The sequence below is a fragment of the Pongo abelii genome, chromosome 8 (assembly GCF_028885655.2).
Source record: "Pongo abelii isolate AG06213 chromosome 8, NHGRI_mPonAbe1-v2.0_pri, whole genome shotgun sequence".
Taxonomy (NCBI): Eukaryota; Metazoa; Chordata; class Mammalia; order Primates; family Hominidae; genus Pongo; species Pongo abelii.
This window is the reverse complement of record NC_071993.2, coordinates 117,661,562-117,897,821: the sequence shown is the minus strand read 5'-3', so window position 1 is coordinate 117,897,821 and position 236,260 is coordinate 117,661,562. Positions and strand designations below refer to the sequence as shown.

The 236,260-nt window shown below is 44.0% G+C and overlaps 1 protein-coding gene across 1 annotated transcript; it reads right to left on the bottom strand.

Moving 5' to 3' along the window:
• Positions 1–28,737: 28,737 nt before the first annotated feature.
• Positions 28,738–228,218, bottom strand: RBM20 (RNA binding motif protein 20). Its single transcript, XM_002821143.6, has 14 exons — positions 227,896–228,218; positions 86,582–87,665; positions 85,030–85,091; positions 84,030–84,121; positions 83,573–83,670; positions 70,882–71,022; positions 68,604–68,735; positions 57,994–58,073; positions 55,550–56,219; positions 48,101–48,205; positions 46,342–47,002; positions 44,674–44,808; positions 37,110–37,231; positions 28,738–32,430 (listed from the first exon to the last, which is right to left on the bottom strand). The coding sequence occupies exons 1-14, from the start codon at positions 228,084–228,086 to the stop codon at positions 32,320–32,322; spliced, it is 3,684 nt and encodes a 1,227-aa protein (XP_002821189.3). The 5' UTR covers positions 228,087–228,218; the 3' UTR covers positions 28,738–32,319.
• Positions 228,219–236,260: the final 8,042 nt, after the last annotated feature.

The window sequence follows — 236,260 nt, the reverse complement described above, 5'->3', positions numbered from 1 at the left end:
CTTGGAAATAACTCGTTTAAACAAAGATAAAATGTTTCTTTACCCACAACTCTTCTCAGTGTTTTTTTATTTGTTTGTTTTTTGAAATGGAGTTTTGCCTTGTCGCCCGGGTTGGAGTGTAGTGGCACTATTTTGACTCACTGCAACCTCTGCCTCCTGGGTTCAAGTGATTCTCCTGCCTCAGCCTCCCCAGTAACTGGGATTATAGGCGCCTGCCACCACGCCTGGCTAATATTTATATTTTTAGTAGAGTTGAGGTTTCACCATGTTGGCCAGGCTGGTCTCGAACCCCTGATCTCAAGTGATCTGCCCTCCTCGGCCTCCCAAAGTGCTGGGATTACAGGCATGAGCCACCGTGCCCAGCCTTCTCAGTGTTTTTAATAAGCTATGTGCCTTTAGTGTCTTAGGAGACCAAGGTAGGAAGATTAGTAATGTTTCCTACCTTGTTTGAACACAGAACCTTTTTTTCTCAAGATACCCCAGAAGCAGTGTTACTTAGAAACCAACTTGGGAAATATAGATGACAGCCACTGTCACCAACATTCCTTCCAGCTGTGTTGAACACTAGTCACCTGGGCCTTTGCAGCTAAACATTTAACAAAAAAAAATTTTTTTAAGAATAAGCTGAAAATGGAGAAGTATCCAAGTGCCAAGAATTTTTGCCTACCAAATCAATCCACAAATATTTTTGTGTGTGCCTGTTCTGTGAAAAGCACAGTTGATTCAGCTGTGTTCTTGGTAAAAGGCATTATACTGCTTTAGGGTAGGTAATATCTGAAGCCTAGAGCTGCCCAGGCTTCTGGGCCACAACGTACATTTTCATTTCACGTTGTAATTGTCACAAACTAGGTTTCTGTTACCTGAATCCCTGTGCCTATGGTCTTATGTTAATTTAGCTATTAGATGACAGAAAAGGAGAGAGGCCTTCCCCTTAACTCACTCTATACAGAATAATGGAATTGCGACTTCCATTTCCCTTAAGAATGATTCATTCCAAGAGCTTAGGAGAGGAAGGGAGATCACAGTTGCCCAGAACAAGACAGCTGCTCAGAGGTGGCAACAGAAACTCTGTGCTGTGTGAGTAGATAAACGTTACATACTTCATCTTCCCCGTACTCCTCAGGCTTAAGCAGTATTGAGATACTTGGAGGGGTGCAAAGAGTGTTTGGTTTTGTTAGGGGAGAGGGTGGGAGATAGTTCCTATTTTTCGCCTAAGACAAGGTAGTGACCCTGTCCCTAACTAGCTGTGTTGCTTTGGGTGTTTCACTTCCTCTCCCTGAGTGAATTGAATGCTTCAATTTTCTGTGCTGTAAAAGAAGGAGGTGCCCACCGCAGGGAGTCCATAAGCAGCCATTCAGTTCTAACACCCTGGGATGCTGAGCAAGGTACTGAGTTGGTACCATGGGAGTCCTGGGAATGGAGAACAAGAGATAAGAGAGTTTGCTGGCCGGGTGCAGTGGCTCATGCCTGTAATCCCAGCGCTTTAGGAGGCCAAGGTGGGCGGATCACTTGAGGCCAGGAGTTTGAGACCAGCCTGACCAACACGGTGAAACCCCATCTATACTAAAAATACAAAAAAATTAGCTGGGTGTGGTGGTGCATGCCTGTAGTCCCAGCTATTCAGGAGGCTGAGGCAGGAGAATCTCTTGAACCTAGGAGGCAAAGGTTGCAGTGAGCTGAGATCCCGCCACTGCACTCTAGCCTGGGTGACAGAGAAAGACTCCACCTCAAAACAAAGGAGTTTGCCACTGTTGGCAGGAGAGGATTCCACCGGGTGTGGACAGAGGGACTGTCAACCCAGGGGCTTTCTCCTAATGCAAAGCTCAGATAATATCACCTCCCTCCATCCCAAAGGCAAAGTGATGGCTGGTGTGGGTTTAGGAGCACTAATGAATTAATTTGGGTAAAGTACTTGAAAAAGCACAGTTGAAGGCAAAAGATAAGCACCTAGATTTACTAGTAATGCCTTTGGAACTCTCCAAGGCCTTTTCATTCTTTGGGTAAAGCCTCATTTGAGAGTTCTGTTTCTTAATAAGACATGTTCGTGCCCCTAAGTGAAATTGAGAAGAATTTGTCTTTCTGGGGACTAAGGGTAGGTCTTAGCCCACTTCCTTCCTAAGAAATTTTAGATGCTGCTGTCATTTGCAGCAACTTCATCTACCTGAACTGACGCCTTGTCTCCTTTTGTCAAACCAAAGCCCGAATTTTGAGAATTTCTGTAAGGCAAAAATTGCACTTTAGCACAAATGGTAAAAGATATAAAACATGTTTTGAAGAAAGAGCTGCATAAAGAATTCTTATAATAATGATGATAGCTGACATTCGTGTTGCCCTAAGATTTACTGAGCACATTTGCATAGACTTTCACCACCTCCCTATGAAGTGGACAAGATTCTATGCTTTAAACATGAAGGAAATAATGAACCTTGAGCAGGTCACTGGTAATCGTGGAACTTTATACTGAAAGGAAATTTGGGGATTCCCTAGTCCAAACCTTTTATTTTACAAATGGAGAAACAGACCCAGAGAAGTTAAGTGAGACACCTAAAGCCACACAGCTAAGTTAGTAGCTGAGCCAGAAGTACATATGAGATCTCAGTGCCCAGCGTTGTAGGGAATGTGCAGACCGGGAATCCAGACTTTCTGGCACCCAGGCTGGGCTGGACTTTCCCTCACATGCCTCTTGATTGACAGTTAAATTTCTGGGTCCTAGAGGCTCCTGGTATCAGATGAATCCATCTCAGGGGCCTGAAAGTGGGGAAGAGGGAAAGGGTAGTAAGCGTTGTACAATGTTTAGAAACCCTTCAAGGGGCATTTCTAGCATGTCTTTCCTGGGGTAAAAAGCAAGCATAGAGTAATGTGAAGCATAGTTCAAAAAATAGATGCAATATTTTGCTGTGGTATGTACCAAGAAAAATTGAAAGACTACTAAGATTTTATTTCCTCAATTCAGGTTTCGAAAGGTTTTCTTAGTACATTTGTCTTTTATGGGGTTTTCCCCCCTCAAATCACTCCTACCACCTTAGAGATTTAGAAAAAAAGCTTAATTGACACTGAGGAACTCCAGCAAGAAATCTTTCCCCTACCATATCCCCCGCCAAAACACAATTTTTACCACATCTCCTATACTTGGCCTAAGTTCTAAGCCTTTGCAAACTCCAGTTCATTAGACTTTTGCAATCACAGACCATTCCACCTGATGCTTTTCAGCGTTTATTATAACTGCCACGCCCTGCATTTAATAGTGTTGAGTCAGGGTAGAGAAGTGCTCCTCCAGTTGTATCTCTCGGGGCTTTATTTGCATTCTTCTAGAACACTGGATCCTGGGCTAGGCTTCACATGTCTCAGAATTAATCCTCTTTTCTCCAGCTGCCCTGAGTGCACATAGCTGCCATCGTGCCCCCCTCCCCTCTATGTCTGCAGTGTTGGCTTGCTTCCCAGACAAGGAGGTAGGGCCCAGAGAGCCTGTATAGAAATGAGGAACTTTTCATTCTGGAAAATAAATGAAATGAATGATCTTGGGTTGTGATTAAGATAGCCAAATCTATAAGGAAGTACAAACAGAGAAGGCTAGAGAAGGGCAGGGGTAAGGCAGGGTTGAGGGAGGGGGGTGGCTCAAGAGACAAATGCTGGGTAGAAGAAGTTAATTAATGGAACTAATCGAACCTCTATTTTGAGCAAAAATAAATAAATAAAAGTAAGAGAAGAACAAGGGAAACCCAAGAAAGATGTTGCTTTTTGTTATTAAATGTTTATAATAAAAATGAAGCTAGCCCCGTGGAAGGTCAGAGAAAAGAATAAAGTCCCAGGAGATGACCTCGTGAGGACAACTTGCTCAGATAACAAATGAGCAAACCAAGGCCCAGACAGAAGTGGTGCGGCTCCTGGCAAGCCACAGACAGAGCCATAGGACCTCATTCCACAGCCAACAGCTGCCTTCCTTTTCCATATGGTTCTCTGCATGTGTCTTGTCCTTCTGCCCTGTTTTTTTTTTTCTTTCCAAAAAGCTAGGAGGACAGCATTCAGAAAGAAAAACTAGGACTGGCATTTGTAAACAACAGCTCCAGGAAGTCCCCAAGTACTGCAATTGAAGTAACGTGATTGACAGTCATTCAGCACAATTGACAAAGCCAACATCAAAACAGGAACTAGCAAGCAACAGGCCACCCTCCAAGAACCAAGAGTTCAAAAGAAAGAAAAAAAATAACTGCTCAGGGGACAACTGAGAGTCTTACTATCATTTCTTGTGTTACATAGGTCTATGATATGTTTTGTTTTCAGAGAGCTCTCTTTGAGGGCAGTAAATCTAGCCCAGTGATTTATTGGTTGGCTTCAGAGGGTGCAAGAACACCCTAAAATTTTATGCGAGTTTTGTTATGAATATGCATTTGATGCCACAATGGGTCGATAACTTTTTCCCATAAGGCCCCCAAAAGAATCATGTTCCAGAAAAGATCAAGAACATCTAGAATATGTTTCTACATTTATGTTATTACATGTTATTACGTTTGGGCCCATTTTCAGATTGGGTGTTTGTATGGTAAATGCATCTGATAGCAATAACTAAAGCATACCCTGAGAATGAACTTGTATGACAAATGCACCTGAATGTGTGTTCTGAGCTAGGGAATCTGGGAGTGGCCAACCAGGAGATTCATTCCTTGTCTGTCAGGAACATCTAAGCTCCCAGACCATCCTGTGAAACATGGGCTGTACAGCAGCTTAAGGCCCTGAGTTTTGGGTTGAGTGAAGGTTGCCAGGTGGAGGTTATTAGGGAAAGGATGCTAAGTGAAAATGATATGTAAACTGCATGCCTTTTGCAAGCAGTTGTGGTTCTTCTGTCCAGCCGGCCACCACTGCACTATGCAGTTATCCTGTCCAGCCCACCATCACTGGACTCTGTCTCCTGTATGTAAGCCCCCAGCCAAACCCCATGTCTCATTTGCTGGCTCTGGGTCTCTTCTTCTGCCTCTTGATCTTGGTGCTATCCCCATTGGAGTTGATAGGGGTTTGACACAACAGTGTTTCATCAAGAGAGGCCACCAGACTTACCTTTCCTCTGTATGTCAAACCAGGCGCAGAGTCAAAGTACTTCAAAGTAACAATAGGAAAACAAAACAAAATTGTTTTTTAAGACAGCAGTGGTCCTAAAAACAGATGGATTGCCATCTTGGAACACCCCATAGTCATTCCAGTCAGGCCTGGCACCTACCTCCCATTAGGATGATTTCAGTGGGCCAAAAATATAAGCCGAACCTCCCAACATTTCCTAAACAAAAGTCAGCCCCATTACCCATGAGTGTATCTTTAAAAAACTCTTGAACTTATTTAAGAGAGGAAGCATTACATGGTGTCTCTCAAAATATGCTCCACAGATGTTCTACCACAAAAGGGTTTTAGGATGAAGTAAGTTTAGGAAAACTGCTAATGATCTCCCCTCTTAGAAAATCACAATAAATAATGGTGTTTTAAAGGCTCTGAGAAGTTCTGTCATAAGTAACCCATTCAATTTTCTTTAACCCCATGTTTGCTGTTCTTATCTGACCATAACATCCTTTTGTACATACTGTCTATTAACATCTTATGGAATACATATTGGAAAACACATTTAATGGACTGGGAGCTGGACTAGAAGGCAAGAGGTTTGGATTCCAATCCTAGTTGTGCTACTAATTGGGAGTATGACCTTGAGTAATTTGATTGCTCCAAGGGTGTAGAACTTAAAACATTTCCCAGATTATTTCTGGGGCTGTAATCTATCCAATATTATCTGTGAGTTGGCTGAGATCTGGTCTAAGATTCTGCTTATAGCCATTTTCCATGATTATGCATGTTTTCTTCCAGGAGACTGCATGGTGCAATTATTTCGCTTATAAGCTACCTTCTCTTAAGAACTCTTTGGAGAGATAAGGCAAACAAAATGTAACCAGTGCTGTAAAGCTGGGTCAGCTTTATTCACTGTGATGAATATGTGTGGTAGGTCCATAGCCATAGACCTCAGCAAACACAAAGGCAGCTGACTGGTGGCCATGTGCATTTGATGGGGCTGTATTTTTGGAAACTACACAGCCTCTTTGAAGCCAGCAAGGTTTTAGCAACTGTGATCACATAACCTTAAAGAGAAAACTCCTCTTTTCAAAGAACCAAAGTTATTACCACAGGTATTGTTATTCTGTGGGAGAACCCCCTCTCTCAGAGAAAAGGAGTGCTGACTCCAGCTTACCTTCAAAGGCATTTGAGTCAGTAACAGCCCTGACAGCAAGCTTTCCCAGGGAATACTAGAGGCCTGGGAATACTTTAAGTACCACCTGTGAAGCGTCTCGAGCTCTTGCACAATTCTTATAAGTCGTCTTAATGCGTCACCCAGAGAAGTAGCCCAGGGTGACACATTAAGACTACACGTGCTTTCTGCATCCTAGGCACAGGAACTTCCATAAAATTTCCACAGGCAGATCATGGGGAAGACATCTTAAAAAGCAGAGGCCGCAGGGCTGCAGGCAACAGGGCCAGAGATAAGTCGGAACTTGTTTCATGGAAGGGCTTTTCTCCAGCCACCACTGCGGCAGTACATCATGTCTTTGTACTGAGGTGGGGCTACATGTTTAGGCAGGCTGTGCTGTGTGCATCTTCCTACCTAATATAAGGAATCTTCTAAAAATGAATCCATATCATTACCCCTTTGCTCCTTGGTGCCTCATGAAATTTAGACAGTTTAGCAAAGCCTACCTATATGTTCCAGCTGAACTTTGCCTTGTGTTTGAAAGCCTGGGCTCAGCAAATGGAGTACTATACAACTGTGTAAAAGAATGAGGAAGATTGCTATATACTCCAATGAAAAGCTCTCCAAGACTACATTAAGTACAAATCAGTGTTAATATATGTCACTTTTGAATAAGAAAGAGGGGTAAATAAGAATATTTATTCAGACTCACTTATATTGACATAAACACTGAATAACATATAAAAAACTAATGTAACTGTTTACATCTATAAGGGCAGTAGGCAGTTGGTATGTATGGGATATACAGAGACCAGCAGGTGATGCCAGGAGGGGAACAAGACATTTACCTATTTATATTATTATATTTTTTGAACATATTAAAAAGCATAAAAGCCTGGGCTCTGGAATCTGCAGAAGTTGGTTTGACTACTTGCTCTTCTATTTCCTAGTTTTGAGTGAGTTATTTCACATTTTCTGATCCTCAGTTTCCTCACCTGTAAAATGGGGATAATTACAGTATCTGTTAAATTAGAGATGTTATTCAAATTAAATGAAATAATGTTTGTAAAGTACTTAGTAGGATGCTTGACATATTGCGAGTATCTAATAAATAATAATAATAATACTTTAATTGCTTTCGATATTATTTTTACTTATTGAAATCTAACTGATCCTTCAGGCTTAGGTAAAGTAATGCTTCCCATGAGAAGTTGTCCCCAGGCCAGGGCAGAGTGAAGAGCCTCTTCCTCCATTCCTGCCATGATATGCCTATCTGTTATCATGCTGCTCCCCAAGCTCAGCTCTTTGTTTTGACATCAATTCCCCACTGGACTGTGGCCTTCTGAAAGGCAAAAACCTTGCCCCTGCATCAGGCTTATTGTAGGTAGGTGGTTGTCAATAAATGTTTGGTGAAAGACTAAAGGAACTAATAAGATTTCTATTTTCTGTACAAGGGCCTGTCTGAGGCTGCCCACGGAGTTTTACTTCCTGGTTTAGCCCAGCAGATGCCTGCCTGTCATTTGCTAGGTGTGCGTGGAGTTGCTCAGGAGAATGAACTGCAATAAGCTGCCCCCAGCACTTGCAGCTCATGCTTGAGTTTGCTGTGAATTTGCCAGAAAGTGAACTGTGGCCATCTGTAGAGGCCTCCCAGGAATGGCGGGAAGCTGAAGCTCTCCAGGGACCACAGCCATGCTGGATCCCAGGCAGAATGTGCGGGCTGACACTCCAGCTGTCCCAGCCTGAGGCAGAACTGATGCTTCTACATCAGCCCAGGGGCTAGGCCCAATAGCCCCAGAGCTGTTCCTGCCCTCCCTGAGTCTGCTTCTCTGGGGTGAGGCCTGGTTCAGAGGAAGAGCTGACAAAAATAAAACCAGAGTGACAACGTGCTGTGCAGGAAGTTGCAAGTCTGAGAGCCAGAACAGAACACAGGTACCTAGGTGACATACCACAAGAAAAGTTGCCCGAAGAGCAGACCATAGAACAAAACTCCGACTGTATTTGCATTTGTGGCTTTCTCCTTTTAGGAGTCAAGCCAACAATGCCTACTGTTGTCAAGCAGATCTAAGCCCAGGGTGGACCTCTGGCACTAACCAGCAGGTTGAGTTTAAACAAGAAGCCTCTCTGAGCCTCACTTTCCTTGTCTGAGAGCCACTGGGAGAATTATAGAAAAAACATATACTAAAGGATCAAGCATTTCTAAAATAAATATGTGTCTTTCCTTCCTGTACTATTGAGCACTGTTGAAGGTGAGAAAGACAAGGCTTCCACAGTCTTACCGTAGAGAAGCATGTACACCACATATATATACACGTAATACACATACATCACACACATATACACACATGCCATACACCACACACATACACCCCCATACATACCACATAGATACACACACACACCCATACACATGCTAAGTTTAGAACATTTATGAAGCAACAGCTCTAGCAACAACTGAAGAATTTCACAGTTCTTCCATTGGCTGCTTCCTAACTAGAAACACATTGCCTTACCCCCAGCTGTTTCTGGGCCAAAGTTCCTCTAAATGTGGGTTTACTCCTGGTAATTTCGTTTCCTTTTCTCAGTTAACAGTCATGTGACACCATTGCCTGGGTGTCCTCTGCAGCCCTGGCCTTTTATCAGTTCATAAATCCAGAAACAGAAGGAATGCTTACAAAAATGTATGTGGACTCCACCGTTTATTGAGTGACTGCTGTGTGCCTGCATACTCCTTGGTCTCTGATCCTCATCACATCCAGGAAGATACTGCTATTATCCCCCTCACACAACAAATGAGGAAATTAAGGTTCAGAAAGGTCAAAAAAATTGCCCAAGGCCTCACAAGCAGTAAAGGGCAGGCTTGAGATTTGAACCTAAGTGATCTATTAGCCTGAGCTGTTTCAACACAAAACTCAATTCCAGCTCTTAAGGAGTTCCCAATCTACTGCCCTAAATACTGCCTAGGCCATTTCTCTCTCAAGTTTCCACTTGGGTCCTTCTTGGCCCAAGCTCCCTCTCCTCCCCTTTTCCCTCTGGGAGCAGATTCCTGCTGGCAAAAGGCTGGTGGTCTCCACTTGCCTTGCCTCCTGCCAGTGTAGGCAATGCAAACTTCTCACTGGAAAACACCATACCTTCTGGACAAAGGCTCTGTGTGATGTTCTAGGACCTGCCCGACAGGCCTTCTGTGAAAAGACCCAGCTGGAGTAGCTGTGCTGCCAGGCCTTGTATGGGCAGAGTTCATAAACAGCTTCTCCAGCCACAGAGCTCCAAATGCACCCAAGCCAGGTACTGTCTAGCTCAGTGCCCAACCAGCCCCAGGCCTTGGCCAGCCAGAGTCCTGTTCTGGGAAACCAGCAGGGCAGCTGGATATTCAGGGGCTGAGGCTGTGGGTGGGCTCCTTCACAACAGAAAATAAGCTTCTGAGTCAGGCAGACCCTGCTTTAAATCCCTTTAAATCTACCACCTTCTACCTGCCTGACATTAGGAAAGTGGCTTCTAGCCGGGCACGGTGCCTCATGCCTGTAATCCCAACACTTTGGGAGGCCGAGGCAGGTGGATCATGAGGTCAGGAGTTCGAGACCAGCCTGGCCAACATGGTGAAACCTTGTCTCTACTAAAAATACAAAAATTAGCTGGGCGTCGTGGCGCATGCCTATAATCCCAGCTACTCAGGAGGCTGAGGTAGGAGAATTGCTTGAACCTAGGAGGCGGAGGTTACAGTGAGCTGAGATCGTTTCACTGCACTCCAGCCTGGGCAACACAGCAAGAGTCCATCTCAAAAAAAAAAAAAAAAAAAAGAAAGTGACTTCTGCTGCCAGAGCCTCAGCTCCCTCACCTATAGATGAAACTCATAACATCCACTGTCCCTAGCCCAGCACTTGGATCTCAGTCTCTTCATCTCCTGAAATAGAAGAGTTGGACCACATGACCTTGAGATTACTATCTGAAACACTTCCTATGCAGGCTGGGGTGAAGGTGTCGTTCCTGCTCCTGGGTTCAGTGAGGAATTTAGATGTCTTTCTCAAGGTAAGTTCATCCCTGTGGGAGAGTCCCTGGTTTAATTCAATAAATTTTATTGGGCACCCCATAATGCATAACATACTAAAGCTTCAACGTACAAGGATAAACAAGCACAGGCCCTGCCCTTAAGGAACTGATAGACTAGGTCAGCAGGAATGATAAGACTTATAAAAACAAGTATTGTACATAGTGGAAAGTGATAAGTGCACTAGGAGGGGTACAGATAAAAGACCAGGAAGGTTGAGAGCAGGCAGAGGGTGATTCTGGGCTGGGAGGGAGCTAAACATGTGGCCAGTCCATAAAGAGTCTTGAATGAGTTTGGACTTTATAGGGCCAACTGTTGGAAGCTCTTAAAGGTTTCTGACCAGGCAGTGGGCAGATCAGAACCGTGGGGGCTGGAGCCTTTTGTTAGTCTTCTACCATCTGGAGTAGTCAGATCATAGAATTTCTAAAAGGAAAAGGGCCCTTTTCCACCATTTTCACAAGGGTTTTGTTCCCTGGATGAAACCGTTCAAGATTTGCATAAAATGTGCAGCTGTCAATGGCTGCCCTTTGTTCTGGCCCTGAATCTTCTGCAGCATGGTGCCTACTGTCTTTCTTCTGTGTGTGCTCTCACCCAGCTGTCTCCCTGCATGAAAGACAAGAAAATGAGGCACATGGGGCAGGAGGCAGGCACCCAGCTCAGGGAAACAGTCCTGCCTCAACAGAGTCCCCTGGGACCTTTGCTGCCGTACGGTCTTGCCTTGGCCTAGGTCCCAGGATTATGGGAGAGAGTTGGCCTGTTGAGGAGAGAATGTGTCAGTGAGTTGCAGTGGCTTGAGTCTCCTGGGAAGTGTGCGTGTGTGTGTTTAGGACTAGGTGTTTTGCAGCTGATTTCAATCTAGGTCAGAATTGTGCAACCCTCAGCACGTTGCTATCTAGAGAAGATAAGCTTGAACAATCCCTTCCAGGACCCGCAGCGATAAACTAGGGCTCTGAATGTAAACACAGCTGTTTGGCAGGCTCTAATTTCTGGAAATGAAGGGGCCTGCTGCATTAGCAGAAGGGATCCAGGTGTATCATGGAGTTGTTTAAACCTCCCAGAGGGGCTACTGCTGACCCTCTCTTCTGAAAAAAAGTCCAGGAGAGGTGCTAGTGAGCTCTGCCCCAGTCACGCTTCTACCGCTTGGCTCATCCAAGCCAAAACTGACAGGGCCATGGATGGAGGAAGACACCCACTCACTTGCCATGTGGCCTTGAGTGAGTCATCTTGTCTTATTGGCATCCATGTCCCCATCCGTAAAATGGAGCTAGTGCAGTAAAACCACATCAGTGTGAAAACGAAGAAAATCTCAAAAGACCTATGAATGAGCAGAAGAAATGACTCCTCTTATCAGTCTGTCCCCTTTACTCAGAGAAAAATCCCTTAGAGCTCCTCCTGGAGCCTGTGTTTTCTTGGTTTACATGTTGAGAATACGCTTGGTTTTCTGGCTTCCGAGCCTATCATAGATGACAAACAATTGATGAGCAGGAAGTTCAGCTGCTAGAGATAGGCACACTGATTGCTGATAGAAACATAAAAAGCAGAGAGAGAGCAAGGAAATGGAAAGAAAAACTGCAGGGCAGAAGCAAGATCTTCCAAAGCAATGGGAACCATTTAGTACCAGGGCAAAGGCATTTACACGTGGCAGTATCTACAAAGCCATCTGCCTAGGAGCCTAGTATGACAATTGATACTTACAAAGGCTTTCCAAGGAAATTTCAAATGATTGTACTCTGTAACTACTGTTTAACAAGGCAGGGCTTTACCGAATGTTATTTTAGGAAAATTTTCTTACCAATGTTTCTAGTAAATAAAGTTTTGGTGCTTAAGGGGGAAACTTTTCAATATCTTGACATTTCATATATGGGAAAATACATAACTCTTTCACGATTGCTCTGGAGGACACAGTTATACCTGTTCTCTGCATGCCAGAGTTTTGTCCAAGGATCAAATCAAATAATAGAGATGCTATTGTACTGAAAATGTATAAAACACTACCCAAATTAATTAACCACTAGGACAGTGAGGAGCAGTCACTTTGGTCTTGAATTCTTCTTCTTTCTTTCTTTCTTTCTTTCTTCTTTCTTTTTTTGAGACAGAGTTTTGCTATTGTCATCCAGGCTAGAGTGCAGTGGTGCGATCTTGGCTCACTGCAACCTCTGCCTCCCGGGTTCAAGCTATTCTGCCTCAGCCTCCCAAGTAGCTGGGATTATAGGCATGCACCAACACACCTGGCGAATGTTGTACTTTTAGTAGAGACAGGGTTTCACCATATTGGCCATGGTTGGTCTCGAACTCCTGACTTCAGGTTATCCACTGGCCTTGGCCTCCCAAAGTGCTGGGGTTACAGGCGTGAGCCACCATGCCCGGCTGGTGTTGAATTATTCTTGAAGACTACTTAGAAATGATTCTAACAAACATGCTTGTTGATGAGTTGGCCTGGAATGTAAATTCATTTTGCCTTCACTTGTATTTAGAGTGTGAACTTTTCCCAACACAGATGCCACACCCACTGTGGGAGGCGCTAAAAGGGGGAATCGGGAAATAAAAATTTGCGATCAGAAGAAATGTCTTTGTTCAGTGAGTGGAGCTGTTATCTTCACATCGGGGTAAACACTGTGGGCTTGTAGAGAAATGCAACCCATTGAGCTACACACCTCTGTCTGGGACTCACTGTGCCCTGGGATAAGGAGAGGGCCCCAAGAAGCATGGGGCTACCCTCAAGGAGCTTATGGTCTGGTGCTTTTCAAGGCCACAAAGGTGGCTGCCCAATATGAGATATTGACTGAATAGCAGCCCTCCTGACACTTTTTTCTTTAAATACATTTCACTACACAAATCATAATTGTTTATGTAGAAAAAGAAAATATAGGTGATAAGATGAAAAAGTTGATATCTGCAACCCATCACCTAGAAATAACCAGTATTAACATTCTAGTTAATAATCAGTATTAACAAATTGTAGAATTATTTATATAAGTGAGTACAATAATGGGATCATATTTGATATTGACCTCTTTTACTCAAAAATGAGCCCCCCCCAGTGCATTTAGAGTGATGAGAGAAGACAATCTCAGAAACACATCCTGTATGCTGAGAATATAAATTCTTCATCTATTCCAAATGTAAATTTCTGAAATACTAAAGATGCAATTATAAATATATGGAGCCATAAAAGTATTATAAGAAAACAGAGGAAAATAATTACATAACATCAGCATGGGGAGACTGCTTACACAAGACAGGAAACCCAGAAGCCATGAAGAAAATTATTATAGACTTGAATATTGAAACATTTTAAACTTCTACATGATGAAAGACAGCACAAAGTTTAAAAAAAAGATAGACCTAGGTAAAACATTTGCAACACTTAAAACATGAAAGATTAATATTCCTAATATCAAACACAGACCTCTGGCACCTCAGTACCTGCTTCAGACCCTGATACTCACCCCTGGGAGCTTCAAAATACAGTGTCTTTTCTCTCTGCCAAGAGATGTCTATGCTTAATGTACAAAAAGTGCCTATAAGTAAGAACAACTCAAACATCCAAATAGATAAATAGGAAAGAAATATAAACAAAGAATTCACAGAAGAAAGGCAAATGGCCCATAAACATAAAAAGATGTTCTCTGTTGTCAGGGAAATGCACTAATTAAAAACTTGATAGTACAGAGTGCTTGCAAGGATATCTGGAGTTCTCTCACACGCTGCTAATGCAAGTGTATACTGGCACAACTTTGGGAGGAAGGTGATTTCATGGAATCTACTAAAATGTTAAATGTGTGTCCTTTTTGACCCAGCAATCCCACGTTCAGTACTCTGTCTTACATAAATAATAACACAGATTCATAAAACTGCACATCCATTGCAGCAAGATTTGTAATAGAAAAACATTTAAACCAAGAAAAACATCCATCAGTAGGTTGTGTTAATTATCATTTATCCATATTAGGGAATATTATACAGTCACTGAATAGTACAATATTTTTTCTGTGTTGACTTGAAACGATATACACATATTGTTGAATAGAAACAAAGCAAGTGTCAGATCAATATGTACAGTAATATGTAGCTTGTGAAAATATGCATGTGTATCTATATCTATACATATTTGTGTCAGTATAAGCCTAGGGAAAATCTGGAGGCATCTGAACCAAAGTATTATTAATACATGTCTGGGAAGGGTATTGGATTGGTGAGGAAGAAGACTCTTCTCTTTACATGTATTTTTTATAGGTGAAAGTATTCTCTCTGCTTTGTATGTAAATTTACTGAGGCTTATAGAAGTTGTCATTGCCAAGGTCAAATAATGGAGCTACTGAGTAGCAGAACCAGGCTCTGGCTGAGGTTTATTTGGCCCCAAAGCCCATGTTCATTTCACATTGCTAGGCTGCTCCCGAGGTATGGGGTTAGCAAGACTAGCTTACAGGATTCTACCTGGGATCTTAAGGACCCAGGCAGACAAGATTAAGTCTGTGACTAGCCCTAGAGGCTAGTATGTAAATTTACTGAGGCTTATAGAAGTTGTCATTGCCAAGGTCAAATAATGGAGTTACTGAGTAGCAGAACCAGGCTCTGGGTGAGGTTCATTTGGCCCCAAAGCCCATGTTCATTTCACATTGTGAGGCTGCTCCCGAGGTATGGGGTTAGCAAGAATAGCTTACAGGATTCTACCTGGAATCTTAAGGACCCAGGCAGACAAGATTAAGTCTATGACTAGCCCTAGAGGCATTGCTTGGATGTTTCTGGAAGCAGAGGAGAAAGGATGAGTTGCAGGGATGTCCTGGGGACACACCCTGCTTCCAACTTTTGCCTCTGTTCTTGGAGGTGCTAGGCGGTGGTCACTGAGTGATCTAGATTGCCTTTCTGGGATGCTTTTTTTCTTCCTCTCTGTACCGTTTCCTCAGTGGTGAGTTGTGAGAAAGATGATGTGCCTGTTGTCTTATCCACAGATTTTCTGGAGGACAAAAGGTGATTACTGTGGACTCCTCTAAAGGCTGCAGCCATAAGGAAAGAAAAATTTCTAATCTGAAGAAATGAAACAAAGTTACAAATGAAACAAAGACATGAAACAAAGTTATAAATGAAACAAAGTTACAAAGAAGTACTTAGCCTCCTGAGAGGACCATCCCTGCACCCTTGCTGTGCTCAGAAGTCTTGAGCTCTTAGAGGCTAAGGCATCTCATTAGCTACCCTAGACAGAAAATGTGAAAAAGGCCTTAGCAGGCAACTTTGCCCTGGGATGCCGCTCTCCAACTTGTTTTTCATGTGCTAGTGCTGCTTTTGGCTAACTCTCTGACCAACTGCCTGAATCAATATGACAGAGCAGCCCTATCCTGGTTGACATTCCTGGACTTGGCTTCTCCCCTGCTGGTCTCATGGCACTCACCTGATCCTTCCTCCCGGAAGGTTTCACACAGAGCACTTCTAGGTAGCCGTGCCCTGGGCAATGTGACTCACTGACCAGCTGACACACTTCAAATTCCAAAGCTGTCAGGGTTCAGTTTGACTCATCATCCTATCGACATGTACATGCAGGCTGATCAATTTCCAGTGACCTGCCTCTGGATAGTAAAGTCCCTGAGGACAGTGACCACGTCCATGTGTCTGCTTTGTTCACCAATTGCACACTCAGGACCATAGAAGGCTCCTAGAAGAATCTGGTGACTAAATGAATATAGGAAGAATCTACTTAGGCTCCCTTTTCCACTGCCATATATAACAGCTTAAGTCATTGCAGATAATCCACTTGAGCAGGGATTGGCAGACATTTTCTGTAAGCAATCAGCTAGTAAGTCTGGGCAACACAGTGAGACCTTGACCCTACAAAATAAATTAAAAATCAGCTGGGCATGGTGGCAAGTATCTATAGTCCAGCTATTTGGGAGGCTGAGGTGGGGGGATTGCTTGAGCCTGGCAGGGTAATAAGCCTGATGGCACCACTGCACTCCAACCTTGGCAACAGAGTGAGACTCTGTCTCAAAACAAATCTGGGATTCCCAGGCAAGAGGCAAAATCGAGGCTATGATATAGGTACTTAAAAAGCAGAAGAGAAAACAAACTCCTATGATATTTTTATTAGTGAAGTTCAAAATATAATAATGAGTACAGTTTTTAGATAAAACACATCTCCTATAATAAGAAGATTAAACTTCTTTTTTCAGAAATAGCATTTTCCTTAGTTGGGGCTCAAAGTGTTCTATCATTAAAATCAATTGCAAATGTTCATCTGTTAATGCTGATGTGTAAAGAGATTTTATGTATTTCATATTTGAAAATGAAAGTTGATTTTCATATAATTCACATATGTCATAAACTATTCTTTTAATTTTCTTATTGATTCTTAGCTTGAGGGCAGCACAAAAACCGACAGTGGGCTGGATTTGGCTTCAGGCTGTAGTTGGTCAGCCCCTGCACTTGAGGATACTAGAGAGTAAGATATTCTCATTCTCTCTCTCTCTCTCTCTCTCTCTCTTTCTGACCTCAATCTTCCAAGTCTTGCACTTTCTAAAACCTTGGGGTTTCCAAGACACTTTCACTCCTGTTCTTGGTGCCCCTTCCTTCTCAAAGAAGGAAACACAAGTCTGAGCCTGACAACTCTAGAGAAGAGGTCCCGGGGGCTTCGTTATTTCTCAACTGAGCAGAGTCAGAGCTGCTAAAGGCCTTTCCTTTTCCAAAGCTGGCATTAGCTCTTTGTCAACCATACAAAAACTGCTGGGAAGGGCTTGCCTGTGCTTCTTTTCCAGCTCAAACCACAGAAGAAGGGCGGCCTCACAGAGGCTGGGTAATGGGAAACAGTTGTGCTTGCCCAGCCCTGCTCACAGAGGGAACATATTCAAATGCATAAAATCTCATTGCATCCTGAAAAACATACCATTTTGGGAAGACAACTGACCACAGCACAGAGTTCAGTGTTGGCAAAATGACATAAATAATGCACTACAAGGACCTCACCTTTTGTAAATATAGAGACTACTAAGGAGATCAGACACTTGTGAAAGCATCAATCATTCATGGACTCATTAATTTATTCAACAAATTTTTCAAGGGTCTCTCATGTGTCAGGCACCATATCAGGCCACGAGCATACTGCACACTGCAGAAAATAAGACAGTCTCTGCTGTCATGAAGTTTGTAATAGTGTTTAAGAGCGTTTGCTGAAGCTCAGTGTTCCATGGTACATTATAAATATTTCTTGAATTAAAATGATTGCATGGTGAAATAGTTGGGGAAAACAGGGGTTAAAAAAATAACCAGGTTACTTGATTGTGAAACCTTTCTGTGTGGCTTTCCATTGAGAGTCTCAAGAGAGAAGTATATAGAATGCAGCCTTCCCAAGCTTATTTAACTATGGCATTCTTTTGTGAGTTGCATTTTGTGGCACCAGAGTCACATGGAACATAGTTTGGAGAGCACAGCTCTCAGGACCACTGGGCACACCCATGTAGGTTGTGCACTGAACAACTCTGATGGGACCACTCTCATAGACTGCCATATTCATGGTGCCCTGGAGCTGTATGACAGTGGACATGATCTCTGTAACTACAGGGCAGAGCATGGGCAGCACAGGGTTCATACGACTACCACTCAGCGCCTAGCCTCTCGCCTTTTCCCACAGAACAGCAAAGGTGCTAGTAATTTTACCCACCGTTGTTTTTGCCCCATCAGTGTGAATGTCAACACAGTGAGAAAGGCAAATAAAATCTCAATGTGGTTATAAAAATAGTTTTGACCTCACGCAGGGATCTGCAGACCACACTTCGAGAACCATTGACTTACAGCTAGCAACCTCAGAATTAGAGTGTGTCTTTTTGACGGTATGACAAAATCACAGGGAAGATTTTGATTGGCCCATTTGGATCATGTTCCTCATCCTGAATCAATTGCTGTGATGAGGAGGATGAGGTTCTCTGATTAATCAGGCTTGGATCATGTGAACACCTCTCTGGGAAGTACAGGACAGATGGGCCCAAGCAAATCACAGGGAATGGGTTCCCGCAATAAGCAGTGGTTTTCTTGCAGGAACAAGAGGGAAGGGATATTGCACAGGCAAAAATAACTTATGTGCAACATCAGTTCAATAGGGTAAAAGAAGTTAGTGCCTAGGCTAGTGGCTGGGCCTATTCCTGGGAGAACCCGAGGCCAGCACCAGGCAGAAGAATGGATTAAAGGTGATGAAAAGATTCTTAGGCAGGAGCCCTGCCCCTGAGGGCACCATGTCCTGCAGCCAGTTTGGCTTAGCCCAGCAGGCAGGATGAGGCAACCAGACCCAGGTTTGGTCAGGTTGTGTGTGTGTCTGCAGCGGTGGGTACTATGTGTGTTTGCAAGGGCAGGTGCTTCTCTCTGTGGCTCCCAACAACAATGTTGGGGTATGACTGTTTATATGTTGCCTATCTTAGCCAGACTTGATTCAGGAATTGGAATCCAGTGGGTCTTCAGGAGTGGCTGATAGAGCAAGGCAAAAGGGATTCAGATATTAGAAGCTGGGGATGGAGAATGATTCTCTAGACCATTCGTAAGTCAATGGAAATTCATTATGTCACACCAGCCATTGCAGTTTAAAAATGGCACTCACTCAAATGCGATTTGACCTGTCTGAGCTTTTTCACTTTTGCCATTTAACACTCTGCATCTGCTTACTTAACTCTCAGAATTACTGATACACTGAACTAATACAACCAATCAGGAGCATTCAACTCTAGTAAACAAAACTCTTTGCTCCTGAAATATTCTCATTCTCAGATGTCCTCGATGCCATACTTTCCCAGATTTCCTCCTAATTCTCTGGCCGCTGCTTCTCAGACTCTTTGCACATCCCTCAGATGATGGAAGTCTTTAAGGGCTCTGCCATAAAACCTCCTTTCCTCCAGGCAATCTGATCTGTCCCCAGGCTCTAAAGACATTTCTTTCTTAAACCACTGCAAACCACACTGCCTTCTGCATGTACAAATACATTCTTTGTGTACTAAGTCTCCATCAATACTCTCCTCAAGAGCCTGGGATAATCAGAGCAATCGATACACTATTGGCACCAACGCTATCATAAACCCAAACATACATGGGTGGGTGTAGGGGGTGGAGGGGTCAACTCATTTGACCATCCAGATGTCCAGACTATGGTATGGGTATGGGGGAATGTGTGGATGTGGTTCTGTGCATATGCCTATTTTTCTTTTTTCTTTTTTTGAGATGGAGCCTCGCTTTCTTGCCCAGGCTGGAGTGCAGTGGTGCAATCTCAGCTCAATGCAACCTCTGCCTCCTGGGTTCAAGTGATTCTCCTGCCTCAGCCTCCCAAGTAGCTGGGATTACAGGCACACATCGCCATGACCAGCTAAGTTTTGTATTTTAGTAGAGATGGGGTTTCACCATGTTGGCCAGGCTGGTCTCAAACTTCTGACCTCAAGTTATCTGCCTGCCTCAGCCTCCCAAAAGGCTGGGATTACAGTTGTGAGCCACTGTGCCTGGCCGCATGTACCTATTTTTCATCTTTCAGGTTATCATTAAAATGAAAAAAAAATCTATGAAGACTAGGAGAGGACTTGACTACAGCCCCTTGAGAATATGTGATTGCTCTACCTTTAACTGCTTAAATGAGTTTGTCTTATGTGCAGGCACATGCAGTAGGTGCTATGAGGGCTACAGGGTGAAAACAGGGTGAGGAGGAGAGGACTGACCCAGATGCACGACTGTCAGCAGAAGAAATTTAAGAGCCCCATGCAGTCCAGTCCCAGCATGTTGTTGCGTATTAAAGAATCTAAAAGAACTTTATCTGTATATTTTAATACACACAATTTTTTTTACATTTTAACATTCCTGAAACTAGGATGTATTTAACAAATGTGTGTTAGAGTTTAATTGACTGTGTGGTTTTCTTTCTTAATTGTACAAAAAATAAAGATGAGAGAGTTACAATTGATGCCATCTTAGATTAGATGAAAAATATTATTTGGATCTTTCAAAGAACATAAAGTGAGATCAGATATGTAATACATAGCAACATGTCATTAAATCTCTCCTTTTTTTAGAGATTTAACCCAGAAGCCTCACATTCTCTCTCTACTCTCCACCAAAACACCTCAAAACATCCCTGACTGCTTCCCCAGAAAGAGTGTGAGAGTGTGTTCTCTTTCTTCCTCCCCCGCTTTTCCCTCTTCTCTCTGGGAGTCCATCTCAACCATCCTCGGTGGGCCTCTCCCCAGCCCCGCTCCTCTGGCTCTTCCCCAACCCTGCTGAATGAGCTGCTCTACTTAATAAGAAAAAGAGAGAGGAGTAAATGCTTGAAAGTTAAAATTTTCTTTAGCAAGGAAAGGGAAAGAGATAGAGGCATTGCATAGTCCCATATGAATACTTGTTGAACCAGAAGCCAAGAGAAACAGGCAGATAGAGGGGCTGCAGCCCAGGGCCAGGATGGATGGGAGTGTTACCTATGATGGGGCATTCCCAGAAGGCTCAGATTTGAAACTGCCAACCACGACTGCTCTCAGGGAGCTTCATATGCATGCATACACACTTGCACACATGCACATGTGGACAGACACATGCACTTGCACACATGTGTTTAAATAATAGGTTGATGTCTTTCTCTGCTACATCATACCAGGAGGGAAGGAGGCCGGTCCAGGATAATGGTCTCATACCCAGGGAGGAAAAGGCCTGGGGGTGAGGAGGGGAGGTAGGGGGAAAAGGAAGTGACCCAATCAAGTCACCCTGCAATTCAGTGGAAGAAGCAGGATGGGCAGCATAGGGTTCATATGGCTTTCCTGGGCTGGCTGGGCTGTCTCAGATGGGAAATCTGGGCTGCAGAGAGCTTGGGGGATTTGTCTCATCCCAAAGCAGAAGGGTCGCATTAGCCTAGCTGGCTCGAGACCAAGGCATCAGAGGGGCTGAAGTCACACTCCTATCCCCACACCTGAAGTAAAAACTAGCCACAAAAGGCTGGACAACATGCTGATGAGTGGCCTCCCCCAGATGAAGAAGCCTCATAACTGGGAAAATGTGGAGCTAGAAGGAGGAAGGGGCAGCAGGAAGGCAGCCTACGGGGAGAAGATCATGCTTCCCCAGGACCTTAGGAAAAACAAGGGAAAACCTGGGAGGATGAGTCTACAGAGAGAGGGAGGAAGGGAGCCCCACTTTGGCCACCCAGCTGCACCCTAGTGTTTGGGTCCTCGGCCTCTATAGTGTCCAGCAGCCAGCTGTGGAGTCTCAGTGTTCTCGTGGTTGGGGAAGACCCCTGGGAGAGCTCAGGGGGCTCCTGCTGATGTGGGTGGGCTGCACCCTGACTGGGCAGTTCCCACCTCTCTGAGCTGAACGCTGTTGCTGTGACAGGATCATGCAAGAAGCCAGTCCTGGGTATGCTGAGTGTGCCATGCCCTTTGCTGGGTGCTGAGCAGTGGGAGTATAAATAAGGGGAGAGGCTGTGCTCAGGAGGAGCTCAGGAGGAAATCGTGTGTCAACACAGGTGCAGCTGAAGTCCAAACTGCTCTGCAAATCCCACCCCAGAGCAGAGCTGCCAAGGCTGCCTGCACCCTAGGAATTGCCGAAGGCCTGCTCTGAGCTCAGAGCCTGTGGAAAAAGTCAGTAAGATTTTATTAGGAGGTGGATTTGTAGACCTGGGATAGGCGGGCAGGAAACCCTGAGACTAAGAGGCCTAGTTCCCTGGGGGCTTTCAGAGCTGGTCCCATGCCAAGCTTCAAAGCCTCCTTCTCAGCCCCTGCTCTCTGGTAATTCCTGGCTGCAGGGTATGTGTGTGGCTGGGAACAGGTCAAGTTTAATTATTAATCATCTGGCTGGCCTAATCAATCTAGACCAAGGTCTCTCTCTTCCAGGGCTGTGAAATTCCCACTCACTGACCCAAGTCTCCCAGTGCTTTTTAGATGTGAAGAGAGGAAGGTGCCAGGAGCCTCTCTGCAGCCCTTGGGTCTTTGGAGGCATTAAATAGGTGTGGGCATCAGGCAGGCAGGCAGGCAGGCGTGGTTTGCAAAGTGCTGGGTGAACCAAGGCCATCTACCCAGTGTTGACAGAACTGTCATAAACCCTGCTTTGTTCTCAGCTCTGCCTGGGAAGGTCCTGGAGAACTGGGTGGGCCTGGCTAGGTGGAGGTGCAGAGTGAGGACAGACAGGTTTGGGGAGGAGGTGCCCCTGGGGACACAGAGAGATGCAGCCTACACAGGAGCCCTGGCTCTGTGGCTATAGAAGAAGCCAGCTGTTAAAAGGCCAAGCTTTGGGCAACATAAGCAGGGCTGTGTTATCCACTGTCAGAGCCAACTGCCAGCCCTGGGGTAGGGAGACCAGGGAAGGGAAGGATGGGTAGGGGGAGGGAAGGTGGTGGGTGGGTAGGGTGCTCCCTGGCACTGCTCCAAGGACCCACCCTGCTCCTATAGCCAGCCAGCTGTGCCAGTCCTCATGGTACTTGGGCAGAGGTACCATGGGTTGGTACCCGGGCAGTGTGTGACTGGGCAGAGACTTAGGACTCAGGTCTCTGTTGCTCCAGCAAGTCCCAGAGGTGAGCAATGGGTAACTTAGTCATTCAACTAACATTCACTGGTATCTGCTCTGTGGTGGGGACACCAGTGTGCACAGGGGAAGCAGGATACACTTCTTGCCCTTGGAGACTCAATGACTACTGTAGAGGCAAATCTATAAACAGATAACAACGCAACATGATAAGGGCTATAAATGAGGGGCCTCTTGGAAGGCCAAGGCGGGCAGATCACGAGGTCAGGAGATCGAGACCATCCTGGCTAACATGGTGAAACCCCCTCTCTACTAAAAATACAAAAAATTAGCCAGGCGTGGTGGCGGGCGCCTGTGGTCCCAGCTACTCGTGAGGCTGAGGCAGGAGAATGGCGTGAACCCAGGAGGCGGAGCTTGAAGTGAGCCAAGATGGCGCCACTGCACTCCAGCCTGGGTGGCAGAGTGAGACTCCGCCTCAAAAATAAAAAAGAAAAAAAAAAAAGAGGGGCCTCTTTGTGTGTGCCTGGGGAACTAGGGGTACAAAGTGTTCTGGAACACAGTAGGGGACCAGCAATACCTGCAGGGAGGTCAGAGAAGTCAAGGAAGGCTTCGTAAAGAAGACAACACCTAAGTAGAATGTTAAAAAAAAAAAGAAAGTCATAGTTTCCAGGTAGACAGAAAGGGCCAAAAGGTATTCCTAGCAGTGGGAAAACCATGTGCAAAATCAAGGAGCTGGAAGGGGCCTGTTTGGGAACCCCTGAGGCACTGAGCATGGCTGAACCACAAATGGAGGCTGTGGGGGTGAGAAGGTGGGTGGAGAGGAGGCGGGGTTAAGTAGGTTGGTGGAGGGCCAAGCTAAGCCATACGAGGAGCACAGGAGACAAAAACCACAGAGACTAGTCTGGCCGACCCCAAGCAAGCCTGCCTCATGGGTAGACTCCCCTGCTGGGGGCGGGAGGATAGTAACAAGGACCATAGCTCCCCGCAGGCCCATGTTGGAGAGTTCAGGTAGAGAAGTGACCACCCCCCACCTTGTGATTGACAGCAAGTCTCCACTCTTATCTTATTTTCTCCCCAAAAACCTCTGGCACGCACAAGGCACACATCAAATGCACAGATGGGAAAACTGAAGCAACAGAAGGTAAACATTTGCCTACATCTCAGAATGAGTTCATTGTGGATTTGACCCAGGAACTCAAGGTCCTGATTCCAAGCATGGAGATCTGTCCCTGAGCCAGAAAGCTCTGTTCTTCCTAGGCTTGCATAGAGTGATGGTGAGAGATCTCACGGGCAAACGGGGCACGCCTTTTGCACCCCTCCTCCCTATGCCGCTCCTTATCAGACAGGTTTGAGGGGCAGTTCCCAAACTCTGCCAGAGGGAATCAGCACTTCCCAGTCAGGCTTTGTTCCCTCCTGGCTGTGGTCATCCCTTTGGGGTAACCCCAAAGAATAAGTGCTGGAGAGATTTATTTCCCCCAACAATCCAAAGAGCAGGGGCCCCACCCTAGAGCTCTCTATTGTTGGGTGGGTGTGGCAGGGCACTCAGGTAGTAGAGATGATGGTGACCTCCTCCTTGGCCTGTGAACACTGGTTCCTGGAAGTTCAGCCACTTAACAGAGAAATTTGAAAAACAGAGCTTGAAAATAAACCCAAACAACAATTCATGAACGCCAGCCAGCATACTCACTCTCAGGTGGGCTGGGCAGGTGTGAGCAAGGATCAGGCCTTCGGACACTGGGAGCTGTTGCCCAGACATCAGGAACCACTTAACACAGACCAGGAGCTATCCCAATGTCCCCTCCAGAGGGGCTCCCACTATGCTCTTCTCCAATGTTGGGCTGTGAGCTCCCTAAGGATTTTTCCAACACCTCTCAGTACCTCTGTACTGTCCCTCAGGAGAATTATTCCAGAATATAGAGTCAGGTAGAACAATCTCCCCAGACAACCTGGAATGCTCTCTCCAGCCTAAGGACAGAGCATGTTTTTTTTTTTTTTTTCTTTCTGCCTTGGCTCCCAGGAGGCTTCTAGTCACATTTCTTGCTGTATGAGCCCTTACAGACCATATATTTGCTGCTTCCAACTTTCTTCAATCCTTGTTTATAATTTTTTTGTTGTCTTAATCTGGACACATGGCATCATGTATGTGCAGCGTCTCAACTCCATGTTGGAAACAGGTGGCAAGCAAATCAACAATCAAGTTTCACTCAGGAAGGACAGGTCACAAGTGCAATCTGGCTAGCATTTTGGGGCTGTGGGAAATCCCCTTCTGATCACTCCCCTTTGTCCCCAAGTCCCCTGAGAGCAGAAAGCAAGCTGCTTCTCTTTCTTCTCCTCCCTGAAACAGGAGGAACTTGAACAGCCCCCCAGGCCCTCCTTCCTCTCTTGCCCTCAGACTCATCTCCCCTGGCAAATTCTCCCAAGTGAGAAGAAGGAAGAAACAGTATTTCTTTGGGTATAGTGCTGTGGGTGGAGGCCTTTCTTTATCTACTTTCCAGGGAGGAGAGGTACTGGAGAAATCAGTTTCTGGAATTTAACAATCAGGAACTCAGTCATAGGCAACTGCAGTATTGCTAAATTAGACTTTCTAATTTATCCAAGCAGCTCTGGGCAGACCCAGAGTCTAGAGGCTTTACGGAGATGCAGGAACAGGAGGTAGGCAGTGGAGAATAGTGGCTAAGAGTGTGGTTTGACAGTCATGTGGACCTGGGTTTGAATCCTAATTCTGCCACTTACTGGTCGTCTGACCCTTGACAAACCACTTTGTCTCTTGGAGCCTCATTTTCCATCTATGAAATGGGGAGAATAACAGTACCTGCTTCTCCAGTTGTGAAGAGGTCAAGAGATAGTGCCCCTATGGAGTACACTGAGTGTGCCATGCAGGGGGACTCAGGAATCAGCAGGGCCGAGCTGACAGTAGTAGTGGCTCATGGAAGAGGGAGAGAAAGTGTGTGTGACCCCAGAGTTCCTCGCTGACAGCGACATGGCCCTGGGCAGTGGCCCTGTTCCTTGTTTCTCCTCTGAGTAAGGACTGCTGACTCCACACAGCTCTCTGTCCTCAGCAGCAGGGCTTCCATCAGATCTCAAGGAGCCATTTAATAACCACAACACTTCCAGCCATTAACAAAGATAAAGAGAGCACTGGAAAATTGACTTTTGCCTGAGCACAGTAAGTACGAACCCAACTAAAAATCATAACACATGCTCCCAAACCCAGTTTGATGACTGTGACATGCTCCCACCCCCATCCTTCACTGCCTCCCCCACCCACCAGCTGCCACCAGCCCCTTCTGCCATGGCCATGCTGGTCTCCTTTCTCTGCCTCCTACTGTCAAGCCTTTTTCACACTAAAGTGCCCCTACCTTGAATGGCCCTACTACCCAGGAAAATAAATGCCGCTTCTATTCTAGGAGCTACTGGGGAAGTCCCTGGTTGACATCTAGGGCAGTGTTTCTTTAAGTGTGATGGGTGGACTGCACCTGCATTGAATTACCCCCCAGGCTTGCTAAGATGCAAATGCCTGGGTCCAGTAGATTCTGACCTACTGAGTCAGAATCTCCATGGGGGGGCCAGGAATCTGCATTTTTAGCAAGCTCACCAGGTGTGGCTGATGCACTCAAAGGATGAGAATCCATGATTTCTCTTGAGTCCCTTGCTGAGTGCCAAAGTCCAGCTAGGACCAGACCTGGGAAATTCACAAGATAATGTAATTGAAATATCATAAACTCTCCAAGTAGCCCCAGCAAGACTCAAGGGATCTGGATTCTAGTCTTGGCCCTATACCAATAAGCTGTGTTGCCTCAAACAAGTCACCTCTCTTCTCTGGGCCTGTTTTCTGGCTTATAAAAAGAAGAGCAGAGACTTGGGGGTCTCTGGGGCCATCTTGCTCCAACATGCTTGGAATTTCACTCAGGATAGGCACCTTTATAGGACTGTCATTGTGGGAAAAGAGAATGGGGAGTCGACAGGGTTGAGCCCAGATGTCCAGCCACTGCCTAAGAGGGCAGTTAACAGTTGCTGTTGCCAAGTTTGGTGGTTCATGCCTGTAATCCCAACATTTTGGGAGGCTGAGGTGGGTGGATTGCTTGAGCCCAGGAGTTTGAAACTAGCCTGGGCAACATGGTGAAACCCTATCTCTACAAAAAAAAAATTAGCCAGATGTGGTGGCACATGCCTGTAGTCCCAGCTACTTGGGAGGCTGAAGCAGGAGGATGGCTTGGATGCAGGAAATAGAGGCTATAGCAAGCTGAGATTGCCTGCCACTGCCCTCCAGCCTGGGTGGCAGAGTGAGAGCCTGTCTCAAACAAAGAAAGAAAAGAAAACAAGGTTAGTATCCAAGTGCCCTGACCTAGTAGGGCATTATGAGGAGGAAACCCAGTGTCTAGGCTGTGGCAGAGTCAGGCAGGGGCAGTCTGGAGTTGATCCCTGGGGATAGGTGTGGTACAGGGAGTAGGTCTGAGTGTCAGAGGTCCAGCCTGGTGGACTGGCTCAGAACCAGGCTCTAGGGCCCACAGAGATATCAGAGAGCAAATGGGAACACCCAGGCTTGGGGGAACAACTGCAACTCGAGGGAAGGGGGTGTCCCTGGCTGGGTGTCTGCATTGCACAACTCCAGGGGGTGCCATCCTATAGGATACAATGTGGATGCCCTCTCTAGAGTTGTGCCACATAGAACAACATGCTAGGACTAGGCACCAGGGGCACCCCCAAGCATCCTGGATCCTGTACTTAGGGCAGCAGAACCAGTCTAAGCCCATTCACTGCTTTGGCCCTCTGGGGCATAGGTAGCAGCTGCAGAAAAGGAGGTTTCCCTACTCCTCCTGGTTGGAAACTGGAGGCCTGAGCTTGGTCCACGATGGCCACAGGAGGTGGGGATGGGGTGCAGACAGCAATAGGCTCAGCAGGAACTTTCCTCAGACCTGCAATCTGCTCCCAGGAATTGCAGGCGGCCCCCTCACTTTGCCCTCTGGGTCCAGGCTGCCTAGCCCCTCCCTGTTGACTCAGGAGCACTGCCAACAAAAGGGAAGGGCCCAGAGAAGGTTCCAGGCCATTCAAAGGACTGGCCAACTGGGCCCAGAAGACTGGCATTGTTTTGCTAGAAGAAATGGTTGAGAAAGAACTTAAGAACCCCTGAAATTTGGAGGGCTGCTGTCCAGATTGCAAAAACAAACAAGAGTCGGTGCCTTGCAGCACGCCAAGTGCTTCTACCAGCAATTATCTTAACCCTGAAGCAACCCTGGGAGATGGGAGATGATTCACTTTTTTTTTTTTTTTTTCTGAGATGGAGTCTTGCTCTGTCACCCAGGCTGGAGTGCAGTGGTGCAATCTCGGCTCACTGCAACCTCCGCCTCCTGGGTTCAAGCGATTCTCCTGCCTCAGCCTCCTGAGTTGCTGGGACTACAGGTGCTCACCACCATGCCCGGCTAATTGTTGTATTTTTAGTAGAGACAGGGTTTCACCGTGTTGGCCAGGATGGTCTCGATCTCCTGACCTCGTGATCCACCCACCCCGGCCTCCCAAAGTGCTGGGATTACAAGCATGACCCACCGCACCCGGAGCGAGTAATATTCTTATCTTCTTTCACACCCAAGGAAGCGGGCCTTAGGAAGTCATGGGCTAACAGGGGCAGGGCCAGGCCTCTGCCTGTGCCTGCTATTTCCACTACGGCACTGACCACCAGATACTCATCTTCACAGGGGATGGAACTGCCAGAAATGGCCTAACCCTGGTGCAGGACACTGGGTGGCAAAGCTAGGAGTTTATAAGAGGCCAAGAATTGTTCGTATCTGAGCCTCCAAAAGGACAGCAGTCCCCACTTAGTCAGACTCATCCCCCGAGGATCACCCCTGAGAATCTCTGATTCTCTCTGGTAACCTAACTAGAGCCGTAAGAAAACCTGTTTTGTCCTCTCTGTTCAACCGTTGAAAATAATTCACAATTCAAAGGGACCAAATCTCAACCTTTCTGCTTGGTGAGCCTTCCCCAGCCAAATGTCGGACCCCTGCATGACACAGAGTCACTCACTCACAGCTTTCAAATTCTCTTTATTAAAAATCTTTTCTCTTTTGTAAAAACAAACACTTTGCAGTCAGTTATACAGATCAGGAAAAGTAGTGACAATTTATAGGACACTCAACAAATTTCAATACTTTACAAGTTCAAACTTAAATTAACTTAGTGTTTTTGTTTTTCTCATAAATTCAAAAAACAAACTCTGGTCCAGTTCAAGTATAATCTAATTATCTAACAGGTCACAGCCTCGGACTGTCCAAGAATGGGAACCCTGATACTAACGGCTGCTGCTCACACCGTCAAATTTTCCAAATTCTTTGGGGATACTGTCTAGATAGATGCTATTTTGGGTGTTAACAATGAAAAGAAAATTATACAGGCCTTTTGTTGTATTAACCCGGGGTAAATATGAATCTGTTGCTTAAGGTAGCAATTGCTCTTTAGCATCCTTTTCTGGGAGACACTTTGAAATGGTTGACAAAACACTGAAGAAAAACTTTAAAAAATAAATCAATATTTACCTGGTTTGCTTTTAATACTGCATTGTGTGTGGCACACATAGGAATAAAAAGTGCAAATCATAGGGTCAGTGAAGGACCATGCCAATGGAATTGTATAAAAATAAATAAAAATAAATACATAGGTACACGCAAGTATAGACTCTTACACGATTTTAAACTGAAGGTTCTGATTGAATGCAAATAGCGCCTTATCTCTCTCCCTCCCAGGGGCTCTCCCTAGCTTTCCAATATGAAGGCCAGTCTATCACAAGGGAGCCATAACACTACACGATCACAAGGGAGTCTATCACAAGGGAGTCTATCACAAGGGAGTCTATCACAAGGGAGTCTATCACAAGGGAGCCATAACACTACACGACCATCTGTATTTCCATGGAAATGCTGCTGGGGATGGGGGGGTGAGGGAAGGCCGGGATGGAGTGGAATGAGCTGATAAAGTCTGCTCCCACTTTGCTAGGGGATAAAGTGTCCAGTCTCTCTGATAATGTACAGTTCTAGCCTCTGATAAAAATTGTGGGCTATTTCCAGCAAAGTTCAGTAAGAAGGCCAAAGAACTGCCCCCACAATTCCCTTCAGTGGGAAGAAAGACACACAAGATCAAAGGTTTTCTGAGAAATGGAGGAGGCATAGCTGGTGTCCAGAATGCCAGGTTCAAACCTGTGGAGTTGGCCGGGGAACAATCTGGGCTGAGCCATGGTCTTCAGACTTTATTTGAGATACCTACTTTTCAGCAGCCCGCATATGGTCTTCTCAAAAGATAAAATTACAACAAATTTACTTTAAAGATCTTGGTTGGCTTTTATTTTTGATTCTAGAATTGGGCAACATGTCATTCTATAAAATAGAATGAGTGTTCCCATGAGCGAGCGGAGGAGGTTGGCTTTATAGACAGAAAAGGGCTGAGGAAAGCAGACACAAAGAACAAAAACCAGACTGGTCATCTCAAAGCTGCTTTCCTTATAAAGGTTAAAACCAAGGACACTTCATCATGCTGGTTAAAACTGGCCTGTTTGGGGATTTGGCTATTCTCTTTCTCTCTCTCTCTCCTGATTTCTTGGAAGACAGAACTTCAACATGAGTGACTCCCTTTTGTTTTGGTCTGTTGGGCCTATTGCAGGAGCTCAGTCGAAACCAACAGCCACCTATAAATTGTATTTAATAGCCTGATGATGATAAGTTCAGGTTTTTTGCTTCTTCCAACTTCTCCACATCACATCTGTTCAAGTTGGTCTGCTTTCCCCTGGTGCTTGCCTTATCTGTTCTCTCTCACCGGCTCCCATGAGTCTGTCCCTTGCTGATGACTGCATGCTTTCAGGTTTACACTGATCATTTTATGTTCTTCATTTGTTCCCTTTGTGTGCCTCAGTTACCTGATATAAAATGTCAGCCTCGAACTAATCTCTCTGTCCTTCCTCCATTAGTACAGAGGACAGAATGTACAGTATACTCTCACATGCCATAAAAAGGAAAATGAAAAAAAACAAAACAAAACCCTACACAGTCCCTTCTCAGTCTGCCTGCCCAAGGTCAGGAACAGAAACAACAGGAACTGCCTAGGGGAGAGTGACCTGTCTTCCTTGTTTTATTTTTCCTGGGCTAAGCTATGAAGGCTGCTTTCAGGAGAGTATCTCAGCTCATGAAAACAGCTCCAGGCTCCCTTCTTACCTGCCCGAGGGCCTCTCTATGGCTGTGGCCGAGCCTCATTTCCCCCAGCACCTTTATCCCACACCCTTTCAATGGAATATCAGGCTAGAGACCCCACAGCCTGAAGGTACCCACCCTCCAGTACCAGAAAGAGCAGTGGGAATCATGACTTTTCATAACATTTTGGTATCAAACTCTGCACATACAGTCAAACCCAGGGAGCCCTCAACTATCTGCCCAGCTGGAAAGGGCCCACCTACAGACACCCAGCAAACTTCAATGCCACTCTTTGGCTCTGCAGCCTTCTCTTTCCTTAGCTTCTCCCCCAACTAGGGGGCCATTTAAAAACCATCCTACTGTGAGGTGGTTGTACCCCAGAGTGCAGGCTGAATCAAGGACAGATGATGTTTCCTTGACTTAAATAAGCTCATTTAACCCCCAAGACAACTCTGTTTTCCACAGCCTGGAGCTGTGCGCCTCTCAAGCCAATGCTGTGCATTGCAGAGAGGCCAGCATTCAACCTAAGCCCACGCCAACTGCTGCTTTAGCTGGAGGAAGATGCTTCTGTTTTTATATTTAATTATAGTGAATCTGTACCAAATTCATTGTCCAGAATAGAACAAACCCTGACATCTCCTGAAATCAAGAGGAGGGAAATAAGTTTGGAAGAAACTTATCAGAGCTTCCAAAATGAAGGGCTCTTTTCATCTTCTCTAAAATTCATTTAATTTTACTTTAAGGCATAAGTCTGGCAGATTTCTAGAATAACTGAGAGGATGAAAGAGTTATTAAAAACAGGGGCTTTTCAAAAGGGTGGCCCAGCTGGAGGAAGAGGTTAATGAAGACCCTCCCAGCTCTGCCAACAGATTATCCGTGTTGTCCCCTCACCAGGACTGCAGACCTGACTCAGCTCCTCATGAATGGGATACATGGGACACCAGGCAGAGATACTGCTATAGACTCACTGCAGGGGTTCGCCTGACCCAGGAGTTTCCATTAAACCTTTTCCTTGCCTGACTCAGCCAGGCCTGACCTGTTATAACCTATCAAGAATTTAAACACTGTGAAAATCCCTGAGAAGTTGGGTTTTCTGAAAAGGAAATGATCCTTGGCACATAAGGAAGGAGGGAGAGAGAGAACAAGAGGAAAAAGAGAGAATAACAAATTGAAAGATTGTTTGAGAGAAACAAGAGTCAGCAGGCAGAGAGTTGGTGACCCTCAGTGGGCTGGACACACCTGGGTGACTTGGCTCCTGGAGACATATCAGGGGCATTTCACTGAGTCTCTGGGAACAAGCCCAAGCAACGTGCCCTGCTTGGTTTTCCTTCCTCTCAGGCTTTAGTCCTGTCCCCAGAATCAGGAAGGCCCCACTTCGGCAAGCTCTCCTTTCCAACCTTGCAGCAGCAGCAGTAGCAGCAGAAGCAGAAGCATCAGAGCTTTTTCCTTTCGAAGCGCGGCACGATTCCGCTGTCCTCTGGCCTTGGGCTACCTGCCCCCTCGGTCTCCTTGAGGCCCTCCTCGGCCAGCTGGGACAAATATTTCTGTGGAAAGAAGAGGGGAAGTGGAGGAAGGGACATGTTAGTAGGGACCTAGAAGGAGAGGAGAGGAGGGGACATGCCTCAATCATCCCTCTCCTGGCATCTGTGCCCAGCTGTGGGGGTTACCCTCTTCCTGGTTCACAGATCCCCCCAGGGGCTACAGAACTTATGCTAAGTACCTCATTATGTTAGCTTGCAAGTAATACATGTCTCCTGTAGAAAATGTAGAAAGTACAGGCCGAGTGTGGTGTCTCACACCTGTAATCCCAGCACTTGGGAGGCCAAGGCGCGTGGATCACCTGAGGTCGGGAGTTGAGACCAGCCTGACCAACATGGAGAAACCCCATCTCTAATTAAAATACAAAAAATTAGCTGGATGTAGTGGCACATGCCTGTAATCCCTGCTACTTGGGAGGCTGAGGCAGGAGAATCGCTTGAACCCGGGAGGCGGAGGTTGCTGTGAACTGAGATCGCACCGTTGCACTCCAGCCTGGGCAACAGGAGCGAAACTCCGTAAAAAAAAAAAAAAGAAAAAAGAAAAAAAGAAAAGAAAGAGTAGAAAGTACAGCTACAATAGTGAACACTTCCAAAGCCCTTATCTAGTGTCAAGTGCTGTTCTGACTGCTTGACTTAAATAAGCTCATTTAACTCCCAAAACAACTCTGTTTTCCAGAAACAGCCCAAGCTCTAGGCAACATATCTATGCTTAAAAGGCAGAGGGAGGGAAGCTGGAAGGCAGGGTAAATGAGCGCTGGCCTATGGCAATTGTGCAAAACAGCACCACTGCCTGACATTTGAGACTCTTAACAACCTGTTTCCTGTCAGGGCAGGCTAGTGGGTGGGGAGCCTTGGAGGTCTTTTGATGGATTTAAAAATGGGCCTGTCAGTTCTATCGTTGAGGGCTGCCTCTGCATGACCCCAGAACACTCACTGCTATGACTGGCCTCGGCCCAACACCTCGAGGCAGGTCGGGCTGCTCTTGGGCTATCTGGAGACAACACAGTGAGGCAGACTGGGACAGGTTTGAGGCCCCAGCTGGGGTTCTCTGACAGGGCAGCAAGGAAAAGGCAAAGAGCACTGGATTAGGAGACAGAAGGGTGCAGACCAGTACGGTAGTTAAGTGTGTGCACTTTGAAGTCATATGACCTGGGTTCAAATCCTAGCCCTAAGCAGGCAAGTTATCAAATATCTCTGACATCTGTGAAGGGAGGGGAATAACAGTAACAACCACATAAGGTTGCGGTGAAGTCGAAGAGAGGCAACACAAAGCATTCAGCACAGCGTTTGACACAGAATAAACACTCAGTAATGTTGCCTTTTCTTATTAGTAGCACCAGCCATATGAGTTGGAGAAAGCCACTCCTCTTCTCCCAGCCTCAGATGCCTAATCTGTTAAATGGGAGGAACAGTGTTGTCCTCACCCTCCCTTCTGGGATGGTTTGTGGGTCAGATGAGAGGGTGTATGTGAGATGACCAGGTCTGCCTGCTGTCTCCATAGAAGAGACTGCAGTTGGCTTCCAGAAATGGGTGCAGCCCGATCAGGAGAAGAGCAAACGGTGGATGGCAGCAGGCGAAGCTGCTGATGGAGCGCCCGGGTTGTCCTCTGCCTTGGCTCAGGGAGGGTAAACCGTGTGCTGAAGAAGGCAAGTGAACAAGCGTCCGGTACATGGACACGTTCCGCTCCAGGGCCTGGAGCCAAGCATGTATCTAGTTTTCCTATCGAGCGCTGGCTCCACCTGTTGTTCTGAATCACTCTGGGTGGGTTCTTGCAGAGCCGTGGCCAGCCGTGGGGCACAGCACAGGCTGCTCAGAGAGAACGGAGGCTCCTTCAACCTGCTCCCTGCCTTTAGGAGCAACCTCTGGTCCCAACTCAAGGCCTGTCAGTGGTGTTAAGTTTAAAAGTTGCCTGATTTAAGTGTCAGCCATTACCTGCTGCTTGGGGTAGGGGAGGCTGTGTGGACAGAGGCATTCTGTCAAAGCCACTGACAGAAATCCTATGTGGGAAGCCTGTGGTGGAAACTCCCAGCTCCCCAGCAGGTGCACCAGGTAAAGCTGCACTGCAGTTGGCTGGCACGAGGGGCTTAACCAATGTCTACCCCAACACACTTGAGAACTACAAGAATGGCTCTGGCCTGCTGCGGGGAGGGGAGTCTGCCTGGGGGCATGGCCCAGAGGCTCAGAACACAGTGCAGTCCACTGCCCTGGGAAACATACATGAATTAGAATTAGAGGCCCTGGCAAGTCTGAACTCTTCCTAACTTCCAAGGTGACCTTGAACTGTGTGGCCCCCTGAAGGGCTGCACAATACCACTGCAAATGCTGGATGAGAGAAAAGGTTCTCACACCGACTATCAGAGCCTGATATAAGGACGGTTTACAATACAGACTCTCAGGCCTAGCCCTAGAGAAAATGAGAAAACAAGTGTAGGGTGAGATCCAGGAAGCTGCATTTCTTTTTTTTTTTTTTTTTTTCCTGAGACAGAGTCTCGCTCTGTCACCCAGGCTGGAGTGCAATGATGTGATCTCAGCTCACTGCAACATCCACCTCCCAGGTTCAAGCGATTCTCCTACCTCAGCCTCCTGAGTAGCTTGGATTATAGGCGCGCGCCACCACGCCTGGCTAATTTTTGTATTTTTAGTAGAGACGGGGTTTCACACTGTTGGTCAGGCTGGTCTCGAACTCCTGACCTTGTGATCCACCCGCCTCAGCCTCCCAAAGTGCTGGGATTACAGGCGTGAGCCACTGTGCCGGGCCCAGGAAGCTGCATTTCAAAAAGATGCCAGCTGGTACAAAGACGAAGGTTTGGGAAAATCAGGACCAGATGATTTCCAAGAACCCTTCCATCCCTACCATTCTGTAGGTTTCATCTTGTTAGGAAAAGGGATGATTATGTCTTCAAGCTAGATGACTTCCCTCAGCTGGCTTTGTGGGACCCAGTCTGACCCTCCTGCTCTGGCCAAGTCAGGCCTTTTCTTGCCTTGCCCCAGAAGAGGCCTAGTCCTGGGCCACAGGTGCTGTGGCTGCCTCAGTCACAGAGAAGCTGCTCTCCGGAGGGAAATCAGAGGCTTAAATGACTTGAGTTTGGGCATAGCCTATGATAGTCCTCTGCACATGGTGATCCAGGCCATGACATTATAGGTCTCAGTTTCCAAGACAAGTATAGTAGAGTAAAAAGAGGAAAGTGATTCAGAATCAGGCGATTTGATCCTAGGCCCAATAACTCACTATCTGCGTGGACTTGGATGAATTATATAGCTTCTCTGGGCCTCAATTTTCTCAATTATTAAACAAGACAATTGGCCCATATCTATCTGAGTGAGTTTTTTTTTTTTTTTTTTTTTTTTTTTAACTAGGGGTGCACATTTGAATCTTTTGGAGAACTTTCTCAAATTACATATTCCTGCAATCTGCCTTCCACCTCCAAATTCTCCTAAATATCTAACTTAGTACCTGAATTTTAGAAACACTGTCCAGATGAGTCTGCTTCATGTCCCTGGTTAAGAACGGCTAGATCAGTCACTTTTAAACAATTTAATGATAATAGTAATGCCTAGCCTGGGACTTGGGCACAGCCACTGTGAGGACTTCCTGCGTCAAAGCCTTGTGGTTCAAATAACTAGTCTGATTCCTTGTAGTAAAAACAAGAGGTATCTTGAGATACTTACCCCGGCCCTCTGATATACCATGTCTTCTGTTAAGCTATCAAAACCTAGCCCATGCCAGAAGTTAATCGTGAAAACCACATTCTAATATATTAGATATTAATTAGGTATATATTATAGAACATATTACCATATTTCATTGATCTTAAGACACATTTTTTTCACACATTAATATCTCTGAAATAAAAATGCATTTTACAGTTGATGTAGTCTCATCACTTGGTTTGCAACATTTTTTTTTCTAATTGGTACCAAAAAATAGCGGTGCCTTACAAATGATGGCACCTCAGACTGGGTGAAATACAGTGTATAGAGTATTTTTTATATGTTGCCTTTTAACATACTATACCATTTATTTTATTTATCGCTTGTCACCTACATTAGAATGAAAAATCCATGAGAACAGGGATTTTTGTCCACTTTACTGTTGTTGTTACAGTATCCCTGGTCCCTAGAATAGTGTCTGATACCTAGCATGCCTGTGATAAGTATTTGCTGTACGGATGAACAGTTAAAAAGAACAAAGCAGTGTTTTTTTTATTCTAGCAAGCAGGGATACCTGCATAGGGGAACAGAAACAGAGAAAAACTGGAACATCCAAGTCTTATGGGAAGGGGTCAGTCCCAATCACAGGCCAGAGGAACACTGGCCTAACTTGAGTTACTCACAGTATAGAGGGAGAGGTGGATATTGCCAAAGCCAACCCAAACAGGATGTTTTAAGTATTAAAGTAGAGACATGTGCTAGGAGCAACATGGGAGGTAGCCACCACGTGGAGAGCAGCCTGATGGAATCAAGTCTATGGGAAGATTAGGAGTTCTCCGTGTAGTGGAAGGAGACAGACACAGAAGCAGAAAACAGCTTGATGTGCTTGGGGAATGGCAAGTAATCTGTGGCCCTGAGTAGGCCTTGCAGGTGGGAGCTAGACTCAGAGGCAAGCAAGGCCGAGGACGCCAGAAACCTGGCCCGGTTATGGAGACTGGGGAGCCCCTGGCATGCTGGGCAAGGAGGGTGGATACCTGTAAGTTCCTGTAGTGGACAGCGCTGCGGCAGTGGCTCATCTTCGCTGTCTCCTCGCTCGTGTAGAACAGCCCACACAGTTTGCAATAAAAGCCAGTCCTGGGAACCACGAACTCCACCCCTGGGGAAGGTTGGGGGATAGACACGCAGGGTTAGGATGGCATGGGAGGCAGGCCCCTGTGTCCTGGCAGCCATCAGGTAGAAATGGGAGCCACGAGCTCCACCCCTCTCTTGCTGTTGACCTTGGCTGGTTACCGAGCTTCTCCAAGCCTCAGTTTCCTCATTTGCAGAACAGTCACAAAGAGACTCACACCCACTTCATTCACAGGTGGTTGTGAATGTAAGGGATGGACTTGGCGGTGTGGTAAGCACTTAGCCATCCCATGGCCTGCCGCTGGCCTGTTCTCCTACTATCAGCCTCCTTCCAAGAACAATGAAGGTGATTTCTGACATTTCTGATATTTCACTTGTTGGATTTCATCTCTTCACACTGTACCTCTCTCTGCAGCTGCTGTGACCAGGACTCTTGAAGAATTCTCTCATTTTTGTTTATTTTAGAATTATGTTCTTTACAGAAAAAAAAGCAAATAAAAGGAAGGAAAAAATCACCCAGAATCACTCCAATCCAAATATTTTCTTCCACATAATTAACCTGTATGTAGGCCTCTTTTTGGGGGGCCATTTTAGTCATACCCTAATTACAATTCTCTGTCCTCTTTTTTTCGTGCAATTGTATATCATTAACATTTTCCCACTTCCTCTAGTCTTTACATCTGAACCATCAATTAGCATTTCATTTGTGATTTATTAAATATAAGTCCCAGAATTCTGGGAGGCCTTTTGATTCCAAGCAAAGGAAACAATGGCACCACTGCCAGAGAGGAGTGACAATGTCACAGCCAGGGGATTCATCCTTGAAGGGATGGTGGCTGCTCCAGCCTCCACGAAGGTGTTTTGCAGGTCACAGTTCTCCTTTTGAAGACACGGTCAGTCAGTGGAGTGGAAAGAGCCCAGCTCTGAGAGGGTCCAGGCCAGATGCTAAGAACCCATGTGACCTGGAGAGAGTCAGCCGAACTGCTCCTGGGGCTCAGTTTCCTCACCTGAGAATGGAGGTAGGAACACATGCCCTGTTTACCAGGCACCTGACTGTGCAGCGCCAGCCAAAGGGCAGGGTGTGAGGGCTGTGAGAAGCAGGACCCATCAGGGAACTAAGAAAGAGGGATGATGCTTGGAACACCCAATCCCACTTGCAGGCTGGGGGGCAAGCCTCTCTTCTGCTGGGGCTGGGCAACAGTTCCAGGTCTGGCCATCCTGGGTAGAAGGAAGGAAGGGGCCTGGGAATGGCACAGGCAGGGGAACAACAATTTCTTGCAGGGATTGGGACAGGCAAGGTCTCTACTCATGACAGCACCTGCTCCAAGGCACAGCGTGGCCAACTGCAAGCCTAGCTGCTTGGGTGGCTTCACTTTCCTCCCCCCACCTCCCAGGACACTGAGCTAAGTGCCTAGGAGACCCTGTCAGAGGGAAGCAGCCTAGACTTGTCATTAGAACTGTTTTTCCATTTCAAAATAGCCACTTAATCAGTGTGAAGGGCAGCTCTGAGAGAGTGAGGTGGGAGGGAAGGAGGGAGCCCAGGAGGCCTGCCTGGACTGACAGTGGGGCTGTGGTCCGGGGCCTGAGGCGGTGTCCTCAGCCTGGCTTTCTCTAACTGCCATGTCACAGGCTACACGCCATGCCCTCAGCAGTGGTCCCCAGAAGTGAGAGGGCCTCACTCAGGCCCAGGTGCCCGGAGGGAGGTTGAGTGTCCTTCCCTTCCTCTCTGCAAAGGATGGAAAAGTGGCCCCAGCTTGGGCTGTGGGGGTCAGTTCTCCCCTCCACCTCACAAAAAGGTCCTGGCTCCTGGCTGTTGGTGCTGGCAGAGGCGCATTCAGCAAGGTCTGCCTCCTTCCTCGTTGTTACAAAATAGTTTTCCCTTTGCTGCTGCTCTGCAGGGAGCCGAGACCCCCGCAATATAGGAGAGGGGCAGCTGGGAAAAAAGGAGGGCTTTGATCAGAGCCACAATCTCAGTCCCGTCCCAGCCTCTGGAGGATGAGCCAGCTGGGCGGTACTAGGAAAGAAGCCCTGGGGTTTTTATTAAGCCCCCTGTTGAGTCCTCTGAGTCCCTGTCCTGGGACCCCCAGAAGGGGTACAGATGCCCTAGGAGCTACCACAGACCCTGAAGCAGGGATTGAGCTGGTAGCCAAAGCCCCCAGCAGTGTAGCTAGAGCTATCTTCTGTCAGTTCTGGAAGCGATTTCACTTGAACAAAGACTTCTACTGTGAAACAAACAAACAAACAAACAAACAAAAACAAAAACCTTGGAAGCCACAGTGTCATGGAGAGAAAATACAATGTAGAGGCAAACCCAACTCTTTTACTTATGCTGTGTGACCTCAGGCACACTGTTTACCCTCTCTGAGATGAGTTGCCTCATCTGTGAAATAGGAATAATAATGCTGTAAGTGATGTTTAGGGGAAGCACCTATCATTTTGCCTGGTACTCAAAAAATACTGGTTTGGAGACATGTGTTAAATATTTCATCACAGAAGTTGTTAATAACTGCCTAAATGTTGTCCTTCTCACCTGAACCCCAACCTCTCCCCAAGGCCACCTGGGGAGCCCGGCTCCACAGTTTGGTAGCAACTTTATTCCCTGGCCCCTGCTCTGCAGGTTCAGGCAGTACCAGGCAGTACCAGGCAGTACCAGGCAGCTACCAGGCAGCTCCCAGGCAGCACTAGGGGAAGAGAAGCCTGGGTGGGGAGAAACCCCAACAGCTGGTAACTTGTCCCAGAATAAATGGGGCTTGCTGCAGACACCACAAATCCCATGGCACAACTCAGGACACTTCTGGAATGTGACGGGGACATGAAGAGGCAGCATCAAGACATATTGCCCCGGCCCTGATATGTTCTGGAGCCACTCAGTCCTCCATTTTTCAGCCTCTACTAGGATCACTAAAGCTGCATTTGGCTTCTAATAACAGCTCATGGCATGGGTAATTATAACTCTGTCATCCTAGTAAAGCTGGGACGGATAGAGGAGGGAGCTTGCACTTTGCAGGCGACGCTGTTTGTTTCTACTGAGAGCAAGCCTTGGCAGGCTCGCGCTGGCCAGGGTCATGCAGAGCTGGCCTGGATCTCACGCACAGTGTACTTCCCCAGCCATGCCCACCCCCGGTCCCCGAGCAATGCGACTGGCCTCCCTTTCCTCCCACCTGGGAGCCCAGTCCTTGACATCCCTTATTTCAACTCTATGCTTTCCATGGGACAAAGCCAAAAAATTGTCTCTCACCTCCCTAGAAGTCTCCATGCCAGTAGTGACCAGTCCTGGAGGGTAAAGGGTTATGCAGCCCCAGTGAGAGAAGCCCTAATAGGTCTTAAATATTTCATGAGTGAATAATAATAATAGACAATCCTTATTAAGTACCTCCCACTGGAAGCCACTAAGACCTTACCTGTATTTGTTCACTTAATCCTCAAAATAACTCTGAGTAGTAGCCTCCTAATACTATAGCTGATTCACAGATGAAGAAATCCAAGCAGAGAGGTTAAATAAGTTGCTCTTTGTCATCCAGCCAGTAAGTAGTAGACAGGGGATTTAAACTCAGGGAATCAGATTCCACAGACTGTGTTCGTAGTTTCTGCACAAATGTTGCCTTTCCTACACTGTGTTGCTGCCTGAACTGGAAGAAACTGGAGAACAGAGTGATCTGAGATCAGAAATCCTGAGTTGTTTTTTTTTTTCTTTTCCTTTTTTTTTTTGAGACAGGGTCTCACTCACTCTGCTGCCCAGGCTGGAGTGCAGTGGCACAATAATGGCTCACTGAAGCCCGGATCTCCTCCCAGGTTCAAGCAATCCTCCTACCTCAGCCTCCCAAGTAGCTGGGACTGCAGATTTGCACCATCACTCCTGGCTAGTTTTATTTTATTTTATTTTTTGTAGAGACGGGGTCTCCCTATGTTGCCCAGGCAGAGAAATACTGAGTTCTAACCTGCATTTGCTATGTCATCCTGGGTAAGTCTCTGGACTTCAGTTTCCTTATCTGTCAAATGCAGAACCTCATACCATACTCCTCCTTTGGGGACCAATGCGATAATGAGTCTCAAAGCTAACTGAAGACTATTAACAAGTACAATCTGTAAAGGCCTCGAACTGAAAACAACCCAAATATTTGTCAACAGATGAATAACTAAACAGAATGTGATATATCCATATATGCAACACAATACTCCTCAACAATAAAAAGAAACAGACTGGCCGGGCACGGTGGCTCACACCTGTAATCCTAGCACTTTGGGAGGCTGAGGCAGGTGGACCACCTGAGGTCAGGAGTTCAACCTGGCCAACATGGTGGAACCCCATCTCTACTAAAAAAGACAAAAAACTAGCCGGGCGTGGTGGCAGGTGCCTGTAATCCCAGCTACTCCGGAGGCTGAGGCAGGAGAATCACTTGAACCCAGGAGGTGGAGGTTACAGTGAGCCAAGATCACACCACTGTACTCCCACCTGGGTAACAAGAGAAAACTTTTGTCTCAAAAAAAAAAAAAAAAAAAGAAAAAAAAAAGAAACAGACTACTGATCCACCCAACAGTACAGATGAATCTCAATGATGTTGAGCAAAAGAAGCCAAACTAGCACATACAATAAGATTCCCTTTATATAAAACTCTAGAAAATGCAAACTAATATTTAGTGACAGAAAGGAGATCCTTTACCTGGGATTTGCACTGTGGGGAGGGAGGGGTTACATAGGAGACAGGAAATTTGGGATATGATGAACATTGTTCCAGTCTTGATTGTGGTGATGGTCTCACAGGTATATTTGTAGTTCAAAACTGATCAAACTATGCACTTGATGTGCATTTACTGTATATCAATTACAACTCAATAGAGCCAATTTTAAAAAGGCGTGATACTATTTTCCTCCTAACTGGTTGGGAAAGATTAAAAACTGATAAAATCCAATGGGAGGTGGATATTGGGAACTCTCACTCAAGATCGCAGGGAAAACTGATACCATCTTTTTGGAGTGCAATTTAGTAGCAATTATGAAAATTTAAAATGCAAATACATACGACCCTACAAACCCCTGGCTAGGACGCTCTCCCACAGGAACACTGGCATACACATGCCACTGAACAAGCACATCTGAAAGGCAGCAGAGAACAGAAGCTAAGAACATGGCTCTAGAGTCAGATGACTGGGATTTGACCCTGACTCTGGCTTTTGCCAGTTATTAGCTGTGTGACTCTGCATTTCAGATTTTTTATCTGTTAAATAAGGGTAAAAACGGCACCTACCTCGTAGGTGTTTTGAGAGGGTCAAATGTGATAATACATACAGATCCCTAGGGATGGTGCCTGCATGGGGAATGTTAACAATAAAAGCTTAGCTATTAAAATGGGAAAAAGAGCAGACAGCCTAACTGTTCACCAGCAGAGGAAAGATCAGTCATTTATAGCATAGCTTTTACAATGGAATATTTGCAGTGGTTAAAAAGAATGTGTTCTCTATGTACTGACATGACGAAATGTCTAAGACCTGCTACTAAGTGAACTTGCAGAACATTATGTGTGTAGTGTGATCCTATTTTTGTGAGAGAAAAACTGGGCATGACAGTGGTAGGCTACCTCTGGAGACTGGGGAGAGACTGGAGGGAAGAGATCAATCAGACCTTTAATATTGACTTGATATGGTTCTCATTTTTTGAATTTGTTACAATAATCTTTCACACTTTCTATAATAAAAAACAGTAATAAAACACAAATTACAAGGTAGCAGAATTTATTCTTAATTTTTGCTAGTATCAATTAGGTTCCAAGTTCTTGGATGACAAGAGACTTGCTTTATATTTCTTGGTTACCCCAGAGTATCTAGCACAGTACCATGTTATCCAGTAAGTATTTGCTGACTGACTGAATGCATGAAGGAGCCCTCTCTTCTCCTGCAGGGTGGCCTTTGCAACTGTTTTCTAGAGCTAAAATACCCAGGGTCATCTCAGTTTATTCTAAGGTTAGTATTTCTTTTTCCTTCTTTCTTATGTTTTTGTCTTGGGAGATGCTGTGCAGCAAATTTATCCCTTAAAAAAAAAAAAAAAGGAAGTTTGCTCTCCAGATCTGACTATAAAAATGGTACACCTGGAGGAAAGAAATAGTAAGAGATTTTTTTAAAGGAGAAGGGAAAAAACGAGCAAGTTGGATGGAAAGGAAGAGCCTCCATACTGACTAGCCCCTCCCTGCGTGATCAGACACGTGGTCATCAGGCATCAGATGACCCGTGCTGCTTATGCTTCCTTGTGACACTTTCCCAGGTGACACTTTCCTGAGCTCTCCTTCTGAGCAGCTGCTACTACTTTATCTAATTACTTTCCAACCTTTCAGAGCTAATGCGAGGACTCAAAGATGATGTAGGCTGGAGTTGCTGGGTTAGTGGTTGTGTCAGAATCTCCCAGGGAACTTTCTTAAAGTGCCTTCACTCCCTACCCTGAGACTCTGCTTAACTCTCCTCTTTGAAAAGGGATTCATTCCTAGATGATTCCATCAGTAAACTCCCTCCCCACTTCATTCCCAACACTTCCACCATTGAAAAAATCACTGTCTAAATTACAGTGAGGAAACTAAGGCTCAAGAAGGGGTATGACTTACCTGAGGGCACACAGTCACCCATAAGTAGGAAGAACAGAAGCCCAGGTCTCCCTGTTCAATACCCTTTCTATGAACTAGGGGAAGTCTGCCCCAAACACATTCTATTCAGCATCATTGCCTCAGAAAAGTTGGTGCTTTAAAGAGAAAAAAATATGTAGCATTGTTCTGGGAAGGGCTGGAGCAAGGAACAATAGCAGACGAGGTTCATTTTTGTTGACTTTATGGAGGCTGCTGGGCATCTGCTTTCCTGCCTGAATAAAGGCTAGGCTTAAAGGCTCCATGTCATCAAGAATAAAGCATACCCTGACAGGAAAAACGGGACTTCTTAGCTCTTGGTCCCAGGGCAGTGTTATTCAAGGCCTGTTTTCACGGAGTATCTGGTCTACTACGGGAGACTGAAATTGCAAGAAACTTTACAGCCGCCCCTTGCAAATCTAGGTTATTGCATCATACATTTAAAATAACGATAGGCCGGCCAGGTGAAGTGGCTCACACCTGTAATCCCAGCACTTTGGGAAGCTGAGGCAGGAGGATCACTTAAGCCCAGGAGTTGAAGACCAGCCTGGGCCACATATGGAGACCCCATCTCTACAAAAAAAAATTAAAAAAATTAGCCGGGCCTGGTGGTGTGCACTTGTGGTCCAAGCTTCTCCGGAGGCTGGGGTGGGAGGATCACTTGAGCCCAGGAATTTGAGGCTGCAGTGAGCTGAGATCATGCCACTGCACTGCAGCCTGGGTGACAGAGCGAGACCTTGTCTCAAAAGAACAAAAAACGATGTCAACAACAAACGGACATAAAGCCCTCTCAAGCTCTTGAGGTTGCTATGGAACTGTTAATTCCTAGACCTGAATTTCAGGAAGGACTGTGTGTTTTGCTTACCTAGAGGAATGCTAAGTTCACTGAACACATCCTCTGGTTCCCAAGAGGGCAAAGAAAGGGGCTGTTTCAGTTCCACTTCAGTGTATTCTGGTGACCTCACCTCCAGAGATTTCATTTCCACGTACCTGGAGTTTTCTGCAAAACATGAACCAAAGCCAAAAAAAAAAAAAAGGAAAAACAACATGCCTCAAAGAGTCCCTGAAATTCTATCCCTGCATAGTATGATTGGGAATTGTCCCTTGGACTGCTTAATCACATAAGGCTGGGGCAATGGTTGCTAATTAGAACCAAAGCACTGTCATTAGGAGCTTTTTCCACTGCCAAAAGAATGCCACACACAATAAAACTTGGTGAATCTTTGCATTATGGCCCAGGGGGATGGGCTGCTGATGCCTTCAGTTGAGAAGATCCACCCCCCACCCCCCATGCCTCCCATCTCAGTATCAGTCCATCTCTGCAGGCAGAGGAATTACTGACGAGCAAAAATTGTGCTGACGTCCACCGAGGCTAGCAAAACAGGCAATGTCATTCTCTCCCCAAGCTCGTCAAGCTGTTATTAAATATGAACCCCAAACACTGGGTCAGCTAATAAGCCTCTAACACTGGCACATGTTGAGACCTATACTGCAAAATAAAAGGGGCTTGATTGGAGTGAGGTGAAGATTTCACTCCTCCTTTATTCTTGCCTTCTCTAGACAGAGCCTGGGCCTCAGGGTTTCTCTAGCAACAAGAAGGCATTTCACGGCGGGGTTTCCATGGAAACGCAGATCCATGCAGGTAAAAAACAGCTCAGGTCAGCTTGACACGGAAAAAATCCCAAGCCTCCCAGTTACCTAACAGCTCATGCCACCCACAGGGCTCTGGGTTGAAATGTTCATTTTTAACCCTTTCCTCTGTATTTTCTGCCCGACTCCCACTTCAACCTCTGGTGTGCTACAGGCTTTCCGTAAAAGCAAATCCCTAATTATTTTTACAGTGAGAATCTTAAAGGCTACTCTCCCTCCCTCCCCGCAAACCCCTTGATGGATCCTAAGTTCCACTTGGCAGAGAAGATGGGGCTTAGCCTATTTTAAACTCTCTCTTTCATGATGTCACAGTGCCGGGCATAGGCACAAAACGTCACCTCCAATGGAGTGAGAGAATATCCTGAAACAAGTCTTGTATCACCGTCAGACTCTAGCAAAAAATGGGTCTGAGGTAGTAAGAAGGGGAACAGCTGTACCCTTTAAGGAGCCTCTGTTCCTTCCCCTTCCACTACTTTCTTGCCTCCCCTACTCCTGCCCCCATCACAGAAATAACAGCCTGGGTGGCCCTCTGCTGTGCAGGCATGAGGCTCCTCCTGATCTCCTTTTGCTGATAACTCAGTCTAATTTTAGTTATCCAAGTCCATCTGGGCTCCTGTAAATGCAGAGAAGTCTTCCCTGAGTTTGCTTCTCAGAAAACATGCAGCCTCCTATCTAACTTCCTTTACACCACTTGCCTAAAATCGCTAACAGTTTAGCCAGGCTTTTAGAGGCTTGCCTTTGTTGCTAAATCACTTTCCGTACCCACTTTAATGCTAGTTGAAACCTTACTTATGTTCATTCCAGCCTGCACATGCTCATACTTTATCAGGTGAGCAGGAGTCCAATCAACCCGACCACCCGTGAGGAAAGGGGAGGTAGTTACCGGGGGTCAACACTTCTTGGCAAGCTTGGCTTTGGAGGTCAGTTTCGATGGGGGGGCTGGCTTTCTCCTCCAGGGGGCTGCCTTCACAAGCCCCATCTTCGGGGGTCCCCCTGGTCTTGCAATCATCGACAAATGGGCTTGGCTTCCGGGCCCTCTCCTCTGCTGGCTTAGGGGAAGACATTTGCTGGACTGTAGGGGCTGGATGAACATCTGAGCTCTCCACTCCCTTTGCCTCCTTCTCGTAGCAATCTGAATCCTCCAGGGAGAGGCCTGTCTCACTTTCAGCTGGCTTCCGCTCAGCATCCAGATTTAGGCCAGGCATTTCCAGGTCCATGTCACTGGGACAGCTTGTGGAAGCAGAGGGCAGTTCTCTAGGTGACTTGAGGCTGATTTCTGCAGCCCCATTCCCTACAGCCTTGACTCCTTCCTTGGGGAAATCCTGGGCCAGTTCTAGGTCTAAGGTGGTTGTCACACACAGACATGTTTCTGGGCAAATTTTGTCTTTCTGGTCAAGGGGCACAATTTCTTCCAGCTCTGGGATGTCTGGTTCCATGATAAAATCTTCTTCTTCCCCCACCTCGTCCACTGTCACCAGCTCCTCCATGTTAGTGGGATACCAGCTCTCCCCCTCTCCCTCACTTTCACTCTCCCAATCTTGTTCCTGTACGAAAATGCAGAATGGAGGTCAGAGGGTGGTTGAGAGCATTCAACTGGAAGGCACAAGACTTGGCCACAAGGACCACTCAAATCAGGAAGAATCTGAGCACTCTTACCTCTACCTGGTACAATTACTGCGAACCACTCAAGTCCCACAGCACAAACTCATCCTTAGGGTGATGCTCAAAGTTTGGAATAGGCCCTTAATGCTTAATCCACCATATTTAAAGTGACACAAATAATTTCAAGCCCTAGTAGATAATAGGTGCTCAATATACAGTTTTTGAATGCATGAATAATGAAGTTATAAACTCTAAATACTTACTGGAGCGTCTTTCTTGCATCTGGGTCATCACTAAATGTAACTGCAGCAAAGCCCCTCACAAAATTCCCCCCAAGCACCCTCTCGCAGCAGAGGTACATACACTTCCACAGCCAAAGCTCCTACTAGGCCCCCTTCTAGAACTTTCCCCTTGGCATCTGCAGCAGCCCATGGACTCCCGACTCCACAGACAGATTTAAGAGGTCAGCTTCCCTGCCAGCGATACTCATTTCTCCTGCCTCTCCTGACCGGAAAGGCACGAAGATGGCCCTGTTCCAAGGACATTTCTTTTTGTTGTGGCAGCTCCACCCCAGGAGAACTGTAACTGGATTTTTCATTTTAATTAAGTAAAACAATCTATACAAGCACAGTAGATGGCTTGTTAATCCTAGGGTCTGGGCCTGCTGAAGTCAGGGCCCCAGCTTGAGTGCCCAAAGCAGCTTCTCACCCCATCCCCGCCAAGGGACTTGTCTATTTTGGGAGCCTGGCTCTGAAGCCTGAGTCTTTTTTTGGGCACATGTTTTCTCGTAGGAACACAGCCAAGTTGCTGGAGAGTGAGCAGAGCCCAGACATGTGGGTAAAGATTGCTTCAATAAAAACTGTCCGAAGATTCCAGGCACAGCCACTCCTCCAAAGTAGTGCTAGGAGGACTGGTTCATTCATGGAACTAATGGTGGGGTCTCAGCCATATTCCATCCAGCAGGACATCACCGGGTAAAAGGGGGACTCCTGTGACTCAGTCCCTCATGGCAGAAGTGCGGAATCTGAAACAAACTTTACCTTCTTTGTCCTTGTGTTTTCCGGATCAGAGAACTCTGCTTCTTTCTCCTGTCTGCCCACTGATTGAGGGCTTTCTTCCATGCCCTCCTGTTCCTCTTTTCCAGCCTTACCAAAGGAAGAACAGAGCAAACCAAATCAACAGTCAGCAGTGACAGGGAGAAGAAAAAAAGAATGATATTGAATGCAGGTCCCAGCTCTCAGACAGGTTTCACATACAGCATTTCCTTTATCCTCCCAGAATCCCTCGGAGGCAGCTGCTATTAGCATCTTCATTTTATAGATTAGAAAACTGAGGTTCAGAGAGGTTAAGTAATTTGCTCACAGTCACACAGACAAATGGAGGCAGAGAAATGTCTTGAAGCCTGGCCCGATGTCTTTAGGGGGCAGAAATACTTGGCAGACTCAGTATTTTTTGCAGAGTAGAAGCAACAAAACTTGAACTGACTTGGGCCGGCCAAGACCCTGGGGTTAACCATTACGGCGACATTTCCCCAACAGAGTCATCTTGGCTATGAAAAAAATCATTCAGGATACTTATAGGTAGAAGGGGCGTCGTCACCCAGTCAGAGTGCCCTCACACCTTTCTTCTGCCCTCTGTCCTAGAGTGATAGACCAAACTAACACTCCCTTTCCTCCTTCCTTGTATTCCCTTCCCCCAAATCAGGGCCCTCACAGTAGTGCGCATGTCTGTGAAACTGAACAATTGAAAGCAGGTGTTTGGTTTCAGAATTAGGGCCTCTACCCAACCTTTAAGACAGGGGTCAGCAAACTATAGTCTGCAGGCCAAATCTGACCTGCAGCCTGTTTTTGTATAGCTTGTGAGCTAAGAATGAATTTTACATGTTTAGATAATTACATCTTAAGTGATTATAGAAGTGCCTACGTAAAATCCTCAATTTTGCCTCTTGGCCCACATAGGCTAAAATATTTACTATCTAGTCCTTTGTAGAAAACTTTGCCAACCCCCACAATAGAAGTTTCTGGGGGATATTCTCCCATGACTTAAACTTTGGCCACCAAATCAATGACTACTCCTGGGCTTTCTGAGGGGCAAGTTGCAGTTCTAGGACATGCTTGGCTGAGGTTGGTTCGAAGTAAACCACTCTCGTCCTGATTTCTTACAGTCAGACACACCCCCTTGAGCTGACTAGGAGCCAGCTGGAGCAGAAGCTCAGGGCTGACTGGATTCACCAGTTATTACTGGACAGGGATACATGGTTCAAATCCTCAAGTCCTTTCTGTTTCCAGTGTTTGCTGTGGAAGATTCCACTGAAAGCTTTGCTGAAGTCTACTGCACTAGCCTGAGTATAAAGCAGCTACAAATACCTTTTTAGCTATTATAGCTTCTACCAACAGGTGACTTTATTTTTATCTCTCTGAATCAACTATCCATGGCCCTCTCTTGTCAAAATGAATAATCCTTACCCTTCCCAAGCAGTTCCTGCAGCCACACTCCCAGATCAACACAGTAAAGGGACCCCCTTCAGTTCAAGTTGGGAGAGGCAGGGACAGTCTTGCTAGCCGGGCTGAAAGCCCTCCACCAAGCAGACCCCTGCTCTTCCACCCTGCAGGCAAAGGAAACAACCTTTCAGAGCTTCCCTTTGCTGTGGGATCACTTCCAGGAGAGAGCAGCAGCTTAAGGGGAACAGACAGGTGCAACGGGTGCCCCCAGCTGCCCACAGCAGCTCACAGACCAAGACTGAAACGCCAACTGTTGCAAGCAGGGCTCTGCCACCACATGGCCCGGGCTACCGAATCACTTCCAAACTGGTCTCCCACTTCTGCTCTGTACCTTCCCCCAAAATCTATTCTTCCCAAGGCAATCAAGAATGATCATTCCAAAATGCAAAAATGATCACATCCTCACCATATTGTCTTTTTTTTTTTGAGATGGAGTTTTGCTCTTGTTGCCCAGGCTGGAGTGCAATGGCATGATCTCAGCTCACCGCAATCTCTGCCTCCTGGGTTCAAGCAATTCTGCTGCCTCAGCCTCCCGAGTAACTGGGATTACAGGCGCCTGCCACCACACCTGGCTAATTTTTTTTTTTTTTTTTTTTTTGTATTTTTAGTAGAGACAGGGTTTCACCATGTTGGCCAGGCTGGTCTCAAACTCCTGACCTCAAGTGATCTGCCTGCCTCAGCCTCCCAAAGTGCTGGGATTACAGGCGTGAGCCACTGTGTCCAGCCTCCTCACTGTATTTTCTTGCTTAAATACTTCATTTGCTTCCCCTGGTAGTTAGGATAAAGGCAAAAATCTTCAACCTGCCTACAAGGCCCTGCATAGTGTAGGCCCTGTTGACAAGTCGGCCTCACCTCCTGTTACTCTAATGCCAGCTCTCTGCTACGGCAATGCTGGAGCCCTGGAGCTGCTGGAAGCCCTTGTGTATGCTGCTTCCTCTGTCTTTTCGCTTCCTTTTCACCCAGTCAATACTCACCATGCCTCCAAATCTCAATAGGCACAGCCTAACCCTGAGAAGGCTCAGATTTATCACAGGCATTCACAGCATTGAGTACCTTCATCTCCTTCTTAGCACTTAATACTCAAGCTCTTCTGTTCATTTAATAAATCACTGGATTAGCATTTCTCTCACTAGACTATGAGCTCCACGAGCCCAGGGGTCATTTCAGTGTCACTAACTGTAGTCCCAGTGCTGGGTGCTCCACAAATATTGGTCAATAAAATAATGAAATTGGTAGAAGGGGGTGGGGTGACTAACAAGTTCTCACCTGTCTTCCCACGTGGTTGGGTCTTGTCTAGGCTCTGAAGCATAAAGGTTTTAAAAATCTTCACCTCTTATGGATTGGTTATATATACCAGGGTTTACACTCTGGGGCTTCTAGATGGCATCTGGCCCACAGGTATGTTTTGGTTTATACTAGACATTTGTCTTGCTCCAAGAAAAGGGAGATTTGACAGCGTGGCATGCATTCCTGCATGGCAGCTGTAGAATGGAGCTGAGCAGTGGCTCCGGCCCCACAGATGGCACCACTTTTTCAGTCAGCCATGGTCCCATCACACTGGCCTGGCTCCACTTGTCATTAGCCTGGCTTCCCTTCCCTAGTCACCTGGGCCTGCCACTCTCGAACCCTCCCTCCCAGTAGGATGTAGCAGTGTTTCTTTCCCATGTTTTCCTTATCTGTGACTTCATTTCTTTCCTCCTCTTTACGGTCCTGTGGCCAGGATTGGGTCTCAGGTATGGACGTGGCCACCCATCACCACGGAGCAGCACGCACACTGGCTTCTCAACCATGGGAACTTTCTCCAGAGAGCTCAGGATATTTTAATGAGCATGACCTCTTTAAAGTACTACAACAGCCTTGTGATCACACCCATTTTACAAACAAGAAAAGTGAGGCAGAAGAAAGCAGGGTCTGACCTGGTTCTCAGAAGCCAGGCCTTTGCTTCCAGAGTCTGGGTTCCAACCTTCATACCTTCAACAGGTACTCATTGGACACCTGCTCTGTGCCAAGCCCTCCTCTAGGGACTGGGAACAGAGCAGTGAACACAACAGACAAAACTTCCTGCCTTGTGAAGTTTACACCTGGAGCTGGGGGTGACAATAGACACTAAGTAAAATAAAGACATTAAGTGATAGGTTTGAAGGTGGTAAATGCCACCAAAAACAGGAAAGCAGGGAGGGAGAGGAGGGGGTTGAGGTGTTGAGATGGTCTGCAGTGGTGGGGAGGGAGAGGAATGGGTTGGGGTATTGAGATGGTCTGCAGTGGCGGGAGGGAGGGGAGCAGGTTGGGGTGTTGAGTTGGTATGCACTGGTGGGGAGGGAAAAGAGTGGGTTGGGGTGTTGAGATGGTCTGCAGCGGTGGGGAGGGAGAAGAGTGGGTTGGGGTGTTGAGATGGTATGTACTAGTGGGGAGGGAGAAGAGCGGGTTGGGGTGTTGAGATGGTCTGCAGCGGTGGGGACGGAGAAGAGTGGGTTGGGGTGTTGAGATGGTCTGCAGTGGTGGGGAGGGAGAAGAGTGGGTTAGGGTGCTGAGATGGTATGCAGCGGTGGGGATGGAGAAGAGTGGGTTGGGGTGTTGAGATGGTATGCAGTGGTGGGGAGGGAGAGGAATGGGTTGGGGTGTTGAGATGGTCTGCAGTAGTGTCAGCGGAGGGGAGGGGGTTGGGGTGTTGAGATAGTTTGCAGTGGTGGGAGGGAGAAGAGTAGTTTGGGGTGTTGAAATCGTATGCAGTGGCCAGGGAGAATAGAGAATGTGGCCATGAGTAAAGACAAAGGAGGTGAGGAGCAAGCCAGGAAGACTTGTGGCTCCTTGGCAGCAGCAACACCTGTAAAGGCGCTGAGGGCGGGAGGTGCCTGGTGCACTGGAAGAACAGCAAGCCCTGCTGCCTTCATTCGCAAATTCAGTTGCCACCTGTTATCTGACTCCTGGGGCAGCCCTGTGGGGTCTGGGCTTTTCTTGAGTTCATCATACAGAGTTTGAGGACAGTGCAAAATACTCTCTGTTCTGCTGTCATTCCAACACACAGTGTTGGACTGCCTGGCTCCAAACCTAAAGAAACAATCTGTGAGGGGCCCCAGTAAGTCCCTACTGACCCCACTCCAGGGTTGTAAGAGGCAGAACCAACTTGAGGGACAGAACTGTGGGGAAACTCTTGGGGCTTTCTGAGATTCTTTTTCCATCAGGGGCTCTTTGGCTGACACATAGTGTCACCTTAAATGAGCAATGTTATACAAACCGATGAGAGCAGGGTGGTAAAACAGTAGAAGAAATGAGGTTCCCAGAGCAGAGTCTCAGGAGTGTGAGTAGAAGTGCAGGAAGCAGCTCCAGCTCTCAGCCTTGGGGGAGAGAGGGTTGGCAGGCTGGTGGTATCCACATGAAGCCCAGGCTTTCCTTGAGCCCCTGCCTACTCTTGCTCTCTGCCCATCATCCATCACCAGCAACTTGGACACCTCCAAGCACATATACTTTTAAAAATATCCACTGGTTCACCAGGTCCTTGGGATCCAGTTCAAGTCCTTGGTGAGGCACACAGTGTCTTCCATGAGTCTCACCCTCTTCCCTCATCTCATCTCCTGTTCTTCCCCCTGCTATGCCAGTTAGGAAAAATCGTGGCAGACTTTGTAATGGGCAAAAAAAGACTACTGGGTGTTCTTTCACTGGAATGCTGGGCATTTGTCTAGCACATCCTTTCAGGGCATCTGATTCTATAGAAGTCTGAACCTTTCATTATCTTGAACTGAGCTATTTTACAACTGTATGAGTTGCAGAAATCAGATCCTAATACAAATGATTCTTATTCCTAGAGATGCACATGAATTGTCTCTGCTGGAGATGCAACCGATTCCCTGCCCCCTGTGGAAGGGGCCACTTTTACACCTATTAGCAAATTCATTTTAGCATTCCTGATTGCCTGTATATGTTGCCTACTCTTTGGATTCTCTTTTGAGTTGGTTTTTTGCATCTCATGATGCCCTCATTAATTAATGAGTTGAATAAAACCTTTGACATGTATTCATTATATATGTGCATCAGAGTCATGATTTTACTCTTTAAAAACATTATCCCTAATATGCCCTAAAGATGCAGCCATGCAGAGTATCTCCAGGTTCTTCAAAACAGTCTTTCTTTTTCACTTTTGCCCTTGCTTCTGCTTATATCAAGAACCTCGGTGGGGCATGGTGGCTCACGCCTGTAATCCCAGCACTTTGGGAGGCCGAGGCAGGAGGATCACGAGGTCAGCGCTTCGAGACCAGACTGACCAACATGGTGAAACCCCGTCTCTACTAATAATATAAAAATTAGCCGGGCGTGGTGGTGCACACCTGTAATCCCAAATACTAAGGAGGCTGAGGCAGGAGAATTGCTTGAATCCGGGAGGCAGAGGTTGCAGTGAGCTGAGATCACACCACTGCACTCCAGCCTGGGCAACAGAGTGAGACTCCGTCTCAAAAAAAAAAAAAAAAAAAAAAAAACAAACCCAAACTGCTTTTTTCTACTTCTAATACTCAGCTCAAATATCACCCTCTCTGAGCAGCTCTTCTCCTGTTCCTGTGCAGAGTTAATAATTGCCCACAGAGCAGCTCAACCACTGTAAATGCTGGCATGAGTCCCATTGTATACAAATTATTTTTATATTAATAGGTCTGTTTCCACCAGTGGACTTCAGTCTCTGCTATAACATGGACTATGTCCTATTCACCTTTGGCTCACCTATACCTAGCACACCACCTGGCAAAGTGGCACTCCATCTATACATGTTGGAATGAATGCTGAAGTAGCATCCAAAAGGGTGACTCTTCAGTGTTCATGGAGTAGAGATTTGGGCTCCTTATTTGCACTTAGTATTGTCACCAACTCCCAGGTCAGAATGGGAGGCTCCTTATGCATATTGCCAAACCTCACTTATCCTACCCCTACTTAAATATAGAAGGCTCTGGCAAGAAGGAAGTGTAAGCAAAGTTAGAATATAAACCTGGTAACCACAACCCTCCTTGTGATGCCCCTGTGTGAACTGAAGTACTGCTGCAAGCCCTCAGACCTTTCAGATGCCATGAAGGTGCCAGCCACTGTCATGCATTTTTTTTTTTTTTTTTTTTTTTGGAAATAGAGTTTCACTCTTGTCATCCAGGCTGGAGTGCAATGACATGATCTCGGCTCACTGCAGCCTCCACCTCCCGGGTTAAAGTGATTCTCCTGCCTCAGCCTCCTGAGTAGCTGGGACTACAGGGGTGCACCACCTTGCCTGGCTAATTTTTGTATTTTTAGTAAAGACAGGGTTTCACCATATTGGCCAGGCTGGTCTCGAACTCCTGACCTCAGGTGATCTGCCTGCCTCGGCCTCCCAAAGTGCTGGGATTACAGGCATGAGCCACTGTGCCCAGCCACCGTGCATTTTTGTTAGGGTGGAGGTAAAACACTGTGGATAGCTCTGGGCACCCAGTTTAATTTAGCGGGTGGTGACGGCTTCTCCTTCACCACCTCTCATCAGACTTCCAAGACTGGTAAATGCTTTTGGCAGGAGGGAGGACAGAATGAACCAAAGATCTAATCTCCCTTGGGAGGCTCTTTGGGTGCAAACACCTCAGGCCACTCCCTACTGGACGAACAGGACTACAGGCCTTTCCATCATGTCCCACCCTAACTTCTAGTAAAGGCAACAGGTGCCATGGAATTTGGGGCCAGATCTCCTGGGTATAATTCTGGGTCTGCCATTTCCTGACCGTGTGTTCTTGGACAAATAACGTAAGTTCTCTGTGCCTCAGTTTCCTCATCTGCAGTAACAATAGTACCAAGCTCAAAGGTTGGTACTCAAAACCTGTGAGGATTAAATGAGTTCATGGAGATAAAGTGTCTTGCACAGTGCCTAGCGCATAGTAAATAGCCAGTAAATGTTCATTCATTCAATAAACATTCATCCTCATTATATTATTATGATTATTCTCCTTCAGGGCCTGCCTCGCCTTACCTGGGGAAGAAATTGATCATTACCTCATTCTCTGCCATTGTGTTTTCTTTTCTATCATCAGCTCCTTCTTGGTCTCTATCAGGTCTCTTGGTTTTATTTTTCTCATTCTGCTTGGCCTTGGCACCCTCAGGGGCCCTAGTGACCTTTGGCCCCAGCCCATCTTCCTTGCCTGAGTCATCGGGATGGGGGTGTCTGCTTTCCCGCAGCCTGGCCTCATCTTTCCTCCTGGACCTCCCGGGGGCATCCTGCTGCTGCTTCAGATACTTGTCCGACTTGGCTTTGGGCTCTTTCCGGTAGTAGCCGTCTTCGCGGCTTTTGTAGCTGGACACAGAGTGGGGTGGGTTGGGAGACCCAGATCTCGGGTACTTCTCCCGGTGGGGCCTCCCTCCTTCTGGTCGCTCGTCCAACTCAGCCTTGTCCAGTTGCCGGGGGTGGTGTTTGCGATCATGTGCCCAGGGGTCCATCCTGTCCCTCTTGTCATCCCCGTTCTCCCTCCAGGGAGCCGGGTCTCGCTCTTCCTCCCTCCTAGCATAGGGAGAGTGCTCCCAGGAGTCCCGGCCATTGCCCCAGTCAGCCCGGGAGGGGCCCGGAGGGCTGTGGGAAGAGCTGCAGGAGGTGAAGCTGGGAGTGTGGGACCTCGGGGAGAGTGACCGGCTCACCGGACTACGAGACCGCGGCCTTTCTGGGCCATATCTGTGGGGAACCAAGGAGCAGGATTTAGAATCTTCACGCCTCCCATCCCACCTCACCCACACACAGATACACACAGTCTCTGTCTTAGATATACTGTGCATGTAACTGTGTACACGCTTAACTCCCAACTCTACAGAACCACACAGAGTGGTTCAGGAGAAAGCCTTTTCCTCCCTTCTGGCTTCCGTGCAGAGGACTTCTCCTAAGCACAGCACTGGCCACTCTCTGTCCCTTTACTCATTCTGCTCCTGGGAACTAGGAAGAAGAACTGGGTTGATTTGGCTCGGTTCCAGCTTGCCTTCTCTTGGAAGGGAGCTATGCCCAGGGAGCGGACCTCTGACTCTCCTCCTGGGCGTGTGCGGGGTGGGCACTGGGGGGGCAAGATTGCCCTAGTCCAGCCTAGTGGGCAAGGCTGCCTAACCCTGGGTGCCGTTAGCCAGCCTCTTAGCTACAAGACTTGAAGCCACTCCTACATTTGGGCTATATCAGAATGAAGCCAACCTCTTAGCCTCCAGTTTTCTCATTTATTTCTCAGCTCAATTTATGCATGGAAAACGGATGCTAACTATTGGGGAGGGCAGGCTCAGAGGTTAAAAAAAGAATTAGGAAGGCATTTTAGGGTTGGAAGATACTCTAGAATCCTGATCTACACAGTTTGAGATGAAGAAACTGAAACCCAGCCAAGGACCCCAATCTGTGTAAGGTTCAGAGCAAGACTTCCTAAACCCCCTCCACTCTGCTGCAGAATTACAGGCTTTACACGTCTTTAAAAAACCCAAATAACCACAATTTAAAAAAACAAACAAACAGACAAACTAATAAACAAATTAAGATTCCCAGCCTGAACAGTTACATACAAAGATATACACACACATATACACATACACTCTGAAGGCTGTTTGGTTATTAAGCAGGTCAACTGAGTCATATATCCGATATTCTAAAAGGATGGGCATTTTTTCATTAAGTTCCCGAATACAGGAAAACCGCACAGCCCTCACTGACCAGGGGGCACCGAGGTGCATCTCGCTAGGACCAGGCTGCCTTGACCATCATGGGGAAAACAGCCCGGGCTTGTGCCCTCTACAGGGAAGTGACAGCGCTGCCTGTGGCCACCCCAGCAAGAATCCCAGGAGGTGCCAGCCAGATGCCTGCTCCTGCGGTTTTCTACCTTGGTTCTCCGCAGGAACTGTCTTTGTAGGGGAGTGACAGTGGTCAACTTGTAGCCCCAGCTTGGCCTGATCACAAATTTCGATTGGAAGGAATGGGTTGGAAAACTGAATATATTCAATGTTCAGAGAAAGTGACTGTTCAAATAACTGATTTTGTTTAACCATCTACATTTTACATCCTACATCTACATTCAACTCATGAAAAACCAAGAGCTGGTTCTAAACAGAAGCCACACATACACACGCGCACACACGCACACACACACACAGGCATTACTTTTAGGCTGTTTTAGTAGGGTGTAGACTTGCCCCAAAGGGCCAAATATTAACAGACCTTTTCCTATATTATTTTCCAACAAAGTGGGAGGAGCTGAAGGGAAGCTCAGCATTTTGCATTTTTCTGAGGTTAACCAGAGCAGCATGTCTGAACTGGACTGGTGTTTTTCATGGGGAACATGGAAAGGTGGGACCCAGAAGAGCAGACGGATGGGGTAGGGGCAAAAGCAGGCCACAGCGTGCCTCAAATGCCCCTAAGAATGAGAAACAGGAGTGTGTTCCCACTGCCCAGAACCTGCCTGGAGACTTAGGGCTTGGGGCCTCACCTGTCTGCTTCCCGGAACATGTCCCTCTCCCTCTGGGAATGGATGTCCTGGATGATGGCAGCCACGGCCTTCCCGGGTTTCTAGCAAAGTCAGAGAGATCACCATCAGATCAGAGATGGCCTTGCAAACACCAGAGGGAAGCAACTCTGACCTGGGTCGTTCGTTGCCTGGTCCACCAAAAGGAAAAAAATGCCTTGTGTGGGGAAGACAAAAGGTGTAATCCAATGGATGAGAGTGAGTATAATGCTGAACTGGGTAGGGCTGAGTGGCCCGGAGAACACTGAGTGGTCCATTGAGCTGGGGAAGGAAGGAGCCTGGTGTTCACATCCATGTACTGGAGACAAGCAGCATTTGTTAATAACCACCTCTGCCCGAATAAAAAAAACTAAAATGTGAAAGAAAGAAAAGGAGAGAGGGATGGAGAGAGGGAAGGAAGGAAGGCAGGCATGCATTGTAAACTTGGAGAGACTTGAAGATCACTGGCTGCAGCCTCCACCTTTTATATCTATGGAAACTTAGAGCCAGAGAGGTCGAGGCAGGGTCTCTGCTCTGCACAGCTCCAGGGTCACCAGCCACCTTGTGTTCCATGCAGTTGGTGACTCTTGGAGTTGTGTTGGGTTAAGGAACACTTCAAGGTCACACAGATAGTGAAAAGAATCAGGACGCGACACCAGGTATTTTAACTCCAACTTCCTTTCCATGCTTTCCATGCCCTGTGCCCCCTTCAACACCTCATGCACAGACATCAGCTGATGCTCAAAGTAAATCTGTGAGGAGGGTGGCATAAGCTGGGAGTCAGGCTTCACAACTGAGAATAGTAGGCAGCCAGGGCTCCATCCTTCCCAGGGGTCATTAGACGGTGGCTATGCCAGGATAGGACCAACCCCAGCCCCCCATTCCCAACCAAAGCCCTTTCCTAAACCCAGAATGGACACACGATAACCAAAATAAATAAATAATAAATGATTTTTAAAAAGAAATTCATAAGCACAAAAAGCAAGTCAGGAGCATCTTCCTAAAGACTATGCAGAATTCATTCCTTAAATAAAAATGTATCAAGCAGAGTGAATTTTATGGAATGTGAGTTATATCTCAAAAAGTAAAGCTGATTTTTTTAAAGACCAAGACTAAAAACCCTCAGTCTATGAAACTTTTGATAATGAGTTTTATTAAATTTAATCAACTTTTTTTCCTTGATTTTTTTCCTATGTAATTTACAAAGAATCATGCAATTTTCTTTTTTTTTTTTTTTTTTAAGAAACGGGGTCTTGCTCTGTTTCTCAGGCTGGAATGCAATGGCACAATCATAGCTCACTGAAAGCCTCAACCTCCCAGGCACAAGTGATTTTCCCACTTCAGCCTCCAAAGTAGATGGGACTACAGGGGCTCACCACCACATCAGGCTAATTTTTTTAGGTTTTATAAAAGACAAAATCTCGCTATGTTGCCAGGGCTGGTCTTGAACTCCCGGGCTCAAGCAATCCTCCTGCCTTGGCCTCTCAAAGTGCAGGGATTACAGGCATGAACCACCACGCCCAGCTAAATCATGCAATAAGAGCCATTCAAATGTTAAAAAGCATCATGTATCTCATTTGACAGATAGGAAACTCAGGTCCAGAGATGTGATCTAGCTGGACTAGCATGGTATGAATGCTCTGAGTGGCGTGGCTGATTATCTGTTATTGTTGAGATAGAGGGTTGGGCTGGGAAAAACACAGAGTAAAGGTGAGAATGAAGGAGGAGGTGCCTGCAGTTTCAGGGAGAGAGGTCAGGGCTAGGACACACAAAAGAGATATAAAATGTTCAAGTGAGGGAGGGACCTCACCTCTTGTCATATGGAGATGCAAAAATGAAAGAAAGTCAAAGAGAAGGCAGTGACTCCTTCATCTGTGCTCGTGAATAAGTCAGAGTTTTAGAAATCAGCCAATCCCCCATTTAAGAAAAGGCCCAGAAACTTAGCACTGGGCAGGATGTCCACCAGAAAAGGCACCACAACTTTGGCAAATGGTCCCTTATGTCAAACTGGAGCTGTAGAGATCAACCCTCTGTAAAGCACATGAAAGTGCCACGTACAAATAACCAGATCACCGAAGACTTGCACTGGCCTCCTCAGCCGCTTAAACTGGACCTTGTTCAGACCAAGGCCAAACAAGGAGAGAAACCAAGGCTGCTGGTGTCGGCCAAGAAGAAAGCTGCTGCCCAGGATGTCTCCTCCCACCCCACCGTGTGGCTAGAGACCACTGGTCCTTCAGCCAGGGTCAGTTGTCACTTGGGGTAGAAGAAGGCGGCTCACCTGGAGCTGACTGCACTTGATGTGGATCCCACCAAGCAGGTCTTCTTCCTGCCTGCCCACCTTGGGCCACACAATGGACTCCGGCTACTGTATCATCAAGGGAAAGCCAGCTGGGATGGCTGGTCCCTGAAAGGACCTGTCACAGCACTGCCTTCACACAGGCACCAAGGGAGCAGCAGAGCTTGGGAAAGTTGGTGGGAGCCATCAGGACCAAGACCATGTCATGAGATCTGCCATCGCCGGGGAAGCCACACCCTGGGTCCCTCACAAATCTGTGGCTTGCATTGCCAAGCTAGAATAGACAAAGGCTAAAGAATGTGCCCCCAAACTGGGATAAATGTATATGGCAATTCTTCAGAACATAAAATAAAATTCCCCATGGGAGTTGGATGCGGAGCTTTCTGTTGTAAAAAGAGTCCCCAAGGTTCCAGTTTTCTTCTGCCCTTCTGGAACTTCATATCCTCCTGGTTATTCCTTCCAGCCCAGATCCAGGAAAGACCGACATGGAAGGAGGATGGTCTTGGCAGGGAGCGGCTGAGGTTTTGCAGATTACCCACGGCAGAGTGACTATGAGGGTGGGGCTCAGGTGCATGGGGGCAGGAGCAGGTAAGGCCAATGTCAGGGCCAGAGGCATTCCACGAGCTCTTGGTCCCTTCTGCACCTTGGTTATCACAGATGGCACCCCAAGGCCCTTCCCCTCAGGGGTGCCCCCGATGAGGGGCAGAGCAGGCTGATCAGACACTGCAGATGAAAACATCCTCTAGTAGCCCGTGCAGTTTCCCAGGATTCAAAGAGGTGCAGTTAGAGTGAGATTAGAAGAGCCTCTCCTTGGCTTAAACATTCCTCTGCCCCTTATTTTCTTAACCACAGAACCTCCCCCTGGGGTCACTTTCAGCCCATACCTCCTGGAGTTGCTTCTATCCAGATCCCAGGTCCCCAGTAAGGGGGCCCCTGGGCTGATGATCTTTACACAGCCAGCACCAGCAGAGAGCCTGGCATGGAGCGGGTGCTCCCTAACACCCATCCCAAGATGCATGGCTGGAGAGATGGAAGGATGTGGCTGCAGAGAATGAATATGAATCTGCAAATACTACGTGCTGGGACTAGTGGTCACAGGTATTGTGATCCCTCCTAAGGATCAGAGCATCAGTTCTGCTATTTTAGGTGGCAATTGCAAATTGTTTGGTGCTCTCTGGACCAGCCGCCAGCCGCCATCTGAAAAGGGGACAGAAGTAGCCAAAGATTTTCAAATAAGAGAATTGACTTCTGAAAGCCCTAAGAAAATTCTCTCAACCTTCCTCTTTGGACAGCTTCTGTATCCTGTGGGTTAAGGCATAAAGAAGGCAGGTGAAACAAAGCTGTAATCACCCCAGAAAAATTGAAATGGGAGAGAAAAGAGTAGGTCTATGATAAAATTTTGGTTACATTTTTATTAAAGTTCAAACACACACAAAAGTAGAGAGAATGGTTTACTGAACCCCAAAGAATCCATTACCCATTTTCAGTCAACGATGGTGACTAATCTTGTTGCATCTTGATATGGTTTGGTTCTGTGTCCCCACCCAAATCTCATGTTCAATTGTAATCCCAGATGTTGAAGGTGGGGCCTGGTGGGAGGTGATTGGATCATGTGGGTGGTTTTTAATGGTTTAGCACCATCCCCCTAGTACTACTCTCGTGATAGAGTTCTCACGAGATCTGGCTGTTTAAAAGCGTGTAGCACCTCCCTGCTCCCACTCTAACTCCTGCTCTGGCCATGAAAGACATGCCTGCTTCCCCTTTGCCTTCTGCCACGACTGTAAGTTTTCTGAGGCCTCCACAGCCATGTTTCCTATACAGCCTGTGGAACCATGAGCCAGTTAAAGCTATTTTCTTTATAAATAAATTACCCAGTTTCAGGTAGTTCTTTTTTTTTTTTTTTTTTTTTTTTTTTTTGAGACGGAGTCTCGCACTGTGTCCCAGGCTGGAATGCAGTGGTGCGACCTTGGCTCACTGCAACCTCTGCCTTCCGGGTTCAAGTGATTCTCCTGCCTCAGCTTTCTGAGTATCTGGGATTACAGGTGCCCACCACCACACCTGGCTAATTTTTGTATTTTTAGTTCAGGTTTCACCATGTTGGTCAGGCTGGTCTTGAACCCCTGACCTCAAGTGATCCGCCCACCTCAGCCTCCCAAACTGCCGGGATTACAGGCGTGAGCCACCGCGGCCTGGCCTCAGGCAGTTCTTTATAGCAGTGTGAGAATGGACTAATACACATCTGTACTCACCACCCTCCTTCCCCACCCCCTATATTATTTTGAAGCAAATGTCAGACATTGTTATCTTACATCCATTCTGTGATGACGACGATCCCGCTCAACAGCCCCACAAGGGACCATCTACAGTGCTCAGAGTTAACACATCTTGCTGCTTTTAAGACAAGGGTGAGATTCCAAGCCCCATGCAGTCCTAGAAAAGTGCTGGCATATTAAGAGGGAGGCACCACCACTAGGAATCTCAACCCAGGAAGAGCAGCCCCAGCCCTGCCCGCACCTGGCTAGGTCACCCTGGGTCAAGGCTTATTGCCTATGGGAAACTCACTTTCTCCACCTGTGAAGGTGGGTTAATGAGGCCCATCTGGCATCCACCAAAAGCCTCAGGGCATGGCAGGCTACACCCGTAAAAGTCACAGAGTGCTTGGCCAACATGAAGGGAGCTGCTGGAAAGTTTCATGCTCTCTGACAACTCCACACCTGTTTTACACACTTCAAGAGTCCTGGGAAGACACTGAAACCTTCTAGATGAGCCCAGAACTCATCTGAGCCAGATCCTGTCAAGGCAGCCCTGACTGTTTCAACATTACCAGGCTTTCTAGGCTCGACATCATCACTCACCCGACTCCTGCCTGGAAGCTCTGTCTCTCTTTAGCTAATTCTCCCCTTCTTCAAGGCCTTGTTTCGGAATCTCTTCCCTTTTTCACACCCCTCAGTCATACTGCCTTTTGCCATGGAACTTCTGGTAGCTCCTGTACTTATGCACTCATGTTTAAATCTTGTGTAATTTTGCACAACAATAATTTGTCTCCCAGTTGGAGAGTGAACTCTTCCCCAAGTGAGAACCATGTTTTGTGTTGCTTTGTAACTATCAGTACATAGAGAAGACTCTCAATCATCTTCCCAACTGAGAGCACCATGGACCATTCACAAGACTGCTTCCCAGGGCCAGAAGCCCTCTCTGTAGCGAGGAGGCTGGCAAGACCAGTGGCTCTGAAACCAGGCCCTCTGCCCTCAAAAGCACCTGGGGGTCTCATTCCCACCCCAAGCCTATTGAAGAGAATCTCTGGGCAAGAGGACTCCCCCCACAAAAAATCCCCTGATGACTCTCTGATGAAGTGACTGGGAGACAGTGGTTTAAATTATTCCAAGTTCATTTCTGCATTGAAGAGCTTATGGTTCCATACTTATTGACGAAGTTTCTATAGAACAACCCAGAATATATTCCAATCATCTTGTCCAGGTCTGCAGGAAGAAGGCTACTCACTTTTTATTGATCCTTCAGATTTTCTCTTTCTTATTCATTTTGCATATTTATTAAACATCTATCATGTGAAAGGTTCTGCCTCAAATAAGCTGAGGAACTCCCTTGCCACAGGAAGTATATGGGGAGATAAGATATGTACATGAAGAAATATTCAAGAGAGGAAATGAAAAATACCTTAAAATCTCTCCTTTCTCTCCCTATACTTGACCTGGTGAGCAAAAGATAAAGTTAGAGGAGAAAGAGCAATCAGAATTTCTCCCCACCTCTGCAAACCCTGGTGGGACCTCATATGCAGCCCCTTTGTCCCAGAGACACACATGGATACAGTGTTTGCCCTGTACCTTCCCAGTAGCCACTCTCTCTCCTCCTGATAGCAGCTGTTCCTCCCTCGTCTTGCTCTAGAGCTCTAGGTGTGTCTCTGCCCTAGCTCTGAGGATGTAGCAGAAGACACAGGTCCAGCCAATCACAGCATGGCCTAGCCCTGGCCAGAGATCAATTCAGGGATGTGCACATGTGCTAAGCTAGTCCAGTCAGAGCGACTCTCTCAAAAGTCTCAGGACTTTTGTGGGAGCTTCTAGGAAAAAACTCTGGCTTTCCCTTGTTGAAGGAAATGGAAGGGGGAGAAAGAGCTGCTGAGGTCACTGTAGCCATCATGCCACCTAGAGGAGAGAGCCTGGGCTGCTACGGCCCATCCCAGGGAGCCCCCAGTAAACAAAGCCAAAAGAGCGGAAGGCAGCGTGGAGAGAAACCAAGTCCTAAAGAGGGTCTCTGGGTCCTGAATCCAGCCGTACCTGCAGCCAGAGCTACTCCTAGACGTTTCATTTACATGAAACCATAAATTCTTTTTTTTTTTTTTTTTTTAACTTAAGCCAACAGGCTTAATGGAGATGAATTTCTGTTACTTGCAGAGAGAGTCGCAGCTGATTCATATCAACATAGGGACCATAAAGTATGCATTACTATGTAGTTGAAACATACATTAAGTTGTTTTCACATCTGTTATTCCATGCGACCTTCACAATGACCTTAAGAGGGAATATGGCCGCTTGGGGAGCAGAAAAGCCCTGCTAAAGATCAGAAAACAATGTGTTCTGGGCCCTTTCTATTCAAAGTGTTCTCTGAGGACCACCAGCAGCAGCATCTCCTGGGACCTTGTTAGAAATATGCAATAACAGCACTACCCTAGATATGCTGAATCAAAGTGCGTTTTAACATCTTCACCAAGTGATTTGTATGCACATTAAAGCTTGAGAAGCTCTGTTAGAATACTATCTCTGTAGCTTCTTGGCTGGGTGACTATAAGCAAATCACCTGATTTCTCAGGTGTTTTTCACGTAGACAACGGAGATCATAATAACACACTATAACAATGCAGCTTTAGTGCAAAACCAAAACAGTACTAAGTTTTAATCATAGCTCTTCCAGTAGCTAAATACCATCCTGGGCAAGTTGCTGAACTTCTATTAGCTTCAGATTCCTCATCTGTAAAACTGAGATAATAATACCTGTCTAACAGGACTGATGTCAGGATTAAATAATGTATGTAAACTGCTTGGTAGATTACTTGCCCCAGAGTACCGGGACTCAATTAAAAGCATATATTATTGTTATTGTTGTACTCTTATAATGACTGCTATTATCCACCCTACACACTTCACAGGGCACGGTGATTATGAGACTCAAAAGATAATATATGAAAAAAAAATGCTTAAAGTACAGTCCTTTCCTGATCTCAAAGTACAGTCAAAGTACAGTAACTCAAAGTACAGTCCTTTCCTGATCTGTAAACTGAGGTTCACAGAGGTTAAGCAACTTTTCTAAGCTCACTAAAGCAGGAAGTGGTAGAGCCCAGGCTGACATCACCATCTTCCAATCTAGGATAGGTCACATGGTTGTCAGTGGTTCTTTGTTTATTTGCTTTTTCTCCCACCAGACTGAGCTCCTCGCCAGCTTGCTACTTCGACCTCCATGGTACCTGGCCCAGTTCCACCCACGGTGAGCACTCAGTGCACATTTGCTGAAAGCAAAGCTCGACCATCTGACCTCTTTAACCCATGTTTTTTGCACCACCCCAAACTATCTCCCTCAGGAAGGTATTGCTATGCTTTGATACTTTAATTTAAGAAGCTGATTACTACTGTTAATCCTAATTAGAAACTTATGACAACATCTCATTTGGAGACCAAAGCTCCACTGGGAACTTAGTGTAGAAATTCAGTTCTAGCCCCCAGGGGAGAATCCAGGAGACCAGGAACTTTGGTTGGATACAGAATGGGGTGGGATCCTTACTTGACTGAAAGAAGCAATATACTTTTATTAGGAAAAAAAAAAAAAAAAGCCAGGTTCTGCCTGAAGGAGAACTGTTAGTGAAGGAACTTCAGAGGCAATGATGCAAGCAAAGCAGATTCAGCACTCTGGAAGCTGGTTGACACAGTACCCATCTACATATGGAGATTTGTCAGAATACCAGTCCTAGCCAGAAACATCCACTGAGCCTTTGTCTTCTAACTTCAACCTTGAAGGTGGATTAAGGCCTGTGGGTCTTAGACAAAATGGACCCTAAGTCAATGTGGAATGAGCTAAAGTGAACAGGAAAATCCCTATTAAATGGAACGGTAGAAAGCACAAAATAAGAGGGTAGATTTAAACACAAATACAGCATTAATTACAAGAAATCTAAATAGACTAGGTGCTCCAGTTAAGAGAACGCCTGCAAACCAATAAGAAGACACAATGCAAAAGAAAAGCATGGGCAAATGACTTGAAAAGAAACAGCCCATGAGAGAAAATCCAGATGGAACAGCCAACAAACAGATGAAAAAGTGCTCAACCTCCATGCACAATTAGGGGAATAAAATATAAAACTGTGATAAACCAGGCGCGGTGGCTCACGCCTGTAATCCCAGCACTTTGGGAGGCTGAGGCAGGCGGATCATGAGGTCAGGATGTTGAGACCATCCTGGCCAACATAGTGAAACCCTGTCTCTATTAAAATACAAAAAAAAAAAAAAAATAGCCAGGTGTGGTGGTGTGCGCCTGTAGTCCCAGCTACTCGGGAGGTGAGGCAGGAGAACTGCTTGAACCTGGGAGGTGGAGATTGCAGTGAGCCGAGATTGCACCACTGTGCTCCAGCCTGGTGACAGAGCAAGACTCCATCTCAAAAACAAAACAAAACAAAACTGTGATAAACCATGATACTCTCCCAAGACAGGCAAAAATTTAAAAGTTGGACAAGACAATGTGTTAGCAAGAATGCGGACCATTGAAAACTCTTTTTTTTTTTTTTTTTTTGAGACGGAGTTTCACTTTTGTTGCCCAGGCTAGAGTGCAGTGGCACAATCTTGGCTCACTGCAACCTCTGCCTCCCAGGTTCAAGCGATTCTCCTGCCTCAGCCTCCTGAGTAGCTGAGATTACAGGCGCCTGCCACCACACCCGGCTAATTTTTGTATTTTTAGTAGAGACGGGGTTTCACCATATTGGCCAGGCTGGTCTGGAACCCCTGACCTTGTGATCCGCCCACCTTGGTCTCCCAAAGTGCTGGGATTACAGGCGTGAGCCACCACGCCCGGCCGAAAACTCTAATACACTACTAGTAGGAGTATAAATTTGAGACAACTAATTTTGGAAAGAGCTTGCTATCATCTAGGAAAGTTGAGGTAAGCATGCCTTATGATGCAGCTATCTCAATCCTAGTTATGTATGTACCTCTAGTTATATGCTCAAGTGCATATATACCAGGATGACATGTTTGAGAAGGTTCAGATTAGCCTCGTCCCTAAAACAACTCAAATGTCCATCAACAGTAGAATGGACAAACTGTATAGCCATACAATGGAAATGTATATAACAATGAAAATAAATAGACATGCCCAACAACATGGATGGCATCATGTTGAATGAAAGAAGCAAAATCCGTAAGAACACAGCATGATTCCATTTATATAAAGTTCAAAAACAGGCAAAACTAAACCATAATGTTTAGGGAGGCATATACAGGTGATAGAACTGTAAGGAAAAAGCACAGATATGATTATCTTTGAAGCCAGGAGAGTAGAGAGGGAGGGGTTGAACAGGAGGAGGGACTCATGGGAGATTCTGGATGCTGTCCATATTCTATTCTTGACTTTGGTGGTGGTTTTCTGGGATTTGTGAGATCTCACCCATTATTACTTTTTAAACCGTACAATATATAATCAGCCATTTTTCTGTGTGTTCTGTTATACTTCACAATAAAACAAAAAAGAAGGAAAGAAAAGAAAGAAACGTAGATCAGCTAAAACAAAAGCAAACCCTGGTCTGGAACTATTTGAATGCATCCCTGAGTTCTGACAGTGGCCAATTCAGCCAACGGCTGTTTAGAAGGACTTCTATGAGGCTTAAGATGTAAATACGAAGGAGAGAGAAGAGAACAAGAGATCAAGGGGGTGACAGAAGAAGAAAATGTTACTGAAGGTCTGTATAGGTAGAGAAGGTTGTATTCAAGGGTTTATGCCTGGAACTCCCAGCACCTTTCCCTTCTGACTTCCTCCTTTAAGAGTTCCCCTGTAAACATCTTCTTCTGGAAAACTTTCCTTGCTCCCAGGTAGTCTCAGGTGTCTCTTTGCACTTTGTATTTACCTCAAGAGCACTTCTCTTGTCATGCTGCAATGGTTTGCCTCGAGATCCTCAAAGGCAGTTGTCATTTCGGAATCTTTTCCTATCCTCTCCTTTCCACCAGCGTTTAAGTCAGTGCCTAACACGGAGGAGAAACTCATCTGGTGCTTGTTGAATGACTGAATGAACAAGATAATGCTTTACCTTGAGCTGCAATTCCTTGTATCTCTTGGACATCCGAATGAGCAACTTCTCACCATTGATCACAGCAGATTTTTCTTGATAATACTGGACCATGGCCTGTGCAGCTTCTGTGTAAGCCATTTCTAAAAAGGCCTAAGAAAGAAAGGAAGGACACTCATTGGACTTTAATGGTCTTAAACAAGATTCAGCACAAGGCATGATTCCATGTCTATGAAGTTCAAGAACAGGCAAAACTAATCAATGGTGACAGGAGTTAGCATTGAGCTACTCTCTCAGGTGGGGATGGGGTACCGATGGAGAAGAAGCATAAGGAAACCTGACATTCTGGAAATGCTCTATATCTTTACCTGGGTGTTAATTATATGGGTGTACACATGTAACAAATGAATGGAATTGCACACTTAGGACGAGTGTACATTATGCACTGTAGAGTACGTGTTTTATACCTCACTTAAGAGGAAAAAAGTCAGTACAAGGAAGAGATCTCTTTGATCCCATCTGTTCAAAGAGGACCTTTTTATAAACATCACCAAAGGAGCTCATTATAAGATGGCCCTTTCCTGATCCCCAGGGTTACCAGACATTGTTCTTAATTATGTATGTCTGTCCTGGGCTACATCATGCCATGGAATCCCTCTGAGATGGAAGAGCCCACTGACCCACATTTCCCTGGAGGGGCAGTTGCATATGTGGCCTTGAACTGATCCCTATAAAACTTGCTATTTGGTGGTGATGGTGACAGCAAGAGACACAAGCTTTGGTTATTTGAGTTCTTACTTTCCTTATAAAGACAGAAACATACTCAAAATTCAGGAACTCACAAACCCCTAGGCTGGAAGGAAGGCCATGTTGTCGTGAGTTAAAGAAAAAGGAAAACTCCCCGATTATGTTTCCACGGCATCTTTCTTCTTTATTTAACTGCTCTGATAAAACACAGAGAAATGGGCTTTTCCACTCAACCTGTGTCTACTGAGAGTTCCAAAGAGACTGTTTTGACTGTGCATCAGTTTACTCCAGTAGTTGGTGTGGTGAATTTGTTGCTGCTATTGTTTTTTGGATTTGTTTGGTTTGTACTATACTGACAATATACTGATCCTGATTCCTCAATGCTGCAGGGGAAAAGGGGTCAGTGACAGGGAAGCCCTCACTGTGAGCCCCTAACTCCCTCATTTCCTTAAACTAAATGGTTTAAACAAGCTCATTCCCTTCCTTCTCTCATATTTACTTATGAATTTCAGATGCACAGCTTTTCTCCATGCTGTCATAGTCTATGGCATTAGCGTGGGCGACTAAGAAGTCAAGATTCTTTAGGGTTTTATTTCACATTCTGCCACCCAGCTTTCCAAGTGCCTCTTTCTTGATAAACATTTTAGCACCTCTAGCTCTCACTTGTCAAATGGGAATAATACTAATCTAGGGACTCTCACCACATCAATGTTACAAGCTGAATTCTGTGCATTTACCCAAAATAGAATTTCTGAGAAGTAGGAACAGAGACAAGTGAGTAGTCACACTCCAGGTTGATGGAGAGAGATAGCTAATGACCTGATGTGGATATAAGTCTCCAAAGTTCAGCCTTCTTTAAGAAAAGAATTTTTCCTATGCCTGTTCCTCCGATTCATAAAGTAAAAATATTCATTAAAAGATAAAATATTCTGATTTCTGACTGTTGGGAGTATAAACTCCTCACCTGACTTTAGAAATGAAGACAAAGGTACTCCATCCCAAAGGGCTCAGTCAACTCCTACATGTTAAGGATTCTTAGTTCCTTAGACTTACTTAGCATCCATCCATTCTCACACTCCTTCTCTCCTGCTGTGAGACAAAGGGCCTCACCTGCTGACATCAAGGACCAGGAAAAATACCTAGTCCCAAGTTCTTGGCTGGCTCCAAATCCAGGCCATCAGATAGGATAGGCTTAGAGGATAAGACTATAATTAGCTCAGGGGGTTGACAACACAGTGAAGAGATTCAAGTGCGTAGATTTTTATTTTGGGTGTCAATTACCCTTTCTATGTGAATGAGCACCTCATTCCAAAGCATCTCCTCTCACCTCTAGGCAATTCACAAAGGCCTGTTCCTATCACTAGGAGGATACAGTGAAACTAGGGGAAACAAAAAAACATCACCAGCAAAAACATCTATGCCATGCCAACAGAAGGCCAGCTACGCATCGCCTCTTTATGTTAAGAATGGCTTCTTTCAAAAATTATATCATTCCCTTTCACTAATGTGTGGTCTGTCGCATACACACTGGAGTGAAAGTACCCAGACCTACCTGATTAGTCGACTTCATGAGGATGTAATTAGTGACCTTTCCAAAGGGCAGCCCCAGGTTAATGACGTCATTCTCAGTGCAGCTTCCTTCAGGGAGATTGCAGATGTGCACCACGCGGCCAGCTCCTTTCCGCTGTGCAAACTAATGGGAACAAAGATCATTACTGGTATTCAGAAGACGGTTCCCTTTTCCCCTCTCTTCCAGACATTCCTAATGGCTATCTTTCCCCCAAACAATGATTATAAAACTATAATTTACAAAATTAATGCAGAAAAAATCCATTCACAGACACACATAAAATATTAATTTTATTCTATCTCTTTACAAAAGGATTCATAATATACACATATTTTTGAGACTGGTCCTCACTCCCATCACCCAGGCTAGACCGCAGTGATGCAAACACGGCTTACTGCAGCCTTGACTTCCGGACTCAGGTGATTCTCCCATCTCAGTCTCCCAAGTAGCTGGGACCACAGGCGTGCACCACCATGTCATAATAATGTTTTTTATAAGCAGTAACAACGAGGGCTGTGGAGGATATGAGGAAATGCGCATATCCATACGTTGCTAGTGGGAGGTTGAGTATCTATAAACTTTTGAGAATATACTTTAGCAATATTAAATAAAACAAAGTATACAGAGCCCATGATCCTGCCATTCCACTCTTAGAAAGGTATCCTATAGAAACAATAGCACCCCAATATGTGATGGCTCACGTGCAAGAACATTTATTACAGTAATTTATTAGGTGGCAAAAAATTGGGGGAACAGCCTGAATGTCCAACAATAGGGAAAACTACATAGCCATGACAAGAAGGAGGTAAATGTGCTGATATAGAATAATCTTTTTAAGAAGTCAGAGTCTTCGTGTACCACTCACACTAGAATGCAGTGGCACAATCATAGCTCACTGCAGCCTTGAACTAACTCCTGGGCTCAAGCCATCCTCCCGACTCAGCCTCCCGAATAGCTGGGACTATTGACGGACTATTGACGGCTTGAGCCATCACACTCAGCTAATTTTTTAATTTTTATTTTTTGTATAAACAGGGTCTTGCTGTATTGCCCAGGCTAGTCTCAAAATCCTGACCTCAAGTGATTCTCTCACCTTGGTGATATGGAATACTTTTTAAGACAGATTGTTAAGTTAAAAGCAGGTTACCAAACCAAGTGGTATGTGTACTATGATGCCATTTTTGGAAAGCAAAACAAAAATATATGAAAAAAGATAGACGAAGCAAGTGTTGTAAAATTTTGATAATTATTGGAATTGGGTGATGGGTATACAAGGATTAATTATACTAGTCTCTACTGTTCTGTATGTTTAAAAATTTTTGCAATAAAAAATGCTTAAAGAATATCAGCACATACAGACAAAGGTGTGGAGCATATATATCAACCTGTCAATGCTGGTTATCTTCAGAGGAGCAGAATGGGAAAGCGGTAAGATGAGACATGCTGAACCTTCTTCATATATACCTCATGTTGTTTGACTTACAATTCCAATAAAGAAAAAAGAACATAGAAAGTTTGTGGGAATCTAATACATATGCATTGATATTCACAGCAAAAACCTGTGGTTTAGGGCAGTGGTTTTCAAAATATTTTTAGCTTGGAATGCTTTCTTCAAATAAAACTGGTTTATCCCAATGTATTCAACAAATAAAAGAGGAGCTATTCTGGTCAAACCTTGGGGTCCAGCAACCTGGCACGACCCCCACCTGGCAGTCTCAAAGGCACCTCTAAGGAACACAGTTTGGAAGCCAACATTTGGCCCTAATCAAAGCTCCTGGAGGGAGGAAGTGTGTCTGTCTGTTTTGTGCAAACCTTAATCAGCCTAGAATCTCTGGGAGGGTCAAGAGTTAGTAACCATAAGCCAACCCAATGTGGAAGAGAAGGATATAATTTTCCAAACCTGAAACACATTCTAATAGCATAGTCTCCATTTGCATAATCACAATTTTCTATGTTAAACTGAACTTCAACATCTAATTACATTTGATGTGGGTCCGACTCTGCTAAGGTAATACAGGGGGAAAGTCTAAGATGTCATCCCTAACAAGGGCTAATACTTGGGTAATTCTACCATGAAAAGCCCTCGTTTGTCTCTTTTGAGCTGAAAACAATTACAGTCAATAAGAATTTCCTTTTATGGTTCAGCCCTGAATTGTTGAAGCCCAAGTGCCTCTTTCCGACCTCCCACTCTGCAATGTCCAGAGGTCAAGCACTTTCCCAAAGGGGAGCAAGGATTCAGGCAGCTCCCAGAGCAGCTCCTCATCTCCCTAAAGTGCAAATGGGCTCTCCATCAGCTAGGAGACTTTGAGTCTGAGCCTGGCTAGTGAGGACTGAACCCTTCTGCAGAAACGAAAGGAGGAGTGCTATTAAGAAGCAGAATCTTTGCCTGCCATTAGTGTGAGTGTTCACTTAAAGATGCAGACACAGCTGAGCTTTCAAGCAGGGCAAGTGGCTGGTCCTCTGAGCTTATCACAAGGAGGGCTGAGGCTGGGCGCTCTGCCTGGTCTCTTAGCGAGGCACGTTTCTGCCCCATGTGACTTTGCTGTGGTTGGCCTGTGCTAATGTGTGCTTGGACAACGGAACAGACACCCAAGGCAGTTCCAGGCCTATCCTGCTCCTGGCCTATCCAGTTGCCTAGTGAACAGGCATGAGGGCCAGTGCCTCTCTCATTGTCTCTTCCAGACTGAAAGGACAACTCAAGAGGCTTTTATTGGAACATAGCACAGCAACTGCTGCTGCTGGGTAGTAGAAAAAACAACCTCGCAGCTGCCAGTCACCAAAGAACAGAAGCATTCATGCTGAAGATGTCGTTACCAAAGGCACTAAGTGAATGGGTCTCAATTAAAATTTCCACTCAGATTTTAAAAAGACATCTTCTGAGTTCTTTCTCTTCCAAGATTTTAATCAGAAATAGATGCTGGATTTTACCAATTCCCTTGTTGTCATTTATTAAGACACTAATGAGATTTTTAGTATTCTTCCAGATAATAGTAATTTGGAGCTTTCCAATTATGAGCTACATCAACTGCAAATGGTTATAGGAGTGCCAAGATATTGATCCCTCAGGCTGAAGGCCAAGTTCCTCCAGTGACCGTGAGCAGCTTCTTCAGTTAAACCATTTACTTCAGCAGATTATTTTGTAAGTAAGCCATGAAATGAAAATCTTGAGAATCTCTAGGTTAATAGTTTGCTTTTGTGTGGTGTCTGGCTTCAGGGCACGTGGTAAATCCTATCCGGTTAGAAAGATAAATTAATTTTTATGTGTTCTATTATTTTGCCAATATTTTATTTAGGATGGATCATCAAGTTCTTTTCTGCCATTGATCTGAAATATCTTTTGGGTTGTTGAACTCCATTTAGGTTCAAAACCATATATGATTCATACAAGATGTAGAATAGTAGGTATTATCACTCTATTCTAGTCTCATTACACTTGACATAAACATGGCTATTATTTACCCTATGCCCTGTGGGAGATCTGAATGATGAGGGAAAAAGGGAGGGAGCGAGGGAGGAAAGTGAGAAGGGAAACAGGCGGGGTGAGGTCCCTGAGTGGTACATCAAAAGTACAGTTTGTACATCAGGGGCACTGGCAATCCTCAGTGCTCTTGAGCAAGTGTCACCATGCTATGCAGTAATTCCCAATCTGGGCTCTCTTATAAGCCCTTAAAGTCTTCGAAGGTAATAATACTACAGGAAGCAGGGGGCTAAACATTATTCTTCACATTGAAAAATGCGAGTTGAGATCGTACTTTGAGTTTCTTTATCAATATGGTAATTTGGTGTTAAATTCAATTTGGCCTGAGGATGCCTCCATACTTTGAGTTCTTATGTAAGTAACTGCAATTTAACTTAGCACATCAACTAGGTGAAAGCCTGAAGTAGTGTACTTTTCTAACAAATAGCTGAGTCTCAGCCAATCACAGCAGCCAAGCTTCGGTTAATCACAGGCAGCCAACTGATCAGACCATGTTCAAATTAGGCAAATACGGAGCTGTAACCTATCAAGCTGTTTCTGTGTCTCGCTTCAGTTTTCTGCCCATAAATGCTGCCTGCTCATGTGGTGCAGCGGAGCTCTCTGAACCTCTTCCGGTTCTGAGGGCTGCCCAATTAAATTAAACTCTGTTAAATTTAATTCATTTAAAATTTGTCTTTTAACACTGGTTAGCTCTTAGGCTAATCAGAAAGTCTAATTGGTGTGTCTCTGTCTTTGATTAATAAAAATGGGTCACTAGTTAGTTACTCATTAATACAAGTACTTTGGCACATAAAATCTTTCCAAATATGAAAATGCGGGACAGTGGCTGCTTGGGGTGGAAGTAGATAATGAAAGGGTACTTGAGCTATAAAAAGCTTGGGACTTTCCAGTGGAAAGAGCATCCTCCTAGAAGACAGAGGACCTGGGTTCAATCCCCAGCTCAGCCACTGATTAGGTACATGACAGAGACAAACTAGTTTCCTTTTCTGAGCCTTAGTTTCCCCACGTCTGGAACGAGGGAGGTGACCTATAGGTCTAAAGTCCTTTCCAGATGTAAAAAATGTATATGCTCATGTGGCTCTAAGTTCTAAAATTCCACTCCTCCCAGATGCCTTGACAAGCTAAACCCCAAGAACCAGGATAATGATAGCTTTCTCCAACTGTGCTCAGCATAAACAGGAAACCCATGTCTTTCCCACTCCCTGTTCCAATGAATGTAATGTTTGTCCTCTCTCTCTGTGTAATTGGCTGTTTAACCATGCATCCAGTCCCAAGCATGTTCATCTTTCAGACATGTTTGTCTGCGTTTGGTGGTAGTCTCATCTTTATAGGACTAAAGATAAGCTCCAAGCAGTGAGCACCTTGTTTATGAATCCTGCAGCTCCATGAATAATTCTGCTGCCACGGTGGTAGAAAGAGTTGAGATGATACACAAATGAACTACAGACACCTGGGCCTGGGGCCTCTCTGAGAACAGACTCATGTCAAGTGTGTGTTTTATAGTCACCAGGCACCAGGATCAGGGCAGTGGGAGAATCAGACAGACCTGAGTCTGTGTCTGCTCCCCCTGTGACTAACTGTGGGCCAGCTACTAAATTTCTCCAAGCCCAAGTTGGCTTGTCTGTAAAACAGGGTTAATAAAAATTGATTCCACAGGACTGCTGAGAAGATGAAATGCCACCGTGAATGTATGGTGCTTTAGGGCAATGCCTGGCATTATGTAGGCTCCTGTAAATAATGTTTATCTCCTTCCTCCCCCCAACAGTTAAAGGATGTGTTACAATGATTCTGCATTGGGAAAAAATATTGCTGTGATTATGTAAGAGAAAGTCTGTATTCTTAGGAAACTCATGCTGAAAAAGAAGTGAAGAGGTACAATGTCACCAACCTACTCTAAAAATAATGATTTAGGGGAAAATGCATAGCTGATCAAATGATTGATAGATAGATGGATGGATGGATAGATGGATGGATAGACGGATGGATAGATAGAGGAAGATACAGAGAAAATGACAAAGCAAATGGGGCAAAATATAAAAGAGTAGTGAAATTAATCAGGACAAAAGTTATATGGGAGTTCCTTATACCTTTTTGGTAACTTTTCTGTAAGTTTGAAATATATTAAAAGTTACCAAAACTAAATTTTAAAAGACATACTGTAGGGGAGAAGGGCTGGTCAAGGTGTTGATGGGCTCTGTCTGCTTAGTGCCCAGGAGCCACACATAAGACAGGTGCACTGAAAACTTTGTAGCAGAGGTCATATCTCTAAGACAGCTAAGTTGCAGGGGTGTGACTAAAGCCCGAATTACCAAGCTGAAGGGACAATCAACCTTTTTCAGCCCCACGGAGGCTTTAGCCTGCCTGCAAGCCAGCACTGACCTTGAGTACCCCCACATGGGATCAGGCGCTTGGGCTGTGCATTTTCACATGCTGGGGCTGCACCTTTAAAACCAGATGGTGCTCCTGATGGTTCATATGGCTGGGTTCCAGACCTCTCAACTGACCCTCAACTGTTTTATAGCTGGGGAGAAATGCAAAAGAAGCAAACAGACTTGTATACGAAGATTCTGAGACCCTTCATTGCCCCTTGGTGCAGGTAGAAATAGCCTTCACAGATTAGTTCAAATAAGAGGCCCAAGTTCAAATAACTTAGAGTTGCAGTAAAAATATGGCTTAGGGCAACAGGCCTGCAGGGTGAGAGAGGTCTCTCAAACTGCTTCCTAGAGCTGCGAAGTGTAGATTCGATCTTCAGTAAACGATTTCTGTGCTCCAGCCTGATCTGTCTTAGATGTGACCTAATTTTATCTGGCACAGAGTCTGTGGGCCTCTGCTGGTTTTGTTCTAAACATGCCTAAGAGCAGATACGGCAAATATTTATCTCTCATGATGTTGATTTATAACCTGTTATGCAGACAGGAAGATGTTGATTTTGAACCTATTATGCAGATAGCAAATGGTTGCGAATTCCGTAGCTATGGATCTTGGCTTAACTTGGAGGGTAGACACAGTTGCCTTTATTGATGCTTTCAAATATTTCATAGAACATATTAGCTCTGACTTAGAGTGAATTTACTTTTACTGGTAAATCCATAGGATTGCCTACGGATCTTGGACGATTCACCTGTTTAGCAGCTTCAACATCCCTGGAAACTGTAGAGTCACAAAACGTTAAAATTGGGAGGTCATCTGGTCCACACTGTATATGAGGACACTGAAGCCTCAGAGAAGTTAAGGATCTTAATCTGTGGTCAATTAAACAGTGGCAGATTTGTGATTAAAACTCAGGTGTCACTGAAAAAACCTATCAATCGCAGACTTGATAAATTAAGGTAAATACAAAAGTGAAGTTGCAAAATAAGATAGGAATTATTTATGTTCTGATGTGGAAATATGTCTAGAAATCAATTTAAATATGTATTGAAAGCTTATGTTAAGTGAAAAAAACAAATTGTGTAACAGATTATATGACGTTATCTGTTTTGTGCCCAAAAAATTACTTTACTAATGAAACATGTACACATATACTAGCTAGAGAGATATAGACTTATAACAAAAGCATTTAACTTCTGTTTTCTCCGCAAAGCTTACTTTTCTATTTCTGTTACTGCTAAGATTGTTTATACAATGTTCATACTGCTTTTCCAACGAAAAAGTAAGATTTGTAAAAAGAACAAATTCCAAAACAAAACCTACCCAGGTCTTCTGTCTCCTCTTCTTTGCTCTCTTTGAAAAAGCACAAGGTGGCCCCTGCTGGAGGGACAGGAGTAATGACAGAGCTCGAATGGTGGGGGAGGCGGCTGGTAGCATATGCCACATCAGTTACTAGTCCTCATGCTCAAAGAAGTCAGGAGACCAGAGTGCTCTGAGCCATGCATTCAGAGGGCCAGGGCAGACAGATGGATGTTCCAGAAACAGCCAGTAATCAGAGGTGCAGCCTGTGACTTACACTCTGGCCTTCCACAGACATTTCTATTTTCCTGAGCCTCCATTTCCTTATTTATACAAGTTCCCCAATGTGCATGGTCTTGGCGAGAAAGAAATAATAAAAACAACGTGTATCATCCCAGGTCAGGGTGGCCCATCTGTGACACTGGCACTAAATAAACTCCAAGGTGGTTGTGAGAACTGCAAGGTGGCTTTACAGGGACAGACACAGAGAAAGTGCACCTCGGGCAGGCACAAGAAAACTACTAACAGGCTGAGAAAGCCCCGAGGCCCCTTCCAGAAACCTGATTACTCTGTTTATGACAACTCAGGCAGCCAAGGAGAAAGTGCCTGGCCTCAAATGGCAGGAGCTTAAGTGAAAGTGAACACCCATCTCTGGGGACCCTAGAGTGGGATGGGAGGGGCTGGGGACAGACACAAATCACCCCACCAACAGCAAACACAGCATACAACTGTCAGTGCAGTGTCCCGTCTCTGTCAAAAATAAACACGCCCGCCTGGGCAACATGGCGACACCCTGTCTCTCCAAAATTAGCTGAGTCTGGTGGCACATGCCTGTAGTCCCAGTTACTTGGAGGCTAAGGTAGGAGGATCGCTTGAGCCCAGGAGGTGGAGGTTGCAGTAAGCCATGATCACGCCACTGCACTCCAGCCTCAGTGACACAGCGAGACCCTGTCTCGATAAATAAATAAATAAATAACAATAAAAAGGAAAAGAAAAGAAAATGAGAAAAAAAACCCAAACAAAAATGAATAAACAAACAAGGCAACGAAGCACTCAGACTCCAACAGAGGTGGGAGAAGTTTAAATGCAGCCAAGTCTGTCCCCAGAAGGGCTTGGTGTCAGTGGCAGACAGTCTTTGCGGTCCTTTTAGATTTTGTGGCAGTTCGGATATAATCTGAAGGCTCATTTCCAGAGCTCCGTGTCACTTTGGTCTTCTCTTGCTTAAAAACAGGGAGCTTTAGAGGCAGTAACTGCTCTTCGCTCCACAGACATTAGTGATATGATCAGACAGTGGCGGGATCCTGGCTGTTCCTGGTTTTACTAAAAAAAAAAGTGTTTATGAAAAGATGTATGTGAATGGAATCAGACATACAAAATGCTGGCGCAGGACCAGACCTCACTTGTGGAGGAAAATGGGATCTCTATGGGTGCTGAAAGGGAGATAAACCGGGGAATTTCATTCCCCTCAGTATTTCTTTTCTGTTTGCATCTTCACAATAAGCATAAGTTTTGTAAGCAGAAAAACAATAGAAATGTATATGCAAAAACAACTCACTGGGCACTCATTGGAACCTGGAAAAATATCCTTTGGCAACAGAGTAATCACCCCTTATCTTTGGGGTGATATCTTTGGAGGTCAGTGTTTGCAGGCAGAAAGAAAATCAATAGTTTCTCTGAGGGACTCTCCTGCTACTTAAAGGAGCCTTGCAAAGTATTTTTCAAGAGTAGATTAATCATTTCTCCATTTCTCAGCTTGTCTTCAAACGTCAATGTTCTTGCATTTCAGGTTTTCCTCAAGACAGATACACCTGCATTCAATTCCATATGCTGGCAATGGCAAACCGGGGGACCAGCATCTTTCAGAAGGATGTGAATGAACATCAAGCCACTGACAATGTAGGGATTGGCTGGGGCAGGCTTTGTCCTTGTCCCTCAGATAGCCTTGGGGAGGCTCATGTGACCAGCAAGATGTCACAGAAGTTATAATGGTGAAACCAGACAAATGCTGACTCTCCCCTTCCACTGGGTCTGTAGAAAAAGCCTCCAAAGATCTGAGTTCATCTTGGCAGATGCTGTCAGGGTGCAGAAGAATGTGGATACCAGGTGTGGCTGGCCTCTTCATCTTGCTCCATGAGTGGCCAAGGCCAGAGAAGTCCCTGTCACCTGCAACGCAGCCTCGGAACCTCCCAAGCGGCTTGTGGGGTAGGGGGAGGGGGAGGTGAGAGGGGCTTACTAAAGAGAAGGATCACAGAAGGAAGAGCCCCTTCAGACCCACGCAGAGAGGCTGCAGGGCTTATTGGTTACAAATGAGGCTTCCAGAGCTAGGTTGTCTAGGTTCAAATCCCACCACCTCCATTTACCAGCTATATGGCCTCATATAAGGTACTAAGCTTCTCCAGGCCTCAGTTTCCCAACTGTACAATAAGGATAATAATAGTATCCACCTCGCAGGGTTGTCTAGAGGATTAAATGAGCTAATACAAAACAAAAATGCTAAGAACATATTGAGCACTATATAAATCTCAGCTATTGTTGCTATTATCATCCTACAATGACTGGGGTTCTCTGTCCCCTCCTAGCTCCCAAAATGTTAGCTCTCTGTCCCCTCCTAGCTCCTTGCAGAGAGCTGTCCTCTAGGTCTCTGTCCCCTCCCAGCTCCTAGCAAAATGTTTCTTGCGTTGCTTCTCACCAGGCTCAAGCCAGATAAACTCCCCATCTCTAGGTGTTTGGAGGAAGTGGCACTCAGAGCTTCGAGGAATTAATTAGAATCAACACACAAATCATCAGATTGCTGGTGCTTGCCCACTGGTACGTAATTTAAAAGTACATTCATGGGAACCTCAAAACATCTCTAAGGTGGAGCAAGTGTGACCCTGGGTATTACTACACAGATTTGTGTAAGGGGAACACTGATACCAAGACCCGGACAAAATCCTATGGCCGGCAGACAGAGCCAGCCTTAGACAGGATGGGTTTCCCCCCAACTCTTCACAGCCAAAATGGGTTAAAAGCGCTCATTACTCAAGAACAGCCATGGTTACTTCATATGTACTTGACAGTTCCCAAATCATTGTCCCTTATATTATCTCATTTGATCCTCACAAGGGCAGGACAATACTGGATCTATCCCAAGCCTTGCTCCCACTGTCTGGCGCTGGCCACTGAACCAGAAGCCTGGGCTGCAGAGCTGCATGGGATGTTCTGAGATTCGAGGAATAATCAAAACAATAAATTACACAAGCTGGATGAAAATCCAGTTGTTTACCTTATCTTCCAAAGGCATTATTGTTCCCACTTAAGGAAACAGAGCCTCAGAGAAGTAAAGTGACTTGCCTGGAGACACACAGCAAGTGGCTCCAGAAGTAGGACTTGAACTTAGGTCCCTAGAGCCAAGTCCATGGAAAAGTGTCTCTGGCTCAATGGGCAGCACTGGAGGGTGGGGAAGAGGCCTGGGACAGACTGCAGAATGTCCTGCCTGTGTCTCTCCTCTCCCCGCCCACCCCCCTTTACGGAGGGGCTCAGTTGATGCCATCTCTTCCCCGTACTCAGACGCCAGGTTGAAGTCAATTTACAAGCCCTGGCCCCTGCCCACCTGACACTCAATCCAGCCTCCCCCATCGTGGTCACAGTCCCTCCCGTTCAGTGCCTGGAGTGGAGTCTCAGGGCAGGGTTATGAGCACAGAGGTGCCTCCATGGCCCACACCCCCATCAGGACACAAGGTCATGTTACCAGGAATCTGACCTCCGAGGACAGGCCTCACTGAATCTAGCCACTGCAGTCTCCTGGGACTGACCCGAAGCTGCCATTGACCTGGTTGTGGCTCTGAGTGAGCAGAGTGCAGAGAGGGAAACCACAAAATTCCCTTTCACCAAAATGTGGGCTTCCAGACAGGGGCTCTCTCGAAGCGCTTCTCCTATTCAACATCACAAATCAACACACACAAATAAACAGAAGCCTGGGTTCAGGCAGGCCTCACGTCTCATCACGAACCACCTCGCTTTTCCACTTACTCACTCCCCAGAGCCTGAGAGCTACACTTCACAGCTTACTGGCCTGATGTTTTGCATGCCAACACGTAGAGGGGACAGCACGTGGAGACATGCTCTTGTGAGCTTGTGTTCACTCGCAGGAGAAGAGAGAAAGAGGCCACAGCAACTCACACCACAAAAGCACAGACACAGGCTAAGGCACATAAACAGGTGCCCTCCAGCAGGGTTCAGACAAATGCACTTGTTTTACAGTCAGTTTTCCTCCCACTCCCCTTTCTCCTGCCCAGAGGAGAAGAAGAGAAGTCGAGTGGGGGTGTAGGGTGGTGGAGCAAAATAACTGAAACCCCAAAGAGAAGAGGAGCTGTCACCGTTGGTGAAAAAGGAGAGATGAAGCTTAGGAGCTTTGGAGGACGAAAGTGTATATTGTAGAGACAGCAAAACTGAAAACAAACAAAAACATTATACAGCACAAACCAGTTCCTCAAGGGGCCAACAAGTGCCACTGGTGCATAGTCCTTACTTTCACACACTTTCTGGTTCAAGCTTCAAAATTGCCCTCTCATAGGAAATAACCCACTTCCATAAAACATCAAATAGTCTTAAAAAAACATAAAAAGCTCAAACTTTTTTTATTCTAAGCCAGCGCTGAATGCTTGAAAGTCCAGGAGTGCCTTTAATTTTAAGGATTTATGTCCTCTTCTTAAGTCATGTGTTTCAATACTAGATGAACTGGATTAAACAGCTCTTCACTTCTGTCTGGGGTTGTTTTTCTGAATGACACAAAGCCAGATCAGCACCTCTAGGCCCAGACATAGCAGGTGATACTACAAACGCTTGACAACAACAATGACAATGGAGAAAATGGTTTTTTTGTTTGTTCTGAGACGGAGTCCCACTCTGTCACCTGGGCTGGAGTGCAGTGGTGCGATCTCGGCTCACTGCAACCTCTGCCTCCCGGGTTCAAGTGATTCTCTTGCCTCAGCCTCCCAAGTAGCTGGGACTACAGGCACACACTACTCATGAACCAATCTATGGCCAGAAAGTGTGATGATCTTGGCTGCCTGCGTCACATGCTCACCTCACTTCTGGTCACGTCATCTTGGAAACTAGAGAAGTGTGATTCCCAGAGTGGAAAATTGAAGGGTACCAGGTATAAATGGGTCTAGACCTCAAAAGCCAGCCAACTCTCTATTAAAAAAAGTGTTAACATCCTCCCAGCCTGTGTCATGTCAGGTGCATACTGAGCATGAAGAACACAGTGCTAGGGACAGCAACAAGCATTTCAGAGTGACTGGCACACAGAGAGGTATTTGAGGCAGGGCATGGTGGCTCACACCTGTAATCCTAGCACTTTGGCCACCTGTAATTCCAGCACTTTGGGTGACCGAGGCAGGAAGATCACTTGGGGCCAGGAGTTCAAGGCTGCAGTGAGATGTGATTGCACCACTGCATTCCAGCCTGGCTGTCTCAAATAAACAAACAAATAAACTAATAATCATTTTCATTAATTTCTGGAGAAAATGTTTCTGTACTCACAGTTGTCCCCGCAGAAGCCAAAGGAAATGTGGGGCTTGACTGAGCGAATGACCTTGCTGGAATGGGCACGTATGATGTTCCAAGATTTGAGGCATAATCTAAATGATGAATTACACAAAGTCAATGAAAACCCAGAATATAACATCAAAAGTCATTATTAGGACATAAGCAGGCATAGAAAACTGAACCTTTCCCCTTCACATATTATTAGTGATTGGCATGACTATACCTCTGGACTTGCTGATAATCAGCAAAGCTTTATGTCTCAAGTATCTCAGAGAATACTGATGGGCCCAGACAGCAGGCCCAATGCATTTTAGTGTCTTGGGATCTGTTTGCTTTCTACATCCATAAGAAGGGGACATCAGGGAAGTCCTGGTTATTAAAGACAGGACATAATGTGCCTGTGGGAAGCCCACTTCTGCTTCAAGCTGCTGACCTGTAGGGCTTCGCTCACCTTCATTCCCAGCAGGGTTATAAACAGCTGTGCTGTTGGGAGAAGCACACAATGTTCCCTCTGCCGAACCAAGTATACACCGGATGCCAGCGCTGGAGAGGGCGAGAAAGGGAAACCGGCTCCTCAATAAGTTAAACAAAGAATTAGCATGTGACCCAGAAATTCCACTCCTAGGTACAGACCCCCAAATAGTTGAAAACAGGTGTTCAAACAAAAACTGTCCCCAAACGTTCCTAGCAGCCCTATTCACAATAGTCAAAAGGTGGAAACAATCCAAATGTCCATCAAAAGATGAATGGATAAACAAGAATGTGATATATACATGTAATAGAATATTGTTCAGTCATAGAAAAGTTGTACATATTACAACATGGATGGATGTACCTTGAAAATGTTATGCTAAGTAAAAAAGAAAAAGCCAGTCACCAAAGGCCACATATCATACGATTCCATTTACAGAAACGTACAGAACAGGCAAATCCAGAGACAGAAGGCAGATTGGTGGTTGCCAGGGGCTGGCTTAGGGGGAATAGGGAGTGATTACTTAACGAGTATGAGGTTTCCTTTTGGAGAAATGAAAATATTCTGGAACTAGAGAGTGGTAACATTTGCACAATGTTGTGAATGTGCTAAATGCCACTGAATTGTATACTTCCAAGTATTTTCAAAGTATTTAAAATAGTAAGTCCTATGTGAACTTGACTACAATGAAAAAAATGAAAGCCAGAAAAGGGAGGCACACGCCTACGCACACACGCACTTCCCGCCTCTGCCTGGTGTTTTCTGCCTAGCATTTACCAGCAGGGATGCTGTAATTTTCTTGTTCATTTTATTTATCATCTCTCTGGCCCCTGTGAAGCATAAGCTCCTTGAGGGCAGGAATTTTGCCTGTTCTGGTCTCTGCTATTGCCCCAGGACTCAAAATAGCATGTGACACACAGTAAATGCTCAGTGAATATGTGTTGAGCCTATGCATGAGCCTGTCCTGAACAGCACTTACTTTTCAGAGAAGACCAGGCATTTCTGAGCGTGCAGCTTCCCTTTCACATGCAGCTCCCAGTCCTAGGTCAGAAGGAAAGAAAAGTGACCAAAGTAGAACCGAGTCCATGGGAAGGCAAAGGATGAGCACAGAGACACTGGCCAGGCAGGGAGCACAGAGCGCCCAGAGGCTGGACCACCCTTGCAGACACATCCCCCCACCCTCCCGCTCTCCCTCCCAGGCTCCTCCCACTGTTCCTGCCTCCCCACCCAGCCTTTGCTCCATTGGCTCCTCATCCTCACATCTCATGCCCATCTTGAACAGGAGCCGGGACTCACAAATTGGATTCCCTCTACCCCTCTCAATGGACCCTTGCACCCACCACCTACCTCCCACCTCCCACCCCTTCTCCTTTCCCCCAGGAAGACCCCACCTATTTCATATCATATCCAGTTGGGAGAATCTGGCAGGTAGACTCACAGTGACTTACAAAGCCTTAGAAAAGTTTCATGAGAGACAAAATCCTTGAGCACCTCCCGGTGTCAGCTAGTCCCCTCCCAAGGCTAGAGGTCAGAGGGCATGTCCTATCTGGGTCACAGGGATGCACTTGGATGACGTGACCCAAACAGAGGCGAAAGACATGCTGCAGTATGACTCACACTCTGCAAGGACATTATTATGCTTTTGGACAGGATGAGAGATGGGAAGCGGGGCAGCCCAGTGTTTAAATGGTGCAGGCTCTGGAAGGGTCAGGCCAACATTTGAATCTCCACTCTACCACTTTCAAGCTGGGGAGGTGGCAGGGAGAAGGGGCTGAGAAAGTCATTTCATCTCTCTGGGCCTCAGTTTTCTCATCTGTAAAATGAAAATCATAATAATAGCTACCTCATAAGAGTTACTGCTGGCACACAGAAAGGGTTTAATATATGGTATTTGTTATAATTGTTATTGCTTCAAAATATTTCACTGCATCTGCAATACATTTTTTTGGGGGAAATTCTACTATCATATACCTCTGTTTGCAGCAACTGAAAGCATTTTCCAGCCACCGGGAAGGTGTCATGAGACTCTATCTCCATTTTGCTGATGGGGAAGCTGAGGCTCTCTATAATAATTTGTCTAGGTTCCAAGGGGGAATTAATCTGTTTCCCCTGATCCAAAATTCTGCTTTTTTTCCTTTCTAACTCACTACAATATGGATACTCAAGGGGCAGTAGCTTCTAGGCATACCACAGGGGAGAAGCCCTCCACGAGAAGGCAGGAAACTTGAGTTCCTGAGCCCCTTCTCTGCAACCCAGGTGGGGTCCTTTGCTCCCCTACTCAGCCCCAGCTTTCTCATCTATAAAAAGTGTGTAAGAATTTCTGACTCACCTTCAAGTAAGGTACCGGTCCTGATACATTTCTGAAATTCCTTTGGGTCCTAATACCTATGATTTTAGTCAAGAATACTGATGGCAAAATTCTGTTACCCCAATGCAACAGTTCCTTGCCCATTGGCAGCGTGAGTTGGATCGTGGGGAAAGGCCTGCCCAGGCTTTTAGCTGTGGCTCCCAGCCTGTCTTGGACAACTCACCTTCAAATCAAACACCTTCTTGTCACAGATGCTACAGATATGCGGCAAGTGGAGGGGGGCCACACCGTGAAAGTCGTTCAGCTCGTGAGCCTGCAGGGGCCGCACAGATAGCAACGCCTGTTCCTCCTTGGCCCTCCGCCCAGCACCGATAAAACCCTGTTTGCTGTTGTTAAGCCGACCCCCGAAGGAAGGAGGTGTCCTGTCTGAGGTTGGTTCCTCGGGGTCGTACAGCTCATAGGGCTGGTTGTGGGGCGGAGGCCACATGGGACCTGCTGTGAGATCAGGCTTGCTTTGGCCTGAGAATCCATGGGGGCTCTCCCATTGGCTGTTTGTGCCCTGCAGCAGTGGCCCAACCTCGCTTTTCAGGCCCCCAGCCTGCTCAGCTGGAAATCCGCTGGCCACATGTGAACCTTGGGAGTTGGGTCCGTAAAAATCTTTGGAAAAGGCAGCTTGACCATCCTGCCCTGTGTGGCTGTAGTGCCCTTCATAGGTCACACTGCCCGAGGTTGAGGCCGAGGCTGGCAGGAAGCCGGGCTGACCATCTGTTTCAGGGCCATATGTCTGGCCAGAGCTGGCTTTGCCATACTCATAGAATCCTGCTGTAGCTGGAGCAGGCCCAGTCTTGCCAATGCCCAAGATGACTGCTGGCTGGCCAGGGGTCTGAGGCATTACCCCAGTGAAAGGATGCATTACCATGGCACTGGGTGGCTGGTTGGGAAGGTTCATGGAGGGTCCGGAGCCTCGTGTCTGGCTGGGGGGTGAAAAGGCAATTGCATTAGAGGGAAACCGGGTACTGGGTATGGCTGCAGCATGTTGGGGAACCCCAGCATGGCCGTGGGGGCCACTGATCACAGACGGATGCCTCAGTTGATTGAAGAGAGGCTGGGACATGGCCACTTTGGAGAGGACTTGGTTCAGGACTGTGGCGGCTGCAGTGTTGTTGGTGACAGCTGTCTGTGCCAGCTTCAGCCGGTGGAGGGTGAGCTGGGCCTGAAGTTGAGCCAGTTGGAGACTGGCAGGTGAAGGAAGTAGAGGGTTCGGGTTACTGACTGAGAACGGGTTCTTGTCCAGGAGCTTGGCGGCACTGCGGGAAGACAGAGGTCTAGATGCACAGCTGGTTTTCAATGAGGGGGGCAAGGGGGGCTGTTCTTTGTTATCTGTGGTCCCCCCTCCCACATAAACAAGACCTTCCCACACTGGTCCCACATACAAGTGAATCTGCAAAAACCTATGCTCACACATACACATTAAAAAAAAACTCCAATGGAAAAATTATATGACAGAATGTTCAATCTCACTAGTAAGTAGAAACACAAACTAAAACCATTCAAAACAAAGATTTGCCTAGCAAAATAGCAGTTTTTTAAAATGGCACTCCATGTTGGAGAGAGAGTAGAATAGGCACGATGTCAATGATAATCAACGCATACAGCTTTGTTAAAAGATAGTCTAACAAAATGCATTTATTATAGCCATATTCTTTGACCCTGGAATTCAATTATATAAATCTAAACTGAGAAAATGAGCTCAAATGCAGACAAAATTTGATACCCAAAGATGCTTAATACTATATTATTTAAGAGTCCAAAGTTGAAAATTACAAATAGCCAACAATAGGGAGATGGGATTTGAACTGAGGAAATTATGATACACCAACATAATAAAATATTAAGTAACCACTACTATTGGTGTTTAAATCTCTACTTTATTATGTAACATTTAGGACATTCAAAAAAGAGTACCCAGTACCGAGCTTAAGACAGAGGGCATTCCAATACGATAAATCTCCCTTTGTTACGTGCTCTCCCCACCTCACCCTTCCCCATGATTGCCAATGATAAACATTATCTTGAATTTGCCAAGGTCTCTGTTACAAAAAACAAAAACAAAACCACTTTAATGACATGAGAAAATCTATATGCTCTAATGTTAAGTGAAAAAGGCAGGCTTAACAAAGAGTGAATCGTGTTTACATTTGTGCCAAACACATTTTCATCCTTGTCCTCATTTCACACCCAAAAGTAACATGAATTGTCTTCCTGTCCGAATATAGGCACAAACAAATTCAGCACCTCCTATACTCTCACAACATGAACCATTTCTGACACTAGATGTGTGGGAGGTTTTCTCCACACACCAAGCAAGCAACCAGTTCTGCAGTGGACACCAGCTGGGTGTCTGCCACTTCAGTTCTGACACTACCTGGGGAAAGCATCAGATCCCACAGGTTGATGGCTCAGCCCCACAAGACTGTCCCCCCACTTTGGGTGTCAATCACAAGCCCCAGGTTGTTTTACTCGTGCTTCTGACCAACTGGCTGTAAATCAGAATTAGACTAATTTGCTAGAGAGGCTCCCAGAACTCAGGGAGATGCTTAGTTTTACTGGTTTATTAGAAAGGATATATGACAAAGGATGCCAATGAACACCAGATGGAAGAGGTGCATGGGGCAAATTGTGTGGGAAGGGGTACAGAGCTCCCACATCCTCTCAGGCAACCCCCTCTCCAGGAACCTCCACAGGTCCCAGTCCTTTCTGGGTTTTTACAGAGGTTTTATTGCACAGGCATGATTGATTAAATCATCAGCCATTGATGATCAACTCTACTTTCAGCCCCATTCCCCTTCCCTGAGGTTAGGGGTAGGGCTGAAAGTCCCAACCCTTCCATCCTGCTGTAGTCTTTCCAGTAACCCCATCCTAAAGATACCTAAGGGGCTGCCAGACATTTGTCAACTCATTAGCATACAAAAAGATATTTATCCGATTCCAAAGACTTTTGGAGTTTTATGCTAGGAAACCTGATGAAGACCAAATCTCACAATATCACAGTTCCCTTCAACTGAGCTCTCAAACCCAACTAGCATAAGGAATAACCAAAACATTACAAGTAAAAAAAATCTGAATTTGAGGTAGTGGGCAATAGCAGACTCTCACCGAATCCTACTGCAGAAAGGGTGTCCGTCTGACATGTGTCTTTCATGTGACCTATATTGGTTGGTTACAGTGGTTTCTGGACCAAAAATCAGTGTGCACGGTCTGGAAACTGGAAAGACTTTCCCAGAACGTCTGGGATATGTGGTTACCACAGGCAGGGAGGGAATCTTTGGTTAAGACCATATTTTCCAGGTTTTAAATTCCCCTCTGAAAAGTGGGTGTCATCAGGAAATATGTTCAGGATGTTGATGAATTGGAATTCTGGGACATTTGAATGGGAAGAAGGGGACTGGAAAACTGGAAATTGGGGTTGCCATAGACAATGCGTGCTGTACAATAAGCATGCTTAGGCAGTACAGGGTAGACACTGCATAACTGGGACACCTTAGTCTCTACTGTCACAGGTTCTGAACAGTAAAAATCCAACGATAATGAAACAAAAATGAGAGAGGCTGGCAGCTAGCTCAGCTGAGGAGGAAAAGGGAGACATGGCAAGTGACATGGGCTGCCACACTGTCTTGTTGGAAGGGAGTTCCCAGAACATCGGGCACACCCACATTTAAATGTAAGTACAAAGCACATTTGAGAGCCAGATAAAATGCCTTTGTTATTCTTTCCCACTTGCATGAAAAATCAAAAATTGCCTATATGTTGTTAAAAAGACACCACCTTCCCCAGCCAGCAGCCCTGCTATGCTCCAAGGGCAGAACAGGCTGGCTGCATTTTAAAATACCGGGGAAGAGGGCACTCAAAGTTAAAGGCAGTTACAGCCCTGTTCTCCTTTGGGGAGCCGGGCTGGTGGCAAACAAGCCTTGGGGGTCCCTGGGTGACCCAGCACAAATTCAACAGCAGCAGAATGGGGAGGGACTGATGTCTATGAAGGCACGAATACAGAAGGAAGAGGAGAATGGATGGTCAAGAGTCTGATGATAGATTTTGGCTTGTGTAGTATTAAGTAGCTGAGCTTTAGAAAAGCAATTAAGCTTAACTCAAAACCCTGGCCACACAGGGCCAACTCTTCCTCCCAGGTTTGTCCATCATGCAACCTGTTCTTGCTAACAAGGCGATAATGAGGTGCCAAGTTGGTTTCCATGACCAGAGTAAGACAAGGTTGGTTTTGTTTTTCCCAGAGAAGTCAGCTCTATTTTCTAAAGTTGCATTCTGGGCAGGAGGGAGCTCTAAGTAGAGATTCCCCTTTGCCTCTGAAAGGACACGTGAGGAAGGGCTTTCCAACTAGGAAAGCCAGCCACGCTGGGTATTTGCAGATCAGCCATGGGAAACCTGTCCTTTTCAGAGTATGGCCCAGGTTACAGACAACCCATTCAGATTCCGTGAAAAATAAGAAAACTAACCAGGTTTTCTTCTTAACTTTTGCTTTGACTAGAAAATTTTCATCATTCCCAACTTTAGTCAACCTTGAGTAGAAGTGATTTCACATGAATCATCAGAGCCGAGCACCTGTTTTGATCCAAACACCCTAGACAAAGAAGAAAAAACACATCATACTATTTTTAAAGGCCTAAGACTCTTAGCCTGCAATAGTTAATAACCTGAAATTGAGGTGCATATAGTGATCATATTTCTGAACCAAAAATTGGGGTGCATGATCTGACACCCCTGGAAGCTGGAACTGATGTCTCCTGCTGTCTTCCCACTCCTTAGTTTGTCACTTTTATATCACTCAGCACATCCTGCGCCTTGGGTTAAAAATAATTGCGTGTGTGCCTTTCTACTCCATTAGACATAAGTTCCACAAGAGAAAGGAGTATGTCTTGGAGAATCTTGTATTTCCTCAGCACACTGCCTCCCACTTTACGGGCACAAAGTAATTGCCGTGAACAAAATGAAGAAGGAAGATAATGGGTATGGCTCATCAGAATCTGGTGGCTTTGAGGCAATATGGACACCTCTTTTATGAGTACCCAATTCTGTGGAGAAAAACCCACAAACAGCTTAAAAAGGACAATCTAAATACACCCAAGAAGCAAATAAATTTTGCTGTTGTAAATAACTAAACCTACAAGCAGGTACAAAGTCACCTTCCTAGGGGACTATCTACAATTCCCCACTCCAACGCAGGAACTTCAGTACACTCTTTCCCTGTCTAAATCCAGGTTTTTAAATTGAGTGGATAATCCCTGCAGTAGGCTGAATAATGATCCCCTGAAAATGTCCACATTCTAACCCACAGAGGCTGTGAATATGTTATCTTACATGGTAAAGGGGACTTTGCAGACGTGATTGAATTAAAGATCTTGATTATCTGAATTTCTGAATTTAATTTGGTATGCCCAGTGTAATCACAAGAGTCCTTCTAAGACGGAAGCAGGAGGATCAGAGTCAGCGAGAAGATATAAGGATGGAAACAGAAGTCAGAGAGGAGAGAAGATGCTTTGCTGCTGGCTTTGAAGATGGAGGAAGGGGCCATGAGCCAAAGAAATGCAGGAAGCCTCTTAGAAACTAGAAAAGACCAGGAAACAGATTGTCCCTTAGAGCCTCCAGAAGGAACTAACACCTTGACTGTAGTCCAGTGAGGCTGGTTTTGGACTTCTGGCCTCCAGAACTGTAAGATAATACATGTATGTTATTATAAGCCACTAAATTTGTGGCAATTTGTTACAGCAGCAATAGAAAACCAACACAATTCCCAAGACAATTAGATGCAAAAGTGGCTTCCGCTAAAGAGGCAGTGGTAGGTGTAGGGGCTGATTGGATCTTGCTGGTATGAATTGATCCCCCCAGAGTACAGACTATCTGACCAAACATCCAAAGAGCCTCTGGGAATGTAGTCAGGGGCCAATTCTGCACAAACAGGGGCCCATGCAATGTGTCTCAGACCTGGCCCATCCAAGAACCACATCCCTCTGGCTACAGTGATTGGCTCAAGGGGAAACATTCTCTGATACTTTGTTGGAGCTATCAGGCATGATTCTCTGTCATGCCACGGTTGCTAAATTGTTGTTAAGCCATCACTTAATGACAGCCTGCTTGAGAATAAAGCCAACTCAGAAGATGCTGGCCTGAAGACAGAGGTACAGGCAGCTCCTTGATGACTTCCTAGGAATACCTTGAGCCAGCTTCTCCTGAATCCACCCTGTACTTTGCTGGACATGAAGCAATGAATTTCCTTTATTTGCTTAAAGAAAGCCAACCTACGTAAACCACGGGCATTTAACCATCTTTTAAAGATGGCTCCTTTTTGTGGCCCACATTGAGTTGAAGGTTCCTGATCACCCTCCAGTTTCCTCTGCAGGAGTGGACTGACTGTGAGGACCCAGTAGTTGGAGCTACAAGGTCCCTATCATCATCGTAGAGAGAAAAGAGGATTAGAAGATAAGGAGTGGGCAACTGCTGAGAGAGGAGGGAGCAGGCATGGGGATGGGGTTTGAGGGATCCAAAAGAGTCTTAACATCTGCTTGGTGAACCAGGACTTAAGGGGCTGTGGAATTAACAAGGACACAGCTGAAGTGCAGTAGAGTGAATGTGCATAGTTGTATCAGCAGGCTCTCTCCTGGTAATGTCCAGCCATCCAGAAGCAGGAGCCAAGAACCACAGCCCAGAGCATGGTAGTGCCTAAACTCATGCAACCAGCCATATTTGCAATAAGCACAATATCTTCCAAGATAACCAGTTCAGGAATTTAAATTCACTTCCAGTGCAACTGGCTGAGTGGTGAATGTGCCATTTCTTCTTTTGTGCTAAAATAAAGAAAGTAATCGAGGTGAGAGGGCTGATGATCAGGCAAGAAAATGTTTTCTAGGTATGACCACACTATAAAGGTGTGGCCAAATAAATGCAATGCTCAAGGTCAGATCTTTAGAGCAGAGTTGAGAATTTATGACCTTTCCATGTCTTTATGACACATTCTGCTAGTGTCAACACAGGAGAGATTTAAAGCAAAGAGAGGATTAATGTCAACTTAACTAACAAGAACTACATTATAGTTTTCCTTCCCTCTGAACCGTTTTTCTTTAAAATATTCCTTATTTATGGTATTTTGGTGGGAATTTCTTTTTAATATTTATCTTTCCTAGATCAAAAATTCTCAACTCTGCTATAATGCTTTCAGAAGCTAGGTCAGAATATGAACTAAGAGAGGGACATCCCTGAATGTCAGGTTACAAAGGTGACAATGACAACACAACAGTCATATTGGGGCTAAAGTTCAAACTCTAGCTAGTGATCACAAACTTTAAGAGCGAGGTGAGGCCTTAGAGACAATTTAGTTTCACTCATTCTACAGACAAAAACAAAACAAAACAAAACAAAGCAAAACAAAACAAAACAACAAAAAACAAACAAACAAAAAACCGCGAAAGCCAATGAAGTTGGTGTCCTCTGTGAAACCGCCCAAGTCACACACCGAGACAGAGAAGAGCTGGGACTGGAATACAGGCCGCCTCTGTCCTCAGGGCTGATGGAGTGGCTGTGGTAGGATACACACCTATCAACATATACCAGATGAATTTTCTCTTTGCAAGGAGAAGATGAGGCCACACACTTTTTGGATAGTGCTCTTTCTTGATAACAATAGGGCTGCTGGGTCTTCACTAGCTTGGTCTCTGTGACTAATTTCGAGACTACTGGGTCAATGCTGCTATTCTGTGTTTGGGCCTTAGCCATGACATTACCATATGATGGTTCGTATCACCATGACACCTCTTGGAGTGATTCATAACAGCAATAATAATCCTATCATCTCTCTTTAGTTTTGTGTTTTTCAGTTGGTGTGTTAATAAGTGTTCCCACTTCATTAGCTGTCTCATCTCCAGAACAGCCATATGGACAGCTAAGTCAAATATGACCATTTCTGGTCTATAGTAAGAAGACTGAGACCAAGAAAGATCAGATGAACCGTGTGAGGTCATCCAGTGAATAAGGGACTTGACTGGGACTTGAAGGAAGGTTTTTAAACTGTAAGGCCAATATTCTATCCTCTGTTTACACGTTCATTAAAGGGAGCTCCAAAAACCACGTTTCTGGGCCTACTTCCTTTAGGCATGAATTTAACTAACATGTTTGGTATCAGATCCCCGGGCTTTCAGTCCATTGTGCTCTGTACGTCGCTTATCAGGCAGAGCACAGTCTCAGAACCAGGGGACTATGCAGTCACAATGGGACAGCTGGTGGGTTTAGAACTGACACGAGAGGCCTGCCTTTCCTGCTGGACTTATTAGAAGGGCTCAAAACCTGCCAAAGAGAACTGATCCTGCAGCAAATGCAGAGAAAATGATACACATTCTGCTAGTGTCATCACAGGAAAGACTTAAAGCAAAGAGAGGATTAATGTCAACTTAACTAATGAGAACATAGTATAGTTTTCTTTCCTTCTGAACCATTTTTCTTTCTTTAAAAATATTGTTTATTTTTTTAAATGAGGGTATGGTATTGTAGGTGAGAATCTATTTTTAACATCCATATTTGGGTTTTTTTGAAAATTTTAAAATACAGAAATATGAAGAGGAAAACAAACACCTATGAATTCAGTGCCCATTATCCAAAATGAATAAATGCTACTGTAATGGTCACTTTGCTTCAAAATTTTTTTAATAAAAGAATATTTGACAGATAAAGCTGAAGTCCCCTTTGAGAATCTGCTAAGTTCAATCCCACCTTCATCTCCCCAGTGACATCCACATGTGGTGTGTCTATCTGTCTGTGTATCTGTCTGTATCTGTATATAGAAAAAAAACAGGAAAATAAGGGATTTTTCCACATGTGTGTGTTTATAAAATAGCGCACAGGACTGATATCAACAAAATTTATCCTTAATAACAAATGCATAACCTACCAAGTTTCCTCTAACACACTGAAGACTGAGAACAGCACAATGGAGTGCAAAATCAGGAAGCTAGAAATCAGAAGACCTGGGCCTGGCCCAACAGCCTTTATTTACTCCCTGTGGGATCCTAGGTCAGTTAGTTTCCCTGGATCTCAGGGAGTTTTTTTTGTAAAATGAGAAAACTGGATGAAAGGATCTCCAAGGTCCCTTCACCTTTGAAATCTGATAACTCTGAGGTTTAATTTCCTCATCTGTCCAATGGAGATCGTAATGTCTGTTCCACTCACTGTAAAGATCAAACGTGATGTGCAGGTGCTCTGGAAAACATGATAATTATATTAACTATCATTATCATTGCTCACAAATTAAGCTATTTCTGCGCCTGGCCACTCCTGGGAGTGCTTTTAAAGAAACCATTGTTATATATACAGTCATGTGCCGCTTAACAATGGAGACATGTCTTGAGAAATGTGCTGTTAGGCAATCTTGTCATGTGAACATCATAGAGTGTACACACACACCTAGGCTATATGATATACCCTATTGCTCCTAGGCTACAAACTTGCACAGCATATTTCTGTACTCAATGCTGGAGGCAACTGGAACACAATGGTGAGTATTTGTGCATATCTAAATATGTTTAAGCCTAGACAAGTACAGTAAAAATGCAGTATTGTAATCTTATGGGACCACCATTGTATATGCCATCTGTTATTGACCAGAACGTCGTTATGCAACCCGTGACTGTATATGGCTTCGTTCAGAGGCATGTGTTGCAGGCCAGACAGCATGAAATAATTTCATTCTCTCTAACCTTGTTCTGTTAGGCAGTCAGTTCAGCACAGAGGCTCTCTTACCTATATCCCTGAAGATTTAGCAAATGAAATACCAAAAATACTTTATTATGAAATTCTCTCATCTACAAAGACATTTCCCAGATGGACCCACAGCTTTCAGAATGAAATGTGGCTCGAATCCATTTAGGATAGGAGTTGGTTTGTCTGAGATACAATTATTAAGAAAATCCACAATGGGCAAAAATTAATTGATTTTGTGCAGTCTCAAATTGAGGAAGCTGGTTTGACTTCTGGGGTTAGGGGAAATCTTTCCATTTTCTCGGTAACATAAGATCTGGTGACCTCTCAACTGAGAAACTTTTCTTGGGAACATCTGAGTCTTCTGTAATGGAAAAATGAGCTTTTCAAAATGTATATTTTAAAACTGCTATACAAAGTTCTCTAAGAAACCAAATTGCTAATGTTTATACACACAAAGGAAATATATAGGGATTTATAGATCAATCCTGCCCCAATGATAGACAATGTACACACAAGCATTGATGCCTTGGCATATACTGGACCCTCTCCCTACACAACCTCCTCCTTACTCCCCTTCACCTAGATATCTACCATCCTTTGAAATGTAGCTCACAGGACACCTCCTCCAGGCAGCCTTCTCTGGTTTCTGCTCCCATCCAGTGTGCACTGATGTCCCTTTCATGATCTTCAGAATGCACTTCTGCTCCATCAGCCTCAACTGTACTCTCTTCTAACTCCACCACCTGCTCTCATAATTGTCTATTGAAGCACTTGTCTGACTTTCCCACTGTCCCATGATCATTCGAAGATAGGAACTATATGTGTCCCACACCACATCACAATACCTGGCACATGGTAGGTGTGTGGAACCAATAAACACTTCTATCCAATGGGCTAGGCATGGTGGCCCACGTCTGTAATCCCAGCACTTTGGGAGGGTGAGGCAGGCGGATCACTTGAGGTCAGGATTTCTAGACCAGCCTGACCAACATGGCGAAACCTGGTCTTTACTAAAAAAATACAAAAATCAGCCAGGCATAGTGGTGCGCGCCTGTAGTCCCACCTACTCAGGAGGCTGAGGCAGGAGAATCGCTGAGATCACACCACTGCACTCCAGCCTGGGCAACAGAGCCAGACTCTGTCTCAAAAAAACCCACCAAAAAAAACAAAAAAAAATTTATCCATGGACACACCTGCTCCATGTATATGTGTATGTAGATATTAGCTGTGTGTTCTCCCTTCATTTTCTTGGCTAAATATTCCCTGTGTATTGCTACAATGCTTTGAAAGATGAAGCTCTACAGAGAATGTGGATTAGATTCAGTCTTTGAACATGGACAAAATTATGTAAATATCACCAACCACATCAAGTATAAAATTGTAAAGTATTCAACAAACAGACTTCCTGTCACATTTTTCCTTTTAACTAAATTGGAAGAAAATGCAATTTCAGTGTGTGCCTCTGAGGCGTTGTTAAGTGCCTAATCTACATGATGTTGGGATGAAACCTATGTTCCAGGACTGGTCCCCATGTTCTGTGAACTTTCTTTTCAGCAGTTTACATCACTGATATTTTTTTCTATTAAATGTATAAAGACAGTTATAAAATTCAAGCCAATTTGAAATGAAAGAATTTTGGATTAATTTTAAAGAATTAAAATTCTGTTGGTCTTTTTCTAGAGTTGCCTGATGATTAACCTAGATATTTTAACTGATGTGATTTCAGCCAAATACTAGAAGTCCACATGAGACTGGAGAGGCAATGTGGGGCAGTGGGAGAGGAGGAGTGTTTTGGTTATAAGTAGACTGAAAGCTCTGTCACCAATTACTCTACATCTTATTGACGTCATGTCACCCTATTGACCTTAGTTTTCTCATCTGTGAAATGGGAGGGTCAGATGAGACAACATTTAAGGTTTCTTTATGCCTTATGATTTTAGGATGGTGGGTGTTTTCTTAAGGCAGTTATTCATGACATAGAAAAGTTAGGATGATCTGGCCACGGTGCAGAGGCAGATCCCAGGACTGGGGTATCTCAGTTTCTGACAAGGTGAAATAACAGCAGTAATTCAATTTTTGGTAGGCACCCAGAGAGAACTTCTTAAAACACAGATGCTGGGCCCACCCCTCACCACCACCCACACCCTCATCTCTGTGTCTGACTCAGAAGATCTAGGGGAAGAGCTTGAACATGTACATTTCTAACAAGTCCAGGTGAGGCTGATGCTGCACTTTGAGAACCGTTGTACTAGAGTACTTTGAAAATACTTTCCAACTCTAAGAATCTATGGTGAGGTGGCTGGGGGCAGTGGCCTCACACCTGTAATCCTAGCACTTTGGGAGGCCACGGCAGAAGGATCACTTGAGGCCAGGAGTTCGAGACTAGCCTGGGCAACATAGAGAGATTCTGTCGCTAATTTTTTCTTTTTTAATTGGCCAGGCATGATGGTGCACAACTGTAATCTTAGCTACTTGGGAGGCTCAGGTGGGAGGATCACTTGAGCCCTGGGTTTTGAGGTTACAGTGAGTATGATAGCACCACTGCACTCCAGCCTGGGTGAGTGAGCAAGACCCTGTCTGAAAAAAAAAATCTATAGTGAGTTATCAGGAATTGAGTAACCCCTGTATTTTAATGAGCTACTTCTACTAGCTGCAAGTACACCAAGAATGGGCTTCCTTTTCCATGGGGGTTTCAGACAATGTAAAAATAATTTCAAGGGACACATGTAATTAATTGTAAAACTACCTTCCCTTAGGAGACATAATCAAGATTTTCAGAACATTTGGGCTCCTGTAATAAAAACACTTAAGGTTCAGGAAACCTTAGGTAATGTAGATGGTTGAGTGACTGGCTTGGCATCATATTACCAGGTTTGTTGGAAAGGGAGAAAGCATACCTTCATCCACACTGAGTTCATCAGTGCAGAGAACAGAGGGTGAGCTTCCAGAAGGCTGAAAGTTCTTTAGTCAACACCCACCCCCATCATTATAAAAAGCCCATTCCAAAACTCACCCTAGAAGGCTTAGGCTAAAAAAAACCAAATAAACAACAACAAAAAAAGGTTGTTGATAAAGTCATCTGTATCACTAGATCTCAAACTTGGTGGCACTTAGGAATTACTTGGGAAGTTTTAAAAAGTACTGGGGCTTGAGTCCCACCTCCAGAGATTGACTCAACCCAGGCATTGGAATTTGTAATACTAATAGCTCCCCAGGAGAACAATTGTGCAGCTAAGTCTAAGAATTACCAATCTATAAAAGAATAGAATCAATCTGTTCTTTATTACTTTGGGTCCCACAAGCCATTTTTGTCACTCCAAACAGCATGACCATTTGTCTTAAATGACCCTGAAGAATAAACATTGAAATTTCTACAAGTCCACAAAGGGTCACAAGTCCACAAAGGGTCAAACACAATACAGCTAAAAATATTTCTTAGCTCTATTCATGCACCTTTTCATGCAATTCGATCAATATTTTTTGCAACAAGATTTCCCCCAGAGAATACATAGAGTTTCTGCTGCAGAAAGCCAGGTGAGGTTTGCTAGGGGAGTAGTTTTGGCTTCTAAATTATAAACACCTTGAGGACATCATCCACACCCTAGAATCTTTCAAACTCCCAAGTGCCTATGTGGCTTAGCACTGAGCAAATTAGAGGCACTGAACAAATACTCGTTCAATTGACTTGAAATTATGACTGTTTTAAGCATGTGGGAATGTAGATCTTACCAGAATACCCTGTTTCCTTGTGAAGGACATGGTATATGTTTCCGTGTGTGTTTTGGGAATGTGCACAGTTTAATTCCTTTATATTCCTTAGATTAAATGAGAACATTAAGATTGGGGCTTTATAAATAAGCCATATAACTATTTATTGAGAAAAATATCCCTTTCCCAAAATGGGTGGAAGTTTCTGGTGCCTTAAGACACATACCTTTCTGACTACAGCCAACAAAACACAGATGCCGCCCAAGGCAGAGAATATTATATGTGCATTACTTTTGGCTTTTGCCTCTATCTTACAAAGCTGTGGCCATAAGAAAGTTACTGCAGAGTAGAGATAAAAGACAACCCCACAGTGGTTAGATACACAGGCCCATCTTCATCACATTTGCATGTGCCATTCTAGATATTTTCTTAGAACACCACAAACTAAACCTGTGGTTAAGATCCAAGCAGATTGAAAACTGCCTTGGCTGAGGCCAGAAAGAGTGGTTAAAGCTTGAAGACTGATTTTTTTTTAACTCGAAACTGCTCTCCAGCACTTTCCCCAGCTACCCCATCCATTGCTAATTAGAAGCAGCCAAGACATGACATGTACACAGTTCTCTATGGTAAAATTGATTATTATATTACTATGGAAAATAAGGAAGTCATTTCATTCGAAATATCAAATTCCACAAAAATCATACATGGCAGCTGTTAGCATATGCATGTGGGGGGAGGGCAAGTGTGTGAACATATTAACCCTCTCCCCCCCTTCAGTTTTCTGACATCTCAGAATTACAAGAAAGAAAAGATTCCAATGCATATAAGGCAGAAACCAATGGCAAAGCTGCATAAAAGCTATTTTTAAGGTTATAAAAAAATCTCCGTAATATAAGACACCCCATCCATGCCGTTTTATGAATATGGATTTGCTTTTACACATTTGCAAGCAGAAAACTAGTATTCCTCTACCGCGTGTGTTGAAGCTACTTGTAATTGCATCAGATAGAGAAATGAGGTGAGTCATGTTTGGTTGTGCTTGAGTCTGCTAACAGACCATCATGTCCATGTCCAAATTTGTGCCCTGAACTGCACGACAGAAGTTTATACACTTGCTTGCTTGCTTGGCGACAATGAAAATAGTTTTGTTTAAACACTTAACTTTACTTAAAGATACCTAAGAGGTGCTGAAATTAATATTCCAGCTACTTCAGGGGTGCTCAGAAGCCATTCTCAAGCCTTGTTTCTTGGCGAAATATCCCCTGCTCATGAATTTTAACACAGCACTCCCCTCCTGGTCCAGAATGAGTCAACAATCAACAGACACGAGATGTTTCAAACACCTTTAAGTTCATTTTCCATCACTGCCAAATTCCAGCAATTAACACAAAGCACCTCACCCTTAAGAGATGCCCATCATTTATAAAGTTTTGGGATTCTGCATGCATCCCCTTCCATTCTCCCAGATCTGGTGATAACGCAATCTGTTTTCCAGTAGCCTTGCGACTTTTCTTTGTAGAAGAGTTTAGTAACCAGCGTAAAAAGAGCATCTAGACTTCCTGACATTAGGATCGCTGATTTCACTGGGGTCATGAGGAGCTGTTTTAGGTCACATGTTAAACTGCCGTTGTGAATCATTTGTTAATTTTTTTTTTTTTTAACGGAGGGGGTGGGGACACAGACAAATCGCATACTCATGCACAAATGCTCAGCGCCGAGAACATGTTCAGAGGTGCTGCCTGAACTGGAGAATTAAAAAAGAAACAAATAAACCTTGATTTCTCCCTTGTGCTGGGGAAAGGTAAGATGATGTCATGCAACCTTACCTTTCTGAAACATACCAGGGTGCCTGGCACGACGTGCTGACCTGCGGCCACCGAAGCCAGGAGTCATTTTGGGTGTCGCGCATGTGCCTCCCTAGAAAATTCCAATGACATTCTACCAGCTTTCTGCGTGCCAATCATGACAAGCCTTCACTCAAACCCTCCCGAGTCTGGAAAGGGGCAGCGGAGGGGGTATGCAAGCGAGGGAGGGAGGGAGGGAGCGAAAGAGAAAGAGCAGTGCCTGAACACGGCATACCCGCCTGGAACGGCAGTCACATGCCACCGGGAGCCATTCCTGCTGCATTACACATGCTGAGTGTAAATGGCAAACAATATCAGTCGATGTTTATGCCACATGTTCTCAGCCTCTTCACATATCAACATCCAAGCCAGCTCTATGGAGACAGGTCTCCTGAGAGCACTTCTGAAGAAGGGATCTAGGTCCGATCGCGCTGACCATTTTTAATAAAATTCCAAAGCCTCGCCTGGTTTACTTCCCTATTTGTTGTTGCTGCTGTGGTTGGTGGTGGTCTGTTTGTTTGTTTGCTTGCTTGCTTTTTACTCTGGGTTTTCACGGGTGAAAATTTGGTCCTGAAGATACCCTTAAAAACCTTAGCAATCCAGCTACATCAGACAACCCCAGCAAACTGACTCCCAACCAGCAAAGCTCCTGAAACACTTGCCCTTCTTTATTTTTGTGGAACAGGAGATGAACGGAGATGACCCATCATTTCACCTACCCAGTGGTAACTGCAATACCTTTCAGTAGGAAAAGTGAGTTCTCCTTTGCTCTAAGCAGTGGGATGATTTTGGCTCCCAGGGTAATGCTGGAAACAGTTTGTTGTCAGAACTGAGGGGGGTGATGGGATGCAACTGGCATCTACTGGGCAGAGAGCAGGGTTGCTGACAAAATCGTACAATGCTCAAGACAACCATCACGAAAGATAATTATCTGGCCCAAGATATCAACAGTGTTGCATTTGAGAAACTGTGCTCTCAGGCTAACACCTTCAACCAGTCTTGCAGAAAGTATAATACCAAAAAAAAAAAAAAAAAAAAAAAAAAAAGGCCAAGAGGCCCCTCTCTGTGAGGAAGTGGCTAAAGACCTGGCTGGCCTCATTCACAGTTTGATTACTTAGAAATGTAACTTTTCTTCCTAGGAGCCACCGTTCTCCTGCCAACTTTTTTTTACTTTTCTCCTTCCAAATCTCACACTGCAATCCTTAAACACTCAAACCAAACTCAACCTTCAGGTGATTTTCTAAAATCAAAATCTGTTGTCACAGGTACTTCGTTGCCAGGTTTTGCAAAGCAACCATCATTCCAATTTGTCCTGTCTGGAACAGGCTGATGTCTACCTGCAATGCCTGGTGTCCACTATAATCTCCTATCCAAAACAGTCAATAGGGTATATTCCTTTTAAAAGGTCAAAACTCCCCAGTGAGCTTATAAATGACTTAGTGATTGAAGCTTACTAGATTCTCCTATTTTAACTTAGCCCCTTGGAGGAGATGGGGCTTGGGGTATCCTGGCATCAGGGGGGCTTCCCTCCTGCTGGAACTGAACTCAGACCCAGTGTGTGACATTTCTATAGTCGCACTGAAAAATCAAAGTGAAAGCCAGTCGGATATGTTTGACCAGGCTATTTCTAGCTGCCCACCAGAGGCCCTTCCATGGCCCACCTGCCTCAGTGAGCTCCCAGGAGAGCCCAAAGGCTTTTTCTTCCTAATTTAGTCACAGCCCACAGGCTGTCCCAGGCTCCGTTGGCCTCAGCCGCTGACTCAGTCACAGACACCTAAAAGCGCCAGTCCCAGCTCCTGACTAAGGGAACCAGCCAGCCTGGCCGTGGCTGCCTTTCTCTTCTGGCCTTGAGTGTTTCCCATGGTCTACTAGGTTTCCCCAAGCTGCCAGGCTCTACTCCAATCAGCAGGTTTGGCCCTTCCTCTCTCTGTCTTCTTTCATTATGCCCAGAACTTTCTTAGACTAAGAGTTTACTGAAAAGCGCCTCACCACACACATCTTCCCAAACCCACATAGAAGGCTCTGCTCCTGTCTGCCGTTGCGGGAGAAGCAGTGATGTGCAGTGGTTAAAAACAAACACCTGAAACCTGCCAGCCACAGCCAGCCACAGGAAAGAAGGATGAGGACCGTGCCTACCTTCAGGATTATGGTAGGAGCCATGTGTCACCTGGTGCAGCCGGAGCTGTGTATCTGCTATTGTGAGCTCCATAATGTGATACACTGAATGTGAGCTTGATTATTGAAATAAAAGGAACCCTCATACATGGCCTGGAGTGCAATTCCCAGGAGAATAAACACCAATACTTAGAATAAGCCCTTCTAATTGTATGGTCCTAGCTCTTACCCAGAGACTGGGACACAACTCCAGTTCCAACCTGGAAATGAAGACGCACAAGCTAAACATCCCAAATGAAAATTCAGTTCAATGTCGTAGGCCTGTATTGAGTACCTACTGTATACCAGCACTGTGCCAGGCAAGGAAGGAGGGGGGAACATGTGGTAGGTAGTAAGTCTGGGTGCACAAGGCTAATTATGCTACCTGCTTCACACATTCTCGATTTTCACAAGTCTTAAAACAAATTAAGATCACTATCCCCATTTTACAGATGAGAACATTGAAGCTCCAAATGACTGAGTACCTCACCTAAAGTGTCAAAGCCTAGTATGTGGTTATTTGAAACAATGTTTGTTGGATTCCAAAGACTTTGTATTTCCACTAAAGCACCTCCCAGTATACAAGGTGTATTTTTAGTAGAGACGGGGTTTCACCATGTTGGTCAGTCTGGTCTCCAACTCCTGACCTCAGGTGATCCGCCTGTCTCGACCTCCCAAAGTGTTGGGATTACAGGCATGAGACACTATGCCATGTCAGTTAATCCTTCCTTTTACTCTGAAACTAGTATTAAGGCAAGAGGTGGAAGCTGGGTTGGGAGAAGCACATGGCACACCTGGCCCCCATGAATACTGTTGTTTATTATGATACTATGGGCCTCTTCTGGTACCAGGATAGACGGGGATAATCTGGCCTTCATGCCGGGAACATGTCCTGCAGCGGGTGGTATAGTGGCCCTCACTGGAAGTAGAAGAGGGTGTTAAAACACAATAATGTAAGGAGGAGGCAACTGGCAGTGGTATACACCCCGTGTGTGGGGACAAAGGCAGGGAAAAACTGAGATCCAGTGAATATAATGAGTGTTCACCTGGGAGGTGGGAGACTTGGGCTACGGCTGGCTGCATCACGCACTCACTGTGTGACCTTCAGCCGTTACCGCGTCCTTGTGGTTTCAGTCGCCCAAGTGCCAAGTACACAGGAACTTAAGGACATACTATGCTGCCATTAAAAAGTGATATTTACTATTCTTTTACTATTTAATGTTAAACCTAAAACCAGTGCACAAAATTGTATGTATATTACAGTTACAGCCATGTAAAAGGCTTTCCTCTGGTAGGAAAGAAATCCTATTGGAGAACATACCAAACTGTTAACAGGAATCATTGTGTTTGGATGGTAGAATCGTAGATAATTTTTTTCTCCTCTTTCCTTTTGTAAGTTTTCTAAAGTTTCTCCCATGCAAGTACTGACTAGGCCTGACCCTGCTTAGCTTCTGAGATCGGATGAGATCAATTGAGATCAGACATATTGAAGGTAGTATGGCTGTAGGCTAATTTTTCTTTTCTTTTCTTTTTTCTTTTTTTTGAGATGAAGTCTCACTCTTGTTGCCCAGGCTGGAGTGCAGTGGCATCATCTTGGCTTACTGCAACCTCCACCTTCCTGGGTTCAAGCGATTCTCCTAGCTCAGCCGCCCGAGTAGCTGAGATTACAGGCGCCCACCACCATGCCTGGCTAATTTTTTTTTTTATTTTTAGTAGAGATGAGGTTTCACCATATTGTCCACGCTGGTCTCAAACTCCTGACCTCATGATCTGCCCGCCTCAGCCTCCCAAAGTGCTGGGATTACAGGCATGAGCCACCACACCTGGCCAACTAATTTTTCTTTAATAAACATATCTATTTTAAAATTAAAAATAATTTTTATAAGACAAGGGAATTCCTGGCCAGGTGCAGTGGCTCACACCTGTAATCGCAGCACTTTGGGAGGCCAAGGCAGGCAGATCACAAGGTGAGGAGTTTGAGACCACTCTGACCAACATGTTGAAACCCCGCATCTCTACTAAAAATACAAAAATTAGCTGTGTGTGGTGGCTAGTGCCTGTAATCCCAGCTACTTAAGAGGCTGAGGCAGGAGAATTGCTTGAACCCAGGAGGCAGAGATTGCAGTGAGCTGAGATCATGCCACTGCACTCCAGCCTGGGCAACAGAGTGAGACCCTGTCTCAAAAAAAAAAAAAAAAAAAGACAATGGAATTCAGCTGGGCTAATATTGACCCATGTAGCTTATAGAGTCTTCCAATGAACCCCTCAGATGAAGGTGTCTAACACAGCCCCTTTCCCGAGAAGGGATTTCTCTTCTGGAGAACCACATGCTAAAAGTAAGCGCAATGCACATGTGCATGGGAGGGATCTTCGTGAAGCACTGCCACGTTTACACATGAAGCCAAAGCACCCGATTCAGGTGGGTTTTCACACTTATGTTCTGGGAAGGTTCTTTGCAAAAGGAGATGGAACATGCCAGCACATTGTTCAAGCATCACAGGTACTCATTTTATGATCTCAAACTTCTCCATCAGAGGGATCAAGGTCATCAACATCGAGACAGCTTCTTGGTACATGCCACGGCTTGAAGCTCACAGCCTTCCCCTGAGCCCCCCACCACCACTGAGCTAATTGCAGACAGTCAGGTAAGACCAAAGGAAGAAGGCAGAGTAACTGCTCAACTGTGGAGATGGGCTTGGCTCTGTGACCTCCAATTTAACATTTGGATCGCCTTCACTTGGTTTCTTATACCTTTCAGGGTGGTACTAGGTCATTGTTTTTTCTTGGGCTATGTAAGTACAAAGAGAGTAGTAGATTCATCATTAAACCAATGACAAATCCAGGCTAGTCCAGGATTACAGACTCTGCAGCAGAGCCTCCTCTAATCCTCAGCACACTGAGCCAGCATTGGCTATCTCATCTCTGTTTTCGCCTGGGAATCTTGCTGGAGCCGAATCTCCATCCATGCTGGATGGACAGAGCTGGTCCTTGTCATTGCCCATCCCTCTGCCCCTGCTGGGATTAGCCAGTGGCTGCTTCGAATAGCCCAATTCTTGCCCAGGAGGTAGAGAGGCTTCCGTGGCCTGAGAGATCCCAATGCATGCATGGCATGTAAGAAAACCACTGGAAACATTCCTGGGGCCTTTCTTTTTCTCTTATTTCTTCTTTCCTTTTCTTTCTTAATCCTTTCAATATAAAGTGGCAATTCAAGGTGAAATTCTATCTAAACACCAATTTCTCTTTAAAGCCAGGGCTGACTACTCTATCTTTGCAATGGAGGAAAATAGAAAAGCTATGCCAGAAAAGATGAGGTCTCAGCCCCCTAGGATGAATGGAAGGTTGTATGTGGAATACAAAGCGACCCCTTGAAGGAGCCATGGTAGGGGTTCCAGCCTCTTGTTACCAGAAGGTGCAAGTCCAGAACAAAGGCAGGATTCGTTCCCAGAACGAACAAGCTCAGCGCCGAAAAGGCTACATCCTGCACAGACAAAGGCTGGCCACAGCCATTAGCAGAGGAAACCAGTCAAGAGTTGTGAGTCAGCCAATGTGGAATGAGTCCTTCCTAGGAAAGGAAATAGGTTCTTTGTTGAGCAGGGATTTTAACCCCTGTCTGGTTAACTGTTATTCTTCTGTAGGTTCTCCAGAGGCCCATAAAACAGAAGCAGGAAGCATCATTAAATTTTCCAGATTTGCTCTTTAAAAACTGACCAGAGCTTCCAGGCAGGGATCTCATGTTGGATCCGCAGGGTGACATATCCTCAGTACCTTCGCACAAGCTGCCCTCCCTACCTGAAACGTCCTTCCCCTCATCTGCACTGTCCAATAGGATAGCTATTTGCCACATTTTGCTATTTAAATTTAAATTATTAATATTAAATTTAAAACACAGCTCCTCAGTTGCATTAGCCACATTTCAAGGGCTCAACAGCCACATGTGACTAGCGATTACCATGCTGGACAGCACATATCATCAGGGGCAGGTGGAGGGTTCTGCTGGGCAGCGTCGCTTCATATCTTCATGTGACTGAGTCTCAACCTCAGGTCCCAGTGCTACTGTCATCTTCTCAAAGAGGCCACCTCACAGAGAGTGAACCATATGTCCTGCCTTAAACTTAGGATACATCTCATCCTATTACTGGATTTTGTATGTGCGTGTGGACTCCTGTAAAGCAGGACATATGGTTTACTCTCTGTCCTCCTCCCTTATCCTATCTTTATCACTATAAAATTACCTTGTTTATCTTGTGCTTTATTGCTCGTCCCTCCCCTGGAATATAAGCTCCATAAGAACAGGGATCTTAGGGCAGGCACAGTGGCTCACGTATGTAATCCCAACACTCTGGGAGGCTGAGGCAGGTGGATTGCTTAAGCCAAGAGTTTGAGATCAGCCTGGGCAACATGGTAAAACCCGTCTCTACAAAAAATACAAAAATTAGCCGGGTGTGGTGGTGCACACCTGTAGTCCCAGCTACTTGGGAGGCTGAGACAGGAGGATTGCTTGAGCCTGGGAGCCGGAGATTGCAGTGAGCTGAGATCGCACCACTACACTCTAGCCTGGATGACAGGTGAGCTCTGTCTCAAAAAAAAAAAAAAAAAGAACAAGGATCTTGCCTGTCTTTTCTATTGCTGTATGCCCTATGCCTATGACAGTATCTGCCACAAGCAGAGCTCAATATTTTGAATAAACAACTCACAGTAGGGTACCCTATCCCATGACTCTGGAGTTAGAGGACAAAAGCCACCCAAAAGAGAAGCAGCTAATCTTCCCATGGGCCACCATAACGTCTAAGCATGGGCGCCATGAGGAGCATCTATCTGGGAGGCTGAGTGCTGATGTAGTAGCAGAGTAGACAAAGTCCAACTTTGTCCAATTCTCCTCTAGGAACACCAGTTGCCTTTTATCCCCCAACAGTCAATGTCCAGTGCTGTGCCTAGCACTTCGCACTGTCTTCATTGTCTGTTTTTGCAAAAGACCAAAATATCCTCTAATATAGCATTAGACAGTCTTCAGTGTGGTATCACTTTTTGTCCACATGCACATACAAAAACAAGTAATAGGATGGAATCTATTCTAAGTTTAAGAAGTTAGTATCTTAATACTTTGCATATTCTATGAGTACTTTTTGGTGCCTCCTCTGGAACAGGAGAAGGAGAAAGACCCAGTCTACTCCAACTTTGTTTTACTATTTACTTCAATTAAAATTTGAATGGCAAGGGTATTATACTCAGCAAAACATGATCCCCATGGCCAAACACTCGGGGAGTATAAAGATATAAAAGTTGGAAAACAAATCACATATCACATATTACTGATCTTTCATAACAAGCTGAGTACAAAAGTCACCTTTGTTTGGGATCAAAATATTCAGCAACATAGTCAGAGGAGTAGAGCAAAGAAAAACAGTGTGTGCTTGGGAGAATAATAAGCAATTAGAAAGCAAAATAAAAGCAGGTGGAATCTGTGCTCTGAATCACACTAGGAAGGAATCCTCATAGTCAAGGAAGCTGGGGGACTGGAAGCTAATAGCCTAATAGCTTGCCAAGGAAAAGAGGAGGCAGCTTGGAGAAACTTTGGCAGTATATCCTCTAATTCTCACTGAGGGAACAAATCTGATTGTAAGTTGTTTTTCCCTGAAAGAGCACATGGCAATTGTTTGCTGAGGCTTTAACTGATCTCTTAGTGACATTAATTAATAAATGCACCAACCTCACTTGTGTAGGAACACTGCAGAACACTCAATTTTGAGAGAATTGACAAGGAGATACCAAGTTTGGGTCCTTCTAAGTTTTATTAATTCAAATTCCAGTATCCATTCTGAAATGATTTCCAGGAAATGGGGTCTGCTCTGATGCATGTATCGTGACAACCATAAGGTTGTACAAGACCTGGTGATAGCCAGAAAGATTAGCTCCCACCTTCAGGCTTTCTGCATTTTGTCTTTTGCTGAGTCTTAAACAGAGAAGCACAATCACCTCCCTACCTTGACCAAATGATAGAACTCCTCTGGACAGAAATGTCATATTCACTGCCATGAGCCCAGATGTGGGAGGAATGTGCATTGAGGTATGAGGAGGGAAGAGATGCCAGCTAGGCGGATCAGCCACATCAAACCTCGTGAGCAATGGGATGACAAACGTCCTAGCCAGATCACTCTCACAGCCATCCTCAGTGGCTCCTCTAAATCTCAGCTTCTCTCTTAGGCGGGCATACTTGTGTTCTCTGCATAGGAAAAGACTAGAAGCGTTCTGAGGGCAAGGACTCCACAATACCCAGCATGGTGCTTTCCACAGAGGAGAAGTCTATTAAGTGTTTTCTGAATCTGTAAATGATTTATAGGCTTTTCCTCACGTTGATTATAGCATCAGAGGTTTCCACCCAAATCTGGGATATGAGAACCGAACAGTCAAGAATTCATTCTTAACACTCAAGGTTTAAGGTTTTAAAATCATGATCCAAAACCAACTGGCTAAAGCATGATGTTGAGGGGACCCCAAAGACGGGACTCACAAACCTGGCCCAAATGTATCCACTGAAGTATCCTGAGCCGTGGCCACAGTCAGGAATCTGCTGTCATTGTCATAGACGCACGTTGGAGCGTTAAAGATCAGGGCATGCATGAGTGAAGAGGCTGCTGACTAATGCTGTCTCCACAGCCTGAATCAAAGCCAGCTGCCCTAACTTGAAGGGGCTGGATGGTGGCCACTCCAGGGCAGCTCAGGACCAGGCTGAGGTGGTTGGGAAGCCAGCTAAGAGTAGTTTTCCCTTGGTGGTCATTTTTTTTAAGGCAAGGATGAAACTTATTGGCCAACCAATTAAAGTTACCCCTTGAGGAAACAACAGATGGCATCAAACAAGATGGGCTTTTCCATTCCCCGTGTTAATGCGCAACCAGTAAAAGTCTCTCACGCTTTTTCCCCCCAGATGTGGACACCAGGTCAATATCCCATGTGGCTACTAATATCTTAAAGCAAATAAAAACTTGTGTCCCTACATTCCCTTGATTTTTTCTGCACTGTAAATTTCTAAATTTCCTAAAGACACATAACACGGATATTAAACGCAATTGTATAATTTTACACAATAGAAATGTAATAGCTATTTCCTACGAGGGAAGGTTAGGTGATTGAATTATTGGATGAGCCCTCAGCTAAAAACAACTCTGAGTAAGTAACCATAAAAACACTGAAGAGCTGAATGATAGCACATCCCTACCGGGCTGATTTAGGGAGAAAGCTTTAACCTAAAGAGACTTGAGGATGATTTCAGTGCCAAAGCTGCTTTTGCCTTGCAGACATCAAAAGGGTAAGGAGGAAAGATGTCAGGGCCCAGAGCACATCTGATGTAGACTCTTACAGGAGACATTTACCTACAGTAAGCTGGGTCCCAAAGGGCCACACCCTCAGGATTAGGATGAACCAGGAGTAATCTGTAACTTCCTGTCCCCCCCAAACACATGGGCCCAGAGAGAAACCTGAGCAAAGCAGGTAGGAAGGGGATAAAATTACCCCTGAGATGTGACCAGAGGCCTGCCCTCATCCAGATTTGCACCCCAGGGTTCTATATCATACATGGACAATGAATTTCATTTGTAATGACTCCAAAAGGCAACCAGAGGAAGGAGAGTACACTCATTCTAAGCCTCAGGGGATCTCCACAAATAATTTCTTTAATGGCAATAACTAGTGAAATTGTCAGGCATATCAGAAAATAGATCATCAGGCATAGAAGGAAATAAGGCAACGTGAGTGAGAACCAGCATAAACAGCAGAGAGCAGAAACAGACCTGGACATGCTTCAGATGCAAACTCATTAAGTTTATATGTGCTAACCACATGAAAAAGTAAACAAGCTTGCAAATATCTGCAGGGCACCAAAAACTGTAAAAACTGACTTAGTAGATTTGGAAAAGAATCAAACAGAACTTCTAGAAAGGAAAAATTTAATAACAAATGAAAATCTTATTGAAGTGTTTGGCAAAAGATTAAAAACAATAGAAGAGAGAATTAAGGACCAGAGGTTAGATCACAGGAAATTGTTCAAAATACAGCATCAAGAGCAAAAATATGGAAAGCACAGAAGAGTGGATTTAGACTATAGGGGATAAGTCAGAAGGCCCAACATATATTTGATTGGCGTCCCAAAAGAGGACAATGGGGATGGGAATGAGGTAATATGGAAAAGATAAAAGCTGAGAATTTTCCAGGACTATTGAAAGACACTAAGGGGTCAAAAGACCAGAGAATCCCAAGCAAAGTCAATATAAAGGAATGTACACCAAGACCCATCATAGTTACCAGTGATCACAGTGATTAAAACCAAGAGAAAAGCTTAGAGAAAAAAATATACAGATTATCTTAAAAGGAATGATACTTAGACTAAAAAAATCTCAACATCAAAAATGGAAGCCAAAAGACAGTGGAATAATATCTTTAATACGCTGAAAGAAAATAATGACAAATCTATAATTCTGACGAGGAAAGATGAATGACCCCCAAAGATATTCAGGTCATAGTCCCTGGAAGCTGTAAGTGTTACCTCTTATGGCAAAAAAGACTTTGCAGGTGTGATTAAGTTGAGGATCTCAGAATTTAGATCTCGTAACCTAAATGAGTAGATTTGGGTGGGCCCTAAGTGCAGTCAGAAGTGTTATACAAGGCAAAGAGGGATTGGACACAGAGAAGGTGATACGACAGGAGAGAGATTTGGAGATGCTACAATGGCTGCTGGCTTTGAGGATGGAGAAGGGGGCCATGAATCAAGCAATGCAAGGAATGCAGCATCGCAATGCTGGGAAAGGAAAAGATTCCCCCCTAGAACCTGCAGATGGAGCGCAGCTCTGCAGACACTTTGACTTTAGCCCAGGGAAACTGATGATGGGCTTCTGCCTTCCAGAATCAAAGGAGAATGAATTTGTGTTGTTTTGAGTCACCGGGTTTGTGGTAATTTGTTACAGCAACCAGAGAAAACTAAGACAACTGCCACAAATACCCTGCCACAGTGAAGTGAAATCCAGGAGTTTTTAGGCACACAAAGAGTTCATCACCAGCAAAGGAAATTCTAAAGGTTACATTTCAGGCAGAAAGAAAGTGATCCCAGATGGAAGACTGGAAACACAAAAAGGAATGAAGAGCAAAGAAAGTGACAGATGCATGATGAGTAAATCCAAATGAACTTCTACCGTGTAGAACAATATATTTTGTTGGTGTTCTTTAAAAATATAGAATTAAAATACAAAACAATGAGAGAAAATAAGTTGGGAGTGGTTAAACACTTTTAGAGTGTTCCAAGGACCTTGAGTTACTCTATGGGAAATGAAAGTTTTGATAAACTTTAGATGGTCAGTATAAATATTATAATTTCGCCAGGCATGGTGGCTCACACCTGTAATGCCAGCACTTTGGGAGGCTGAGGCGGATCACGAGGTCAGGAGTTCGAGACCAGCATGACCAACATGGGGAAACCCCGTCTCTACTAAAAATACAAAAATTAGCTGGGTGTGGTGGCGCACACCTGCAATCCCAGCTACTTGGGAGGCTGAGGCAGGAGAATTGCTTGAACCCGGGAGGCAGAGGTTGCAGTGAGCCGAGATCTTGCTGCTGCACTCCAGCCTGGGCAACAGAGGGAGATGTCATTAAAAAAAATGTATATGTATAAATATATAATATATCTGTATTATAATTTCTAGAATAGAGCATGTAACTCTCAAAATAATAGAAACACAAGTGGTAAAATTACAGAGAAAAGCAAGGAAATTACACAAAGGTGTAAGTGAGGAAGGAGGCTGGGATGCCTGAGGGACCCTCAAGGGCTTCTGGGTGCCAGGGGCATCCCATTTATTGACCCAGTGATAGATACATAGGTGTTTGCTTTATTTGTTAAACTTTGAATAGATGCCTTAGGTATTTTTTGGTGTGTATACAATATTTTACAATGAAAAATGATTGGAAAAAAAATAAGTACATATTTATCCCTTTCAACTACATCTATATCCAGGAATCTTCTCAGTTCAGTGTCTAGCAGATCAAAAATCCATACACGTGTTCACACAAAAACCTGCACACAGATGTTTATAGCAGCTTTATTCAGAATTACCAAAATGTGAAAGAAACCGAGATGTCTTTCAGCAGGTGAATGGCTAAATAAACTATAGTACATTCAGACAATGGGATATTACTCAGCACTAAAAGGAAATGAACTATCAAGTCATGAAAACACATGGAGTAAACTTAAATACATATTACTAGGTGAAAGAGGCCAGTCTGAAAAGGCCATATACTGTATGATTTTAACCATGTGACATTCTGGAAAAAGCAAAACTATAGAGACAGTAAAAAGGTCAGTGATCACCAGGGGTTAGCGGGGAGAAGGGATGTATAGGAGGAGCACAGAGGGTGTTTAGAGCAGTGAAACTATTCTGTATGGTGCAATAATGATGGATATATGTCATCATGCATTTGTCCAGACCCACAGAACGTACACCACTAAGAGTGAACCCCAGTGTAAAGGACAGACTTTGGGTCTTATGATAAGTCAATGTAGGGTCATCAATTGTAACAAAAGTACCAGTCTGGTGGGGGATGTTGGTCATAGGGGAGGCTGTGTGTGTGTGGAGGCAGGGGTGTATCGGAAATCTCTGTACTTTCCTCTCAACTTTGCTGTGAACCTGCTCTAAAAAAAACAGTCTTTCAGGGGGAAAAAAAGAAAAGTGTGACTGCGCAGAGGATCTGCTCTATCTCCCCCAAGTTCCTTCCAAAACCCAACATCAATAGATATTTTTTTAATTTCTATTTTACAATATTGATCTTTTACCCAATAAACTTTGATGTTATTTAACAAAAAACCCACAGATGGGTTCTCCAAAAATGGTTTCATCCAGTCCCTGTCTAAAGGCAAGTAAATTACTATTATACCTCATTTATGGATGATGCAATTGAAGTCTAATGAAGTTAAATGATTTATTCAAAGTGTGCTTGCCATGACGGTTTAGGTGCAAGAACATATTTGGTTATAGATTACAGAGGCATAATTATGAATTTTGCCAGACGTTATTTTATGTACAGGAAAGGCAAGGACTGGGGTTATTTTTCTTTTAGGAAATATAGTGACTCAGGCAAAAGACATGGGGGGCATTTTTTTTAATCTTCTTTTGTCTTTAAAGTATCTTTTTGGAGAGTTGTATGTCACCACAGAATTAGGGGCTTTGTGAAATGATGCTGTGAAGATGAGTAAACATGGTTTTTTATGTTTGTCACTTTATCTCACAGTCTCTTAAAATTCATTCCTGTGGTAAAGAGGGGCCCTTAGAGAAGGCCTTGCCTTTCCACTCTGACTTTCTTGTCATGTAGCACCCAGACAGGTTTTACAGAGACATCCTGTAAGGTCTGAAGAATCTGTCCACACACACAAATTATTTAAGATGATTGAGACATTGGTTACACTCCCTGCTTAGATTGACAGCAGTGATAGCTATAAGTACACAGCCCTAGTGGAAAACCACACTACCCTCCTCTTATCTTCAGAGCCCTCTTTCTGCTAGCAAAAAGGAAAGCAGGCCCTATGTCACTCTAGTCTCATGCCATCTGCCCCACTTCACAGATGAGAAAACTCAAGCAGAACAGGTCAGCAGGTCTGCAGGTAAAGCCGAATTCCACAACTCCCATTTTCAAATTATCAGCCCACAAATGACCACCTTGCTTAAAACACTGGTACCTCCCTAGGGACCCATCACACCCTTCCTTCATCGCCCCACCATATCCGGGTGTATTTCCTGGCTCCTGAAAGGCCTCATGATTCCAGACCAATAATGAAGCCCAATTAAGCTGGTACACTGATGTCAGCACTCAGTCTCAGAAAATTCAGAATCTCTGCTACTTGTCAGGGAGCACAAATTTCACTACAGAACACCCAGTTCCACCTGGTCAAGGAAAACAGCAAGGTCTAGAGCTTAAAAGAAATCAGGCAGGGCCTGTGAATTAAGAGGTCAGGTAAGTAAGAATTGAATGCAGTGTAAACAATTTCCCCACGCTTGGGTAGAACTTTATGCTTGTGATGGTGCTCTTCCCCATGTGTTCTTCCTTCTCTGCTCCTCCAGCAGTTGTAACCTGCCCCACAGAGAAAAGAGAAAATGTGAGCGCTGGCAAGGGAGGAGGACCTAAGCTAGTAATCAGTCCAACCCTCTTGTTTTCCAGAGTGCACAGCCCCTGAGAGGAAGGTCCTCACCCATGGACGCAGCTTGCTGATGGCAGTGATAAGATCAATCAGGATTTTGGGTCCGGCAATTTCCCCGTATACAACCATAGCTTCCACCTTTCATGCTGAGGTTGGTAGTTGCTTTGTGTTTTCTTAAAAATTTTTTAAACATGAAAATATTTCTAAGTATAACCAGCCCTTGTGTCCCCACCAACCAGGATTAACCAATGTTAACATTTTTATCATTTTTCACATGATGGATAAAGCTGATGTCCCCTGTCCCATTCTCTCCCCTCACTCTCTGTCCAGAGGCAACATCTATGTGTATACTTCTAGGCCATAATCTTATACTATACACCTATAAATCATAATACTTTAACCTAGTCAAATTTATCATTTTTTTTCACTTCTGAGTTGTGTTTTTTGGGTCCTTTCTAAGGAATTCTTTTTAACCTCTGAGGTCATAAAGATATTCTCCAGGGGTTGGCTTCTGACACTGTTAATGTTTTGATTTTCACATGCTGGTTTAGCTGAGATTTATCTTGGTGTGTGTTGTAAGATGCAGATCTAGTATCTTTTTTTATAGAAAGCTAGTTGTCTCAAGATGAGTCAATGATGTGCTCAGCCTTTCCCACTCATTCATCATGCACTGTTATCTCGTGCTAAATTCACAGTGATTCTTAGGCCTGTTTCTCTGCTCTTTCATCTGCTTTCTTGACCCTTTTGTTCTTTTTTAGACATATCAGACCTATGAATGTACCTTACTCTTCAAATCAATTTTAGAATTGGTTTCTGTAATTGCAAGAGAAATCCTGTTGGGATATTTATTGGAATTGTCTTCAATGAGACACTTTTACACAAATGAGCTATCCTATCTATGAACATATCGTATTCTACTTATGATATACTTTATGTTTTACAATTTTTTCTATTAAAGAACTAGGCATATTTTATTTAATTTATTTCTAGGTACCCTACAGTTTTATTGCTATTGTGAACTGTATATTTTTTTCTATAACATTTCCTATAGGTTATTGTAGTTTGGCAGAAATGCTATTGCTTTCTGTACATGGACACTGAATTTCCAAAAGTATTACATATAACAAAAGAAGTAAGCAACTCGTTGAAAGTACACAACCATATCATCTCCACATAACAAGAATTTGTCTCTTACTTTCCATCCTTGTGCTTCATTTATTTTTCTTGTCTTACTGCATTGGCTAGGTTCTTCAGCACAATGCTGAATCACAGTGGTGATATTTAGCATCTCTTTTCTTATTTCTGACTGTAATTGGGAAGGCTTCTAAGGTTTTCCCAGCAAGCATGATGTTGGTCATAGGATGTAACTGTCTTTTTCATGTTCTCAGATTACATCTTCCCAATTAGTAAGCTCCTTGAGAGTAAGGCCTAAATCTCATACATTTTCCCATCCACCACAAAACAGTGTGTGTCACACAGTAGGCAAATCCATAAAGACAAAAACCACATTAAGTTGTTGCCAAGGAGAGAGTGACTGCTTAATGGGCACATGGTCTCCTTTGTGGGTAATGAAAAAGTCCTGGAACTAAATAGTCATGATGATTGCATGGCATTGTAAATGCACTTAGTGGCACTGAACTGTGTATCTTAAAATAATCAAAATGGTAAATTTTGTGGTATGAGTTTTTATCACACACACACAGAGAGAGAGAGAGAGAGAGAGAGAGAGAGAGAAGATATAACTAGTCCAGGGACACACAACTCGTAAGTGTGATTATGAGAACCCAGTTTTTCACTGTAATTTTAGGAGTCAAAAGAGAGCTACCCCCTACATCTCTACATTGAGCACAAGTCCAGTACATTCTCCCTGATGCCTCCTCTGAGTGATCCAGGCCTCAGTAGCCCTTGTTTCCAGACACACCCATGGTACACACCCTGGCATGAAGCCCTATCTGCCCCATATCACTCTCTGGTCATTTCATGCACACTGTTTTAGTTGCCCAGGTAGACACACTCTGAGCTCTTTGAGTCCAGGGCCCATGAACCCTCCCTACAGGGCTCACTGGCTTGACTGCTGTTGTGGAAACTGAAAAGCATACCAAATGCTTATTTATATGTTTCACAGTTTTAACTTGCATTTTAGCTAAAATGTTCCCACATTCTTTTGGTTAGCAAAACATAACAGGCTCTCCTTTTGCCACTGATTCAATCTCAGGAAATGCCTTTTCGCCATAGAACTCCTAAACCCATTGCTGCCTATTGTTTTCTCATTAATGAAAAAAAAAAGTTAACACTGCTTTCTCCACTTACTCATAAAAGTTTCATTTCTCTACTTCAAACACTGTGTGAACATTAAAAGGTGCTATAGGTTGCATTTTAAAAGAACAAGACAGTAAATAAAAGCATAAGAATTACAGCTTAGGAGTTTAAACATGTAATATTTCAAAGAAGTTTTACTTCACTTGAAAAAGTTTTCTCTTTTAGAAAGAAAACTTTCTAAAAAGTTTTCTCTTTTTAGTGTATTTAGAAATTAGCAAGGAAAACCCAGATTAAAAAGTCATTTAATCTACCTTCTAGCCTTGGATGCATCACTTACTTTTGGCCCCAGGCAAGTTCCTCAAACCCTGGGTGTTAGTTTTCTTATTCACAAAATGGAAATAAAAGTGTCTTCCTGTTAGTCTTAGAGAAGCATTGTAACCCGCAACTAAGACAACAAACAAGAAAGTGAGTAGTAAAGGGCAGAGCCCTGACTATAAGGGAGAAACTTGGGACAGAGGATCTCTGAGTCCAGAAAGGGAAGAAAGGAGGTGGCGATGACTGTCTCTCCCCATCCTTGGTTCCAGGTCTCTGCGCCACTGATCACCTGGTCTAGCAGGTGCTTTGAGCCTGGGCAGGGTGTGTGGAAGTGGCCAGTGGATCTGAAGGGGGTTGAGAAGCCAGTGCTACCCTGCCAGAATGACCAAAAAAAAAAAAAAAAGTTTTTAAAATCAATGCTCAATTTTTCTCCCAAATGATGATGCAAATACCAGTAATACACAAGCAGGTGGCGGTTATTTTTAGTGAGGGTATTTTTTTAACTTTCTATTCGGAAATACTTACAGACTTGCAAGAAGTTGCAAAAATAGTACAGAAAGGTCTATGTCCTTATCACCTATCTTCCCCAATGATAACATCTTAGATCACTATATTACATGATCAAAACCAGGAAACTGACATTGGCACAATACAATGGACTAGACTGCAGGCCTTAATCAAATGTTATCGGTTTTTGCAGACACTGTTATACAAACAACTATAATGGTGCAGAGGGTAGGAAAAAAAAAAAAAAAGAAGTGGTATAGAATTATTTACATCACTGGGATGAAATCAATACAATGTAATTTTGATAGACAATTCATGAGTATGCAAACAATACTTTTTTATTACGAACAATATTTTTCTTTATGATTGAGTCCATTGTGATGGGATGATATTTGCAGCATCTTACTCCAGTCCCCCATTTGGGGAGGTGAAGAAATTTCCCACAACAGTTCTAGAAGAGTCAGGGAGAAAGAGTTGGGCATCCAATGCCCATTGCAGTCCTAATCCCAGACCCTCTCCATAGGTAGCACTGCCTGCTCCCAATCCAGCCGTGCAAAATCATAGAATTCCCACAGCTTTAAGGGCATCTCCAGGTGGAATTTGGTGCCGGCCTTGAAATACTCCAGGTCGACTGAGCAATGCCACCATCTGGTGGTCAGACAAAGAACTAAGGAAAGCAGTGACAGCTCTCCGTTTGTGGGTCTTACCAGTTGAGCCACCTTTTAAATCTATTCCAGGAGGCTCTACTTAAGGTACAGCCATACTAAATGTTGTAATAAAGAATGTTTCGTAATGAGAATAACCACTCTACAGTGGATTAAATATGGCCACAAATTCCTGGAAGCCCCTCCCATTAAGAGGTGAGTCTATTTCCCTATCCTTTGAATTTGGGCTGGGCTCCTGACTTGCTTTGAAGCAGAATGCACAGGAAGAGATGCTGTGTAACTTCCAAGCCTCCACCTCAATTGGCCTCAGAGTTTGTCCCTCACCCTCTTGGAAGACTGCCACTTTGTGAACAAGCCCTCACCAGCCTCCTTCAGCATGAGATTCTAGTGGAGAGAGAATCTGCATTTCTTCTGAGGTCCCAGGAATATGAATTCCAGCCGAATCGCTACCAAACGTGGTGATGAGCAAGCCCAGGCAAGAACAGCTGAAGGCAACTCAAGTCATAACCCACAGAATCATGAGAAATAATAAAGGGTTCTAAACCACTAAGTTCTGGGGTGGCTTATAATGGAGCAGATTTGAACATTCTCAAATTATTGTTTAAAAAATCTGTACTGCGGACAAGCTTAAGGTTTATTATTACTATTTTAAACTGGATTACTAGGCAGGGCATACATCACTATTTCCATATGGTAAACCTTGCTTGTTGCATGCATTTTGAATATACAGCATACTTTGATTTTCCTTTGCTTTTTCAGCCCTCATCACGTTATCATGCATTCATTCATCAAACACCAAGCATGTTGAAAGCGACAGCTCCTGGAGTAGGCACTAAGGATGTGACATTGAATTGGATATTGAGAAGCTCATGGCTGTTGGAGAAGATACGTGTGCAAATGCTGAGTGACCACTCCCAGTGGAAGCAAGGCAAGGGGCTACGTTAGTCAGGACCCAATAAAGAAAAGAGAAACCACGCCAAATCCCTTGGGGAATTTAATCCAGAGAATTTATCATACAGGCAAGAAGGTAAACAAAAACTAGTGGGGACAGGAGTAGCAATAGAGCCCTGGAAGATCCCCAGCCACTGTCAGCCAGCCAGCCACAGAGAAGGGAGAGAACCACCCTGGCATCCCCCTCCGGCCACCCTGCAGTCTCACCCCAGAGGCTTGCACTGTTCAAACCCAGCAGGTGCCTGGAAATGCAGCCTGCAGGGATCAAACCCCTGGGATGTGAAGCACAGCAGGGGAAGAACAAGGCTTATGACTTGCCATGGTGGTATTCAGGCTAGAAAGTCTTTACAGCAGAGGCATTGGCTGGGCCAAGCCTTGACACTTAGAAGAACTGGACTGTATTTGGAGATGTTTTGTGGTCACATTTGAGTTTGCCCAGGAGAAACAGCGATGAAAAAGCAGAGGGTTTGTATTCAAGCAACTGCTTACAACATTGACCCAAACAACAGTAACCACGAGGAGAGTGACAGTGCATAAGAAAGATGCCAGCACCCCCAGGGAGGAAGTGCTGGAGTTCCGGAGAGGCAGAAGTAACCTCTCACTCTTGGCTCCTTTTGGTGCTGGGAGGACAATAAGGTCAAGGCCATCCCTCCAGTTGTCCTGAACATAAGCCTCTTGACCCACATGGTGGCCGCTGTGTTTCACCATGAGCCAAGCAAAGGACCAGGATGGATTCATTGCCTTTGTTCGAAATATAACTGAATCTTCATATCAGCAAATTTCTTTCCTTCTCTTCTTGGTACAAGTGTACATATCTTTAGATTTCTTATTTCAGTAGCTAAATATACATCTTAACTCATTTGAAATGAAATAGGGACTGGCTCTTTCACATTCTAAAGTATGGTTTGCAAACTTCAGCAGGCCTCAGACACACCTGGAGGGCTTGTTCAAACACAATATCACTAGCGTCCACCCCCAGAGTTTCTGTTCAGTAAGTCTGGAGGAAGGTTCGAGAATCTGCATTTCCATCAAGTTGCCAGGTGGACATTGCTGCTGGTGCAGGACCACACTTTGGGAACCAATGTTCAAAGTTATTAACTTTCCTCCAAGGTCTTTTATTTTATATATCAACCCACCTTCACCTTTCATCACCTTGGTAGCGGTGTTTCCCAGCCATAAGCATCAGCCCGGTGCTGGTGAAACCACAGCTCCCAGTCACTCCCCTGGAGATTCTGAGGGCCTGGAATGCTACCTTCAAGGGCACAGGTGAGGCACATCAGGGCGACAGAAACCACAGGCATCCTGCAAACCTACTGTGTGCCAGGCACTGTGCTTGACAGTGATTGACGGGTGCTATTTCATGTGATCTTCCTTGTACTTCTGCTTGCATTTCCTCTGTATGGAGAGGTAGCTGAGGCTCTGAGAGGTGAAGGAGTTTGCCCAGTGCCATACAGCCAGCAAGTGGAAGAGCTGAGGCTCCAACTCAGGAAATGTGACACCACCCTGTCACTGTACTCCCAATCATTCTGCTCTATTTCTTCCTAATGAAAAGGGGCCCAGAGGCCCCACCAGGATCACTGAAAAATTTCTGTAGTGAAGAGAAGAGAAGTTGATCTCTTCCAACAAGGAACACCAAATAAAAATAAAAGGACAGCTGGGTGCCGTGGCTCACACCTCTAATCCCAGCACTCTGGGAGGCTGAGGTAGTCGGATCACCTGAGGTCAGTAGTTCGAGACCAGCCTGGCCAACATGGTGAAACCCCATCTCTACTAAAAACACAAAAATTAGCCGGGTGTGGTGGTGCGCATCTGTGGTCCCAGCTACTTGGGAGACTGAGGCGTGAGAATCGCTTCAACTGGGAGGCAGAAGTTGCAGTGAGCTGAGATCGTGCCACTGCACTCCAGCCTGGGCAACAGAGCAAGACGCCACCTCAAAAAATAATAATAATATAAAAGAACAATGTGGGTATTGCATGCATGCAAGCATGTGTGTGCCTCTGTGTGTGTGTGTGTGTGTGCGTTTGTGTATGTGTAAACTGAATCAGAAGGCTGTGAGAAGGTGAGAAGAGGGACAAGCTTTGGACTAAAGTTGACCATTAAAACCTAGTAATTAACAAATAAAAAGTGTACATATTTATCATGTACAACATAAAATAAGATATATCATGTTAAACTTATCATTTGATGAACTGTGAAAAAAAATAACCCCAGTTAGCCCATGAATACTCTTACCCCTTTCGGAAAGCCACTTAATTCTCTCTGTGCCTTGGTCTAATGATCTGCAAAACAGAAATTGATTTACCCCATTGGAGGTTTAGAGAATTAAGAGAAATAATGAATGTGAAAGCCTCTATTTAAGCTCATAAGCCTTTTTTTCATTGTTGGTAAAATATACAGTTCATAAAATTTAACACTTTATATAAACCTTTCAAAAATAATTTGTAAAATACATTGTGTCTGAGTTCCTTAAACAGGGGAGTGATTAAACCCTGAGGTTTTCAGAACCGTGCCAGGCTTGGGGTGCTCTGAGAGTGATGGCTTGTGCCACAGTGAGAAGGCTTCACATAGTTCCTGTGCAACTGACTTGGTGACAGCCCAGGCTGCCTTCCAGGGAACACATCTTTCCCAGGTCCATGCTCAGCAGAAAGCAGATCTTTCATAGTGAGAGGTGGAGGTGAAGCACGCTGTTGAAGAAGATGCAGATGACTCTCTTTATGTTTCTAGCATCAGCCCTCTACTCAAGAACCCGAGCCTCTGCTTTGTGCAGCTTTGGGGGGTTTGAAATATTAACCGAGCCTCCCAGCTACTACCTAGGTGCTTTTGAAATAGGTGAGCTACTAAAATATAGACCAGCTGCCTGAACAGTAGCAGTAGCGGTTGGATTTGTGTGTCAAGTTTGGGTTCTGTTTTATTTTGTCTTTTATAAAAGAAAGAAATCATGTTATGAGAAAGTGAAACTTCTGTACAAAGAAGTTTGGGGGTAAAGAAAAAAATCCTGGGTTCAACTGGGTTTCTTTCCTTTAGTAGCTCCAGAAAAAGTCCAGGATGAGCACACTGCCAGGGGACTGTCCTGGGCCCCACACTCAAGACCAAGGTCCAGGGGTCCATGCTGCTAAGGTTCCAGAGACTTCAGTGGCTCATGCAGCAAAACTGTCCAAGTCCAAGTCCTGTGTCTTCTTCTCTTAAGTCATGTGTGGAAAGTTTGTCCATTAGAGACCTGGGAAAAGGCCTCCAGCCTGGGAGCTAAGAAAGAAATGGCTCAGGAAGCTACTGCAAAGTGAAAGTCTTCCTTGTCCTCAGCCCCTGACTTGGGAGAGGGCAGTAGTACAGAAGGCTCCTCTGATGAGGAGGTGCAGATAGAAAAGTCAGGCTGGAGAGAGCAGATTCCTCTGGCAGAATCGCAGAACATCGGGGCAGGAAGGGACTTTGAGGCTCCTCCTAGGTTTATTTATTATTTTTTACAGGAACTACATCATGAACTAGCTCCTAGGTTCATTTAACCTACAAAAAAGGGTGGAGCACTCACTGGGGTCAGGCGGAACCTGGTGTCTCAACTCTCAGTCCACTACATTTCCCTCCCTCTGTCAAACTGGGCAAAGATAATTTCAGCAGCTTTTGGGTTCTGCCCTAGAGGAGTGTACATCCATGGGGAGGCAGGCACATAAACTGATCATCCTCACACTGGGTGGAAAGTGGGCATTCTAGAGGAGCAGGACCCTGGAAGAGGTACTGCAGGGCTTTCCTGGGGAGGGAGGGAGGTCATGTACTTTGGTCCTGGAGGGGTTCCTAGAGGAGGTGAGGTCTGAGCTCAGGCTTGGTGAAAGAGTAGGACAAAGCCAGGTGATGGGGGGCAGGGGGCAGCCCTCAGGTACATAGCTACTAGGAATTGAAAACAATTTCAGGCTGCCACAGAGCTGTGAGTTGATAAATGGCAGAAGGCTTGGTGGGGCAGTCTTGGAGAGAAGATAGAGATTCGGGAAAAATTTAGGACTGAAAGCTGGCAGAACTTGGTGAGTGGACATGGGGTAGAGGTGAGGGAAAGGAAGGAGTTGAGGATGACCTGTGGGTCTCTTTCACTTTCTGAGTTGATGGAAGAGTCATGTGGAAGACAAGGTCTGAGTTTGCACGAGTTCAAGTTTAGGCACATGAAGTTGTTGGTGCCAGAAGATATAATGTGGAAACAGCTGCAGTCCCCTAAATACTGACATCTGGAGCTCAGGAAAGATGGCAGAGGCAGATACCTGTTATTTCTCTATTATCTGTGCTTTCTATGTCACCTCTATAGATGATTTCTTATTTTACCTGTATCCACCCTAACAAATATTGAATACCTGTGCTTATTCATAGGTGCTTCTTGACTGGGAAGGAGTGGAAGAGGTCCTAGGTGCAGAAGGGTATGGAAGATAAGGTCAAAGGATGTGATGGTGGGAATGGGAGACAACTGAGAAGGTGAGACAAGCTGGAGGAAATGTCAGGAGCTGCTGAGAGCAGCTCAGCCTGACCAGAGTTGAGGGTTGCCATCTTGAATCATCAGGAAGTGAAGGAAAGCCCAGTTGAATGCCACCCAATCAAAAAGAAAAAACAAATGCAGATGGTAGGTAGAGAAGGCTCTGAAGCCCGGGAAATGAGAGCCATGTTACCCTGGACAGAAGCATCCAACACCACACATCTCCAAGGATGTTGGAGATCCAGCATCTGGATCCAGCTGACTTCTGCATCCTCTTTCTGTACTCACAAGAGCTAACATGGACGTCCATGCATCTGCTGGACAATACCCCCTAGAGCGAATGTCTTTATACGTTTTCACACACATAATGATGTTATATCTGCTGCCATCCTACTGAGTAAGGGGATGAATAAAGGTAAGAAAAAAACAAGTCACTTTAACTCAAAAAGGAGTCCTCAGGCCACTCCAGTGAATGTCAAGGTGGCCATAAACTTGCTTTCCCCACCCCTACCAAGCCCTGGTGGGAGAGGGAGACATGGGGGGGCGGGAAGGAGAGAAGGGGCTCCATCTCTCTGGTGGGTCCATAACCCAGCTCTGTGAAAGGCAGCTCCGCACACCCGGCTCCCACTAGCTCCCCTGCCCCTCCCTCTGCAGCAGGGCTTCAGGCAAGCTTCTCTTCCCAGCCCCCACCCTTGCCCATGAAACACTCACACCAAGCTGGTACTACCCCAGGGGCCAGTTCTGCCCAACCCATTAAGGTTTGGCTGATTCAAAAACACCCAACTTAAAAAAAAAAAATGTTTTCTGTCTCCGACACAGTCCTTTTGACCTACACTAGATGGTCTCATCAGAAACAAAAGCATCCTAACCTTCCAAGGTCAACATTACTCCACCTCAACCCACAGCCACAGCCATCAAACACATACCCAAGCCAACAGATGGTTACAAAATTCTAAACAGCGCTCTTTCAGAACTCTGGGGTGAGCTACCCTGGGGCCTCCAACTAGACTTCCTGCCCCGGCCCTGGACTTGACAATGAACCTGTTTCATCTCAGCAGTTGGCTCGGAAATGCCAAGCTGCCTTGTTGTCCATGTTTCCAGACAAGTCTGCATTGCTGAGGATCAGGGGCAGTTGGAGCAGGTCTGGGCACTTGGAGAAGGAGGGAGAGGGAGACAGCACAGTGGGGCTGGGAACACTCGGTGAGGGCAGGAGGACCCAGACGGGCAGGGCCGCTGAGAGTGGCTTCCTCACTGCTTGTGGGCTGTGTTAGTCACCCAGGTCGCACAAAAGCCTCATGCCTTCATGGCCACAACAGGCACCCAATACTCAGGCCAGGGGTTTGAACTGCTGGATCTCAGTGCATTTCCGCAGTTCGGTCCTGCAGGTGGGAACTGTTAATACCCATTTAGAAGATCAAAGTTGCCCCAAGTCATACCACGAGGAAGCGTCCCAGCTAGAATGTTCACACTGATGCTGGTGCTCTTTCCCATACCACTCTGCCTTCCACCACCACGTCAGTCCTCGAGTTGAGTTCTTTCTGGAAGGCGGTAGAAAACTGGTTTCCAACTTTCCAATCCTAGACTTTCTTTCTCTCTTATGCCTACACACAAGCACTTTTCTCTAATGTAAAATTCTCTGAGGGGTCAAGAGATCCGGCAGCTCATCAAAACAATCCTATTTTGAAAGAAAATTTTGGATGAATATAAACATTATGAGGTTGGGGAATTTTGTTGGTTTTTGTTCACTGCTGAATCCCTAATGTCCAGGACAGTGCCAGACACAGTAACCCAGAGTGGGCACCCAATGAATGTATATTGAATCAACACTCTTCCAGATTGCAGATTCTTGCAAAATTTTCATGCTCTCCTGCTCAAATAGCTTCCTAAAAACACAGCATGATTTCAAGAGCCCTCAACTGTACTAAAGTAGTTACATACATATAGCATAAATCAGACTATGCAGGCCTTGGTCCTCAGGAGACCACACTCCACTCAACAGACAGAAAAACATCCATCTGATCCTGTGCCCAGCCAGAAAATGCCACCTGCGACAGTTACTTCCTGATTGTCCAGATACCTCCCCATACTCTCTCAGTTACAGGTAAACTCCCTTAAGGATTGTGAGCAGCTGTGGACCATTTCAAATGCTTCCTACTAATTCTTGTAGCTGAATGGGCCCTTCCTGCTCTGCTGTGATACGAATCTGCAAGGAAGGCGAGGTCTGGAGAGTTCTCAAACCAACACACCTCACGGCTGTAGGTCTGGGCTCCCATCACAGGCACAAAGGCTGCAGCCCCAACCCCAATCTCAGCCTCACCACCTCCCCTATCCCCAATCCCGCCTCCATGCTCTGGCACCTTGGCACTCCTTCAGCTCCAGGAACATGCCCCACGTGCTCTTCCAGCTTCCTGGGAAGCTTCTCCTTCACCATACCCTGGTATACTCTCCTCATCCCTCCAATCTCAGCTGTGTCACTGTTTCAGGAAAGCCCCCCTTCCATGCCACCCTCTCCCCCAGCCCAGATCCACTTCCTATGTCATAAGTGTTAGTCCAAACTGCACCATTTTGTAAGCTCCCTGTCATTTCGCAGACCTTGGTCAAAGTGAAACATTCCACGGGGGGTTCGGGCCGTGAGAAACAGCCTGACCAACTGCCTGACTTTGCTGGGAGAAAGGGCAAGGAACATCACATTCCACCAGAACAAGGGCCAAACCACCTCATCGTGGGAACATGTTATCAACATTTTCCCAGGCAGCAGGTCATGCCCCCCCCAGACCCCTCCTGCTCAGGTCTATAATTGCCCCAGCCTGGAAGCAGCAGTGGGAACTGGCATTAAGCTGGCCCCCCACCTATGCAGGTTTTATGTTGGACATAAAGCCTACATTTTGCTGTAGGGTCGCCAACTCTCTCTTTGTTTTTCTTTAACCCTCACCTTCCCTTTAAAAAACCTAACAGTAAGTTGTCCTAGGATCCTGCCTCTTTCCTCTTCAGCACTTACCTCCATGGCAATCACACCACCTCACCTTGGTGTTTGCTTAATTAATGTTGGCACAAAAGCAGAAACCACATCTGCTTCTGCTCCTTACTATTCCCAATGCCTCGCACAGTGCCTGGCATATGAATGATGATTAATGATGACAAGAATCTAGCAGTAGGCAAGACCTGGTCCTATAGGCCCCGGTAAGGAAATTTAACAACCCAGAAATTCTACCCCAGGTGTATACCTGACAGAAATGTGTACGTATGTTCTCCAAAAGACATGTAAAAAATGTTCACAGCAACATTCTTTGTAATAGCCAGAAACTAGAAACAACCTATATCCATCAAGAGTAGAATGAATAAATAATGGTGTATTCCTGTAATGGAATACTACACAGCCGCGAACACTAACCAGGTACAATTACTTGCTACAACATGGATGAATGTTATGAACATAAAACTGAGTAAAAGAAAGTTAGGCGACAAAACTGGAAGATGGCCGAATAGGAACAGGTCCGGTCTACAGCTCCCAGCGTGAGCGACGCAGAAGACGGGTGATTTCTGCATTTCCATCTGAGGTACCGGGTTCATCTCACTAGGGAGTGCCAGACAGTGGGCGCAGGACAGACGGCACCTGGAAAATCGGGCCACTCCCACCCGAATACTGCGCTTTTCCGACGGCACCCCAGAAGATTATAGCTCGCACCTGGCTCGGAGGGTCCTACGCCCACGGAGTCTCGCTGATTGCTAGCACAGCAGTCTGAGATCAAACTGCAAGGCGGCAGTGAGGCTGGGGGAGGGGCGCCCGCCATTGCCCAGGCTCGCTTAGGTAAACAAAGCAGCAGGGAAGCTTGAACTGGGTGGAGCCTACCACAGCTCAAGGAGGCCTGCCTGCCTCTGTAGGCTCCACCTCTGGGGGCAGGGCACAGACAAACAAAAAGACAGCAGTAACCTCTGCAGACTTAAATGTCCCTGTCTGACAGCTTTGAGGAGAGCAGTGGTTCTCCCAGCACGCAGCTGGAGATCTGAGAACTGGCAGACTGTCTCCTCAAGTGGGTCCCTGACCCTTGACCCCCGAGCAGCCTAACTGGGAGGCACCCCCCAGTAGGGGCAGACTGACACCTCACACGGCCGGGTACTCCTCTGAGACAAAACTTCCAGAGGAATGATCAGACAGCAGCATTCGCAGATCACGAAAATCCGCGGTTCTGCCGACACCGCTGCTGATACCCAGGCAAACAGGGTCTGGAGTGGACCTCTAGCAAACTCCAACAGACCTGCAGCTGAGGGTCCTGTCTGTTAGAAGGAAAACTAACAAACAGAAAGGACATCCACACCAAAAACCCATCTGTACATCACCATCATCAAAGACCAAAAGTAGATAAAACCACAAAGATGGGGAAAAAACAGAGCAGAAAAACTGGAAACTCTAAAAAGCAGAGCGCCTCTCCTCCTCCAAAGGAACGCAGTTCCTCACCAGCAACAGAACAAAGCTGGATGGAGAATGACTTTGATGAGTTGAGAGAAGGCTTCAGACGATCAAACTACTCCGAGCTACAGGAGGAAATTCAAACCAAAGGCAAAGAAGTTGAAAACTTTGAAAAAACTTTAGACGAATGTATAACTAGAATAACCAATACAGAGAAGTGCTTAAAGGAGCTGATGGAGCTGAAAGCCAAGGCTCGAGAACTACGTGAAGAATGCAGAAGCCTCAGGAGCCGATGCGATCAACTGGAAGAAAGGGTATCAGTGATGGAAGATGAAACGAATGAAATGAAGTGAGAAGGGAAGTTTAGAGAAAAAAGAATAGAAAGAAACGAAAAAAGCCTCCAAGAAATATGGGACTATGTGAAAAGACCAAATCTGCGTCTGATTGGTGTACCTGAAAGTGACGAGGAGAATGGAACCAAGTTGGAAAACACTCTGCAGGATATTATCCAGGAGAACTTCCCCAATCTAGCAAGGCAGGCCAACATTCAGATTCAGGAAATACAGAGAATGCCACAAAGATACTCCTCAAGAAGAGCAACTCCAAGACACATAATTGTCAGATTCACCAAAGTTGAAATGAAGGAAAAAATATTAAGGGAAGCCAGAGAGAAAGGTCGGGTTACCCACAAAGGGAAGCCCATCAGACTAACAGCGGATCTCTTGGCAGAAACCCTACAAGACAGAAGAGAGTGGGGGCCAATATTCAACATTCTTAAAGAAAAGAATTTTCAACCCAGAATTTCATATCCAGCCAAACTAAGCTTCATAAGTGAAGGAGAAATAAAATACTTTACGGACAAGCAAATGCTGAGAGATTTTGTCACCACCAGGCCTGCCCTAAAAGAGCTCCTGAAGGAAGCACTAAACATGGAAAGGCACAACTGGTACCAGCTGCTGCAAAATCATGCCAAAATGTGAAGACCATCGAGACTAGGAAGAAACTGCATCAACTAACGAGCAAAATAACCAGCTAACATCATAATGACAGGATCAAATTCACACATAACAATATTAACTTTAAATGTAAATAGACTAAATGCTCCAATTAAAAGACACAGACTGGCAAATTGGATAAAGAGTCAACACCCATCAGTGTGCTGTATTCAGGAAACCCATCTCACGTGCAGAGACACACATAGGCTCAAAATAAAAGGATGGAGGAAGATCTACCAAGCAAATGGAAAACAAAAAAAGGCAGGGGTTGCAATCCTAGTCTCTGATAAAACAGACTTTAAACCAATAAAGATCAAAAGAGACAAAGAAGGCCATTACATCATGGTAAAGGGATCAATTCAACAAGAAGAGCTAACTATCCTAAATATATATACACCCAATACAGGAGCACCCAGATTCATAAAGCAAGTCCTGAGTGACCTACAAAGAGACTTAGGCTCCCACACAATAATAATGGGAGACTTTAACACCCCACTGTCAACATTAGACAGATCAACGAGACAGAAAGTTAACAAGGATACCCAGGAATTGAACTCAGCTCTGCACCAAGCGGACCTAATAGACATCTACAGAACTCTCCACCCCAAATCAACAGAATATACATTTTTTTCAGCACCGCACCTCACCTATTCCAAAATTGACCACATAGTTGGAAGTAAAGCTCTCCTCAGCAAATGTAAAAGAACAGAAATTAGAACAAACTGTCTCTCAGACCACAGTGCAATCAAACTAGAACTCAGGATTAAGAAACTCACTCAAAACCGCTCAACTACATGGAAACTGAACAACCTGCTCCTGAATGACTACTGGGTACATAACGAAATGAAGGCAGAAATAAAGATGTTCTTTGAAACCAACGAGAACAAAGACACAACATACCAGAATCTCTGGGACACATTAAAAGCAGTGTGTAGAGGGAAATTTATAGCACTAAATGCCCACAAGAGAAAGCAGGAAAGATCCAAAATTGACACCCTAACATCACAATTAAAAGAACTAGAAAAGCAAGAGCAAACACATTCAAAAGCTAGCAGAAGGCAAGAAATAACTAAAATCAGAGCAGAATTGAAGGAAATAGAGACAAAAAAACCCTTCAAAAAATTAATGAATCCAGGAGCTGGTTTTTTGAAAGGATCAACAAAATTGATAGACCACTAGCAAGACTAATAAAGAAAAAAAGAGAGAAGAATCAAATAGACGCAATAAAAAATGATAAAGGGGATATCACCACTGATCCCACAGAAATACAAACTACCATCAGAGAATACTACAAACACCTCTACGCAAATAAACTAGAAAATCTAGAAGAAATGGATAAATTCCTCGACACATACACTCTCCCAAGACTAAACCAGGAAGAAGTTGAATCTCTGAATAGACCAATAACAGGATCTGAAATTGTGGCAATAATCACAATTTTGTGATTACCAACCAAAAAGAGTCCAGGACCAGATGGATTCACAGCCGAATTCTACCAGAGGTAGAAGGAGGAACTGGTACCATTCCTTCTGAAACTATTCCAATCAATAGAAAAAGAGGGAATCCTCCCTAACTCATTTTATGAGGCCAGCATCATCCTGATACCAAAGCTGGGCAGAGACACAACCAAAAAAGAGAATTTTAGACCAATATCCTTGATGAACATTGATGCAAAAATCCTCAATAAAATACTGGCAAACCGAATCCAGCAGCACATCAAAAAGCTTATCCACTATGATCAAGTGGGCTTCATGCCTGGGATGCAAGGCTGATTCAATATATGCAAATCAATAAATGTAATCCAGCATATAAACAGAACCAAAGACAAAAACCACATGATTATCTCAATAGATGCAGAAAAGGCCTTTGACAAAATTCAACAACCCTTCATGCTAAAAACTCTCAATAAATTAGGTATTGATGGGATGTATCTCAAAATAATAAGAGCTATCTATGACAAACCCACAGCCAATATCATACTGAATGGGCAAAAACTGGAAGCATTCCCTTTGAAAACTGGCACAAGACAGGGATGCCCTCTCTCACCACTCCTATTCAACATAGTGTTGGAAGTTCTGGCCAGGGCAATTAGGCAGGAGAAAGAAATAAAGGGTATTCAATTAGGAAAAGAGGAAGTCAAATTGTCCTTGTTTGCAGATGACATGATTGTATATCTAGAAAACCCCGTTGTCTCAGCCCAAAATCTCCTTAAGCTGATAGGCAACTTCAGCAAAGTCTCAGGATACAAAATCAATGTACAAAAATCACAAGCATTCTTATACACCAATAACAGACAAACAGAGAGCCAAATCATGAGTGAACTCCCATTCACAATTGCTTCAAAGAAAATAAAATACTTAGGAATCCAACTTACAAGGGATATGAAGAACTTCTTCAAGGAGAACTACAAACCACTGCTCAATGAAATAAAAGAGGATACAAACAAATGGAAGAACATTCCATGCTCATGGGTAGGAAGAATCAATATCGTGAAAATGGCCATACTGCCCAAGGTAATTTATAGATTCAATGCCATCCCCATCAAGCTACCAATGACTTTCTTCACAGAATTGGAAAAAACAGCCCGCATCGCCAAGTCAATCCTAAGCCAAAAGAACAAAGCTGGAGGCATCACACTACCTGACTTCAAACTATACTACAAGGCTACAGTAACCAAAACAGCATGGTACTGGTACCAAAACAGAGATATAGATCAATGGAACAGAACAGAGCCCTCAGAAATAATGCCACATATCTACAACTATCTGATCTGTGACAAACCTGAGAAAAACAAGCAATGGGGAAAGGATTCCCTATTTAATAAATGGTGCTGGGAAAACTGACTAGCCATATGCAGAAAGCTGAAACTGGATCCCTTCCTTACACCTTATACAAAAATTAATTCAAGATGGATTAAAGACTTAAACGTTAGACCGAAAACCATAAAAACCCTCGAAGAAAACCTAGGCATTACCATTCAGGACATAGGCATGGGCAAGGACTTCATGTCTAAAACACCAAAAGCAATGGCAACAAAAGCCAAAATTGACAAATGGGATCCAATTAAACTCAAGAGCTTCTGCACAGCAAAAGAAACTACCATCAGAGTGAACGGGCAACCTACAAAATGGGAGAAAATTTTCGCAACCTACTCATCTGACAAAGGGCTAATATCCAGAATTTACAATGAACTCCAACAAATTTACAAGAAAAAAACAAACAACCCCATCAAAAACTGGGCAAAGGATATGAACAGACACTTCTCAAAAGAAGACATTTATGCAGCCAAAAGACACATGGAAAAATGCTCATCATCATTGGCCATCAGAGAAATGCAAATCAAAACCACAATGAGATACCATCTCACACCAGTTAGAATGGCAATCATTAAAAAGTCAGGAAACAACAGGTGCTGGAGAGGATGTGGAGAAATAGGAATACTTTTACACTGTTGGTGGGACTGTAAACTAGTTCAACCATTGTGGAAGTCAGTGTGGCCATTCCTCAGGGATCTAGAACTAGAAATACCATTTGACCCAGCCATCCCATTACTGGGTATATACCCAAAGGACTATAAATCATGCTGCTATAAAGACACATAAACACGTATGTTTATTGCGGCATTATTCACAATAGCAAAGACTTGGAACCAACCAAAATGTCGAACAATGATAGACTGGATTAAGAAAATGTGGCACATATACACCATGGAATACTATGCAGCCATAAAAAATGATGAGTTCATGTCCTTTGTAGGGACATGGATGAAACTGGAAATCATCATTCTCAGTAAACTATCACAAGGACAAAAAACCAAACACCGCATGTTCTCACTCATAGACGGGAATTGAACAATGAGAACACATGGACACAGGAAGGGGAACATCACACTCTGGGGACTGTTGTGGGGTTGGGGGAGGGGGGAGGGATAGCATTAGGAGATATACCTAATGCTAAATGACGAGTTAATGGGTGCAGCACACCAGCATAGCACATGTATACGTATGTAACTAACCTGCACATTGTGCACATGTACCCTAAAACTTAAAGTATAATAATAATAATAATAAAAAAAAGAAAGGCACAAAAGAGTATATACCATATCATTCCAATTATGTTAAACTGAAAAAAAAGGCAAACTAATCTATGTTCAGAGAGGTCAACATTGTTAAAGATCATTAGAGGCTGAAGAGTGACTCAAAAGGTAGCCACTTGTTCCTGGGGTGCTGGTAGTATTCTGTTTCTTGATCTGGATGCAGGTTTTTAGGGATATGTTCACTGTGTAAAAATTTATCAAGCTGTTCACATATTATTTCTATACATTATACTTTAGCACCTTAGTCATTTCAGATTGCTAAACCTTAGACTGGGTAACTTAAAAACAATAGAAATTTATTGCTGAAAGTTCTGGAGGCTGGGAAGTCCACAATCAAGGCACCAGCAGATTTGGGGTCCTGGTGAGGACCCACTTCCTCATAGATGATGCCTTCTTGCTACCTCCACTCACGTGGTGGAAGGGGTGAATGAGCTCTGTTGTTTTTGAGTGTGTGGGGGTGGGTTTGTTTGTTTGTTTGTTTTGGCAGAGTTTCACTCTTCTTGCCCGGGCTGGAGTGCAATGGCATTATCTCAGCTCACTGCAACCTCTGCCTCCCAGGTACAAGTGATTCTCCTGCCTCAGCCTCCCGAGTAGCTGGGAATACAGGGGCGCAACATCACGCCTGGCTAATTTTTTTGTATTTTTAGTAGAGATGGGGTTTCACCATGTTGGCCGGGCTGGTATCGAACCCCTGACCTCAGGAGATCTGCTCACCTCGGCCTCCCAAAGTGCTGGGATTACAGCTGTGAGCCACTGCACCTGGCCAGGTCTTTTTTATAAAAGCACTAATCCCACTCATGCCTTCATGACTTAATTGCTTCCCAAAGGCTCCACCTCTTCATACCATCATCTTGGGGATCAGGTTTCAAAATATGCATTTTGGAGGGATACAAACATTCAAACCATAGCATTCAATAAAGAGCTTACTGAAAAAAAGGAAAGAAGGCAATTCCTCCATTAGGTGGTGGTGGATCTCAACAGGCCCACAGGGTGTTTTGGCAGAGCCAGAGCACAGCCTCCACTGCTCCAGGCATGTTTCTGCATTCCCAGCACACACGGACACCTGCAACCACCCTGTTCCTCTCAGTTTCTGTCATCTGGATTGGTTTCTTTCCTTTTTTTTTTTTTTTAAGATGAAGGTAAATATTTAAATTTTCTCTCCGAAGAAAATTCAGATGAAAACAAGATAAGTATTCAATGACCTAATCCAAAAAGTGTATAAAATTTAAAGCAAAGACAAAACAAAATAATACCTTGTTCTATACAGCAGTTTTATACAACAGGGTCTTGACATGCACAGACAGTATGTGACTAAGAAGGGAAAAAGAAGTAAGGAATGGAATTCAGAGCAAACTGGGTATATTGTGTGCAAACGGCATTTGTAGAGAAGTAAACGTGATGGAATATAATTTGGGAAGATGGACTTTATGTCTTTAATTTTTGTAAAAACTGCATTGCAATTTTCTTGCTTTAAGCAACTCCTTCCCAGGCCCTCTGGTTACAAAACTGTGACTTTGTAATCCTAAATACATGTTATTTGTGATTTGCTGCCAAAAAATTGTGTTTCGTCTTCTCCAGGTCTGAAAGTGTGAATGTTCTGGGCAAATGCACTTGTGCTCTCTAAGGAAGACAGGGTGGCATGTGGAAGGGTCGGTTCTGCCCACCGCCTAGTTAGTCTGCTATCAGAGGGAGATGGATGGGAGATACCATTTCTTCAAAGCCTAAGCTTGTGGTTAAATTCCAGAGCCTTTCACTCTTGGGGTGAATGTTCACTAATCTAGCCATGAGACCAGCAATCCTGAACAAATACCCCAAACTCCTACTAAGATGCATGTTAATTAGTAACTTTGACTTATGTACCTTTCGTGCATGGGTCAGTGTCCTGAGCTCTACGTGTAGTAGCTGATGCTTAACTAGAAGGCATAAAACCTTGAGATGGGGCAAACAGACATGCTCATGTGCTAGATGATTGTTTTCATCAAAACAAAAGCAAATATACCTTTCACCCAGCAATCCTATTTACAGAAATGTATCCTTCCGATGGACTCATACATACATGCCAAGATGGGTGTGCAAGGATCCTCACTGCAGCACTGTCAGTAATAGTAACCTATCAGAGACAACCTAGATTAATAGGCGGCTGGGAAAACACATTATAATAATTTATACAATGGAACACTATTCAACCAGGACAAAAGCACAAGGTACAGGCTTGTGGGCAGACAGGCTACAATCTCTTCAGAGACACAATGTCAAAATGAAGTTAAGTAGGGTGGCTAGATGGTATGCATGATATGTTCCTTTCCACATTAAAAAAAATACATGCAGATACATGTTTATGGTAGTTCTCCCTTATCTGCAATGGGGGGATATGTTCCAAGACCCCTACTGGTTGCCAGAAACCTTGGATAGTACCAAATTCTATATATACTATTTATTTTTTCCTATATATACCTGGAATAAACATTCACCTTTTCACTTAAAGGAAGCACTTTATGGCTTCTCTTGGGCATATCTGAATCACCAGCATCACTACTCTTATGCTTTGGGATTGTTATCAAGGAAAATAATGGTTACTTGAACACAAGCCCTGCGATACCTCGACAGTGGACCTGCTCACTGAGATGGCTCCTAAGTGATGCTAGGGTGGGTGCTGTATACACTGTGGATACACTGGCAAAAGGATGATTAATGTCATGGGAAGAACAGAGTGGGACAGTAGGAGATTTCATCACGCCACTCAGAACAGCTCACAAATTAAAATTTAGGAATTGTTTATTTCTGGAATTTCCCATTTAATATTTTCAGATTGTAGTTGACCAAGAGTCGCTAAAACTGTGGAAAGTAAAGTTGCAGATTCAGGGGGCATGGGTGGGGAGCTACTGTATATAAATAAAGAATATCTCTGGGAAGAGACCCAAGAAACTGAGTCAGGAGCCCTATTTTACAAATGAGAAAATATCTCCTCTTAAGATTAAAATTACTGATCTCAGTGGGTTGGGGGAGTCTGGGTATACTAAGGACACTCTCGAAAAAAAATAAGAGGGAATTTTTATATTGGTTCCATGATAGAAAAAAAAAAGACAGCATCTTGGCTTACAGAATAAAATGAGTTCACCCACAGGATTTAATAAGGTAGGTAACAACATGAAATCAACATAGATGCAAATCCATATTGAGCAGAGGGAATCATTTCCAGTGACACCTGTAGTTCAAAGAATACTCAAAACTGTATCTGAAAGTAAATCAACTAAAAGTTATGAATGTGTATGAGTGCCCAGAGCCAATCTTGAGGGGCCATTTCTCTACTGACAAAGCAGTATTTGTGGACCTGATTTTCCATGTTCTAGTCTCTTCTCCATCCCTCTTTCTGCTCCTATAATCTCGCTGTCCTTTTGCTTAACATCTCATCCAAGGAAGCACAAATCAGTTTCTCCCAGGACACAAATGAGACCCTCTTATCCCACTCTATGACATTCTAAAAACCAGATTTAATCAAGAAGATATGTTGGAATTAGAATGCTTCTTTCAAGCTCTTGCCCAAAGACAAATAATTCAAGATAGAATGTCAAACTTCAATGAATGATGATAATTATCTCCTCATCCAATGGAAGGGAGGGGTTGATTTTATTTTTACAAAAAAAGAGAAGAAATGCATCTAATGGATGTGGTTAACAGACATTCACAGGTATAATGAAAAGATAAGAAAAAGACAGGCATGATTAAACATCACACCCACACAAGCTGGTTAGCTGAAGTCACGTGTCAGCATCTCTGAGGCTGTTCTTTTGAAAAGCACCCCAGAAGGGCAAACCAAATTGCTGGGGATAAAACATGTCCATTACCTTGCTTTAGAGGCGATTATCTTTAGAGTAAGAGTGAAAGTAGCTGAGCGAGCGGTTCCTGGGCATTCTGCAAAGTCACAGGCATCAGGATCTCAACGGCAGCCAGAAAGCACCGAGCCACGCCAGTGTGGGAAATGTGTGGCCAGAGTGAAGCCAATATTTCTCCAGCTAAACAAAAATGCCAGGCAAGATCCCCAGGGATTATGAAAGAGAAGACACCCCTGATTAACCATGACTTCAATCAGGGTACAGAACCCCAAGGAGCTAGCCCTGCATGGGCAATTCTATTCATAGTAACCACAAATCACTGCATGCTTCCTCTGTGTACCCAGAGATCATTTATCCAGAGGCAATGTCATCCTCCAAAAGACACCCGTTTGTGTAGGTATTTGGAAGCCACATCCTCAGTCCTCCCAGCCATACACCCGGCTCTGTACCGTGTGGTTTCACCTCATCCTCCTCCTCAACATTACACATCCCCAGCCAGAGGCGTGTGTAAGGGGCAGGGAAGGGGTCACTGATTCTCCCCTAGAAGAAATATCAGGGTTGGGGACGGGGATGAACTGAATTGAGACACCATGAACCAGCTCTGGAGCAAGAAGGGCAGAAAGAGATCCCAAGAACAACTTCAAGTAAGTAGTAAAGAAACTCCATTTTCTGAAAGGGCATTGTTTGTCGCTGGCTGTAGGGATCCTTTCAGAGCCTTACAAGCTTCCCTCCTGCAATACAGTGGTAACAGTGCTGAGACAGAGACAGAAAGGGAAGGAAGCAAAGAATCTTGAAAGAAGTAGCATGTCCAGCAGGGATCCTGGTACTTATAAGAATTGATTTCATATGGAAAATAGAAGAACAAAAGGAGGTTTTCTGAGCCTGGTGAGTAGCCCTGATGATATTGGTCACTGAGAGTGGTCATTCTTATTTCCAGGTTCTGCAGCCTGGGAAGGTTTCCTAGAGTTTCATGGGGTCTGTTATGGGGAACCAGGAGGGATGCTGACGGTTCCAGAGGTCAACACAGTCAATGATTTCCAGTGAGGTCTTCAAAACTTCTAGACTGAGGAGACCAAGTTCTCACCCTTGACATGATCTCAGTCTTCTCAGGGTAGGAGAAAGAGCGAGGCTCCCTGAAGAGTTTTTGCTCTGGAACCCAACTATGGGGTGTGTGTGGCCAGCAAGGGCAGAATTTATGTGGCGGTGACTCACACTCAGCCCAGAAGGCCCCTGGACCCCAGAAAGGCAAAACTGGAGTTTGAGAAATAAAAGAAATTTAGGGAATGATTTCAGAACCTAAGAATGAACCCTAACTGCTGAAGACAGAGCAGTGAACTGAATTTGCCCTTGGAAACCTGGTTTTGCCTATGTCAGAAGTCAGGATTGGTGGGTAAGTGAAATCATCTGACAGGGAAAGGAAACATTTCCCCTAAATCCTTAAAAGGAATCTGAGAGGAAGCTGGAGAAGGGATGCCCATTTTCATAAAAAATAATTCTCATAGGAAAGAGCATGGAGGAACTGGGAAATAACCATGACTGACAGCGCGTCAGAGAAAGAGAATCAATACCAACCTCTCCACAGAAATAGCAGGGGCGAGGGGACAGGAGAATAGGAAAAAGTAGAGATGACCATGAAACAGATAAACCAACGAGAACTGCAACATGGGAATACTGAAGGATGCTGTGTATAAGAAATACTCTGGAGAAAAGGCAAAAAGCAAGGGAGGGAAAAATGTATGGTTATTAAGATAAAAAGTGGCATTGTTTGAGATGCACAGTCCTTTTAGAAAAACATAGGTGAGAAGATTGAGGAGGCAAGAAAGAGCTCTAGATGTGCTGAAGGTGCACATGGAGAAGATGGACCTAAAGGTCCATGAATGTGAGATTCAGAGGCATCTAATGCCAAATCCAAGGGTAAGGATTTTAAAAGACCAGATTTATACCTCGAATCTTACTACAACGGTAAACTTAGCACAAAAAAGGACATTTTGCAAATTAAGCTGAAGAGAACACTCTCAGCATACAACTAAGGAAAATGCCTGAAGAAGCCTAAACTCTGAAGTGGACAAAGAAATGCAGCTTTTGCCATTAGGAGACATTCTAACATAAGAATGTCTATTTTCATTAGCACACTCTCAGAAAATTCTAAGATGAATTAGCCTAGATAACAAGACAAGAGGGAGAAAAGATAATTTCTACAAATTACAATATAAAAGGCTTCTGAAAAATTATTTTTTAAAGATCAAGATAAAGATGGCAGCACACGTAGAAAATGATAGAATTGTAACTAAGGCAGATTTATGAGTTCAGCTAAAAGGGATGGATTCCTGAGTTTTCGGAAAGAAATGGGATATGGCAGAGGGAATTTGTGACCCAGGATACAGGTGTAAGACCCTATGGATAGAACATTATTGAACTCGTGGAAATCCAAAACACAATTTTAGCTTCTCTCTTCATTGAGCCCATTCTTTCACTGTTTACCTAGGAACCAAATGAATTGCCATCTTCCTTGTTTCATTCTCTCAAGGAAAGGAATAAAGCAGGGAAATTAGCAGCTTCTTTGCTTCCTTGTTTTTTGTCTGAATTTCTGGGCAGACATGGAGGAGGTGAGAGGAAATAAGAAAAGAGGGAGGAATCTGGTGATTTCCCAACATGGATAACAACCAGCCCCCAAATATCGAGAACTGGCCTCATGCAGAGTACTTAGAGCAAAGACTGCCTTTCATACTGAGAAAAAATAAAACAAAACAGTTTCATACCTCAAACTCACTGTGGCCAGTGAATGAACCACTGGAAATACTTATCAGAAGGAGTTCTAGAGAAAGCATGTAAGTTACACAAGGGTTAAAGAGCTCTAGCCCACTGGTTTCTAATGGGGCCAGTACGAAGTGACTGGTGCTGTGTGCGTGCTCTAAGCAGGATGGGGGGCGGCTTGACACTTCAAGTAGGAGGGTGGGGAGGTAGAAGGAAACCAGGCAGGATGCCTCCCTCCTCCTTCTTCCTGATTCCCTGCCTGCCGGCCTCTCCCACATGACTTTGCTCTTGCAGTTATTTAATGGGGAAACGCAAAGGAAGGAGGAGCTGGGCATGAGGTCTCAGAGCTTCTTGTCCTCATTCAGGAATCCAAGAGAGATTGGAAAGGGAGCACTCAATCCCACCGCAATGAACTTTGGAGAGGAGGACACGCTGGCATGGTCTGAGGGCTGACCACGGGCTGGGCATTCTGCCCATTTTACAGATGAAGTTCCTAGCAACTTAAAGCTTGTTCAAGGCCAGAATGTCAATGGCACAACCAGGAGGACAACCGCACCTTGTCTGACTCCAAAGTGTGCACAACGCTGCCTCTTTCTAGGCTAGAGGAGTCTTTAGGACTGGAGCTGTGTTCATTTCTGCTGGAGGACCTGTGAAAGGGGGAGGGGCGTTCTGGAGCTGGACACCCAAGAAAGGAGGTCGGGGGATCTCCAAGCCAGGATTAATGAGGTTAAAATCAGGCACATTCAATTTGCATGTTCTTAAACCTTTGCCATAGAAACTTTGCCCTGGCGTTGCTATGTTAATGCACAGTCAGGAGAACAGAAGTCCGAGAAACCATCTCAAATGTGTTCTAAGCAACCAATTAGCTGCTGTCATTTATCCAGGGAAGCATGCAGAGCTAACAAGGCAGATGAGCACCTGGTGCTTAGGACTAGTCTTAAAAAAGAGAAGGGCCAAGCACGGTGACTCACGCCTGTAATCCCAGCACTTTGGGAGGTCTAGGCGGGCGGATCACCTGAGGTTGGGAGTTTGAGACCAGCCTGACCAACATGGAGAAACCCAGTCTCTATTAAAAATACAATATTAGCCGGGCATGGTAGCGCATGCCTGTAATTCCAGCTACTCGGGAGGCTAAGGCAGGAGAATCGCTTGAACCTGGGAGGCGGAGGTTGCAGTGAGCCGAGGTCACACTCCAGCCTGGGCAACAACAAGAGCGAGACTCTGTCTCAATAAATAAATAAATAAATAAGAGGGGGAAGAAATGACATTAATGTTCCTGACAGAGGGGGTCAGGAGAGGGCCTTTTGAACATTCCTACATCTATCTAGGGCGCAGGTGGATGCAGTCCCCCTCAGGCCCGTCTGCACTACAGCCAGGGTACAAGGGCCAGTGTTCTCTACAGTGATGAGGGGCGGCTGGGAATCACCCCTGGAGCCTCTAAGTGATCACACCTGACTTTTAGGTTTGCGCTGCATGTGGCAGCAGCTGCCAAATCTGGGAGATACGATCACAGCTTCTGCCCTCCTGGGGCTCATAGCCTAGCAGAAGAGATAGATATTAATCAAACTGTCAAATAATTGTGAAACTGTGGGTTGATCAATGCATCAAAGGAAAGGGTAAATAAGACGGTGTGAACCTCACCTGGAGTTGGAAAGTTGTTGGGATTTGAAAAAAGTGTAAGGTTTACTAGGTGGGAAGGAGAGGCAGGAAGGGCAGAAAAGAGAGGCCCAGGCACCAGGACCTGAAGGAAGAGACAACCCCTCGCAGGAGACAGCTTTGGGAACAACACAAATTATTTTATTGACTATTTAAATAATTACCTGGTAGTTATGTGAAAAGGATTATTGAGGTTAAAATTGGGAGCCTTTAAGTGGCATGTTCTTAAATCTTGTGCCATAAATTGCCTTCTCTGTATTCAAGATACTTTCTCATGCTCAATTTCTTATACACCTAGCAAAACGCTTGAAGAAATTATTGCTGTCATGGTTCCAGCAACACTAACCAATATTCTGTCTCAGCGAGCAGTGTTAAAAGCCTATACTTTACATGCTTCAGTTCACATGATTCTGACAACAACCCTATGGGCAGGGGAGCAGTGAAGAAACTCTGCCCAAGATCACACAGCCTGGGTGTGACAGGGACCAGATCTGAACCCAGGTCCAGCTAGTTCAGGGCTGTGTGCATAAACAGAGCAGCATCGCTCAGCGGGTCAGCAGAGGAGGTGGAAAGATACGCAGGGACAGCCTGCTGTCAGTCCTGAGACCTGGCAACTCAGCAAGCTTCCTATGACATCACCTGCCTCACCTGTAAAATTGGGATAATGACACCTGCCCACCCACCTCCTTGGGTTGTTGTGAGGCTTAAACAAGCAACTGTGAGCCTGACAGGTTGAGAGCACCACACAAATGAGAAGCATTATGATTGGGCAAAAACACACCCTGATAATAACTTCAAGTAGGCACAATGAATGACACCCTCCCAAGACCACAGACATAATTACAGAGAAAGGAGAAAGAGAGAAAATTGAAGTCACTCCCCCCTCACCTTGACCCTGACGCATAAAAATGAGCACTAACAGCAATTTACCAAAGTCTACCAAAGTCTACCTGCAGACTTTGTAAAGAATCAACCTTATCCAGAAACAAGTCTGGCTTTTTCCCTTTCCTGGACTTGGAGAGGTAACCTGTAAACCCTTAGATTGTACTGCCTGAGAAGAGTGGGGACCTTGGGCTACCCAGATAGTCTAATAACATGATTTATGGCAGGGGCCCTGGGCCATGCAGCATCAACTCAATCTCCAGAGAGGCTGGAGACCTAGGCCAGCCACACAGCTGTCAGCTACGTGAGTGAGCCCCAGTAAAAACTAGGCTCAAGAAATAGCATTTGACCCAGCAATTCCATTACTGGGTATATACCTAAAGGATTATAAATCATTCTACTATAAAGACACATGCACAGGTATGTTTATTACAGCACTATTTACAATAGCAAAGACTTGGAACCAACCCAAATGCCCATGAATGATAGACCGGATTAAGAAAATGTGGCACATATATACCATGAAATACTATGCAGCCATAAAAAAGAATGAGTTCATGTCCTTTGCAGAGACATGGATGAAGCTGGAAACCATCATCCTCAGCAAACTAACACAGGAACAGAAAACCAAACACCGCATGTTCTCACTCATAAGTGGGAGTTAAACAATGAGAACACATGAACACAGGGAGGGGAACACCACACACTGGGGCCTGTTGGGGGATGGGGGACAAGGGGAGGGAAAGCATTAGGACAAATACCTAATGCATGCAGGGCTTAAAACCTAGATGACGGGCTGATGAGTGCAGCAAACCACCATGGCACATGTATACCTAAGTAACAAACCTGCACGTTCAGCACATGTATCCCAGAACCTAAAGTAAAATAAAAAAAAAGAAAAATATACAAAATTAACTGATAAGCCTCTTATAAATAAGAGCCAAGAGGGAAGTGATTTGGTCTTCTTTATATCAAAACATTGCATATGAGTAAACAACCAGACAACTAAAACAGAATAGAAAGTTTAAAAGTCAACCCAACTACATACAAAAATTTAAAATATAATTGAGATAGTGTCTCACATCTGTGAGAACAGGATGGACTTTTTAATAAATAGTATTGTGACAACTGGAGAGTCATTTGGAAAAAGATACAATTGCAGCCCACACCTGACACCAAACACCAGAATAAACCGTGCGTGAATCAGAAACCCAAAAACTGAAAAAATGAATTATGTACACATATTGAAATACCATGCTGTATCCCAGAAATACATACATTATGTGTCAACTAAAGATAAAAGGGGGAATTTCTTAATAGTAAAAAAAAAAAAAGGCTTGGCGCGGTGACTCACGCCTGTAATCCTAACACTTTGGGAGGCCAAGGCAGGTAGATCACTTGAGGTCAGGACTTTGAGACCAGCCCGGCCAACATGGCGAAACCCTGTCTCTGCTAAAAACACAAAAAATCAGCTGGACAGGGTGGCGGGCACCTGTGATCCCAGCTACTCCAGAGGCTGAGGCAGGAGAATCGCTTGAACTCGTGAGCCAGAGGTTGCAGTGAGCCAAGGTCGCACCATTGCACTCCAGCCTGGGCGATAACAGCAAAACTCCATCTCAAAAAAAAAAAAAAAAAAAAAAAGGCTCAGGTGAGCTTCCCTGTGGGCCTCTGCCCTCAGCTTATTTTAATTTGTATCTTTTTGCTGCAATAAACCATAACTTTGATTATAACCACTTACAGTAAGTGCTGTAGGACTTTCTAACACCAGAATATGGTCTTGGAGACCCTTGAACCTGCAACTGGTAACAGAAGTGAAAGTGGTTTTGAGGACCCCAAACTTTGTAGTTTTTCTACAATGTCATTTAATTCTCAAAAACCAAAGAAGCCGGTGTTAGTCCCACCTCACAGACAAAGACACTGAGTAGCTTAGAGGGCCATCAGTTGTTCATGATCCCATATCCAGTGGGTGGAGGAACTGGGGTTAATCACCAAGCTATGCACCAGTGAAACTCTCATTGGGTGCAGAGTAATCCTGCCTCCATCTGCTACCCTGAGAGTGACAGGCAAGTGAATAGAGGGCCTCGCTCATTGCTGATGCTTGGAACAGTAACCCACGCCGTGAGAGGATAGGGGAGATCTTAGAAAGTGCTCTAGTAGGGAAAAAATATGATGCTGTAGAGACGCTGGGTGGTATCATGACCTTACCATCTCCAACTCTGAGACAGGCCACCTAGGACAGAGACACCCATAGCAGCCCTGAAACCCAAACCTGAGCCCTTTCATGGTCAGAGCCAAACCAGTCATCAGGAGCAGGAGGCTGGTCAGCAGTGATGCAATGCCTCCTGGGACAGAACATTCCACTGAGAGGGAGAGGCCGGCAGAGGGGCTGCGTCAGGGGAGCAAGGAGGTGGGTGCTCAGAGAGAGGGAGAGGTAAAGCAGGAGTGGGCAGATGGGGCAGCCAGCAGCACATCTGCCCCCAAGATGGGGATGGGGTCCATCTGCTCAGCACCACTGCCTGCCAGGATGGGGTCGGGGCGGGGGCAGGAAGGAGGCTGCACACGCAGCAGATTCCACCCCCAGCACAGAGACCAAGCTGTGGCTGTCAATCCTGCCTCCCGTCTCAGGGAACCTGGCGTGACCAATGTTCTCAGCTTCCTATACACACACCACTCCAGCTATATGCCATACAATTAGTTTTACAAGAGCAACAGATTTAACGCTGCCTCCCCACAATAGCTCTGTGAGCTCTGCAGCCCCTGAAATACAAAACCAAGCAAGATGTCATACCTAAAATCCAGGTTGATGTGCTCTGTTTCTGTATTTTTTTAAAGCCTGCACCTCTGCAATTGTTTTCCATTTTATGTTATACATGTACACAAAACAGAAGACAAATCTAGCCCATCAGATTGTCTTGCTTTTGCTTTATCCTCAAAGTTCATCAATCTAAATAATACCTAGTTATAAGGGATATTTAGCAAATAATTGTTTAGGAGAAAGATTTTTAACATAGAAGTAACTGAGAAACATAGGATTCCTAATAATAGTAATGTGAATTTATCTGGGACTTTAAAAACATCCTTCAGGGAATAAGCACCGAAACAGGCGTTATTGACCTACCAGTCCCCCACAAGGGTCCGTGGATGGGTTTCAGGATATTCATAAAAACCATGAAATTGAAACTGTTTGCAAAGTCATATAAGTGCACGCTCCAGAGTAATTTTTCTGAGGTGAAAGTCCAAAGCTTTCATCAGCCCTTGAAAGGGATCTCTGATTCCAAAATGTTAGCACCACTAGTACACTCAACTCTGGCACATTCTTGGTCTCATTTACTCCCAAGTCATTCTTGTGAATTACACAGGGTGAGAATGATTAACCTGCTGTGCAGATGGGAAAGAGCTATGATCATCCAAGTTCATGGAGTGGTGTCACTTGCTTAGTAGAGCTCAGTGACAGTGTTTATCACAGTCTACTTTGCAGTAACTTGGCGATCCACACATGTTTCTCTACCCAAAACTTTAAACTTCTTGAGGACTGGGACTCCTCCTCGAAGACCCAGCACATGGTAGGCATGCAGTCAGAGCCCAAGCAGTCAAGTTCCTGAGGGGGATGCAGGCAGACCAGGATCAAGGTTTCCAGGCACTGCCTTAAGAAACCTGGTACACTTACAGTAGGTGCCGGATAAAGCATTTCCTGTGATAATGGTGATCCTGCCTTCCTTGCCTACTGTTCTCATTCCCCAGATGATTCACATGAAGTGAAAACATCTGCTTTGGCTTCAGAGAAAGAATGTTCCCTCCCCGAGTCTTGTGCCAGACCTCCACCAGGGCAACGCTATGACGCAGCACATCCATGGCTGCAGTGATATTACTGGGCCTGTCAAGGTGACTGTTTGTGGGGAGAAGCCAGGGAGTCAATGCTTCTCCCCACTCACAGTGCTAACGTGATTCAACTCAATGGTTCCTGCTCTGTCTCCAGAAACAGAACTGAGAAAATCTTGACGAAGCACTCTCAGGAAATAGCAGGTAAGAGGTGAGGCTCAGGAAACATCTTCAGACTTCCTCTCTCAACAAAGAAGTCGCAATTTTGCTGAAAGGCTACTTCAGTTCTGCAGCTCCCAGCTTGGAGCAATTTCAACCTGAGCAGCCTGCAACCTGTTGGAGCAGATGTTTTACAGGTAGTCTGATGTGTGTATTCTGAAGCATCACTAGCTTGAAGGCCCAGCATTACATTACATCGTAATGTAACCTTTCTGAGCCTCAGTTTCTGCAGACTTGTTTAGAATAGTAGAGTGTTTAGAATACAGTGTCTGTCATGTACTAACAAATGAACGCTATTATTATTTAGACATGGAAGAAAAGATAAGCCTATAATCGAAGTAAAACTCAGGCCCAACACGTAAGGAATTGCATATGAACTGAAAATCACAATAATTCTGCTTCCCTGTGCACTGCCACAGAGGAAGGGTTGTGCTCATCTGTACAACAGGGTTAAAAAACCTCAGCAATAAAGACACATAACCCAATTAAAAATAGGCGAAGGATTTGAATAGATGTGTCTCCAAAGAAGATATGCAAATGGCCATTAAGCACATAAGAAGATGTTCAACATCGTTAGTCACTAAGGAAATGCAAATCAAAACCACAATGAGTTTCCCCTTCATACCCACCAGAACGGCTGAAATCAAAGATGATAAGTGCTGCAAGAAGTGGAAAAATTGGAATCCTCATTGTTAGTGGCATTGGTGTAAAATGGTGTAGCCACGTTGGAAAACAGTTTGGATGCTCCTCAAAATGTTACACCTGAAGTTACCATATGACCCAGCAATTCCACTCCTGCATTATCCCATTTATATGAAATGTCCACATGAGGCAAATCCACACAGACAGGAAATAGTTTAGTGGTTGCCAGAGGATGAGGGAAGGGGAAAGGGAAGGGATGGGGAGTGACTGCTAATGGGTATGCAGTTTCTTTTGGGGGTATAAAAATATTCTGGAATTAGTGGTGATGAATTACAGCTCTGTGAATATATAACCATTTACTTGTATATTTTTAAATGGTGAATTTCATGGTATGTGACTTACATCTCATCAAAGCTGTTACTAACAAAACGGTACCCACCTCCTAACTTATAGGGTTGCTGGGATTTTTTTTTTTTTTTTTTAGATGGAGTCTCGCTCTGGCACCCGGGCTGGAGTGCAGTGAGGCGATCTCGGCTCACTGCAACCTCTGCCTCCTGGGTTCAAGCAATTCTCCTGTCTCAGCCTCCCGAGTAGCTGGGATTACAGGTGCATGCCACAACACCTGGCTAATTTTTATATTTTTAGTACAGACGGGGTTTTGCCTTTTTGGCCAGGCTGATCTCAAACTCCTGACCTCAAGTAATCTGTCTGCCTCGGCCTCTCAAAGTGCTGGGCTTACAGGCTTGAGCCACCACACTCGGCCCGCTGGGAGAATTCTATGGAGTCCCCAGCACATGTCCCAGCCCTAGAGCTCCTTTGTCAATGGTATTAGAGACGTAATTAGTATTATCACTCTATCCTCCAAGGTTACCTGGGGCACAAATAGAAGCATACAAACAAGCTGATAACAGTGATTAATTCTGGGGCAAAATCTAAGTTTGAGAGTGGTGGAAAAAAGAGACTTTAGCTTTATGTGTAATGTTTTAATATTTTAAAGGCGCATGCATTCATGTATTATTTGTGTAATTAAATTTTAATTTTCACTTAGGGCAGGGAAACTACTCTGTAGGATATTATAATGGTAGATACATGTCATTACACACTTGCTCGAACCCACAGAATACACAATACCAAGGATGCTCCCCACTGTAAACTATGGACTCTGAGTGATCACCATGCTTCACGCAGGTTCATCAACTGTAATAACTGTACCACTCTGCTGGGGGATGCTGATGATAGGGGAGGTTGTGCATCTGTGAGGGAGGGGGTGGATGGGAAATCTCTGTACCTTCCTCTCAATTTTGTTGTGAACTTAAAACTTCTCTAAAAAATAAAGTCTATTTAAAAATTAATTTTAAAATGCCTGCTGTTGTTCTTGAAATACATCTTCCCATTAATCATTTCAAATCATCTTGCCTGACAACCATAATTAAACACTGACAGCAACCAAGAGCCAGGAAGTCTCCATAGAGGAAACAGTGCATCAAAAGAAATCATGATTTCTAAGACAATTAACTTAATTGCACTAAACTACATCATCCCCTCCAAAAAATTAATCAAAGGCAGAGAAAAGGCAGGGGCAGAGACAAGGAGAAGGAGCAGTTGCCTAAGGAGGGAGCCCTCCCCTCCCCAACTGGGAGAGGAGATAAATCTCTGCACCCCGACACCCCAGTATGCCTTGTTCTAACACCCAAAGTCTTGGATGCATCCCCCCAGAGACTGCCTGCGCTGCACGCACATGCTCCGGGCTGTAGGTGAAGTGAGGAGGAAGGTTCTGCAATAAATGGCCTTAACCTGCTTATCACACCTATTTTTAGGCCTTCATTTTATAGCTTGGTGAAATGAGAAGGTGCAGAGAGATCCAAGTACCCAGCTACATTAAGATGTTCCATGAGAAATAGGGAGACACTTTCACAAGCAGAACCACAGTCAGAAGCCACAGGTTGTTTTTGAAGATGACACCAATTAGGGAGGCTGCAGAAGAGCGTGCTGATTTGACCTTTGGTCATGTGAAAAGGCATGGTCAGTGCAGTGATGATTTACTGCTGGGAGGACGATGCCTGGACAGACCCAAACATGGACAGACACGCACACACTCACCAGTCCCGTCCCTCCATGGCAGAACTTACCAAGGCCTATGGGAAACGGCATTCACAAGAGCAAATATTCACACTGCCCACTCCGATGCCCACCGGAGGGAACATAGCCAAGGTTCTAACAGCAGGCTGGGCCCTCATTAGAAAGAGTCCAGGTTTGACATTTTTATATTCATTCAACAAACAGGTGAGGGGCTGCCATATGGCAGGCATTGCTCTAGGGATGGAGATTGACTTAGCAGGCAACAAGACAAAGTCTCTCTCCTCATGGAAATAACATTCCAGTACAGGATAAGTAAATGTATAATGTGTCAGGCAATGCTTAGTGCTAAGAGGAAGATTGAGGAAGGAAAGGGGGACAGAGAGTGAAGGGGGATTACGGGGTGCTTGAGATAGGGCCAGGAAAGGCCTCTCCATGAGGCAGCAACTGAGCAGGTGCCTGCAGGAAATAAGGAAGCCAGTCCTGTAGAATCCAGAAGGAGAGGGTTCCAGGCAGCAGGGAGCGAAGGTCATACCTGAGGAAGAGCAAGGTAGCCAGTGAGAGAAATGTCAAGGAGAGCACGGGAAATGAAGTGAGAGGAAACGAAGATAAAGGCCATGGAGGGCCTGCTAGGCCACAGTGGGACCTCTGGCTTTTATTCTGATAACGTGGGAAGGGTCTGGAGGGTTTTGAGTAGAGGGAAACGACTGGACTTGCATTTTAAACGGTCACTCCAGCTGCTGTGGGAGAGCAGGCTGCAGGGGCAGGGTGGGACGGGCACTACAGGGATGAAGGTTAGCAGATCAGGCTGCAGGGGCAGGGTGGGACGGGCACTGCAGGGATCCAAGTGAGAGGCCACGTGGCTTGGCCCAGGTGGTAGCAGAGGGGTGGAGAAGTGATTCTGACTGTGTCTTAAGGTAGAGCTGAGAGGATCTGCTGATGGACTGGATGTGGGGAGAAAAGAAAGATGAGAGTCCAGGATGATGCCAAGGCTTCTGGCCCAAGGCTATGTTCCAGTCCCACAGTTGCACTGCAAAATGTGGACTAGAAAGTAGATAGAAGAATGTCACTTCCCAGGAGAGCAAAGGTGGTGTGAGGGCCTGAGCACTCCCAGGAGGCAGCTAGTCCCCTGCTGGTGGCCGGGTGGACACAGGATTCCCAGACATTGTGCCAACCTCTTTGGCATCAAAGAAACAAACCTGAGGACTCCACTAGGAATGAAGCAAGCTTGTCAGTGCAGTGACTGGAAAGGTGGGAGGGTAGACTGAACGTTGGAGTTCTCCCAAAACCCATATGTTGGCATCTCACCTGTATTATGATGGTATCAGGAGTTGAGGGCTTTAGGAGGTGATTAGGTCACAAGGACAGAGCCCTCGTGACTGGGATTAGTGCCCTTATAAAAGAGATCACCGCCAGGGCACTCCTTCACCCCTCTTGCCATAGGAGGGTACAGCAAGAAGGTGTCTCCAAGAACCAGGAAGCTGTCCCTCACCAGACATTGAATTTGCTGGTGCCTTGATCTTGGATGCCCCAGCCTCCAGAGCCGTGAGAAATAAATGTTTATTTAAGCCCCCCAATATAACAGCCCAAACAGAATAAGACAGGTGGGGGAGGGAGGAGGAACCCTTTACACACATTATCTCATTGAATCCTTAAGAGGCACATATTACTATCCTTGTTTACAGATGAAGAAACTAAGACAAAGATGACAATACTGGATGAAATCTCTAACTTTAATAAAAAATACACATAGGAGAAACTCTTTGTAATCTGGGATGGGAAAGGCCTTCCCAAGAAAGACACAAAACTCAGAAGCCATAAAGAAAAAGATGAACAGGTTCAAAGTCATAAAAATTGAAAATGTTGGCCTGATTAAAGAAAAACAAAAACAAAACCTAAAACTATACATACATATACCCACGAGACATAAACAAAAACAAAATAAAACCCATTTATAAATAAAACTAAAAGCAATATTTACAACATCAATAGCATGGCAGTGAGACCTGTTAGGAATTAGGAATTTGTCAAGTCAATAAGAAAGACACACAATCACATGTTTAGAAAGTGAAATCAATGAGTATCAATTAACGGAAGGGGAAATGCAAGAGACCAAGACCTCTGTGAAGGGTGCCCACTCTGCCAGTGTTCAGAGGAATGAACAGGAACAACAATCTCATGTGTTTTCATTTTCGAGACTAGGACAACTGAAACAGGCTCACCTTCAGTGTTGGTGAGAATGTAGGAAAACAAATATTTCCTGCTCTGCAGGTGGGAGCCTGAATCAGAACAGCCTTTTTGGAACACCATTTGGCAGAATCTACCAAAATGTGTCACATATATGCTCTGCAACTAAGCTATTCTATTAGAAGACTCTACCTACAGATATGTCTCCAAATGTATGTAGGAAAACAAACACAAACTTTCCCTCTACAGAAGAAGACAGGACAATAATAACTCAATGTCCATCAACAGGGTATTATTTAAGCAGATTAACTATGCTATCAAATCTGTGAAGTCTTTAACAAGAATGAAGTAGAATTAGGCTGGGTACGGTGGCTTATGCCTGTAATCCCAGCACTTTGGGAGGCCGAGATGGGTGGATAACTTGAAGTCAGGAGTTCAAGACCAGCCTGGCCAACATGGTGAAACCTTGTCTCTACTAAAAAAAAATTCAAAAATTAGCCGGGTGTTGTGGCAGGTGCCTGTAATCCCAGCTACTTGGGAAGTTGAGGCAGAAGAATAGCTTGAACCTCGGAGGTGGATGTTATAGTGAGTAGAGATCACACCACTGCATTCCAGCCTGGGCAACAGAATGAGACTAAAAAAAAAGAAAAAAAAGAATGGAGTAGAATTATATGTATTAACATCAAAGATCTCAAAAAGAAAAACTAAAAAAGTTATAGAAGAATACATGTAATAACTACTGTATATGCTAAAAAATAAAACAAACTATCTATGCATGTATACAAACATACAGATAGAAATACCAAAGAAAGGACTGGAAGTTTATACCCCAAATAGCTCTCAGTGGTGACACATTTTTTGCAAGGGAGAGTCCAGTTGGGCAGAGGTGGGGAAGCATGGAGCCCTCCTCTGAGTACTTGGTCTTCTAAGGAAAAACTAAGCTGTCTGAACGTCTGTAATTATGAATTTATATATTGCTTATAAAATGTAATGTGTTTTAAAAACTAGAGGATGATAATAGTATTTGTATTCAAACTCTTTTAAGTGCATGTGACAGAAACCCAACCCAAAGTTGCTGAAACAAAAAGGGGAAGTACTGGCTTCTGTCCTTGGGAAGTCAGGGGTGGTGCTGACTCCAGGCCCACTGCATGCAAGGGCGGAGGCCATGTGGCCAAGCCTCTGTCCCCAGCCCTAGCTCTCAGGCTGCTTGTCTGTTTTTCTTCATTCTCCAAGGATATTGCCACATGTCACACAGAACAGATGCCCGAAGCCCCAGACTCATATTCTTTCTGAGCAGCCTGTGTGCAAAAGGGATTGTTTCTCTCCATGCATTAGTCCGAGAGGAAATGCTAATGGGGTTGTTTGAGAATGAGGCTCCTCCCTCACACAATGAGTGGGGCCGGTGCAATGGAGCGCTTTGGGTCACCTGCCCACTCGTGAGTGAGGGAGACCCCTTTGTGATTCCATGACTGACAGCCACAGTAGGACCACGTGGGATGGATGAGGAGTTCCCCTCAAGGAATCAAAACCAGAGGAAGAGGGATGGGAAACTGTGGCAGGCAGATGGAGCAACAGACGCCATGATCCACTACAGAACACAAGTGAACAAGATCTGAAGTGAGATCCAATGTCGCACAACCAGTCAATGGCACGGGTGGGATTCAAATCAGGTGGGAGAGACTTCAAAGCCCACACTCTCTCCACTTCACACTCAATTCACTCCAGATGGCCAGGGGACATCAATGTCATCTCTACAGTAAGCCCTGCAGAAGTGAAGGGGGTTCTTGGCGGTCTGTCACCCAGAAACTCCAGTAAACCCATCACATTCCATAAGTTCCCCTGAAGATTATCATCCTTGGAACAAAATGGGATTTGCACAGATGGAATTTTTCTGGAGAGAGGGAGGGAGGAGGAGAGGGAGGAGGGCAGTAGAATATTTATGAGATTTGAAGGTCCCAACAGTACTTCTAAAGAATTGGAAAGAATGAGGGTGTGGTGAATTAAATATGAAGGCTGTCCCTGTAGACCACCTTCACCAACCTCATCATTTATTAAACACCTTATTTTGCATTGCAGAAGGAGCTTGGAGGGACAGTGAAGCAGGCAGCACACAGTTCTGTCCTCAGAAGCCTGCAGTTGAGGATTGCCACACTAGTGCAGGGGCCTGTCACAGGAAACACAGACAAGACAAATGTGACATCAAACATTTCTTTATACAAAAACCAAACAAACAATGAAAAAAACTCAATCAACCGATGTTTAAAAATGTAATTACAGGAAGGATAACAAGCACAGTTGTAAATTCAAATTTTCCATGTTTTAATTCTTTTTTTTTTTTTGAGACGGAGTCTCATTCTGTCGCCCAGGCAGGAGCACAGGGGTGCGATCTTGGCTCACCGCAAGCTCCGCCTCCCAGGTTCTTCTGCCTCAGCCTCTCAAGTAGCTGGGACTACAGGCGCCCACCACCACACCTGGCTAATTTTTTTTTGTATTTTTAGTAGAGACGGGCTTTCACTTTGTTAGCCAGGATGATCTCGATCTCCTGACCTCATGATCCGCCCACCTCGGCCTCCCAAAGTGCTGGGATTACAGGCATCAGCCACCACACCCAGCCTTAATTCTTTTACTCTATACTCCAGTCATTTATTCCCCATGAATATGCATACTGAAATACCCACTGTATTCTGAACTCTGATCACCGTTTCTTGTACACTCACTCCAAGTTAGGACATAATAACTTGCAATATTAGATCACCCAGATTACCCCAATCCCAAATCCTACTCTTTCAATGGCAATTGCATGAATAAAGGTAAACAGTACATTTTTAATTAGGCCAGATGTTACATAATTGAGACCTGGTCAATAGGCCTCCACGTAGGCCCACAGAGCAGGAGAAGCCAGGTGCCCTGGGGCTCTGGAGTGAGGGTGGTATGCAGTGGCAGGACTTGTTCTATGGCAGGAAATGAGGCTAAGACTTGCCCTGGAGGGAGGCATCTGGGGCCTTCTAAGGGGACTGCTTCTGCCCCTAATCACACACCTACCATTCTACCTCCCCATTACTAGGAAAGAGAAAAGACCAAGACCTTCACACAGAGGATGCCTAAATTATTGATTAGTCTTTTCCAAACTGGAAAATTGGCAATACATACTTCACTTTTCATCACTTACATTATCTCCTTTTTACGAATGAAGAATGTGATACTTCCTGAGACAACTTTGCTGCAAGTGACTGAGAGAACCAAGAACACAACCAAAAGCCTGTGGAGAGACTTCTAGTGCTCACACTCATCTAGTTCTTTTCTTCTGGGCACGCAGGAGGATTACACTTTCTGCCTCTCTTGTAGTTAAGTGGGAACCATGTGATTAGTTCTGGCCAATGGGCTGTGAGTAGACGTGATGCTATCTCCAGGCTGGGGTGAGACCCTTCAGTACTGTAATTGTAATTGTAATGTAATTGCGGGGGTGAGACCCTTCAGTACTCTCTTCCCTATCTCAGTGATCAAGGACACATGTTCCAGTTAGGTCAGCTATAAGATGGTAGAACCCCTGTCATCCTGAGTCCCTGAGGAATCATATGGAGCAGCCCCTCAATATTCACCCAACCAAATCATGTAGGATTTGTGAATGAGTGAGAAATAAAATTTTTGTTGTGTTAAACCTCTGGGGTCTTGTGGCTACAGCATAAACCTAACCTATCAGGACTTAACAAAAAAGACTTTAGTCTGGTGGAGGGCTAAGATATGTACATAAGTATAATGCAGCAAAGGAAAACTGACATTTGATGGCCTGAGTCATCTACAGTACTCAATCAACGTCTGATGAAGGAGTGCATGCATGGCTGATATGAAAGTGCTGCAGACAGTGTGATGACACAAGATGGAAACATTCACTTCCACTTGGGAGTTAATCAGTAAAGAGTGATAGAGTATAGAAGTACAAATATTAACAAATTATGGGTTTTTTCTTTGGTTTTTTTGTTTTTGTTTTTGGACAGAGTCTCACTGTGTCGCACAGGCTGGAGTGCAGTGGTGCGATCTTGGCTCACTGCAGCCTCTGCCTCCCTGGTTCAAGCGATTCTCCCACTTCAGCCTCCCAGGTAGCTGGGATTACAGGAGTCTGCCACCATGCCCAGCTAATTTTTGTATTTTTAGTAGAGTTGGGGTTTCACCGTTTTGACCAGGATGGTCTCAAACTCCTGACCTCAAGTGATCTGCCTGTCTCGACCTCCCAATGTGCTGGGATTACAGGCTTGAACCAATGCTCCCAGCCAATAAATTACATTTTAAAAACCTTTTGGATTACTGATATTATTTTCATCAACATCATTTGGGAAGGCAATCCTTTTTCCCTGGGCCACCCCTCCAACAAGTGACTTGAAGACCAGGTGACAATTCAAGCCAGCTGGAGCCTCCACCCTGAGCTGCTGGGTCTCCAACTATGTCAACTACTAGAGAAGGATTCTTCTTGGAAGATGGACCATGCTGCCCCTTCTCAACAATTCTAAGGGGCTGAGGACAACCAGGAAGGACTGCCTCACCTGGTACTCTATCTGCTGCTCCTACTGGTGACTCCTGTTGGGCATGGGCCACCCACAGCTCCCAGAGGCTGTTCCTGCTCTCTTGGGGCAGCAGCTCCTCCTGACAGCTGACAGCAGCTGCTCTCATCAGCAGGTCTCTCGGCAAGTCCTAGAAGCAGAAGTTGCTGCTGTCAAGTAATGGGATCTTCTAGGAGTACCTTGGGTTGGAATCTCTTGGGTCCTCATTGTCTGGCCCCTCTAGCAGTTCCTAGAGCCTAGATGGTCACATGGTCAGCTCAGTATGACTACAACCACTGCAGAGCACAGCTTCAGACAGGCCAGTGCTAGGCCAGCTTTATTTGTTGCAGCAATGGTACTAGAGTCATCTGCCAAACAATACTCCTTTACACAACCTTTTCATTGCCCTCCAAGAACTGCAGATATGGTTACATTTCTACTACCCAGCATGGGCAAGACCCAGGTCCACGAGGCTCTTGAGTCAGGGAACACTCTCTTCTTTCTTAAGAGGGTCTTCCACCATTCCCTAATCCCAACTATGCCAAGGCTCAAGTGTCTACTCAGGAGGCTTAGCATGTCCTAAAGTCCTCTTTCCATAGCCCATCTTCAGAATCAGGAAAACTGCCATGACTGTAACTCCAGGCACAGATCTGCTTAGCCAGGTCCTCACAGTAGATGGGTAAGCTTCATTCTAATAACATTCCTGGGCGATGATCCTTTGGGCCATGTATCTTCTAGGGATTAATACATCTGAGTATCATCAGTCTTCACAATGAAGTACTTCTTACTGTTCCCAACTAGCCCAAAAAGGTAGTCCTTAGTCGGCTGGAAAACGCACTGGCACAGGGATAAGGAGCCCGGGATTGTGGTTCCAGACTTGCCACTTACTAGCTGGGAATCCTGAAAGAAATAATCCCCTCCCTAAGCTTCCATTTCTTTATCCATAAATTGAGGTCAGATCTGCTCTACCTAATTTAGGGAATGGTTGTGAGGCTGACATTAAATTGATGAATGTGAGTCTCTTTCAAAACACTATACGAATGCTGAGTAGAATTTGTCCATTTATTCTTTAATTTGCCAGTAATGCACATATTTAGATAATAAAAAAATTCCTCAGCAATGCCCTAAATACCCAGTTGCAGTACTGAATTATTAAATGACTACTCTGCCCCTGTAGCATGCAAAGTGTCACAAGGGACACAGGAGATTTAGGGCCTCATCTTTGTTCCCTAGTGATTTATCCTAGTCAGGGTTATAATCTTATTGCACCTAAAATGAGAGTGGAGAGGACTCAGGATATCATTCAAGCCATGTTCCTTACGCCAGGAAAGATTATCTAATAACCAGCAACAGTTATAATACTAGCTAAGCCTAGTGCACGTTACTCTGTGTAGCAGACTTGTTTAGGACCACACAGCAGATCTGTGGCCAAGCCAGACCTGGAATCCTAGTGTTGGCTCTTTGGCCAGGGCTCTTTCCACATATTTTCCATAAAAATCCACTTCTCTGCATCTGCCCCGTTAGTCAAGCCTGTATGTATGTTAATTACTTATCTTCTGTGATTCTCACACTAAAAGCCCTAAAGAGCAGGGAGAATAGAGTAAGCACGGAGGAAGTGGAGAGAACAAAAAAAGCATCACAAGAGGTATTCTGGGGGAAACTGAGACAGTCAAAGAGGAAGGAAAAGACACTTTACAAATATGGACACCAAAGTGAGGGGTGACCCAGGATGACGGCAACCATTTTAAGACACCCTACATAGGGTGTAATAGATGTGTTGGGGAATCACAGAAAAGACCAAAAACAGTTTATGCCAAACAGAATTATATAGTGGAGTCCAGGTGATTAAGTACACACTCATGACATAACTGAAAGGTAATTATTGGTGTCTCTAGATCAGTTTTTTGGGGGCAGGGCACAGACTCTTGTTCTGACACCCAGGCTGGAGTGCAGTGGTGTGATCTCAGCTCACTGCAATCTCCGCTTCCCAGGTTCAAGTGATTCTCCTGCCTCAGCCTCCCGAGTAGCTGGGATTAAAGGCAGGCACTGCCACGCCCCGCTAATTTTTGTATTTTTAGTAGAGATGGGGTTTCACCATTTTGGCCAGGCTGGTCTCAAACTCCTGACCTCAAGTGATCCACGCACCTTGGCCTCCCAAAATGCTGGGATTACAGGGGTGAGCCACCACGCCCAGCCTCTAGATCAGTTTTTATTGGCATCAATAAAGTTTGAAATATTCTAGCGAACCTCCTCATGTCATGCTCAGACTATGGCAGTAGTTACTAAATTGCAGTAGCTTTTAATTTTAAAAGACTCATCTCTGTTCACAGTGATTACTACTGATACCACCACTATTATTGCTACTGCTATACACAACCACACAATCAAACATACGCAGTATCTTAGGGATGACAAAAATGAGGGCCAGAGCTGGCACACCTGCAAGCCATACATGAACTCACAATTAACTAACTGCAACTGAGCACCTTGTTTGGTTTGATGCATCATTTCCTACTGAAAAATGACACAAAATAATATAAAACATGATCTTAATTAAAATATGTGATAATTCAATTGGAGAAAAAAGAAAATAAAATGCTACTTCCATACTTGGATCCTATCACTTCTTACTATTACCGATTCTAATAAGAAATTACCATTACTAATGTGAATAAGCTTCCTGAATCTGAAACAATGCTAGCACTTTCCCACTGTAGATCAACAATACATTACCTTACAATATTAAATGAGTAACAACAATAAACAGAGGTGAGGGACAGAGAAAAAAAAAAAGGATACAATCCCTGTGTAGGAATTCAGAATCCTAGTAGGTAGGAAGAGAGCACATTTGTAAAACTCTGAAGTCCTGTTTTCCTAGTACCTAGCTTGTACGCAGGTGATACTAAGCATTGTGGGATAAATGCATGAATAAATCAATAATTCTTCTGGATCAGACTGATAGATAAAGGAGGCTGGCTTATGCGGCAGTCTCAGTTCACAGAGTACAAACATAGAATGCCTTCATTTTTTACATAACTACCCCATCTGGGCAATGTCAACCCCTTCTCTGTCTTTCCCCATGAGTGGGGACTTCCTTAAAGTCATCGTGACCTTAAAGTCATCCCTTGGCTTTTCAGTCACTTGCAATTATCCAGTCTCATTCAGATTTCTAAGACTCAGCTCAGTTCATTTCAAAACTTCAGTCTCATAGCTGATTCCACATTCTTTTCGTCCCCTCCTCCCAGCCAGGCAAGAGCTATTGCAGTGGTGGTAGCTTGGGGTAAAGGTGGCGGTGGTCTGTCCTTCCCACAGCTCCCCTCTACTGGACTCTTTTCTTTTTTTTTGAGATGGAGTCTCACTCTGTCTCCCAGGCTGGAGTGAAGTGGCACAGTCTCAGCTCACTGCAGCCTCCGCCTCCCAGGTTCAAGCAATTCTCCTATCTCAGCCTCCCGAGCAGCTGGGATTACAGGTGCCCACCACCACGCCCAGCTAATTTTTGTGTTTTTAGTAGAGATGGGATTTCACCATGTTGGCCAGGCTGGTTTTCCTGGCCTCTTTCCTGCACCACTGGATAGGGGCGGCCACGATCACCCAGCTGGAGTCTAATCACACACGCACCCCACGAGTCCTCCATGGTCTTGGGCTAGGGGACAGTAACAAGAGCCTCCTCCCAAACCACTCCTCTAGATGACCCTGGAGAAATCTGGATTCCCCTCCAGGGGTGTGTCTCATGACAACCTCCACGTGTAGGAGCCTTCTGGTTCCCCAAGCAAAAGCAGTCCCAGCCAACTGTGGCCTTCAGTCACCTGCCTGGCTCCACAAGTCCAGAGCCTGGGACTCACATGAAGCCTGTCTTTGGGATAAGGGTTCCTGACCTCACTTCTCCTTCTCCTGTGCCAGGAGCCCAGGGCAGGCAGCTGTTCCTGATGACGCACATGTCGAGCTGGAAAACTGGATGCCAGGGTGCCCTATCTTCACAGGAAACTTTGGAAAAAGGAAGCCCCATCATTCGCCCCCAAAGGGGAAGGGGGAGGGAAGGACCAGCTTCTCTCCAAGAAAACTGCATTCTCCAAACTGTGAGCTCCTTCTCCCGCCTCAGTCCTTCCTACTGGGGCTGGGAGTTTAACTGGGAGGCAGAGAACTGAAGATGGAAAAGCGGCTCTCTGAGGAGGCCCAGTAGGGCAGCCCCAATACTCAGTTGTTCTCCAACCTTAGAACCGGAGGCACCATGAGATGGGGCTGGCAGCAGGACCTACCTCCTGGCTGTTGAGAGGATTAAATAGCAATCACATGGGAAGTGCTCAGGCAAGTGCGAGCACACAGTATACGCTACAGAAGTGTCTGACTATTGTCATCATAATTTGGAGTCTTGGCTACATTTCCAGATTATTGGGGAATATCCAGTTCAGCATGACCACCAGCTTGTTGTGCGAAAATCCACCTCAAATACAAAGGAAACTGCCCAATATTATCATAGTCCAACTACTGGTATCTGTTTTCACTCATCAGCACTAAAGGGACCTTGGACACTAAGGATCAAATAGCATGATAAAAAAGTTGATCAAATCCAGTGGTACTGCTTTTTAGAAATGAATTCTTTCTTCATATGAAATACTAGGTGAAAGCCTAAAACAGAACGCTGATGTGAGCAAAGCTGGTCTGGAGGACGTGTAGGAGGGCACATGTCTTGGAGTCCCTGGGGCTCCAAGGGACAAAGGTTTTAAAAAAACAAACATTCTGTTAATCTCTAATGGGTTCTGACTTTTTTATTTGAACTTTATGATTTTTGAAATCATAATTGAGGCTGAGCACCAATGCTCATGCCTGTAATCCCAACTTTGGGAGGCCAAGGTGGGAAGACTGCTTGAGTCCAGGAGTTTGAGACCAGCCTGGCAACAAAATGAGACCCCCCCCTCCCCATCTCTACAAAATTAAAAAAACAAAACAGCCAGGCGCGGTGGCACATGCCTGTAGTCTCAGCTACTCAGGAGGCTGAGAAGGGAGGATCACCTGAGCCCAGGAGTTCAAGGCTGCAGTGAGCTACGATCATAACACTGCACTCCAGCCTGGGCAACAAAGCAAGATCTCATCCCAATTAAAACAAAACAAAAAAAGAAATTATCATTGATCTTTAAAATCATGTTTAAGATGTGCCAGGGCCTTTAGTGAAAACATTTCTGCCTACAGACCGAAAAGTAAGAGATGGTCCCTCCTCCCAGGGTCAGGGCAGACACTCCCTCTAGCAGAGGGGCAGCAATGCTGGCCAGTGTGGGCTGCTCCCAGAATGGCCCGCTGTCTGCTCCAGTGTTCCCAGCACGCCTGCGGGGTTGCCCTCTCCTAGGCAAGCGTCCAGCATCAAAATGCCAGGGTCATCCCCTGGGTCTTTGACTCTCGATCCCAGCATTTAAATCCTGGCCATTTCACAAGCAGCAGGAGGGCATTAGCCATGCCACATTGTACAGCGGGGATGAGATGTCAACAAGGGTTTAGAATCCAAAGCTGTTTATCTCACATTGAACCTGACCCTGCATCAGAAGGACAGCTCTCTCCTGGTTCAAAGGCGACATGCAGCTTTGGCTCACAGCAACACGTCTGACCTGCTGTTGAGGGATGAGGTGAGGAGAACATTAAAAAAGAAGAAGAAATAAGAAACAAAGACACACTACAATTGATAGCCAAGGACTCAAAATAAAATAAAATTCCATCACTGCCTCACGTGAAATTGGATGCCAGGCCCAGATTATTCCTAAGTTTACAAACCCCACTGGACGTTTCTGCCACAGTCCCGCCACCCTAGCCACACTCTCAATCACTCCAAGCCATTTCTTGAACTTCACTAAATTTTCTGTGGTTGCCCTCAGGAATAGGAACCCCAGGATCCTTAATGCCCCAACACCACCTTCCAGAATGGGAAACAATGAACAGACTTTCAAAAAATTCTTTATTGCTTCTTGTTTCCCCTGAAATACAAAAATAATTCTGCCTTGTTGTAAAAACTTGAACTCAGAGCTATAAAACTTAGAAAGTGAAAATCATTTGAAATCCCAGCTTTCAGCAATGGCCACTATTAATACTTTATTAATAATTTGAGAAATAAGGTTTTATTTCACCTGTTTTTATCTAGCAAAAATATATAGAACCTACGTATTTTACCAGAAACTCGTAAATAAGTGGGATTTAGTTTTATACTGTATGAAACAAGATAAAAATGTTTAACAACACCACTTATCTAATACTTAGCCCTTTGAAAATCGTTGAAAAAATATTATCTACATGAAAGTTCATCACGCTGGTCCTCACAAATTCACATACAGAAAAAAATAATCTGATAAATGTTAGTTAAGATTAGGATTAAAATTCAAAAGTCCAAGGCTAGTTTGAGCTGAATTATTGGGTAGCTGATATATAGGACCAGCTCATAATTTGCAGGGCACGCTGCAAAATGAAAATGTGGGGCCCTTGTTCAGAAATTAGTAAGAATTTCAAGATGGTGATTACCAGAGCATCACGCCAAGCACAGAGCCCCTTTAAGCATGGGGCCCTATGTGACAGCACAGATCACCTGCAAGTGAAGCTAGCCCTGCCAATGCTCATTCATCCAACCATTTTATAACCAAGTGTTTACTTCATATGTTTTCTTTAATTTTTTATTGTTATAGGTACATAATAGGTGTACCTCTTTGTGGGGTACATGTGGTGTCTTGACACAGAGGTACAACATATAATCATATCAGGTAACTCAAGCATTTATCATTTATTTGTGTTAGGAACATTACAATTCCACTCTTCCGGTTATTTTTATACAATAAGTTATTGTTGACTATTGTCATCCCGCTGCACTATCCAATACTGGGTCCTATTCATTCTATCTTACTATATTTTTTTACCCATTAACCATCCCCACTTTCTGCCCTCTCTTCCCAGCCTCTGGTAACCATCATTTTACTCTCTATCTCTATGAGTTCAGTTGTTTTAATTTTTAGCTCCCACATATGAGTGAAAACATGCAAAATTTGTCTTTCTGTGCCTACCTTATCTCACTTAACACAAATAATGTCTTCCAGTTTCATTCATGTTATTGCAAATGGCAGGATTTCACTCCTTTTTATAGCTGGGTAATATTTTTAAGGCTTCAGATCTATGCTGTTTGCCTTTTAAAACCATTCATTCTGTGTTTTAAAAATGTTTAACTTTCTCTAGGAAATAAATCAGCAGAATGGCAGGCAATAAAACCAGAAAAAAACATTTTTTAAAAGTGTATTTTAGCTTGATCTTGATTAACTTATATGCTTTTTGAGGTATTTGCCAGTTGAAATGAATTGGCTATGCAGCTAATATTGTAAAAATACAATATACATTCTGGAATATCAGGTTAGCAAAAATAAAATCTTAAGCTCCATTTTATATCCAGCAATCTACATCTGAGCTTATTTACAACATGAGATATTTTTCTAGGATAGATTTTCTAATACGCTTCTAATTGTTTAAATTAAAAATATGAGCTTCCTTCCCAATATTCTCCATAGCCGTCACTAAATAGATTTCCCTTAAAAAACGGAAAACAAAGCCTTATCACTTGGCAGATTAAACTGTACAAAATTAAGAATTCTCTTTAGCCCCTTTAAAATGCAACAGGTTCATTTTACAGCACACAATTGCTATGTAAAGCAGCCATCCTAGATCCTCCCTGGGTCATTTAAGCGTTTTTCCACATTCAACATGAGCTATGTCATGCTTAAGAATAGCTTGATCTTTTATACACGATGAGAATACCGAGAATTCCTTCTTACTGCTATAAAAGGCTCACAAAAGCCACAAAAAGGCCTGGACCACATTCTTTGGCAATTATCAGTACGAGAAGGAGGCAAGACCAAGACAGAGAAAGAAAAGGAAAGTGATCTGTAAATGGCCTGACTACAACCAACCCTCTTTGATTAGGAGAAACAGCTGCAGAGCCTCTTTACCCTCAAGCCAAGGAGAATCGCTGTTGGTTTTGAGGTTCACCCTCCAGACAGACAGCCCACCACTCTGTCCTGAAATTTCTCACCCTTTCATCCCAAGAGAGACCAGAATAGCTCTCCCATCCAAGCTTGCATGGACACAGCTCAGAACCTCTAGAATTTATTCAAGCTTCCTTTGGAGTTCAATGTAGTCACTCAATGAATGCTGCTTAAACAGAACCGTTGCATTTCCTGGCGGATATCAGAAAGAGAATGAAAAGGGAGGCAGCTCTGTGACTGGTCACCCTGAGCTCCATCCTCAAGGTCCAGGGCTGTCCTAGAGACACACAGATATTGCCCATTCCAGATGGAGAAGTGAAGACAACTCACATTTCTTAAGAACCTATTGTATGCCAATGCCACTCCAGACACTTTGTGTGGATCATATTATTAACCCACATAAAGCTCTACCATTTTGCAGATAAGGAAGATGACTATAGCTATGAAGGCAACTTGCTCAAAGTCACACAGCTACACACTGGCAACCAAACTGCTACCCTAGTGCAGGCAATAAGGTAGGATGTTGTCTCTAGAGATTTTTACAACAGGAATAAAACCACTAAAAGTCATCTGCTTTTTCTTATTACTAAGCATCAGCAGTTCTTTTTTTTTTTGAGATGGAGTCTCACTCTGCCACCCAGGCTGGAGTACAGTGGTGTGATTCTGGCTCACTGCAAACTCCACCTCCCAGGTTCAAGCGATTCTCCCACCTCAGCTTCCCAAGTAGCTGGGATTACAAGACTCTGCCGTCACACCCGGCTAATTTTTGTATTTTTAGTAGAGATGGGGGTTTCACCATGTTGGCCAGGATGGTCTCAAACTCCTGACCTCAAGTGATCCACCCACCTTGGCCTCCCAAAGTGCTGGGATTACAAGCATGAGCCACTGCATCCGGCCAAGCATGAGTAGTTCTAAACAATGTCAATGAGAAGCTACTCCTTCACAAAAACAATTGTTTTGTTGGTTTAGGTTCTAAACAATTACTGCAACTACTGTTGAGATTAATATATATGTAAGTTTCAAATTAGCATATGTGTATTACTTATGCTTTCATAAGCATGGTATTTACATGAAATTTATTTGGAGAACTCTTGGATTTGTAGTTGCTCATGCAAATCCAGACTCACCTACACACATAGATTTAGAAAATAAATTCATACTAGTTTAGAATCAATTCATTTTCAATTCCATTTCCAACACAGTTTGTATCTCCAGTCCCTGCAGTATTATCGATTAACTGGTCAAAACAGATTTGGTATAAACAGTGATAGCACAGTGATTATAAAAATAAAAAATCAAATTTTAATTCAGATGTGAAATATTTTATTGGATCTGAGTAGTATATTTAAAACTTACATCCATTCTTCTTCAATCATTCATTGTTTACAAATTGAAGAAAAAAATCAAGAAAATTATTGCTGACTGCATGGTTTTTATTGAAAATAATGTTGTCATATAGAGGACAGTAATGTGAAAAATTATCTGTTCCAGGTGTCAAATACACTATGTGAACTTTCACTGCACTCCATCAAAATGACCCAATCCACAGAAAGAACCAGCATCCTGCTGGAGGCTGGGAAAACCGCTGTGTGACTTGGCCAACAATCGAACTTTTTGTTCACAATGGTGAATCACTAAAACCAGCCATTTTCCAGCAATGCCATGCTTCTGTTTTCTTCTTGTAAGAAAAGTATACCCTTTCAAAGGGATTTATCACTACAATAATCCTTACCTTTAACCAAAAACATATCATATTCCATGCAAAATTAATGGCTTTTCTTCAAATTCAAATATTTCCAATTTTTTGTCAAATACAAAAGGCCATAAAATTCCCAACCTCAGCTATCGGTGGCACCAACATTGACAAGCCTTTTCCAAACCTCCACTCTGTCCTCATCTCCCACCTCCCACATGGCTGTCCCCTGGGCTGTCTCAGGCCTTCTATAATTTGCCTGCACACAGTCTAATGGCTCTTCTTTCCCGCCACTCAATTCCCAGAGCTAAGATTAGACAGGTCTTGAAGACAAGAACTGTCACCAAACCATCTGAATCCCCTCCTCTCCCTTTCCTCTTACACAGTCCTGGATACATTGTAAAAGCCAGTGGTCTGTTTTAATTTACTTAACAAATACTAATACAATGCTAGCTGCAAGTCAAAAAGTGGAACATCCATTTACTGTTGGGAGGTACAAATTTAAATAACAAAGTGTTCTTTTATGATTATTAAAGTAGTAAACCTAAACATGTAATTACCATATAACCCAGCAATTGCACTCTTAGGCATTTAAGGCATTTTCCCCAGAGAAATGAAAACTTACGTTCACACAAAAACCTGTACACAAATGTTCATAGCAGCTTTCTTTGTAATAGCCAAAAACTGGAAAGATGCCAGATATCCTTCAATAGGTGAATGGTTAAACAATCTGTGGTACATACATACCCTGGAATACTATTCAGCAAGGAAAAATAATGCACCATTGATACACTCAACAACTTAGATAAATCTCCAGGAAATTATGCTGAGTGAAAAGGCTTGTCCCAAAAGGTTACACACTGTATTATTACTTTTACTTTATTTTATTTTTTGAGACAGAGTCTTGCTTTGTTGCCCAGGCTGGAGTGTGATAGTGTGATCTCAGCTTACTGCAACCTCCACTTCCCTGGTTCAAGTGATTCTCCTGCCTCAGCCTCCTGAGGAGCTGGGACTACAGGCGCACACCACCACAACTGGCTAATTTTTGTATTTTTAGTAGAGATGGGGTTTAGCCATATTGGCCAGGCTTGTCTCGAACTCCTGGCCTCAAGTGATCCACCCACCGTGGCCTCCCAAAATGCTGGGATTATAGGCATGAGCCACCATGCCTGGCCTGATTCCATTTATATAACATTTTCAAAATGACAAAATTTTAGAAATGGAGAACAGATTAGTCCTTGCCAGGTGTTTCGTCAAAGGGAGGGAGGTGGATATGGTTGTAAAAGGCAAACCAAGAGATCCTTGTGATGGAACTATTTAGTATCTCGACCGTAGTGCTGGAAACATGAACCTACCTGTGTGATAAAATTGTATAGGGCTAAATACATACACACATACAAATGAATAGAAGTAAAATGGGAAATCTTAATAAGAGAGGTAGATTGTAACAATGTTAATATCCTGGCTGCGATACTCTTCTACAGTTTTGCAAATTGTTATCACTGGGGGAACTGGATAAATGGTACATGGTACATGGGAACTCTCATCATTATTTCCTTTTTTTAGTTTTATTTTTAATTGATACATTCTAAATTCTTTTTTTTTTTTTTTTTTGAGACGGAGTTTCATGATTGTTGCCCAGGCTAGAGTACAATGGCGCAATCTCAGCTCACTGCAACCTCCGCCTCCTGGGTTCAAGCGATTGTCCTGCCTCAGCCTCCGGAGTAGCTGGAATTACAGGTGCCTGCCACCATGCCTGGCTAATTTTTTGTATTTGTAGTAGAGATGGTGTTTCACTATGTTGACCAGGCTGGTCTCGAACTCCTGACCTCAGGTGATCCACCCGCCTTGGCCTCCCAAAGTGAGGCTTTATTGCAGGCGTGAGCCACCATGCCTGGCCTAAATTATTTCTTACAAGTGCATCTGAATCTACAATTATCTCAACAAAAATGTCAGTTAGAAAGGTATTAAGCCAATCAAAAAAAAGAAAAAAATCCCACCCCAAACCCCAAACTCTTAGTATTTATTAAGCAAACACTTACATGGTGCTCACTAATTGCCAGATACCATTTTAAGTACTTAAAGTTTAACTCATTGACTCCTCCTAACAATCATGTGGTATGTACCATAATTCCCACTTTACAGATGAAGAAACTGAGGTGCAGAACGGTTAAATAACTGTCCAAAGGGCACACAGTGAGTAAGTGCATGGAAGATGATTCCAACAAAAGCAGTCTGGATCCAGAGCTCTCCCTTCTGAGATCTCTGCATTACGCTTATGAGGGCTAGCGGGTGGACAGGCACAGAAGACCCTGAATCCCAATGGCGGTTCTTTTAGAAGGTTCCCAACACCCAGGGGAAAGCATGACACATCCTTCCGATCATAAAGCCAATCATAAACTTCACATGCTTTCAACTTCATTTATGTATTTTTTAGAGACAGGGCCTCACTGTGTCGCCCCAGGCTGTGTGCACGGTCGCCATCCGAGCCCATTACAGCCCCAAATTCCTGGGCTCAAGCAATCTTCCTGCCTCAGCCTCCAGACTAGCTGGGACTACAAGTGTGTACCATCTCACTCAGCAAATTAGTTAGTTAGTTTGTTTTTTTGGTAGAGATGGGGTTCTCACTTTTGAACTCCTGCCCTCAGGTGATCCTCCCACCTACGCCTAGCAAAATGTTGGGATTACAGGTGTGAGCCCCCACACTCAGCTGATACGCTCTCGACTTTAAAGGAAGTAAATAGAATGATTGAATTCTAATGTAAAATCTTCCACTTGGTGGGAGTGAACACGTTTAACACTTGAGAGCAACTTCCCACTTTTGCCCAGCAGAGGTTGGAAAACAGAAAGAAGAGGTGGGCACATTGGGGAGCACATTTCAGAGGGAAGGTGAGGAGGCCTAAAAAGCACAGCGCATCTGGGGGCAGATAAAAGGGGATAGCTGAGGCTGGCTGAAACAAGACCACGCAATCACGTCTTGCTTCACACAATTGTCCCAGCTCCCAAAGTCCTGATGCTCTATCCCCAGAGGAATGCACCTTGTCTGGCACTCTCCCTCTCTGATAATCCCCCATTAGCTCTCTGCCTTATCAGCATCAAGCCCACAGGCTCTTACAGATGTTAGCCAGTGCGGACCCTGGGGATTGAAACTCAGAACCTATGCAGCATTCCAGGTTGCAGGCCTATAGCAAGGCAATCTGGTTTGGGAGATTTTCAGATTATCAAGTGGGAAAGGCAAGAATGTCACAGCCTCTGTGGGTGGACACAGGGACATTCATCAAAATGACAGCTACCATGAAATCCCTGACTCCCTTTCCCACTGGATGGTGTGGAGCTGGGGTGTGTGCGTGGACGTGCATATGTACAAACCGAAATTATTTTAGCAGAAAGTCGTTTCCCAAGATAAGGCAAAGGAGGGCTGGACCTGAACTTTTCAAAAGGCAAGCTCCCAACCAGCAAGGCACTGTAACTTAACACTAATAGTGAGATCTCCAGCTCATACACGGGGTAAATGATGGGAACAGCATGTTCCCCGTGGTCCAGGCTGTTGCGAGTACCATTCAGAAAAAAAGGAGAATCAGTACCAGGGAGTAGAACCGGACTTTATGGGTTTCTAAAGACAGGAACGCTTGGAGATTTTCAGTTAAGCTTTGGCTGACCAGGTGAGAAGTAAGCCCCACTGTGAACTCCAGGTTGGAAGAAACTAGGAGGAAAAAAAAAAAGTTATTCACAATCTGTAATTTTGAGAAAGAACCACTGGGAACGGAGTTGAGAAGGGTCACCAGGAAAATGGAACCCCCGGCTCACACAGGTGTCCCAAAATGACTCAGCTCTGTGCATCAGTTTTCACATTTAAATGACATTTCCTTTGCAATGAGTTTGAAAATTTCCCCTCCCAGATAAGGCAGAAGCAAAGAGGGGTTTCTGTTTGTTTGTTTGTTTTGTTTTGTTTTGTTTTGAGACGGAGTCTTTCTCAGCCACCCAGGCTGGAATGCAGTGGCACGATCTCGGCTCACTCCAACCTCCATCTCCCCGGTTCAAGCAATTCTCCTGTCTCGGCCTCCCAAGTAGCTGGGATTACAGGCACCCACCATCATGGCCGGCTAATTTTTTTATTTTAGTAGAGATGGGCTTTCACCATGCTGGTCAGGCTGGTCTTGAATTCTTGACCTCAGGTGATCCACCTGCCTCAGCCTCCCAAAGTGCTAGGATGACAGGGGTGAGCCACCGTGCCTGGCCCAAAGAGGGTTTTTATTTGTTGCCCATCCCATTTCCTGCTTTGGTTGCTGGCATGTAAGTAGGTAATCCTGGGGCCTCTGTCACTGTCCTGTGAAGAGGAGGCCACAGGCATAAGAACAAAAACGTCATGGAACGTGGCAAGGTAGGGGATGGAAAGACTTTGGGTCCCTAAAGACCCTGTTGAGCCACCAAACCAAACCTAGGCCTCTGCCTCCAGGTTTCATGTTGAGATGAGAAATGTCCCTCTGGTTTAAGCCACTGTTGGGGTTCCTGTTGGCAGCCAAGCATTTCTTAATTGGTACAGCTCCTCTGCAACGATTTTGCTTAACAATCATAAAAGGTTGCCAATTCCACACTCCCTAACTGGCACAAGTCTGAAACTTGGATGAAACCTCTAGGTCTCTATATCCTATTATCTAAATCTGAAGCGCCCAAGTGAAAAAATGTAGCACCTATAAACCCAGCCAGCCTTGTCTGGTGTTCATGCCAAAGGCTCAACAGATAAACACAAAGACACAGAAATGGGAGGGACTAGGGGGAGACATGGGAGAGGTGAAAAACAGGAAGAGGGGAGTACAGTAGTCCCCCCTTACCCACAGTTTCGCTTTCCAAAGTTTCAGTTACCCATAGTCAAGCGTGGTCCAAAAATATTAAATGGAAAATTCCAGAAATAAATAATTCATAAGTTTTAAATTACACACTGATCTGAGTAGTGTGATGAAGTCTTGGGCCATCCTGCTCTGTCCACCCGGGACGTGAATCACCCTTTTGTCCAGCATATACATGCTGTCTACACTTCCCACCCACGAGTCATTTAGTAGCCACCTTAATGATCGGATAAACGGTGATGATACGGCAGTACGTGTGATCAAGACATCCTTATTTCGCTTCATAATGGCCCCAACGCACAAGAGTATTGTGACTAATTTATAAATTAAACCTTATCATAGGCATGTTATGTATAGGAAAAAAACATAGTATATATATATATACAGGGTTCAGTACTATTTGCAGTTTCAGGTAACCACTGAGGGTCTTGGAACATATTCCCCATGGATAAGGGGGGACCACTGTATAAAGGAAAAAAGAGAGACAGGAAACAAGTACCCTTTAAGAATGCAGGTTTGGTTTTTTGTTTTTTGTTGTTGTTGTTGTTGTTTTGTTCTTTTAAACGGCTGTGTGCAGTGGCTCACACCTGTAATCTCAGCATTTTGTGGCTGAGGCGGGCAGATCATTTGAGGTCAGGAGTTCAAAACCAGCCTGACCAACATGGTGAAATCCCGTCTCTACTAAAAATACAAAAATTAGCCAGGCGTGGTGGTTGGCGCCTGTAATCTCAGCTATTTGGGAGACTCAGGCAAGAGAATCACCTGAACCCAGGAGGCAGATGTTGCAGTGAGCTGAGATTGCGCCACGGCACTCCAGCCTGGGAGACAGAGCAAGAGCAAGAGCAAGAGCAAGACTCCGTCTCAGGAGAAAAAAAAAAAAAAAAGAATGCACTTTGTTTTTTTTTTTAGATGCCCTCATACTTTTCAAAATCAGCATGCCTTTAGTAAGAAGCCACTGCCTGCCGGATCTCCATCATCACGTGGATCTGGAAAGGTTAAGTCCATCGGTGGAGCCCCCGTCTCACATGGCGCAGACGTGTGAACGACCAATGCCTTCTTGCATTGCCTGTGCATGACTTGGCTGGCCAAAGCATATTTTACATTAGCTTAGGTCCTGACATTCTATCATGTTCCCTGTCAGGAAGCCAAGTAGTTCTTGGAAGCTTGCACACCAAGTGACATATAACAGAACCCTAGCGAATGAGACGGACCTTTGCCAAGTGCCCTTAAGTTAAAGGCTCTTCTTGCCTCTCCCACCTCTGTGGCAGTAATCTGTCTGGCTGGGCTGAGAGCAGGCGTATACCACTGAAAGGTCACCATCCTCTGCCAGCATCTGAAGTACTTTTCAAGGAGGCAGTGTCACACGGTATGGGGCTATTTGCAATTGAGTTGCCTTTAGCAATCTATCACTGAGTCGGGAACTAAAAGTGGGACAGAGAGGGGTACCCTAGGCTGTCTATGGAGCATGGCATAAAGCTGAAAGAATGGCCGTCAAAATGACACCTTCTCTTTCCAGTTCCACGCTGTCTTCAACAAACCTGCCATCCCAAGGGACACTCTGTCAGGCTGTAAGAGGAGAAGCTCCAATGCCACCTCACATGACACTGTCCAGAACGTCTGTGGCCCTGTGGCTGGAGTTTCTGCACCCTCCTCACAGGGTGTCAACACTCTTGCAAGGAAGATGGGCCCTCAAGGACAGGCAGGGTTCCTGCCAGGCTCCTGCCAGCGAGAGCAACTCCTGGTGCTCTCCTTCTGGATTCCCCGGGGGCCACCATCGCAGCCTCTTTTTCCGGTGCTCCCCTGCCCTTCCCAGCCCACCTCCTGTGTGTCCTGGGTATCTGCCATAAGCTCAGAACTGTGCAGGGCATGCTGGAGCAATGCCGAGAAGTATAGGGGAAGTCTTTGCCCATAGGGCCTGTGATAACTAATATAAGAAACAAGGGCCGGGCGCGGTGGCTCACACCTGTAATCCCAGCACTTTGGGAGGCCGAGGCGGGAGGATCATGAGGTCAGGAGATGGAGACTATCCTGGCTAACACGGTAAAACCCCGTCTCTACTAAAAATACAAAAAAATTAGCCAGGTGTGGTGGCGGGCGCCTGTAGTCCCAGCTACTCGGGAGGCTGAGGCGGGAGAATGGCGTGAAGCTGGGAGGCGGAGCTTGCAGTGAGCCGAGATCGCACCACTGCACTCCAGCCCGGGCGACAGAGCGAGACTCAGTCTCAAAAAAAAAAAAAAAGAAAAAAGAAACAAGGCCCCTGTTTCTTCAATGTGAGGGAATAAATAATTGAGAATTGATGGGATTGTGGTGTGGGGAATGCGCTGATAAAATCAGGGGAGGGAGGCATCACAAGAGAAAGGGCTGGTCAGTGAAGACTTCTTGGAAGAGGTGAGACTTGAGCAAAAGCTTGAGGGAAGGATGAGGGCCAGACAGGGAGGAAATGAAGGGATAGTGACCGTGGATGTGTGATGATCATGAAACAAGGTGGGCTCAGGGGCCAGGAAACAACCAGCATGGGTGGCATCCAAGGAGGTGGTGAGAAGTGAACTCATGCAGGCAGCACTGTGCCACATTTCTGGCTGCCTGCATGGCAAACAACAAACAATGCCTCAATCCCTCTGCCTGGGCACACCTCTGTATCCCAGCTCTTGGCATGGGCCTGGCTCGTAGTTAGTGCTCAATACACACTAAAGAGTGAACCAAGGAAATTACTAAGCACCCTCAGTCATGCAGGAGGCCCCAAACTAAGAAACAAAACCATATTTAAAGGCAGGGATTGAAAACTCATGGGCCAAGCCCAAGTGGGCCAGGCAAGTAACAAAAGTGCAGCTGGCTAGGAGTGAGCAGTGGGGAACAGCCAGGGATACTGACGCATGGACGCCCATCTTCAGGGGGACGGTTCCTATCTGACTACAGCCCAGCGCCGCTGCTAAGGTTCATGAGCCCAGTGTTGTTGGGCTTTTGTTGTGTGAAATCCCCCAACTTTTAAATCTGAGCAATGAACTTAAAAAAAAAATTCCGCATAGACCAAACAAAACACATAACCCAAAGTCATATTCAGCCTGAGCCATCTTTGGCTATACAGGTTAAGTTTTTTTGCTTAAGAAGTGGATAGTCTAAAAAAGTCCCCAACAAAACTAATCTATGATGACAGAGGTAAGAAGGGGGTTGCCTTTGTAGCAGGGGCTGTGGACTGGCTCCCTTTTGGGAGGCTGGAAATCTCCGGTCTTTTGGTCTGTGTGGTGGTAACAGGGATGAGCATACATTTGAGAATTCATCAAGCTGTAAATGTAAGAGTTGTAGACTTTACTATATCTAGTAACATAAAAAAAGCAAAAAAGGTCCCCCAGAGTTGGATGAAACCCTCTCCAGAGTGTGCTTTAAGCTGTGCTGCTCCTTCAGCCTCAAATTCCCTTTGGCTCTCCCTCTCTTTACCCTGCTGCCACTCACTTGCCCTATCAGTCATGGCTCAGGCAGTACTTCCTCCAGGAAGCCCTCCTACTCCACCCCAGCCCAGGGCTGCACTTGGCCCATCTGGGTGCTCCCAGATCTAGCCCAGTGAGTGCCACTTCATCCCCACCTTCATCAAGTCCAAGGTCTGCCACCCTTGGAGTTTCTGAGGTCCCGGGGATGAGGACTGTGCACTGCTCACTGTGGTGCAGGCATCGCACACAGTGGGCATTCAGCAGAGGTCTAACGTGACAGCTCAATCTCCTCCAGCAATCAGCAAAGGGGAGGATGCCTCCCTCCCCTACCTCATCTCTATCTCCCGAGAAGTGACTGAGCACAGAATCTGGAAACATGAGATCTGGAGAGAAAAAAAAAAAGCCAGGGGACTAGCTGAGTCCTGGGTAAGAAGTCCTGGGGGAGCAGGGTTGGGGACATGTGCATCTACAGATTTAAAATACGATTCTCTTGCAACCAGCTATGGTGACTTCCTACTGAGGAGAGGAAATAAGGATGTGTACAATTCTTAAATCACTTCCCTGGCCAAAGAAACTCTAGCCCAGTGTGGCTCATGCTTCCGCAGGCATCAGAATCACCAGAGGCTTTGTTAAAAACAGATTCCTGGGCCCACCCAGGAGACTGATTGGCTCTGGAACAGAGCCTGAGAATTTGCATTCCTAAGTAGATGCTGATGCTGCTGGTCCAGGGACCCCCGCTGTGAGTGACATTGGCTCAGGCAAGACCACTATTAGGAAGAACAAAATATCACAATGCATCAGTGTTCTTTCATTGACTCGTTTAACAAATTTTTATTACATTTGTACTGTGTGCAAAGCCACGCAAATGATGCAGACATAATTAGAACTAGGAGTTGCACCCTTACCCTTGGTCACCAGAAAATGGATTGCTACCTCTCAGTGCCCGTCACAAGATTTGCTGTTAAAGCAGAATATGACACCCACTTTCAGCCACTTCCCAATGCTCAAATGATCTCAGGTTCAAACTCATGACTCTGAGAACAAAGTGTGTGAAGTCCACTCCCATCAGCGAACTCATCTGTTTCTCCAAACATTTCTGATGAAATGAATCATTTCTTTTGGGCCTCTCTTCAATACATCACCTCCTTTGTTTAACCAGAAGAGGAGTTGGTTGTGGATTTTGTACTCTGGGCTGGGCAAGGGGCGGACACATTTCCCCTGGAGTCCAAGCCAGCAAAGGGTCTCCAGAAGAGTCTGAGGGTGGAGGCAGCTTTCCAGCAGACAGACAAACATACTGCTCTGAAATAGCACCCATTCCCGTCCCAGGCAGGAGCTGCCTTCTGACATATTCAGTTACAAGTGAGTGCCTGGGCATTAAATCTAAATAGCCCATGCTATGGAATGCCTGGGCAGCATGCAGTTAGATTATTTATGCCCTTTGCACCTGTGGAAGTGAGGTTTAATTATTTATTTCATGTTAAATTTCCAATCCTTGGCTTCCAGTCTGCAGATGAATAAACACCTCAGTTAAACTGCAGGGGACTTTGGGTTATCCACTCAGCAGGGGCCAGAAAACTTAAGAATTTCAGCACCCCAGGATGTCATCTCACTCACTGCCTGAGGATATCCTAATAAAAATCAATCCTGTGGCAGAGTTTTAAGAATCCTTTGAAGTGACAATATCTGAAAAATTCAGTTTTGCCCTCTCAATCAAAATGTAACTCAAGAGGTAAGGACACAACCTTTGAACCACAGACACAACACTATACTCTGCTAGTATATCTTTCCTGAGTTGCTATAGGAGGCCACTAGCCCAACTTACTCCAATTCCTTCCTAAATTCGGGCAAAATTCAAAATTGTTGAATTGTGAATTCAACAATTCAAAATTGTTACAACTCTGGAGTTAAATGTCAGTCAGCTCCTTGTGGTGTCTGATTAAAATGTAATACTAAGATATGTTCTAACTGAACTAGTTGCCTTCTTATGGTATAATCCAGTTTGCTGTTATCAACAGGGCTGTGGTTTGGAAATTGCTATCTTAACCCAAACCATCATCAGCTCTGCACCTCAAGCAGAACTGCTCAGAATTCAAACCTCAACCCTTCTCTACTTGCCTTTCCCTGCATTAGTAACTTGAGTCCAATCTCCTGTTCCAATGAAATGGTTAGATTCCCATTTTGCTATATTTTCTTCTGTGGAGAGAATATCAGCTTTCACTTACAATTCTGGAAGGTTTCCAAGGCCATGCACAATTTACTGACTGCATCATCGTAGTCCCCTTCCTCTTAAAAGTGGCTGCTCAAGCTTTTGACCTAAGAGCTAGCCCCGCCCCAACAAAGATGGCAGTGCCTGAGAATGAATTCACTTCTTTAATAGGACAAGGATACAAAGCTCTAAACTTTACAATTTGGATTACAGAATCAATTTCTCTTGGGGGATCAAGGCTGCCTTTCGGCTTTGGTTTCATTTGGTTCATTGGGTTCATTGGTTCTCCCAAAGCACAGGGAGTTGTCTGCTTTGTGCGCTTCTGTGTTCTGCATGGTTGGGTTACCTATGGTTATGACGATGCTTGGCAGAGGGCAGGTACACAGCAAATGCTTGTTGCATGAATGACTGTCTACCAGGAAACACCCACCCTGAAGACCAGGTAGAAGCACACAGGAAAGTCACAAAGCTCTTGTGCCCCGCTGATGCTGGTTGCTTCTCTTAGCTCTGTCTGACCCAGTGTCTGATAAGAAAATGGAGAAATTTAAATATGAGCCAAATATAAATATAACACTGGTTCATTCTGCTATACAAATTAAATGGGCTAAGGACCATATAAAAGCAGTCAGTTTACCAAGAGTGAGGATAATTGTAAGTCAATAATGATATTTTACCAAAAACTCCACAGAGGCCCTATAATCTAAACCATGTCACTGGTATGTTGGAATCATTTTTATATAGCCTGATAATCTTACATACAAATGAGATTTCCTACTTTTAATGAGTCACAAGACATACAGTAAAATATTTTATTAAATATTTGGCAAAAATTGAATACACATTAACAATAATATATACAAGCAAAAGCCTCACGTTCCTTGGTACTTTACCTTGGAAAGAACTAACATGTCATTTAAAACGAGAGTTTCACTCTAAGACAGGAAAGTAATTCAATAAAACAGACAGTAGTAACAAATTTGCCAACAGTTTAGTTTAGAATGGTCATGTCTGAAATGGACGAATGCCTAGAAAGATACAATCTACCAAAACTGACCCATGAAGAAGTAGAAAATATGAAAAGACCTATAACAAGTAAGGAGATTGAATCAGTAATCAAAAACCTCCTAACAAAGAAAATCCCTGGACCAGATGGCTTCACCGGTAAATTGTATCAAACATTTAAAGAAGAATTAACACCAATCTTTCTCAAACTCTTCCAAAAATTTGATGAGAAGAAAACATTTCCTACATATTATTTGAGGCTAATATAATCCTGATACCAAAGCAAGACAAAAACAGTACAAGAAAAGAAAATGATAGAACAACATCCATTATGAATATGATGCAAAAATCTCAACAAAATACTTGCAAACAAAATTCAGCAGCATATTTAAAGAATTATACACTATGACCAAGTGGGATTCATTCACTGAATGCAAAGATAGTTCAACATAAAAAATTAGTCAATGTAACATACCACATTAACAAAATAAAAAGGAAAACCTCATGAGCACCTAATTGATGTCAAAAAAGCATTTGACAAAATCCAACACCTTTTTATGACAATAACACTCAATAAACTAGGAACGGAAAAAAACTTCCTCAGCATGATAAAGGTTAGATACAACAAAACTACAGCTAACATCATACTCAATGGTAAAACAAAACAAAACAAAAAACTGCAAATTTTCTCCTACTACTAGAAGCAAGACAAGAATGCTTGCTTTCTCCACTTCTATTCAACATAATACTATAAGTTCTAACCAGGGCAATTAGGCAAGACAAAGAAATGAAAGCATTCAAATTGGGAAGGAAGAAGTAAAACTATTTCTGTTTGCAAATGACATGATTTTATATGTAGAAAACCCTGAAGTTACACACACACACAATTGTTATAGCTCATAAACAAATAGCAAAGATGCAGGATACAAAATCAACTCAAAAAATCAGTTGCATTTTTACACACTAGTAATTAACAATCCATAAAGAAAATTATGAAAACAATTTCATTTATAATAGCATCAAAAAGAATAAACTAGGAAGAAAGCAAGGAGATGAAAGGCTTGTACACTGAAAACTACAAAGCATTGCTGAATAAAATCAAAGAAGATATAAATAAATGGAAAGACATTCCACGTTCATGGATTGGTAGACTTAACATTGTTAAGTGACCTACAAATTGAATGTAATTCCTATCAAAATCCTAATAACACTATTTTCAGAAATAGAAAAATTTATCCTAAACTTCACATGGAATCTTAAGGGACAAATCCCAAATAGCCAAAGAAATCTTGAAAAAGAGGAAGAAAGTTGGGAAATGTATACTTCCTGATTTCAAAACTGACTACAAAGCTACAGTAATCAAAACAGTGTGGTACTGGCATAAGGACAGACGTATAGAGCAGTAGAATATAATAGAGAACCCAGAAAAAAAAATCTTTACATATATGATCAATTTTCAACAGGTGTACCAAGGCCATTCAATGGGGAAAGCACAGTCTTTTCAACAAATGGTGCTGGGAAAACTGGGTATCCACATGCAAAATAATGAAGTTGGATCCTTACACAATATGCAAAGAGGAATCAAAGACCGGAACTTGAGATTTTAAACTATAGTTTACACTATAAAACTCTTAGAAGAAAACATACGGGGAATGCTTCGTAACATTGGATTTGGCAATGACTTCTTGGGTATGACACAAAAGGCACAAGCAATAAAAGAAAAAAGAAATAAATTGAAGGTCATAAAAATTAAAAACTTTCATGCATTAAGGGACACTATCAAGAGAGAAAAACATAACTCACAGAGTGGAAGAAAATATATGCAAATCATATGCCTGATAAAGTGTTATATTCTGAGTACATAAAGAAATTCTACAGTTCAACAACAACAAAAAATTCAATTCAAAAACAGGTAAAGGACTTGAACAGATATTTCTTTAAAGAAGATATACAAGTGTCCAATAGGCACATGAAAAGATGCTCAACCTCATTAGTCATTAGAGCAATGCAAATCAAAACTACAATGAGATACCACTTCACACCTACTAGGATGGCCATAATAAAAACAAACAAAATAACAAGTGTGTTTGAAAATGTAGAGATATTAGAATCCTCTTGCATTGCTGGTGGGAACATAAAATGGTTCAGCCACTGTGGGAAACAGTTTGGCAGTTCCTCAAAAAGCTAAACACAGAATTATCATATTTTCTTAGTCAATGCGAGGTGCTATAACAAATTGCCATAGACCAGGTTGCTTGGACACGCACATTTACTTCTCACGGTTCTGAAGGCTGGGAAGTCCAAGATCAGGGCACTGGCAGATCTGGTGTCTGGTGAAAGCACTCCTCCTACCTTGGGACTGTATTCTCCTACTACCCTCACATGGTATGGATAGAGAGCAAGAGCAAGCTCTTTCGTATCTCTTCTCATAAGGATACTAATCCCATTCAAGAGGGCTCCACAGCCTCCCAAAGACCTCGTCTCCTAATACCATCACATGGGGGGTTAGTATCTCAACATATGAATTTTAAGGGGACACAAACATTCAGTCCATAACACATAAGATCCAGCAATTCTGTTCCTAGGTATATACCCAAAAGAATTGACTCAGGTCTTTCAAGTTCAGCAAGAACTCAAATATCTGTACACCAACATTCACGGAAGCATTATTCACAATAGCAAAAGGGTGAAAACAATGCTCCTGGCCATCAACAGATGAATGGATAAATAAAATGTGATATATACAGATATTGTACTTACAAAGTATATTTTATTCAGCCATAAAAAGGAATACAATAAGGGGAACATCACACTTCGGGGACTGTTGTGGGGTGGGGGGAGGGGGGAGGGATAGCAATGGGAGATATACCTAATGCTAGATGATGAGTTAGTGGGTGCAGCGCACCAGCATGGCACATGTATACATATGTAACTAACCTGCACATTGTGCACATGTACCATAAAACCTAAGGTATAATAATAAAAATTAAATTAAATTAAATTAAAAAAAAAAGGAATACAATTTTGATACATGCTACAGTGTGAATGATCCTTGAAAACACATTGCTAAATGAAATAAGCCAGACAAAAAGGACAAATACTGTATGGTTTTACTTACATGAGATACCTAAAATAGGCAAATTCATAGAGAAGAAAGTAGCCTAGAGGTTAGCAGGAGCTGGGGGAGGAGGGACATGGGGAGTTTTGTTTAATGGGTAGAGAGTTTCTGTTTGGGTGATGAAAAAGTTCAGGAAATAGTGTGGGTGGTTAAACAACTTTGTGAACCTATTTAATGTCAATGAATTGTACAGTTTTTTGTGTTTTTTTTTTGAGACAGGGTCTTGCTGTGTTGCACAAACTGGAATGCAGTGGTGCTATCACAGCTCACCGCAACCTCAAATTCCTAGGCTCAAGCGATCCTCCTACCTCAGCCTCTCAAGTAGCTGGAACTACAAGCACACACCACCACACCCAGCTGATTTAAATTTTTTTAGTGGACAGAAGGGCTCACTGTGTTGCCCAGGCTGGTCTGAAACTCCCAGCGTCAAGCAATCCTCCAGCCTCAGCTTCCCAAAGTGCTGGGATTACAGGCGTGTGCCACCATGCCTAGTCAAATTGTACAATTAAAAATAGTTAGGTTATGTATCTATTTAACCACAATAAAAAAAAGGCCATAGTTGTTTATTTTAAATCACTCATTTCCAGGGTTTTTAAGATAACTGATATCATTCTATATATTGGTCTGAAGGCCCTACTTAACCACTGTTTCGTTCCCATTTTCTGGAAGCACTTAAAATTAAGATATCTCTTTCATGAGCGACACAAATTGACAATCAGATGAAAAGCCCATCTGAATATAAGCAATCCAGAATCTTGCCTGGCCTCTACCGCTCTGATTTTGTCACAGCTTCTGGACGATATGAAGAACGCCAAGAAACAGAAACACTGCTACTTTAGACTTGTAAAAGATTTTATACTCTATGCCCATTGTCACTAAATGTACAAAATGCCATCACCAACAGGAGGGACTCTACACTGTGGGACTAGAAGCAATGGAAACAAGGCTTTCCACGGAATTTCCCAACAAACAAACTCCCTAAATTTTTAAAGACCCACAGTACCATCACAGAACAACCCTGTGGATTTCCAACAAAGATATAAAATAGTTATACATGATGGAACTGTAAAACACCAATTAAACTGTTACTGATATTTTCTCCCATCAAAAGCAGGCACCTGCCCCCGAGCTCTGGCCGACAGAGCTGAAAGGGAAGGCTGGCCCATGGATTTCCAACTTTCTCTCAGTCCTTAGTCTGATTGATTTTTCTTCATAGCACTTATTAGCTGACATTATACTGTTTGTGCATGTGTTTACTTGCTGTCTGTTTCCTAGAAGCTAAGCTCCAAGAGGGCAGGTTTTGTCTCTCACTCACCCTTGTGTCCCCAGGCCTCCAGCAGAGCCTGACTCATGGGAGGCCCCAGTCAGCATGTGCTGAACCAAGGGAGGCAAGAGTTGAGTTGGTTAGAGGATCTACTGATCTTGATTCTATCAATGTCAATATCCTGGTTATGGTATCAGGTGATAGTTTTCAAGATGCTGCCATTGGGGGAAACGGAACAAAGGGTACACAGGGTCCTTCTGTATTATTTCATACGACAGCAGGTGAATGTAGAATTATTTCAAAATACAAATTTTAATTTTTAAAAACTTTAAAATACATGCAAACAAACAAAAAATGCCTAAAAGCCATTCTATAAGATACCTATTATTCTTCAAAACTGTAAACGTGATTAAAAAAAAAAAAGGAAAGACAGAGAAGTTATTATAGGCTGGGGAAGACTAAGAAGAAATAATAACTAAATGCCATGTTGGATCCTGGGTAGGATCATGAAACAGAAAAAGGACATTGGTGGGAAAACTGAAGAAATCTGAATAATGTCCATAGTTTGTTAATAGTATTGTACCAACATTAATAATGTTTTAGTTTTGAAAAATGTACCATGGTTATGTAAGGTATTGACATTAGGGGAAGTTAGGGAAACTCTATGTGCTTGATTTGTAGCTTTTTTAGTAAATCTAAAATTATTGCAAAGTGACAGTGCTTTTTTTTTAAACGCAGGATTGGAAGAAGGATGTTTGATAATGCACCAACCAGTTAACTAGAACTATATCTGCTTTACTTTTCAGATAAAAATCATACAAATCTAAGCAGTAAAAATGTTGGGACATCAATGCGTAAACAATTATGTTGTGGTATGAATCCAAAATCCTTGGGGCCAAATTTGGTAAAATTTAGAATCTTTTTTATTTCGAAAAACAAACAAGTATGATGCATGTGCTACACTTTGAACCCAGTAGAGTCCAGGCCAGAACCATAGCATTAAACACATGAACATTTCTTGAGCAAAATGCATAAATAGTCACACTATGTGAGATTAAAAATAAAGACTGCAAACAGCCTCTCACCCTATCAAGTCAGATTTTGTTGCCAAATACTTTTGCTCAAAACTTTAAGAAAAACCTTTCTGTTTTCAGAGCTATTTGTATTTCAAAACTGCAGATAAGGAATTGTGGACTGGATTATTAGGATTCCAAATGAATAATATTTGATTTTTAATTTGTTAGACCACCAAATTTCTAAAAATTATCACCTCATTATTTCTCTCTCTCCTTTTTAAAACACATACACACACATACACACATACACACACACACACACACACACACACAAAACCATTTAGGAGTAGCACTCATGACCCAGAGGAACGACAAGGGGGACTTCTAGGATGTTGATGTTTTATTTCTTAATCTAGGAGCTGGTTAGAAGGGTAAACAATCAATGAGCTATGCACTTAAAATCTGTGTACCTTTTTTATATGTATCTTGAATGTTGATGCAACATTTTTAAAAAAGCAGCAATGACACAATTGATTTAAAGTCGAAACATGTTAACATGGGAAGAAGTCTTTTCTCATTCGAGATATGTAGTCACATCCCCTGTATTTCACAGGTGGACAATGGTCAAGTGACTTGCCCAAGGTCACACAGCAATGCAGTGGGAGAACAGAGACGTCCAGCTCAACTCCTGGTCTGTTATGCAAAATCATGAGATTTCTGTTTCAAACATTTGTTCTATAATATGTGTTACTAATTAACTGGGAAAACTTGTAATACCATCAGACTGGAGTTAATACCCAGACATTTTTTGCTCATTTAGATTTACTTTTTCCCATGAAATTACAGAACTGATGTCTGGATCAGATGTCTATATTTAATTGGGTGTAACTATGCTTCTCTCTAATAATGCGTAAAATCATCAATGACCATAAATACAAGTTAAGTGTTTTGTCACATCATCCAGCTTATCATTCAGCTATGAATATATCATGGATGATTTAAATCACATTGATTGGACTCATCACTTAAAAAATGTTAACCCTCTAGTTAGCTATGACATTTTAAGGATGGAAAGGAAAACATAATTTGGGCCTCTTTGACTTACATACTTTTAGTATCTTACTACTTTTCTAGACATTACCATATGACTCAGCTTTTCATTGTGTTTAATTTGCATTCTTTCTTTTCATAGTTTACAATCTTGCCATAGGCAGCTGAACTGGGACAGTACTAGAAAAGCACTGTGCTTATACAAGGAACACAATTTTTTTCTTTTTTTTTCTTTTTGAAACAGAGTCTCACTCTGTCACCCAGGCTGTAGTGCAGTGGCATGATCTCGGCTCACTGCAACCTCCACCTCCTGGGTTCAAGCAATTCTCCTGCCTCAGCCTCCCGAGTAGCTGGGACTACAGGCATGCACCACCACACCCGGCTAATTTTTATATTTTTAGTAGAGGCGGGGTTTCACCATGTTGGTCAGGCTGGTCTCGAACTCCTGACCTCAAATCATCTGCCTGCCTCGGCCTCCCAAAGTGCTGGGATTACAGGCGTGAGCCACTGCACCCGGCCTATTTCTTTTACTGTAAAAATAAATGATGGATAAAAATGCCTATAAGCAGAAATTTCCAAATTCCAGACATCTGTAAAAATACCTCTCTTAGATAAAATTGTAATTTCCATTTATATTTTACTTATTTTTTTTTTTTAGAGACAGCATCTGGCTCCGTCACCTAGGCTGGATACAGTGGTGCGATCCTAGCTCACTGCAGCCTTTGAACTCCTGGGCTCAAGCAATCTTCCCGTCTCAGCCTCCCGAGTAGCTGGGACTACAGGCATGCGCTACCATGTGTAATTTCCATTTTTAAAAAGCACATTAAAATCAGAGGCTTTTAATTGGGCTTCAGACTGAATTATTGGCATTCTGTGCTAAATTGTGTGGGGGTGGGATCGGGGGAAGGAGGCTCATACTTCCATCAGATTCTTGAAGGAAGCCATGACCTTAACTATAGGAGGGCAAGAGGAAGAATCATTCATCATTAGTCACTAGCTACTATAAATAAATACTAATAATAAAGAGTAAGGAAAGTAAGATCTGGGAATGAGAGCCCAAGTTTCTATCACAGGTTTTATAGGATATTTAAAGAGTCATGATGACATTGTCATGTAGCACTGTATCTTGGGCCCTCACAAGGGCCCTTTGAAGCAGGAATGGACTGGGCTCCATTTTGCAGATGAGAAAAGTAAGGTCCGTGAGATTAAAGAACTTGTCAAAGCTCCACAGCTATTCAATGTGGATGCAAGATGCTGGGAATACATATAGCATTTAAACTGATCCCCATCCAAGCTATACGCTCAGGCTTACGTTAAATACCTGTGAGGATTTAAAGGGTCTCTTAAAAGTTCTCCTATCATGTCAGCCTGCGTCATTGTGCTTTTAAAACAAAGATCCTGCAATGTAAAAGCATTATAAAAATGCAATTTTCGGTGTGTTAGTTTCAATTTGTTTCACAAAGCATACCGAAAAAAAGAAGTCCTGCCCTGATCTTACTAGTCACGTTAGCCCGAACCCACCCCCCAACTCTCCCGGCCAAGGCTACCTCAATTCCAACCTTTATTTTTCATGTTCCTTCCAGCCATTCCCTTTCTAGGCATTAAAAATACCAATACCATATACCAATGGTAGAACTCCCTCTGTGCCTTCCAAACCTGAAGTTGGACATCTTTTCCTGCCCGCCCTCCCAAAGGTCTCTCTGCTTCTTCCCCTCTTAGTATGGACTACTAGGGACTTGCTAACCAAAATAGCAAAGAAAAATACATTCCATCGTCTCCTTCCTATCTAGGTGTTTAAATGCCAGAGCTATCTTCCAGCTACCCCATGACCATTCTGAACATAGGCACAGCTGTCAACAGAGGAACAGAAAACAAGAAAGTCCCTGCGAGTCTGACCTGACAGAAGACAGCTTTGTCACCAGTCTACAAGTCGAAAATAGATCACCCACCACTCAGAAAGGCACAGGGCACTTTTCCACTCTTATCTCAGAGGCCTCCAGAAGTTACATGAAACGCGCTGAGCACTTATGGAATAAAATGTGCAATCAGCGATATGCTTTCAAAATAACCTCTTTTTGACAGGCCCGCCAAGGACAAGATGACAAGGAATGCGTAAGGTCCCGTGTGAAAGTGCTGATCCTCGGCAGTGACCACAAACCCCAGAAAGGACAGCAAAGGCCCCTACGGCCAACAGCTGGGTCATTCGCCTCGTTTTATAAATGCGCAAACAACATTCTCTATCGCAATTCAGGCAGATCGCTCTCCTTGTGCTAAAGCTTTTGCAAACAGATTCACTTCTCAAGATGTTAGGATCCACCGCAATCATCCAGCTGTTTCACCAGCAGTTCTCTTTACTTGTCTCCCTCACATTTTGTGTGTGCGTGGTGGCAGGGCAGGGCCAGCGGAGTGCTCCCAAGCTTCAAGAGGTCTACGTCTGACTCATGTATGTGACTTTATTTAGGCTGCATCCCAGATAGTGAAATAAACACATGGTGACAAAGTCTACGATTTTCTCTTGTAAATTTTTTTAAAGTATTAAAATCCTCACTTTTCATCCAGTGCTGCAATGGAGCAAGATGAACAAGTTAAGTAGAAGCAGCATGCCTGAATTTTGCATGCAATTTCTCATTACGAGTGGAAACTGGCCTGAACTTCTACAGTGTTTTATAGCACATACTTCTTTGGTTAAAGAGGGTAGAAATTAAGCTGTAGCTTATGAGGCTTTGAATTCTGTACCAAGACAAATCAGAAGCTCCCCAAATTATTTATTGGTTGTCGTTTTTTGTGTTGTTTTATTTTGGTTTGGTTTTGTTCTAACAATGTCTTGGGCAAATGACAATTTCTTTTTTCTTTTTCTTCTCTTTTCTTTTTTTTTTTTAAGATGGAGTCTCACTCTGTCACCCAGGCTGGAGTGCAATGGCACAATCTTGGCTCCCTGCAACCTCTGCCTCCTGGGTTCAAACGATTCTCCTGCCTCAGCCTCCTGAGTAGTGGGACTACAGGTGTGCTCCACGACACCCGGCTAATTTTTGTATTTTTAGTAGAGAAGGGGTTTCATCATGCTGGCCAGGCTGGTCTCGAACTCCTGACCTCAGGCGATCCACCTGCCTCAGCCTCCCAAAGTGCTGGGATTACAGGCATGCGCCACTGTGCCCGTCCCAAATGGCAATTCTTGTCTGTCAATGTTTTCCTTGACACTGTAGAAAAATTATTTCCATGACTTTCTTTAAGAGCTGAATGAATTTACTCATCTCCCCCCCACCAAAAATATAGTTAATTAAAAATATTTCAAAGTGAGGCATACAACTCTGTTCTTAGTCACAGGATATAACTTGATTTTTCTTTTTCTTCCATTATCTTCCACCAAAGAGCCATAAGTTTCTGAAATCATCTAAAGAACCCACAAAACATAAAAGCCACATTCACCAATCATGTCACTAATCTTCCATACGGTTACCTTAAGAATAATTTCAACTGTAGGTAGAAATAGAAGTTTCTCCTATTTTAAAAAACTGACTCAACATATTCATTTTGTTTTTTAAAACAGGTCAAATAGCTTTTGAAAGTTGAATTGGAAGTCTTGATTGGCTCTCCAATTGAGGCAAAATCATTTAGACTGACATTTTAATTTAATCTAGAAATGAGCATGTAAAAGTTACAAAACTCAATTCGCTTTAACTCTTCACTGAAGCAAGGTTTTAAACTTTTAAATAACCTTCCCCAACAAATAACAGAACAAAAAGGAAGCTCTTAAGGAATAAGAGGAGAGGGAGAGATAATAACTGGAACCACACTCAAAATGCAAACCTGACCTAGCATTTCCAAGAAAACATTACCAAACTCCTCTTGCACACAAAATTAATGAAAACCAATTGCCAGCTCCAATTGCCCTAATGTGGACACTCTTACTGCAACTCAACCAGCACCAGCTGTGTTGTAGATTGAAATTGCAAATCTGACCAGTGCTTTGAGCCAAAAAATAAAACTGCCTTCTGCCATTAACAAGTTCATGAAATTCAGACCTATTAGGTCTGAGGGCACCGGATGCCCACAAAGTTGTAATTAGAATACAGCTGACTATGAAATCAAGAAGGTGGTCAGGAATTCGATGAAAACAAAAAAAGCCCAACACTTAGCAACCACTTTTGGACTTTTTTGCTCTCATCTAATTCTTGATCACGAGAATTAGACACAATCAAAAATTGTGATCAAAGACACAATCAAAAATTGTGATCATAACCCAAAAAGTAAAAGAAATATCTGACTCCATACTGACATAAATACTTGATAAATAAATAAATGAGGAAGAAGGAACAACAGCTCTTCCTTACAGAAGAATTCCAAATAATAAATGGAGAAGGAATGAGTGAAATGGAAAATCACTGTTAGAATATGACAATGATAACTATTGTAGGCAAGCTCCACAGATGAATGCCAAAATTAGCAGGTGAAAGTTTGAAAAGAAACAGGACATTTGCATAATCCTACAGTAGCTCCCCTGAAATACTCTTAATTACAAAGAAAAAATAGCAACTTTTAACTTTACAGTTAACACCACCTTAAGCAAGCAACTAAGTGATGCTCTGAGAAGGGCACATCCCATCTTTGGGAATCTTCTTCCAACATGCATAACCTCAATCTAATCATCAGGACACATTGGGCAAACTCAAATCCAGGAATCTTTCACAACAGGATTTGGCAGATTATAGCCCAAAGACCAAATGTGAAACTTTGCCCATTTCCATAAATGAAGTCATACCGAGACCCAGCCATGTTCATTTATTTACATATTGTCTGAGGCTGATCTGTGACACAACAGTAAAGGTGAGTAGTTGCAACAGAGAACATGTGGCCTGCAAAGCAAAAACTCTTTACTATTTGGCCCTAGATAGAAAAAGTTGGCTCCATCTGTGTTCTACAAAATAAGTGACCAATACTCTTCAAAAATGTCAAGGTCATGAAAAACAAGAAAAGACTGAAGTACTGTCACATTCTGGAGGAGGCTATGGAGACACTACAACGAATGCCAGGTGGGATCCTGGATTGCATCCTGAAATAGAAAAACACATTAGTGAAGGCCAGATGTGATGGCTCACGCCTGTAATCCCAGCACTTTGGGAGGCCGAGGCAGGTGGATCACCTGAGGTCAGGAGTTCGAGACCAGCCTCACCAGCATGGTGAAACCCCATCCCTATTAAAAATACAAAAAAAATTAGCCAGGCATGGTGATAGGCACCTGTAATCCCAGCTATTCAGGAGGCTGAGGCAGGAGAATCATCTGAACCCAGGAGGCAGAGGTTGCAGTAAGCCGAGATCATGCCATTGTACTCCAGCCTGAGCAACAAGAGCAAAACTGTCTCAAAAAAAAAAAAAAAAAAAAAAAAAAAAGCAGAAAAGAAAAGGAAAAGAAAAAAGAGACATTAATGAAAAGACTGTTGAAATCTGAAAAATGTCTGTAGTGTGGTTATTAATATTGTGCCAATATTCTTTTCTTGGTTTTGATAAATGTATCATGGTTTATCCAAGATGTTAACACTAGGTGCAGCTGGGTAAAAAGCATACAGGAACTCTCTGCACTATTTTTGCAAATTTTCTGTAGGTCTAAGATCATTTTAAAATAAAAAGTTAAACAGTAATTGCGATGAACTCCTCACCCGACCTCAGGCTAACGGGGAGCAGCAGCAGCTGCCATTTCTAGGTCAGCCTCAACCTTCCAACGGTGTCTTTACAGGGCTTAAAAGCAACTGCAAAAATAATTCCGAGGTCACTGACACTTCAAGCCAGTGCCCTGAAGGCAGAAAAGATTAGCAGAGAGCATACTTCAACCAATACTGCCTTTACAAATACCTTACAGTTTAGGGATTCCTGTACTTAAATATAAAGTACTAAACAAGAGGATGAAATTAGACATCTAAATCTCTCTTGTGCCATTTCTCAAAGCTTAAACTAACCCTAAAAGATAGGTGGATGTGAAGATTTTCTTGGAAGTGTTGGCAGGAGGAGGTTTGATGCAGACCCTATTGCGAGGAGACGTGGTCTAACAGCAGGGGGAGACAGTGTGTCCCTGGGATTCCAGCCAGTTCTGTCACCAGCTTCTCGCACAGCCCTGACAAGGGAGTGAAATGCCTTCTGCAGAGGTCTCTCCCTCGTTTGCTCAAAGGCTGTCCCTGCATGGTCAGCAAGGAATGTGCGAGAAGAAGGTGCCCCTGTTTCTCTTCTATTAAGCAAGTGCCCCCTGGACAGAAACCGTCCAGGCAGACTTAAGATTTTTCATGAATGTAACAAGTCATGTCTATAATTACGCAAAAATATATAGAGAGAATAAGAGACAGATTGCAAGAAGAAAGAAGTAGAAAAGAAAGAGAAGTAAAGGGAAATGGGTGGGGAGAGGGGAGCACACGAGAGAAACAGGAAGGAAATATGGGGGTGCAGCTGTCCCCAGCAAGAAGCAGCTGAGCAAACGGACCCTCGAGAAGCACCTATCTTCCTCCAACCTTACTGATCACCCCTGGTATAGGTGCATCAAAGCTGGGGTGAAGGAGAAGCTCCTGCCAAGCCCCACTGCGAGAGGTGGGTCAGAGCCTCCCCCAGGCATGCACCCTCCCAGCCCCCAGGTGACATGCATTGCGTGACAGTGCACCGCAGCCCAGGCTAGTTAGCCGCATGTGTCAGTCCCCGAGCTGGCCAAACACCCTTGGCAAATCCTGGCGCGCCACTGAACACACAACCCAGCAGCCCGAGGCCATCCATCATGCCAGCCCAGGAGAGCAGATGAGACTTGGAGAAGGAGGCTCCTACCACCTTTTTAGCTGACCGAGCTCCTCCTCCCCCAGCTTTGAGAGAATCAAACCCCCGAGATGGGGGAAACCAGGCAGTGGCCAGTGCCATCTGGAGAAGAAAGAGGAGGCATTTTTATGAATGGAGCATTCAGACAGGAAAACAGCCCTGTGGGCCTTCCCTGGCCAGTGCCACCCCTCCCTACTCTGAAAATTCTTTCGACTCCATCTGCTCGGAAGGAGGCAACACACCCAAGGAGCAAACCCACCACCCACTCCCAACTTGAACTTCCGCCCCCACCAAGAACATTCCAGTGGTTTTGCCAAACAAACTAATTGCTCTCCCCCAGGACAGCCTGCATGACAACAGTTGCCCGGCTCCCGGCTCTAATGCCACCACTCACAGTTTCTGGGTTTCATTGTTTTTAATTAGCCTAAATAATTGTTTTTAAAGTCATTTAGAAACAGTGCTGTCCTACTGTGCCCTTCTCTCAAAATATGAGAAGAGCAGGTTAAAAGGGGCAGTGTCAGTCCAGGGATGAAACTGAGATCGAGGTGCCCGCCAACGGTCTCTGGCACGAGATGGCATGAGCTGTGAATGACAATCACCAAGTGAACGCCACTGCGGCCATCTGTGTGCTGGGCCTGTCTGCCTGGCTGGGAAGTGCGTCTGCATGTGCCCCAGTCCGTCAGGGCTAGAGGAAGGCGGACCTGCCTCCCAGCCCTCAGCCAAGCCCTCTCTCAGGAAACAGCCACGCTGCAGACAGACAGACTGCCAGCCTGTGGCTTTGCCTGCCCAGCCCTTCAGAGAGGATCCAGGGGCTCACAAAGCCCTTGCACAAAGTCACAGTTGATTTTCAAAACAACCCTGTGAGGCAGGCACCATAAGCAGGAAACCAAAACATAGGGGCTTACATGATGTGCCCAGCTTAAGAACTGCAATAACAGGAGCTATAATAATTATTAACAAGAAGAGGCTGGGCACGGTGGCTCATGCCTCTAATCCCAGTGCTTTAGGAGGGTGAGGCAGGAGGATTGCTTGAGGCCACTGGTTTGAGATCACCTGGGCAACACAGTGAGACCCTGTCTCTACGAAAAATAAAAATTAGCTGGGCATGGTGGCTCGTGCCTATAGTCCCAGCTACTCGTGAGGCTGAGGCAAGAGAATCACTTGAGCCGAGGAGTTCCAGGCTGCAGTGAGCTCTGATCACACCACTGCATTCCAACTTGGGCAACAGAGCAAGACTCTATCTCTAAAAAAAAAATTAAAAATAAAAAAAGAAGAAAAAGGACAATGAGCATTTATTGGGTATTTACTATGTGCCAGATACTGTGCTAATCACTTTATACAGCCTTCATCCTAGTGCCAACCTTGGGAGGAAGAGAGGAGTACTTATAAATAAGAAGCAGAGGCTCCATTTCATATATTCAAGCCTGAGGCTCCAGGAGGCCAAGTTTCCTACCCAGGTCTCCATGGCCCCTCAGCAGTGTATCCTGGATTTGAACCCAGAACCTGCATGTTAAACCACTGCAGAGCCTCTTTATCTCCAAGTGCGGGTTGCAGCAAAGCATGAACCCATCTGTGCTCCAGGCCTGAATGAACATAAACCAAGTCATTCCAAAAGTCTCTGCATTGCTGAGCTCGAACTTTCAGACTCCTGGACCAGTGCTCCCTCTACTGCATCATATCATGAATATGTCACATCTTCATTAGATATGAAATGAATCTACCCCCAAACATTCTCCTGTTGCCCATTGCTTCTGTAATAAAATTTAGACCTAGAAAAACCCTTTAAGGTCATCAGGCTCAACTCCTTTATGTTCCAGATGTGGAAACCAAGTCTCCAAGTCTTAGAGAAGCCAAGTTCATTGATCAAGGGAGTGCGTGGCAGGATGAAGAGTAGATCCCAGACTCCCCCAGCCTTGCGCACTCAAGAGTGCTTTTCAAAACCAAACTGTACCTTCGCAGAAATGAACAATAAGGGAGAAATCACACAATAGGATGCTTTCCATGGGTGTCCTTAACTCAGGAGATCCTTTCTCTGATGATGCTGCAGTAGGCATGATGCTGCTTTAATCAAAGTGAACCAAATTATGAGAAGATCATGGTCTCAACATGCTATGAGCTCAAGTATGTCTTGAAACAGAATTCCATTTAGTGACACCCTCATAGACACTTAATGGCAAAGTAATGTATTTAAATGCCTTGACACCTAAACATTTTTTGCATAATTACATTTAATCTTTGCTCTTTGGTTAGGTTTTTATAGGGATTTGTTTTGTGTGGATAAACTTTTGAGTACTCCCATAGCTCTATTTCCCCACATTGTCTGTAAGAAAGATAAGGTTGAAAGAAATCCTTTCTTTTCCTTAATATTATTTATCCCAGTTTATGTTTTATAGTTACCTATTTTTTTGGTTTATGTTAGTTTCCCTCACTAGACAGGAAGCTCCATCCATAAAAATTACCTATTCCATTCATCACTCAGCACCTAAGACAGCACCTAGCACATAATAGTTGTTCAGTAAATACTTCTTTCAGTTGAATGAACTAAAAATGAAGTGCCCCGAGGGTTAGGCTGTGAAGGAGCAACATCTAGAGGGTGCAAATCCCCTCTGACTCAAGTAAAACAATTCAGAAAGCCATTTTACCAGCCTAGTTGGTATTATTTTTAGAGAGATGTCTATAACATGAAGACAAGTAACTATGAGATACAGGCCCATCAAACACACCAACTATTCAAGATCTTCCGTTTTATCAGAAATTTGGAAAAATTAAACAATACGTAACACTCCAGTTTTCCCAAAACACCATTTAGCACCAAATAGTACTGTGCTATGGTTTGAATATTGTCCCCTTTAAGATGGGGCCTTTGGCTGGCCGCGGTGGCTCACGCCTGTAATCCCAGCACTTTGGGAGGCCAAGGCAGGCAGATCACGAGGTCAGGAGATAGAGACCATCCTGGCTAACATGGTGAAACCCCATCTCTACTAAAAATACAAAAAATTAGCTGGGTGTGGTGGCAGGCACCTGTAGTCCCAGCTACTCAGGAGGCTGAGGCAGGAGAATGGCGTGAACCCAGGAGGCAGAGCTTGCAGTGAGCCGAGATGGAGCCACTGCACTCCAGCATGGGTGACAGAGCTAGACTCTGTCTCAAAAAAAAAAAAAAAAGATAGGGCCTTTAAGAGGTGACTGGGTCATGAGGGCTCTGGATTAATCCATTCATAGGTTAACACATTCATAGTTAATGGATTAATGGGTTACGATGAGAGTGGGACTGGTGGCTTTATAAGAAGAGGAGAAAGGCCTGAGCTAGCATGCTTAGCCTCCTCCGCCATGTGACGCCCTATGCCACCTCGGGATTCTACAGAGTTCCCACCAGCAAGAAGGCCCTTACCAGATGCAGCCCCTTGACCTCGGACTTCTCAGCCCCCATAACTATAATAAATAAATTTTGTTTTTTTATAAACTATCCTGTTTTAGGAATTCTGTTAAAAGCAACAGAAAACAGCCTAAGACAGTCTACAAGTATCAATCTGATTGTAGCCTTATTTGAAAATTTTAAAGTTCTAAAGTGACTCTGAGATTTTTTTAAAAATATTAATATTTTCAAGCTACATATTTTTAAAACCTCTTTATAGCCTCTTGCATCCACAAATTTAAAAACCAATATTGGATTTGAAGCAAAAAAAAAAATAGCATTTGTTGCTTCCAAAGAAGCCAAGTTGGATTACATCAAGGACACAGGGACAAGAACAAATAGGTTTGTCACAACCAAGGAGACTGCAAATCAGAAAAGGACAAGAAGTTGTTCTTCCTAATTGATAGACACTTTGTGGATTTTGAAATTTGTGAATGAAGTAATATAAAGAAAAGCTCTACAATTACAGAATGTCATACAGAAGAAAAACTACCATATGAACAGTTTGAAATGTGCAGGAACGAGAGTGTAAGAAGTACTAAGTGATGTTGCCCCATAAATTCTGAGAGCGATAGTTAGAATTAGCATTTCATCTTAGAGCAAAGTTTCTCTTCCACTGTTTTTTTCCTTTTATGCATGTTGTCTAAACGTTTCTGCCTTGGTTATAATTGTTTCGTGCATTGTTTAACTTTATAGGCAATAAAAGATACCACTTCCAAATATCTATTTTTCTCTCTGTGAGATGCCGGGTACTTGTCTGTCAGCGCCGTCAGGAAGTGGGAACCAGCAGAGCGAGGACACCAAGAATTTCAGCATATCCTGATTTCAGCCCCTGGAATGTACAATTGGCACCAGATTTTATGCCAAATTTCAGTACAATGGAAATGTCCTGGTTTCACCCTCTGGGTTTTAGAAGACAAAAGGAAATGCAGTCAGTTCTTGGAGCAAAGCAGAACCACATCTGGAATTCATAGTCCATTCCTGGAATGCTCCAGAAGAAGAAATCCAACGCTCACTATCCGTTAGCTAATTATCATTGCAGGTGACTACCAAGTAAACTCTACCTAAATCATGTCCACCCTCACTGCTTCTCATTCTCAGAGACTGCATTATAACCCGACATATATCTGTGAAATATAAGCCATAGCAGCTATCACTTCCTGCCTGCTTACTCTCTGCTAGGCATTCTGCTAAATGATTATATATATTATCACATTTAATGCTCCCAACAACCTGAGGTAAGTATTCTTCTTTTTTCATAAATGAGCAAATCAAGGCTCAGAGAAGTAATTTCCAAGGTCACAGCTAGTAAGTGGTAGAGCCAGAATGTGAGCCCAGGTCTGTCTGACTTGAAAGGCGGGGCTCCCTTAGAACTTGAGGGGGACTATGTTAATCTCAACAGGAGCTTTCAACTAGCACTAAGAGATAGTATTATACAGTGGTGAAGAACAGACTCTGAAAGCAAGCTGCCTGATTCAGTTCATCTGAACCCCTGCTTGCCCACATACCATACCAGCTGGAAGTTGGTTGACTTCTTTATATCCCAGTTCCTCTGCTAGAAAGTGGACATAACAGTTGTTATCTGTTCCATAAGGTTGTTTGGGGATTAAATAAGATACTACATGTAAAGTCCTCAGAACCACATTATAAGAATGCAAGACACATCAACTGCTCATAATGATGATGGTGCTGGTTGTGGTAAAGGCCATGATCTCAAGGATAAGCCTCGCTTCTTAACTTTGGAGCCTCTTCCCAAACCTAGCCCATCATCCTATCTATTTTTTTGACTGTCACAATTCAATATTAAACTTATTCGCCAAAACAGGCTCTCTTTTCCTTTATTCCCATCCTGCTCTTTTCTGGGTATAGCCAGTAAGTTCACTTCCACCTATCCAAAACTTGCTCACTTCTTCAAGGCTCCCCCAAATCCCACCTCCATGAAGTCTCCCCCAAACACAGATGCTCCATTGTTCTTCTTCTTCCAGACAAATTGCAGTCCACCATTTAGAGTCAGCATTTAGAGCATCATCAGCAATCAGCAATGTACCATGGATACAGAATTGCATCCTGCCTTGGAACATGTATTAGATATTTTGACTTTGTTTGCCTTATCCCCACAACTTGGTTGCAAGCTCCTTGAGGACAGTATATGATATACTTCTATGTCCTCCATAGGCAATAATACAGAGCTAGTGTGTGCACACACACAGACACACAATCACATCAAATAGGCATATCCTCTGGTGGAAGAATTCTGAAGTTATTGATTTAAATTATTTTAAATGTCAAGAGTGCAGAATGAAATCAAGAAAGAGTCTAAAAAATATAGTCCATCGACAGCCTCAAAAACACCAGACCTTGTATGATCTTGAAGACTTAAGCAGTGATCAATCTTAACGCCTGCACTTATTACCAGCTTGTTAATATGCAGGCTTCCTGATGCAGTTCAAATTATTTGGATTAAGCAGATTCAACACCATTAATCCAGTGAGCTTCAAAGTGATCTACAAGACTTGGGAGACATTATTGAGCTTGTGTGGTCATGACAAAAATGTGTAGCTACAGGTTATGTAATTCAAGTCTGCTCATCATCTGGAAATGGGCTTGGAATTGGGAATGATTCCCAGAGGATGCTCGGAATGTGTTTAAACTTCAGGACACTGGAATCCTGCTCTAACCTGAAAGCAGTGGGGCAAAAACAGCAGTCTTGGTTTTAAGAGTTCCCTGTTGTAAGCAATTCCCCATCAACAGGAGACCCAGGTGCAGAATATGTGAACTGATATGGGTACAGGTTTTCTAATGGCTTTTACAGAACATAAGAATTGACTATAACTCAAAAATGACTTCCATGCTACACAGACATTAAAGCCCAGCCCTTCCTTCCAATATGTTTGCAGACTGAGTAGCCATAAATGACTTTTGCATTACTTCCCACCCACCTGACACACCAAGGGACTAAAATGCACCCTTAAAGAGATATCGTCTCTCTTCAGGCAGCAAGTTCAGCAAGAAATTGCAATATAAAAATGCAGGAGGGAGGATTAGAATATCCTCAGGTCTGGCCCTGCCTCAGGAAGATACACCCTCAGACTGCCAAAGGAAAGCTTCTCTGCTAGTAGATTCATTCTTCCCAAAATGTTTAGGAAGCCAACCCTAAAAAGCTATGCCACCCACAGTAAAGGATATTCCATTTTTATGTGACTCAAGCTCATAGATTACCAAGTCACAACAATTTCTGATGGCTCTCTGAATTTACCAATCCAACACAACCTCTAGTACCACTTCAATCCGTGAAACACAAGTAAACCTCATTCCTCCAGTTTCAATATAGGCCACTGTCCTCAGAATGTGGGGAGTTGGAGACAAGCAGATTGCAGAATATACATCTAGGTTTCAGATCACACAGGCTTCAGCAGCCAGTACCTTCTAAGCTCTCCTCGTCTGTGGCCTTAGTGACATTATCTTAAGAGTATTCTCATAATTCCTGGTGCTGGTGAGGCTGGCCTGAAATAAACACTTAAGCACAGCTAGCAGGAGTAAACATTTATACAAATTTTTTGAAAAGCCATTTGGATGCCGGGCGTGGTGGCTCACGCCTGTGATCCCAGCACTTTGGGAGGCCGAGGTGGGTGGATCACAAGGTCAGGAGTTCGAGACCAGCCTGGCCAACATGGTGAAACCCTGTCTCTACTAAAAATAAAAAAATTAGCCAGGCATGGTGGTGTGCGCCTGTAATCCCAGCTACTTGGGAAGCCGAGGCAGGAGAATTGCTTGAACCCGGGAGGCAGAGGTTGCAGTGAGCTGAGATTGCACCATGGTACTCCAGCCTGCGCAACAGAACAAGACTCCATCTCAGAAAAAAAAAAAAAAGAAAAAAGAAAGAAAAGCCATTCAGGAATATGTATCAAGAACCTTAAAAACATTCTCACTCTGCCCTACAATAATGAGACTATAACCTAATATGGAAACAAGTTTTAGCCAGAAAGATGTTTATTGAAGAATTTTTTAATGAAAATAAAAAAAACACCTAAATATCCAAAAGTAGAGTGGCTGTATATGGCATGATAGAATATTATGCAGCCAGTATGTATGTTTGTAAAATAATAATAAGAGAAAAAAAGCAAAATTCAAAGTTGAGCTTCATAGTACAATTAAAAACTAGAAAAAATAAATCTAACTTTTTTGTATAGACAAAAAAGCAAAGGAACTATTCCAAATAGCAGTTGATTTTAGATAGTAGACCCACGACGAGTTTTTCCACCCTGCTTTCTATTGCTCTATACTAAGTATGTGTCAAGCTTTATTTGAAAAACTCAAGTACAAGTCCACAGTACAACCTTGCACTCTGGGGGCATTGGCACTCCAAAAGAAAGTTGCCTTCCCACTCCAGGAAAAAAAGACCATCTCTCCGGGGACCGCTGTGCCCACCCCAGGTCTGAAACTTCCCCTATCCACGGACGGAAGCATCTTCGGGGGACGCTGGAGAACCGTGGGGGCGCAAGCGCGCAGCTTCCGCGAACACCCGGGGAGACCGCCTGCGCTGACGATCACGGAAGCTCCGCCGGGCGAGGGAGGACGGCAGCAGCCCGGAGAGGAGGTCTCCGCAGAGCGGGGACGCAGGGTCCCGGGTGACACTCGGCGAGGGTAGCCTCCCCTTCGACTGGCTCGCTGAGACCTCTCAGGCTTCTAGTTTTCAAACACGAGGATTGAATTATTCGGAGAGCTCAGCGGAAAGCGGATTAAGAAGGGGAAAGCTGAGGGAGCCATAAACTGACAAGTGCTGCCACTTCTCCGGCCACCAGGGGCCGAAGTCTCACCACTGCCTCCAGCCGCGGCGCCAGGCATCGCCTCCCTCGTGGCAGAACCCAGTCCACGTGCGCGGAGAAACGCAAAGCGCGGCAGGGATGGCTCCCTGAAGCCCACCGGGTAAAAGCAATGCCAGACATCAAAACCAGGATCCTCCAAGAGCCGTCATCGGACAAGACAGGAAGAAGAGTCCCTAATAGGGCCCTAAAATACCCCCTAAGTTTGTCCCTCTGGGGTGAATTTGAAGTCTTCAGAGCTAAGTGGCTGATTATCAGCCTCAGCACCTCGGGTCCCAGGTGATATTTTGGTCATGAGACTCCACCCTAAAGGGATAGTAACTCTTTTTAAAAGCTGAAAAAGAATTCCTAAATGATATCAATAATCACACCAGAATGGATCTCTGTAAATTAACATTTTAAAAGATACCTTTACCAATAAAGAGATTTAAAGGGAGTGTTTCTTGTAAATATGGTTAATAAGCATGTCGAGATATATATATATATATATATATATATATATATATATCTTAAACAGTGTAATTTTACTTCTATTAAATTAGTTTTTTTAAAAAATCTTGAGCTGGAGAGGTGTTTCACAAGTGCACAATGCATAACACTTTGGTAGACACTGTTCTGAGCAATATACAAATACTCATTCCCAATAATAGACCTATGTGGTGGGTACTGTGTCACCCCCACTTTAAAGAGTCAGTATCTCAGGCACAGGGAGGTTAAATACCTTGCTGAAGTTCACACAGCTGGTAAACGTCAAGTGTCAAGCTGGAATTCAAAGCTGGGCAGAGTGGTTCCACTTAGTTATTGTGAGACCAACATCCTCCTATGTTACTGCTAACTTTTTAAACAGGTACAACTTTATCGTAAAGCAATGTGGCTAATATATCAAAAGCAATAAAAATATTCATACGCTTAGACATAATAATCCCATTCTGAGAAAATATTCCAAAATGACATACATGAAGAAAGCCATTACTATAGTATTGATAAGACAGAAAAACTGGAACCATCATTCTCCATCAGTAGGTGAATAATAACTTTGGGTAAGTCAGCTCAGTCAGGAGGTACGTATGTGTTCATGCCCACGTGGTTCTCCAGCGATCCCTGAAGATGCTCCACTGGAGGCTTCTGTTTCCTGATTGGAAACATTTCTAGGCCTGGGGGCTTTGAGGCAGCCACAGGAGAGATGGTCTTTTCTCCTAGCATGGGAAAGTGACTTTCTTTTGCAGCGCCAATGCCATCATGCAAAATTAAATTATGAAGATGATGCAACTGTAAGAAAAATCTTTTTACATCATAATGTTAACAGGAAAATAGAATGTAAAACCATGTGTGATACTTTAAAATATATGCACATGACCAAAAATAAAAGGAAGGAACACAAAATAGAAAAATAACAATCTGACAAAGAGATTACTGCTAATATTTTTTCTTTCAAGAATTTCCCTTTTTGTTGTTACAGTCATGTTGTTATGCATAAAGTTTGGAGAAAGTGAAGTACATCTGAAAGTATTTATGAGACTAAGCCGTATTTCCTGCGCCAAGAGCATCCCGAAGGAAACCTGAAACAGGGATGGTTCTACGGTATTTAAGTGTTCTCTGAGCGGGGCTCCCTCTTGCCAGGGAAGGAGGATCATGCTGGCAGCTGGAATTAGCACCGTTCTCAGCCGCTGTATTAGAGAACCCCAGCAGAGATGAATGCTGCAGGGATTCCAGGCCTAGCATCAATCCCCACAAATCATAATGATGGTGAAAGAAGCAGAAGCCAATGTCTGGGGCTTTTCACACCCAGCAGCTAAAGAAATACAGTCCAGTCATGAGAAACTTAGGTTCAGATCTCACCAACGGGCAGTCTAAGGATGTGCCACATTCTTCACTCCCTATCTGTCTGTGCCAGATATCAACCAACAGTCCCTGGGAAAGAGACAAGAGTGATCTAGATCATTTCTTGAATCTACTCTAAAACTCCAAGGTGTGAAACTTTTAGACTCCCTAGGAAGTCAAGTTGAAGCAAGGAAAAATCAAGACAAAAATTCTCAACTCAAGACAACATGCATTGAATACACATTCATGTAAACGTGCAAAGAGAGATGATACCACTTTAACAAACTGTAAATATTATTTCACATAAAAATCACCATCTAAAAAAATCACTTTTCAAAAAAAAAAAACAAATAAGGTGGAAACTAAAAGGTTTCAAAGAGATGAATTATTAGACTTACTAAATAAAGTTGGGTCATGGTAAAAACCAAAGCAAACATTTCTGGAACAACTAAATAGGGTGAAATCAAATGGTTTCAAAGAAATGGCATATTATTTTTAATTCAGCAACCTTTAATCAGGAGTTTGTCGACTGACCAAGTTCTAAGCCTTCTCCAAAAGCCAGTAGAGTACCTTTCAGTCACTGTGTGCTTAAGAACTGTGTCAATGTACAACTCTTGCCACCCCAATCCCTACCTTTTACTAACTGGACAGACCCAAAAATGTCAGTTTGGCTGTGAAAGCCAGTCCCTTGAAATGTACTACAACCAGGCCAGAATCAGTGGCTCATGCCTGTAAACCCAACACTTTGGGAGGCCAAAGCTGGAGGACCGCTTGAGCCCAGGGTTTGGACACCAGTCTGAGCGACACAGCAAGACCGTATCTCCATTTTTAAAAAAGTACTGTAACCAAGTGAAGGTGCAAAGTTTTCAGATTTGAAAGCAATCTTCTGAGCCTACAAGTGTTGTAACTGAATCCAAAGTTTTGTTGAAAGGCACATAAAATCATGTAAGTGGTTTGTTGAATGGGAGGCAAAAAACCATAAGAGACTTTTCAGACAGATTGTAGTGGCCTGTAAACACGTCTTACTTCATGTTTACTGTTTTTAACAGAAAATCCAAATAATACATGGAGGAGCTGGTTGTTTAAATATCATTCCTATTCCCCAAAAGACAACCCTATCCCCTCTACCCCTCCCCGCCCCCCACACGCATACAGACTTGCCACACTCCTTCCCAGTGCTTCCCTCTCAGACTATCTGGAAACACTTTCATAGATCTCCAGCCATAAGCAACCTCACCGTCAGTGGATTAGCCAAAGTAATCAGTATTTTAAATTAATCTTCTGCTTATTCTCCATCATAACTTTGCTGCTATTCCAAAAAAATAGAAGGAAGATTTTCCCCTGCTTAAAAACCACAACACCTTTATGAGGTTCAAGACAACTAAGTTAAATACACATTCACATAAACATGCAAAGAGAAATGACACAACTTTAACAAACTGTAAATATGTTTTCCATAAAAGTCACCATTTTAAAAGTCACTTTTCAAACAAAACAAAGCAAGGGCCAGGACTTAAAATGGTCAGTAGGTTTTTTGTTTTGTTTTTTCAATTGTTACACTAAAAATTAACCACAGGGAACTGTCCTAAGAAGTTCAAAAAAGAACTTTGTCAGTCTCTGCCTTCAAGTGAAACATTAGGCCAAAGAATCTTAAGAGTTGGGATCAACTCTGCCTCTACCCTCCCCTCTCTTCACAGTCCTCAAAGAGCAGACATGAAAAAGATTTCAAAGAGGGAATTTAAGAGGGTTTCTAAAAGGTTTCTCTGGCACTCCCATCACTCATCGCAAACACTCTGGGCAGGAACGACACTTGTTCAGTTTTTTTTTTTTCCTCTCCCTCCCTCCACCTGTTGTCCCAAGTCTCCCTTGGTATGTTGGGGCCATTTGCAATTTCTGCTTGAATGACAAGGTCTCCCCTATAATCCAGTGTCTCCCCTTCAACCCAAGTCGCTGCTTCTAAATTGGAGCCCCCTAGAAAAATATGTGCCAATTAGGGGAGACTTTACGCATCACAAAATGGCCATAGGTTGGTTTGTTTGGTTAGTTTTTCCCTTGTTTTATGTTTTTCAGTAGTATGACTGGCTGCACCTTAACCTTCCAAAGTAAGTGAAGCTGAGATGGGTGAAGACGCATACAGTCAGATAGCAGGGGGCCAGGCTAGTGGTCCCTAACTTCCCTTTTGGCCTCCCCACCCAAGGTAGCCCCAGACACAGCTCTGGAATTCCAGGCGGGATGCTTGGCATACGTCAGTAATTGAGTTAGGGGGATCTAAAGAAAGACTTCACGTTCACATTCATATGCTAAACTTAGTTAAAAATAGATGCAAGAAGGGCCTGACTTCACTTTTAATTTTAGCCTGGTGATGAACATGCCCTAAAGACAGAAAGTCACCAGGCATTTTCCTGAGTGCAGTGATCTTCATATTTTTATAAAAAGGAAATGCAGCATGTTCTATTAATAAAGGTGCTGTAGCCTCAGTTAAATCCGGACAGTTCGTAAATCAGGGCTCCCTCTGGCTTAGCTTCCCTGCACCACTCACTCACACCCAAGCTCCAGAAAGTGGGCAGGTCACATGCATGCGGGGTAAAGTGAGCAGGACACCAGGGGCCCAGGAATCAAAGGCCACACTGGATGGCTTTGTGATCAGTGAGGCACTCCAAGGCATGGCTCCCAGACACTTCCCAGGTGACCAAATGGCTCAAACAAGTGCCAGTCATTCTTAAAGGGCTAATGAAAAGATCGACATTGCCAAGACGGAGCCCTGTGTGTTACGAGATTAGTGATGAAAAGGGGGCTGGGTTCTGGCTGTAAGAGGCAAACAAGGTAGAAAGGAGAGAAAATGTGGTGCTTGCTTCAGGAAGAACAGGCAGTTTCACCTTTTCCTTCCAATCTCAAAGCTGGCAAAGTTCAAGCTGGCTTCTAGTCATCTAGCTACTTACCTTTCATTCACCCACCGAGGCAGGATCTTCCCCACTGCCCATGCCCATCAAGCCACATGACAAAATAAAATGGAGCCAGGTAGAAAAACTGCCATCCTTAGAGCACTGAGCCTCCTCATTCAGGCTAAATGATCATCCCAAACTTAGGCAAGGTGGCCCAAGGTCCCCAAGAAAGTGCTGGAGAATATCATGGGGTTCAGTGGGGCTGCTCACGTCACAAGGATGTCCAACCACATAAGCTCCGGCCCAGCCTTGGGATTCTTAGGATCTTGGTGAATGCACTGCAGTCTTCTTTTCTAAATGAACATCAGAGACCTCACCTCTTGCCAGGCACTGTGGTAAGCATCATATGGACAATCTCATGTCATCCTCCCAACAGCCAAATGAGGTTGGTTGAAGCAACTGTGGCACAGAACAGTAAGACCACACACATCCTAAGTAACAGGCTATGCTACCTAACCCAGATCTCTCTCAATCCAAAGCCCAGGATGGTGGCAACAGAAAGGGCCCAATAAGGCCATAGTGGGAGGAATGTGATCTATTTCCATTTTCTTGCCTTATCCTTGGATACATTTCCCTCCCTCAAAGGAAGACCGACTCTGATGTTTTGGTGGCAGTTTTTATTCTTGATTTGCCTTGCCCCCATTTTCACGTTTATATTACAGCTGCTTGTAAAACCCTATAATCCTCAATCTAAACAATCCTACAATAGTTTGAGCCCCAAGAGAGACATAAATTCTGTAAGGTTCAAGATGGAAAGACTGTGAGCTTTGGAGCCAGACAGATGTGAGTTAGGATCTCAGCCTTCTACTTGAGGGCCAGGTGATTTTTATTTTTTATTTTTTTCTGAGACAGGGTCTCTCTCTGTCACCCAGGCTGGAGTGCAGTGGTGTAATCACAGCTCACTGCAGCCTCAAACTCCTGGGCTCAAATGATCCTCCTACCTCAGTCTCCTGAGTAGCTGGGGCTACAGGCATGTACCATCACAGCCAGCTAATTTTTTAAAAGCTTTTTGTAGATATGGGGGGTCTTGCTATATTGCCCAGGCTAGTCTCAAACTCTTGGCCTCAAGCAATCCTCCTGCCTCAGCCTCCCAAAGTGCTGAGATTATAGGCATGAGCCACCGCACCCAGCCCCCAGGTGATTTTTAAGAAGGGTCTGTCTGTTCCACAGCCCAATATTAAATTTAAGGACATCTGAAAACAGAACTGGCCAAGTGGCTAAGCTGATGTCTTGTTCTGTTTAACTTTTTATTATGGAAACTTTCAAATTATACAAAGGTAGAGAGAATAATATAATGATTTCCATGTACTCACCACCCAGCTTCAAAAATTATCAATCTATGGCCAATCTTGTTTATTTTGTACCCCCCCTTCATTATTTTGAAGCTAATCCCAGACATATCATATTTAATCTATACTTTAGTATACAACCCTAGAGTATAACTGCTTTCTTTCTTTCCTTCCTTCCTTCTTCTCTCTTTCTCTCTCTTTCTTTCTTTGTGCCACCACACTGGGCTAATTTTTTGTATTATTTGTAGAGACAGTTTCACCATGTTGTCCAGGCTGGTCTTGAACCCCTGGATTCAAGTGATCTGCCCATCTTGGCCTCCCAAAATGTTGGATGACCATGAGCCACAACACCCGGCCAACTTCTGTATTTTAACATAATCAAAATACCATTACCACAACTATAAATAAGTAACTAATAAATAATAAAGTAACTATTCTTTTTAATGGTCACATAATCAAATAATACATGAATAAATAATTCTTTAACCTCACTATTCAAATATAATATCTTAGTTATCATATATATATCATAGGTTATCATATATATGTATATGCATGTATGTATACATGTTACAGTTAGATTTGTTTTGAGCTAGGACCCAAACAAGAATTATATACATTTTTCTGATAAGTATTTTAAGTCCTTTTTAATCTACAGATAACCCCTCCTGCTATTTTGATTCTTAAAATTTATTTGTTAAAGAAACCAGGCCTGCAGCACGTCCCATTTTCTGATTACCTGATTCATCTGCCCGATATCATTTGTACATGTTCCTGCGTCCCTTGTATTTTCTATAAACTGGTAGTTAAATCTCAAGCCTGCCAAGACATTAAGATCGATCAGTGGGTTTGAATTTTATCAGTATGATCCCTCCACTATGAAGAACCCCATCAGCTGCACCTAATAGCTTAGTAGCCATTAACAACCACATTGTCTAAACTCATTATTCCCCAGGGGCTGCAAAATGCTAATGTTCATTCCTTCTGTATTTATTAGATGGCATTCTTCTATGAAGAATTTTCTGACTGGTCATGGTGACTCATGCCTGTAATCCAACACTTTGCGAGGCTGAGGCGGGAAGATCACTGAAGCCAGGAGCTTGAGACTAGCTTGGGCAATATAGGGAGACCAGCTTGGGCAATATAGGAAGACCCTATCTCTACAAAAGAAAAAAAAAAGTAGCTAGGTGTGGTGACATGTAGTCCCAGATACTCAGGAGGCTGAGGTGGGAGGATGGCTTGAGCCCAGGGGGTCGAGGTTACAGTGAGGTATGATGGTGCCACTGCACTCCAGCCTGGGTAACAAACAGAGCAATACCCTGTCTCTAAAAAGACAGAGAGAGAGAGAGAGAGAGAGAATGAAGAAGGAGGAGAAGGAGGAGAGGAGGAAGAGAAAGGGGATGAAAGTTGGTTCCCCAGCATCCTATAGTGGAAACTACTGAATTTTTATTTTTTTATTTTTATTTTTTTAATTTTTTTGAGACTCACTCTGTCGCCCAGGCTAAAGTGCAGTGGCACCATCTCGGCTCACTGCAACCTCCACCTCCCAGGTTCAAGCAATTCTCGTGCCTCAATCTCCAGAGTAGCTGGGATTACAGGGGTTAGCCACCACACCCAGCTAATTTTTGTATTTTTAGTAGAGACGGGTTTTCACATTGGTCAGGCTGGTCTCAAACTCCTGACCTCAGGTGATTCCCCCCTCTCAGCCTCCCAAAGTGCTGGGATTACAGGCATGAGCCACCACACCCGGCCGAAACTACTAAATTTTTTTAACTCATAGATTTTGCATACGTTAATATATTTGATGTATGTAAATCCACTATAGTTATTATTTTTAATGCCCAAATTGTTCAATATTTGGACAGGGGGAGCCCCTTCAATTAGCTTCTGAGTACTTCTCACAGGACACACTGGTGTTTGATCGTTTCTTTGCTTTCTGATACAACAAGATACTCCAGCTCATCTTGTACACTTTCTGCCCCAGGCCTGGAATCAGCCATTTTTCTAAGGATTCTTAGTTTCTTTTTAGCAGAAACGATGTACTTAGAGGCCATAATCTGGATGTTACAGGTGCTTATTGCTTCTAGGTTTGTCATTATTTCTAGGCTGTTCAGTAGACAAGGTTAGAAAATATTTTTTTATTTGTTTAAAAGAAAATACATCAGGAGTTCTTATTAATATTTCCAATTCAAATTTAGAATTACAGGATTTTCATTTAACATCTTGATGGTAAAACTGTTGTCACTTTTTTTGTATACTGAAAATTTTGGTTTCTAATGATTGCAACATAATTACTCTTATTATATATTCATATGTTTATGTGGGTGTGTGTGGATATATATTAGTGTCAGTACAGTTCTATCAAGGGATTTTTACTGACAATATTACTGAAAACAGCTCAAGATTAATTTGGCATTCACTTTGACCGTAAGATATTCCACTAGGGATGTATAATTAAATTGTGTTTTCAAGTTATCTGAAATAATTGTGTGATTAAACCACCAACTTGATACATAAGTTTGTTTCACTTTACTCTTGATTTTTTGGGATTACTTTTGTCCATGTCAATTTAATTTTTTTATAATTAAGACAAATATCTATAAGGTTCCAAAGTCAAATCTATAAAACAAAACACATTCGGAGAAGTCTAGCTTCTATCTCTGACCCACTCTTCCATTTCCTCCCTACCCATACAGGTAAATATTTTTATTAGTTTATTCTTCTATTTTTAAAAAATTATAAGCAAGTACATGTGTATTTCTTAAATAATAGATAGCGTGCCATCCACTTTTTCTGCACTCTGCTTTTTCATTTAATAGTACACCCTGGAGATCATTCCATAGCAGTACACAGAGATCATCCCCCTTCCCTGTCACTGATACCTAGAATACTGTGTTCTATGTATCAGGGTGTGGAATGTGTATACAACTGGTTATCTTCTCTGTAAGAAAGCAGGGTGATGGCTGAGCATAGTGGCTAACACCTGTAATCCTAGCACTTTGGGAGGCTGAGATGGGTTGGATTGCCTGAACTCAGGAGGTCGAGACCAGCCTGGGCAACACCCCGTCTCTACTAACATACAAAAAATTAGCTGGGTGTGGCGGCGTGCACCAGTAATCCCAGTTACTTGGGAGGCTGAGGCAGGAGTATTGCTTGAACCCGGGAAGCGGAGCCAAGATCGCACCATTGCACTCCAGCCTGGGCGACAGTGTGACACTCCATCTCAAAAAAAAAAAAAAAAAAAGAAAGGAAGGAAGAAAGAAAGCAGGGTGAGAGGAAGATGAATATATATTCATATTTGCTTCAGTGACCACAGGGGACAGATTTGAGGGATGTCCAATGTAGGGATGGACAGGAAGATCAGAGTCTACAGGCTGCCTAATCTCAGACACTGTGTTCTGCGAATCAGTATAAAGGAAGGAGGATGATTGTTTACTCAACCCATTCCCTGTTGATGGACTTCTGGGTTGTCTCCAGTCTTTTGCTATTGCAAACTGTGTCATGATGGAGAAGCTTGTGCCTGTGTCTTCCTAAAAATTTTTGTGTGTGTATCTTGGGATAGATCCTATAATAGGATTGATTGGTCAAAAGGTAACCCACATGTACTTTTGCTAGATATTGCCAACTTCTCCATAAAGGTTGTATCATTTCACGTTCCCTACCATAAAGTGATATGTTTTACATGCTGACAAGTTTTCTTTAATTCTTCCAAAATCTCAGGAGCTTTAATTAACAACCTCTGAGAGAACTGTTAATGAAAGCCATCTGATTCAATTCTCTACATTTTAGACCAAGGAAATCTCTTTTGAGAAAGGGCAGTGATGTGCTCAAGGAACTGCCTGACCCAGTTTGGCACTTTACACGTAATCTCTCTCTCCCCTAGTGATGTCAGAGAAATCAGCATAGTGTTAATATTCGGTTTGAAAATATGATAGATTAGTTTAGGTCTTTGTGAACTGCAAGTGGCTTCCTGAATTGGAAATGAAAGTTCACTGGGGGAGGAGAGCTTCTCAGTGCTTTCTCCTTTCCTCATCCCTTCACAGCCCTTCTAACAAAGCACAGATCTGATTTGGAATTTAACGGTACCAGTCAAGTGCTGGCTCCTATCCACACCAACACTGCTGAAGATCATCTTCCTCGAGTGTCCTCCCAGCAGCTGAGATTAGGCAGCATATAGACTCTGCCACTCAACCCCACTATCTTTTTTTTTTGAGACCAGTCTTGCTCTGTCACCCAGGCTGGAGTGCAATGGTGTGATCTCAGCTCACTGCAACCTCCGCCTCCTGGGTTCAAGTGATTCTCCTACCACAGCCTCCTGAGTAGCTTGGATTACAGGTACCTGCCAACACGCCTGGCTAATTTTTTGTATTTTTAGTAGAGACAGGGTTTTGCCATGTTGGTCAGGCTGATCTCAAACTCCTGACCTCAGGTGATCCGCCCACCTCAGCCTCCCAAAATGCTGGGATTATAGACGTGAGCCACCATGCCTGGCCCCTACTTTCAACATCTCTCAAATCTCACCCTGTGGTCACTGAAGCAAATATGAATACATATTCACCTTCCTCTCACCCTGCTTTCTTACAGAGAAGGCAGCCAACCGTATGCACTTTCCACACCCTGATTTTTGCCCTTATATATTCTTGAGACTTCTCTGTATCAGTACCCCGAGATGGTCCGAATAGTATTTGGAGGACGTAGCCAAGTGTTATTCACAAATCCCCTACTGCTGGACACACGGTTGTTCCGATCTTTTTTGGCCTTTATGTCTAGGGACTGAGCCCAGGCCTGCTGCTCTCCCTTCACCATCAAGATCCCACCAAATACACAATTCAGATCCCAGCCTAAGGGGTTCTGGCTACACTGGCAACTGCCGGAGCTGGGCCATGAGAAGAGCACCAAGTCACGGGTGCCCAGGGAGAGTCTTACTTCCAAGAACCCCACAGGAGCAGAGGCTACGATCTTCTAACACCTTCCACTTTCAGTTTCCTGAATCACAAAACTCAGACCCTGAAGCCCATATAGTTCATATCCTAGGTGGGCTCAGAGAGGGAACAAATGCCACCACATAACAATCACTAAAGTCAGTATTTTTACCTATAGTTCACTTAGTCATTCAACAAATATTTAGTGAGCATCTTCCAGGTGTCAGGAATTGCTCCTAGGCCCTGGGGGGTAAATCACTGAGTACAACTCTCCTGCCATTGGAGAGCTTATGTGGTGGGGGCAGGGTGAAAGGAGCCACAATAGACAATAAGAACATAATAAATGAGTAAATTATATAATTTGTCAGAACAGCGGTCCCCAACCTTTTTGGCACCAGAGACCAGTTTTTTGGAAGACAATTTTTCCATGGACTATGGTGATAGGGGATGGTTTCGGGATGATTCCAGCATATTGCATTTATTGTGTACTTTATTATTACATTGTAATATATAATAAAATAATTATACAACTCACCATAATATAGAAGCAGTGGGAGCCCTGAGCTTTTTTCCTGCAACTAGATGGTCCTATCTCGGGGTGATGGGAGACATGACAGATCTTCAGGCATTAGATTCTCATAAGGAGCATGCAACCTAGATCCCTCCTATGTGCGGTTCACAACAGGATTTGCCCTCCTATGAGAATCTAATGGTGCCACTGATCTGACAGGAGGCGGAGCTCAGGCAGTAATGCGAGTGATGGGGAGCAGCTGTAAACACAGATGAAGCTTCACTTGCTCGCCCACCACTCACCTCCTGCTGTGTGGCCTCGTTCCTAACAGGCCACAGCCTGGTACCAGTCCATGGCCTGGGGGTTGGGGATCTTTATGCTAGAAGACAACAAGTGGAAAAAATAAAGCAAAATAAGACAGCCTGGATGGGAAGAGATGGGTTCAAGATGCGATTTAAATAGGGTGGTTGGAGTAAGTCTCATTGAGGAATCGTGAGCAATCACTTATTTTCCAGGCAACTTCTTTTTTTTTTAAGCTGCCACAAGTCGACTCTCATTATTACTGCTACAGTTAAACTGTCATTATTGCAAGTGTCAAGGCAATAATAAAGCAGTATCTTGGTGTTGCTGTTGTCTTGATTTGTGTTATTTTAGAAATTGCTTGAGGCCGAACACGGTCACTCACACCTGTAATCCCAGCACATTGGGAGACTGAGGCAGAATGATCACTTGAGCCCAGAAGTTTGAGACCAGCCTGAGCAACATGGTGAAAACCTGACTCTACAAAAAAAAATCCAAAAAAAATTAGCCAGGCATGGTGGTGCACACCTGTAGTCCCAGCTCCTTGGGAGGTTGAGGTGGGAGGATCAGTTTGCACTGCAGCCTAGGTGAGAGTAAGGCCCTGTCAAAAAAAAACAAAAAAAAAGAAGAAGAGGAAGAAGAAGAAGAGGAAGAGGAAGAGGAGGAAGGGGAAGGGGAGGAAGAGGAAGAGGAAGAAGAGGAAGAGGAAAGGAAAGAAAAGAAAAGAAAAAAGAACAGAAATTGCTTGAAATAGGCAGATGCTAGCTTAGGGCTTAGAAACTTTTTTTTGAGATGCAGAAATGTAACATTGAAAGCACTGATGCAAGCAGGTTTTAAGGAGTGTTCCTAGTGGTCATTTCCACCATTTATCCTATTTGGATCAAATCTTTCAGAAATTCAGCCTGGAAATTGCCTGCACACAATCTGACCTCTGGCTGGAGATGACAGCATGAGACAAAAAGTTGGTTTACATGAGGACACATGTATTCAGTACTGATTTCCTACCAAGGCATGTTCACCTGTCATCTCATTGACTATTTGAACAAGCCCCATACCTTGGTCCCCCTTTAACCCGTGTGGACTCTAAGAAGCTAAGTGCTACCTCTGGTCACACAGTGGCTTGACAGTGGAGCCCAGAGCAGATCTGAAGTTTACGACTTTCCACATTTATATTCCTCTTGTATGGCCTCTCCAAACATAAATGTCTGTCTAGCCCTTTCAGACACGCAGTCCAAATAAAACATAAGCTGGAGAAAACCAAGCTTTGGCGTCACATCAGGTCTCACCCATGAGACCATCCTGACTAGTATTTCTCATCACCAAGTCAGTTAGATTGAAAGTTCAGTTGCAGTTCAGTTCCTCATTCCCAGATATTCAACACACTGTGTGCCAGGGGCTCTGCTAGGTGATAAGGATAGCAAAGATGAATGGCAGTGGCCTTGACTGCAAGGACTTTTTCCATGGTCTTTATGGGAGACAGGCAAGAGGAGAGCACGGACAAATGCTACAATGGGAGCCACAGACAATTACAGGAAGAGGGACACTCAGCCCTCCTTCCTGCTTAGGGTTGGGGAAAGTTCCCTGGAAGAGGTGAGGTCTAAGCAGAATTCAGAATGTTCTAGTTGAGGAGAGGGAAAGAGGGCAGCCAAGAGAGGACAGCAAGTTCTGGAGCTGGAGGGCTGAGTGGGGCAGATCTGGAAAGGCCTTCCGCGCAGTCTGAACCTTAACCTAAAGGCCAGGAGAAGCCACAGCAGGGCTTCCAGCAAGCAGAGGACAAGATCAAGACTGTGCTGCTGCAGAGAAAGAAGGAGCAGAGCCCAATCCAGCAGGAGGCCGGGGGAGAGCTGGGAGGCCTGAACTAAGGAGACAGCAGTGGGCAGGGACAAGGAGGGGGAAATTCAAACGAAAAAGAGGAGGGCGCGCAACTTGGAAGGAGTCAGAAAGCCTGGCTCTGAGCCCGGGATCTCCAATCATTGGCTAGGTGACCGTGAGCTACTCCTAGTTACTTAATCCCTACCTACTTCACAGGGTTGTTGGAGGATTAACTGGGATAACCTAGAAGGAAACAAAGTGCCCTGTGAATGCTACAGACTGCAAAATACAGAGCCATTCACTCACCCCCCAGCACTGTTGCATCATGGCTAGGAGACGTCAAATTACCCTCACAGGTGTGTAAGTTTCCCCTGTTCCACTCAACTGCTCTAATACTTTGGCTGGCCTTTGGTAAATCCAGTCTCCTTTCTGGACCTCATCACCTTTTCTGTAAAATAAAAGAGCTGACTCAGGTGATTTTTAGGGTTTCTTTCAGTTTGAAGTTCTGCAGTTTTGTTGTCTTATTCATCTTGTGTCCCAACTTCCATGGCCATAATTACTTGCCAAATGAAAAACTATTGAAGGAAGATTCATCAACAGAAGAAAAAAAAAACTAAACTAATGAGTGACTGATTCTGAAAACAAAGATGAAAAAGTGTGTATTCTTTAAACACCTTGAAGTGTTACATTAACATGCTTCGTTCAATGACATAGTAATTCACCCAAACAATGATTCTTATGTACAATATTTGTGATCCTAAAAGGTTAAATTATCATTGGCCTAGAAATTTACCCAAGAGAAGCTGAAAGATATGTCCAGATAAAGACCTGCAAAGGAATGTTCATACCAGCTTCATTTGTAATAGCCAAAACCTGAAAACAACCCAAATGTCCATCAACAGATGGATAAAGAGTTTGCACTATATCCACAAAACAGAACACTACTCAGCAAAGTAAAAGGCCCAAAGTTTTGATACAAGAAACAACATAGATGAACCTTAAAATCATTATGCTGAGAAAACCCATAAAATGGGAGAACATATTTGCAAATTATACACCTGATAAGGGCCTACTCTCCAGAATTTTCAAAGAACTCTTACCATTCCAAAACAAGAATGTAAAACACCCAGTTTTAAAATGGATGATAGATTTGAGTAGACATTTCTCAAAAGAAGATATACAAATGGCCAACAAGCCAACAGGAAAAGAAGCTCAATATCATTAGTCATTACTGAAATACAAATCAAAACCACATTGAGATACTACTTCATACCCACTAGGATGGCCATTAAAAAAAAAAAAAAAAAAACAGGCCGGGCATGGTGGCTCATGCCTGTAATCCCAGCACCTTGGGAGGTCAAGGCAGGTGGATCACGAGGTCAGGAGATCGAGATGATCCTGGCTAACATGGTGAAATCCCATCTCTACTAAAAATACAAAAAATTAGCCAGGTGTGGTGGCATGTGCCTGTAGTCCCAGCTACTTGGGAGGCTGAGACAGGAGAATCGCTTGAACGCAGGAGGCAGAGGTTGCAGTGAGTCGAGATCATGCCAATGCACTCCAGCCTGGGTGACAGAGTGGGAGACAGCCTGGGAGACTCTGTCTCAAAAAACAAACAAACAACAACAACAAATAAAAACAGAAAATAACAAGTGCTGGCAAGGATGTGAAGAAATTGGAACCTTCATTCATTGCTGGAGGGAATGTAAAATGGTGCAGGGCTTTGGAAAGCTATCTGGAGGTTCCTCGATAAATTAATCATTGAGTTACTATATGACCGGCCAGGTGCGGTGGCTGACGTCTGTAATTCCAGCACTTTGGGAGGCCGAGGTGGGTGGATGACCTGAGGCCAGGAGTTTGAGACCTGACTGGCCAACATGGTGAAACCCCATCTCTACTAAAAATATGAAAATTAGCTGGGTGTGGTGGCGGGTTCTTGTAATCCCAGCTACTTGGGAGGCTGAGGCACAAGAATCGCTTGAGCCTGGGAGGCTGAGGTTGCAGTAAGCCAAGATCATGCCACTGCACTCCAGCCTGGGTAACAGAGCAAGATTCCATCTCAAAAAAAAAAAAAAAAGAATTACCATATGACCCACCAATTCCACTCAAAGATATATGCCCAAAAGAACCAAAAACAGATGTTCAAACAAAAACTTGTACAAAAATGTTCACAGTAGCACTATTCACAATAGTAAAAAGGTGGAAAAACCCAAATGTCTATCAATAGATGAATGGACAAAGAACACATTATCTCTACCTATGCAATGGAATATTATTCAGCAGTAAAAAGGCAGGAAGTGCTGACACATGACACAGTATGGATGAACCTTGAAAGCACGATGCCATGTGAAAGAAGCCAGACACAAAAAGCCACATATTATGTGATCCCATTTATATGAAATCTCCAGAATAGGCAAATCCATAGGGAGGGAAAGTAGATTGGTTTCCAGGGACTGGGGAGAGGTGGGAATGGGAAACAACTGCTTAGTAGGTATGAAGTTTCCTTTTGAGGCAATGCAAACGTTTTGGTACTGGAGAGTGGTGATGGTCGCATAACACTGTGAACGCACTGATGTCACTAAATTATGCACTTTAAAATAGTGGAAGACGAAGACACACACACACGGAGTACATACTTGGATTTCATTTCTATAAAATTCTAGGAAACGCAAAGAAAGCAAATCAGTGGTTCCCTGAATGTGAAGGGGGATAAGGAGAAGAGGGAAAGATAAATTATAAGAAGTATGAAGAAACATTGTGGGGTGATAATTTTTTTTTTCGAGATGGAGTTTCGCTCTTGTTGCCCAGGCTGGAGTGCAATGGCGTGATCTCCTCAGCTCACTGTAACCTCTGCCTCCCGAGTTCAAACGATTCTCCTGCCTCAGCCTCCAGAGTAGCTGGGATTTCAGGCGCCCACCACCACGCCCGGCAAATTTTTTGTATTTTTAGTAAAGATGGAGTTTCACAATGTTGGTGGCCAGGCTGGTCTCGAACTCCTGACCACAGGTGATCCATTTGCCTCGGCCTCCCAAAGTGCTGGGATTATAGGCGTGAGCCACCACACCCAGCCAACAATGTCTATTATTATCTCAATTGTTTAATGGTTTAATGGATCCTGATGGATGCTTTAAACATGTGCAGCTTACCATACTTCAATTATACCTCTTAAAATTGAAAAAAAAAAAAAAAAGACCAAAAAAAGTTTTAAATTTTATTATTAGACCACTGAATTGTTAGCATTATTGAATTGCTATTTGAAATACACTGAGAAACTCATGGTTTAAAGGATTTTTACCGTAAACCCTGTCGCAGATCAAAAGCCACAATCCTTCCCCGATTTATTCAGTCTGGTTGTTACAGACCATGGTTTCTTAAAGCAAAAGAACACTTGTAACAATGTCTGCAAAGATGGTTCAAAAAGTATGTCTGGCAGAGACTAGCTGAGCTTCATGTGTCCTTGTTTCAAGTCAGGAATTCCTTTTGCTATGAATAGGAGCCTTGGACACTTTAATCATTGCAGAATTCTGGTTTTCTGAATTGGTTCAAAAATGGTCTGGTAGAAGTTGGCAGACACTTAGCAAATCAAACTATCGTATCTGTTATTATTTTAGCACATGCTGAGAGGATTATAAGTGTTTATGTGCTCTCTGTGAGCATCAAATTTAGGTCTTGTTTAACATGCATAACAAGCAGAGTAAGACAGTGAATCAAATGCCAGAGTCAGATTTGTTCATGGAATTTAAATTGGGATATAGATTTCACTTTAAACCAAAGCTGTACTTAAAGTTATAAGGGGGAAAAAAAGGGCGGGGGTGGGGGACAGAAACAGGAAAAAAAGTTTTAATTGGATTGCTTAGTTTGTCTTAAATTTGACCTACTTTCAGATTTATTTTAGCCATTTGTTTCTATAATATTTTCTTGTTAAGTGATGGATTTTCTATAAATTAAGGATACAGATATTTACAGAGAGAAGACAGGATTGCTTGAATTAGTATAACATTTTTATTCCAAGCCCCATTCCACCATGTTTTCATAAATACTATTTTTCTTAGCTTTCCTGGGTCCTAGTAAGGTTGTGCCTCCGTTTCCTCATCTGTATGATGGGGAGAATAACACACTTATCTCACAGGATTATTATTGAAGTAAATGGATTGAAAATACATACACTGTTTAGAATAGTGGCTGGCACACAGAAAGCACTCTATAAATGTTAGTTGTTATTGACTTTATTATTACTGCTCCCTTTAACAGATAAGAACACTGACGCTCAGGGTTAGTAGTGGCAAAGCTGAATCCAGAACATAGGATCATGCCTGCTCCTGCTCCTTTTCACTACTCCACACCACCTTTTTCACCCATACATATTTTGTGTATGAAAATAGGAGTACCAAAGTGGAACAGGCAAAAATAGCTGTGTAACTTAAATCTAAAAAACATGAACAAACTGCTAGTCATTGACCAGCCCCAAGACTCACCCAGTTTAGGCACCGGGGTAAGTCATCAGTCATTTTTAAAGCCTGCTTCATACAGTGATTTTGAAAACGGAGTTAAAAGGCTTCTGCAAAGAACCAACATAACTTCAAGAGGATGCCCAAAAAAATCTGATGAGCAGTACAAATTACATCAGTATCCACTTATTTCCATTAGCATTAAAATGGACATTAAAAGGCACTGCAACTCAAGAGTTGGAATGCCTCCTATAGAGTTAAATGGGAAGTAGCTGACCCATCGATCAAGTCCTGTGAAGTCAGGACTAGAAAAATCCAGAGGCTCTAGATAATATCTATGGGCTGACACAGTGCAAACATATTTGCAAGGCTGTTTGATATAAACTGTGTGTCCAAAGTCATGCATTCTAAAGTGATCCACATATTTCATTACAATTGCTCCTTAAATATTTAATCAAATTAAAAGACAAAGCCACTAGATGAAAGTCTGCCGGAACATAGGATATTCAGAGGGTCTCACGGTAGCACCTCTGCAGACAACTTACTACTTATCACAAACAGAAAAATGTCTGTCTACAGTGGAGCAATCCGGTGGCTGCCATGTTAAACAAGGGATCGAACTCTTAGCCTATCTTTGCCAAAATGTTTAACCTGGATCTGGTCACGAAGAAACAACAGTTACAGCCACATCATGGTTCATTCTCCAAGACAACTAGCGTGTAATCTTCAGCATTGGAAAGTAGAAAGAGGTGGGTATACTTGGTAGATTAAAGAGAAGAGATGGCTGGCGCAGTGGCTCATGCCTGTAATCCCAGAATTTTGGGAGGCTGAGGCAGGAGGATCGCTCAAGTCCAGGAGTTCGAGACCAACCTGGGCAACATGGTGAAACCCCGTCTCTACAAAAAATACAAAAATTAGCAGAACGTGGTGGTGCACGTCTATAGTCCCAGCTACTTGGAAGGTTGAGGTGGGAGATTGCTTGAGCCAGGGAGGTCAAGGCTGCAGTGAGCTGTGATTGCACCCTGTACTCCAGCCTGAGTGACAGAGGGAGACCCTGTCTCAAAAAAAAGAGAAAGACATTATAAACAAATGCAAAAAAAAAAAAAAAAGCTATATGAGACATTATCTGACAAATGAAAAAGTTAAAAACCTAGTGTTTATTAGAAAAAAATTAAATAAGACTAATTTCCTGAGCTATGATAACAAAATTATAGTTATACAAATTACTTTCAAATAGTTCAGGAAAAGAAAAAGCAAGAGAGAGCACACTCAAGGGCAAGCAAGAATGCAAATATAGTCCCCCCAAAGCAAGGTTTACTTTTTAAAAATACAGTCCAAATTATATCCTTGGTTGAAACAAATTTGAAGCAGAGTGGGAATTGGGGTGGCAGAAATAATAACGGGCATTCCTATAATTGGCTTGGGAGTAAGAAATAAAATGTGTTTCACTTCCTTTAAACATTAGTTATGCTTTTACATCTCAAAAGGTTCATCTTTAAACCACAGCTTGAAGGTGTTAAGAGGACGTTTCTGGGTATGAAAGGAAGGTAGGTATTGGGTTTTTCCTCTATTAAGGATCTGGGAAAAAAGAGTAACCTTTAACCAAGAAGAGCAGAGAAGAAAATGTGATGGTTGGCTTCTGTTCGGCAGGAAGGAACAGAGCATGAGATGCCCAGGAGAGACCCAGTCTACTGCCACTCCCATAAAAGTCCCATGTGGGTGGGCGGGCAGGACGGGGTGAGAGGAGATAACACAACCAAGGATGATTTTCTCAACCCTCTTAGGGGAAGTGAGTAGACTAAGGCCGGTACATACATGGTTAATTTATGAATGCCTCCATTTCTCTCTCCTCCATTCCCAGGATGACAAAAGGGTGGCCTAGCAGAAAATATAAGAGACAGAAATACAGGGATTCTCATCCCAGCCTGATGACTCCCTCACTGTGTGACCTTCAACAATTCACTTGACTTCTCTGATGCTCATTTGTCTTACCTAGAAAAACAGGAAGGCTGGGCTAAAACAGCTCTCAGCTACCTTCCAGGACTAAAATCTAAGATGCTAAAGGGTAGCTCAGTCTTCAAGACAGTGCAATACCAATGTGAAATGTCTACTCCTTCTGTTCCTGTTTTTAGAAATTAAATACTCGAAGGTACAGATGGTTGGGAAAAGAAATAGATAAAGAAAAAAATAGTTTTATTATTTTCTTTTATTGTAAAATACATGCTCACTGAATTTTAAAAAAATAGACAATGTTAAAAAGGAAGAAAAAAAGACAAATCACTCTAATTGCCCCATCCAGAGTTAGAACTACTGTTAATGTTCTTTACATTTGTTCTTCAGATATTTTTTAAGGCTGGCAGGCACCAGTACACACTCATACACATCTTTTCAAAAACAAACATGAGATCTTTGCATACATGATGTTTGTAATTTTTGTAGTTAATATTATACGGTTCTCCTTCCATATCAATCAATGCAAAATAACAGCATGATTCTAATGGTTGAGTAGTACATGACCTTATACCTACACATGGTTTATTTTTCCAACTGAGAAACATTTAAGTGGTTTCTAATTTTCACTCTACTAGACAGTGTTGCAATAAATATTATGTTCATCCTCATGTATGTACATATTTGAAGACTTTAAATCAAGATTTAATCACAGACTTATCTCCCTTTTTAGGCAGAAGGTTAAAATATTGATCATTTCAAATATCAAATAAAGTTTCTCCACAACTCTGCTATTGCCAGTGCAGGAGGATGCAGCATTGGCCCCACGGCGCCCACATCCTGGCTCTGGAAACACTCGGTCTCCTGATTCAGTGAGGCTACACAGAAGCATGAGGCCCAGCTTTGGGACAACTATGACATCTGCAAGGCTGCAAAGAGGTTTTAGGGCGAGCTCCAGGCTGGTCTCTGTGGCCAACTGACTGTGCGTCACAGTTCAGGAGTCCCTGCAGTAGCCACAGCCGTGCTCCTATAAAACGTTTGTGTGTCCTATGTTTACATTCTCTGCCTGTGAAACCAACGATGTCACCAAACACACTCCCGTTGGCCTGTGTTTAACACAATCCAATTCAGACACATGAAAATTATTGTCTCTGTCTCCTAAGCTGAAAGTGCTACTTTCAGTTTGTTAAAGTAAATGTTAAAGTACTTACTTTAACATTCCAAAAAATTATTCTTATACCAAAAACAGTTTTAGAGATTGAAGAACAGTATAAAACTTCTTCCTGTTCACTGACATTAGTGTTTATTTTTCTGACTTTTAAGATTATGTCACTGATCCAAATATTCTTTGTGAATGCTAGAGAAAGCATTTCATTCTCTTTTTTGTGGTTATTGTTGTTTTCATGGGTAATCAATGTCACAAATATGTACCTGTGTCCATGGCTAAATTTAATTGATGTGGGACATATTCTGTATCAGGTGATGGAAGAAGTAGATGGAGGGAGGCATTCTACATTGGTGATCACTCCACAATTTTGCTAAGATTTGCACAAGAGCCACCTAATTTTATTCTTGGAAGAAACTGCAATTGATCATTTCCAATCCCTGGAGAGGCTAGATTAGGAAGGTTAATTGGCTTGTCCAGGTCACTGACTCCCAGTCCAGAGTTTTTTCCTCTGTGGCACTCCTCGACAGAAGCCCAATAATTAATTTAGAGCAAAGATGCTCATTTTACACCTGAAAACATCAGACTGATCTTAAATCATTCTGTTCAATAATTAATTCAAAATAAACCAAAGGAGGGGATTTAGTGAAACCAATGCATCTTTAAAACATATATTACCTAGTCTACTCCTGACACTGGAGGGCAGGTTGAAGGGCAGGTCTAACAAAACTTAAAAACATATTTGGGAAAGAGTCTACAGACAAGTTGCAAAACCAAAAAGTATTTAAGATGTCCAGACAGCAGCAATTGGAGGTTTCCAGGTTTGGGCCAGAGTGGGAAGTGGTAACTGAGAACTGATGGGTCATCAGTGTGATCAAGAGAAAGCAGGTGCAAAGAAAAGGCAGAAGCAAGTGGCCCTGGTACAGCCTTAAAGCAAATACCACATTAAAGAAGGCAAAAGTGGAAACTATCTTCAGGGGGTGATAACCACTCCCAAACACATGCATGATCTCCTGCCTTTTGCTTCTGAACACGTGGAAAGATTGATTTGTCCAACTGAGCTCTGAGTTATTAACACATCCTCATGAAAGTTGCTTAACTGCTCCCTTTTTGCCCATAAAGTATATTAGCACCAATATGTGCCATCTCCCCTACAGATCTGCTGTCAGCAAGTTGGAAAAGTTGCCTTAGAAACCATCAGGGGACTTACTTATCTTATAAAATCCATCAGGAGTTGTAGGTAAGAGGAAGATCAACCAACTTGACTGTAACTTCCACCGCGGTAAAGAGTTTATCATATTAGATGGATATATGCAACATATCCAAGACACACAAAAATTATTTGGGGGGAGGGGTCCTCCTCGCTTTCACCTCCTCCCCCAACAGCTGGCAGTGATAACTTGTCCCTACACTTGCTGTGTGTAAACTTTGAAGACTAAAATCTTGTACAGCTCCTTAGCTGGGTGGAATTTAGACAGTGGCCACCCATGGAACCAGTCAAACTATCAGCTCACCAACAATACCCCCGTGGTGGTGTTGCAAACCAAATTCACATTCCTGATTCAAAAACATATCTTCTTAATTAGGATCAGAATCTGCCAGTCTACTCACTGGTGGGAACAAGCAGTATTAGGCATCCAGGATAACATGCCTATTCTCAAGATCCAGCCAGGTTCTTTAAACAGAAAGGGAACTGCCGTGTGCTCCTTTCTGCAAACCACTAATTACCATCTTTGCCGTGATTCTGGAATATGGATCATTTTACTTAATGCAAAACTTGTCAACACTCTATTCTAAACACAGCTACCAGTCACTCACACCAGCTGCAGATCCACATCAATTTTCCCTGTTAAAATACACAAAATAATATCAGTTAGACCATCCCCAATTAAATAATCACTGTGGCAGGAAATAAAAATCAGATTAAGCAGGATTTTGTGGTGTAGGAGACCATTCAAGCTTTTGTCTGGCAGGGACAGATGAAGGGAGAGGGGTGTCCTACTTCTGAACTTCTCTTTTGGGTTTTAACTCCAATATCTCAAGCTTCCTCCATTCTTACTTTCTATATTTAATTCAGTCCATTTTAATTTCTATCCCTTGATTAAACCCCAGTTCCCAACATTTTGTGTATTCTTGTTTATCAAACCTGTGAATTGAGCTATATCAATTTGTTCACTTGAGGACCGGCTGTTGTGGGCAGGGAAGAACATTAATTTAAACTGGAGTCAGGAACTTAAAGCCACAAAAATAAATAAATAAATAAATCAGAAGGAAAGAAAGAAACTGGATAATGTGGAATCATTTCCCTGTGAGTCAATCCTGGTTGGTTTTTTTCCGCCCCCTGGTGACTATTAGGACTGGCAAAGAGATCTTAACAGATCAGAGTTCACATTCCAATGGACAGACTTGGGTTTTTTAAATTGTTAATTAGATAAACTGTGAAGGAGGTAGCGAAAGAATACATGGATAGAAAAATAAAAGGTGTGATCAAATTCTTCTTCTTTTCCCCCCTACGGCACTGGCATTAGAACGGCTCTGTGTGCAACATATGCATAATCCTTTACTGTGACTAATGGGAATAATGTACTACATTTCATAACACTGATCTCTTTGGCAATTTGAGAAAAATTCACAAATAAATGACTATACATACTATCTAAAAATACTTATCACAACAAACCCTCAAGCAAAATTTCTTTTTCTGATAAAACTTTGGAAAGCTTTCTAGATAAGCAAAAGAATCGTTCAGGCTGCTAAGAAAATAGCCACCCCCCCCCCCTTTTCTTCCCTATTGGGGTAAAGGCTTAATCCTCTCAGATGTTTTCCCTGCTGAATGCTTGTCTTATGTGCAGTTTAAGATGGTATTTAAAATTTTCAAAATTCCTTCTACAAGTATATTTCTATTTCCCCTAAAATTGGTCTCAAACTGATGTTAACTGGCACAGATGTTAGAAATTCCATCCTCTTTCCAGAAAGGACCAAGTATGAATGTAAGGGAATGTCCCTTTTTAGCAAATTCTTATTTCTTCTTTCTGACTCTGGATGTAATTGTCAGCATACCCATCAAAGTGGGTGAACATAATACACAACTTGCCTGCAAATGACTCCCTAACAGTTACACGGAGATCCTTCTGCAGAATGTCTGTAAAATTAGAGTCTGTAAATCGGAGTTGCTACTTATAACATTTTCTATTCCGAGTGAGGGGAACACTTTGCTCTGAAAATATAGACAGCCAGTGTTCTAATGCTATATGGAAGACTATAGATCAAAGAGATCAAAGCTGGATTCATGTTTTCATTAACTACAAACAGTTACACGCAGGTAACACTAGCCATCAAATGCTAAACCAAAAGTTTTTCTATTGTTTATTTTTATTCACTGCTTAAAAAATAATCTAGAAAAAAGTGTCATCTATACTCAAATTAAATATGCAAACTGATGCCACACATTAGCCAGGAATATTTTGCTGCAAATCAAGTAAGTTAGGAAAATCACCTCTACATTCACTTCATAAGAGGGGTGCACGTGTTTGGTTTCTGTCCTCCATGACTAGTGGTATACTTTGTGGTTCCATCTGACAGCTAACTTCAACATTTCACACGGAATTGAGTAGCTCTGTTTTCATTCTAATGAGTGCTTTAAAACTGGCAACCTAAAACTTAAATTGCTGACGTTCATCAAGGTTAATAAATAGCTTCTTATAAATAAAGGATTAGGTTTGATATTAAAGCTCACGATTAAAACAAAATAATTTTTAAAATAAAACACTGTAAATGTTGGAGGGGATAAATCCTTATAAAACATTCACTGGAATGTTAATGTTTTCTTATTTCTGCTAGTATGGAAAAAAATATATATTTGTTAAGTTCTTAAATTATTCTGATTTCCTGACTTATCCCAAGTCTCCTCTTAGGGTATTATTTATATTTCTTGTTTCCTAAAAAGCCTAAATCGTGTTTTATATACAATAATGCCTCTATATTAGCCAATTTGGAGAATGTACGTTTAAAATAAAAATCTTATAAAATATTAATTATCTGTGTCTATACATGGCTGATAATCTTTACAGTAAACAAGAGCAGAAAAGGTGTGGATGATTCTTAACAGAAGCTAAAAATACAATGACAAGGAAATGAAATCATTGTACTCCAGAGAAATTAACTCTAGATGCAATCTTCATAAGTACTAAGATTAGGTCCATAAAACAAACAAAATCAGTCTCATTATTAGTCATCATGCTTCATGTGTTTATCTTTGTAAATGTAGTATACGGCAGTTCTCTAAACACCAAATATAATATGTGAACAGGAACTGATTTTTATTATAATTGTTACTATGGTTTTTCCAAAGTCATTGACTTTGATCGAAAATAAAAGCCATTACTAATAAATCAGTAAACATAGACAGTAAGCAGAAAAATGTTTGTAATCTTCAAACGCACTATGCAACATGAAGAAGATTGATGTCGCCATCATTTTGAAAGCAATCAAAACTTCTCCTCTTACGAGTTACATAACGACCTCACTAAAATAACTAGAAAAAATAGAGTTTCTCTAATAATATTTAATATGTGTTCCATCAGAGGAGAATTTCATCCAAATCTGTAGCTCACAAAATTCCCCAAATCAATAGGCAGACAACTTGTTTTGCAGCCGAGCGCAGTAGCTCCACTATATTTTCTCAAAGATGGCTGATGCAAACCACACCTCATAACTACATAAAAATGGTTGCTCAGATGGACTTATGCAAAGGCAGTTTCAAAATAACCTGCTCAGATTCCGGCGCATTGAAGATGGACCTACGAAGCATTTGCGACATTATGTCTGGTTCCAGTGGAATTTCAGTGGATACTAAGGAGAGCACAAGCTCCAAATCATCCTTATAAAGAAAGACTGAAACGTCATTATGCAAACATCAAATCCTATGGGCATATTCACAGCCCTGGGACCTGGTCCCTGAACACTGATCCGTCACCAATGTAAAGCAAGCAAAGCCATGAGGCGCTTCCTGAGGTCTCCATCCTGCCCTTCAAGTAGAAGGGGCCATCTTTGAAAAGCTGAGTCTTTTCTTTTAAAATTAGATATTCCAAAGATGGGATTTTCAAAATGGGGGATGAATTTAGAGGGTAAATTATTATATGAGGCAAATAAAATATACTTTAAATGATCCATTTCCATAAAATGATATTTATTTTTCAACCTGGCAGTATTTCATAATCAGATGCCCTTCTACAAAGACTTATCTGTGAATATAAAGTTCCCATTTTTTTTCTACTTAAAAGTAAATAATAGAAAAGTGCAGGGTAATTACAATACCGAAGCAATTTCAATTAACTTCATATGCAGCCTGATTTCAAGCTGCAAGACACTGGCTCTGTACGAAGCACATCAGAAGTTTCCAAATTAATAATTGGCCAAATTGGATTTTTCACTAAGTAAACTTTAAATTTTAAATAGTTTTTCTCTGTTGCTTTACATTTATATTAAGGAATAAAGAGAAATTTTAAGTATTGATGTACATAAATTGTCAGTCATATTTAGTATTGGCTGAATAATTTGCAAAACAATAGAAAAGAATAATAATATGCAATATTTTCATTTTGGAATAGTTGGAAACCGTTTGTAGTTGAAAGTTATATAAAATATCCAATTAAAGCAAAAAGTTGTCACAAGTGGAGATTCAGTATTCCACCAGTCAACATAGGGAACCATTTTGTTCTGAAATATGATACCAGCGTTTTCTAATGTTAAACTTGAATTTTCACAATTCTTTCTATTAGATAAATCAGTCTTCAAAACAATAAATACTTAACTGCTATTTACTTCCATTTACACCCATCACTAGTTCTTTCTGTTACTAAGTTTTATTAAACTTACAGGGCTCAAAGCATCAGCGGAGCAGCGGAAAACCTCTGCTCTGTTCCATAAGGGTAAATTTTGCTGTACTTACGTGTATTTATTTAGTGTTGTCAGTTTCGCAGAGGTGCTCATCATTCACTTTCCTACACTTCTTCAACTAGTTTTGAAGACTTCATTACAAACTGAGTAAACCCTTAGGAGAGTAGAGATCCTTCAAATAAACCAACATTCTAGGCCCTAAACCGTCACACGAAATCTCAAAAGAACAAACCATACAAAGCATCACTGTTTTTACTTGTATGTTCCTCAAACGGGCTGAAAGAGCTTCTCGGGGCTTATTAACCACCCCCAGCCTTCTCAAAGCATTGGGAAGGCAGACCTGAGAATTCACGACCCAAGTCGCACGGGTCACCCGAGTCACAAGAAGGTAACATTAATGGAAAACCGTTGCGTAGCTAAACTCTTCGAAAGGGCCTTCTTGAAAAGTGTCTACACTTTCAGGGCAAAGTAAAATATGTTGTTTACAAACTGTCACCTCCCTTTTCACCCCAATGTCACCACTGGTTGGTTTCAGGGGCACCATGAAGGGTGGTTTAATTTTTGGCATTTTACTTACACACCCTCACGCGCGCGCACACACTCACGCACGACTCTCCATTCCAGCGTCCTCTTGGGACCAGAAAGATGAAATACAGTCGCTGGGCCATTTCCCCCCAATCTGAGCTATTTTAGTTCAAAATATCTAGTACCATTCCTGAAGAGAAGAGAAAGGAGATAAGGAAAAACAAAATAATTTTCCCTAAAGAATTTGGCTCCCCTCTTTCCAGCCTAACAAACAACCAGAAGGACATCGACTCTGCCCAGAGGGGGTACGAGAAAACTTCAAACCCAAGGGGGGCGAGCGAAGTTCGGCAGGGACGGGAAATGAAGCCACAAAGGGGGCTCTCGAGGCGTGTCCCCAGGCGCACCCCTGGTCCCTGTTCCCTTCTCCCCTCTTACTTTTGGATGATCTGGGGTAGGCCGGCTTGGGGCGGGGGCGGTGGCTGGGGCGGCAGCGGCGGCTGCTGCATCCCTCGCGGGCCGGAGGGTGCCGGGGACGCCCGGGCACCAGGCACACTGCAGGCAACTCTGTCCGGCTGCTCCGGACCGCTGGGGTCCGCGTCCTGGCTCATGGCTGCTGCCAGCACCATGCGGGGCGAGACTCGCCCGGGATCGCGGCGAGAGAGCTCAAGGGAGGGGCGGTCCCGGGCCACGGGCGCTCACTGGCCGGGGTCCCCGTGCCCAGTCCCCTTGTCCTCCCCGGTGGCGCGGGGAGGAGACGCGAGGGGCGGGGAGGAGGCAGTCCCGGCGGCGCCACCTCCTCCTCCCGCTGCTCCAGCTCGTCCGGGCCGGCCACGCGGGGGCGGGGGCCAGGGGGCGTCTCCCGACCGGCGGGAGCTGCTCTGCGGCCGGGGGCTGCTCAGCGCCAAGCTGGACCCAGGAACTCTGCCCGCCGACCCTGGGCGCAGGAAGCGGGGAGGGAGCGCGGCGTACGCCACCCGCCACAGTGCACCCTCAGGGTCCGTAGCCCAGCGTTCCACGGCGCAGCACACCGCGTGAGGAAGGCGACACACGCAGCCCGCGGCCCGCCGCCGCGCTCTCGCTCCACCCGGGAGCCCTGAGTCCTCCGGCTGTCCCTGGGGACGGTGCGCGCGGCCTCTCGTAGCTCCTGCCAAGCCCGGCGGACCGAGCGCGCCCGGGACGTCCGCGCTCATCGCCCGTGCAAAGTGTGCCGGGCCTGGCATCTGCTCGCGGCTGGAGCCCGGCCAGCGCCACTCGCGCCTGAGGCACCCGACCCCGAGGGGAAGAAAGCCTGGACTCGCCCCGAGGTGGGAGTTGTATTGTAACCCAGGTCTCAGATGACCATCCCCAGGGCTCTCCAAATTGTCAGTTCCAGCTGCTGATTTCAGGTGTCCCCGGAAGCAGCCGGTGGGGCCACCCTGGGTTTCTGGTTTCTTTTTCTCTTCACTTAAAAGACCCCGCCACGACCCCACGAGCGCAAAGACAAAACCATGCGTACATTTTATTCTTGTTATTTATTGGCCAAATCTCCGTGGAAATGTAAAGGATGAAAAAAGAGAGTTCGCCGACAACACGCCCTCTGAAGCCCTGTTAATTACCCTGGCGCCCGCGTGCGCCCGTCCACCTGCGCTCACCGGTTCACAGCTGTGGACGCGGACATCCTGCGGCCTTTCAAGGCTGAGAGCCACCCCGCAAGGTGCAGCTTAATGCCCTGGCGCGTGGGTGCGAATATGCGAGGCACCTGACACAGAAATGTCTACGGAGCAGAGAAAGACCAGAGAAAGCGGCCGCCCAGTAGACCTCACCGGCTGTCCGGCATACAGAAGTTCTAAGTCCTGACGCCAGCATCCCCGGGAAGTAGAGAAAAGCGTGTCTTGCGTGCCTGGAAAACTAGAGCCCAGGATGCCACATGGCCTGGAGAGGAGTTTGCTCGGGGTCTCCACCCAACTCATCTTCCTCCCCCAACCACGCGGAGGAAAATTCTGAAGATGGATTCCCTGAGACCTGGCAACTGCTTGAATTCCCTAAAAGACGCTTTCATTTCTCCCCAGACTGAGTTTCTAGCCTCAGGAAACTACGCCTCCGCCTCCGTTGATTTCTGCCATCATTCTCTCTTTCTCCTTCCTTCCCTCTCCCTTTTTTATCTTCCTCTCTCTCTCCTCTAATATAAAATGACACTATCAATTCCTTGTATTCATAAAGATCAGTTTGCCACAGTTCGCAAAATTGAGCCTCACCAAAACAAACAAAAACAAAACGAAAACATGAAACAGGTAGGCTGGTCCGAAGGTAGGTAGTTAGCTCAATTGATTGTTCTGTTCGTTACAGATAGAGCTCCTTGTTCTACTCTTTCCGCCTTCTCCTTAATGCAGCTGACAAGGAAAAAAAAAAAAAAACACACCTAGTAAAGAGGTGTTGATTGTTTTTCCCATTTCACAAATGAGGAGGCATTAGGGTGATCTGTCGGGAGGATCCACGGCTAGTAAGAGGCTGTAAGAACCAAGTCCATTCTCTGAATAGTTAGCTCATCATCTTCAGTTTCCATCACTAAATTCCTGACCGTGGTTTCCTTAAATCTCCATCTTCCACCCCATATTCCCACCCCCAGACTTCCTTAGTGAAAGGAAATTACTTAAAATTAACATTGCAACTCTCCCAGAAATAAAATTAAAACTTTTTCTATGTTTGTACGGAAGTCTTTTTCTCAGAATCCTCCAAAACCTTGATGGAAAGAGCTTTGTGATCAAAAGGACCTGTTTTTGGGTCCAGACTCTGCAATTTACCAGTGGAGTAATTCAACCTCTCTGAGTGTCAGTTACCAAATATGTAAATCGGAATTGATGAGACCCTGGCTTGGAGAGTCTCTGTTAGGGTTAGGGATAATGTGTCTTGTATACTTTGTGCATAAGATGTTCAACCTGGCACTTACTACAAACATGACTCTTTATATTCCAACCTTGTAGCCAAATATTAATACAATAGATCTCAAACCCCAGAGAGCTGAGAGCCTGGAAGTCACAACATCGATATAAGTGAGTCTATTCCCATTACATTTTTATTGGCAAAAAAAAAAAAAGAGAACCATGTTATGTGAATGAAGCTGTCTGAATCTCAAAAATAATATCCTAGCATATGTGATAAAATAAGAAACAATGGATAAATCTAGATATTCATTGGGCTTTTTTTGCATCCTTTCTGTAAATTTGAAATTTTCAAAATTAAAAATATGGGAAAAAATGAATGATTCACAGTTGTTTTTCAGAAATGCCATCTCCATGATTATAGCTTAATATTTGCAATTGACATGTTACATAATAACTGAACTTAGAAAAGATTTGAAGGGAGAGGGCAACACGACAGCAAAAACCTAGAGGTAGTTCGTGTCCTTCCTCAGATCCCACAAAATGTTTTCCAGGATGACATTGAACAAGCATTCCATTTTGCAAGTCAAACATAAAGTATATTCAAAAATGCAATGATAAATATTTCTAAATGTTTCTCACTTCTCTCCCGGAGGAATGAAAAAGCATAAAGAGCCATAGCTGAGGCTGCAGCCCTTGCTTTGATCTGCCCCTGGGCTCTCATCACTCCCCTCCCCCAAGCGTGCGCTTCACAGTGAGAGAAGCCAGACAAATGCTGTGTGAGTCACCTGACTTGACAAATGGGAGTGTGACTGAGAGGTGAGGACTGGTAACATCTCTCTTTGTTCCTCTCCACAGAAGCATCCTGTCCCTCCTTGACCTACAAGTGAACTACGATCACGTGGTGAGGCTATTGCTGTTTGTGCATACGTTGAATATTTAACAAGCTGCTAAGTATTTTCATAGTTTATCTTACTTTATATTCACAATAACCCCATGAGGAGCAACTGTTAACTATGTTTCATAATTAAGAAAACTGAAGCTCAGATAGCTACAAGAATTTGCTCAAGGTCACCCAGCTTTTAAGAGCCAGAAGCAAGGCTGCAGGTAGGTTGGTCTGTCCCCAAAGCTCACCCACTCTCTACACTATCTCAGTGACAGAAGTGGAACTGAGATCTTACCTGTCTTCTTTTGCTGTGATGCTGCTATGAATATAAAATGCCACCTGCATTGTGATGCAACTCTCCTACTCATATCTATTCAGATCGGCCAATTAATAGGAAATATCTAAACTGACCCTTACAAATAAGAAAATTCAAAGAAATGACGCAACCTAGTGGGAGGTGGTAGAAAAGGGTGGAAATACAACCCAAGTCTCTATTATACTAGGGTCATTCTCAAACTTACTGGGGACTCTGGCACTCTGGCTTGTCCCATGATGTTAATAAATAATCCAGGCACTGGTTCTAGGAGCTTTCTCAAACCTTATTTAATATCACCATTTTGGAGAAACTTGAAGAACCTGCCCAAAGTCACAGGAATAATAAACAACAGAGCTGAGATTCAGACCCTGATCTGAATCACTGTGACCTTCTGTCCCCTCTTCAAAGGGGAAATATAATAGCTTACCTCTCAGTTGATTGTCAGCATTCATCTCTGCAGATGAGCTGATTTGTACGTGTGGCTGTTCAGCCTATGTATACTATCACTGTTATTTTTTAACAACAGTTTACTTTTTAAAGTTTGATGACACATTCTCATATACTATAGGTGTCAGTTACAGCAACTCTTTGGAAGAGAATTGTAACTATTTTTTTTTTTTTTTTTTTTTTGAGACAGAGTTTCGCTCTTGTAGCCCAGGCTGGAGTGCAATGGCGCTATCTCGGCTCACTGCAACCTCCACCTCCCGGGCTCAAGTGATTCTCCTGCCTCAGCTTCCCAAGTAGCTGGGATTACAGGCATGTGCCACCACACCTGGCTAATTTTGTACTTTTAGTAGAGACGGGGTTTCTCCATGTTGGTCAGGCTGGTCTTGAACTCCCGACCTCAGGTGATTCACCCACCTCGGCCTCCCTAAGTGCTGGGATTACAGGCATGAGCCATCGTGCCTGGCCCGAATTGGAACTACTAAAATTGCAACAAGGGAAACTGACTCAGCAATTATCCTCCTAGGAATTTATCCTCTGGGTTTATTTGTAGCAATAATCAAAGCTACATGGACAAGGGAGTTTATTGTGGCATTGTTCATAATAGCAAAAACTAGAAACAACCGAAGTGCTGCACAGAAAGGTGGCCTTACAAAAGATGGTCTCTATTACAAAAGAGTACAATGTAGCCCTGAAAAAGAAGGAGGTAGGTCTGTATGCACTGCTAGGTAAAGAGACCCAAGGTGTATTATTAAGGAGAAAGTACAAGTTTCTCAACAGTATTGCAGTATGACTAAATGTCTGTAAAATCAAAGAGAAGAGAACATTTCTGGAAAAGTTATACAAGTAATTTTCAACAGTAAGTACCTCTGGAAATTAGGATACAAGGCCTTGTATTACCTTTTATATTGTTTGAATACTTGAAATAAAATTTTATTGAAGTACATATACTATTAGAGTTTTTGCTATGAACATATGTCATTTTAAAATTAACCAATGACAACAAAACTTAAAATTTTGTTTTTTCAACTAGTAATCATTAACAACACTTAGTACGTCAATAAGATTTTTGTTTATGTATTTATTTTTTGGGACGGAGTCTCACTCTGTCGCCCAGGCTGGAGTGCAGTAGCGCGATCTTGGCTCACTGCAACCTCCACCTCCCGGGTTTAAGCAATTCTCCTGCCTCAGCCTCCCGATTACAGGCACCCGCCACCACGCCCAGCTAATTTTTGTATTTTTAATAGAGATGGGGTTTCACCATGTTGGCCAGGCTGGTCTCAAACTTCTGACCTCAAGTGATCTCCCTGCCTCAGACTCCCAAAGTGCTGGGATTACAGGTGTGAGCCACCGCATCCAGCCAAGATGTTTATTTTTAAAGCAAAAATTCATGTGAAGGAATGAAGGAGAAATACACTGGATAATATATTGTCCAGTCTTAAACACTGTCCTTTTTATCCTAGCAACTCTAGTAGAGACAGTTAAATAAGTAAATCATTAAGTTGCTAGCAGTCACATTGACACAGTTATAAGCTACTAATCTGACAATTATGAATACATATGAAGCAGTCTATCATAGATCATCTTAGCCATAAGATATTAACTGTTATCTGGGTGTTAATAATAACAGTTGCCATTTCTTGCTTTAGAGACAGAGTCTCACTCTGTTACCCAGGCTGTCATCCAGGGTGGAATGCAGTGGCACGATCATGGCTCACTGCAATCTTGAACTCCTGGGCTTAAACAATCCTCCTGTCTCAGCCTCCCAAGGAGTAGCTGGGACTCTAGACATGTACCACTACGCCTGCCCAGCTAATTTTTATGTTTTCTAGAGACAGGGTTTTGCCGTGTTGCCCAGGCTGGTCTCAAACTCCTGGCCTCAATAATCTCACCCCAGTCTCCCAAGGTGCTGGGAATACAGGGGAGCCACCACACCCAGCCAACAGTTCTGTTTCTTGAGTATTAATCTGCCAGGCTCTCTTGAGCACATATTTCTCATTTAGTCCTCATAATCATCTTAGTAAGTGGTTGGTTTTTTATACCCATTTTACAGATAAGGAAACAAAGGCTCATGAAGTCCAGCCACCTGGACAGCTAGTAAGCAGAGGAGCTGCGGATCTAACCCTAGTCTCCATTACTCCTAGCGTTGAGCTTCAAACTACTTTGTGTGGTGTTTCTCAATATAATGGGGCTTTGAGACTGGACACTCCTCTGCTAAATCTCTAGGGTTTGAACCTCTTTGCTGTCTCCAATATCCCATCCCTTGGTTTCCCATCTCTCCACACTCCCTGGCTTCTCTTTTCTACCCCCCGAGGTAGCAATATTTACCTCAGCTTGACCTATTGGCTGGTGCCTCGACCAGAGTAAGATTTTTGTTTGACTTGGAGTCCATGGAATCTCTGCAGATGTTTGAAAACAATCAGAAAATAAAATCCTGTCCTGGCTTCACAAAGGGTCACCGCTCTCTGAAAACCCAGGAGAGACAGTGGCTGAAGGATGCTGTTTAAAAATAATGTGGTTACTCATGGAACTGGATGCACATCTGAATTTGAAGGAGACAGTCAGGGAACTTTAGCTGAGGAAAAGTGAGGACATGACCCAGGAGGCTGTTTTCTGCCCAACAACTCACTGGGAACTTCCCTCATTGGCTGCAGGGAAAGGCTTAGCCTCCATCCCTCTGGTCAGGAATTTATCAGCCAGGCCTTTTGTCCTCTCATAAGTCCTGCAGGTGTTGTATTGTAGTCAAAGTAGCAGTAGGTTGGAAGTCAGAAAACCATGGTTCTAGAGCTTTAGGTGTACATCCAACAGCCTTGAACAGGAAAGCAGTTATTCCAACCACAAGTGACATCAGCATCTTTGCCTCTCCTAAAAGCATCACTGCTCCGAGGCCCGGGTGGCTAGAGCTCTGTCTTGCCACCGCTTGTTCGGTACCTGGCAACAAATCAACAACTGCAGATTGCGTCCAGAATCCCAGGGGCCTGGAGCAGCAAGGGGCAGCGTTAACCTGGGCATGCCTTCCTGGAAAAGAGGAGTTTTGAGCTATGCTTCCAAACAGCCAGAGAATGACTTTCTCTCATCTGCTGTTTCCAGGACACATAATACAACAATCTTACTGTGTGTTATAAAGCAAGTTGCAGCTGAATTTTTTTGGAGGGGGGATGGGAAGTGATGGAGATACGAAATGAATGTGGGAGAAATGTTAGAGGCAGCTAATTGCATGACTGAAGTTCCGTGGGGCTCTGCACCCCCTGTGGAGACCCAGCTTCCACAAATCATGCTTAATCCCTGGGGAATGTCACTGTCATTCAGAGGCCAGTGGTGTGACTGTAGGCCCCAGCCAAGGAAAACAGCACTTCTCAGAGGCGGGGGACTCCTTTATCCACCCCGTCCCCCAGTTGCCTCCTCTGTCTCTCTTATCACTCCGCCTGTCAGGCCAGTTGGTCATCAGAGAATAAACATCTCAGGCTGTTTGCCCACCATCTCCAGGATCGGGTGACCATTATGGAAGGCAACACCGGAGGCCTCTGCAGGCCAGAGTGACGCCAGGAACAGTGAGAGCCTGCAATGTGCTGACCTCACTGAGTGGGCACCCACGCGGCTGGCTGGGAGTAGACTAATGCCACTCCCTGGTGTGGCCCCTTTGGTCATCCCAGGGCCACCCCATACAGAAGACCCTGCCCTGCTTCCTCTCAGCCCAGACTCTGGGGTCAGAATGACTCCTTTAGAAATCCAGCCCCAAGGTCTGCTAATCGCATGATGTTATGCAACTTACTCTACCTCCCTGAGCCTCAGTGTTCCCATCTGAGAAATGGGAATAATAGTGTCCACATCATGAGGTTACTGTGAGGATTATATGTAAAGCACCATCTGGCATATGACTGGGGCTCAGTAAATTGTCATTGGCTGTTTTTATTGTGATTACTGGACTGCCCATTGGGAACATTCAGTAATCATAATACACAGTCCCTTAAAAGAGCTTGCTCTGGGTCAGGAGGTCAGCCACCTTCGGCACATATAAATCCCAGGGGGAAAAGAACGTTTCCATTAGGAACGTTCAGTAATGATAATACACAGTCCCTTAAAAGAGCTTACTCTGGGTCAGGAGGTCAGTCACCTTCTGCACGTATAAATCCCAGGGGGAAAGATACCTGCCTCGGCCTCCCAAAGTGCTGGGATTACAGGCCTGAGCCACCCAGTCTGGCCAAGTCCTCAATTTTTGTAACACCATGTTAATACTGGATGAGCAAGAATTATGTTGGAAGTCTGTACTCCAAAGGGTGAGAACTTAAACCTCAC

Coding starts and splice junctions, on each gene's coding strand:
- RBM20 (XM_002821143.6), bottom strand. CDS start 228,086: ATGGTGCTGGCAGCAGCCATGAGCCAGGACGCGGACCCCAGCGGTCCG. Junction 56,220..57,993: donor ATGTTCCGGGAAGCAGACAG/GTGAGGCCCCAA, acceptor GGTTCCCCACAG/ATATGGCCCAGAAAGGCCGC. Junction 47,003..48,100: donor AAAACACAAGGACAAAGAAG/GTAAAGTTTGTT, acceptor ATTTTCGTACAG/GAACAAGATTGGGAGAGTGA.